Raw genomic sequence first — 288,358 nt, 5'->3', positions numbered from 1 at the left:
CTCACTATGGGGGTCTATTTTATACATGTCAGAAACAGTCTAACCGTTTCACCTAGGGGAGGACTTAGACAATCAAACTGGCTGACTTATTTTACTAGACCGGAGTTTCAACTTATACTCCTGCTGTGGAGTTTTCTCTAACAGGGAGGGTGCAGTATCATTGTTCTTTGCGGGACAGTCCTTGAGAATAGTACTTTGGCAGTCCTTTGAATCCTGGGCAATGTTCTTTGAGACTGGCTTCAATCCATAAAATTTCTTTATATGTGAAAGATGCACCCAGCCTTTGCGTCCCTCCAACTTCACGGCTGTACGGGTGGCGAGGAGGACCTGTCGGGGCTCCTTCCAGCGAGGCTCTAGCGGACTTGAGCGGTCAAAATTTCGCACCAGGACCATGGATCCTGGAACGATTTCATGCGGTGCCACCTCGGTATTGTCTGGAAATGCGGCGGCAACCTGTGAACGACAAGAGTTGAGGGCAGACATCAAGGAAGCTAGGTAATCTGTCAGCATATTACTTGAAACATCGGTAATACTTCGGGGTCTAGGTGTACCCCACATGTTAGGGGGGCGGCCGAATACGACCTCATACGGGGACAGACCTGATCTGGAATGTGCGACCATGCGCATATAGAACAAAGCGACTGGCAGAGCTACTAGCCAGTCCACACCTTTCTCTTTACATACTTTGGCGATGCGGATTTTCAGGGTCTGGTTATGTCTCTCTACGAGACCTGCTGCTTCAGGGTGGCGTACACAATGGAACTTCCACTGGTACCCTAACAAAAGGGAAACATGCTTCATTAACTCTGAGGAGAATGGCTGGCCGTTATCAGAATATACGACCCTAGGGAGTCCATAACGGGGGAAAAACTCACGAACCAACTGCTTGGCAGTGGTCGCGGCTGTGTAATCTGGGACTGGATATGCTTCTGTCCACCTGGACAAAGCGCATACAACTATGAGGACATACTTGAAACCTCGACATCGCTCCATCTGAATATAATCCATCTGGAGGACTTCAAAAGGGTGGTCAGGAGGTTGGAATCCCCCTTGTTCCACCGGGACACTTTTACCTGGATTAAACTGACAACATATCATACAGGTACGGACTTTCTGCTTGGCTGCAGCTCGTAAATGCTTGTTGAACCAAATGTTCTGGATACTGTCTAACATAGCTTTTTCTCCTAAATGTGCTGGACTATGTGCGGTATTGATAATGACTTGAACCATAGAGTCGGGGAGAAACCAAGTGGCTCTACCCTTCGTTAACCATCCTTGATCTGTCTGGACCCCTCCTTGTTCGGACCATTTCTTGATTTCTTCGGGAGTAGCATGTAACTGGATATCTATGACATCTTGAGTAGGGTCCTTAACTGTCATACATGTAGTCGGATCTGGAGTGTGTGTCATGTTAACTGGAATGTCTGGAGTCTGTGCTGTAAGCTTGGCTGTGCGATCTGCTAGATCATTACCCTGGGAAATAATGTCAGTAACTTTCGTATGTGCTTTGCATTTCATGATAGCAATGGATGTCGGTAAATGTATTGCATCTAACAGAGCTTGAATAAGGAGACCATGCTGAATCTTGGTTCCATGAGAAGTCATGAAACCTCTCTCCTGCCAGAGCACTCCAAAGTCGTGTACGACTCCAAATGCATAGCGTGAATCTGTGTAAACATTAACTTTCCGGTTCTTGGCGTGTATGCAGGCTTGTGTCAGAGCAACTAGCTCTGCTGCTTGAGCGGACAGGGTGTCAATACGGTGTGTCTCTATAACTTCGGTGTCAGTGGTCACTGCATACGCGGCGACTAGTTCTCCTGTACTTGTTCTCATACATGAACCATCCACATAAAGTGTCAGGTCGGGATCTGGTAATGGAATATCTGTCAGATCTTGTCTTGGCTTGGTCGTGATGTTAACTACTTCCACACAGTCATGTGTGTCAGAATTCGAAGTAACTGACGGTAACAGTGTAGCAGGATTTAAAACGTTGCAGCGTCTGATTTCTATATGTGGCTGAAACAGTGTCAATTCATAACCTGTTAAACGTGCAATTGTCAAGTGCTGAGTCTGTGTTCGGTTTAAAAGAACTTCCACGGAGTGTGGGACTTGTACTGTCAGGGAGTGTCCTAATACTGTGGAATCACTTTGTCTGATAGCTAGTGCTGTGGCTGCAACTGACTTGAGGCACGCAGGCAGAGCCTGGGCTACAGGATCTAATGTGCTCGAAAAATAAGCACAAGGCTTGTATTGTCCTGCTTGATCTTGTGCGAGAACAGATAATGCTGTACCTTCGCGTTCTGTGACGAAAAGTGTAAAAGGCTTACTGTAGTTTGGTGTAGCTAGAACTGGAGCTTGACATAGGGCTTTCTTTAACTCATTGAAACTGAGTGTATGTTCAGATGTCCAAGGGAGGACAGTCGATACGGCTGCCTCCTGTGTCGTTAACTGTATCAGTGGCTTGGCTAGAAATGCATACTGAGGAATCCATTGTCGGCAATAAGAAGTGAGGCCGATAAAAGCACGTACCTCCTTCTGGGTCTTGGGCTGAGGAAGACTCGCTATTAACTGGATACGGTCAGGTGTCAACTGCCTACCCCTCTTGGACAGTAAGTGTCCTAAGTAGACCACTTGCTGGACACAGAATTGAAGCTTAGAAGGGGACACCTTGTGCCCCATCTCGGCTAGGAAATACAGAACTGTGAGGGATGCTCGCTCGCAAGCACGTTCAGAACGGGCTGTGACCAATAGATCATCGACATACTGGAGCAGGGCAGTGTCAGTTGGCATGTGAATGTTGTCTAGTTGTCTCTTAAGTGCTTGACTGTAAATACTAGGACTTTCTGTGAAACCTTGAGGAGCTCGTGTGAACATATAGCTCCTTCCATTTAAACAAAATCCGAAAAGGAACTGGCTGTCTGGATGAATGGGGACACTAAAAAACGCGTTCTTGAGGTCGATTACAGTAAAGAACATGGCTTCGGAATCAATGGCTGTTAATAGGGAAGAGATATCTGGGACCACTGGGTACTGAGGAATAATACATTTATTAAGTTCTCGTAGGTCAATCACTAATCGATATACTGGGGGTGCATTTGGATCAGTACGTTTCATGACTGGAATGATCGGAGAATTGCATACATTGGAGTCAGTTTCTACAACCACTCCTTGAGCGATGAGCTCGTCAATAATTTTGGATAAGGCTGCTACAGCCTCCGGTGGCAATCTATACTGTCTGATTCGTGGTAACACTACACCTGGCTTGAGAGTCACACGATGGGGTGTGATTTGCATGTAACCTACATCAGTTGGACCTTGCGCCCATAAATGCTGCGGAACATTAGACAATCTGGGATCAAAATCTCGTAATACATAGTGACCCTTAAAGTCACGCAGGAACAATCGTATTCCCTCTGGGGAACAGCATATAACTGCACCTAACTCTTTCAGTGTTTTAATACCTAATAGATTTTCTGGACATGACTTAGTAAGTAACAGATCAGTAGTACGAGACAATGGACCTACTTCTAGAGTGACTGGCTTTGATATTTCATTTACAATGGGTTTTCCTGAAAATCCAAGGGAAACATTTCTTGAGCCTGAGAGCGGAGCCCCTGGAACTTCGGCGTGGCTAATTGTGGTCCTACTTGCCCCTGTATCAATCAAAAACTTTCTGTCTTTCCCTAATACTTGACTATGAACATAGGGACCTTCTTGATCTACAGGTATCTCGATGAGAGGCAAGCCTACCTCCCTCTCTAGGCTGTTTCATGAATATGGCTGATACTCTGGATACTCAGACTGTGCATACTGGTACATCTGCTGTGTAACGTGCTGTGTTGCAGCGATGGGCTGCGGTGCTGTAATTGTCTGTGGGACATTCTGTGACTGAGGAGTCTGTGTAACTTGTTCTTGTCTAGGCAGACGTGGTCTTTCTTTAGTCTTACCAGTAGCTATGTTGTGTTTCAGAACTGCACACTCGTTTATAAAATGACCTGGCTGTTTACAATAATTGCAGTTCCCTTTAACGGGAGCTGCAGGATGACTGGCTTGATTCGGACCCCTCTTCTGGCTGTCTTGAGGAACAGATTGTGCAACTAGTACTTTCATTTTCGTGTCTTTCATACGCTTTCTCTCGTGTTCTTGTTCTTCCCTGATTCTATTCTGGTGGTATTGGAGCATCTGTAACATCTGGGACGGGGTATTAGCTTGCCAGGTACTTTCGACTTTCAAAACTCGATTTTTAATTGGTGGACTTGAATTCTCGACTAATTTAGTAACAAAAAGGTGAGGGTATGACTCACTACTTGTCTTGAGGCCACTGTTGATGCTAAAACATTTCTCAAATCTAGAATAAAAATCACTAATGTCTTCGTCTTGTTTCTGTTTACAGGCTGAGATTGCATCCCAGTCTTCCTTTTTCGTTGTTAACAATCTGGGTAAAACTTGAATCAATAATTCAGGTAATTCTTTACATTTCGCTCCAAGACCGGTACCTGGTACTCGTGCCTTATCTTCAGCTTCTAGAACTGCCCAATCGATCTTTTTCTCTCCCACCTCCCATTCTTTTTCCTTGAGCTTTTCATACACCCCTGCGGGCAGCAGAACCTTTACCATTTTAATTATATCTGGATACGTGTATTCTCCCATACGGAGCATGTCTTTTAATTCTCGATGGAACCCTGCTGGATCTTTATCATGACAGGGAATTAATTTTTTCATCTCTAAGAGTTCCATCTTTGTGATCGGGGTGTAAACAAACACTCGTTCTAGTTCGCCACCCGTTCCTCTAACTGGGTGGACTTCTCGTAACGGATTCTGTCTCTCCATGTAAAATGGTTTACTTTCTGGGGGTGAGACATGAACAAAATGCGGGTTCAAAAACATTCTATATTTGTGACGCTGTTCTAGAATGACACTAATTAAATCGGTACCTAAACCTTTCCATCTATACTGGAGTAACTCGTTCAGGATATCATGTAACGGGCCTGGATCAGAGTGCTGACCCTCATACAATGTAATGAGGTGCTGAATCATATACATACCCGCCAGTCGTTGCTCGGCTGGGGGCATTTTCAGAAACATTTGTGCCACTATTTCGTCTGGAAAAGTGGTAGAATCAGTAATCCATCGGACTGCTGATCGGGCTAGTTCTTGTTCATGCATAGTACTTAACTCGCTGTAACCGATTCGTGATTTCAGAATGTGATCGGTAGCTTGAAACACTTGTTCCAGAGAACCTTGTTCTGGTGCTGGATGATGGAAAGTTGACTTGTGTTCTAGGCGTAAATGGCGATCTGGAAATCTAGATTTTCCTACATACGCTATTCTGGCGGGATTCTCGTCGTCTACCTCTTCAGTATCAGAGTTACTTTCTTTCTCGCTTACTTGTGCTGCTTTACGCTGTTCGTGTAACTTTATTATTTCTTTACGAATCTTCTTGTACATACTCTCTATACTACTGATGGTTCTGTGCTTACCCTCGGCTATATTATCACTCCACTTTGTCAGGGTTCTCATTTCGGCTTGATCTTTGGACGGGTAATCTTGTTCTCTTATTAAACAATTAATCAAAAACTTTAGTATCATGAGCTGGATCTCGGCTTTCCTTTGAGACATGACTTCGCCAATGCTTTCTGGATCATCCCCTGTACGGATGAAACGATATATTCTGTCTAGATCTTCTTTCATATCTGGTAGGGTGACCAGATACTCGGCCACCTTTCTTACGCGTAATGAATATAAAACCATATTATCCTCGCCTGGGACTGGATCATAGCCGCATTCATTAAGGGCTTTTCTTATTTCTGCTACAGACTGATGTCTGGGCGTGCGCTGTGACGCTTGAGCATGTAATTCGACTAACGTTAAACGCTTGTGTGGCGGCGGGGTCTGAGGAGGGCCTCCTCCTGTGGCCCCTAAACTAGAGTCGTCAACTGATACTCTTCGTACTAGTGTGGCAGGAAATTGAAATGCGGGCTGAACTGGTATGGCGGGCTGGACCGGGGGGACCGTAACAGGTACTGCAAGGGGTACCCCGGTGTCTGGAGAAACGGGGAGTGCCTGATTTACAGGGACTGGCGGAGCGCGAACAGGATTTGCATATTCTGGGACTGTGTCGTCCAAATAGGACGAGATGAAAATATCAGCTGCGGTCAGTTTGCGACGTAGCTTGGTCGGAACTAATGGTGGCGGAAAGTTACTGGATGCCTCCGGGGTCGCTTTTGGCAGGCCCTCGGCAAGAAGAGGATACATACCCTTAATAAGAGCATGCCTCTGTCTGTCTGACTGTTCGGTTTTAACTCGTTCACCAATCTCGATTAATTCCCTTTCTTGGGCTCGTTCCAAGGATTCTCTACTTAATTCTGACTTTCTGATTTCTTTTTCGGTTCTTTTATGAGATTCTTTGCGCCATAACTCGATGGCATCTTTCTGTGACTGTCTGGCTTTCTTTTTCCATAATGCTTCTTCTACTCTCATGATGCACTCGGCATCCCATGTGCCTGACACAGGCCATCTATACTTTTCCTCTAACTCTTTGGTATAATCTACCCATAAATCTAGATATAATATGGCACTTATGCCATGCTTCTGATACATAAAATGACCTGGACTGTCCCTAGGCGGGACAGGAACTGCTGCTTCCAGCAGACCCTTTCTAGTTTTTAACTGACGTAACTTAGAAAACAAGGGCATGACTGAACTGTAACTGAGACACAATACGTAATTACACAATAAACACGATAACTACTTCACACTCATACCACAACATCAAAATACATGAAGAACATTTAGAATAACAGTTCGAACAGAATACAACCTGGAATACAGGACACAGAATACCTGAATTTTCTCGAGAACAGAACTGACTAGAACAGAAACTAGATGCACTGCTGAAACAGTACGAAACTTACCGGTCTCATAAAGAGACACGTCAGGACCCGCATCCACCGAAGTGGACACTTCGTTTGTGGGTCTGTGTACCACCAACCCACGGACCAGAGTCAATTAAATTGACCCTGTCTAGATACTACCCCAGTAACGGTACTCACCGGGCAGCAAGAACGGAAGGCCTCGGACTGGACTGGACTGCTACGACGACGGACGACGAACTTCGGACTTCAGTTACGGGTGGGCCTCCGGATACCTCGGACCTTGGACTCTCGGCTTGGGCTCTGGTCGGGACTCGCCGCGTTCCTCCACCGCCTCGTCTGGATGCTGGACCGCCTCCTCCGTCTCCTCCGTGGGCCTGAGGGATACTTGAAGCAGAAATATCTGCACGTGCACGGTATGGTTCCGTCACGGCTGCAGAGGGTCAGGGGGCCGGCGTGGCTTCACCGGCGCGTGGGGAAAGGGCAAGTCCCTGTTCGGGCGCCATTATGTGGTAAATAAATAAATAATACCTCTCTTTTTGAATGCATAAATGAATAACAGATAGCTCAATAAATAAGAGTCAAGATTCGAGGTAGTAGGAGTTTGCAGGTTTAATACAGCATAAGGACAGGAACAGGACAACCTGCACAGGAATAGGATGGCAAGCCCTGGCAGCGCTGCCGGGGTCAGGATCTGGACAAGAAGGCTAGCGTGGTATTTAATAACAGATACATGAGTATATATACATAACGCAAACACATAGCATTACATTGCAATAGGCGTAGCAGTGGGTGGAGCAATAGGCATGACGCGTAGCAGTCGCGAAAGATAAGGGTGAAAAGAGGTGTAACAGGGCGTATACATAGACATGTGATGCAAACGTAACAGAATATGTCATGAATGGGGTGGAAACCATGGAGGGGGCTACCTAAGGAGCCGGGACCTCTAACCTGATGGTGCGCGCAAACTGGCAATGACGTGTTACTAGGAGAAGCTGGGGGCTACGAACTCTGTGCTAGGAGCAGAGACTGAAGTCTGGAGAGTCAGGGCGACATGTACCTAAGCAGTATCTAGTATCTGATGTTTAGAGAACATGTTGATAGAATCCAAATGTTATCGGGGTAAAGGCGAACAGACTCTAAGACTGGAGCATGCATTATTCTACATGTAGTGCGTGATGAAGAATATTAAATGATCATTAAATGCAGTATTTCTCTTACATGGAGACGTAGAGGCTAGACAATGACGGAAACTATTGATGCGATTCAGTAGCTTTAGGAATGCAGAGAAGGAGGACTGAACTGATAACTGGAATCATAACATACTCTTGGCAGACTCAGAGGCAGAGCCAGGCTGAGCCGGGCACTGCGAGGCAGGAAGTAAGTGAAGGGTCGAGGATACAGGTGGGGGCTGTATCGCTCCTCAGCGAGGGTTTCAGGGGACAGGAGCTGAATCTGGTGTCCAGGCCCTTCTGAGGCCTAGAAACGGGGGCTTTACAATGAAATAACGTGCACACTGAGAAACGTGGCAACGTAGCTTTACATAGGCCTGATATTCGTAGTATTCACGAGAACTGGAAACTGACATACTAGAGGTGGACACAACTGTAATTGCGTCATTAATCGAACATAGGGAATACATATGCATATTAATCATGCACAGATAACATATGATGGAGGACGCGTAGGGACACAGAACATGGCAAAATTTACTTTTCCACACAGATGAAGTCTTTCCCTCTTCTGATGATAATACTGATACTCCTGTACCAGAGGAAGAAGAGGGGGTAGAAGAAGATGATTCTGATCTTGAGACAAACAGCCAGATCCCAGTCAGAAGACTTAGCCAGGCTAACCTAAGCATACATGGGAGTCAGTATGGGCAGCCCCTATACAGACCCCCAAGTGGGCTTAACCAGAGGAAGAGAACAGGAAGATCCCACTCCAGGGAATCTCTCCTATCTCATGCTTCAAATAGCTCTCATGGCCTTGCTCAGAGAGGGATGACTTCCCCTCAGAGAAAGGAACATGAGGCAAAGATGAGAGAGGCGGCTCTTAGGATTGAGAGGCAAGAACTAGAAGTTGCCTTGGCCAAAGAGAAGCTTGCCCGTGCTAGAGAGCATAGCGAGAGTGGGCTAGAACCCACTGGTGGCAGCAATATCCCTAAGGATAAAGACAGGTCCTATGACAATAGACACCTGAGTAAGATTGTGCCCCCCTACAAAGAAGGGGATGACATCCACAAATGGATAACTGCTTTGGAGAGGGCCTGTAAAGTACAGCAGGTACCCCAAAGTCAGTGGGCAGCAATCTTATGGCTCTCCTTTACAGAAAAAGGTAGAGATAAGCTCCTCACAGTTAGTGATGGGGATGCTAACAAGTGCTCTGTCCTGAAGAGTGCTCTGATTGATGGGTTTGGCTTAACCACTGAACAGTACAGGTTGATGTTCAGGGATACCCAGAAGACACAGACTCAGGACTGGACTGATGTTGTAGATTGTGCTACTAAGGCTGTGGAGGGCTGGTTATTGGGCAGCAAAGTACAGGACTTTACAGGATTGTATACTTTGATTATGAGGGAGCAGATCCTTAGTAATTGTCAAAACCAGCTTCTACACCAGCACCTGGTGGACTCAGATCTGACCTCTCCACAAGAATTGGGTAAGAGGGCAGACAAATGGGTCAGAACCAGGACTAGGCCTAAAAATCAGGGTGGTGACCAGAAGAAGGATTCTACCAAGCTTCAAGAGAAAGGTGGGGATAAAGCAAAAGACAAGTCCTCCACAGGGCCCCAAAACTCCGATGGTGGGGGTGGGTCCCAAAACACTTCCTCTAACCAAAAGAAACCTTATTGCCATGTCTGTAAACAGCCTGGCCACTGGAAAACTGACAGCAGTTGCCCAGGGGCCAACAATAAGGAAAACATTCCCCCAAGTAATACTCCCCGACCTCCTGTTACTGTTAGTAGTAATCCCCCAGGTGGTGGGAGTGCCCCCAAGAATTTGGCTGGGTTTACTTTGGGAACTCAGGTAGACTCTGGCCTAACCAGGTCCCCTACCACAGCTACTCTTGTCTGCGAGAATGGCATGGGGTTTGCCAACTTCACTGCTTGTCCCAACACTTTGGGAAAGTACAGACAAGAGCCCCTCATCAATGGCCAGAAAGTTGAAGCCTACAGAGACACAGGGGCTAGCATCACTATGGTGACTAACAGTCTAGTCCCCTCAGGACAGCTTTTACCTGGGTTCACCTATCAGGTGACCAACATTGATGGAGTGCAGACAGATCATCCCATGGCAGTAGTAAATCTCAGCTGGGGAGGTGTCACTGGCCCCAAGAGAGTGGCAGTGTCTACAAACTTGCCTGTAGATTGTCTACTGGGAAATGAGCTAGAGATTTCAGCCTGGGCTGAGGTAGAACAGGAAACCCATTCCAAAATGGTAGGCCTTCCCCAAAAGGTTAATGGGGCTGTGATAGTTGCAGCCCCTGCTCAAGCAGACTTCCCTGAACAGGTTGGCAGGGCTGTGATGGTCACAGCCCACACCCAAACAGAGTTCCTTCCTGAAAAGGTTGGTAGGGCAGTGATGGTCACAGCCCAAACTCAAACAGATTTTAGTGTTGTGAAGCCTGAAACAATGGATCACTCCACTCAGACAGAGAACCCCACTCGGGCAGAGAACTCCGCTCTTCCCACATGGCACTCCTGGCCACACCTCGCTTTAAGAAAAAGAAAGCAGGCGGGGCGAAATTTGCGGTCCTTGCACCTGTCTTCTGGAACTCCCTCCCTATGACACTAAGATCCACAACCTCCTATTTGGAGTTCCGGAAGAATCTGAAAACCTTCCTTTTTTCCAGAGCTTTTGCTGCCTAGCCTGTCTATTCTGCTGTTGCTGCTAGTAGTAGCTCCCATAGCGCCATGAAACCGCTGGGTATAAGCGCGCTCAATAAATGCTTTTAAATTCAAAATTCAAGAGTATTGGGTAGGAAGAAAAGTCTCCCTCCCACCCGACATTAGGTAAGAGTCAGCCTCCTCAGGGAACTGACCCTACCCCTTGTGAAGGAACTGCCCCAGAGGTAGTCAGGCCTAGCCTAGCAGAGCCCCTGATGTCAGTGGACCCTTCCAAGGTGAGACCCAGTCTGGAGCAGGTAACCTGCCCCTCTCTACCCTGCCTCAGTCAGCCCAGGGCTGTAGAGGTCAGGGAGGCCAGTGGACCCCAAAGGGCCCCTTGTTCACAGAAACTCCCCCATCAGCAGATTAGGGGCACCAAAGCTAGAAACCCTAGCCAGGTGAAAATTCCAAGAACTCCTGAGGGATCTCCCTTACACCTAGTTAGGAACCTCCCCCAGATGGACTCTGTTGGGCACAGCCAAACCTGGGACATAAGGGCCCCAAACCTGACCTGTCCCTCCAGTAAGCCAACAGAAGGGACCCAGCCTCCAGCTGTAGGTAGCCAGAGGTTGACCCTGAGAGCACAGTGCAACTCAGTCATGGAAAGAAAGGCATACATGGTGGATAGTGATTGGAGGAAGCTGAGCCCAACATTAGTGGAGCCTCATTTCAGTACTCCATTCCCACACCAGCCTTTTACTTTGCCAAAACACACCACAGGTAGAGATTCCTTATGGTGAAGACCCTCTGATACCCTTAGGGTGAGGGATTGCTTAGTGGACCATGAGACAGGGGGTAACCATGCCAGTGCAGGTACTTCCTTATATGGCCACTTAGGCAATATAGGCTTACCTGGTCAAGGATAGCCTTATCTCCTTTCGTTTGGGGTGGGGGGGGGGGTTTATGTAGGAAGGTCGATACCTGACTATGGTTACCCCCAACTCTTTGCCTAGTGTTTAGCTGGTTTTCGACTTAGTTGGCCTGGGATCCCGCTATTCATGACCCCAGGCTATCTGCTCTCTCTGTAAAATGGACACCATGTACTCTAGGTACATCCACAATTGGGAATTGGTGCACCTTATCAGCCCCTGTACAAATGTACCATAGGTGCCCAGGGCATAGGTGCAACCAAGGCCTACCAGGGGCTGCAGCATGTATTATGCCACCCCTGGCTGGCCACTTAAACTGACACAACTGGCTGATCACTCAGCTGCGGCAAGGCCGTGTAATCACCCCTTGCTTAGGTATAGTATTCCTATATCTACCCTTATATATAGACACACAGTAACCTATAAGTCACTCCTATGGCAGGCCTTAACAATCCTGGAGGCAGAGTGCTTGGTTATGTGTGAGATGGTGCTCTAGCATGAGCTGAGCATGTCTGCAGCTTGCGGAACCATGTCCTTATAGCTGTTCTATGATATCGCCTTACCATATACTCTTAAGTGCATTATAATCCTCGCTTTTGTATGCTAACTTTGGTTTGGCTTTATCTAAACATGGCATGTAAGGTGTCATACGCTTTGGAATACTACTCCCTCGCCAATTCTGGCGACGGGGGTAGCATTCCACCCTTCTAGAGGGAGAAGACATGTTAGTGCTGACTATCCCGGTTAAAGTTAACCAGAACCCCAGCATCACAAAATGGACGCTGCTGCCACAGACTCAAGTCTGACCTCCTGCTGCTGGGAGTCCTTCCAGTCACGGAGGTTTGGACAATGGGTTTCCTGCCTGGAGAGGTGCCAGCACCACCCCAGACAGGACTTTGTGTATTTGGACAGGGAAGGCTGAATAGATTGAGACACTGCCTGAGGCACACTAGGTGCTTCATGCATACCCCAGTTCAAACCGGTTGCTGGGGCACTCCATCCCCAGCTCTGGCGCGAAACTGGACAAAGGAAAGGGGGTGTAACCACCCCCCTTTCTGGTCCCACCCATAGGAGAGACCTAGGAACGAATCCAGCCCCTTTTAGCTGTATAAAGGTAGGAGCTGTGTCCTTAGACTTTAGATTTGATCCTGAACTGAAACTTCAAACGAAACTCTGGACCTTCGACGTTCTGCTGAAGCTGAAGACTGAAGAATCTCCCTTGTGTCCAAGGAGTGACCACCCTGGGCAACCAGGCACCATCCAGCAAATCAACGGCTTGCTTTGTCGACGCTCCTGCCGGGACCCGAGCACAGAGCCTGACAAGACCCAGACTTCCAGACCTCTCTGACCCTCTCTTCACGTCTGCAGCATAGCTGAGATCTGTGGAGGCGGCAAGACACTTGGGACCGGCCATCTTGAAAAGTCCACGACTTGCCTACTGTGCAGCTCCTGATGTATCCTCGAAGCTGTGCACTGGGGATTGAGACGCCCCGAATCCGAGCTCCACCTGCACCGAAGATCAGCCCTCCACACTCCACGAGTTCTGCGTGGGGCCATTCTGCTTGTGTTCTGCGCGACGCGTTGTCCGGTTGCTGGCCCGTTGGCTAGTAGCCTCTGTGACAACAATCCTTTTGAATCACCTCACTGGTCTGGTTGCTCCAGACTGGCCCTTGCCTCCCTGCAAAGGTGAGGCACCTCAGACCTCGCTGGTCTGCTTCAGAAGCCTTCTTTGTATCCTGCTTGGGTTGCCTTTGCCAAGGCTTGTTGACTCCAATCCGGTGGTCGACCCCTCCATCTGCGAGAACCTTTGTGGGACAGCTCCTCTCCAGCATCTGGTCATCCTCGACGCCTCCTGGTCCGCGTGGCTGACAAGACAAGCTTCACGACAGCACCTGATTGCTCCTCGACGTCGTCTGGTTCCTTCCTGGTTCCACCCGGTCATTGGCGAGTGACCCAGACTCTGTCCCCTCTGCTTTTTCACGTCGTCTTCATCCTCGATCCACCCTTGGATCCACCCGGATATCTTCCTCCTGGTCGCCTGCAGCATCTTTCCGCACAGGCTCCATAGACTTCAACGGCGAAACCCGACGCATCTTCACACCTATGCACCCGCTTCTTGTGGGTGAGGTAACGCGAGTACTTCGGTGCTCCAAAGGGTATTGACTATCCAAGTGTCTTGGTTTTTAGTTGTTTCCTTCTAGCTAGACCGGAAGTGTCCTAAATCCTTTTTCTAAACTCTAAGTTCCCATTGACTTAACATTGACTCTTGCGTGTGTGTTAAGACACTGCACGTGCTGCCTGTGGGCCTCCTACTCCTAAACTAAGGGTCAGATAGTGTAGCCCCAGCGATTCTCTAGGCCCTAGGCCTTTCCTTTTCTCGTGACATGGTACATATACCACTTTCTTAGTATATGGTTTGCTTCGCCCCTAGGCCTAACTGTGTTTTGTGCAACTTAACGTATTCTGACTAAGTAACTTGTGATGTGCTTTTGCCTCTGTTCTCATAAAGAGTTCAGAGGAGTGTGTTAGTAAATAAATACATATATATTTTATATACATCCTGTGTGGTGTCCTTTCATTTGATATTCAAGGGGTTACATATGGTAAAACAGCTGGCTTTACACGCCCTCAGAGTCTTTTAGCCTAAGACGGTTCTGTCCACGCTACCACTAGGATAGCTGGTCTATAAGGTTGACTTACAACCATCACCATAAGGGTTGTTTGGACTGGTGCAAGGTGTTCACTAGAATAGTGAACATCATATACCAGGCCTACTTCTCACAATATTCTATAAATTGTTATGAGATCAATGAGCTGTTTTTAGTGTTTAATAGTGTAGGAAAGATGCCCAACTTTGTACCCTTAAAGTTATAGTTATGTCCTATGTTATTTTGATTTCAGTACAATAAGACGGTGACCTTATGAAGGTGAACTCGCCGAAACATGCGTAGTCCATACTACCGCCTTGCCTCCATCAACTGTGTCTATGTTTTAGCTTGTACTGTGTTTTCATCACTCTATTTGTAACAATGAACTAATAATAATGTTGTGATATGATTGTCTAAAAATTCTAAAAATATAAAAAAATATAAACTTTTTTACAAAAATAAATTGATATATAATTCAAATCATGAGTTTTCAAATATGTTATGCATTGGCCATAACTGCATGATATAATTTAATGGGCTTTCCTATGAAGTTGTTCTTACAGCCATTTTGACTAAGCTATAGACCTTTCTCTAGCAGATGAGAGGCCCTGCAGTTGCGCCCTCAGCGGTCTGAACTGGAGACAATAGCTGTGGAGCGAGGTGTATGAGTGAGGGCAGTCCACACTGTGTGATATACTCAGGGCCTATTTCGGCGCATGGCGGGGTAAGACTTTGCAGTCTGGTGTGGGGGGAAATGGTGGGTGAGTGACACAGTCTTGGTAGGCCTGGAGGCCAATTGTGTGAGAACTTCAGTGTGGTGTCCCGCACCCCCGTATGCCCAGACTGAGAGCAACAACGGTGGATGGAGGTGCCTAGAGTGGGGGTGGCCTGTGATGCATGATATGCCTGGGGCCTAGTGAGAGGTGTGGCTTTTGAAGCACCTTGGACTGGCCTCCCCCCGGCACCTTTGCTACATATCTGTGTAGGCGGACACCCACCACAGTAAGATAAGAGGTGGGTCCCAGGCAACAGATGGCAGTGAAGAGATAGCACATTTGGAGCAGAAATCCTGCTGATGCCAAATTAGACAGCCATTGTGTTGTCCTCTGGATGAGGCGCACCCCTTTGAGAGCCCCAATTGAACTTTGATGCAAGTTTTGTACACTGTAGGTGCCTTCTTGGGACCACTCTTCTATCCTTGAGGGCAGAACTCTCCCCTGCTTCTGGGCCCAGTGAGTGGGTTCTGGATCCAGTCCCACTTCCGATGAAGGGGTAAAATTGCTATATGAAGTGGCCCTGTGGCGGCCGTCATCTGAGACTGCTGCTCTCTGGATAGGCACTTGTGGTGACCTGGGACCCTTGAGGACAGCTAGTAGGCTGAATTGACTGCTGTTTTACTAAGAACTAGATATAAAGAGGTGACCCTAGCACTGCCTACACACACCCTGCCCCTAGCTTTCAGGGCTGCTTCTCCCCGTGATGATTTCCTGGAGAGGAAACACAACCAGCTGACCAAGCCCACACCGAGAACAAAGATGGAGAAGGTCAAAGCCAAAACAGCAGGGGTGATACCAGAACAAGAAGAGGAGCTTGCAGAACCAAGGCAGGGGAAAACCGGGCTATGGACCATGACAGACCCAGTGCAACTGCAGTTGACCAAAATATTGAAAGCTATCGCCAACACCAAAGTGACACTACACTAAGACATTAGCACTGTGTCAGTGGGCTCAGACTCCTCCAGGTTGAAAACCAGAAGTTGGCAGAGAGGGTAATAACAGCAAGTTGCAGAGCTCTCAGACAAGGTTCGCACATTGGAACATAGGGCTGAAGACACAGAGATGCTCAATCGGAGAAAGAACATTAGAGTGGTGGGTCTGCCCGAAAGGACGGAGGGTGGAAACATGGTGGCCTTCCTTGAATCCTGATGAAGATCCATTTGTTGTGAACAACTGCAATGTTTCTATATTTGCCAACCACACAATTGAAATCCAACAGCAGCAAGCTTCTTTTCTTGAAGTCGAGAAGGCTCTAAGAGAGGAAGGCCTGCAATACTCCTTGATTTTCCATGCCCATCTCCGTGTAGTGTTGGATGGGAAGACACACTTGTCTGAAGACTCAAAGTTGGCATGGGGCTGGCTGGAGGCTTATAAGTCTGGAGTGCCGCTTCCTGGGGCGGGACGTACTGTGAGGCCCCGATACCGAGATCTTAGAAATGATTCGGAAGGAGATCCAAAAGAGGCCCACTGAAGAAACCAAGTCCATCTCAAACTGAGAAGGAGAGTCCTGTGGCATTCCAGGCTGTGCCTGAGATCATGCAGACTTCTGGAGTTGCACCGGAGGCTGGCTCCAACTCTGAAAAGTGGACTGGGGCCTTGGACTCGGACTCTTCCCGTGGGGATAGTGTCACTCTTCCAATAGTGACTCCGGGGACTGCGGATGACATCATCTGAATGAACAGAATACGCAAACATAGTGTCGGCTTCGCTCTGGGATGGGTTGACCCTTATGAAACTGATGTATGGTCTGGCGGTGCCTTGGAACAGTCTGGGCCGGTATGACCTAAATGAGAGTTTGCTTCCTTAGAAGCCCGGGCCTTCCCCTCTAGTGGGATCATCCCTTTGTAGGGTCTGGATCTTCCCATGGAAACTGATGTTTTACCCACGGTTTGGGTGGCTGGGTGTTGCCAGACTGCTCTGGGATCAGGGAGTTGTTGTTTACGGATGTTTTTTTTTCATAGTATGGTTTGTTACACCTGCAGGGGTGGCTATGTATTTATTTTCTGGGAGTGGGGCAGAGGGACACAGGGAGGGGCGATCTCTGATTGAATGTCTCACCATGACACCTACACATAATGCATTCAAATTTGTGACATGGAACGTAAGGGGGATGGGCTCAGCAGTGAAGAGGCACGATGTGAAAAGATTTTTGAGGCAGGGGGGTATACAGATAGCTATGCTGCAAGAGACACACCTCCTGCGGGGAGAGGTGAAGAAACTATGCAGAAGATGGAGAGGACAGATCTTCGCGACCTTTTACTCTGCATATGCCCGGGGCATGATAATCTGGGTGCGGGCGGGGATCCGTTTTGAGCCAGGACACACTTTGATGAATAAGGAGGGCAGATATGTGTTTCTCAGTGGGAAACTGTCTGGCAGAGACATTGCACTCGGAAGTGTATATACACTTAACTAAGACCAGGTAACTTTCTTCCATGACATCTCGGCCCATATGGCTACCTTGAAGACCGAGACTATGATACTGCGGGAGACTTTAATTGCGTGGCGGATACCCCACTTGACCGCTTACACCATCCCCTGCTAGGAGGTCAGGCCCAACGCACAGCTGCGGAATTTCGGGAATGCAGGAACCATTGGGGGCTAGACGATTTGTGGAGGACACAACAAGTGGAAGATGTAGATTACTCTTTTTACTCCCCCCATACACCAACTACATACACGTTCAGATGTTTTTTTATGCTCTCCTAATCTGAGTGGTTTGATTACACACACTGAATATTTGAGACGTACACTTTCGGATCACAGCTGGTTATTATGACTCACCGACCATTGGGGAGACGCCCCGATCCCCCTGTGGAGACTTTATCCCTTGATGCTGGAAGATAGCCTTGGCACCTTTATTGATTCCTACTTTCTGACTAATACACATACAGCCTCAACGGTACCAGTAGAATGGGAGGCATTTAAGGTGGTGGCCCGAGAACACTGTTTGGGGCAGTCGATAGGAGTGCAGGGAGAATTGCATAAGAAACTGAAGGGCTTGGATAGTAGACTGCACAAACTGGACAATACGCAGGGATAAGAAACCTCTTCCCTGGTAGACTCACATGAAGTGGGCGCTCTATACAATGAGATGCTTGAACAATTACAGTGCCATGACTATAAGAAATACCTCACCAAGGCTTGTTAGCTTGGCTGATCAGACCCGAAACTCAAGGGGTGCCGATTACACATGCCAGGTCTTGAACCGGTACGTCTATTCATGACCCAGAGGAGATTAGTTCATTATTCCGAGTGTACTATGAAGCCCTGTATACCGTACCATCACCAGGTACACAAGAAGAGACTAGAACCTTTTTGTCCCCCCTTACAAATTCAAGTACTGGATAGACAGGCAACTGAGATAGTGGGAGGCCCAGTGACACTACAGGAGATTAGGTAGGCTTTCTCTAGTATGGTAAGACCCTAAGACTGGATGGACTCCCCATCGAATTCTACTCAATCTATGCCACGAAGTTGGCACCCAGATTGGTGACTCTTTATGCTGAATCTCTGAGACTTGGGCAACCTATTTTGTCCACGCGGGACGCACTTGTGATTCCGCTCTCTAAGACTACAACCCCAGGTGCCCGAGTTGTAGATTACAGACCTCTTTCCATGCTCAACATGGATTTTAGGATTCCCAGCAAGGTCTTGCTATCCCTATATGTCTGCTGTGATCCATGCGGATCAGAACGGATTCCTCCCATCGCGGAATACCTCATTTAATTTACGCAAACTGTACTCATTACTATACCAACCTGAGGCGAGATTCCACTCATGTGCCGCTTTCTTGTCCATTGACCTGACAAAGGTTGATGACTCTATAGGATGGGACTATTTCTTCGCAGTAATGGCATGCATGAGTCTTGGAGAAGGCTCGGTAAAAGTGTTATATGATGGTCCCACCACTCAGGTTAGGACAGGTAAAATGGTGTATGCCCAGTATTTGATCTTTCGGGGCATCAGGCAAGGTTGCCCACGGTCACCCCTCTTATTTGCACTGGCGATTGAACCGCTGGCTGCCCTGTTTAGACAGGGGGGTTAAGGACTAGGTTTAAATGTGGATAGGCGAAATCACACAATATCCCTATACTCAGATGATCTCCTGCATTAGGCTCTGACACAGCGCTGGCCCTCCTACAACAGTTTGAACACTTGTTGGGCTTACAGGTCAAAAAGGGCAAGACTTACCTGTTCCGTGTGGCTGGAGCCCTGCCACGCCCGAACTTCCCATTGGACCTAAATTGTGCACCTGATACTTTTAAATATTTGGGTATCCATATTTTTCATACCCTAGAAGATCTCAGGGAGGGTAAGCTGGACAAGGCTCCTTCAGCCACTGTGAGTTAACTCCCCTCATTAATCGCCCATGCTACCATAATGACTGCACACCCTGCATGTTTTCTTCATTTGTTTAGTTGATTTCAGTTTCATTCGGCATTAAACATATGGCACCCATGTGCGCACTTCCCCGAGATGGGCTGATTACATATGGAATTGCAAATGTATATATGAGACATAATTTGTAGTATATATTATCATAACTCCAGAGGTAAGAAGTGAAAACACCAGGAACTGCCATTGTACTACATTGGGACATTAAGAGGGGTACGGATGTAAGATAAAGCTGGAATATTAGATTACCTCTATGTATAAACGTCTCTTTAAGAAAGTCAATACTACAGGCTATAACATGTATGTAAAACTGTTAGGAAACTAAATGCCAATAAAAAATATGTTGAAAAAATATATAGTCTCCGCCCCCCTCACCTCCTTATGTTGTGTTCCCAGGCTGCAGACAAATATGTGCAGTCAAGGAGGGAGGGATGAAGGGAGGAAGAGAGGGAGGGAAGAGGACTGGGATGAGAAGGACCCCTAATCGGGGTAATGAAGATTACCGGTAACAGGTTTGTTACCATCCCATGAAGTCCTCCTTGTCCCAGTCCTTACACTAAATATTCTTTAGTCACCCCACGAGCCAGGTCCTTTTTAACCTTCACTATTTTCTAAACCCCACTTAACACTCACATTAAAAAAAAAACTCATCCACACCACACATAGTCTACCAAGTGCTCCCGCGTATTCGTAGGTCGCAGCACGCCATACCCCGTAGACGGGTACGATGACCCCGATGATGAAGCATGACACCAAGGGGCCTGTTGGTGTGTGAGGGGACCTAGAAACAAGAAGGGTGTTCCCCACAGTGGAGGATACACCTAAAACCCAAGGAGTGGTTTCACTTGAGGCTATACACTGACCCTCTTCTTTCCAGTGTTGTCTGCATTCCATGATCATCAGCCATTGAAGGTTTGACGACATTTAAGGCTCTTATTATTCTGGGGCTGGGAATGAGATTGGTTACATTTCTACATGCAGCCTCTATACCCCAGATGGATCCGCTTTGAACAGTGAACCGCTGTCATTTAGTTCCATCTAATTTGTTGATCTCTACTCGTGCTGGTTGGAGTAACTCCAACTAGGGTGGTCTCTTTGATTTTTATATCCAAGCAATATTTTAGGGATTATTATCACTTCTCGTGTCGGTGTTTTTTTGTTAGGCTTATCTTATTGTTAGTATTATTATTTCCACTTATAGAGTGCACTGTTATCCAATGGGTTTCCCAGCGAGAAGCATAGGTAGAAGTGTCTAAGTGACAGATTAAAATAAGCACGTTTTAAGGTGCTTGCAAATTAGCAGCAGAGAAGTACAGTGTCTTAAGAATCGATGTAGGGCATACCAAAGTTTAGGACCCAGGTATGCGAAGGAGCTACCTCCTGTGCGTGCCAAGCGAAATTTTGTGAGAGTACCAGGGTCTGAATTAGTGTTCTCTCTGCCAAGTGAGGAATGATCCAAATAATCTTCCTCACTGACTTCATCATGGCAAAATAGGTTGATGCCACTTTGGCCACTTGGGGATGCTTAGACAGAGTTTCATCCAGCCAGAATCCCAAGCTCTTTACTTTGGGGGATAAAGTTGGAAGAACCCCCAAAGACTCAGGCCAATATTGTGTTGCCCAGAGCTGTGGATTCCTTTCTAAAAACCATAACCTCAGTTTTATCACCGTTGAGTTTAAGTGAGTTACTTTCCATCCAGGAAGCAACTCATTGTAGACCGAGGTTAAGGGCATCAGTGTTGTGCCCCTGTGAGGATGACCAAAAAAATCTTTGTGTGTCGTCTGCGTAGGAAAACAATGTCAAGCCACAGCTCTCAGCCACATCCGTAAAAGGGCAAACATAAAGGTTGAACAACATGGGGTGCAGAGCCTTGGGGTGCACCCAAGGTCAGGGAGAAAATCCCTGACCTTGCATCTGAGGAAAATACGTGAAATTACTTATCTTACAAAAAAAGGTCAGCCAAGCTAGGGCTGTTCCCTCAAAGCCCAATGTCATCAATCTATCCACGAGGATAAATTACATTTTGCTTTTTATGTGCACTTGCATGGCTCCATGAGTTAGATGCTGTCCTGAGTGAACCATAGGTATTTTAATGTTCCAAAAGAGAATGGGAAGTCCATAACCAATCACCTAAGTAAGGAAGCAGAAGAACACCTTTCAATTGTAAGAAAGTAATAATAGAAGTCAATACGTTTGTGAAGACGCAAGGTGAAGTCACTTGGCGGAATGGCAGGATTGGTATTGAAAATAATGGTTGTCCACTGCAGACCTCAAGAAAGTCTGGCTTTCTGCATGCACAGGCACATAAAAGTAGACATCCTGTTTGTCCAGTGTTGCGAGATAGTCTCCCTTTATGATTAGGGGTATGATGAACTGGCGAGACATCATCCTAAAATGATCCAGTACAACAAAAGCATTCAAGTCTTTCAGATTGAGAATTGGAGGATAAGAACCATAATAAGAATAATAATAATAATAATCCACATTTGTAAAGCGCACAATCACCCGTAAGGGTCTCTAGGCGCTGGGGATCGTCGGGAAGATTGAGCAAGCTATTGCCCAGAGTCACATGGTGCTGGGCTAATCTGCCACCAGTGCCGGGGATCAAACCGAGATCCCCAGATTCCGGAGTCAGTCGCCCTAGCCGCGGCGCCACACTTCTTCCCATCTGGTTTTGGAAAAAGAAACAGGTTGGTGTTGAAGCCTAATCCTATTTGATCTCTTGGTACACTGATTATAGCCTGCTTCTGCAAGAGCATCTGTACTGCTGACATTAGGCCTTGAAGAGAGAAGGAGTAACTTTGAAGTGAGGGTTGGGTGGATGATCTTTGAATTTGATCTCATAACCATGATCCACTATCGAACAGTCTGTCACTTCTGTTTTTTTCAATGGTGGAGAAACAACTTGATCTGACCACCTACGGCCATATAGTTATTTAGACTGCTGGACGTCATAAGTGCAGGAAGATATGGGTCAGGATTAGCTATAGAAGGCCCCCCCCAACCACAGGCCTAGCCTCGAAAGGGATGCCTCTTGGTGGTTTGAAATTCATACCTAAAACCATAACCTCGGTTTTATCACCATTGAGCTTAAGTGAGTACCATACATACATACATTCATGCATATATATATTCGAAACTGGAAAGACCCTCCCAGGAAATCCGCCTGTTTTTTTCTGGGCGCGCTGAGCCGGCAGAGCTCAAGACCGGCAATTAAATGTTCCAAGGATACTCAAAGTAAAGCGCGCTCTCAGAAGTTGTTGATAAGCAGTTTTATTATCTCAATGTTATGCTTTTCGAAAGAATAACTTTCTTGATCACACACTGAGCGTTGTGCCACAGTGCAATACATACTCTGAGTACTCGACATAGAAAATGGACTTACACTGTAGGTCAATGTTCACTGCCTTACATTTTTGGTGGCATTTATATATATAGTCACTGAAACAAACATAGGTTTCATTGACGTTATAGTTAGTTGGACATTACACTCATACAAAACCATTGAAATTCCGCCGTTATAGTTAGTTGTGCTAACTATAACTCGCGCCCCCGCAATGCACTGCTGATGACGTCACATATTGCATCATTCATGACACGGTCAGTGATATCTCTGATTACATCACTGATGACATCTCAAATGACATCACTGATGACATCATCCAGTGACTGTGTGTTTCTGTAAAGTTTAAATATGTTTTATATATATGCCAAGTTGTATTAAAGAACGAGTGGGTGTATAAGTGTTTGGATGGAGGATTTAGTAGGTGCGTGAATGACTGTACAAGTGAGTGATTTTTTGTATCTTAGTGAATGTATGGGTTAGTGACTAAATTGTGTGAATGTCTGTATCAGTCTATCTATTGCTGTGTAACCTGCTGCATTGGTTGGTGAGTTGCTACATGAGTGTCTATATGGATTATTGTTTGGTTGCGTGAGTATTTGTATGGGTCCTTGAGTGTATATGTGGGTGGATGAGAGGTGTGTGACTCTGTGCAGAGATATGTGAGTGCTTCATTCACTGGTTGTTTGGGTTTAAGAGTACATGTGGAAACACCTGTATGAGTGGGTGAGTGTGTGTATGGGTGTGTTGATGAGTGAATGCATATATGAGTGCTACATGACCAAGTAACTACATATGTAAAACAGTGCATGTGAGAGTTGTAGTATATAAATGACTATACAAAACAGCCAGTGATTGTGAGAGTGGCTGTATTTGATCAGTGTTTGCTTGTATCAGTGATTGTATAAGAGAATAAGTATATATTAGTATCTGTATGAATAAGTGAGGTTGTGTGTGTATAACTGTATAGGTGAGTAAATAGAAGTGTGATTGATTCTTTGCATGTCTGACTAGGTGTCTGGGTAACTCTGGATGAGTTGTGCTGTGTGACTATTTGTATAGGTGTATGAGTGCCTATTATAGTGTTGTATTGATGAGTCACTGCATCTATGACTAACTGTATGGACGAATGAGATGATGTGTGTGTGGACCTAGGAATCCGTGAATGTGAACGTAGTAACTGGTATTGGTGTCTCTATTCTTTCAAAAATGTAGTCTGTATTTTAGAATGGGTGTATCAAAGGTTTTATTAAGGTATGAGGAGGTGCATCAGATTTTCACGTGGATGATGTCATCAGTGATGTCATTTGAGGTGTCATCGGTGATGTCATCAATGATGTCACTGACCATGCCATGAATTATGTAATATGTGACGTCATCAGCAGTGCATTGAGGGGGCGTGAGTTATAGTTAGCTCAACTAACTATAACAGCGGAATTTCAATGGTTTGATATGAGTAAAATGTCCAACTAACTATAATGTCAATGAAACCTATGGTTTTTTCACTGAATTTCAAAGGTTTTTAAAATGTTAATTTGTAACTATAACGTCCCTGAAACCTATTGTTTTTTCAGTGAATTTCAATGTTTTTTTAAATGCTAATTTCTAATTAAAATGTTCATGAAACGGATGTTTGTTCAGTGATTTAAATTATCATTCCATTCTCAACCTAGTGAAAACGGCAGATATCCCCAGTTTTCCAGCAATAGCTTCTACAAAAAATGTTTTTGCCACAAATGAGAGCAATAACTAACGGTAAACATATAAAGAGTAGATGTTCCCATGTAAAAATAACACAAAAACACCACTTCACGATATTTTCAACGAGCAGCCAAGTCTGGGGTGTGATCCAAAAACAGGCAATAATCCGCGTTAGCAGTAGGAGTCTAACATTTGCCTTTTACTGGTGTAAACTAGGACGACTACCTACAGTGTGAAAGGGAGCCCAACCCAGAATCACATCCGAAGACCAACACATGTCATAGAGTTACTGATCATGCAGCTCATACACCCATGAAGGCCACAACACCCACTGATACCAGCCTCAGGACGTCCCCCCGGACCACCCACCTCCCTACTACCACCGAGGCAGCGCAGAACAGGACAGCGGACCTTCCAAAAATGGCATGGTCCATCAGCCACACAATACTTGAATGTTACCAGATATAGCAACCAAGTATGTGTGAAGGACTCAAGTCACCCATCAATAATAATGCACACAATACCAAGTGTAGCTGTGATGTGCTGGACAGACCTCACTATGCAGAGCATAGACCTCTCCATGTGGACATATACTGCTGGTGCTTGTAGTGTTGTGGACAATAGAAACAACCATGTTACCTCAGGCAGTGAGGAAGATCTCGGACATGTAGCTGTGTTGTTCTCCCCTGGAAGCGGAAGCGCAGTGGGCTGGTCCAACGTATGCCACTCCAGCATAGGAGTATGAATAAATAAGCCGGGGCTCTGAGCGTGGTTCACTTGTGAACTGTGAAGGCCCATGAGTCTGCCAGAGCAGCGGGCCTCACCCAGCCACGTGGTTGCCGCCATGACCATGGGCCTTCTCGACACAGGCCCTCTGCGAACCCAGCGGCACAGCACAGCACACTTATATTTGTACAGACTTCTGCCTTCGATCTTCACTGCGGACAGCAGGCCTCACAAGTCAGATGGAGTAGCGATTGCAGATGAAGCAGTCCAGTACGCAAAACACATTGCTCCCAGTGCGGCCCTCTCGGACCACGCATCATCGCAGGGTGCGCAAACGCTGAGTGCTCCAGGTGCCACTAACTCACTGCAACATAAGTCTTTGCCACGTGGCCTTATTGAGGCAGAATTCAATAGACAAAAGATATTGCTCCGAGTGCAGCCCCCCGGACCACGCATCATCGCAGTGTAAGTACACGCTGAGCGCCAAAGGTGCTACTAACTCAGTGCACCTTAACCCATTGCCTTATGGCCTTATTGAGGCAGAATTCAATAGACAAAAGACATTGCTCTGAGTGCAGCCCCCCGGACTACGCATCATAGCAGGGTACGTACACGCTGAGCGCCAAAGGTACTACTAACTCAGAGCACCATAAGTCATCCCACGTGGCCTTATTGAGGCAGAATTCAATAGACAAAAGACATTTCTCCAAGTGCGGCCCCCCGGACCATGCATCATCGCAGGGTACGTACAAGCTGAGTGCCAAAGGTACTACTAACTCAGTGCACCATAAGTCATCGCAAGGAAGAGTGAACAGTTTTATGTCAGCAGTGAGGCATACTATCACTCGAAAATCACCCAAAAATACTTATAATATAAAAAGAACAGAAGAATCGAAGTACATCAATAATTATAATCCGGTGATTTTGAAGATGTGGACATACAATAAGTTGCAGATAACTCAATTGCTGTTGCTCGCTATGTCACGTCATATATTACCAAGTCTAAGAAGACAGAATTGAAAGAAATGTGGGAGGAAATTTCACCGGAGAAGACACTTAGCAAATTGAGCAATTGGATCCTACGAACGTCCCTGAAACCTACATATTTCAACAGTGTATTCCATAAATGTTTAATCTTTTGTTCCATACACCTACACTGCGGTCAGAAGAGCTCACAATTTAAATTGAGACATGTTTTATTTATTACAGAGAGAATTGTACTCAAAGTCATCAAACTTTGTCAAGAGGAAGTTACTAAAAATATTCCTTGATATCTGTGCTGACTACTGCACCCGAGAGGTGGAGAACGTTGCGATGCCAGATGTGATTGGCAGAGATCGTACTTGTACCTTTCTTTGTAGCTGGACGAAGTTACCAATAAATTATCACTGAAATTACAAATACGTCTGTGGAGTGGTCACTACAACCCTTTATGATACAATATTTTGTGTATAATTTCATATTGGTGCCCCTACCTTAGTGCAGCACGAATCATTGACCCTTTATGATTGAATCTCTTCTGATCCAATGATTACTGTAGTACTTGTTGCCAGAACCAACCATTTCCGGATGGTTTGCTTACAATCATCCCACACAGATCCACCACAGACGTCACTGGACATGTGACCCTGGTAATAAAAAGGAGTCGAGTGCACATGCCCGTACCCAGTTCCACTGTCTAACTGTGTCTGTGTGTTCATTATGTATGCAACATGCTGCCCCTGGGCCCTACCACATTACATAGTGTTATGGACAGCGTATGCAACCATCTTACCTTTGACAGTGGGGGAAAACTTTAGTTATGTAACTTTGACTCGGTCATTGTACAAGTACGTACATAAAGACTGCATCATTAGAGTACTACAAGGAGAGTGTATAGTGAATTTATAAGTGTGTGATGATCGTTGGAAGGATTGTATAAGTACATATGTTGGTGCAGCCTAACTCCGACAACAAGCTTGTCTCTAATTTGCTGCCCTCCATGTGGCAAAAACTGAAACTTCAACTTTCCATGGCCCTGTATTGCTACAGCTGCAACACTCCACTGAATGTGCAATAAACATTCATATCCACACAGATGTGTCATGTCCAACATCTTTCATGTGTGGAACTATGGATGAATGTAGGGTCAGTGATTCCGGGTACCTTTCATGTTGGCCATGTTGTGGGACTTGGACCACAGAGTAATAATAATAATCCACATTTGTAAAGCGCACAATCACCCGTAAGGGTCTCTAGGCGCTGGGGGCCGTCGGGAAGATTAAGCAAGCTATTGCCCAGAGTCACATGGTGCTGGGCTAATCTGCTGCCGGTGCCGGGGATCGAACCGTGATCCCCAGATTCCGGAGTCAGTCGCCCTAGCCGCGGCGCCACACCTCTTCCTCTATTTGTGACACTTTGGCTTTTGCAACCCGGGTGATGGCAGCACTCCAACACGGACACCTGCATCCAGTGTTGTCAGATTTTTAAAGCTTCCTATAGCCCAAAGCCTACCAAGAAGTAGACCAAAGTAGCCCAATATTGCTACTTTAAGGAAGGAGGGGCAGGGACAGCGTCAAGCAGGCGGTGAATGTATTGGAATTGATGTTGCAGCAGGCTGCCAAGTAAATATTTGTGTAATAAAGCGCTTTAACACACTACTTTGCTGGAGCGCTGAATATTTATTTATAATCTGGCAACTAGTACAAACGGAAATGTTACTGCACAACCAGGACAAATATAGCCTAATTGTGCATGATCTACCCAATCTGGCAACACTGCCCGCATCAGTTGATTCCTCATTGAACTCACGACGGAGCCACGCCCATAACACCGCAGTCATTCTCCACAGCCTCAAGCTTGACAAGCATACGCCTGGCCAGCCCACTCCGCTTACGCCTACAGAGAAGGGCAACAACACTCCATGGCCCAGATTTTCATTGTAGTGATCTGCTGCTCACAGGTCTAGTTGTTAGCATTGCCACAGCCACTCTCTCACGGCTGGTATACACCCACACCACACCCATCCAGCACAGGCGTCACAGGACACATGGCCCTGCTAATATAAAATTCCGGGCACACATGCCCCATCCCATTTTAGAGTTGCTCACAACGCATGCACTGCAGCCGGCACAGTTACACCACCACGGTGATGGCCCGTCCCGGTGGTCCGGACACCTCATATTTTGTGTGCTCTGCTGCACCGCAGTGTAGGCGTGAGCTCAACAGCGATGGCCTACAGCCACGTGCGTGGCCTCACTTGTCACTGAGTTAGTAGCATTGCAAGCACTGAGCGGTTGTACAACTTGCAATGATGATAGGAGCACTATATTAAGACTATACCAAGACTCAGTACCAAATGTCCGACCTGTTAGCTTGCAGACCAGAGCTGCATGATGTGGAGGGTGCCGTGACCATGAAAAGGTGAGTCTTAAAATTTGTATTTTTCTCAGTTTAGGAGTAGTAAAGTTAGGACTCCTAACTTTACTACTCCTAAACTGAGAAAAATACTAACTTTACGACTTTAGGTATTCACAGAAGGCATTTTGGAGTCCTAAAGTTAGGAGTCCAAACTTTACTACTACTAAACTGAGAAAAATCCTAATTTTAAGACTTTCGGTATTCACAGAAGGCATTTAGGAGTCCTTAAGTTAGGAGTCCTAACTTTACTACTACTAAACTGAGAAAAATCCCAATTCTAAGACTTTCGGTATTCACAGAAGGCATTTAGGAGTCCTAAAGTTAGGACTCCTAACTTCTGTGAATACCAAAATGAGTAAGTGCCTTCTGTGAATACCAAACTGAGTAAGTGCCTTCTGTGAATACCAAAATGGTAGTAAGTTTAGAATTTTGTCTTGAGTTAGTTCTGTGAATCGGGCCCTCAGTGTCCCGTCTCATCTCTTCCTTACTCTCCTTCACATTCCTTCTAACTTCACTTATACTGTTTGTCTCTTTCCCTCTTTCTCTCTCTCACTGTTTCTCTCTCTTCGTCTTACACACTCTTTCTCTCTGTCTTCTTCTTACTTTCCTTCTTCTCTCTCTCGTCCTCTCACTCTCACTGTTTCTCTCTTTCTCTCTGTGTTCTGCTCACTCTTTCTTTCTTTCTCGCTTTCTCTCTCCTTTGATGGACGCATGACGCACAATCTTATCTTGCTTTTTATCTAACATGCTGTGAATCACGAATCGATGTTCACCCCTCCCAACACCACCAGAGCTGAACACACGTACAATCTGCGATGATGGGTGGCTATCCTCAACGCATGACAAAGTTGCTTCGGCACATGGTGGACCCTCTTACACACACGCCGTTGGCGGAAGGTGAGCAGAGAGATTTCTTTCCACAGCAGCGGGCAGTCACCTCTGGGCGGTGGGAGAGGATAGTTTGCAGCAGTCTGGGCACACAACAACGCACAGACACCTCCGAGCAGTAGGAGTGGATGGGATGCAGCAGCCTCATTGCGCATTGGCGAAACAGAGAATTACGCGTGTGCAGTTGTATGTACTCTGCAATTACTAATTCTATACTATCTCTCAGATCACTAAACTTAAGGGTACACTATCTCCCGGCATGTGGTTAGAGACACACCGGTGGCACAAAGGTGAGCTGCAAAGATTTTTTCCAGTGTCAATACTCCCTCTCCATCTCTTCCTTTCTTTCTCTCACACTTTGTCCCTTCCTCTCTCTCTCATTCTTTCTTTCTCTCTTCCTCTCTCTCACTCTTTATCTCTCTCTCTTCCTCTCTCACACTGTTCCTCTCTTTCTCTCTTCCTTGTATCTTACTCTTTCTCTCTTTTTCTCTCACTCTTCCTCTCTTTGTCTTCCTCTCTCTCACTCTTTCTCTCTTTCTCTGTCTTCCTTTCTCTCACTCTTTCTCCCTTCCTCTTTCACTCTTTCTCTCTCTCTCTTTCACTCTTTCTCCCTCCCTCTTCTTCTCATTCACACTGTTTCTCCCGTTCTCTCTTCCTTGAAGCAGAGAATTACGCATGTACAGTTGTATGTACTCTGCAATTACTAATTCTATACTATCTTTCAGATCACTAAACTTGAGAGTGCGCTATGTCCCGGCATGTGGTTGGAGACACAGCGGTGGCACAAAGGTGAGCTGCGAAGATTTTCTCCAGTGTCAACACTCCCTCTCCATCTCTTCCTTTCTCTCTCCCACACTTTTTCTCTTTCTCTATCTCACTCTTTCCCTCTCTCTCCCTTATTCTCACTCTTTCGCTCTTCCTCTCTCTCACCCTGTTTCTCTCTTTGTCTCTTCCTAGTATCTTACTCTTTCTCTCTTTCTCTCTGGCTCTTTCTCTCCTTGTCTTCCTCTCTCTCTCACTCTTTTTCTCTTTGTCTGACTTCCTCTCTCCCACTCTTTCATTCTTCTTCTCTCACTCTTTCTCTCTCTTCCTCTCTCTCACTCTTTCTCTCTCTGTCTTCCTCTCCCTCACACTGTTTCTCCCTTTCTCTCTTCCTTGTATCTCACTCTTTCTCTCTCGTTCTCTGTCTTCCTCTCTCTCACACTGTTTCTCTTTTCCTTGTATCTCACTGTTTCTCTCTTCCTCTCTCTCACTCTTTCTCTCTCTCTCTCTCTTTTTCTCTCTCTCTCTCTCTTCCTCTCTCTATCTTTCTCTCTCTTTCATCCTCTGTCTCACAGTGTTTCTCTCTTTCTCTCTTCCTTGTATCTTACTCTTTCTCTCTCTTATTCTTTCTCTCTTTCTCTGTCTTCCTCTCTCTCTCACTATTTCTTTCTTTCTTTCTCTTTCTCTTTCTCCCTCTCTCTCACTCTTTCTCTCTTCCTCTCTCTCTTTTTCTCTCTCTCTTCCTCTCTCTCACTCGTTCTCTCTCTCTCACACTGTTTCTCTCTTTCTATCTTCCTTGTATCTCACTTTCTCTCTTTCTCTCTTTCTGTCTCTCACTCTTTCTCTCTTTCTCTGTCTTGCTCTCTCACTCACTCTTTCTTTCTTTCTCTCTCTCTCACTCTTTCTCTATCTCCTTTGCTGGACGCATGACGCACCATCTTATCTTTCTTTTTGTCTTGCAGGCTGTGATTCACAAATGGTCCAGCAATGACACGCCACGGCTGTACATAGTTTTATTTGTTGTTGTTTTGTTTTATTAAAATATTTTATTTGTAATTCTATACATGACTAAGATTCTTATTTGTCCAACCTCACAAGCATCTACTTATTAATGGTTCGCAGAGGGACACTTCCGGGCCCAAGAAGGTTGTTGGGGGTATGCTGGTGATGTGGGAAGAGGGTGCGTTACCTGCTAATGTGGGTAGACACAGTGTGAAAATGGTATCGCTCACAGAAAGAGCTCCGGTATGTGTCCAGAAATGCCTCGGACAGATGCCAGCTGACTGACTGAATCACAAAATGGCTTTTCAATGCTCATATAGTGTGACTTATGAACAGTTCAAACCCAGGCTCACAGAGGGGCAACTGCGGCCTGTGCGCTCGACTCACAGAGGCAGAACTACGGGCCATCCGCTCCCAAAGGAACAGCAACGTAGTAGCTCGCAGAGGTAGAGGCACAGCAGCGTACTAGCTCGCGAAGGTAGAGAGCTGCATACCGACGGACTGGCTGCTAAAGGCATAGCTGCAAAGTGGTGATGTTGGTCACGGAGCGTGAAAGGTTATCTTCCTACTGGTGTCCTGGAGTGGAAGTCGTGCAGCCTGGCACTCACCTGTTTCTCCTTTATTGTTAATAAATCTTAAACCTTCACTGCGTCCATATAATCATTACACAGAGCTCCGCTATATTAAATTGCCCCGGGACCTTTCTTTTATATTTTCACTCGATGTGAGGCACAAGATGGCTGCTAACACCTCCTGGTTTGAAGTGTAAGCAGCCAATCAGAGGAAAGATCGTGCTCGGGAATTAGGCACCGACCAGATAGAGATATATATATATATATATTTTTCCTTTAATATCTCAAAAACTACTGAACTGATTCACACCATTTCTACAAAAGTGCGCTTTCTGGACTAAGACCTTTCTCCCTGCCAAATTTGGCATAATTCCGTTCAGCAGTTTGACCTGTAGCCTTGTCTAAAGTTTCTTATGGAAAATGCATTGTGAAAACACGTTTTGGAACCCCCCTTTTTTCTCAGCCCCCCCTTGACCAATCACTTCTAAACGTTCAAGATAGGAGCTCATCAAAAAAGAGAAACTTTTGGGAAAATTTCGTAAACATTCGTGAAATGACGCCAAAGTTATAAGCACATGGAGGGCTCGAGGAGAGCGGCCGCGCAACACCCCTCCCAATATGAGTAAAGCCCCGGGACTGCGGGGACCCCAGCGGGCCCCCACTATTTTTTTTTTATTCCCCCGAGACCTAGCCCACCCCGGAGTCTCAATAAAATAAAATGCAGGAACCCGCGACTCCAGCGTGAATTGAGCAGATTTTTTTTATTTTTTATAAAAAAGCTTTCTTCGGCCCTGAGGGTCCTCTGAGACCCCCTGGGCAGGCATAGGTGGTCAGGGTGTTTCTACCCTGCCACCTTCTCTTGTTTTCTACCTTTGTTTCTCTGTTTTATAGCGACACGCTTCTACCGAGTCACAAGATGGCTGCCAACACTTCCTGGTTTGGAGTGTTGCCAGCCAATTACAGTGAAGGTCGTGCGCGGGACTTAGGCTCCACCCAGATATCAAAACTTTTATTTTTCTATTTTCTCAGCAAATATTGAACGGATTTACACCATTTTTTTAAAAAAAAGGTCGCTTTCTGATGCAAGTACTACCTTCGTGCCAAATCTGGGGTAATTCTGTTCCGTAGTTTCGGCTGTAGACTTGCACAAATTTTCCTATGGGAAATTTATTTTTTGACTCTTATTTTTCTAATTTCTCAAAAACTACTGAACGGATTTACACCATTTAAAAAAAAGTTTGCTTTCTGAACCAAGCTCTACCTTTTCTGCCAAATTTGGGGTAATTTCGTTCAGCAGTTCGGACTGTAGAGTTGAGTTGCGTTGCAGAGAGGTGTAAAAAGGGGCATGGCCTCAGACCATCTCAGAAAAGGAGTTCTGTGGTGCTTACTAGAGGTACCTGGTGGGCTAGTTGGCCCCCAGGAACCCTCAGGATTCAAGGGGACTTAATACCCCAACTTAAAACCTGCCATGGGCGTGTTTGCACACTTGTCACATCAGGCCCCACTCCCCCGCTTCACCACTGTGCAAACGGGCCTGCTTGGACGTTGTAAGTTGGGAGAGTAAATCCCCTTGAATCCTGAAGGTCCCTGGGGTCCAACTAGCCCACCAGGTACCTCCAGTAAGTGCCACAGAGCTGTGTTGCAGAGAGGTGTACAAAGGGGCATGGCTTTGGACCACCTCTTTGCAAAACAGCTCTGTGGCGCTTACTGGAGGGACCTGGTGGGCTAGTTGGCCCCCAGGGACCCTCAGAATTCAAGCAGACTTAATCCCCCAATTTACAACGTGCTAGGGGGCGCGTTTGCACAGTGGTGCAGAGAGAGGGTGCGCCTTGATATAACAAGTTAGCAATTCTGCGGTGTGGGACTTACTGGTGGTAATAAAAGGGGTAGTTGGCCCCCGAGGTTGCCTGCAGTAAATCCCACACAGTGGGATTGCTAAGAGGTGTTTCAAAGGCCACGCTCACCTCACTCCACCACTCTGGAAACGCGACTGGTATGTTATAGTTAGAAATTAGCATTTAAAAAACCTTTGAAATTCACTGAATAAACCTTAGGTTTCAGGGACGTTGTAGTTAAAAATGTATATTTAAAAAACATTTGAAAGGGGACGGAGCTTGCCGCAGAGCAAGCTGGCCACATAGAGAAAGAGCTCCGCGAGCCGTTGGCGCCACACTAAAATTTTCCTGCCAATCGTCACTTACACCTGCAGAATAACGACGGAAACTACCCCTCCAGGGGCAGAGCTGCCCAAAACACTGCCTGACCGAAGGAGTGGAGCACAATGGCGGCCTTGCTCCCGGCGGCCTTTCACTGACGTCTTCGGCGGCGTCACCGAGACTGGAGCGCACGCTCCCACCTCCCAAAGCTACTGGATCCCTCCTTGAGCAGACACGTGTCTGGGGGTGCTCACCTCCGCCAGATGCTGATACCCCTCTGCCACAGAGGTGGAGCCTAGCCACCCGGAGGCCTGCACTGCTGAGACTCCTGCCGATCCTGATCCTTGTTCTCCAGGGCGGCGGAGCTGCAGAGAGATGCACCCCAATGTCACGCTATCCCTGTCCCTGGAGCCACACATAGGAATATACATCTCGCTGCAGGAGTAGCAGCCCCCCCAAGTAGACGGAAGACGCAGGCGGTAGGAGGATCCCAAGAGAGCTGGCTGCTAGAGCGGGTCCACTGCATGGCACTGCTGGCCCACTGACTTCTGAAGGACATCAGGTAGCGCTCATCTTGTCTGCAGCCTCCCATGGGGAACCAGCTCTGCACTGGTGGGAAGGGTCGCTGAGTGACCTGCGACGCTGAGACCCAATTACATGAGCTTCTGGACCCACGGGGAGGAATGCAACATTTCTATGCCCGGTGAGCTTGCTTTCTGTTCCTCCTAGATAACTGCAGGTGGTAGGCACAGGTGGGGATGCCCTGTTTGCGCACATGCACTGCCTGTCTGGAACCGGGGGACACTGTGACACCTTGGGCCACCTGCACACTACGAGCTTCCTGGCGGCAAAATGCCTCCTGACTCCTGCGGGGACAATACTCACTGACCGAGGAGAGCTTTGAGGTGGAGAGCCAAGTCGGAGGATCCCGTGGATCTACCTGGAGGTGCACCGACTGCGCGTCCTCAGCTGCTGCCTATTATTCGGAGAGCCAGCGCGTTCGACAAAAACAGACCCCCCCTCCTGTTGGTCTGTGGGGGAAGCCCTTTGCCCTGGTCTTCAACACACACTTGTTGGGGCATAGCAGTGACTACGCCATATAGCCTCATTTGCAATTCACGAACTGAGCTGATGCACACAGGCTTGCCTAGCCTAAAGAAGACGCCATTGGCAGAGTAGACAAAACCTAGACCAAACTCCCTTTCGACGCTAAAACTACCAGAAATAAATAAACAGAGAAGGCACCCTCCACGGACCCCAGAGCGGACACCTCGGAGGAGGCAACCAGTGAGGTGAAACAAATGTTCGCCACAATACAGAAAAGCCTGACGACGATGGATGGGAAGATCGACTCACTGGTGTATTGCATGGACAGAATGTAGGAGCGACTCGACAAACAAGCAGAACGTGTTGATATGGCGGAGCGAAGGACCACAGAGGTTGAGGAGGTCCAGACCGAAACAGACTTGGCACAGAGACAAATGGCCAAAACTATCACGGACCTACAAGATAAAGCAGAAGACTTAGAAGCTCGCTCTCGTCACAGCAATCTTGGTATATTGGGTCTTCCGAAAACCACCCCAATGGGCAATGTGGAACAATTCACAGAAAAGCTGCTTATCACCTTACTGGGCCATGAAACATTCTCAGATATGTTTGTGATCGAGACCCATCCCAGGTGCCCAACCACGACCTGTAATAGCTAAGTTGTTAAATTACAGAGATCGTGACTGGGCCTTTAGGCATGCCAGAGAAATGGGAGAACTCCACTATGAGGGCTCTGCAATATAATTTTGCCCAGACTTTACAGCACGGGTACAAGAGCGAGGCGCCAATTCAACCCACTCAAACGGCAACTCAGAGAGCATACCATTACATATGCCATTCTGTACCCAGCCAAATTGAGGGTAAACCTGAATGTCCCTCCCGCATTTTCACAGACCCGATGGCACTGCAAAAAGCTATGAAAGACCTGCTCAGAAAGTCGAAACAGGAATTGATGCAGGAGGGAGCGACCGCAGCGGTGGCTGAAGCACAGGGAAACTCCCTTGAAGACAATGACTAGAACACTGACATTGCTGAGCCCCCAATTTTTTGCATACTTATTGAGCAGCTGCTCCTCCAGAGTAACCCCCGACAGCCAGCGAATGGATTCCAAAAGGGAGCAATCGCCCGAACTAATCGCAAGTAACAGTATCTCAGATGTTACTGGGGGGACAGTTATACCTTATTATTTGTTATTATAATTATTGTAACAAAATGGTGACAGCCCTGGGGGGAGATTTCCGACTCTCTGGTTACAGGTAGGCGTGATATGCTATGCCAAAGTATGAAAAACAGTTGAATGTTTCTAGAAAGTTGATTGCCACACTTTTTTTCTAAACATGTGGGTTAACGCTGATGGTTACTTGTAGTGCTTAGGTAACATCCGCCCCTGCGTGTTACCCACTGCATGGTTAGTTGCCATCTCTGTCTGGGGAATGGGAGGGGGAGGGAAGTCTTGACTATGCTCAGTTTGGGATAGCATGGCGTGGGAGGTGGGTGGAAGGGAATGATGTATGTACATGTTCCATTATTTTCCTTTTGTCTTTTTGGTTTATTTTGTCACACTGGTATGCGACTCAGACACCAGAGGATATACGAAGACACCATTACATAGCGATCATGTCCTTGGGTGGTTTATTAGGGGAGCACTTGCTACATCGTTCTTATCACATTACTATAGGACATGGGGACTAGACTGAGGTTCCTGACTTGGAACGTCAGAGACCTTAATGACCAACGTAAGACCAGGAAGGTCATGTCACACCTCACTAGGCACAATATTGACATAGCGCTCCTGCAGGAAGCACATCTCCCTGTGACAAGTCTCCCGCAGATCATGGTTAAGATTTGTGGCACATTCCATGCTGCAGGCTTCACTACCCATGCCCGAGGGATTTTAACCAGGATCAACCCCAGAGCCCAACTCACTCTTGAAGAAATCCACACAGATACTAATGGTAGATATGTAGTGTCCAGATGTAGGGGAAAGGCGCGGATTACATAATAATTAATATGTACGGCCCTAGCCACAATTGTTATGTTATGTTATGTTATGTGGTTTTTATTAGGCGCACAAATGCTCCAGCTAAGGAGCGTCTTGGCGCCCGACAAGGCAGCTACACAACACAACTAAATAAAACAGCACAGAACACACTAACTAAGGGAATAAAAATGTTTTCAAGGCACGACGAAAAGAGAGCAAATCGCTCATAGCGCGAATTGCCGGGGGTAAGGAGTTCCACAGAGCGGCGGCCCGCACTCGAAATGAGCGCCCACCGGCCCTGCTTCGCTTAAAGCGCGGTACCACGGCCAATTCGAGATCTGACGATCTTAAGGGTCGTGCCGGAATATAGTTGGCCATGAGGGTCGTAAGGATCATTGCCGGGGATCCCTTCAAGATCTTATGGGCGACGCAGAGTACCTTAAACTGAATCCGCTGCGCCACCGAGAGCCAGTGCAGTGCTCGAATGGTGCTAGAGGTGGGGCAGAATCTTGGAAGGCCCACCACCGCTCTTGCTGCTGCATTCTGGATCCGCTGCAGGCGCCCTATCTCAGCTACATTCAGACCGGCCAACAAAGAACTAGCATAATCCAATCTGGAGATGACGGTCGCTTGGATCATGAGTTGCCGGGTGGGGGCATCGAAGAACTTTAGCACAGGACGAAGCCCACGCAAAATGCCGAAGCAGCAAGCAGCCGTGCGTTTAGTGTGGCATGCAAACGTAAGGGAAGGGTCCAGCCAGACCCCGAGGTTTTTAAGCTCGGTGACTGGGATGGGAGCGGAACCCAGCTCCTCCGGCCACCATCTCTCTCCCCACAGTTCCGGTCGCCTACCAAATACCATCACCTCGGTCTTACTAGCGTTTAGCTGGAGACAATTAAGCGTCATCCATCTAGCGACCGCCCTCAGTCCTTGTTGAAACCTAGGAGCGTCGACCTCCGCATCCCCGCTGATCGTGACCGCTAGCTGGGTGTCATCGGCATATGACACCATGGTCATACCCCATAGTTTGACAACCTCAGCTAGCGGCCTTACGTACAGATTGAACAGCGTAGGACTCAGCGAGGAGCCTTGGGGGACGCCCAGGTTCAACGGGTGGAATTTTGACTGAAAGGGTGGGACGGTCACGCTAAAGGCCCGGTTTGATAAGAACGACCGGAACCAGTCGAGCGCAATGCCGGAGACACCAGCATCCTCTAAACGCTGCAGAAGGATAGGGTGCGAGACGGTGTCAAAGGCAGCGCTTAGATCTAATAGCACCAGCGCTGCCGTTTGTCCCGCGTCAAGCACGGAGCGGAGGTGCTCCACCATATAAAGCAGAGCCGTCTCCGTGCTGTGACCTGCCCTAAACCCATTCTGCGTAGCGTCGAGTATATCAGCTCGACGGAGATGTTCCGAGAGAGCGGCATTTACGTGTGCCTCCATCACCTTAGCCGGCCACGGCAAGAGTGAAATAGGCCGATAGCTCTCCGGCTTGCTTCCATCCAGGCTAGGTTTCTTCAGGATCGGACGTACCATGGCTCGCTTCCACTTAAGTGGAACAACGCCAGATGTCAGAGACGCATTGACCAAGGAACAAAGCGGAGAGATGTCATGTGCCGCCAGGTCCTTGAACACCTCAGGGCAAAGTGGATCCTCAGGGGACCCAGATTTCACTTTGCGAGCCAAAATGCCTAGGCTATCTAGATTTAACAAAGGTAGAGAACACAGCCCCTCAGATGGTGGAGGCTTAGATGATGTCATCACTGAGGGAACGACCACGGGGAAGGCTCGATAAATAGCATTCACCTTCTCCAGAAAAAACTCTGCCAGCTTTTCACAGTGCTCCAGAGAGCTCTGGTGTGATGTTATAACTTTTTTGGCAGTGAGGTCTTTCAATACCTTAAAGATAGCCTTTGCAGGGTTCGAACTATTCCTGAATTGTGTCGCATAAAAAGCGGCACGGGTTCTACACACCACCCGATGGTACACCTTCACTGTAGCCTGATATAAGACTTTCTTAGAGCTGGAGTAGGCTTTGCGCCATGCCCGCTCTGCGCGCCTGCAAGACACCTTCAGGGCTCGTAGAGAGTCATCGTACCAAGGGCTGGCCTTGCCAGGACCAGTTTTACGGGTCACCAAGGGGATGAGGGTGTCCAAGGCCCTGGAGACCCAATCGGTGAACCTGTCGTACAACTGATCCGGAGGGCCTGAGACGTCAAGCGGGTCAGCTGATAAGAGATGAAAGAACTCATCTAGCTTAAGTTTGTTCCAGCGTCTTCTTGGAACAGAACACACCATTGGCTTAGATGGACTAGCCACGATAGGGCAGTGGAACTGTATCAAATAATGATCAGTCCACGCCAAAGGTGTGTAGCTGGTGACACAGACTTCCGTCAGATTGGTAAAAAACGGGTCAAGGGTGTGACCCCCTGAGTGTGTGGGCTGCGTCACCAACTGAGTAAGCTGTAACGCCTCAAGGTCGGCCAGGAAACTGGCGACTGAGGGGCTGCTGGAGTTGTTAAAGTGCAGATTTAGATCTCCAATGAGGGTGAAATTGGAGCACCCCGTAGCCAGATTACTAACAGCCTCGGGTAACGCTGCTCTGAAGGTTACTTCACTCCCCGGGGGCCGATAAATTACCAGTCCCGACAGGGTGAAGTTGGATGAGATAGCAACCTTAAACAAAGCGCTTTCGCACCCCGAGATCTTTTGCCCAAGCCATGTGGTAGGGTAACAGGACTTGACGGCAAGCGCAATACCCCCGCCTCTTGAGGTCCTATTCAAGGTGAATACCGAGTATTCCGGCGGGAAGGCCAGATTGACAATGGCCGTGTCAGCATCCTGCAGCCAGGTCTCTGTTACACAAAATAGGTCAGGCAACTCCCTGCCTAATAGATCATTAATGTCAAGATGGTGCTTGACAAGCGACCTAGCATTAAGATTCCAAATGCTAATACCTGGCACCGGGCTTAGAGGCACGCGCAGTATTTCCCTGCAGCTCCTGCTTACAGGGGCAGCCAGCGTAAAGCATCCGCAGCCACACGATAAGGGGCCGCTTAAGGGATCAACCCTTGGTGTCAGGCAAGGTGGTCGAGACCTCTCAATGGCAACCAGACTATCTCTGGTATAGCACCGCATGATGTAGAGTAGACCGACCAGGAGGGGGGCCAGGGTCCAGCCACGTCCAGCGCGTCCTGTCGCGGACGGGCGCAGACGGGCAGGACTCTGGCACGACTCCGGCATGCGACGGCGTCCCAGCTGCGCGTTCCCGCTGCGCGGGAGAGAGCGACTTTAAGTAGGCGCCGGAAATGGAGGGAGGAGCGCGTGGACGCTCCAAGATGGCGCCCGCCGAAAAAAGCCTGGTCCCAAACAAAGATGGCGCTGGTCGCCGATCAGGAAACAACCCACCCACAGAACCCGGACCCACCGAAAACGGTGGTGGAGATTCCAATTAAGTGCAAGTAAGAGGGGGGGGGAGAGCCCAAGCAGCGCACAGTTAAAAATGCTACCAAAAAAACGAAACAAAAACGAAGCAAAGACGCGCTAAATGCGTCAGCAAACAACAATTAAAATTTCAAGCGCTCACAAACCGCAGCGCGGTGATGTGCCACCTTGTCAGGCCGTCAGATACCTAAAAGTGCCTTAAGTAGGCGCCGGAAATGGAGGGAGGAGCGCGTGGACGCTCCAAGATGGCGCCCGCCGAAAAAAGCCTGGTCCCAAACAAAGATGGCGCTGGTCGCCGATCAGGAAACAACCCACCCACAGAACCCGGACCCACCGAAAACGGTGGTGGAGATTCCAATTAAGTGCAAGTAAGAGGGGGGGGGAGAGCCCAAGCAGCGCACAGTTAAAAATGCTACCAAAAAAACGAAACAAAAACGAAGCAAAGACGCGCTAAATGCGTCAGCAAACAACAATTAAATTGTCTGCAATTTTATCATGATATCCTGACCTTAGCTCAACAACTGCCTTATACACCACAGCTATGGGAGGGGGGTTAGATTTTAATTGCATTCGTAACCCTGACCTTGATCGCTCTGTAGGGCCACCGCGTCGCCGCACACAGGCAGCAGAAGCAATTTTAGAAATCCTCACGGAGCTGAATATGATTGATGCCTGGCGCTCCCGCTTCCCATTAGCAGGGGGTTACACACACTACTCTGCGCCCAGAAATGATTGCTGGTTCCTGATGGGATCACTCAGAGGCACTATTCAGGATGGGTGAGATATTTCCCGTACTTATTCTGATCACTCCCCAGTGCTCCTAACATTGACCACTCCTGACAAATGGCCCCCCGTTCACCTGGCGATTTCCCCCTAAGCACTATTAGATGAGGTTTTTAGAGAAGAAATGTTAAAGGCAATGGAAACCTTCTTCACTACAAATTTGGGCTCTGCCCCTCACTACGATTTAGGAGACCTTTCAGGTGTACGTGCGGGTATTGCAATTTCCAAACACTCAGGGGTGCTGAAATCAATTAGGGGAAGGCTGACTCCATTAGAACAAACCCTGGCTGGACTGGAAAGGGAATCGCTGAACAAAAATGATACTACATTACTAACTACGCTCAAGACTACACTAGAAGAATACCACTCTGAGGCTGATAGAGAGGTCAAACTAATGGGTAAATACGCAGTAGCAAGGGTGTATGGAGAGGGAGAATGCCCTGGCACAGCCTTAGAAAATCTCATGAAGGGACGCCGAGCAACAACCCACCCCATAGAATTGACTACCGATGACGGCGATACTATCGCTGATGCGGATGAAGTGGCGAAGTGCTTTCGATCATATTATGCTTATCTCTACCAAGCTAAGACCCACACTGCACAATTAGACATGCTGGAATACATGGAGCATATTAAATCGCCCTGGTTGCTAGACACTCACAGGGAATACCTGATGCGCCCACTGGAGGCATGGGAGATACAGACAGCCCTGTCCATGATGCGCTCTGGTAGCGCGCTGGCACAGGATGGGCTTACGGTAGGGTTCTACAAAGTGTTCAAAGAGCTACTTGTTCCATTTCTATTAACACTCTTTCAGGAAATTGCTGAAGAGGGCACTATGACCCCACAATGAGAAAAGCACTCCTGGTCGTCATTTTGAAACCCGGGAAACCCTCACATAACTGTTCCTCATATTGTCCACTTTCATTATTAAATGTGGACACGAAGATATTTGCCAAAGTACTAGCAAACAGACTAACCCCCTTAATGCCAACTCTTGTGGGACCGGAACAAGCTGGCTTTATACCAGAGCGCACACTAATATACAACTTGCGCACAATATTGGAGCAATACAGCACACTGCACGGAACACTAAAGATGCAGCTATTTTCTTAGATACTGAAAAAGCATTTGATTCGGTGGAGTGGAAATTTATGTTGCTGACCTTAGAGTGCATGGGGCTGGGTAGTGTCCTTCTGAGCCTGATCAGCACGCTATATATGAACCCCACTGCTTGGGTGTGTGTGGGAGACGTGGTCACCGCCCCCCTGACAATATCCAGAGGTACAAGGCAGGGCTGCCCACTATCTCCTCTCCTGTATGCTCTAGTGGCCGAGCCACTGGCCTGCGCTCTGCTGGGATACCATAGCAATAAAAGAATACGATTCCCTGGATATACCCTTGTCGTCTCCTCTTATGCAGACGATACTCTCCTATACGTCCGTGATCCAGTCAACAATGTATCCCCTGTCCTGCGTCAGATAGTGCGATTCAGAGAGCTTTCTGGATTAAAAATTAACTGGATTAAATCAGTAATATTTCCTCTTACCCCGGCGACACTTCCCGAGGAGCTAGACTTCCCTCTGCAGTGGTCTACTGACCCGGTGCGCTATCTGGGGATTAAAATACACACAGACTCGGAATGTGTGTTCAGAGAAAATTATGGCCGCACCATCACTAAACTCGAAGAGGATATTGCGCGATGGATCCGCCTCCCCTCTCCCTATTGTGTAGAATATCACTAATGAAAATGGTAGTCCTTCCTCGATTTCTTTTCCTGTTCCTTAACATTCTGATGGTCCTGCCGGGACAGTTCTTCAAACACCTTAGATCGCTGCAAATTAAGCTGGCCTGGGCCAACAAACAGTCTCGGGCGAGCTGGAAACTCCTTGTCCTGAAATACTCTATGGGAGGGTTGGGTGCCCGCACCTTGATCTTTACTGCCGGGACGCCCAGGCCTCACATGCATACTTCTGGTTGCATCAGCAGACACCCCCCCCCCACACCTACACATAGAGTGTCTTACGGGAGCTCCAGCTCACTTGGCGACAGCCTTATTCCACGCGCCAAGCAGAAATACTACTATCCTCGACTCGACTAATGCTACCACCCACACCTGGCATAATCTCCTCAACAGGCAAGCGCTCTCTATATTATACTCCCCTATCACCCCCATAGCCTGGTGTGAGTGGTTACCGACTCTCACATCCCCAGAAATGACAGCAGCTCCACACACCTTGGGACTCAACATGATTGGTGATTTGTTTAGTGACGGAACGGGTAGGGAATGGACTGACCTGCTATAGACAGACCCGCTAACCCCTCCCCTATCCAAATCCACTATTTTAGGGCTAGAAGTGCGTTATGAAATCTACTAGGGGATGAGCTGCTGGACCCCCCGGAAGTACTTTCCTTCTCCACACTGATTAGTGCCGCATCCCCTAAGAGACTAGTTTCACTTATTAACTCTCAGACGCAGGAACTGCATCTGGATCAGTATGTCAGAGCCAGACTGGAATGGCAGACTGATCTGGGACTGGATATAGATGACAGTATGTGGAGATATTGCTGTGAGGCAATCAAACGTATCTCACTTAACGGAAGGCATCGCCTTATACAGGTTGAGATTCTGAACTGCATCTATCATACGCCTGTGCGACTCCACAAATTTGGACTATGACACACACCCAACTGCGAGCGATGTGGAGCAGGTGAAGCCGACTTTTTACATTTAGCATGGCTTTGCCCACCTATAGCGAGCTTTTGGATACAAGTATTTGCAGAACTACGATCAGTCACGCAGGTAGACCTCAGCCCTGATCGCTGCTAGCCCTCCTTTGATATTCCAAAAGATTGCAGAAACCTATCAGACGATTAGTGGATATGGTCTTATTGGTTGCTAAACGAGTATTGGCACTACAGTGGTCTCAACGCTCTCCCCCCACGCTGTCTGATCGGTCTAGGGACATGCTGTACGGTAATAAACAAACAGAAACATACAGCGAGCTGCTCCCCCCTAGGAACCGACCAAAGAACTTCTGGAACTTGTACGCTACTTACATTGAGACTCAGGCCCGAGATCACCCTATGACACCCCCGTCCTCCCAGAGATGCCTCAATAGACATAACAGACTCCCCTGTCACTAGAATACACACTGCAGATCTAGGTGCTCCCTATAAGGTACTGGTGTCATTGGATTATCAAGCACACTGTTATCTTAAAGGATGATTGTAATGTGATGTGAATTCATGTAATATTAGTTTGATTTTTGCTAATTGTTTCCTATGCTGGTGATATTTTTCGGAATGTAAATTCATTATGATTTTATTTCTTCTTTTCATTAATTTTAGTATGAAGTTTTGTCTTATTATTATATGTTTGTTTGTATTGTATCGTTAAAATGGGAAAAATAAAATAATTAACAGAAAGGCAGCAAAAAAAACCTTTGAAATTCACTGAAAAAAACATAGGTTTCAAGGACGTTATAGTTAGTCGTACAAAACCAGAGAAATTCTTCAGGTAACTATAACTCGCCCCCCGCAATACACTGCTGATGACGTCACATATTACATTATTCATGACATGTTCAGTGACCTCCCCTGTGACATCACTGATGACATCTCAAATGACGCAAACACTAACGTCTCCTAGTTCCCCCAAAACAACCACCAAAGATAACACCATCATCAACTTAACTGACATGAACCTGGATGTAGCAGAACAACAGCTACTAGCTCTGGGATTGTCCTACTGTCCCGAAACCAACGTCAACTATACAAACACATATGCGGACATTTATAAATTCATAAGGAAATTAAAACTAAAGAAGTTTTACCAGTTGCAGACTAAGCAACAGGAGCCAATACGAGACACCGACACCCATTACCCAATATCAGACAATCAAGCAATGGAAAACCTTAAAGTAGCTGATTTGGGTATACTTAAGGACCTCCACAATTTAGAACAAAATTGGGGGAAAGGGGTGATAGCGGGGGATAATCAAAATCAAAATCAAGATCAGCAACTGGAAATGAATACACTAGAATTCTTGTCCCCACTTCATGCAACAAGTGCTAAGCCAATTTAAAGTAAAATCTAAGTTTGTGCCCATTATGCCGAGAGACTCTCTAGATCTGTTTAATGAACACGTGGTGGCTGAAGTAAAAAAACTCCATATGGATATCAGTAAATCCCCCAAAAAGATTACTAATCAAGAGAGGCAATATCATCAACAGATAGAAAAATTGAGAAAAGAAAAACAAGTTGAGGTGAGGAATGCAGATAAAGGGGGTAACATAGTGTTGTGGCCCCTCAAGGACTACATGGAAGAAGCAGCCTCACAACTGAATGATACTGATTGTTACCGAAAAAGTTCCATGCAAAAGTTCAAGAGTGCTCAAGATAATTTTTTTTAAAAACTATTGGCATGGGAAAGCCTGGGCCTCCTAAACTTAGTGGAATACAAGTACTTGACATAGGGAAAATCCTATGATTCCAGTAATCTACTTTGTTCCCAAGGTCCATAAATGTCTGAATAAACCGCTGGGGAGGCCCATCATTTCAGCTTGTGATGGGCCACTGGAAAATATGTCCATCTACATTGATTCGTTTTCACAAGAACATGTAAAAAAACTTAAATCATACGTGCAGAATACCAGTGATTTTATAAGAAAAATTGATGCAATCAAGTGGCAAGCTGGTTATCACTTAATAGCACTTGATGTATCCACACTTTATACATGCATAAAGAACAATGATGGTATTAAGGCGGTTGAATATTTCTTAGCCAACAGTCCTATGAAGTTTGCTAAACACAATCAAATGCTGATCGATATGTTAATATTTTGTCTTGAAAACAATTTATTTTAACACTTTGGTTAAAAACATCCCAGAAGATCTGGAAACAGGCTCATGACTTACAGCCAGAAAGGGGTTCTATAGGTGTTTGAGTTGTAAGGCCTCTCAGTTTGGAATTAACAAGACTTCATATAAAACAGCCTTTAGTGAGCGCACCCAAATGATAAACCAATATGTGTCCTGCAAAACCGAATTTGTAGTATATGCACTAGTTTGTAGTTGCAACCTGTATTTTATAGGCAGCATAAAATTGGCAGTGCACAAAAGCATATTACAGCACACACAAGCCATTTGAAACAACGATCCAAGTTACCCTGTTGCCAGGCATTTTAACACCTTGAATGCTACAGCAATTCTCCCCTGGTGCTGCAGGCCCTTAAATCCTATTGTTCATGACGAGCTCAGCTCGTCATGAGCACGCGAGCAGTGTACTGCATGACGAGCTGAGCTCGTCATGAGCATGGAAGGGGTTAAAGAAAAGCACAACAGCAGTCTGAAGCATTTTCATTATTTTGTTTTAGACGCAGTGTCACCACATAAACGAGGAGGCAACGGGGAGACTAAGCTTAGGCGCCTAGAAACAAGATATATCCTTGAAATGGATACGAAGCACCCTGGTGGGCTCAACACGAGCGAGGACATGCACACATATTTATAGATATCCATATGGAGACATTGTATTTGAACATCCGAATCTCTACATTGTATATATTATGCATTTTTACACTTGAACTTTAAGGTGTAAAATAGGTGGAGTCTTATCACAAGGTAGAATGAATTTATTCTTGAACATTTTCTTAAGATTTGTACAACCCAGATTCTTATTTACCAGATTTTAGCTAATTGTATCTGTTTTTATTTGGTTGAAATGATTTTATATAATATTTTATATAGTGTATTATATTATATTGTATATCCTCATTTGTGGGAATCAACCGTATATAACAGACAGGTACTTAGATATAATGGCTTTTGGTGGTCATGTCTGCTAAGATTGTAAACAAGATGGTTTTCGGTATATGAAAAATTAGTGGCACTAGCAAAATAGTAAATTGCTGCTACCCTTACAAAACTCATATTGCACATAAATTGCACATTTTGCACAACAGATAGCTCTATAGACTTGCACTCAGGATTGGGGGTATTTATGCACTAGTCACTTTAACACTATAATAGCAGAGCAAAGGTTTGAACAATAGCCAAGACACCAGCCAACGAGGCAATCAATCATTTTATGTATTTATACAAAAATTAGCTCATAAATATTTGATTTTAGCCATGTTGACTAAATATTTTTTTAACCTTGATGCTATTGAGTATTAACGGTAGGCACTATTATTGCATTAAGGCAGACATTGCACAAAACAATGTAGTATGTGTTCTATGTTCATTATTGCTGCTATTCTGCACTGTCACTTTAAAAGGGAGCCTCTACCCCCAGATGCTGTCATGTGATCAAGGCTGTTGATCGGCCGAAACGCGTCATGGTGGCATGGTGTTTATTTACAACAAGGGGTGGTGATGGACAGAGTCTCTGAATTAAGCAGAGTACTCTCACCCAGTCAAGAGATCAGGGCTAGATCCAACACCGTTTTTTAGCTCATTGCACCATTCCAGTTTCAGAACCTGGCTGTATGCAAATTAGTCTGTCCCTGGCCCAGTGCATCATGGGAACAGGGCAGACCAGACTACAAAAGCCAATTCTTACACTGGGAAGGAAACAAGCTTCCGGGGACCGGTTTCTGCCATTTCAGGCGTCTTCGGCCCGGCTTGCTTGAATCCTGATGGTGCAATGAGCAAGGGACTCACATCTGAGTATACCCTTCCACGCTTAGGGTGGAAAAAATTATTTACAACAAGGGGTGGTGATGGACAGAGTCTCTGAATTAAGCAGAGTACTCTCACCCAGTCAAGAAATCAGGGCTAGATCCAACACCGTTTTTTAGCTCATTGCACCATCCCAGTTTCAGAACCTGGCTGTATGCAAATTAGTCTGTCCCTGGCCCAGTGCATCATGGGAACAGGGCAGACCAGACTACAAAAGCCAATTCTTACACTGGGAAGGAAACAAGCTTCCGGGGACCGGTTTCTGCCATTTCAGGCGTCTTCGGCCCGGCTTGCTTGAATCCTGATGGTGCAATGAGCAAGGGACTCACATCTGAGTATACCCTTCCACGCTTAGGGTGGACAAAATTATTTACAACAAGGGGTGGTGATGGACAGAGTCTCTGAATTAAGCAGAGTACTCTCACCTAGTCAAGAGATCAGGGCTAGATCCAACACCGTTTTTTAGCTCATTGCACCATCCCAGTTTCAGAACCTGGCTGTATGCAAATTAGTCTGTCCCTGGCCCAGTGCATCATGGGAACAGGGCAGACCAGACTACAAAAGCCAATTCTTACACTGGGAAGGAAACAAGCTTCCGGGGACCGGTTTCTGCCATTTCAGGCGTCTTCGGCCCGGCTTGCTTGAATCCTGATGGTGCAATGAGCAAGGGACTCACATCTGAGTATACCCTTCCACGCTTAGGGTGGACAAAATTATTTACAACAAGGGGTGGTGATGGACAGAGTCTCTGAATTAAGCAGAGTACTCTCACCCAGTCAAGAGATCAGGGCTAGATCCAACACCGTTTTTTAGCTCATTGCACCATCCCAGTTTCAGAACCTGGCTGTATGCAAATTAGTCTGTCCCTGGCCCAGTGCATCATGGGAACAGGGCAGACCAGACTACAAAAGCCAATTCTTACACTGGGAAGGAAACAAGCTTCCGGGGACCGGTTTCTGCCATTTCAGGCGTCTTCGGCCCGGCTTGCTTGAATCCTGATGGTGCAATGAGCAAGGGACTCACATCTGAGTATACCCTTCCACGCTTAGGGTACTAAATAAACACTGCATCAGCACATCAATTGGGTCTACTCTCGTTTCTTTGAAAGAAGTACTGGACGAGCTTTCTTGGATATATATATATATATACGCCAAAGTGTCTTGAACAATGTGTGGGTGTACGGTGTCTGAATGGATGATTTAGTGGTTACGTGACTGACTGTATAAGTGAGTGATTAAACATGTCCTAATGAATGCATGGGTGAATGACTAATCTGTGTGAATATCTGTATAAGTCTGTCAGTTGGTGTGTAAGTGTCTGCATGGGTTGGTGAGTAGCTACATGAGAGTCTATATGGGTTAATGATTGTTTGCCTGGGATGTATGACATTACAACGCATGCATTTACATCGCATGCCTTTACAACGTAAGTATTACAACGCAGTCCATTACAACGCATAGTGCTTTGGGGTGCTGGATAGTGAATAGTTTAATTTACTATTCCAACTCCAGTCCCCGTCGACACTAGGGAAGGTTATTGGTTAGTAAATTAACCTATTCCCTATCCTAGAGTGCCCCCCAGAGCAATGCGTTGTAATAGCTTGCGTTGTAATGGTTGCGTTGTAAAGGCTCTGCGATGTAAATGTTGCGTTGTAAGTGTTGTTCACCGTTTGCCTGATTACCTTTATGGGTCCTTGAGTGTCTGTCTGGGTGGGTGGAGGATGGGTAACTCCCTGAGTGGATGTGTGAGTACATGATTCACTGGGTGTATGGGTTCATGACTGCATCTGCGAGGGGCTGTATGGGTGAGTGAGTATGCATATGGCTGTGTTGGTGAGTGAATGGATGTCTCAGTGGTATATGTGTGAGTAACTACAAATGTGAAAGGCAGTATATGTGAGTGTTGCTGTATATAAGTGACGATATGTGAGAGTGAGTGATTGTGAGTGTGGATGTATGGATGAGTGTGCACTTGTTTCAGTGATTGTATAATAGAGTCAGTATGTATTAGTTTCTGTTTGAATAAGTGAGGTGGTATGTGTATAACTGTATAGGTGAGTAAATGGCAGTGTGATTCATTATTTGGGTGACTGACTAGGTGTGTGAGTAACTAAGGGTGAGTGGAGGTGTGTGAGTGTCTTTATGGATGAATGCTTGCATATATCAGTGACTGTATTGAGGAGTGACTGTCTGTATGAGTGACTATGGGTGAACAGTGCAGAAAGAGGCAAGATGGGTGCAGAAACAGGCAAGAGACTCCAGAAAGGGAAAGAGAGCTTTAGAAAGAGGAAGAATGGTGCTTGAGTGATTAAATCAGTACATGAGTAGTGGCTTAGTGATTGTATGAGTGCATGGGTAATGCTTGGGTGACTGCATCAGTGCATGGGTATTGTCATAAAGAATGAAAAAGTGCATAGTAAGTACCTTGGTGATAGAATGACACCATGGAAAGTGACGGAGTGAATAGCTTAGTGTAAGGATAGTACTTGATAAATTCATGGGCAGTGACAGGGGGACTGGATGACTGCAACAGTACTGTCTGCATTAAAGTGCATATATTCCTTTCTACTCATAATACGGGTACAGTCTTATATAGACAGGGATACAGTTCATTACATCTGCCAACATATTCTATACGATACCTAAGGGGATGATGGACGGAGCGTTTGAGCAAATCAAACACTCACCCCCAGTCAACCGATCTGGCTTTAATCCATCATAATTCTTTAGCTCACTCCACCAGCCCAGGTCAGACATGGCCATATGCAAATCAGTCTGACCATGTGCCGCATGGGAACAGTCCAGCCCGAACTGCCAAGTCATGTCTTCCCTGGACTGGAAACAAGCATCCTGGGACCGGTTTCGCATTCATAACCCTCATCAGCTAGGCTATCTTGAATCCAGTGGTAAAGTGGGCAAGGGACCCACGTCTGGGTATACTCTGCCAACTTAGGGCGAACAAAGCGATACCAAAGGGGATGATGGACGGAGCGTTTGAGCAAATCAAACACTCATCCCCAGTCAACTGATCTGGGTTTAATCCATCATAATTCTTTAGCTCATTCCACCACCCCAGTTCAGACATGGCCATATGCAAATCAGTCTGACCCTGTGCCTCGTGGGAACAGTCCAGCCCGAACTGCCAAGTCATGTCTTCCCTGGACTGGAAACAAGCATCCTGGGACCGGTTTCGCATTCATAACCCTCATCAGCCAGGCTATCTTGAATCCAGTGGTAAAGTGAGCAAGGGACCCACGTCTGGGCATACTCTGCCAACTTAGGGCGAACAAAGCGATACCAAAGGGGATGATGGACGGAGCGTTTGAGCAAATCAAACACTCACCCCCAGTCAACTGATCTGGGTTTAATCCATCATAATTCTTTAGCTCACTCCACCACCCCGGTTCAGACATGGCCATATGCAAATCAGTCTGACCCTGTGCCTCATGGGAACAGTCCAGCCCAAACTGCCAAGCCATGTCTTCCCTGGACTGGAAACCAGCATCCTGGGACCGGTTTTGGGTTTATAACCCTCATCATCCAGGCTATCTGGAATCCAGTGGCAAAGTGAGCAAGGGACCCCCATCTGGACATACCCTGCCAACTTAGGGCGAACAAAACGATACCAAAGGGGATGATGGACGGAGCATTTTAGCAAATTAAACACTCACCCCCAGTTAACTGAGCTGGGTTTAATCCATCATAATTCTTTAGCTCACTCCACCACCCCAGTTCAGACATGGCCATATGCAAATCAGTCTGACCCTGTGCCTCATGGGAACAGTCCAGCCCGAACTGCCAAGCCATGTCGTCCCTGGACCGGAAACAAGCATCCTGGGACCAGTTTTGGGTTCATAACCCTCATCAGCCAGGCTATCTTGAATCCAGTGGCAAAGTGAGCAAGGGACCCACGGCTGGGCATACCCTGCAAACTTAGGGCGAATAAAGCGATACCAAAGGGGATGATGGACGGAGCGTTTGAGCAAATCAAACACTCACCCCCAGTCAACTGATCTGGATTTAATCCATCATAATTCTTTAGCTCACTCCGCCACCCCAGTTCAGACATGGCCATATGAAAAATCAGTCTGACCCTGTGCCTCATGGGAACAGTCCAGCCCGAACTGCCAAGCCATGTCTTCCCTGGACCGGAAACAAGCATCCTGGGACCGGACCACTGGACTCAAGCTAACCTGGCTGATGAGGGCAGAAAGCCCGAAACTGGTCCTAGGATTCTTGTTTCCAGTCCAGGGAGGACCTGGCTTGGCAGTTGGGGCTGGACTGTTCCCATGGGGCACAGGGTCAACGCCGATTTGCATATGACTGGGTTCAAACTGAAACGGCATGGTGAGCAAAAAAACTATGGCTATAGGCCCAGATCTCTGTACTGGGGTGAATGTATGACATTGTTCTGCATTCTGTCCATCAACTGTTGTTTTGGCATTTGTCACCCCGAGTGGGACGGATATGCTCATACGTGAGTCCCGTGCTCTCCATGCCACTGGACTCAAGCTATCCTTGCTGATGAGAGCTGAAAGCCCGAAACCGGTCCTCGGATGCTTGTTTCCAGTCCAGGGAGGACCTGGCTTGGCAGTTCGGGCTGGACTGTTCCCATGGGGCACAGGGTCAAGACTGATTTGCATATGGCTGGGTTCAAACTGGAATGGCACGGTGAGCAGAAAAACTATGGATTTAGGCCCAGATCTCTGTACTGGGGTGAATGTATGACATTGTTCTGCATTCTGTCGATCAACTGTTGTTTTTGCATATTCTATACCTCATTTATCTCCAGTACTTTGATTGCAGACTCAAGAAGTACACATATTAGTATGCACAAATTATTTCAATCTTCATTTCAGTACAATAAAACAAACTACAGTACACATTTGTACATTTGATAACATATTTCAAACATCACATTTCTCTAATGCAAGCTTTATAATTAATGCATTATGAAGTTAAAAATATCATTACAAACACTGAGCCACTTCTACACAATACATAACACACCTTACACATATGTAACTAACCTCTGAAATACTAATGCAGATTGTGAAAATGTGAGAAACTCCTCACAGATTTTCTTTCCAATACAATAAATGTAGTGCACAACTCTCAACAACCTGTGAATTACACTTACCATAGATTTCTGGGAGTTGTAGTTTAGTTAAAAGTACACAATTATAATTTTTGTAGATTTTCTGTTTAAGTTTTGCAGGAAAAATTATATTGGTGTACATAAAAAGCTTTCAAGTGACAATTTGATAAAAACGGGACTATAGATAAAAGTATGTAAAATTATGTACTCAATATATAAACCAATGTTGCATTAAGCAAATGTTAAGTAAGGTATGTACTGTAAACCAATGTCTGTGAAATGTAATTCTGTCAGGAGGGTTCTAGCACTGGCTTTTAACTAAACTACAACTCCCAGAAGTCTATGGGAATTGTAATTCACAGGATATGATATGAATACAGAGATAAGAGTAGTGCCCCCTACTGTGAGAAAGGCCGAGCTGGCTGAAACACATCGGCGTGACAGACTGGCTCTGTATCCGTAATAAAAACTACATCGCAAGATTTCAGAGGGCGACATCTTTTGTGTCCAAGAAAAAATACATATATATATATATAAAAATATATATATTATATTCACTGAAAAAAACAAAGGTTTCAGAGATGTTATAGTTCGGAATTAACATTTTTAAAAAGCTTAGAAATTCACTGAAAAAGCCAAAGGTTTCAGGAACATTATAGTTAGGCTGACATTTCACTCGTACAACCAGAGAAATTCCGCCGTTATTGTTACCTGAATTAACTATAACTCGAACCCCCGAAACTCACTACTTATGAGCTCACATATTACATCATACATGACATGTTTAGTGGTAACACTGATGACATCACTGATGATATCTCAAATGACTATAATGTTACTGAAACCTTTGTTTTTTTCAGTGAATTTCTAAGTTTTTTAAATGCTAATTCCTAACTATAACCTCCATGTAACCTTTGTTTTTTTATTGAATATATATATATATATATATATATATATATATATATATATATATATATATATATATATATATATATATATATATATATATATATATATATATATATATATATATATATATTTATACACACACATTAAAAATATATGTGCTACACCAGTTAGGGGAGAGACAATGCCTCAGGTGTAAGGACTGGGATGTGGAGGACCCCATTAAGTGGCAATAGCAAAAATGAACAAGGAAGGACTGGGACGAGGAGGAACCCATGAAGTGGCAAATAAAAAAAATGAACAATGTCCACCACTGAATCTATATAATAAACACTATGGTCATTTTGGAGAAGGATGAGAAGTATGAAATAAACAAAAGGATTACCTACAAAGAGTATATAATAAATGGAAAGACCAACTTCAGGGGGCATTTTACAAAAACAAGGTACAAAAAAACAAGGGTTGTATTACAAACACAAGGTCTACCTAGAGGGATAAAAAACAAAGATAAGCACCTCACATGCTTACACAAAAACACAAGGTCCAACACAAGGGGTCAATTTAAATCTCTAGGGCCATGCTCAGAGTTATATGTCAAACGTGGTATCTACCTCCAGAAGGCAAATAATAGACTCAAAAACAAGGACCTCCCCAGTGAGCATTTTGTAAGCACAATGATCATCTGTAAAGGGGCATGTAACAAACACATGGGCCATCTCTAAGGGGCTACACATTCCAAACAGAAGGACCAACACCAATGTGGCAAATAACAAAAAAAGGACTATCTCAGAGGGTATATGACAAACACTAGGACCAACCCTAAGGGGCTATAAACCAAACCCTAAGGACCAACATTAGGGTGATATATAGCAAACTCAAGTAGCAACTCTAAGGTGCTATATAACAAACACAAGGACCATCTCTAAAGGGGTCTATAAATAAAACAAGGACCATCTCTAAAAGGGTATATTGCAAACACAAGGACCACCCCAGTGAGCATTTTACAAACACATCACTCATTTCTAAGAAGGTATATAACAAACACAAGGACCATCTCTAAGGGTCTTTGTTATGAACAACAGGACCAACCAAGTTATCAATTAAGAAACACTTGGGCCATTTTTAAGAGGTACTTAACAAACACAAGGGCTGTCCCATCCCCAGTGACCATTTTACAAACACAAGTACCATCTTTAAAGGGGTATAAAACAAAAACAAGGACCATCTCTAAGGGGATCTATAAATAACACAAGGACCATCTCTAAAAGGGTATATTGCAATCACAAGGACCACTCCAGTGAGCATTTTACAAACACATGGCCCATTTCTAAGACGGTGTATAACAAACACATGGACCAACTCTAAGGGGCTTTCTTACGAACAACAGGACCAACCAAGTTATCAATTTACAAACACAAGGCCATTTCTAAGATCTACATAAAAAACCCAAGGACCGTCCTGTCCCCAGTGACCATGTTACAAACACAAGGACCATCTCTAAAGGGGTATAAAACAAACACAGGGGCCATTTCTAAGGGGCTATATGCCAAACTCACTGACAAACTCTAGGGTTATATATAACAAACTCAAGACTTACTCTATGAGGGTTTATAACAAACACTAGGACCATCGGTAAGGGGGTATAAACCAAACACAAGGTATATAACAAACATAAAGACCACACCAGCAAGCATTTTTCAGACACAGGGGCCATTTCCTAGGGGGTATATAACAAACACATGGACCACCCAAAGGAGTGTTTTACAAACACAAGGTCCATCTCTAAGGGGGTATATAACAAGCACAGTGACCACTCCGGTTAGCATTTTACAAACATAAGGCCATATCTAAAGTGGCATTTACCAATCAATTGGCCCATCTATATGGTGGCATACAGCAAAATGCAGTAGCTTCCTTCGGTGCATATATAACACTTGCAAGGACCAGCTCCATGGTGTATGTAATACATATAAAGACTCCCTCTAGTGGGTATATAACAAGCATATGGACCTCAAATATGGGGAATTTTATAAACAGAAAACCAAGATCTTTCCTTCCTCCTGTCCGTGTAAAAAAATCATACTAGTCCTTAGGACCTTCTTATTCTGTGTCCCCTATTAGGGAACCTCCCAGGCCTCCATATGATTCTTTACCTACCTCCCTGTCTGAGCCTTTTGGTTCACTGTATCCCAATCCTTCCTCAGCTGGCCTGTCAACATAGTGATTAGGTGTGATATTCTATTCTGTACTTTGTTTATTTCTATGGAGCTATTCTACCTCTCAGAATATTCCATTTAGAATGTCTATAGTTGACTCCTTCTTGGATGTGGCTGGAGTTTCCTTCTGGTAATAAACACCATCTTCAGCCTGAATTGTGATTCTCCTATTACCATGATTAGAGAATCTGGATTTCATTAAAGACACGTGGCTGACATTATGCAATATCTTTTAATGCAGTCTCCAACTAGCCGCATACATCACAATACAAAGGTTCCATATACAACATTGAAAGAACATATATGGCATGAGCTGGCAACAATCTGCCTCTTTTAAATGACGAGGAGAAAATAAGTAAGTTCAGAGATATGATAAACTTTTGAGATTCCGGTTTGAAGACTTTTAAAGCTTCTAAAGAATCCTAGTGGGGGCGTGAAGAAGGAAGTAACCAAACGAGGAGTAAACCAAAGCTACGGGCGGTTATGATGAAGGGTTACCTGAAAAGAGAGAGAGCAGTAAATGTCTCCAGATCAAGCAAATATTATAACACCTAGATAAATAGGGAAAAAAAGTTATTTCAAAAGCATCACAGGTATCAATATAAACAAATAAGCATTGTTGAGGAAATCACCAAACACTAGGGAATGGGATGGGTGGGATAATGTCAGCATCCGTGTCTTTTAATGAAATCCAGAAGCTCTAGTCATGGTAATAGGAGAATCGCAATTTCATTACAAGAACGGAGGCTACATTATGCATGTTGGTAGCTTTGTAACACTACATTAGACATATGTTCGATAGGCTTGCAGTAGTGCTGTGCAAAGGTGCTAGAGTTTGACCAGTCGGCCACTTTAAGAATGTCATCCAACTTACCTCCAGAACATAGAGATTTATTGGCCATAGCACCTCTAATAGAATGAGCTTGAAATTTTGTTAAATCAATACCTGCTAAGTTCATGACAGTTTTAACCCAGCTAGCAATGGAAGTTGAGGTTATAGCTTTCTGAGGTTTAACAAAGGAAATTAGAAGTTGTTTCTCATCTGCGGGGCGTAGAGTAGACATTCTCTGATCGTATACTCGCATGCACTTGATGAAGCAAAGCTTCGCATATTTTGCGACTTGCTGTATTCATGAACCTCGTCTGTGTGTAACAAGGTAATAAGTGTACGTCTTACTAACGTTTATATTTAGTTTAAGCAAAGTTTATGAAGCTTGCCTATGTGTATTCCTAATGCATTTAATCCATGTCCGTAAAGCATGGCCGCCGCTTGTATTTAGTTACTGCGCATGCGTCAGTCACACTCACGTGTCCTGACGTGTCTGCAGAGTTGGAGGGAAATTTATGCGCATGCGTAATACATAGCTTTGCCAGTAACGTGGTACTGCTCGTGCCACTGCTCTTGTGCCTGTTATATGTAGCTAACATTTAGACTGCATAAGTATATTTTATAGTGATAAGTTGAAAGTACAAAACCAAATGATGTGTTTTCATAATGTTATTTTTATGTATTAATTTGTTTTCGCTTGCTTTTCATGTACCGCGGGAAATGGGGGTCTGTCTATACCGAAAGCCATCTTGGAGGTCCCTTCTGCGCATGTGCGACTTTTCGGGGACCTGACAACCTTGGCTGATGGAACTTAGCCAGCTGGCAGTGATGGGCAAGATGCTCCTGAGAACTGACCTGCGAACTCGGCTGAGCGGAGTCACATGTCCCTGTTCAGCTACATTGTACAATTGTCATTGTATTTCTTTGCAGTTTCTCATGGGAACCCCAATCTCGCTAGGCGGTACCCAGATATGTAAATGAAGCATCCAAATAGTGTGTTATGATTGGTGTATTACCCAAATCCTACCTTAGGACCAATTGAAATTGGGGATTCTGACACTTTGCAACATTTGGGGGGTGGTACCCTGTCCCAAAACAGTATATCTACCCTGGGTTCACCTAGGGAAATTGTCCGACTTGTCTGGTTTAGCTGACCTGTCACTGACCCAACGCACTCAATAGGTGACTGAAGATACAGAGTACTGCGGAGCACTCTGTCCGAAATTGACCATAGACTAAGGTTCTACTGAACCTTAAAGTGCTGGCAAAGCACTTTGCTGGGAGTTCGCTGACCCAATCGGGGTCTTGATCGATAGCTGCAGAGAGGGTGGAGCGCAGGCGTTGCTTCCAAACTGCGGGTGCGGTCCTGTCCTGAGCGGTCCTGTCTTGAGGGTTTGCTGTCCTGTCCTGAGGTCCTGTCCTGATTCCTAATCTGAGGGTATCCTGTCCTGTCCTGGGTGTCCATTCTGCACCTGCTGTCCTTTGAGGGGTATCTTTCCTTGAGGGTTTCCTGTCCTTAAACTGACCCGTGGCCAGGGTTTGGTTTCTACACCAGTCTAGGTAAATACTGCTCTAAGTTCCTTAAAACTTGCACCTTTCTAATTTTCTGTCTTTGCTTTAATAAAGACACATCTTTGCACATGTTTATTTTCCATGCTTTTGCCGCAAACTATTGAATCATAAATCAATTGCATATTTTCTTAAATTGTTCCTATGCTATCCTACCTTTTAGAAATCATATTTTGCATTGCAGTTTGTCATTTTCTGATATGGTCTAGAACAGCCTTACTTAAATTTTCTAAAGAGTTTTTGCCTTGAATGCATAGCATATTTCCCTTGCCTCTCATATTTGCATTTGAATGATTACCCTGACTTTATTTCTCTATAGTTATGTACTTTTCATTATCTTGGTCATTGATTGCCTTATTCTTGAAAGTTTGATGCTTGATGAAAACGAACTTTAGATAAATATTTTAAAACTTCCAGTTGTCCGTGGTCATTTTACAAACAGTATTGAATGTCATTTGAATTTGCATTTGTTGCCTTTCCTTTTACAGCTAGGCCCCTGATCCGTTGAAGTTATAGGTATCCGTGTCGGTGGATGGTAAGTCGGGTACACTAAGTGATAACAGTAGGGAACACACACAATTGGTAGCAGCCCGTGAAGTCGCCCTGTCAATGAATAGTGTGAATTGAAAGTATATGGGCCCTGAAGCCGGAAACGGCGGAATCATTGGCTGGGTGACCTCGCGCGCTCTATCAGTTTTCTGGTAGATCAGAGGATGGTTAGGGACTAGCTAAAGGTTAGGTAGGACTAGTTAGACTAGTTAAGTCGGTAGCTGCTAGTACATTAATGCTGCTATAAGAGCGGCTGTTCAGAGGGACCCGATCACTCTCTTGTGAATACGCTGCTGAAATCAATGAACTGTTTTTTCATTATTATTCTTGTTCTTATATTGTTATATGTATTAATCCATGCATTTGTAAATCGTCTCGTATTGTGTTGTCCAAACTCCCCGGGGAATTGAAAGGGCAAGTGGTGAATAGAATCCATTGTCCTGAGGTCACAGGCTTAAGGAAAGTTAGGTGCAGGTTAGGATAACCGGGAAGCACTAACTAGGGTCTTCTGAATACATGTGTGAATAAATGTCAGTAACTAGGTTCATTGGCAAACTTCCCATAGTGGCGTAACCTAGTAAGGGTCACATCGGAAGAGTAGCAGGTTCCTCGGAGCTAGGGTGAAAGCAGAGGGGTCCGCTGGGAAACCTTAGACTCGGATATATCCCGGAGAAGTGGATGAGTTTAGGGGAATAACAGGTTCACCGAGGCTAGAGTGAAGGGTAGGCGGAAGAGATCTACCCGCAGCGCGTGAAAAGTAAATGGAAGTAGTTTACTTGCAGTAAAACAAAGCTATCCTGTCTAGACACTTGAGCACTGTGGCGAATGTGTATTTGTTGTAAAATAACCAAGCACTGAGCACTTTAAAAGGAAAGAAAGTTTCCGTTACCTTGTGAAGGGAGGGAGTCAGTCGCGAAGCGCCTCTGACGTCACTCTGTGCCGCGCTGGGATTGGTAGAAGCAGCGGGCGGGTAGCGGGGCTGGAATTGTGAAGGAGGGGTGAAGCGCCGGAGCGTGAGAACAGTCTCACGAAGGGGCCGCGCACCCATTGGCCGAAAATACTTGAACGCGTGCACCTCATTGGTCGCACGGAATTGCAAGACGCGTTCTGATTGGAGGTGACTTTGTAAACAGAGTTAAGCGTAGAAATTGTATGTGGCACTCGTATTGTCCAGAGACTAGACCCGATCCAAGAAACCAAGGGTTTGAAAGGGATCAGTGGAAAGCTAATAGATACGATATTATGTACGGAGCTAAGAGAAAGATGTCCCTTGTAAATAGGGTAAAGAATTATTTCAAAACGGACAAACCGATTAAATCTAGAGAGGGCGTTACTATCCCGCCACCGAATACTCCTGCCTCATTCATGATGTTTGACCGAGGGTACAATACCTGTGTGTGGTTGGAGAATTGGGTAAGGTACACAAAAGATGACGGAGTATTGGCTTTTCCGTTAGACGGTACTTTCAATGGCAGAATTTTATTTAATTTGGGAACCCGAATGAATGAATTGCATCCCAGACCGAGACTAACGCAGTATGAGGCATTAGAGGAATGGGAGATTGAGGCTTTTGAAAGAGAGAAACCCCGGATGGACAAAGGTCTGACCAAGTGGTACCCAAGGCTGAAACAGGAGACTAGGGATAAAAGGATGAAACAGTGGAGACAGAGCATGATTGTTGAGGGTCTGTTTCCCATGATGCCAGCAGGTAACCCTTCTGGGGGAGAGAAAAGGACAGAAAAGAGTAAGCATTGGGGGGCCCTTGGGGAGTCAGACGATGAATTGTTAGATGACATCTTTACGAGAAGTCCGCCCCCTTATAATGAGGGAGCCCGACCTTCCAGTGCAGGAGAGAATCCCCAGCGTCCATCTATTAAGGAGGAGGACAGATCCCTATGTAGGGGGGGAGGTGGCCAGGTGTTGCCCTATTTTGAGAACCCCGGACCCGCAGAGGTACGCGATATATATCCTAGAATGCCCGTGAGCTCAGAGGAAAAATATTCCCGTGAAAGAACATTTTTTCCCAGACCTCTGTATGAAAACGAAGAAAAGCCAGTAGGTTCAGGAGTACCCTTTTTGCAGCCTCCATATGGGGAAGAGCGTAGGTCATTTGGCACAGGAATTTTGTTCCCAAAACCAAATTATGGTGGAGGGCCAAGTGAAACGCATCCTACTGCCCCGAGTCTTACCCCTCACCTGACCCCACAGATGATACCTGACCGGACATTAGGAAGAGTACTAGATGAAAGGGAGCAAGAGGCCCTAGCTAGACAGAGGACAGAAATAATTCAGAAGATCTCCCAGTTAAATACCAGTCCTGAAGCTTTGACTATTCCGGTAACGATCGGACCAGTAGTTCCGTTGTATGGGAATAGTCAAGGAAGTTCGAACCCTCCAGTTATGAACCCGATAATGGCCCCGCCGAGGCAAGAGCCCCTACTGATAGACGATCAGTCCAGTGAGTGCGAGTCCGAAGTGGTGTTTTTGGATCTACCAAACAAACAGACCGGAAAGGGAGTGCAGAAGAGGCATGATCCTTTTGATGCGAAAGAAATTAAATTAGAATCAGCAACAGGGACTAGGAGTGTTTCCTTGGTAACGCCGGAAGAGATTGAAAATTGGAGTCGTGATTTAGAAAAACAGGCTCCGCAAACGAAACCTTTAGACCTCTACAAGCTGAGGGTAGAAATAGAGGAATTGATGGCAGGAAATGTGGGGTTAGACAGATTAAACACCTATTCTGAAGAAGAATTGCTGTTCATGTGTAAAAGCCTTACCAGAAGTACCAGGGTGCTCCACGAAAAGCTGACAGACACCGCAGCTAGTATGGGGGTAGATATTTCAAGATCCAAGCCCTTACAAAAGCCTTACAGAGCTGAATTCTCAGACAAGGATTTAGAGAACCTGAATGTGTCAGGGAAGAAGGTGCAGATTAAAGAGTTGCTTGCAGTTTTGCAAAAATGGGGAGATGTGGAAAGGTGGAGAAGCAGGTGGGCAAGAAAGAAAGATGAGGCTCGATCCAGACAAGCTACCCCTGAGTTCCCTTTAAGAGAAGTAGACAAGCCTGAAACATTATGCCCCATGCGTGAAGTGCCAGGTGGGAGGTATGTGCACGTTCCATGGTCCAGACAGGATATTGTGTCCTTTACTAACGATTTTCCGAAACTGCGCGAGAAGCCGGTTGAATGGTACCGGCAAGTGGAAAGGTTCGTAAAGGTGCAAAAATGCCTGTGGAAAGACCTTGATGGGTTTTTCGATATTGTGGTCCCGGTCGATCTATGGACCGAGTGTAAAATAGGCATAGGCTGGCCTAGTGAGGAGTACCCGAGGGACTCCGCCACAGGGGAGCCGTCAATTGAAGTGATGAAAAAATATGAACAAGTGATTCAGCATTTGAAAAATAAGGTACCAGCAAAGGAAACTGATTGGACCAGGATAGATAGAACAACGCAGGAAAGAGAGGAGACCGTGCACTCCTATTATGAAAGATTGTTGCAGGTGTTTAAAACATACAGTGGTATAGATAACATCGAGATGAAGGATATGACGCATTTCATTTACAGGTTTGTAAACGGTTTAAGGCCTGAAATTTGTCAGTGGATAAAAGATAATAAAATCTGTTGGCATACCAAAAAGGTAGACGAGGTCCTGCGGTACGCAAAGTACTGCGAGGACGAAATGGCAGAAAAGAAAAAGGCTCTCAAGGAGAAAGTGATGTGGGCTCAGGTGAAGCTCGCAGAACAGCAGGAAAAGCAGTTGAGTACAATGGTCAAAAATGCTAAGAACGAAGGTCCTGGGGGTGGGGGAGGAAGTAAGCCCCGGCCCAGAATGAGCAGGGAGGAGGCTATGAAGAAATTTCCCTGCCATCAGTGCGGCGAAATTGGACACTGGCGTAACGAGTGTCCTTACTTGCCCGATGATAACCCCAAAACACCTGATTTAACTCCACAGACGCAGAAAGAAAGACCAAGAAAGACTCAACCACAGGTAAAGACAGTGCAGGTGCCCCGCGCACCAAAGCAGGTATATAAGGGAAAACAAGCAGAGGGAGATGAGATAGAAGTCTGGGAAAGCAATGAGAACAGAAATGCAGCAACTTCGCAGTATCTATTAAATGATACCTTCCTTTGTGATGACCAGTACTGACGGGGCCTGAGAGGGGAGGACGAGGAGTGCGTACTTGGCGCCTCCTTGCCGGTAGACCAGTCCGGACCATACATTGAAGGAAAGGTTGATGGAAATGATGTCACTTTTCTGTTGGACACTGGCGCTACCCGTTCTACTGTGAGAACAGTGGACGTTCCAAACCTACCCCTCTCGGGAGAAGCCATCCAAGTAGTGGGTGTATCTAATCAATTGATTAGTACTCCTGTTACCAAGCCCATGGAGATCTCAATTGGAAACTTTAAGGAAATGCATAGATTTGTCGTTTGCGACACCAGTCCAGTGAACTTGCTGGGACGTGATTTGCTGTGCAAAATGAACTGTACCATCTTTTGCACACCAAAGGGTGTTGAAATTCAGACCCCAGATGAAGACGGCATTTATAAAATAATGTTAGTCCGCCCTGACTCGGAAATTAAACGAATGACCATGCAGGATTTACCGAAAGAACTCCAAGAGGCAGTGAAGCCAGAGGTGTGGGACTTTACTGGGAAAGATGTAGGGTTAATGAAAAATGTGGACCCCATACAGATAGCCATCAAGGACAATGCAGTATACCCCAATACTAAACCCTACAGAATGAATGCAGAAGTGAAAGCTGGTGTTACTCTGGAAATACAGAAATTGCTAGAAGGAAACATCATACAGGAAGTAATGAGTAGCCCATGTAACTCCCCGATTATGGGCATTAAGAAGCCTAGTGGCAAGTACAGGGTAGTGCAGGACCTACGAAAAGTCAATAAGATAGTGGTCCCCTGTTGCCCTATTGTCCCGAACCCAGCAGTGATTCTGTATCAGATTCCCTGGGATGCTGAGTGGTTCACTGTGATAGACCTGTGTCATGCATTCTTTTCCATTCCCTTGCATCCAGATAGCAAATTTCTTTTCTCATTTGCCTTCAATGGTCACGTGTATTGCTGGAACAGGGTCCCTCAAGGGTACACAGAGAGCCCCTCTATCTTTAATCAGATCTTGAAAAAATGTTTGGAAACTTTGGTCTTACCTGGGAAATCTGTCTTAGTACAATACATAGACGACCTCTTGGTGGCGTCTAAAAGTCATAGGGATTGTGTGATTGACACCATTGCCTTACTGAATCACCTGTGTGAGAAGGGACATAAAGTGGCCCCTGACAAGTTACAGTTCTGTGCAAAATCGGTGAAATATCTGGGGCACCAGATAGAAAAAGGTGTCAGGAAAGTGACATCAGAAAGAGTGAGAATAATACAAAAGATGCAGTTACCTCGTACTCAGAAAGAGATCAGAATGTTCCTGGGTGTGATAGGATACTGCAGGCAGTGGATTCTGGGATTTGCAGTCCTAGCTAGGCCCTTGATAAAAATGACCAAGAGAGGAACACCAGATGTTGTAGAATGGGATGATGAAAGCTTAACAGCCTTCACCAAACTGCGAGATTGTCTGTGTACAGCCCCTGCATTGGGAATGCCAGACTATTCCAAAGAATTTGCCCTATTCTGTGACACTCGTGATAATTGTGCGTTGTCAGTCCTGACACAAGATCATGGCACAACGAGAAGGCCTGTGGCATATTTCTCTGCCACCCTGGATCCAGTGGCTGCTGGATTACCAGGTTGTCTGAAAGCAGTAGCTGCTACCTGCGCAAGTTTAGAGCAGAGTGAGTCCATTGTCATGGGACATCCGGTAACTGTGTATGTCCCACATGGAGTGGTAATTTTACTGACCAGAACAAAGACTCAGTATCTCACCCCTAGTCGGCTGACTAAATACGAGAGGATTCTGGTGGGTGCTGCAAACGTAAACATTGTTAGGTGCAGTATTTTGAACCCTGCCACCTTACTCCCCGACCCTATGGACATGGAAGGGGGGGTGGACGATGAACATGATTGTATTGATTTAACAGAGTTCAACACCAAGCCACGCCCAGACATAAAAGAAACGCCATTGCCTGAGCATGACAAAGAATTATTTGTAGATGGTTCATGTCTGAGACATGAACAAGGAGGCCTGAGTGCTGCCTATGCGGTAGTCTCCTTAACCAAAATTGAAGAAGCAGGTTATTTATATCACATAAAGTCTGCACAAGTAGCTGAATTGATTGCTATGATAAAAGCTTGCCAAATTGGGAAGAACCTACGCATAACAGTGTATACTGACAGTCAGTACTGTTATGGGGTTGTGCATGACTTTGGCCAGTTGTGGCTACAGAGGGAGTTCCTGACTTCATCAGGTACCCCAATTCGAAATGGAAAAGTTGTTCAAGACCTTTTAGAGGCAATCCAGTTACCCAAGGAACTGGCTGTGGTAAAGTGTGTCGCCCATAAGAAGGACCTGGACACTGTATCACTGGGAAATGATTTTGCTGATCGAGTGGCCCAATGGTGCGCCAGAGATCGGTATATCGTAAATCCAAAGCGAGGGGGGCCAGGAACCAGCTGCCAACTTCAGGTGTTTGAAGAAGTGCCTACATGGGATGAAGTGAAAGAGTGGCAGCAGGCGGCACCTTGGCAAGAGAGAGAGAAGTGGAAGGACGATGGGTGTAGACCAAGACGTGTGGATGGTGTCATCATAGGTCCAACTGGTATGCCTGTATTACCTAGACACTTACTTAGCACAATGGCGAGATTGATACATGAAGGATCACACATTGGTAGGGACGCCATGATTCTAGTGTTCCAACAGACTTGGTACAGTAAAAAGTTCAGGAAAGTAGCAGAGTCACTCTGCCAGAGGTGCCTGACATGTCAAAAGATGAACCCAGGGAAGAAGACGGTGGTTGAACTGGGAAAAATTGGGAGGTCAGGGGGTCCCTTTGTGAGAATACAGGTTGATTTCATCACCATGCCCCGTTGTGAAGGGAAGCGGTATGTCCTTGTCATGGTCTGTTTATTTTCAAAGTGGGTGGAAGCTTTCCCTACTCCCCAAAATGACGAAAACAGTAGCTAAGTGTTTATTAAAAGAACTGATACCTAGGTTCGGGGTTCCAGTCACTATTGAATCAGATCAAGGCTCACATTTTCATAATGAAGTGATCGACGAACTCTGTAAGGCCTTTGGAATTTCACAAAAGCTTCACTGTGCCTACCGTCCAGAGGCTTCTGGAGTAGTGGAACAAATAAATGGAACTATCAAAAACAGACTAGCAAAACTGTGTGATGCATCTAAATTGACCTGGGTGAAGGCCCTGCCTCTGGTCTTGATGGGACTAAGAAGTGTTCCTGATCGCAAAACAGGCCTAAGTCCCCATGAAATCATTATGGGAAGAGTGATGAGACAAGCATGGGTGCCTGGAAGCAAACTGTTGAGTATTACTGATGATTTGGTGCTTGAATACTGCAAGAGATTGGGTGACCAAGTGCGTTCTATCTCTCGCCGGAGAAGACGCTATCCTCAATCCAACGACTCCTCTCCACAAACTGGTCCCGGGGGACTGGGTGAAGATAAAGAAGCATACTCGGAAGAGCTGCCTGGAGCCAAGGTGGGGAGAAAAACGTCAGGTGATCTTGGTAACTACCACAGCAGTAAAGTGTGAAGGAGTTCCACGCTGGGTACACGCCAGCCACACCCAGAAGGTACCACCAGACGAGGTGCCTGAAGCAGAAGGACGTCCCGCAGAGGACGCTGCAGAAGCCAGACCAGAAGTAGCTGACGACGTACAGCCCAGTACCAGTCGAGCTACAGAATCAGCAGACGTTGGCCCAAGAATAGTTGATAACGAACTACCAGGAGCCCAGCCTGCTGAAGGGGTCCAAGAAGCTGAGCCAGAAGTAGCTGAAGACGAGCTGCCGAGCATATGGCCAGAGGAGTGGATTCCCTTGATTGATCTCACCGAAGACCCCATTCGAACAAGTGAACGACTTTGGGAAGGTAGAGAGTGGACTAGAGAGGAAAGGCAAGGCACAGGCGAAGAACCTCAGACTCTTGAGATTCACATCAAAACTGAGGAAGGAGAAGGTCAGACAGGGACAGAGCACGTGGTTGATACAGAACAAGTGAATGCTGCAGAGCCGGTGCCCGATACTGAACAAGTGAAGGATCCTGAACAAGTGAGGAATACAGTACAAGTGATTGGTACTCCTCCACTGACACCTGATATCGGGAAGGGACAGACTAGACATAGTGTAATAGTTCGAGCAGAAGAAAGTCCAGAGATCGAAGTGCTTGAACAGGATCAGATAGAATTAGAAGAACGTGTTCAGGAAACAGAGTCAGAGACACTTGAAGAGCAAACACTGAATTTACCTGAACAGGGCCAGATTAGTACCCAGGCAGAAGAAACAGATGCTAGCCCTGGAATTAGTCAGATAGAAGAAGAAGAAACTGAGACAGAATTGCCAACAGTTAATGAGAACAAAAGGGCAAGAGAAGGGAACGAAGTTCAAGTACCAACAAAAAGACTTAAGAAAAGAAAGCATCTTGAGCCTAGATACATAAAGAAATTGAGACTGAGAATAAAAACAGTAGAAGAAAAACGTGCAGAAGAAAGGAGAAGTGCTCGCATAGCAGAACAACCAGAAGACACTTCCAAAAGAAGGAGTGATCGGATAAAGAGACAAAACAAAAAAGTACAAGTCACCTGAATGGACACTTGTGTTAGAAGAACTTGAAGATCTCGATATCACTGACGTAAGCGACGGAGAGCCCGTCCCTGAGTACTCTGACGAAGAGGAAGAAGAGCCACCGTGAATTTGCACAAAGTAAGATACTTGTGTAGAGACACAAAGAGGGGTTGAGAAACTTCTTCTGAAGCCAAAATGTCTGATTCAAAAGTGAATGGTAGACCTAGTCGCAGCGGTTGCAAAATTTGCTGCAAGGTATGTGTCTGTAGTATAGTTGTCCTGATATTACTCTGGATAGGACTAACAATTTTCATTCCCTTTGCTGTAAGCAAAGATACTAATATTGTCCCTACTGAAATTGTAAATACTGACAGTGAAGAGCTGACAACACAGAGTGTAGCTAGACATGAGAGAGCACTGAGACAAACAAAACAAAACTTAGAAGCATCAGATGAGGGAGAACTACATTATCATAGAATTAAAAACAGGACACGCTTAAATGTTTTCGCAAACTTATTAATACACTATGTAGAGACTATGGAAATTGAAGATTGCTATGTCTGCATGAAGCTACCTACTTCTGTAGCTGAAGGCGTGACATACCATCACTTGCCACTGACATACGGAATTTCCTGTAGCATTTTAGCTAGTTTATTTTACAAACTAGGACCGTTACAGTACTATTACTCTAATAATGACGTGATCTTTTCTGAGCTTCCTATACGTGGGAACTTGAATCCTGTACATACAAAAAGCGACGTAATACGATACATGGGAGACTATTTCCTGACTATTGGTGATATTGACATAGGTGAAGCACACAGAGATAACTTGACTTGTTCTTTGCATGAGCAGGAAAAGATGTTCCTGAACATGGCAGAGAAAAGGAGAATTAAAATACAAAAGAAAGCAAATGACGAAAGTCAGAAAAGACCAAGGTGGGCAGAGAACATGGAAGGCACCTCAACTGGTGGGGCGGGTCCTGCTCTGTTGCTGGATTTTGAAAAGAAAGGCAAGCTATGTCTTCACCGCGAGAAGACTAGCTATTATAATAACATTTTCATTGGTTCCAGTGAATGCGAACATAATTACAAGGTAATTGGAGGTTGGGGTTTCAAAAATGGGTCAGAGCCTGTGTTTCCTGGAATTTATTATATCTGTGGGGACAAGGCTTATTTCAAATTGCCGGATCACTGGTATGGAAGTTGCTATTTTGGCATTGTCTTCCCGAAAATATACCATGTGAATGGAGTTGCTGGAAGCAGTGAAAATACTAATGGCTTAGTGCGTAGTAAAAGAGAAAGCATAGGTGAAATAATGGGTAGTATTTTCAGTGCACTGATACCTGGAGTGGGAGTGGTTCTGAACACTCACAGAATTTGCAAATTGTCCACTATAGTGGATGTGTTGTCGACTGAGACAGCTCATGGATTTCTGCTGGTCAATACCGAAATGGTTGCGATCAGATCAATGGTTTTGCAGAATCGACTTGCTCTTGATACCTTATTGGCGAAAGAGGGCGGAGTCTGCCGGATGTTGAAGGCGCAACATTGTTGCACTTATATTCCGGACAAAAGTGTGCAGCTCAAAAGATATGTGAGAAACATTACTAATTTGGCAAAGGAACTCAGACCACTCGAGGTTGATAGTGCCTGGAAGAGACTGGTAGATGGTCTCTCAAATGTAGGTCATTGGTTTGCTAGTATAGGTAAAGGCTTATTGTTTAAAGTACTGATGCCAATTGGAATTATAGGTCTCATCCTATTTTTCATATTTGTCTGTTGCAAATGCCGTAAGCACACCAGAAAGCATGAAGTGAATGCAAGAGGGGTGAAACGAAGTGTGGATGAGCTCGAATTGGAGGAAGTGAATAATCAGATCTATAAAAAGGTGAAGAATTCTCACCCTACCAAAACTGAAAGGGAAAAACTGGAGAAATTGCTGGAAGAGATAGAGTTGTACAAAGTGTGAAAGAAAGTTGGCATCTGGTTCCATTAAAATTTTGTGATGATAGTAAATATCATCAAAGAGGGGATTGATGAAGCAAAGCTTCGCATATTTTGCGACTTGCTGTATTCATGAACCTCGTCTGTGTGTAACAAGGTAATAAGTGTACGTCTCACTAACGTTTATATTTAGTTTAAGCAAAGTTTATGAAGCTTGCCTATGTGTATTCCTAATGCATTTAATCCATGTCCGTAAAGCATGGCCGCCGCTTGTATTTAGTTACTGCGCATGCGTCAGTCACACTCACGTGTCCTGACGTGTCTGCAGAGTTGGAGGGAAATTTATGCGCATGCGTAATACATAGCTTTGCCAGTAACGTGGTACTGCTCGTGCCACTGCTCTTGTGCCTGTTATATGTAGCTAACATTTAGACTGCATAAGTATATTTTATAGTGATAAGTTGAAAGTACAAAACCAAATGATGTGTTTTCATAATGTTATTTTTATGTATTAATTTGTTTTCGCTTGCTTTTCATGTACCGCGGGAAATGGGGGTCTGTCTATACCGAAAGCCATCTTGGAGGTCCCTTCTGCGCATGTGCGACTTTTCGGGGACCTGACAACCTTGGCTGATGGAACTTAGCCAGCTGGCAGTGATGGGCAAGATGCTCCTGAGAACTGACCTGCGAACTCGGCTGAGCGGAGTCACATGTCCCTGTTCAGCTACATTGTACAATTGTCATTGTATTTCTTTGCAGTTTCTCATGGGAACCCCAATCTCGCTAGGCGGTACCCAGATATGTAAATGAAGCATCCAAATAGTGTGTTATGATTGGTGTATTACCCAAATCCTACCTTAGGACCAATTGAAATTGGGGATTCTGACACTTTGCAACATTTGGGGGGTGGTACCCTGTCCAAAAACAGTATATCTACCCTGGGTTCACCTAGGGAAATTGTCCGACTTGTCTGGTTTAGCTGACCTGTCACTGACCCAACGCACTCAATAGGTGACTGAAGATACAGAGTACTGCGGAGCACTCTGTCCGAAATTGACCATAGACTAAGGTTCTACTGAACCTTAAAGTGCTGGCGAAGCACTTTGCTGTGAGTTCGCTGACCCAATCGGGGTCTTGATCGATAGCTGCAGAGAGGGTGGAGCGCAGGCGTTGCTTCCAAACTGCGGGTGCGGTCCTGTCCTGAGCGGTCCTGTCTTGAGGGTTTGCTGTCCTGTCCTGAGGTCCTGTCCTGATTCCTAATCTGAGGGTATCCTGTCCTGTCCTGGGTGTCCATTCTGCACCTGCTGTCCTTTGAGGGGTATCTTTCCTTGAGGGTTTCCTGTCCTTAAACTGACCGTGGCCAGGGTTTGGTTTCTACACCAGTCTAGGTAAATACTGCTCTAAGTTCCTTAAAACTTGCACCTTTCTAATTTTCTGTCTTTGCTTTAATAAAGACACATCTTTGCACATGTTTATTTTCCATGCTTTTGCCGCAAACTATTGAATCATAAATCAATTGCATATTTTCTTAAATTGTTCCTATGCTATCCTACCTTTTAGAAATCATATTTTGCATTGCAGTTTGTCATTTTCTGATATGGTCTAGAACAGCCTTACTTAAATTTTCTAAAGAGTTTTTGCCTTGAATGCATAGCATATTTCCCTTGCCTCTCATATTTGCATTTGAATGATTACCCTGACTTTATTTCTCTATAGTTATGTACTTTTCATTATCTTGGTCATTGATTGCCTTATTCTTGAAAGTTTGATGCTTGATGAAAACGAACTTTAGATAAATATTTTAAAACTTCCAGTTGTCCGTGGTCATTTTACAAACAGTATTGAATGTCATTTGAATTTGCATTTGTTGCCTTTCCTTTTAAAGCTAGGCCCCTGATCCGTTGAAGTTATAGGTATCCGTGTCGGTGGATGGTAAGTCGGGTACACTAAGTGATAACAGTAGGGAACACACACAATTGGTAGCAGCCCGTGAAGTCGCCCTGTCAATGAATAGTGTGAATTGAAAGTATATGGGCCCTGAAGCCGGAAACGGCGGAATCATTGGCTGGGTGACCTCGCGCGCTCTATCACACTCAACCACACAGAGGTTTGGGCAAGGGTCGAACCGTGGATAGAAGATTGAATCAGACATGGTTTTGGTTCTTATGTAAATTTTGAATTTGACCCCAAAGATGTTATAAGATCTGTTAGAGATCTCCAGGGCTTTGACGTTGGAGACTCTACGACAGGAGATAAGACATAGAAGAGTAGCAAGCTTGATGGAGAGGAATTTCCTATCCAGAAGGGAATTTTCTGGCCTTGAATTAAAAAGGTCCAGGATTAAGTTTACATCCCAGAGGATTTCGTATTTGGGTTTTGGAGGCCTTCTTAGCCGAATGATTTTCATTACTCTGCAACCAATGGCGTTTTTACCTACCGTTTTCCCGTTGACGAGTATATGGCCAGCGGAGATGGCTGATCTATAGCAATTGATAGACCTATAACTTAAACCCTTATCAAATTGTTCGACCAGAAAGTTCTCTACGTCAACCATAGGTGCCTGCAGGGAATCCAAATTCCTTTCCAGGCACCAACGAACCCAGAATTTCCAAATCTTGTTATATCTGTAGTGAGTGCCTGGGGCCCAAGACTCTCTGGGGAGAGTTGCAGCTGATGACGAAAGCCCTGAGATTTCATTGGATCTCCTGACACTCTCCAAGCAAGAAGGTTCAAGCTACCTGTTTGGATTAGGGCGTGCACATCTCTGTTTACGTCTGTTAGGAGATTCTCTTGTGAAGGGATTAGGAAGGGGGGTTACATGCAAGTTCCAGAGTGGTGGGGAACCAGCCCTGAGAGGGCCAGAACAGAGTTATCAGGACAAGGGAGCACTGGTCTTGTCTCACTTTCTGCAAGACCCTTTGGATCATGGCAAAGGGAGGAAATGCGTATGCATTGATTCCTGACCAGGGTTGGAGAAAAGCGTTTACTGCTAGGGCACCGGGATCGGGAATCCAGCTGAAATATTTCTCGAGTTGTGACGTTAGTCTGCTCGCAAAAAGGTCTATCTCTAGTGGGCCCCAGATCTTGTTCAGGGTTCTGAAAATGAAAACATTGAGTTTCCAATCGCTGTGATCTAACAGGAATCTGGAATTCCAGTCGGCAGAGATGTTGGACTTCCTAGGAAGGTATTCTGCTTTGAGCGCAATTTTGTGCTTCAGACAAAACATCCAAAGTCTCCTGGCTAGATTGGAGAGGTCGGTATATTTGGTACCTCCCAGTCAATTGATGTAAGCAACCGCGGACATGTTTTCCATCTTTAAGATGACTGACCTCCCTTGGAGAGAATGTTTGAAGCTCATTAAGGCATAAAGGTCAGCTGTAAGCTCCAAATAATTTATGTGGTGAGAAGATTCCTCTTGGGACCAGATTCCGCCCGTGTTCTGATTGAGAAGGCATACACCCCAAACATGGTGGGAAGCATCTGATTCTAAAACAAAATCTGGCTCCGATACAAAGATTGCTTTGCCATTCCATGCCTCTAGGTTGTCTAGCCACCAGGTTAGTTCCGATTGGGCTTCCTGGTCCAGGGTAATCCCATCTTTGTACCAGAGACCAGACCGGTTCCTTTGAAGGGCCCGATAATTCAGAGGCCCTGGAAAAATTGCTTGACTAGAAGAGGAGAGAAGGCAGAGAAGTCTGGCTAGTTCCCTCAGGGGAAGGTCTTGTTGTCTCAAGACGTGTCTTATCTCTTTCTTGATCTTTGTTATTTTTGCGGAAGGAAGAAGAAGGAGGCACTTGGAGGTATCCACAGTGAAGCAGAGGAACTCCAGAGATTTGGAGGGAGTCCGGATAGATTTTTCTTTGTTTACAATGAATCCTAGACTCTCCAGGAGATCCACTACGGTTTTCAGGTCTTGGAGAATTTGTGGCAGGTCCTGTGACATTATCAAAATGTCGTCGAGATATATGATAAGGCGGATACCTCTTTCTCTTAGGAAAGAGGTAATGGTTCTCATGACCTTGGTAAAGCACCAAGGGGCAGAAGAAAGCCCGAAGGGGACGACCTAGAATTGATAAAGATGATTTTTCCAAATAAATTGGAGGAAAGGTTGGTGGATTTGGGCCATAGGAATGATGAAATAGGCATCCTTTAAATCCAGTTTGGCCAACCAGTCTCCTTCCAAAAGGAGGCCTCCCAGGAGGTGGATACCCTCTATCTTGAAATGTCCGTAGACTAGATATTTGTTGAGTTGTTTTAAATTAATTACGGGTCTCCAACCTTTCACTTTTTTCTCTACGAGAAAGAACGTACCTATAAATGTTAAAGAATCCAAGGGGACCTCTAATATTGCGCCTTTGTGGAGCATGGAAGAGATCTCCTCTTCTACTATCTTTTATTTGTCTTGAGAGAGAGGCATGTCTCTTGGGAATGAGGTTTGTGTGGGTATTTGGACGAAATCTATCATAAAGTCCTTGACAGTGTTTAGGACCCAAGGATCCTGAGTTATTAACTTCCAATTTTGGAAAAAATGTTTGAGTCTGCCTCCCACCTTTAAGGGAAAAGAAGGGGAAGGAGGGAGGGGAAGGACACTTACTTGGTGGGTTGGAGCTGAATGAGCCACGAGATCTAAATCCTCTCGAACGTGTTCCTCTCCCACACTGGGGGTAGAAGGGAGGGGTGTTGAATTGTTGGTATCCGCGTCCGAAGCCACGGGATCTTTGATAGGCAATCTGGTTGAAGCGGCTGGAAGAAAGGCCCCTTCTTCTGGCCCGTCCAAAAAGGTAATTGTTAAAAACCTTTTTCATTTTTGTTGGGCCTTGTCTAGGGCTGTAAAAGTTGAGACATGTTTGCCAAGCGACTTGATAAGGTCTTCACTGAAAAGGAGGCCTTTTGGATTATTAGATGGTTCTTTATCGGCCATATCACTCAGCTTGGGATTAATTTTAGTAAGAATTATTCGCTCTGCGCCTGGCATTGTCTAAGATAATTAGGGCTCTTATGCTCCAGCCTCTTATCAACTCAGTGTTGAGAGGTGTACCACGGATGTGGCTCTCCTTGGCTGAGTCTAAAATTCTGGCAAGGGGACCCTGGACGTCAAGAAGACGGTCCTGGCACCCTTTTAGGGATTTCCCCATTCCTTTCCTGACCGAGCTTAAAGAGAAATATTATGAGCTCGAGGTCCAAGTTAGGGGTTTGACAGGTTTTTTCTTCGATGGAAGGTCTGGAGCATTCAGCTCTTAGGATATTCCATGTTTCCCTCTCAAGGAGGTTACAAAGCCATTTTTTAATAAACTTTGCGACGTGGTCTTGGGGCCACCATTCTGATGATCTAGGATGTTTGAGGTTAAGTGGGGAGAACACTTCTTCCCCTAGGGGATCAATGATATTATCTTTCGAGGATGTCGAGAGTTCTTCCTCGTTTTTGTGAAAAATCATCATCCTCTTCATCCAGTTCTAGGACGGACTCGTCAGGCACGTCTGATAAATCATTGTCATCTCCCATGTTATTTTGAGCACTACGAGATTTTGTGCCACTAGGGACACCCAAGAATTTTGTGCTGCTATGGGCACCCGAATTAGTTTGGTCGCTGAGGACACCCAGGGAGTTTGAGGTGCGAAGACCTCCAGTAAGTGTTGAGGTGCTAAGACCTCTCAGGTTTGAAGAGGTGCTAGGACCTCCTAATGTGCTCATATGGGTATTATTATCTGGATTTCTGCTTTTTTTGGTTCTCTTACCCCTTAGCTCAGATGCAACATCAATAATGATTTTGCTACTCTCATCCTCCTGAGTAGGGAGAGGTCTTTTAGATAGGATGGTAACAAAAGTTGGCTGTAAAGGAAAAGTCAATAAACAATAATAAACGTGAAAAAGGACATTAATAATGCAGGAAATAATTGTGCAGGTAACAAACTGGGAAGGAGGGGAGATCTCCGTAAATTGGAGATCGGTAAGGAGGAAGGGGGGTAAAGATGAGGGGGGGGGGTTAGCCCACACTAAAACAAAAAAAAATGTAAATATTCAAATCTTGTAATAGTAAGATGATAAGAAGGAGTTACTTATCTGCTTGCTTTGAGCTAAATTTAAAAGAGTCAGATTGTTGCCAGCTCATGCCATTTATGTTCTTTCAATGTTCTTTCATGGAACCTTTGTATTGTGATGTATGCCGCTGCTTGGAGCCTGCATTTAAAGATATTGCATAATGTAGCCTCCATTCTTGTAATGAAACCTCTTTGTCTGGATTTATTCCCAAGCTTCAACTTCATGCTGGTGACGACTGGGCAAAGGAAACTTCAACACCCAGGTGCCGTTTATTTTATGCCTGGCTATATTGTCTGCTTTTAACTATTGTGATCTCCTCATCATGAAATGTATTTATTGGCTCATTGACCTTTGACTTTGACTTTTATTGCACTTGACATTTCCTAAACGGAATTATACTTTCAGCGCTAATATTAACTTTCCCATCTTGAATTGAGCCAACTGATTTACTCATTACGAGTCCTTAACTGTTAAACTGTTTGAGACCCATTTACTTTGGAAGACTTGGGAAATCTTCTGATCGCATTATCAGTTATATTTGAACTGTTTTCAATGTTTTCATTGTTAAGGTGCCCCGCGCCTGTTACTGTATCGTGCTTGCTTCACTGCCTCCTGTCTTCCAGTGTTCTGTGCGAGCCCTGCTCATCACAAGCCTTCTTCACACGTTCAGCCAACAATCAAGCTCTGTTTATTACTCGTGACTCGGAGCTAATACATTTGTCGCTTGGACCGCGTCGTCTCATTTTCAAAATCCACACCTTTTCCATTCATATCGGCACTCTGCTTGTGAGTTCCATGAACTTCTCTACTCACACCAGCGCCACAACTCTTTCTCTGTGATGCGCACATATTCTTCTGCCTCACGTTTTAGCGCATCACATCAGTTCCTGCTGGGCCTTCCTGCAACACACATCAACGCAACTTCCTACAATTCATGAAAACAAACAAAGGACTAATTTATACTTCTTATTGTTCTGGAGTTACTGGCTCATTACTATCGTTTCCATAATTTATTCTGCTGTTTCTTTTTTTCTCTGTTGTATTTTTGTTTTCTCTTTTTTCTCTTCTCTTTCCTTTTTTTTCACAGGTGGCTTTTTGGGTATCTTATCGGATATCGGTGAGGATTATTATTATTTTTTTCTCTTTTATATTCAAAATGCAACATATTGCATCTCCACCTTTCTTCCTCACTTCTCCTGGCGATCCGCCTTTAATATGGTCCAAATGAAACAAGGTATTTTTAAATTATGTTAAAGTTACTGGACCTAACTTGTCATCAGAAAGGAAAATGTCTTTATTAATCTATTGTTTGGGGGCAGAGGGTCAAGACGTTTATGAGAACTTACCTGATTTGACTAATGAAGGTGAAGGTGAAGGTTTCTCAGAATTTGAAAATGCCATAAAAGTTAGACAAACAATATTTACCTAAGGTTTCAATATTATTGTAGAGATTTCATTTTGGACAAAGGAAACAACATGAAGGGGAGTCTGTTGAAGAGTTTGTTACAGCACTGAGAAAGTTGGCCTCTCTTTGCAACTTTGGAGAGAATACAGAAGAGAGAATATGTGACCAATTTATGTTACAATGTTGGAGTGACAAAATTAGAGAAGGGTTATGATGTAAGAGTGATCCCACACTCTCTGAAGTACTTATAATTGCTAAACAAGTTGAACATTCAAGAGAATGCATGAAGAAATTACAAAAAACTAAAAGTGTTGTCAAAACTGAGTCTACAGGTGAAACATCAGGGGTTAATACAATTTTGTCTTCTAGAAATAAGTCTAATGTACCTTTTAAACCCAAGGGTTTCTGTTTTAGATGTGGGAACCCTTATCATATGGCTAATTCAAAAGATTGCCCTTCTTTGCATATGGTTTGTAGAGTACGTGGAAGGAAAGGGCATTTTGCCAAATTCTGTAAGTCTACAAGTGTGAGGAAAAAGAAAGTTAATTCTATTGTGGATGTTGAACGTGATATTGTGTTGCAAATTACAGATGTTGATGCCAAAAAGGTGCATGAATTGTTGTGTTCCCATCCTTCCGACTATGTATGTGTCAATGGTTGTCAAGTTGTTATGATGATGGATTCCGGGGCAAAACTGTCTTTAATCTCTGATATAGAGTTTGAAAAGACATTCAAAGGTAAAGTTACCCTCACTACACCAGATGTTACGCCATACAGCTAAGGTGGGAAGCCCACTGACTTGGTTGGATATTTTCTTGCTGATTTCTAAATTATTTCATGGGAACAAAGCTGTGGGAAAGGTATATGTACGTGTTACGGGTGATTCGATTTTGAGTTGGCAACAGCAAAAGTTGCTTGCCATTTTCCTGGATCCTAATCTTGATCCCCCAGTGCAAGTGAGAAAAGTTGACACCATGTCAGATCAATTTAGAAGGGAATTTCCCTCAATGTTTGCTGATAAGGTTGGTTGTGAGAAAGGATATGTCCATCATATTAAAAGCAAGTGTGGTGCTACCCCTGTTGTGTGTAAAGTTAGAAATGTTCCATTGAGTCTTCAGGATGCTATGCAGAAAGAACTTAAAAGACTTGAGGTTGAGGGCATTATTGAACCTTTGGAGTCTCCAGAGTGGTTCGCTCCTATTGTCGTTGCCACCAAAAGTTCTGGAGGGATTCGTCTTTGTATTGATCTTCGCAATCTCAATAAGGCCGTTGTGGAAGATAAATTTCCTCTTCCCAATATTCAGGAGATGGTGACTTTGATTGGTGGTGCCAAATATTTCACTATCCTAGACTTGATGTCTGCGCATCATCAAGTTAGATGAAGTGATGATTCCAAGAATTTGATTGCATTTGTAACACCTTTTGGTGTTTTCAGATTTAACCGCATGCCTTTTGGGCTTTGTTCTGCGGCATCTGTATTTCAGCGATTATTGGCATCTCTGTTGAAAGATTTGGAAGGAGTTCGATTTTTTCAAGACGATGTGTTGATTTTTAGCAATGATTTGTCAGATCATGTATGCAGATCTTAGAGATGTGTTGCGCATCTTTGAACAAAAGGGTATCACATTGAAATTGAATAAATGCAAGGTTGGTTTGAGTCAGATAACATATTTAAGTTATGTGATATCCAGTGATGGAGTCAGTCCTAAGCCCGAGGTGGTCAAAGCCATCGCAAAGCTATCTCATCCCACTAAAAAAGAAGATATACAAACTTTTCTTGGCATGGTTGAATTCTATGCACGTTTCATTCCCGATCTTGTCAGTCGTTCTACAACTATGCATTGTCTTTTGAAGAAGGGAGAGCAATTTGTATGGTCGGATGAATGCAGTAAGGAATTTGAAGATCTTATGAGCTCTCTTGTTTCGGTCCAAGCCTTAAGAGGTTTTGTTCCTGGGAAACCATGTGTGTTGTATTCTGATGCCAGTGTCAAGGGACTTGGAGCGGTTTTGAAACAAAAGCATGGATCAGAAAAAGTGACTGTGTTATTTGCATCCAGGTCATTGAGAGGAGCTGAGGAGCGTTATTCGACCATTGAGAGGGAAGCCCTGGCCATATTTTGGGCTATTAGAAAACATAAGAAATTTTTGTGGGGTGTTAAATTTACTGTTTGTTCTGACCACAAACCCTTACAAGAAGTTTTTATGAAGGGTCTTGACTGTATTTCCTCCTGAATTTGCAAGTGGTTGGCTGCTTTGCAAGACTTCAATTGTTCAGTCATCTACCTACCTGGTGTTGAAAATAAAGTGGCAGATTGTCTGTCCAGGATGAGTGCAGATCTTTCCGTTGATGCGTGTGACTGGTAAAAGGAAGAAGATGTAAAGGTATGCGCTATTACTGGTGGTTGCGTGACTGAGGACGAGGGAGTCACAAGATTGAAAGAGATGAAATTCAAAAAGACATTATCAAGAATCTATCGTTGGATGAAGCACATTGGAAGAAATCTGAATGTTTTGCAGGTTTTGTTAGTGTGAAGGAAGAGCTGTCTGTTTGCAATGGTGTACTTCTCAGGGGTAGCTCATCCCTTGGGAGTCAGAGAACAATTGATTTGTTTAGCGCATGAGGGACACCAGGGGATCTGCAAGACAAAAGAGCATCTAAGGTCCAAATATTGGTGGCCAGGAAAGGACATTTGGATTGAAAGATTAGTTTGAGATTACTCTGAATGCAGTTTGAGTGATAAAAATCTCAAAGTATGGAAATCCCCCATGGTGTGCAGAGAAATTCCATCTGAGATATGTGAGGTGCTTGCCCTTGATATTCTGGGGCCTATCAATATGGGTAGTGTCCCCAAATATGTTTTGGTAGTCATGGATTTCCTTTCTCGTTCGCCTGAAGTTGGAATAACTAATGAAATTAATACTACCTCTGTTGTAAAAATTTTATCTGACATTTTTGCCAGAGAAGGCAATCTAAGATCAATACTTACCAACAACGGAGTCCAATTTGTTTCCAAGGAAATGAAAGAGTTTTTGGTCAGCAGAGGTATCTCTCACAAAAAGTGTGTGTTATATCACCCTGAGTCAAACGGTATGATTGAGAGGTTTAACAGGACAATAAAGGAAGCCATAAAGATTTCAAGGAGCAGTGGAAAGAACTGGATTCATGATGTGAAAAGGAGAGTTGAGGAGTACAGGCTCACTCCTCATTCTACTAGAGGTCTATGTCCTTTTGAATTTAAAAAATGCAAACCTAACACTCTTGTTGAGCTGCCTTGGGTCAAAAAGCATTGTGACAAAACATTAAGTAGTGAGGAAATGTTAAAGTTTTTTGTGATAGAAAGCTTTCTGCTCAGTTTGTAAGGAAAGAAAATTACGACAATCGTCATGCTGTGAAACCCTTTGTGGTTAACATTGGAGATGTTGTTAAAATCAAGTTTCCAAATAGCTCATGGTGCATATCTAAGTTCAGCAATGCATTTACTGTGACCAAAGTGTTTAAGGGTGCGGCTAAACTAAATGATGGGCGAATTTGGAATTATAACCGTTTGGTAAAGATAAAAAATGTGTAATTTCTTTCTCAAGTTTTTGTATGGGGAAAGATATGTGATATTCTATTCTGTACTTTGTTTATTTCAATTCTCTTCATCTAGATTTATTCCCATGCTTCAACTTCACATTAGGCTTACCCAACTCATCTTCCTTACCCAATACACTTGCTCCTAAACTCTTCAACCAACACCCCTTCTTACCTCAAAATAAACCACTGAACACTTCCCGTATGGTTCCTCTCATTTGTAGTAAAATTAGGACTCTTAACTTTACTACTATTAAACTGAGATAAAATAATAACTTTACGACTTTCGGTATTCAAAAAAGGCATTTAGTAGTAGTAAAGTTAGGAGTCCTAACTTTACTACTACTAAATGCCTTCTGTGAATACCAAAGGTAGTAACTTTAGGATTTTATCTCAGTTTAGTAGTAGTAAAGTTAAGAGTCCTAAATTTACTACTACAAAATGTCTTCTGTTAATACCAAAAGTAGTACGTTTAGGATTTTATCTCAGATTAGTTCTGTGAAGCAGCCCCGAAGATGTTATAGTTAGAGATTAGGGTGTAAAGGATCTACAGCAAGAATAAACAGGTAGGATAAGATTAATGAGGGGGAAAAGGAGATCCAAAAAACTGTAGGACATGATGAATAATTGCTAAATGCATCATTTTTTAGCCATTTAAAAAAAATTAGTAATGCACCCTTCAAACCTCCCATGTACATTGTAATGGTTGGGTTTTCTTGCTGCACTGTGGTCTATCTCTATCCGGCATGGTGGGTTGATAGTACGACCAATTCAGCCTTGGCTTCTTTTGGTTCTCAGCCTGGCACTGCTTCTGAGGGACCTACCGCTGGGGCACACTGAGGCCAGTTCCGAACCTCACACCTCTTCTATTGAGGGCTCACAAAGTAACCCAGGAAAGTGAAGACGGACCCGATGGGGGCCGGGTTAAACGCTGTCCGGGGGCGAGAAGCCCTCCCTGCCCCCAACCCATTAGGATTAAAGCTAGGCAGGGGTGACCAGGATTGGTACCCCAAGTTCGAGCGTGGGCCCCCACAACCAGGGGGCAAGCAAGTTAGGGCGAGGGGGGATTAAAAGGGCCAGCAGGCCACAGGTAAAGATAACCACACACCTCCCTTGCAGCAGAGAAGATAGAGGAATCCCACCCTCCCACACCAAAGGAAAGCGGGCGGCGCAGCCGCAAGGGCAGAGAAGAAGCGGAACAAAGACAAGGAGGGTAGAAAAAAGAGAGAACTTACTATAAGGTAGATGGAAGGCTCTCACAGTGTCCTTGGGATACCTAACGGCAGGGGCACTGAGGGAGCCAAGGAGTGGTGTGCCGCCTTAGAAAGAGTAGATGTGGTGCTCCCACAGGACCCTTGGAATGCCTCATGGCAGGGATATCGAGGAAGAAAGATGCAAGGACTCAGCCTCAGGAAAGATAGAGTAGATGCTCAAGTAAGGTCCTTGAGATGCCACAGGGCAGGGACCCCTGGGACCAGAGAGGGCCCACGAAAGGGTACAGGGCACGGGGGATAGCACTTGCAGCCCGGGCAGGTCCGGAAGAACACCATCTGAGTCGGTTGCAAGTTGAAGTCTAGACCCGTGGATCGGAGGCCCAGACCCTCCCTTTCCGGAAATTGAGGAGGCTGGGTCCATACTGCGAGCAAAAACAAGGGCAAAGACCAGTTAATGTAAACGTGTAGCATGGACATTAAAGGAATAGATGATATGACCATGAAAATGAATAAACATGTGATGTTGAATAAACTGCGACCTGTGATGGCACCAAAACACGCAAGTCAGTGGTGATTTAAGGAGTTACAGGAATGCATTTTGGTGGGAAGTGGGCAGCAAAGGGGGAGGGTGACTCGCCACCTGGAAGGGGTTTGTTCCGTCACTGGGGAAAACACTGCCTACTTATGCCTCCTGGAGCCCCAGATTCCCATCCAAAGGCCTACTGACCCCCGCCGGGTGTGCGCAGCATGCAGCCATTGGGAGAAATGGTAAAAAGTGTGGCCTAAAATGGCTGCTCCCTTACGTGCCTAGGGAGTAAGACACTCGACCCTGTGAACCATAAGCCAGCGGCAGGTGGTGGCGTTATGAATTGCACTGGCTGTTTTTCCACAGCACACAAAGACGAGTTTCTTTTTTTTTTATATTTCAAAAGATTTTATTAGGAGAAAAGATTTTTACAGACAGTACAGAGTCAGACAGAGGATGAAGGCAATAATGGTCTTGCTGTTGCTACATGCATGGCTGTTGATACATTCTGCTTTACAGAGGTGTTTGAGTGTTGCTTATACATAATTGACTTATAGCCTTGGTGGTACTACATCTTACTTTTGTGTTGCCTTCGTGAATGGAAAGAGATGAAGTATAGAGGTGAGTAGGAGAAGGCGACAGGTAGAGAGAGAAAGAAAAACGGATATGCGTGTGGCTGGTAGTTGGTTGCTGGACCACAGAGTTTATTGTCTGGCGCCACCCAGGGGTGGTGGTGGGGGGGGGTTGGTGTGTTCACAGCGGCTTCTGTGAGTCAAGGTATTTGTCTAGGGAGAGCCACATCTCGTTGTACTGGCCGACTTGGGAGGTTTGGTTTCTTGGTATATTGTCAGCTCCCCGTAGGTAGGTAACCTAGTTGAACCAGACTTTGAAGGTGGCTTTCCCTGTGTCCTTCTAGTTAGAAAGGATTGTCTTAGTTGCCGCAGTGAGGAGTAGGTCAATAAGGCTCCTGTCGTTAGTGGAGTGTATCTCTGGGGCCATGAAAACGTATGTTATGCTGAGGATATTAAGTTGTACTGAGTATCCCGTTACATTGTAGATTAAATCTGTCACTTTCCCCCAGAATGTCTTTAGTTTAGGGCAGTGGATGATCATGTGTTCTAGGTCTCCTTTCTGTTTCTGGCAGTTCCAACATAAATCGTCGTTTCTGAGTCCGACTGCTGCTAGGCGCGCCGGGGTCCAGTATGCTCTATGTAGGAGCCAGTATTGTGTTTGTGCAAGTACTGTGGTGACTGTGTTCCTGCTTGCTGAGGACCAAAGTTGTGCCTTTTCTCTCTCGCTAAACTGCTCGGAGTGTAGTGATTCCCAGTATTCTATGGCCTTACTGTTTAGCCTGGTTGCCTTTGCGCTTAGGAGTTTGTATAGGTGTGAAGTTTGGTGCCCAATTTTGATGAGGTTGGTCAGGTATTGATGGATTGTTGGCACCTCTTTGCTTAAGCCTGCTCTGGTGATTGCCGCCTTTACTTTAAGAAAGTTATATAGTTCAATGTCCGGGAAGTCGTGTGCCCGTTGTAGGCTAGCGAAGGTGGTGGGGGACCCGTGTTCCTCTAGTTGGAATGGAGTATAGATGCCTCGCTGGGGACAAGAGGCTAAGGTAAGTATACTGTTTTTGTATTTTATTTTGGTGTTGTACCAAATGGATTCCCATTTTGTATTTTTTATGCTTCTTTCCATTCTTTTGTCTACCAATAGGAAGGCGTTTTGGGTATTTTTGAGGATTGTGTTGTTTGCCTCTGGGTGTTTGTTGGCAGTGAGGAGGGCCGCTGGGTTGAGGCCGCCCAGCAGACCTCTCTCCAGCTCCACCCAAGCCGGCGTGTACCCCTGTTCAGGCGTCAGCCAGTATATGCCTTGTCTGGCAAGGCAGGCTGTTTGGAAAGTCTTAAAGTTCGTGATATTGAGCCCACCTTGGTCTTTTCTCAGCCTTAGTTTCTGGAGGCCTATCCTGGCTTTCTTGCCTTTCCAGAGGAACCCATTTATAATGGTGTTAGTTTTTTGTGAAAGTCTTCTGTGACAATTAGTGGGAGCATGCTTAGCATGTAGTTGACCATGGGAGTTATCATCATTTTTATGGTCTCTACTCTGCCCCACCAGCTAATGTGCTTGGGGGACCACGTGTCTAGCTTGTCTTTTATCTTGTTTATTATTGATTTTTCATTGTGGTCTAGTGTTGACTTGAGGTCCCTGTCGAAATAGATACCTAGGTATTTTAGGGCCCCACTTTGGCAGTGTAGACCTGAGGACCCTATACTGTCCTTAGTGGTGTGGACGTTGAGTGGTTTATATTCGGACTTGCTTCTGTTGAGCTTGTACCCGGCTATCTTTGCAAACTCATCGATGGTGTTCATTAGTGCTTCTATTGAGGACTCTGGGTTTTCTGTCATGATGAGTATATCATCAGCATGTACCACGATTTTTACCGTGCTGCCTTTAATCGCCACCCCTTTTATCCCTGCGTTGTGTCTGATCATGGTGAGTAGGGGTTCTAGGGTCAGTAGGAACAGCACCGGGGAGAGTGGACAGCCTTGTCTCGTTCCTCTTTCCAGGGATAGGGCCTCTGAAGTGCCCTCATTTACTACTGCTCGGGCTTTGGGGTTCTTGTATAGCGCCATCACCATTGTCCTGTAGTTCTCTCCTAGGCCGAACTTCTGCATGCATTTGTCAAGGAAGGGCCATGAAACTCTATCGAAAGTCTTTTCTGCGTCAAGCGCTATCATTACTGCTGGGTTCGTGTTTGCTGAGGTATGGTTTATTATGTGGCATAGGAGTCTCCTGTTGTCTTGGGATAGCCTATTCTTAAGGTATCCCACCTGCGTCTTGTGAATGAGGCTTGGGAGCTGCGCGTTGAGTATCCCCGCTAGTATTTTTGCGTATATCTTGCAATCTACGTTGATTAGAGAGATAGGGCGGTAGTTCTGTGGGAATTGTGTGTCTTTCCCTTCTTTGGGAATGACTATAATGTTGGCCTCCCCCATTGAGTCTGTCATCCTCCCTTTCCTGATACAATGTGCGAAAACCTCTCTCATTGTATTCTTGAGTAGGGGTAGGAAGTGTTTGTAGAACTTTGCTGTGTAACCGTCCGGGCACGGTGCCTTGTCCTTTAGAGCCGCCACCGCCATGTTTATCTCTGCCTCTGTTATGTCTAGCTCTAGGGTTGCACGTTGCACCTCTGTTAGCTTGGGTAGGTTCAGCTTGTCTAGGAGGGCAGCTCTCCCATCCGAGTTTAGATCTTTGTCTTCTTTGTACAGCTCCTCGTAGAATTCTTTAAAGACCCTGAGGATCTCCTTATTGGCTGTTTGGGATGTCTTGTTGGAGTCTGTCATGGCCGCAATGGCATGTTGCCTCTGCTTGCTTTTAAGATATGATTCCAGGCCTCTACCCGCTTTATTTGCTGAGCATAGGTTTATGGCTTTGTACTTGTTTATCCATGTGCCGGCCCTTTCGCATAGTATCTTGTTAAGATCGTACTTTTTCCTAGTTAGGGTCGTCAGTGTGTTTTTGTCCACTAGATTGGCGCGGTGGTGCAACTCCAGGTCTTTAATCTGTCTCTCTAGATCTAGTATTGTTTTGTTTCTGTCCTTGTTCATTCTGGATGTGATGCTTATTATTTTGCCCCTGATTGTGGCCTTCATAGCGTCCCAGAGCACCCCTTTGTCTGTGTCTGGTTTGTCATTGAATTCTAGGTATTCCGTAATGGCCTCCTCAATGGCTGCCACATTTGCTGGGTCCTTAATGACGCTGCCCCATGCCCACCCTCCCCTCCACCGCCCGCATTTTGAAAAATATGGGCGTGTGCGTCAGCAAAGTTCCCTCCCCCCCATCCCCCCGAGATTCTCCTAGTGAGCCATTATGAGTCTTGGCCCCGTGCCGTGATAAACAAATAATCACCAATAAAGGATATGCTTATGTCCATGTGCTTCTTCTTTGTTCCTTTCCCCATGTCTTAATGTCTCATGGTGGGTGAAGTAGACGTGCAGCCCCCGGATATATTCGGTGCAGTGAGGTAGAGTTGGATCTATCCCGGGGCTTGCATTGAGGTAGGTTGGTTGTTTGAGGTGCAGTGGTTGTTCCCATGTTTAGCGTGCTCATGTGTCCGGGTTATTGACCGTTGCAAGAACGGCCCGTTGCACCTCCACTTGCATTTCCGTTGTCCTGCGAAGCTCTTCTCTTTGCAGTGTCTGATCGCTGTGCATCCATGTCCTCCGGAGGAGGACCTCGAAGATGTCTCCTTAGCTCGCTCGGGTCGTCGAAGATCAGGGTGTGTCCTCTGTCCATGATTCTCATTTTTGCCGGGCCTGCGAAGCTAAAGGTGATGTCCTTTCTCATTCTTTCTCTCAGTGCCACGAAGCCCTCCCTCGTGTCGACGGTTTGGCCTGAGAAGTCTTGCGTTATTATTATTTTGCTGTCTTTCCATTTTAGGGTCTGATTTTTCCTAGCCACAGCAAAGATAGCTTCCGTTTGTTGCGATCTTAGTGGTTTACAAATGATAGGGCAGGGGCTGCGTGCGTTTTGGAGTTTTATCACTGGCACTCGGTATGCTTTGTCCAGTTCGAAGTTTCTGTCAAATTTGAGGCCCGTGATTTGGGAGATGAGCTCCTCTAGGAGAGCTGAGCAGAATCCTGGCTTGTCCTCCTCTCCTTCCGGGACTCCGAGCAGTCTTATATTTCCTCTTCTTGAGCGGTCGTCATACTCAGCCAGCTGCTTCTGGAGGTTATTGGTGGCCTTAGAGACTGAAAGTAGCGTGCTGTTTGAGTGTGTGTTAGCGTCCTCGATGTCGCTGATTCGCGTTTCTGCAGCGTCAATCCTGCTGTTTGTATTGTGTTGGTCTGCTCTTATGGCAGCTAGCTCTAGCTGCATGTTGTCGATTGATTGTTTGGTGGACTTTGCAACCTCATTCCCCTCGTTGACTTTCTTGGGGATCATGTCCAGAGTTGTGTCGTTTTTTAGCTTTAGGGGCGAGTCTGGAGGGTTGTTTTTATTTTTCTTTACTTCGCCTATCGTTTTCCCTTCTTGGCCTGCCATTTCGCCTAAATCTCTTCTGGCCAGATAGCTTTCGAGCCTGCCGTCTTTCCGGTGTGCTGTAGCCGCCGGGTTGGTGTGTTCTTCCAGCGGACTTGGTGGTCCTTTCCTTGTGAGCTGGTGGTCGAGTCTATATCTGCTCGGCTCCCGGGTGGATCTTGTTCTTGTTTTTGCACCCGCCAGCTCCTCCTCAGGGTGCTGGCAGGAAGCCTTGACTGCTCTTTTTGTGTCTGTACTTCTTGGGTTATTCTGTTGTGGCCGCTCCTAGTATACTCTTCCGGTTTCGCTTGTTCCGCCGCAATTGGTCTACTGCGGCGTCGCTACACTCTGCCCGTTTAGCGGTCGCGTGTCTTCAGTGTTGTTCGTTTGTTCGTGTGCTTCTGCTTTGCCTAAATGCTCGCGGCTGATTATGGCCTTGGGTGGATTTTACCACCTCCAAGATGTCCACTCCTAGTCAGCCCCTTCAGTTTCGTTTTCACAGCGGTGACTATTCTGCCTTTCTTGGCGTTTGCCAATGCCTCTCGTCGCCCCTGCCTGCACTTACTTGTCTGGTCTGGTCGGCGGTCGTTTTGGCGTTCGCTTACCACCAGTGTTGTTCGTTCGTTCGTTCGTTCGTTCGTTCGTTCGTGTCCTCCTTCTTGCCTATTTGCACGGTGGTGACTTGGCTTTTGGGTGTGTTGTATCACCGCCAAATTGTCCGCTCCCAATAGCGCCTTCAGTTTCGTTTTCACAGCTGTGGTTTTCTGCCTTTCTCGGCGTTTTGCCTTTGCCACTTGTTGCCACTGCCGGCACTTACTTGTCTGGTCTGGTCGGCGGTCGGCGGTCGGCCCCTAGTGTTGTTTGTTCGTTCGTGTCTTTCTGCTTTGCCTATTTGCTCGGTGCTGACTTGGCCTTTGGGTGTGTTGTACCACCGTCAAAATGTCCGCTCCCAGTAGCACCTTCAGTTTTGTTTTCACAGCAGTGAATTTCCTGCCTTTCTCGGCGTTTTGCCGTTGACACACGCCGCCTCTGCCGCCATTAACTCGTCTGATCTGGTCGGCGGTCAGCCCCTAGTATTGTTTGTTCGTTTGTGTCCTTTGCTCGGTGCTGGCTTAGCCTATCGGGTGTATTGTACCACCACCAAAATGTCCACTCCCAGTAGCACCTTCAGTATCGTTTTCACAGCAGTGATTTTCCTGCCTTCCTCAGTGTTTGCCTTTGCCACTTGCCACCTCTGCCAGCACTTACTCGTCTGGTCTGGTCGGTGGTCGGCCCCCTGTGTTGTTCGTTCGTTCGTGTCTTTCTCCTTTGCTTATTTGCTCGGTGTTGACTTGGCCTTTGGGTGTGTTGTACCACCGCCAAAATGTCCGCTCCCAGTAGCACCTTCAGTTTTGTTTTCAAAGCGTTGATTTTCCTGCCTTTCTCTGCGTTTTGCCGTTGCCACTCGCCGCTTCTGCCTGCGTTTACTCGTCTGGTCTGGTCGGCGGTCGGCCCCCAGCGTTATTCGTTCGTTTTGTGTTCTTCTGCTTTGCCTATTTGCACGGTACTGACTTGGCTTTTGGGTGGGTTATACCACCGCCAAAATGTCTGCTCTTAGTAGCTCCTTCAGTTTCGATTACACAGCGGTGATTTTCCCCTGCCCTCTTTGGCGTTTGCCGTTGCCCCACGCCACCTCTGCCAGCCCTTACTTGTCTGGTCTGGTCGGCGGTCTGTTCCTTGGTTGTTTGGGGTTTGAGCTCGGCGATCTGTACAGCCGCTCCCTTCCTCTCGCACAGTGACTTTAGCGAGGCGCCAACTTCTCGCTTGGTCCGGTGTTGTGGTGCTGTTTCCCAGCGTTATAGTTATTCTCCGCTTTCCGCGCTTCCACCTATGTGTGCCCGCTGTGTTCGCACGTCCTTCCGTGTTGTTTGCCAGTCTATCGGTTTCTCGTTTCGCTCATGTAATCGCGTTTTTTTCCTCGGGTTGGTGGAGGTAACGGACTCAGGCGCCCTTCCTCATTGCTGTCCAAGCCACGCCCCCCAAAGACAAGTTTCAACACTGATTGACAACACGTCATCTCTCTATATGTTTCCTTCTAAGGAAGGCAGGACTCTCTGTGTCCAGCCTGAACCTGAAACAGGACTGCAGCCCTACACAAATACTGCTGCTGCTTCCTCTTCTTCGAAGCAGGGGCATTGGGCTCGGAGTGTTCAGAATGATGGAATCATCTCCCGTTGCTTGACAAAGGTACCAAAGTATCTGTGTGGCAAGTGCCTAGTCAGGGCAGTGATAACGCGACCGATTGACACTGGTGATCGCAGTGCTCCTTGTGCAGGGCAGCGACTGGTCAATAAGCAGTGCGGATCCCTGGTAATGTGCAAGGGTTTTGTGGGGGGGGCACCCACTGTGGATATCGTTTCTGATGGCAGGGCCTCTTGTGAAAGTCACTCAAAACTGTGGCGATTAGCTGGGTTGCAAGTGCACGTGCAGTTATTTGCATAAATGCTACCCTTGCCATCCCCAAGCCCCGCACCCTCCTTCTTTCAGAGCACCCGGCACCGGCCTGCAGCAGCAGGGATTTTCCTTTCGGTGTGATCCCGTCACGTGCCCTCTGGACGAGGTGACAAGGAGGCGCAATAAATACATTTTCGTGAGCGAAAAAAGTGAAGAGATGGATAGAAGAGAGAGCATCAGGGACTAGGTGTAGGAGGAGGGGAAATATGGATGGTGTAAATAAGAAATGCATTAACGATAAACAGCTATGTGCATTGGAGACAGGCCCGCGCCCAAGGGCAGCTTCTCATTGCATTATTTAAGGGACAGGTCCTTCCAGTGTGAGTGTATGTGCGGGACACCTCGGATGCATGCGGCTGCTCCTGGGATGTGTCATTAGCCTGGGCTGACAGTGCAGAGTCCAGCCGGGTTCCTGCCTCGCGAGCCCGTGACGGGATGGCCCATTAGACCGAGCTGACTCTGCTGACTGAAGCTGGGCTCGTGCTGCGCGAGGCTCTGTCCCGGGAGGGCGGAGAAAAAGCACCGTGGAACAGAGATGCAGCCAGCTGGTGCCGCGTCCCATCCGGTGCACCCCCGGGCAGGTGAGGGCACCGACCCACCCCGCGGGCCGGAGGAGTCGTCCCGAGCTCTGCCCGCCAAGGACACCGCTGTGCCCGACCCCTGTCTGAGCCCTGAAGAGGTGACCCCCAGAGAGGAGGTGTCCTTGGAACAAAGTCCGGATGGCTGTTCGAGCGCGGAAGAAGGATGCTTCAGAGAGGAGAGTGACCAGGCTCCGGATAAGGAGTCCACACCGTCTCCTGATCCGCCAACTCCGGAGCAGGTGCTTCTCAGATGGAGGAACCGGCAGCAGCGCGGCCTGGGGCCGGCCTCAGAAGAAGGCGTCAGCCGAGGGGGTCCAGGGACAAGTAGGAGTACTTCTCCTCCAAGCATCCACCGGCCGGCTTCCGAGAAGGATGAGGAGAAGAACGAGTCTGCGGCTCCCCTCCTCGCAGGTGGCCCCATCGGACCGTGTCCGAGGTCACCTCCGGACGGGGCCTCAGGGGAGGAACCCCTGATGGGAGAGCTCTCCGCGATGGTCCAGGCCCTGGTGAAGAGCAGCAGCTGGTGGGAAAGACACGGGTTCGACTGCGCACTCATCGCCGTGGCCTTCCTCGTCCTGCCGGCAGGTAACGCCAATGGAAACCCCTGCGGGTGCAGGGCCTTCAGGGGCTGGGGAGGAGCGAGGCAGCAGGCACCAGTAACGAGTCGGGGAAAGTTTCTGATGAGTGAGAGTGGTGGAAGTACACCAGTGAGCGAGGGAGAGTGATGGGGGTTTGAAGATAAGAGTATAGGAAAAGGGGTATCACTCCCAGCCAAGGCTGGCCCTAGCACTGGTTGCACAGGGTGCACATCTTTTTTTGTGATTCCTCCCCCATTTCCTCTTTTTCCATTAATTCCCTTACTACTACTCGCCAACAATGCACCTCATCTCTTTATAGCACCTTTCTGACAAACATTTCATTTTTTTTCGCGTTGCTCATAGTTTACTCCTCGCACTCAGTTCTGTGTTCTGCATGGTATACATTCTTTGTAGCAGGCATATTAACCCTCTGCTCTTTGTGGGTGACAGGAATGCAATTGTGAGTACACGGTGAACGATGCGACAGTGTGAGTGTAGGGTAAGAAGAGTGACTACAGGGTGAGTGAGGTGACCATATTTTGGGTACAGATGTAAGTGCAGAGTGGGCAAATTAATGCATGGTTAGTGATGGGCTTGTTTGAGTTAGGTTGCAGATTGAGCAGTGAGTGGGACAGGTGAGGGAAGTGTCATATGAGTGCAGGGTGAGTAGTGTGCTCCTGTGACTGCAGGGTGAGGTAGGGCGAACAACGCAAGTGCATTGTGAGGGCAGAGTGATCCCTGTGAGTGCAGGGTGAGCGGGTGAATGGTGTGAGTGCATGGTGATCAGTGTGAGTGCATTGTGATTACTGTGGGTGCAGGGTCAGCTTGAAAGTGGGGGGTGAGAATGACAAATGAGTTGTATGAATGCAGGGTGCATTCCCAGACACTTGAAGTAACTCAGCATGTTATTGAGGGTGGCGTAGGTGTTCAGGTATAGGTTAAACTATTGCTATTATGGAATTCCTAAGGGATCGAGGGTGGAGGAAATAAATAATGTGCTGATCCTGAAACAAACTTCCAGTCTAAGTTTGCTAGGTCATTATTTTGATGTCTCAGATCATACAAAAATAAGCAGTCACCTAAAGCTGTATTTTCAGCACTTATCTGTGCATATTTCGTCCAGCAAATATAAATTGAAAGAAATGTAAAATGTGTTCTAGGGCTGCCTGAATGATCAATGACTGATAATTAAAGGGAACAAAGACAGAAAAGTCACAATACAAATGAATACATACTTTTTTTTATTTATAACTCTATTTAGTGTGAAGACAAGGTCTTTGCAGGCTCTTTAAACAACACATTGCTGGCATTTTTTTGGGAAACTCTACTTTATATTCCTTTTCACAAAATGCATTCTCACACTATGGTAGTAAATATAAAATACCAAAGTAAAGAATAGGCAGAGTGGGGGGCCCAACGGGTATTGGAACCAGAAAAAAACACTAAGCCTCTGTAACCAATTTACAAAGGTATGTAAATATGCAAATGGTCTTTTAAAGACCAGTGAAAAACTCGGGCATGTCAGAGAAAAGACTCCAGACACTGCCCAGCCGAGCCCACAGCAGCAGCCCGGGCTGAGACACACGACGGGGAAGGGGGGTGGGGTGTGCTTTAGCCTTTTCAGCCCCATGGGCGGTGCGTGCCTGTCTGAACCCTAATAATAATGGGCACCAAGGAGCTGTGTGGGCATCTTTGGGTGATACTTGTATGTTTATCTTTATAATTGTACCCCTCATTGGTGTGTTTTGCATGAGACCCCTACAGAAGTGCTGCAATGGAATGGTCCTTCTTAGGTTTCTGTTGAAGGCAAGCGGCCACATGGTCTGTAAATAGGCATTAGTGTGTGTGTGCCTGGCAAAACCATCACTAGCTGGCAGCAGCGCAGATGACGAGGCAAACATCCTGAACAGTTGAATGCACAGTTGTGTATACTTTTGGTCAGTCCACTCCAGTCTTGACTAGTCCATCCATCATGTGCCCATCTTACTCGCTCTGTTTCTGTAGCCCTGGTAATAAGATAGCACCTGTGCTGTGCTTGTACGCTTGGAGCCACAGAAAAGGTGGTAAGGTAACCATATGGGTCTCACATTAATTCTTCTCCATGAAATATTGAAGGACACCAAGAGGGCTCCGGAGCTTCTCCAAGGTGGGGTGCAGAGTAGCTCGAGTTAGAGATTCAAGGATTGGGGCCCAAACACTGAATACTTAAGTGCTCAGCCCAGGAATGGGTGAGCAATGGACCAAGGCCAGCCCAGCGCTCCCCTCACAGCCAGGGGGAGAAACACATCCCAAAGGAAACTGTAGCCTTTGGTGTCAGGAGGACATACTTAAAAACTATGGGAAGGTAGAAGGGTTTGGACACATGATCATGTGGAAATCTTGTCACTGAATGCAAATTTTGTCTGAAAATTGTGCAAATCCCCAGGTCGCCATCGTGGCTCAGCAAGGAGCCAATTCCTCCTTAGGAGATCATAGTTTTAAGGTTATATACCTCTCTATAAATCCACTGGACCAGAGAGGTACTTTAATTTGGGTAGACCACGTTCAACCCCAAAGAAAATAAATGTTTAGATTCTGCTAAGTTGGACGGAGAGGTTTCTACGAGTCATCAATTAACTCCCCTGTTGCCAGTGTCTGTCTTCTTTTAAAGCTTTCCTTAGAACTGTAGGTGTTTAATGACGTAGTTTATAAAGTGCTTTCTATCCCACTTGTGCAGTGTCTACCTCCAGTAAATAGCAGATGTTTCTGTCAGTTAATCAAAATAGTACCTCATTTACCCAACTAGAGTCAAACTGTTTCAGAGAGGCTATTGGGGCCAGTCACCAAGAAGCATCAGAGGTGAGTCTGCACATGCTCCCTACAGACATTGATGCTCGTTATTGAGCCTAGAAATACAATTTAGTCCTAGGGTAATCCCTGTGATGGTCGACCCAGCATAGGCTGGTTCGACCCTCACACCGGATTACCCTGGGACTTCTCTTGAGTTTACAGTCAGTATATGGACACTACATGCCTTGGATGTTTACACTTGAAGCAAATACGAATCCATAAATGAACTTTTTGACTCAGTGACTGCTGAATACAATAACTAGCCTTCAGAAAGCCCTGGCTTAATTTGTCACAAAGGGTGAAACACGTGTCGGCTGTTCCTTTTTCTAAAAGAGTGAAATCCTTTTACAATGAATTGACAAAGAGGCTGATGCCAATAAAACTACTACTTATATTCAAACTGTTCTTGATTATTGTTCTGTGTTACAAAAAAGGAATTATCCTATTGGCTGAATTTTATTACATGGAAGAGAGGAACAAATGCTCACACCCCCACCTTCACTTAGCAATACGATGCTTCAAAGGTCCAGAGCCTTCAGCACAGTTTCTTCATCATAATAGGAATCAATATCCAGATCCAGGACCCCTGGAACCTCCTCTACTGCTCTGAACACAACTGGTAACCCTACCGGACACACTGAGACTATCACTGCTGGTAATCTTGCATGGGATACCCACTAATGGGAGGCTGCTTGTAAAAGGTCCAACCTCTGGCAATCGCTCGGGGGAGCCCTCCTACTCATTGTTCTTTTGCTCAACATGCCACCTCAGTTTGGACCCAGCCATACGCAAATCTGTCTTGACCCTGCTCCTCATGGGAATATTCCAGCCTGAACTAAGCCAGTTCCTCCCTGAACTGGAACACAAGCAACCCAGGACCGATGTCACCCTAGGTATGGGTACTTGATGAAATTGTAAAGTGGTATTTTGAACTTCCAATAATCATATCTTTTCCTGGTCATTGGTAACAGGGTAGTTTCAGAGACCAGCGGGCACAAAGCAAAAACGAATAAGGGAACTTTCAGGAAAACAACATAATAAATGCTGGTAGAGTAACTATGGCATCCAGTTGAAAACATTTATGCTTTGAGCACAGTGCTGTATCATGATTGGGGGAATCTCAAAATACCTCTGAGCCACCTCTCAAAATTGCCTCCACAGATACCAGAATTTGGAGCTAGGCAGCAAGAAGTGTCTGATCTTTCTGATCCACCAGCAAAGAGTGGTTTTGATGTATTTGTGCTCTTTCTTTTCTGGAACTACCTTCCAGAACCCTGCTGCTTTACTTGGAGTCTTTAGAAAGTCTACAAGTGCCATCTATTTTAAAGAGAAGTGACAAAGGAGAGCAGTACACTCGCACATATCTCCTATGATGAGGAATTTGATATTCGGGCCACTGCTCAGCATCTGGAAAAATAGAGACCAGCCATATCTGTAGAAGAGGGCCTTCAATAGTGACCAGCCCTTATCCATGGCAAAGAGGCGTGGGGTTTAGTGGAAAGGTAGGAAACCCTGGGAGGGTGTCAGAAAAAGTGTTACGCAATGATCATGTGGTTGTCTTATCATCATACTTGACATCACATCGCAATATGATGCTCTTTGTTACAAAGGTCTAATCATTTGAGCTAGGAAAACAAACTAATAGATTATCATTTAGTACCCTTGGCAGTATCCTGTTCCAGGGTTACAAACCTTTTATGGAGGCAGCTGTTCCGGCAGCATTGGTTATTAATAACACCTTTCTGCTCTGCTTGCTTACACCTGCATGGACTATTACTGTAATCCCTTGCAATACAACTAGAACTTTGTGTGGAAGCTGCCCCACTACTCATGTTCGATTGGTCTGGTCTTTTCTGTGTGTTTCCGACAGTGGAATAAGAATCTGTGACTCAACTTGAGGCTTTGCATGATACTGTGACAGTCACCAGCAGAGCACAGGGCCCTTCAGGCTCAACGGGTGCATCCATATTGTATCTGTACCTGCAGTCAAGGGTGGCTACTACATCCTGACAAAAGGCTTTGGGGTCACTGAAGACTGGTGGAACCAGACCTTAGTTCGGTGATATGTCTTTTTACCCGTGCCCATGCCTGTAAAATCCATACAGTCTCCCATAAGTAGGGTTCTTCTTTTCCCCTTGTTTTGTGGTACTGTGTGACTTGTTACATTCGCACCATTGTTACATATTGCAGTATATCCAAAATAGCATGTGCATGATGAAAGGTATCCAAATACTCCCCTTTCACTTCTGTATTGTGATGACTCTGGAGAGCTTGACTAAGTGACATATTTACTATCCCCATTGCGTCGGTGTTGCACCACACTGCGTGCTGCAAGAGTGACACGATTAAAAAACGAGATCTTTGAATCCAAGCAAGGCCACCTTGTGTGACCATGGGTGGCTTCATAAATCTCGAGTAATGTAATGCATTGCAAATCGTTGCCTGCATTACTCTATGCCAGGAAGGCCTTTCCATGGACATTGCATAGGTGTTCCCACGCAATATTTAAGGATTTTGATCCATTCCCAGATTTACCAGAAGTGCTGGACCTGGGAGTGCACCAAAAACCTACGCCTCCCCACGTGGGGCGTAACAAGACGAAACATGTTTATTTCTCCTCGTTTATTCCTCCCGTTTGCACCGTCTCGCCCACCCGCACTCCAGTTTCCAATGCAATAGGTCTCGCGTCAATGCGAGTTCTATTGCATTGCAAATGCTTGTTGTCAAAGGCAGTGAGTATGGAATGACTAATTAATACCAGGTATTACCCCCAGGTCCCTCCTGTCCTCGTCCCCTTCATACTAACCAGTGAGATAACCTATCTCCCAGACAGAAAAAAGAAAAGCAGGAATGCTGGTACGCCCCTCCCTCTCCCTATTGGTAGTACATAAGGGTACAGTACCCAGCATACCTCCTGTTCTTTTTTCTGTCTTCGACAGTTTTAGTGTGGACCAGGAGCCTGTGGGCTCCTGGAGCTTACCTGTTGCTGGGTTTCGGGTGCTTGCTGGTCGTCTTGGCTTCTCCTCCTGCTGGGCTTGAGGGGTTCCTTGCGGATGCTTCCTGGCCTTTCTTCCGTCTTGGAGTTGTTCCTGGGAGTGTCCTGTCAGCGTCTCCGTTCTGCCGGGCTTGGCGGAGACGCTGGCTTTGTTTCCTGCTGCTCCGTGGTGCGGCGGCCCCTGTGCGACTGGGGCGCTTCCTTCCGGAGTATGCCTGACTTCCTCTGTTTGGGGCAGGAAGTCAGGCGGATGTGATGGGCGGCTGGCGGCTGGTTCGTGGTGGCTGTTTGCCGGCTCCTCCTGTACGTACCGCATAACGGTTATTTGCGCTTTATAAGCGTTTGTTTTTGGCGGTGCCTGCATCCTGTTTTTTGGGTGTGTGGTGCATGGTGCTGCTCATTTGGTTTTCGCTGGCTGTGGAGGTGGTTGACTCTCTGTTGCTGCCGTTTCCTGGGTGGTGCTGGATTAGCCCTTGTGCTCTGGTGGGCTTCCTGCAGTCTTGCCTGGGGTCCTGCTCTCCTTTGAGTGTCCTGCTGGGAGTGGTGGGCTTCGGTCCCTCGCTGCTTTCCAGTGCCTTGTCATGGGGAAACATCCTAAGAAGAGCAGGCATGTTGTGGAGTCCTCCTCTTCTTCTTCTTCTTCCTCATCCTCGTCTCTTTCTCCGGTGCGGTCTCGGCGTCGTTCCAGGGGTGGTGATGCACGGTTGAAGAAGCTGATTAAGGAGACTTTTTTGGAGATGGGGGGTCCCAGGTCCGGGTCCAAATCCAAGTCCAAGTCCAGGTCCAGTCGTGCTCCGCCTCCTTCTTCTTCTTCTTCCTCTGGGTCTGAGGATGGATGGCTGGAGGGTGATGTGATTAAGGGCAAATATGTGGATAAAGACATGTTGCCGGACTTGTTGAGTCATGTTAAGGCGAATATGGGGTTCCCTGCTGCTGATGTCCCGGTACTTCTGGGGTTTCCTTGCTTCGCCAGTTCCAGTGCGCTGCTCCTGTGGTTATGCCTGTCCATCCTTGTGTCAAGGAGGTTTTGGATCGGGAGTGGAAGGATCCGGATCACATTCTGCTTCCTCGCTTCATGGCTAAGCTCTATCCTCTTCTGGATATGGCCAAGGATTTGCCGGACTCTGTTCCTGTGGATTCTTTTGTGGCGAGTCTGGTGGGGCGCACTTCATTGGCTGAGGATGCTATTGTGTGTGATCCTGTGGACAAGAGAGTGGACGCTTCCCTGCGTAAGGTTTATTCTGACTCTCATCTGGCTCTACGGGCTGGCATCTACGGGACTTATGTTACTCAGTCTCTGCTTTCGGACTTGAAGACTTTGTATGGTTCCATGGATAATGCCACTGACTGTTCTGATATTCTGGCTCATGTTGAGCATCAGGTGTAGTTTCTGTCTGACGTTTCCTTCGACGTTGTGCGTGCTTCTGCCCTCTCTGGGGGTGCTTGCGTGGCTGCTCGTAGGAACTTGGTCCTGAAGGACTGGAAGACGGATTCGGCCCAGAAGTCTGCTGCACTGCGTTTGCCCTTTCAGGGTTCCATGTTGTTTGGGGCGGAGTTGGAGGGCAGGTTGCATCGGCTATTCAAGGAGAAGAAACATTCTTCATCTTTCAAGTAGTCCTTGGCTGCTCCTGCTTCTTCTAAGCCTAAGCCCTTCTTTCGGATGTATGACGTTACAACGCATACTTTTACAACGCCTACCTTTACATCGCAAGTTTTACAACGCATACCATTACAACGCATAGTGCTTTGGGGCGCTGGACAGTGAATAGTTTAATTTACTATTCCAACTCCAGTCCCCGTGTATGGTAGGGAAGGTGTTGGATAGTACATTAAACCTATTCCCTATCCTAGAGCGCCTCCGAGCGCAATGCGTTGTAATGGTTTGCGTTGTAAAAGTTGCGTCGTAAAGGCACTGCGTGGTAAAAGTTGCGTTGTAAAGGATGTTTACCCCTTCTTTCGTCCTTCCTCTCACAGGCAGTTTTCCAGGGGTCGTGGTCGTTTTCAGCCTGGTCGGGGTCGGGACAAGAAGGCGAAGTCCCCTCCTGCGAAGCCTCGTTTCTGACTATCTGGGGTCCGAGGTCGGATCCTTGGTCGGAGGTCGGCTTCGGTTCTTTCTTCCGGCCTGGATGTCCTCCTGTTCAGACTTGTGGGTCCTGGAAGTTATCCGCTTGGGGTACCTCCTGGAGTTTTCCGTCCCTCCTCCGGACTCGGGGGTCCATCCAACTCCCTGGCCGTCCTGTCGGATCAAGAGGGAGGAGCTGTCTCGGGGGTCCAGTCTCTGTTGGACAAGAGGGCTGTGCAGGTTGTTCCTCCTGGGGAGCGGGGTCGGGGATTTTATTCGATCATTTTTCTGGTCCCCAAGATAACGGGAGGTTTTCGTCTGGTGCTAGATCTGAAGGCCCTGAACAAGTTTGTGCTGCGGGTTCCTTTCTAGATGGAGACTCTTCAGCGGGTGATCCCTCTGGTTTTTCAGGGTCATTACATGTGCACTCTGGACCTTCAGGATGCCTATTATCACGTGCCTGTCCATCCACTTTCTCGTCCTTTCCTGCGGTTTTGTCTTCTGGGGGTGCATTACCAGTTCATGGTTCTTCCCTTTGGCCTGAGATCGGCTCCCAGGGTGTTTACCAAGGTGGTGGCTCCCTTGGTGGCTTTCTTGCACCTCCAGGTGATGCTGGTTTATCCGTATCTGGACGATTGGCTCCTGCATGCTCCCTCCGCGGATCTGTTGTTGAGGGATCAGAGGTTGGTGTGTTCGGCCTTGCGGGACCATGGGTTCCTGTTGAATCTCCCCAAATGCCAGCTTCTGCCGTCTCAGGACTTGCAGTTCATAGGGGTGCGTTTCCGCACGGATTTGAATCGGGTCTTCGGGCCAGTGGCTCGTGCTGTGACCCTGTGTTCCCTGGTACATCGGTTTCTGGTGGGTCGGTCCTTCCAGGTTCGTCTTTGTTTGCGCCTTCAGGGTCTGATGGCGGCAACAGTGTTCACGGTGCCTGGGGCGCGTTTCCATCTTCGTCCTCTGTGGTCCTACCTACTGGCTCGGTGGGATCCCTTGTCGGGGGACTTGTCCCTTTGGGTTCCTGTGTCCCTGTAGATCCTTCCTGCCCTGTGTTGGTGGTCTCTGTCATCCAATATGGACAAGCGCTTGCCTCTGCAGTCTCCGCCTCCGGTGGTCCTTACGACGGATGCCAGCGCTCTGGGCTGGGGGCGACTTTGGGGTCGGAGTGCCTTCAGGGTCGATGGTCCCTCCTGGAGGGTCGTCTGTCTTCAAACTGGCGGGAGTTGTCTGCTGTGTGTCAGGCTGTCCGGGGGTTTCGGCTCCTTCTGATGGGCCAGCATGTGTTGGTTCAGTCGGACAACTCGGTGACGGTGGCCTACTTGAATCACCAGGGCGGTATCCATTCTCGGTCCCTGAACGCGATGGTGTACCCCTTGTTTTGCTGGGTGGAGTGCCATCTTTTGTCCCTGGTGGCTGTACATGTCCGGGGGGTGGACAATGGGGTGGTGGATGCTCTCAGTCGTTTTTTTCCTGCCTTCCTGGAGTTGGCCTTGACCCCGGTGGCCTTTCATCAGGTGTGCGTGAGGTTTGGTCTTCCCTTTATGGACCTCTTTGCTTCCCGGCTCAATGCGCAGCTTCCCCGGTTCTTCTCCCGGATTCCTCAGGAGGGGTCTTGGGGGGTGGATGCCCTGTCCCTTCCTTGGCCTTTCCGCCTGCTTTATGCCTTTCCTCCTCTGGTTCTGATATCTCGCTTTCTGTCTCGGCTGCTGATGGAGGATCGGGAGGTGGTGGTGGTGGTGCCTTTCTGGCCCCGCAGGTCTTGGTTCCCACTCTGATGCCGTTGGCATCAATAAATGTATAAATTAATAAAATTTAGCCTCAAACTACCAACCCCTACTTCTGTGCAGCCTGTTTTTCCAGCAACGTCCAGGAAAAACTGGAAAACACTCGACATTGCACAGTTCAACAAGGTACTTTGCGAAAACCCCCCCACTACAGAACATAATATGGAAAGCATAGCAAAAGCCACACAACAGTGGCTTAGTGACGCCGCTGACTCGTGCCTACCTACCCCTCACACAAGGGGAAACAACCACCGACCTCCAGCCCCATGGTACAACGACTCATTGAAAACTGAGAAATCGAAATGTAAGGCATTAGAGCATCAGTGGTGAAAAGACTATGCACCCGACAAAAAGGAGAGATACCATTACGCCAGAAACAAATACCACACAGCCTGCACGAAAGCGCGAGCCTTGTAAGTTTCCAACACCATTATGGAAGCAACAAACAGACCCAAAAACCTGTTTAATACGGTCAAGGAATTAGCGGTGCGCAAACTACAGCTTCTGATGCTCCGCTAAATGAACGGCAATGTCAGGACCTTGCCGTATTCTTCTCAGACAAAATTGACAAACTTCTCAGTGATATCAACAGCAATATACATGATCCCACCCCTCAGGTTGATACGGACTATGTCCCCACAGTTAAAAACACCCTGGAATACTGGCCTCCTATTACGACAGACACACTGAAGGCCATCCTTAAGACCATCAAATCCGGCTCCCCCCGTGACCCTATCCCCATTAAAGTACTAAAACATCTGGATGCCCCCTCACTTGAAGTCATCGTTGATACGTTAAATTCCTCCTTGAAATTTTCTACAGTTCCCTCGCTTTGGAAACATGTCATGATATGCCTATTGCTGAAGAAGCCCACAGCAAACCCTGAAATATTGGCAAACTACAGACCTATATCCTTGCTCTCTGTCTTTTCGAAACTACTAGAAAGACATATTCACTCGGTCCTAACCCACTTTTCTGAAGAAAACTCCCTCCTCCATCCGTCTGAATCAGGTTTCCGAGCTGGTTTCTCCACAGAAACTGCCCTGCTGGGAGTTACCGAAAACATTCGGAAACTCCTTGATGACGGTCAAACGGTTGCTCTAATCCTTTTAGATTTGAGCGCGGCCTTTGACACCATATCACATGACAAACTCTTAATTACGTTAAGAAAAAATGGAATCTGTGGTATGGCACTTGACTGGATTAGGTCTTTTCTGACACAACGGACGTTCCAAATTACATCCTCCTCAGCATGCTCCGAAATGTTTAATGCCCCACACGGAGTGCCCCAGGGATCCATTCTGAGCCCACTGTTTTTTAACCTTTATCTTAGACCTCTTGCCGACTTAGCGGACAAATCAGGACTCACTCTCATGACCTACGCCGACGACTCACAGATCATCTTCTCCTTGTCTGAACCTAGCCCCTCATCCTCATCTCCCCTCAAACAAGGATTCCAAAACATCTTCAGCTGGATGACTAGAAACCAGTTGAAGCTTAATGGAGATAAAACAGAGATCCTCCTCCTAGGGAAACAACATGACTTGTGGAACCCTTCCCACTGGCCTTCCCAGATGGGAAACTTCCCAACCCCTGCCACCCAGGTACGCAATCCAGGGGTCATTGTGGATAGCTCCCTCTCCATGAAACAACAGGCCAGCAAAGTCGTTAGCCTTAGCTTCACCATCATGAAGTGGCTGAGGAAAATCCTCTGGATGTTGCCTATCTCCACCCAAAAAACCGTAGTCAATGCCCTCATTACATCCCGGCTTGACTACGGTAACATCCTGTACCTAGGCTCAAATCAAGCCTTAGTACGATGGCTACAGCTTGTCCAGAACTCAGCTGTCAGGCTGCTGTGTAGAATTCCTAAAACCACCAGGGTCTCAAACTACCGACGTGACTTGCATTGGCTCAGGGTAGAAAATCGAATCAGATTCAAAGCCCTGAACTATATGTTCAGAATAAAAGCTGGTAATGTGCCCAAATACCTACTTGCACTAGCTCATCCCTACACCCCCAAACGCAACCTACGGTCGCAATCAGCAGCCAACTTCTGCGTACCTAGGTTCAAACTCGCAAGAATTGGAGGTAGATCCTTTGCTCATCTAGGACCAACCCTTTGGAATGCACTCCCTCCCTATATTCGCAAGGAGGAAAACCACGCTAGATTCAGAAAGAACATCAAAACCTGGGTATTCGAGCAATAACGTGAATGACCTTGCAAACCCTCGCTACCTTTCTGTGCTGTCCTCGGCAGCGGGAAACCCTTTTTGGGTAGCTGTCGCGCCATACAAGTTAAAAAAAAAAAAAAAAAAATATTGGCTGTTGAGGGTCCGTGGTTCTTCCCCTTCCCTCCGTCTCCGTAACGGTCCTCTCCGATGTTGCCCCTGCGGCGGCTTCGGCTGTCGGTTTGGCGGTTGAGAGGCAAAAGTGGCGGAATGGGGGTCTCCCGGAGCATTTAGCCTTGGCTATTCAGCGGTCTCGGAAACTTTCTACCCTTCAGTCCTATGGTAGGCATTGGGGTAACTTTGAACGTTGGTGTCTTGGCCTGGCATTGTCACCCTTGGTTTGTCCTTTGCCGGATGTTCTTCAGTTCCTTTGGGATGGGTTCGAGAAGCGGTTGTCTGTCTCTACTCTCCGGGCTCAGTGGGCTGCTCTCAGGGCTTTTCGGGCCCCTTGGGGGAATCTGCCTGATGTGGATGGTTTGGTTTCTCATTTGTTGCGCAGTTTTGCGCATTCCGGCCCTGTGGTGCGTCCTTCTTTTCCTCTCTGGGATCTTCCCTTGGTTTTGAGGGTTTTGGTTGCTGCTCCCTTTGAGCCTTTGGAGGAGGTTGATATGAAATTTGTCACCTTCAAGATTGTTTTTTTGGTGGCTATCACTTCTGCTGGGGGAGCTGGGTGCTTTGATGGCTCGGGAGCCTTTTCTGTCCTTTTCTGCTGATGGTGTGGTCCTTCGTTTAGATTCCTCCTTCGTTCCTAAGGTTTCCTCCCAATTCCATCGCTCTCCAGAGCTGGTCCTGCCGGCTTTGAATTCGGCTTCGGTGGATGAGGACGACCTTCCTTGGTCCTTGCTGGATGTTTGCCGAGCTTTGCGGGTCTATGTTGATCGGACCCGTGCCTTTCGGCTTTCTAACTCCCTGTTTGTTTCTTTTGGGGCTGTCTCCAGGGGTTGCTGTGCTTCTTCTTCTTCTATTGGGCATTGGTTGAAGCAGGTTATTGTTCTGGCTTATTCTCTTTCTGGTTCTCCTCCCCCGGCTGGGGTTCGGGGGCATTCTACTCGGGGGATGGATGCTTCCTTGGCGGAGGTCCGTGGGGTGTCCCTTTCTGAGATTTGTAGGGTCGCCACTTGGGCTTCTGCTAATACCTTTGTTAGACATTACCGTATCCAGAATGTTCTGGGGGATTACACTAACTTTGGATTGGGGCTTCTTCGGGCTGTGTGTTCCTGATTCCCCTTGTTTTCCTTATGCTGTGCTGTTGTTTTCAATAAATTGCTGGGTTTTGCTGTACTGCTGTGTCCTGGTGGTTTGTTGTTTGATGATGGCCGGTTGCTGCTTGGGTATTCTCACTGGTTAGTATGAAGGGGACGAGGACAGGAGGGACCTGGGGGTAATGTCCTATTACTTACCGGTAATCTTCATTACTTCGGGTCCTGTTATCCACGTCCCCTTCATACCATCCCTCCCTCCCTCCCGGGCTTTCCGGCCCTCATCTTGGGCTTGAGGGTTCAGGAGGCATGCTGGGTACTGTACCCTTATGTACTCCCAATAGGGAGAGGGAGGGGCGTACCAGCATTCCTGCTTTTCTTTTTTCTGTCTGGGAGATAGGTTATCTCACTGGTTAGTATGAAGGGGACGAGGACAACGGGACCCGGAGTAATGAAGATTACCGGTAAGTAATAGGACATTCCCCCTGGCCTCCAGAACGTGTGGCAGGATCCACCTTGCCATGGATCGAAGAGGATTAAGATTTGAACCCAGACTGTGCCTTGGTTTGCAATGGCAGCTAGCCAGCGCCGTCTATACTTGGTAAATACTATACACTTCTGGCCAGTAGTTTTACTTTGTGTGAAAGTTTGAAGGAGACTCTATGCAGAAGCTCAGAAAGATGTTAACCAAGACAGTCACCTGGGGGTTGCAGCCTGGGTGGTTTTCTCTAGTTCTCTCTCTTTTCAGGATCCCACACAGTCCCTGCAAAATGTATATTCACACATCACAGAACGAGGCCGTGCCTGATTTTATTATGTGTTCATAACCAAGGAGGAAGGTTCCACCAAGTGTTCCCATGTGCCACAGCCGCTCGAAATATTTTGCCGGAGATTGTTTTTATTTTGAGAGTTGTATTGTTTTTATTTTGAGGACTTTCTCTTTCGGACAGAAAACACAACACATTTTTCCAAAAATATCAATGAACAATACAGTGTAATGAGGGACATTTTCAAAAGGAAAAGATAAGTCAAATAGCACATAAAAAGGTTAAGCAACACTTCAAAACATGCACAGAAACTCCGAATAGGTGTAGCAGTAGTGATAGTTGTAATGAGGACATGCCCCGAGAAGGCATGCTAAAACCCCTGACAAACAATGACTTACTCACTGAAAATGTCCTCATCCTCCATTGCATCTGATGCTGTGACTCAGGCGGTGCAGGAATTACAACCAGTCTGGAATGCAGTCTGGCATGATGAGGCGAGAGCCACGCCCAGAAAGACTGACTCTGTTACCTCCCCAACCGAATGCATAATTAATTGTGTCAAATTTTTAAACACTCCATCATGATGGTGATTTGGTGGAAAATAAATATCAGCCACTATTAGATCTTTATTATCTGCTTGGGCAATACCTTTACCAATTCCCTTAAATCGAGAGAGTGCTACTGCAACACATTACTTTTATTCAGGTAGTATTGTTTTGCTTTATATGTTGAATATTACTGATACAAATGACATAATTCCACGAACTTCCCCTTTAAGGCTTTCTTGTTATATGCCATAGATATCCGCAAATTCAGCTTCCAATGTTTCTTGCAAAGTAAGCTAATGTAAGTTGATTTTCTACCAGTGCTGACATTAAAATTTCCAATTCCTGGGGGAGGAGCCTAGCTCGCGACCGAGATGGCCGCGTTTTAGCTCGGCTCCGTCCGGCCGCCTGTTTGTCTTCATTTATCCTGTATTCCTCCCGCCCCGGGAAGTCTTCCTTGCTGTGTTTCGGTACTCCAGTCATTTGGCGGACACTTACCTGTTGCTCCGGTGATCCTGAGTGCTGTCGATCCTGTGCAGTGGTCCCGCTCGGAGCCTCCGGGGCGGTCTGGCCGGGCCTCCTTGCTACGCTGGGCCGTGACGGAACGAGTTGGTCGGCCCTTGTTGGCGCTGTGGAGCTGGACGCGGAGGCTGATGTGTGAATTGGCCGGCTCTGCCCCTTGACGGACCCGACTGGCCTGGGCCCAGAGGTATGAACGCTGCTCCTCGCGGGAGAGCCTACTCAATTGTCTGGTGGGGTCCCCCTTCTGTTCCCCGGCCCGGCCATTTTGAATTTTTCCGCCCGGGCTCGGAGAGCGGGGCCGGCGATACGGGGGGACCGACGGACATCCTTCTTCTGGTGGCTCTCCTTTCCGCCTTGGGGCGCCCTGCCGCAGACTGGCTGACCTCCTTTTGCTCTGGTGTTACCCCGGCCGGGGTTCCCGGCGACCGGAGACGTGCTGGGCTCTTAAGATGGCGGCCGGCCCTGGGAGTCTTTGCCGGGCCCGGGCGAGCACTGGGGGCCCGCCGCATGGCCCGGACGTCGGATCTTGTAAAGAGCTTCCTGCGCTTCGAGTTGTCCTGGATGCGCTGCACTCCTGGCGGACTGCCGTGGCTGCGTCTGTCTCCACTGTGGAGGCTGACCCTCGTCTTGAACAATGCGGGCCCCCGTCATCAGATTTGGCCTCCTCGTCGATGATCGCGACTGATGTGCTCCTCGACTCTGTGCCCCCGGCGGGGACCGCATCCTTGGCTCGGAGAGTCTCCGGCGCCCCCCGTTGTCCTGTCTGGTTGCCTCGGCCATTGGGCGGCGATCCGCTTGTATCCTGGCCTGGCGTTGACGATCCTTCCAGTCTCTCTTCGCGCCGACTCCCCGACCGAGAAATATGTTCCGGCCCGGCTGGGCCTGCCTCGTTCGAACTGTCCTTGGAACTCTGTCTGCAATACGATTGTTGTACTGTGACTTTCCTGGATCTTCAATTTTTTCTTTCTAGTTTCTTCTTTGGACTGCCGCGAAATTTTCTCCTGAGCCCAGTGTCCCTCATCGTTTGCTCTTTGTTGGTTCGGTTGGTTACAACCTTGGACAAAAGTGGACAGGGCTGAAACGACTTTTATATGCGGTAGTCTGGTTTCTTTGCTATGTGATTGACAAGTGCTGTTGTGATGTTTCTGTAATTTTCTGGGACTCCTGAAACTTTTTCTCATATCGTTACCTTCCCATGGGCTATACCCTTCCCTTGTAGCAGGTGGCGGGATGGACGCAGATGATACTGATTTTTCGCCCTCCCCCGTGTGTGCGTTGTTCCTTCCCTTCCCCTGCCCCTTCCCTTTTGTCTTTGTTTCTGCCCTGTTCCTTTTCTTCTATATTTCGGGTTCTATTTAGGGCGACAGGCACGCTGCCGGGGGGTAGGCCATAGCCCTCTGCAGGGGTGTAGGGTGGGCTTGTGGGGTGGGTGGGGGGGTCTGTTGTTGTTTTTGGGGGGGTTTTTCTCTCCTCCCTTTCTTCTCCCTACTTGGTTCTATGGCCCTTGTGTATCCCCTTTTTCGGGGCTCTGTCTGCCGTCTGTCCCCCGGGTGTCTTTCTGGTGTCTTTTTCCGGTACTACAAAGATGATGATTTGTGCTGTTTGTCTTCCTATTTTGTGGTTGATTTTGTACCGGAGTTTTGTTTTTCCTGCTTTGTCACCTGGGGGCGGGTGGGTGGGTTGGGGTCCCTTCCTTTTCCTTTTTCCCCTCTCCCCCCCCCTTACTGTGGGGTTTTTTCTACTTGGGGGTGCAATTCGTGTCGCTTTGGTATTTGGGTCCTTTCTTGTGCTGATCGGTGGGACGGGCGGTGGCTACGGTGGGCGGGCAGTGGATCGTGTGCACAACTGTTTTTCTTTCTTTTCGTTGTTTTGCCCGGTACTTACTGGTGTACTTCTGTTGTGTTGATTTCTCCTGTGTCTTTATGATCGCTGCGTTGCTGCCCGCCGCGACCCCGCCCCTCTGGCTTATGTTATGGCCCGCCAAGCTCCTGATCTCCCAAATCCGTTCTTTAAAAAGAAAACTACCTTTCTATTTGTTTGCTCCTGAGATTGCTCTAAGATTCTTGCTCTTTCCCCTGATTTGTTGCCTTAGTATATTGTGACGCCTGATGTATGTCTCCTGATGCTTTTCTTATGTGGTGGCCAGCCCTGGTGGGTTGTAGGCCCGTATTTGTGAGCTTTCTCTGTTCAATAAAGGTTTTCAAAAAAAAAAAAGAAAAAGAAAAAAAAAAAAAAATTTCCAATTCCTTTCCATGCCTGCAATATTCCAGGACCTCAACCATAGTATGTGGGTATCAGGAATAAAAATGTTTTGCTGCTGTATTTGCTAGATTAATTGTCCCTGCTATCCAATTCCAATCAAATTCTTCTGTTGCGTCAGTTTTCTTCATCATGACATTTGTATAAATTTGCATCTCAGAATTCGTTCTGCGGCCTGCGCGTTGGTTTACCGCCGTTCTTTCTCTGTTGAATTGAGGCATCCCCAGGCCCAGGTTATGTCATTAAGGGGCAGTCGCAATGCCCTCATATTTTGGGTTGGTTCACGTATATCATAAACCATGAACCTTATTTCATATATGGCATTTAAGAGTTGGTGAACCACTCTTCTCGAGTAGACTTGCACCATCCCATGTGGCCATTCTATATTATAATGCACATTTGAAGGGATAGCGACCAGTAAGATATCCTTGGTGATTATTTTGCTTAATGTCAACATTGCTCTTAAAAATGCCAATATCTTAGACTGGTTTGAAAATGTGCTAGAATCACAATCCGAAAATAAATCCAGTTAATGTAGTGATTATTTCCTTAGAGGCTCCATCATATTTCAATTGGTCACTTACTGTTATTAGAACCTCTTCGTGCTCATTGAACTTTAGATCCTTTTATTCCCCCATACTGAGGGTATACAGCTCTTCTTCCTTCATTAAAGTCACATTTCTTTGGTCCCAGGCTTGAGTACTTTTGTTCTTCACCTTCTTTTCTCTGTCCTAATTCTCGTCCCTCTGGTTGGATTCAGTGGTCGCTAGTACCTCAGAACCTGGTTCCTTTTATTGTTCATTTTTTGTTCTCTTTCCAAATTCTTAACTTTCAATTTTTTTTCTGGAGGGCTACGTTCAGGAAGGTGTAAATCCACTTGAAAGGCACTAACTTTTCTATATGTTGTAATTGCAGAGCTATTTGCCAGAGGATTAACACCTTCAGCGTGGCGCAGATTCCTGCGCTGTGCTGAAGGTTCTAATGAGCCTACCGGCTCATGACGGAACGGTTCCGTCATGAGCACAGCTCAACCGACGCTCATGATGGAACCGTTCCGTCAGGAGCATCGCAGGGGTTAAGTTGTTATACTACTTCTAATCCTGGACAGCAGGATTTATGCAATGTAGTATTATCGAAACAGAGCACACTCAGACCTCTTATAGTAATTTTCCTTCCCCTCTTTCACTTTTTTTTATAACTACCATTTTTTAATGCTTTTTGTTAAACATTGAGAATTATTTCCTAGTTTCTTTACTTTAGGCAGCATGGTGATGTTCTCCTTTATTGTACATCTGTCCTCTCTTTTTTCACTATTTAAAGGACAACTATAATTTGTAATCTTCTGCTCCTTGTTGCCCTAGGGTTTGTTTAGCCCTATTGTTTTCGTGTGTGCATGAGATTCTATTCTCCTTTCTCTTGGTCTTCTTTGTCACATCCTTCCACTCTTTGAGAGTCTTGTACATTGTGATCGGCATTCTTTTAACATCCTTTGTAATTTCTGGGGTTCACTTCTTCACCTCTGTATTTTTCTGACTTCTGGTCTACTAATAATCATGATATATCTTTAACTAAATCAATCTTCGGAATCTTTTACTACTCTGGTCAAGAGATTCAGAATTGATTCCAGAATATGTTAGATTACCAACATTATTGAGGAACTCATTGTTGGGTAAATTGTCGCTTTAGAGGAGTGGTTACTTCCCGTCCTCAATGTCTTACTCAATGTAGGAGTAATCTCTTCTAACAATGTATCACAGTTTGCAATTAGAGTATCCAACATATAGGGAAAGGAAAAAATTATTTGTTTTGTTTAACAGTTGTCATTGTTAACACCATTGATCCAGTGCTTAATTTAAGCTGGTGGCTTCCGGTGCTCAGCACTGGCTCATAACCCCTTCCATGCGCCCGTCGGCCAACGACCGTCACGAGCACTACCTTCGTAGTGCTGCGCACGTCCATTGGCCGACGCGGCCCTGCCCACCTAATCAAACTGCTGCACCGCTGCCGAATTGCTGCCGCGGTTAAGCGGTTAATTTTCAGCAGAGGCACTAGTGACAGTGCACTACATGGTGGCGCCGTCTAATTTTGAGGCGAGCATGAGCATAATAATAATAGTAGACTCTCACACCATTATTATAGCTTTGTGTGGCCTGAAAGAATCTGAATTGTCACACTATGGGAGTGGGATGCTAAGGTGTTATGTTGTTACTGTCATTCAAAGTGTTAGCAGGGGTGGTGTGGGCTGTAGAGGCCTTGCGAGAAGGGCCCTGACACTTTTTTTTACAAACTAAGCACTGCATTGATCTGGTTATAGAACTTATTTACTGAATACAAAGTGTTTTTGCTTAAAAAGATTCTAGTTTTTCTGATATCATACCCTGTTGATTCTGTTGTTTTGCGTCTCCTGATAATACATCCAGAATTGATTTGTCAATCAGTATATTGTACTGAAGGTCTTGCTCACCACTTACACAATTTCCATATTTTGGTCTCTCTCAACTTTGTTTTTATCAAGAATGTTTCCTCTGACTTTGTTTAGATCTTTTACATCATTTTCTGCTTTTGTGCCAAACTCATTTTCCTCTAGATGTGATAACCTTATGCCCGGAAGAAGAAGTGAGAATTTAAGTTTGGGAGTATTTCTGCTTATACTATAATTAGAAACCCTTCCAGCTCTGAAATCTAAATCAATACTCCTTACTAAAATGCCGGTCCCTGTTCCTTCTTTGCTAACTTACATCATTGTTGACCATTTTAACCAGAACAGATTCAGGAGTGATCGTCATACATGTCTCTTTAATTGGAGATTCATGCCCAGGAATCCCTTCATGCTTACATAAAAACTCAGAAAATGTATCCTTTGAATACAATTTAGGGTACATTCGTAGATGAGAATCCAGATAAAATCTCAATGTTGCAATGATGTTGCTTAACACTTTTACTCCCAAAGTGTACATTTATCAGGCCTTTCTGTGATAGTGATAATAGTTTATTTTTAATTCTGCTTTTTCCACAGGTCTCAGAATCCTTAGGTGCTTTCTACTAAGCCTTCTTTACTTTTGGGATAGCGTTAAAACGAAATTCCTGCTGTGGACTTCTTTTCCTGAGCTATTCTTTTCCGGTTACTAAAACTTGTTACCCTCTGTTTAGCCATATTGATAATTACTGATCAGTTTACAACAAAGCTATGTAATATTGTTAAGTTATTAATCCAATTAACACTCCAGTGTTGATTCTCTCGATTGATTTTCAATTGATGATTGATCCTCAGTGTTGGTTCTCTCGATCCAGCTAATTCTATTGATGCCTCGGAATGTTCCTGTTATTCAATTAGATCCTTAATTCATGGGCAATCACTCTATAGTAATTTATTCTTACACATGCACTTCAGGAAGATTACATATAGGTCCAAATGCGCCCCCACCACGTTTTTAATTACTCTTGGGTTATTTTCAAAGTGTATGTCTAGATGTCAATCAAGAAAAGAGTGGAATTCGTTTTCATGTATTTAGTATTCTTTATTAACACTTTTTAATTTCATCCATGAAGGCCAAGAACCTTTCAGGCGCACCTCTTGCTGAGTACCACGACTCTTAGGCTTTATCAAAAACTCACTCACTATCTAGTTTCTAAGCTATCAATATGCGCGGTTGGCAAGTGTTATTTTTTACAAGGGCTCAGTATCCTTTGATAAATGTTTTCAACTGGGTACTTGACTGGGCATGGATAGAAGGCCCTTAAACAGCTCCGTTGTCTTGTCACGTTCTACCCAGTGATAATAAATGAGGCCACGTTCTAGTTACATGCCAAAGATAAAAGAGTGTGAAGGATGGTGAAAAATGTTGCAGAATGATAGACTGTTTCAAGAGCGCCCGGGCCACTCACACCAACTGAACGCTAAATGCAACTGAGGGCAATTGCAATTACTGGACTGCAAGCTTCACTGGGCCTCCATGCCCCCAGACTGAGGCTGTCTGTCTGGTCCTGTCACCTCCTAATACCCGGCACCAATCCACACCGCCTTGGTCACCTTCGCACCCCCCCCCCCCTGTCTCTTACCTATACAGAGCAAGTCCGAGCCTACGGCACTCACTTTCAACTCGTTGCCCTCGAGATTGAAAGAAGGAGAGGAGCAGAGGTTCACCTACACTGGGAGCACACGGAGCTCTCCAATAATGAACTTGGCCTGGAAGAAGTTGTAGGAGGCTTTGGAGCACATGAGCCCCCAGCCGTTTCCACTGGCCCCTCCAGACCACCACCGGTGGACTTCCACGGCTTCTCCAGCTTCTCAGTTCCATTTGTTGACTTTGTTGAACTAAGCGGATGCATGTTCTTTCTCTTCTGTATCACACAGCAAGCGAGCGGTCATCCATACATGCCTCTCTTCCTTCTCTGCGTCCTACCGATTATAGAATATGTAGGCATGGCTACCCACAACTGATGCTAGGGCATATAAAAGCCATGCAAAAATAAAACATTGAGAACTACGGACTAGATAGAAGATCTGTGCTAGAGGAATCTGATTATCCATTTTGTGGTAGAGTATTTTCCAAGAATTTGTCCACCAGATTTGCAGTCCATGACAGGGCTACCCCTGACCAGACTAAGGTTACCTCAAATACTCTGTCAAGTCCCCTGTCTGGGTTTCATCATTTGCACTAATTCTGAGTCGGGGTCCACTGTGATGACCTTAGTAAAGTTACCTTTGTATGCACATCTATAAAATATTGGATCAAAGTCCATATATGCTATGAGATATAATCTGTTACGGTGCTGGCAAACTCTACTAACGAATGACACGTAAAAGACAAAAAAGTACTGGATTGCATCAAAAAGAAATAAATCAGTCCCCGTGGATGTCAATGGTGAAGCAGGTTGTATTATGGAAGTGTTGTAGCATGGAATCAATCAATCAATCAGTGACACTTATAGAGCGCGCTACATACCCGAAGGGTCTCAAGGCGCTGGGGGGGGGTGCCGCTACTGCTCGAACAGCCAGGTCTTCAGCTTCTTCCTGAAGGAGAGGTGGTCTTGGGTCAGGCGCAGGTCGGTCGGGAGGGAGTTCCAGGTCTTGGCGGCCAGGTAGGAGAAGGACCTTCCTCCTGTTGTCGCTCTTCGGATGCGGGGGACGGCGGTGAGGGCGTGGTTGGCTGATCGGAGGTGGCGTTTGGGAGCGTAGAAGTTGACTCGGCTGTTGAGGTAGCTCGGGCCTTGGTCGTGTAGGGCTTTGTGTGCGTGGGTGAGGAGACGGAACGTGATTCTTTTGTTGACGGGGAGCCAGTGAAGGTCTCTCAGATGTCCGGAGATGTGGCTGGTTCGTGGGATGTCGAGGATGAGTCTGGCTGAGGCGTTCTGGATCCGCTGGAGTCTCTTCTGGAGCTTGGCGGTGGTACCGGCGTAGAGGGCGTTGCCGTAGTCCAGCCGGCTGGTGACGAGGGCCTGGGTGACGGTCTTCCTGGTCTCGGTGGGGATCCACCAGAAGATCTTCCATAGCATGCGTAGGATGTTGAAGCACGCCGTTGTTGACTTGCCTGGTCATGGAGAGGGAGGAGTCCAGGATGACGCCCAGGTTGCGTGCATGGTCTGTCGGTTTGGGTGCGGTGCCCAGGGCGGGAGACCACCAGGAGTCGTCCCAGGCGGAGGGTGAGGAACCCAGGATGAGGACTTCCGTCTTGTCCGAGTTCAGTTTCAGGCGGCTGGTCGTCATCCACTCGGCTACCTCTTTCATCCCTTCGTGCAGGTTGGCTCTGGCGGCGGCGGGGTTGTTGGTCAGGGAGAGGATCAGCTGGGTGTCGTCGGCGTAGGAGATTATGCTGAGGTTGTGTTTGCGTACGATGGCCGCGAGGGGGCTCATGTAGACGTTGAAGAGGGTGGGGCTCAGAGAGGATCCTTGGGGGACGCCGCAGATGACTTCGGTGGCCTCTGACTTGTACGGTGGTAGGCGGACTCTCTGTGTTCTTCCGTCGAGGAAGGAGATGATCCATTCCAGTGCCTTCCCCTGGATTCCGGCGTTGTCGAGGCGCTGCACTAGGGTGCGGTGGCAGACCGTGTCGAAGGCCGCGGAGAGGTCTAGGAGGATGAGGGCCGCTGTTTCTCCATTGTCCATCAGGGTTCGGATGTCATCGGTGGCGGCGATGAGGGCGGTCTCGGTGCTGTGATTGGCTCGGAAGCCGGACTGTGAGGGGTCGAGGGATCCGTTCGTCTCGAGGAAGGCGGCCATCTGCTTGTTGACGTTCTTCTCAATGACTTTGGCTGGAAACGGGAGGAGCGAGATGGGGCGGTAATTCTTGAGGTCGGTGGGGTCCGCTGTTGGTTTCTTGAGTAGAGCGCTGAGTTCGGCGTGCTTCCAGCTCTCAGGGAAGGTGGCGGTGTCGAAGGATGTGTTGATGATGTCTCGTAGGTGGGGTGCGATGACGGCGTCGGCCTTGTTGAAGACGTGGTGAGGGCAGGGGTCGGTCGGTGATCCGGAGTGGATGGAGTTCATCGTGTGGATGGTGTCTTCGGTGCTGATCGGGGTCCAGGCGTGGAGGGTGGTGGTGGGGGGTGGTTGTTCGGTCATGGTGTGCGTTGGTTGGTTGTTGAAGCTGTTGTGTATGTCCGCGATCTTGTTGTGGAAGTATGAAGCGAGGGAGTTGCAGAGGTCTTGCGATGGGGTGATGTCGTTGTTTCCTGCGCTGGGGTTGGAAAGCTCTTTCACGATGTTGAAGAGTTCCTTGCAGTTGTGTGCGTTGTTGTCCAGCCGGTCCTTGAATGCTGTTTTCTTGGCGGCGCGGATCAGCTGGTGGTGTTTCCGGGTGGCGAGTTTGAAGGAGGTCCTGTTGTCCGGTGTCGGTTCCCTTTTCCAGACTTTCTCGAGGGCTCGGCAGTTCTTCTTGGAGCTCTTGAGTTCGTCGGTGAACCATGGGGCCTTCTTGCTGCCGGGTCTGCTAGGCGGGGTCCTCAGAGGGGCGAGCTCGTCCGCGCAGATGCTGATCCACTTCGTGAGGTTGTCGGCGGCCTGGCTGGGGTCTGCTGAGCTGGCAGGAGGGTGCTGGCTCAGGGAGGTGGCGAGCTGGTCTGTTGTGATCTTGTTCCAGCTTCTGCGGGCGGCTTGTTGCTGGTGTTGGTGGGTCGTCGTTCTCTTGAAGGTGAAGTGGACGAAGCTGTGGTCCGTCCATTGAAGCTCTGTGGCGTGGCTGAAGCTAACGTCTTTGCTGGAGGAGAAGACTGCGTCGAGTGTGTGTCCGGCGCGGTGGGTGGGGGTGGACACCAGTTGCTTGAGTCCCAGGTTGGCGAGGTTGTCGAGCAGGGTGCTGGTGTTGCGGTCGTTGTTGTTTTCCAGATGGAAGTTGAGGTCTCCCAGGAGGATGTAGTCAGCGGAGGGGAGGGCATGCGGGCTGACGAAGTCGGCGATGTCCTCGCTGAAATGTGTGCGTGGTCCAGGGGGTCGGTAGATCAGGGTGCCTCTGAGGGTGGTGTTCGGGTTGGTGTGGATCTGGAAATGCAGGTGTTCGGCGCTGGTCAGGGTGTTGTCGGTGCTGGTCGTGAGACGGATGGTGTTCCTGTGGATGATGGCGATGCCTCCTCCCATCTGGTTGGCGTTGCGGTCCCTCCGGATGATCTTGTAGCCCTCTGGGATAGCGATGGCGATGTCGGGAGCTGAAGAGGCGTTCATCCAGGTCTCCGTGAGGAAGGCAACGTCAGGGGCTGTGGCGTCTAGGAGGTTCCAGAGTTCGATGGCGTGTCTGTGGACGGAGCGGGTGTTGAGCAGGATGCACTTGAGGTGGGTTCTGTTGGTGTTCGACTTGGCGGGTGCTGGTGTGAGGCAGGTCCGGATGCAGGCGAACTTGCAGGCGTGGCAGCTGAAAGGTCCGTGGGTGCGTCGTGGAGTGGCTTGATGGCAATCTGGGAGTCGGCCGGTGTTGAGAGCGGTGAGGGTGGCGGCGGAGTACGTCAGGCGGGTCGGTCGGGGTCTTCGTGGGCCAGGGGTCCTGGCCCTGGGTGCGATCCGGTCGCGGACGGGCGCAGACGGGCTTACCTTTGGCGCGCCTTCGGCGCACAATCGGCGCGCCCGCTGCGCGTGACCGCTGCGCGTTCGCACGGTCGCCATTTAAGGCGAAGTGCGCGGGTGGGCGGAGCAGCTGGGAGGCGGGAGCGGGGAGGGTACAGAAGAGAAAGGGGCGGGGCTGATGGCGGTGGCGGGAAGCGGGGAGGGAGCGCGGCGAGGAAGGCGGGAAAGGAGGCAGGGAACGAGGGTCAGAAACGATCACAAGAGGCGGAGAGACACAAAAACCTCAACAAAAATGCAAGCACAAATGGCGGTCAAAAACAGCAAAACAGAAATCCTGACAATTCAAAACAAGCACAAGTGACGGTCAAAACAGAAGGAAACTGACAAACTAACACACGGGGAGAAGCAGAGCGGCCGCGAGGCCGTCGGCGAGGCAGCTAGGCAGAGCGAGGGGGCACACGCAGCAGCTGGTGGCCGTGCGGCGCGGGGGTGTCCCACAAGTGGGTCACACTCACCTGCGTCGCACGGTCGCCATTTAAGGCCAAGTGCGCGGGTGGGCGGAGCAGCTGGGAGGCGGGAGCGGGGAGGGTACAGAAGAGAAAGGGGCGGGGCTGATGGCGGTGGCGGGAAGCGGGGAGGGAGCGCGGCGAGGAAGGCGGGAAAGGAGGCAGGGAACGAGGGTCAGAAACGATCACAAGAGGCGGAGAGACACAAAAACCTCAACAAAAATGCAAGCACAAATGGCGGTCAAAAACAGCAAAACAGAAATCCTGACAATTCAAAACAAGCACAAGTGACGGTCAAAACAGAAGGAAACTGACAAACTAACACACGGGGAGAAGCAGAGCGGCCGCGAGGCCGTCGGCGAGGCAGCTAGGCAGAGCGAGGGGGCACACGCAACAGCTGGTGGCCGTGCGGCGCGGGGGTGTCCCACAAGTGGCATGGAAGTGTTGTAGCATGGAAGTGTTGCAGCATGGAAGTGTTGCAGCATGGAAGTGTTGAAGCACTGAAGTGTTGAAGCACTGAAGTGTTGAAGCACTGAAGTGTTGCAGGATGGAAGTGTTGCAGCATGGAAGTGTTGCAGCATGGAAGTGTTGCAGCATGGAAGTGTTGCAGCATGGAAGTGTTGTAGCATGGAAGTGCTGATAGCTGTCTTGCCTTTAGATGAAGACAAAGTCAATTTGGAATACCATTCACATGAGATAAAAGTCAAATTCGAATCTTGCATTATCAAATAATACACAGACCAGCCAGTCAGAACCAAGAGTCAAGGCCAGTTCTTGGCTGATCAGTTGAGAAGAACCTAGTTCAAGGTGGTCATTTGTAGTACTGGGGTTGTGTATTGGTGTGTCAATGGGGCGAGAATGAACAACGCCTAATTATTATAATTAGAAGGTAAGGCCCTTACCTTGAATTCCTCTACCGGTGTTATGTACAGATTTACCGCATTTTGGGGCATATGTATGAAACGGATTTTTTGTCGCAAACGCTGCGAATCGCAAAAAAGCAGCGTTTGCGACTGAAAATTCACAAAACGCGATGTATAAGGAAAATTGCATTGCAATATTAAGGAATCGCAAAAGGTGCGATTACTCAATTTTGCGTAAGCATTTAGGGAATCGCAAATTGCGATTCCTTAAATGCTATGCCACAAGCACCCAAGTTGTGCGATTTCTCCTTAAGAAATCACAAATTACCACCAATTTCAAGTTGGTGGTAATTTACGATTTCTCTCAAAATGCACTTTTTGGCATTTTTCAAGGTGCCATGTGGCGCACATACATGCCCTTAGGGCATGTATGTGCGCCATATGCGCACACATGTTCATTTCAGGGGTGCACCAGGGTGTTCTTATAACACCCTTGCACCCTTGAAATTATTCTCAATTTGCGATTCGAAAATAACGAATCGCAAATTGAGAATGACTTCCCATTCATTTCTATGGGCCTCCTGGCCCATAGGAATGAATGGGAAGGTATTCCTTAATTGCGATTTCGCAATTTGCTAATCGCAATTAAGGAATACTAAGAAATCGCAAATAAACTGCGAATTGTTAAATACATCCAGGCACATGCATCATTGTTGGCTTTTGCGATTTCTTAATTGCGATTTTTAAGGAATCGCAATTAAGAAATCGCAAAAGCCTTTGTATGAAGAAATCGCTGAAAAATGTGCGATAAATAAACATTCCTTTATTGCGAGTCGCAAATTGCGAGTCGCAATTAAGGAATACCTCCCCATTCATTCCTATGGGCTGAGAGGCCCATAGGAATGAATGGGAAGACATTCTCAATTGCGAATCGCAAATTGAGAATGCGATTTCTAGGGTGCAGGGGTGTCCAAAGGACACCCTGTTGCACCCCTGAAATTAATCTGTGCACATATGTTGTGCACACACATGCCCTAAGGGCATGTGTGTGCACAACAGGAAACTTTGAAAAATGCACAAAAGTGCATTTTTCAACGTTTTCGCAAATTAACATGAGGTTCAACCTCATGGTAATTTGCTCCCCCTAATTACGAAATCGCTATTTTTTTAAAATATTTTTTTTATTGAAATTTTTTATATAAACAGCAAGGCAGAAAAATATATTACATACAGTACCGATTCCAAGACCTATTAGTTACCGTGTTGTGTTTCACCATATCCTTTGTGCCGGGACGCCTCTTGGCTGCGGCATCTGTGCGCTTTATAAAATAAAATAACATAACATAACATAACAAGGAAAAGCAATACAAAGAAATCAGCAATCAATCTAGGAGAGGGGGATGGGGGGAGGGCAAGGCAAAGTTAAAGCATATACAGCACAGTAAGTGGAATGCGGGGTTAGGGGGAAATAGGGTCATCTGGGACATCTACAACAGGTGGTGTACATATATCTCCACGGTAGCCATTCCAGGGTCCCCACACTCTACACCATTTCCGGGGTCAGCCCCGGGCCAAGTACACAGTCTTTTCCCTGAACATGCACCAGTCTATGTTTTCCTTCCATGCCGTGACCTTAGGCGGTCTCAGGGCCCCCCACAATTGAGCAATATCCCTCTTAGCAATCATGGCCCCCAGGGTCACCCACTGTGTTTGCGCTGCGTTGTGGTCCGTCGGCTCCCAAACATTCAGTATACAGTGTCGAGCCTCCGGCAAGAGGGCTATCCCCGTCACCTCATTCATCACCTCATGTACCTCGCTCCAGAAGGTCGCGACCTCACGACATTCCCAGATAATATGAAGGAATGTCCCCACCTGCCCACATCCTCGCTTACACAGACCATCCTCGGAAAAACCCATGTGGACCAAGCGAGGGCCCGTGACATAAATCCTCTGCAGAATCTTAAGTTGAACCAACCGGAATCGAGCTGGGATTGCGACCTCCTTTGGAGAGGAGATCACAGATTGCCAGTCCTCGTCATCCAGTTCAAGACCATCACGTGTCCACAATTCTCGAAGATGCAATAGGAGGTCTGATCTATCATTGATTAGTTTTTTATAGACTAGGGAGATGGTGCTATCAGGCACATAGCCATCCAAAAGTCTATCTTCGAGTGGAGACGATTAGGAATTACCTCCCCAACCGGGAAAACCGACATCAAAGCGTGGCGAACCTGGATATAACGGAAGTATTCCGAGTTATTTAAGTCAAACTCCTCCCGCAACGACTCAAATGATTTCACCTGACCCTTGACCCAGAGGTCCACCACCTTACTAATACCAATCAGGTCCCATTTATCGAACCCCCTGGTATTCCACAGTTTACCAAGTTTATCAGAACCAAATAGCGGGGTCGCCCGAGTCAAACGATCCATCCATCCCGTCGCGCTAGTCGCATCCTGCCACAGTCGCACCGCTATCCTCGTAGGTCCCGACAAAGTCTTGATCACCGATTTAGAATATAATGCCCTATAGTAGTTGCCACCAGGCAGAAGCCACCTATCCATAGCGAAGGCGGGGTTCAAGTCGGGACCAAACATACCATGATTAATCGCTCCCAATTGGGACGCCCAATAGTATCGCGTTATATCCGGGAGAGCAATACCCTGTCGTACCACGGGAGTGTCAGTTTAGCGAGCGAAATACGAGGTCTGCCGTCCCATATCAATTTCCTTTGAAGATCCTCTATTGCCCGAAAATAACTAGCGGGAACGATATCGAAAGTATTCTGAAGAGCATAGAGAAAACGAGGAAGACACATCATTTTGAAAAGGGCAGCACGACCAAGCGGTGAAAGTGGAAGTCCACGCCAACCCGCGACATCTTGCTTCAATCTAGACAAGGGCGGAAGGAGATTACGTTCGTACTGAACTGCAGGGTCCAATGAAATATAAATACCGAGGTATTTAAACCCCATGCTTGCAATCTGGATGGGACAGTTGCGTGGGAGAAGAGGGACGTCGCCCGAAAGGACATATAAATAGGATTTCGTCCAATTAATAATGAGGCCTGAATTACGACCAAATGAATTCAACACATTGCATAACACTATCAAAGATTTTCGTGGCGAAGTCAGATACAGTAAAATATCGTCCGCATAGAGCGAGATACGATCTTCGAATTCAGAGGACCACCGAATACCTTTCATCGAAGGCTCCCACCGGATCCACGCAGCGAGGGGCTCAAGGGCCAAGGCAAACAGGAGAGGCAACAAAGGACAGCCCTGACGCGTCCCCCTCTCGAGACCAAATGGGGTTGAGATGCGGCCATTGACAACAATTTGCGCGAGGGGGTCCTCGTAGAGCAACCTAACCTAACCAATAAAACCTGGTCCGAACCCAAACTTAGCCAACGCGGCCCATAAATATGACCATTCCACGGTATCAAAGGCCATCGTGGCATCCAACGACGCCAAGATGGCTGGCTCACGCAACGTCGATGCTCTCGCGAGAACCCCATGTAGGCGCCGGAGATTCAGGACGGTGTTCCTATGCGGGATGAAACCGGATTGATCCGGGTGTATCAGCTCACCAATGATAGTGATCAATCTATTAGCCAGGACCTTTGCAAGAATCTTAGGCTCGGCGTTTAATAGGGAAATAGGACGATACGACGCACACCTGTCTCTGGGCTTACCCTCCTTGTGAGTCACCACAATGGTCGCCAGCCGCTGATTACGGGGGAGATAGCCACACTCCGAGACTCCAAAAACATATCTCGCAGATAGGGAGCAATTTTATCAGGTTTCAGTTTGTAGAATTCAATAGGTAGGCCATTAGGACCCATTACTTTCCCCGATCGCAAGGAGCGAATCGCTAAAGCTACCTCATCCGCTGTTATTGCAGCGTCCATTTGTTCCCTATCAATATCAGAGAGTCGCGACAAGGATATATCCCGCAACAAGAGATGTGAGTCCTCCTCCGGTCTATCAGTGACAGAGGAGTACACTGTCTGGAAATAATCCGCAAACTGCTGAACGATCTCTTTAGGGTCAGAAACCCGGTCACCACTAGCCGTCTCAATCACAGGTACAACCCGAATAGCTCTATCCTTCTTATCTAACCACGCAATTAATTTACCAGCCTTATCCCCCACATCATAAAGGGGTCCCTGCTGCTCTCTACTCATGGCCCTAGCTGCGTCAGTGACCAAAGCCCTGTTGTCAAGTTGCTTCAGCCATAATACATGCATCGCAGCGTGGGTCACCCCCCTCAAGGTCTAGCTCCAAATCCGCTATCTCCGCCTCTATCTTGACCACTTCCTCTTCCTTCTGTTTCTTAACATTCGCTATCAATGACAGGGCCTGACCCCTGAGGACGGTCTTGAAAGCCTCCCAGAGAGATACGGCCGAGGAAACCGAACCCTCTTTCTCCGAGAAATACCGGTCAAGGGATTTTACCAAGGCCGTCCGTGTTTTGGAGTTTCGGAGGTACCAGGGATTGATCGGGGCCACCCGACCCTCGGTCTCAGAGCCCAGCTCCATCCGGAACCACAAAGGAGAGTGGTCGGAAATACCACGGGCCAAATGTTTAACCTCGGTGACGGAGAGGGCCTGCGCCGCCGGTACCAGCACATAGTCAATTCTGGAAAGGCTACCGTGCGCACCAGAATGGAAAGTGTACTGCTGCTGTGCTGGGTGCAACATTCTCCAACAATCAACTAGACCCAGGGTATCAAGGAAATCAGATAGCCAGTTTTGTGCACTTCCCAAATCCCTGGGCGGGTGCCGATCCAAGATACCAGAGACCACCACATTAAAGTCACCACCCATGAGCAGTGATCCCTCAGGGAGAGCCAGGAGAACCTGCCCCAAGTCCGCAAAAGTAGTTGACTGCAGGCCAGGGGGAACATACACAGAAACCAGAGAGATGGTCCGGCCCTCCCACCTACCCGTAAGAGCAACATAACGCCCTCTATCGTCGAGGACCGTGGAAACGGTTTCAAGTGGGAGAGAATTCTTGATCAGGATACCCACCCCTCTGGAGCCAGAGGAGAACCCGGCATGTGCAGCCAAACGGTACCCCCTCCTGTGCATGGCACGACAAGTATTGCCAATCAAGTGCGTCTCTTGAAGGAGGACCACATCTGGGGAGAGACGCTTCAACAGTTGCAACACGACACTACGTTTTATCCAATCGCCCAGACCATTTACATTCCAACTCATCAGTTTCAGCCCTCTACCCCCCATCCCGAAAAATAAAGAGGATCCAACCCCGGGTAGAATACAGCACCTCGGTCAAACTAGAAATGGATACATTGCCTTGCAAAGAAACACACACAGTCCCCCTCAAAACCCCCCAAACCCCCCAGCAACATCCCGTTACAACACCCTGCACCCCTGCGGAATTGTAGAAAACCACCCAAACTTGCAGTGTGCCTGTCGCCCCCCCATCTAACTAGGCTACAAAAAGAAACACAGAGGAGGAAATAAACCCGCCACTGACCCCGCGACCCCCAAAAATGTAGATCAAGTCAATTGTCAGGATTATAGAACCACAGTTCGAGGCCAACAAGAGATCCCAGGATACCATCTGCCGGCACCTATTCTTGTTCTGTCGGGCCTCCCTCCGCTCCACCAGACTGTTTCTCCAATGGAGGCTGGTTCGAGAGAGTGTCAAGCCAGTCCGCCACCACCTCCGGACGATCGAAAAAATAAGTCCGCTCCGCATGTTCAATTCGTAACTTGGCCGGAAAAAGCATGGCATATTTGAGGCCCATGTCTCGCAATCTTCTCTTCACACCCATGAAGCCGAGTCTTTGCCTCTGGACCGATTGGGTGAAGTCCGGGTAGAAGCTGACAGTGGTGTTTTCAAATTTTGTAGGACCACTCGTCCGTTAGGCCTGCAGGATAGCGTCCCTGTCCCGAAAATTGAGGATGCTGGCTATTATAGGCCGCGGCGGGGCTCCCAACTTCGGCTGGCCACCCGGAACTCTGTGAGCACGTTCGATCGTAAAGAACTTGCTCAGTCCCTTAGGTACAAGATGGCGAACAATTAAGTCCTCAACAAAGAGGTCAGCTGCCGGATCCTCCGCCTTTTCCGGAACCCCAATGATACGGACGTTGTTACGGCGAGCCCTCCCTTCATAATCCTCGAGACGACGTAGAATGAGATCGCTGTTGGTCTTCAAGCGACGGACATCGGTCTGCAGATCAGTGACATCACCCGTCAGACTGGATGTCTTAATGTCCAAAGATTTAACTTTCTCATTAGTTTTGCCCAGATTTGCACGGATCAGATTGACATCAATCGCCACAGTGCCAAGTTCATGTGCGAGAGCCTCAATTTGGTGTCCTAATGAGGACTTGATTCCATCGATCGCGGCCATGACATCTTGTAGAGTCGGCTCGAGCGCCGAAGCAGGCGGTTCCCTCGTGCCAACTCCACCGGGAGAACCCTTAGGCTCGGTATAGCGATCCATACTGTTAGATTGAGTGGAGCCACCTCGCCGAGTGTTCTTAGGTTTCAGCCTGTCACCCTCCGATATCCCCACCATTAGGGGAGATAGGCCAGCGTGATTCGATGAAGCGAGGCAGGAAAATGGCGACCCCTGGCCTCCGTGGGCGAAAACGGCCCTGGCCCGAGGGCCCAAGTCGAAAGATCTCCAAATCCGGCCAAAACAGTCAAAGTCACATTCGTGGGTGACCAGGCAGCTGTCTGCAGGCACAGGAGTAGGCTCATTCCCAGTCACAGGTCACTTTGAAGGCAAAACCGAAAGTGAAACCAATTGGACCGGTCGTGCCAATCCCCTGAGGCCGATGTTGTTCAACTACAGCTCGGGTAGCATGACCACTCCACAGCCGGGCATCACGGAGGCATAGGCCGCAATCTTCAAGGCACCGTAACTCCGGCTCCCGGGGTCCGAATAAAAATCAGAATGCAGATTTTGCCTCACGCGTGGTTCGTCTTCACGAGAACATCGATGAAGAACAGGATATAGGACAGGATAGATGCGGGAGGTTGCGAGGGTCTCGGGAGCCCTAAACTCACGCGGCCATCTTGGTTGCGCGCGAAGCTCCTCCTCCGAAATCGCTATTTTTAAAACTTTCATGCATTGCATTTAAGGAATCGCAAAATGCGATTCCTTAAATGCAATCGCAATTTGAGAATTCGCAAATATTTGCGAATTCTCAAATTGCGATGGGCTTCACCCTTGATGCATCCCAAAAGCTGATTTTGCGATCGCAAACGGCCGATTTCTGCGATTCGCACCGTTTGCGATCGCAAAAAGCTTTGATGCATGTGCCTGATCCTGTTTTGCAAATCTCAAAAAGCGATTCTCAAAAAATCGCTATTTGAGAATCGCAAATACGGATTTTCATACTTATGCCCCCAAATCAATAACTTCCAAATAATGATCATTTTGAAAACCAGATGGGGGAGGCCAACTGGAGTTATGACAAATGCAGTAGCTAAGGGACTGAATGTGGATGCAGTGTTTTAAGTATACTAATATCTTTCTATTCCTGCTTTCAAAGGGAAGTTGATTTCTTAATCTATTAATGATTTATCCAATTTGCACAAAGTGATTTTGGGCAACAATTATTTAGGAATCTATGTAATTTGTTGGTGTTTCAATGCAAAGTGCACTGTTGTACGGCATGCTGAAGAAAGGTATAATCCGGTGAATACCGGATGAGGTCTCATCTGATGGATGGAGACGAACAAATAATAATAAGGACACCGTGAATGAGCTTTCCCACTTGGTTATTCCACCAGTTTTGAGTATTCTTTTATTTATTATGAGCATTTTCTTATTGTAGTAAGTTATGACTAGAGAAGAAACTGCTAAGTAATAGCCTACCCAATGTCTGTGTGCAGGGAACGGGATCCCTGGTTCAGGGGTTAGGACAGAAAACAGAGTTTATAGGTTTAAAAAGGTGAGCACCATCCAACAGATTAAATTCACGGGCACTGGCATGGGTGGGGAAACAAAAAAACCTGTGCACAATTTGCTGGTGGAGAGTCAGGGACGGCTCTTTCGCTATTGTGGAGTAGCGTTGCCTCACTGGTGAAATGCCAGCACACAGAAGAAAAATACAATGTGTCAATAAGCTATTTTATTGTCTTTTTTTTTTCACTTCTAGTCCGCGAGTCTGGGGCGGGGCCATGTCTTCGCATTAGCAGTGGGGGAGGGGGGAAGTGGTAGTAGGCACTGAAAGTAAGCCTGTCGGTTTGGCCGGCCTGCTACAGCCGGCCAAACTGACATGCGCTCTTTGATATCTCCAGGCTGTTCCTGGGAGATATCATCACTGCTCAGGGGCACTGGCTCCCAGTCCCTGCTGGAGCATTAAAGTGGCCAGCTCTGCCCAATCCCAGCGCTTCTCTCATACTGGGAGCAATTGCATGAGAGAAGCACTGGGATTGGGTAGGGAGTCTGGGAGCCTGTGCTCCTGGTGATTGCAGTGCCAGAGCAGCGAGGCACGGCGAGGTAGCAGAAGAGCGCCGGCCGGCAGTGAAAGGTAAGTGTTTAAACTATATGGTTTTGTTATTTTTTTCCCCACGCTTCCCCCTCCACCCCCCCAGTTGCCTAATCAAAACCGTTTATATATGAGTGGTGTCTGAAGCAGCAGTGAGTACCTAAACCCATTCGGTTCAATATCTAAACATTCTAGATGCATTTAACAAAGCTCACTAGTTCTTTCCTCAGTTTAGCTGAGGATCACTTTGTCAAAACGTTATTAGTAATTTGGAAAGGGATGACGCTTGCCAATTTAAGAAGCACTATCTGATTAGTTCAAAGCACAGTTCTGAGAGAATCTCTGCTCAACCCTGGGCAGCAATATCACAAGCAGCAGACAATCTCCAGAAAAGTATGTTAAGCTCAAGTAGTATCAGTCAAGAAAACAACAAATAACATTCCTAAACCAGTTAAAAAACAATAGAAAAAATGTTAATGAGCAAAATGAATCAAAGATCATTAAAATAGGTTAAGGGGAACCAAAGAAAGCATTAAAAAAAGTGTTTAGGCAAAAAGTGCCTAGAAAAAGCAATGTGCTGTGGAAAAACAATAATCAATAATTCACAGTGGGCTGGAACCTAGCCTTAATTTCAGGCTAACCATGACGGAGAGGTGGTTGGCTACACCAAGCAGACCGTCCTGGTCAAAGATTTTATTTTTACACTTGGGGGTCTATTACAATGTCGGGCGGATCGCCATCGCCCGCATGGCGGTGGCGATCCGCCCTACATTATCTCCCTTCCGCCTCCCATTTCCCCCCGCCATACTATGATGGCGGGGGGTACCGTGGCTTTTCCGCCCAGTTGATGAGTCGACTGGGCGGAAAAGGGTTGAATATGGTGGCGGTGTCTGTTAGACACCACCATTCATATTACTATGCATGTGGGAATCAGCCTTTCAGCATGCGAATTTCACAGTGGGGACCCGTTGTGGGCCCCCAGGATGTTGGGGGTGGTGGGAGGCACATGGGGAGTACCTATGGCACCCCCCTGCATTTGCATGCGCAATGTGGCAGGCACCGCGCGGTGCCTGCCACGTTGTGCATGCAAATGCACAGTGTGCAGCCACAGCTTTGTGGCAGGCAGTGCTGTGTGCACCGCCCGCCACAATGATGTGGATGGGGGATGCTTCAGCCACTGTGGCGGGGCAACCTAATTGCAGGTGCGGGACCGCCACACCACTGGCGGCCGGTCCCAGCGCTGCATTCCTAATAGGCCCCTAAGTCTCCATCTGCTGGGTAAGTTCCATCTAGTCAGTCCTGCAGTCTTTAGCTCCTCAGGGAAGGATTCTGGTCACCAAGTCTCTCTCCAGTCAGGTCTCCTTCAGGGTCCAATACTCTGTGGTCAGCTGAGCCATCTTGGGATCAGGAGTTCTACTGTATTTTGAGTCTTTGAAGCAGACAAACAAGAGGCCGAACACTTGACCTATGGAGAGCGGTTCCAGTATATGGGTGCCACAAGGAGCCAGAAGTCTCCGAGTCCTTATGTGAGCCCTATTCTTCCAGCATTCCAGGAAGGAGTCTTTTTTTCAGCACGGCTTTCTTCTTCAGATGGCTTATTCCCAGGTTGAGGAATGTTCTAAATAGGTGGTGGTTGAGGTGCATTTTTATTCAGTGCACTAGCCAGTGACTGCAGAAATTCTACCACCCAATTCTAACTATTTTTGCAAAGTCCCTCCACCTCCTTTTATGCCTCTTCGCCTTACTGTAAAATTATCAGAGAGCCTCTGTTTCAAGAGGGCAGAACTCAATTGCTATCAGGCAGGCATATATTCAGCTCCTCAGTCCCTCCCCTATTTAGGTAAGTACTCCTCCCACCTGAATAGGGCAAAATAGGCTCTGCCCTCTACCGTGACTAGAGACTGACTTTTTGCAAAGGTCTTGGGTTTGAAAAGGAGGTGCCCCCCTTTGGCATCTCCAAGTCAAAAGACTTAGTGCTAAAACTGCCTTTTGTTATGCCACCTGTTCCTCTGCACTCCCCGAAAGCTAATCCCTGCTGGTTGGTCAGCAGCAAACACACATTTGTTCTTCCTGTGTTCAGAGGCAGGATATTGTCCACTGATTTAGAGTGTTTAACTTTCCCAGTGAAAGGTGTGCATTCCAGCTCTGTCGGTGTGATAAATAGCAGAACAGGTTTTAACCCAGTTCTGGCTCAGGCAGCATAACGTAATGTTTTACAGATTTTAAGTTATCAAAAGTCTTATTTGACATTATTTTTAAAAAAAAATACTTACAAACTAAGTTTGAGGCATTTTCAAGCATTTCCCCAAACCTAAGTAGGTACTAAAGATTTTAATGCTATCTATGTCTGGTCAGGGAAAAGCCTAGCAAGTCCTACACAGTGGAATACTTTTGAGTTTTATTTCATTGTGAGAGCACAATATTCACAATGTGTGTTTTTATATGTTAATACTCTACCCTGCAAAGAGTACTTTAATGTGACATATGAATATATACACATGGGCTTTCCCTACATGGCTAAGCCACTTTCCTGCCGTAAGTCACTGCAGTGCATTTAAAGGGCAACCCAGCCAGAGCACACATGTGTTCATGGCAGACATGTCGTTGTCCTATATGTGGGTGGTATAAACCCACACTGAAGTCCACATATGACATTTAATTTCAAAATCTTAGGTGCGTTTTCTGTGCCATCTACAATGGTATTACAGGACAGTTCAATGGACCAATTGGTAGAAATAAGTTGTACAACCACTATTTAAAGACAAGAGCACATGCACTGTAGAATTGAGTCCCAATACCAGCAAAAATAAGGTCCATAGAAAGGTGAAAAATCTCGGCTGACCATGCAGAAAATGCGAATTTGCTAAACACTTCCATTACGATTGGATGCTGTCCTTTGACCGGGCGCCCCCTCTTTGGCCTATTTCAGCCCCGGGGACCCCAACCCCCAGGGCCTGGCCTTTTTTGTCTTTTTTTATATTAAGGGGGAGACCGCGTGGCTTGCTCCCCGGGCCGATTTCAGCACTGGAAACTCCATCCACTTTAATATTTTTTTCTTTTTAAAGGGGAGGCGGGCGCCCCTCCACCCAACCCCCCCTTTACAGGCTCATTTTTGCCACAGGGACCCCATCGCCTGGGCTTTTTTTACAAGTATTGTGAAAGCGGAGAGGGGCCACACGGCCCCCCTCCCCGGGCCGATTTTGGCCCCGGATCTCCATTAGGGACCACGGGGGAGCCCATCTCTGCAGGTAGAGAAACAGAGTACACCTCAGCTCTCACTATGCCGGAACACTATTCCCGCTTCCTGGCAGCAAAGGGTTTGCTCTGACTTGGCTGGAGCTGTCAAAGCTCCCACAAAATCACACCAAATTGCCATGTTCTGGGGCTGGGCACCCTGCTACATACCAGGAGCCAACCCTAGGGGGTGGCGGTTCCTCAAGCCATTATTGGCTCCAGGAAGGGGTCTTGTGGCCCCCTCCTTTCAATTTAACGGGCCACCCTGGGGAGGTGGTGGTCTCTGGGGCCAAAAATGGCCCAAGAAGAGGGGGATTGCGGCCCTCCTCTTTAATGAAAAATCTTTCCCTGTGGAGGTGGTGATCCCCGGGATGCAGGGGTCCATGCTGCCCCCCTTTCATTTGTAAGTGAGCCCTGGGGAGGTGGTGGTCCCCAGGGCTTGGGGGATCTGTGTGGCCCCCCATTCATATTTGGCAAAGCCCCAGGGAGGTGGCAGTCCTAAGGAAATGGGGGATGCCATACGGGCATCCCCACATAATTTATAACAAATACCCTGGGGAGGTGGTGGTCCCTGGGGTTTCATCAACCCTATAAGGGATGCCCCAGGTACCCCCTCTTTTTTTTTAAATATGCCCCTGTAGTTTAGCCCACCTGAGGGCTTTCTATAAAAGAAGCGCGGAAGCCCACCTGTTTTAAAAAAAAATTCTATGCCACTCCCTCATGTGCCACTCCACTGTAGGCAACTTTATTTTCTGCCACTCTACTCTATGCCACTCTACTCTATGACACTCCACTCTTTATCACTGCACTATAAGCTAGTTCACTCTTTGCAACTTCACTCTACACTATTCCCCTCCATGTCAGTCCACTGTACGGCAATCCACTCTACACCACTTCACTCTACACTTTTCCACTCTACTCCACTCAAATCTATGCCCCTCTACTGTGTTGTATGATATTCCACTCTATGCCACCCCACTCTACTCCACTCTACTGTATTGTATGACACTCTTTTCTACGTCCCTCCACTTTAATCTATTCCATTCTACGCCACTGAACTCTACGTTACTTTACCACACCCCATGTAGGCTATTCCACTCTATGCCACTACACTATACACCACTCCACGCCACTCAAATCTCTGCTATTCAACTTTATGCCACTCCTCTCTGCACTACCTTACTGTATGTCGCTCCACTCTACAACTCTACCGTACACAATTCCACTCTACTCCACTCAATGCCACTCCCCTAAATGGTATTCCACTCTATGCCACTCAGATTTACACCACTCTCTAAGCTATTCTTGTGTACGCCACTGCACTCTATGCTGTTCCACTGCAGGCCACTCCACCCCACGGAACTCCACTGCATGCTATTCAACTCTACGGCACTACACTCTACACCACTGCACTCTATGTCACTGCACTGTAAGACACTCCATTCTACACTAGTCCACTCTCAGCCACTCTACTCTATGCTATTCTACTCTGTGTCACTACACTCGACACCACTGCACAATATGCCATGCCACTCTATGCCACTCCACTCTACGCTATTCTACTGTATGCCACTGCACTCCAACACAACTCCACTCTACAGCAATCCACTCTATGGCACTCTAGTGTATACCACTCCACTGTATGCTATTCCACTCTACGCCACATGACTCTGCACCACTCAACAAAACTCCACTTCACTCCACGGCTTTTCATGCTACGCCACTACACTCCTCGCTATTCCACTCTGCACCGCTCCACTCTACACCTCACCACTGCATGCTATTCAATTCCATGCCACTCCACTCTACACCACTTCACTCTACGTCACTCCACTGAATGCACTATTCCATTCTATGCCACTCCAGTATACGTTGCTCTATGCCACTCGACTATACGGAATTCCAATCTACTCCACTCTATGCCACTTCACTCTATACTACTCCACACAATGTTATTTTAATCTATGCCACTCTCCTCTACTCTATGCTACACCACTCTACTTTACACCACTCCAATCTATGTCACATTAGTGTACGCCACTCTAGTCTGTGCCACTCCACTATACTCTATTCAACTGTATACTTCTCAACTCTACACCATTGTATGCCACTCCAATGTATGCCATTTCACTCTACAAAACTCCACTCTACACCACTCCAGTCTATGCTATTCCACTTTACGCCACTCTATGCCAGTCCAATCTACACCCCTGCCCTGTACTCCACTCCATTCTACGCCACTCCACTGTATGTTACTCTAAGCCACTCCACTTCCCTGTACGTAACTCCACTCTACTCCACTCCACTCTATGCTAAACGAGTCTACGCCACTCTAATCTACACCACTCCACTGTATGCCTCTCCACTCTATAATGCCACTCCACTCTACACTATTCCAATCTGAGGGATGGGGTCTTCTATTCGGATGGGCCCCAGGGGGATATGGTTCCTGGGGAATGGGGTCCCTGGGGCTGTAATCGGCCTGGATAGGAGGCCACGCTGCCCCATCCCATCATTGTCATTATTAATCTTCCCCCTAGGACCTGGCCCCCGCGGGGGATGTATTCGAAAGTTTGCGTGAGAGGTCTGCACTTGTTTTTTCAGCTTTGCCACAGATTTGCTGGTCCACTGAATTTGTGGCAAAATCTTCAAAACAAAAATGTTTTGCCCTCAGCTGGGGTCCCTGTGGAACCCCACCACCAGACCTAGGGTGTCAGGGTATTGCCACTAGGTAATACTACAAAAACTGTGTGTGTCTATATATATATACTAGCAGCCCGTCCCGACGTTGTCCGGGTATGAATTGCTGCCGGCCAGTAGTATATTGTTTTGTAGGATTTCGTTTTGATAGCATTTCTTATCTGTGACAGGCCTGTGAAACGCTCCGATTCACAGTGCACTGCTGATGCACATAAGAGTGCGCGTTCTGTAGTGTGTTAACTCGAGTTTCCCTACTTTATTTTTCCTTGCAATATTATATAGCGCGAACTCGACAACATGGCATGAGCACAATTTACATTACAGAAGAACACATTCAGTTGTGGTAGGCACGGGGAGACAAAGCGATTTGCCTGGAATCACAGGATGTTGAGCTGATGCCGAGATTCGAACGTAGCTCCCCAGCTCTAAAGTTCGCAATTCTAGAACTTGTGGCGGGAGGTGTGTCTAAAAGTGTATGTCGATGCTGGCCATCAATGAGAGAGAACTGTGCATTTTTCAAATGGGTGGTGAAAAAATATGAGTATGTTGCTGGAGATGTGGGCCGCCGTGCCACCAATGTATTTACCGCTGGAGGGTAAACACCCATTATTCCGCAACTTACTTTCTTTCCGCATACCATCACTTCGCATACTTTCATTACGAAAGTACCATGACGCATGGCATTACATTTTATATGCTTTTACCACGCATACATTTACAACGAAATTCGTTGTAAATGCATGAATGGTAAAAGCATATTTTTTTTTATGTTTGGATATGGTAAGTATGGGTATAGGGGTATATGTTTTGGGGTACTGAGGTATATGTTTTGGGGTGTTTGGATATTTTAAGGGTTCAGATATAGTTTTGGGTTATGGGGTACAGGGGTAGTTTTAGGGTTTAGGGATAGGTATGGGTTTTGGGGTACAGGGGTATTTTTAGGGTTCAGGGCTAGGTTTGGGTTTTGGGGTATAGGGGTATTTTTAGAGTTCAGGGGTAGGTTTGGGTTTTGGGGTACAGGGGTATTTTTAGGGTTCAGGGGTAGGTTTGGGTTTTGGGGTACAGGGGTATTTTTAGGGTTTAGAGATAGGTTTGGGTCTTGGGGTACAGGGTATATTTATAGGGTTAAGATGGGTTAGTGTTTAAGGGTGTTGGGGAATTTTAAGGAGTACGGGTGGGTTATGATTATGGGGTGCAGGGGTATTTAAAGGGAGCAGGGTGGACACCCGGAGCTGGAATGTACAGAACCCGGGAAGAAAAAACAATGAAATATAGGGCACAACGCTGTTTTTTTTTCTGTAATCCCACCCCCCGCACACGCCCACGCCCCCAGCACACGCCCACAGCACAAGATATGAGACATGGCTTGAAGGGCGGAACGTACCACACGCCCCCAGCATTTGTCACGCCCACAGCACACGCCCACAGCACAACGCAGACACGCCCACAAGGGACTACTTTGCTGGCACGTTTTTTTTACCTTTTAAATGTATATGGTGGGCGTCTGCATAGCCTATGTCCTTCTGCTGCAACTGCCCTTTCCAACACTGTATTGGGTGTTGTGATTGGTGCTGTGGTTCCTGAGATTACCCGCCTCAAAGGTTTGGGCTCTCTCTTTATTATATTAGTATGGATATATATATATATATATATATATATATATATATATATATACATATATATATATATTACCTACTGGCGGTCGCCAGTAGGTAGTTATAGTTAGGATTGGCTACCATAGGAAATCCGCAACATTCTATTGGGAAAAACTTTGACGCCGATTGAGGGATCTGCCTGTAATTCTCCTTAATATGGTCTCGCTGCGCTCCGCTCCTTCCCTGAAAGTTTCAGGGGGATTCGTGAAGTGAGGGCTGAGAAAAAAGGGGGGTCCCAAAACGTGTTTTCCCCATGCTAATTTCCATAGGACGTCTGACAAGTCTACAGCCCGAACCGCTGAATGGAATTACACCAAACTTGGCAACATTGTAGGGACTGGTACGCAGATGTGCCTTTGCTATATTAGGTAAAAATTGCTCCAGTGGTTTTTTTGAAAATTAACTTCAAAAACACATATATATCTATAGGGCGCTCCGAGCGCTCACCGGTACGCGTACCGGGGAGCGCACCCGGCGCGCTACGGGAGCGCGCGAGCGGAAAGCTGATTGGCTGTCGGGTGTCTGTCAACATTCTAAACAGTCCGGAGAGTCCGCCATCTTGTGTCTCGGTAGAATCGAGACACAAGAGGTGAAAAAGAAAGGGGGAAATAATTAAAAGGGGGCAGAGTAGACACCCCCTGACCGCCTAGATTTTCTGAGGGGGGCCTAGAAGGACCCTGAAGGGCAAAAAAACTTTTTATTTTTTTATTTTCACGGGGTAAGCGCTGGCTGCGCTCCTCCGTGCGCTCTCCGGTACGCGCACCCTGAGCGCACCACGGGGAAAAACAGTGTAAAAAAATTGAGTAAAAAAATAATGTAGAGTGTTTAGAGGTAAGTTAGCTCTGAAAAGAGCTATTGTGTTAAGTGGGTGTTTTTTGTACCTACAAGTAGGTACCAATGCAGAGTCTTATATTCAAGAGGAAAACTCTATTCCCCTCATTTGTAAAATGCACACCATCTCTCCTATAGATGTCTTGCATGTTGTAACGCAAGTCGTTGTGGTAAATGGAACCCATACCATAGTCTCTCATGTAAGCAGAAACAGATTTATTTACATGTTTCCTTGCTTTCTCAATCTGTGGACAAAATTGGTTGGACCAGTTCCATTTTTTTCTTTGGCATATATTAGAAAATACCAAGGCAGTTTTTGGAAAAAGTGACATCAATTGCCCAAAGATGTCCTTTAAAATCATTTCCAGACCTACCCCAGTAAAAGTGCCCAAGTCATTGCCACCACAGTGCATAATTATAAGGTCAGGGTGTGGTAAATGCATAACGGGTTTTACTAATGGTATCAATTGGTGACATCTCAATCCTCTTTGTCCAATCCATACAATGTCCAAATTTGGTAAATCAAGGTTGTAAATACCTCTGTTAGTTGCGTTTTTTTAGCCCAGTGGACATAGCTATGCCCCACAAACCAGACCTTTGTCATTTTGAAGGTAGGTGTGTGATGATAGGTGTGCTTCTAGTCAGATGAGTTGTGGAAATGAAATGGCAGTTTGATTATGAAAAAAAAGTGTTTGAGAATCAGTGCAGATGAATAAGTAGAAATGATTGGAGCTTTGTTAAAAATATCCACTGAAAATTAGGGTGTATGCTTTTTTTTTTAAGTCATTTCAATGGTTGAGAAAAAGTCATTTAAAGAAACATTGCATTTCATTAGCTAGTAGGTTGAGAGGTCAAGCAGGCTTGATGGGTTGTTTTGCAACATAGTAAAATGAACTTGTGAACTCTGTCTTGGTTTTTAGAGGGAGTTACCATGGTTACTTGGTGAATGAGCACTGGGGGGATGGGTGAATGTTATGTGAGTTTCAAAGTCTTGAAATCTTCAACCAATTAAAATGTGCAGTTTGCTTTTGAATTTGTGGGGGAATAATTTTTATTGGCTATGTGCAAGAATATGGCTCTGAAATCAGAAAGAATCTGTGCCTTTATTGAAAGGCTCCCAGTGAAGGAAGCATTGTTCAGAGATTCTGCTTAAGAATATCTGTTGACTGTGACTGACACTGTTTGACATCTTCCAAACCATTTTTAAAGGTGAGTAATGATTCTTTTAAAAAAGATAGAGAGTTTAAAGATTTTTTACAAGTATCATAGTGTGTGTCTCTGTGAATTAAGGAATGATATTTTTACCTTTTTCCATAATGTTAGCTGTGTGTTTATAAGGTAGTCTTCTTTATAAATAGTTTTTTATGCTTGGATTCAATGCTGGTTTAGAAATTGTGTAATGGTTTCATTGGAGTTGTAAATATGCTCATTTTTTTGAAGCACATTGTGCAACCTGTAACATGGGTAGAAGGAGTGAATGTCTGGAGAGGGATAGGAATAACAGATAGAAAACCATATGAAATGGTGGGGAGATGCATAAACACACAGCAAAGTCAAAGATTGTGCACGCAGCTTGTAAATATGCAGGCAGACAAAGCAATCTTTGACAAACGCTAAAATAGCGCTCTCGGTGCACTCTCGGGAGAGCTTACCGGTGCGCGCACCCTGAGCGCACCAGGAAAAAATGTAAAAAAAATATATATATACATTGAACAAATATTTTTTTTTTCAAAAAATATAATTAATAGTTATAAAAAACAGCTGATAACAAAAAAATAGTAGGTTACAAAGTCAATATACAAAGGAATTACTTTTAAAAAAACTATAAAATTCACTCAAAAAACCATAGGTTTCACAAACATTATAGTTAGGAATTATGTTTTAAAAAACCTTTGAAATTCACTAAAAAAAACATAGGTTTCACAAACGTTATAGTTAGGAATTAGCATTTAAAAAACCTTTGAAATTCACTGAAGAAACCATAGGTTTCACACTCGTTATAGTTAGGAATTAGCATTTAAAAAACCTTTCAAATTCACTGAAAAAACCATAGGTTTCACACCAGTTATAGTTAGCTGAACATTTTACTCATACAAAACCATTGAAATTCCCACGTTATAGTTAGTTGGACTCACTATAACTCGCGCGCCCGCAATCCACTGCTGATGATGTCACATATTACATCATTCATGACATGGTCAATGACATCACTGATGACATCACTGATGACATCATCCAGTAAATGTGTGTTCCTGAAAATTAAAAATTAAAAATGTGTTTAACATATTGTAGAATGAGTGTATGTATGAGTGTTTGGATAATGGATTTAGTAGGTGTATGACTGACTGTATGAGTGGGAGCTTAAATGTGTCTTACTGAATGCATGGGTTAGTGACTAAACTGTCTGAATGTGTGCATCATTATGTCTGTTGTTGTGTAAGCTGCTGCATGTGTTTATCAGTAGCCATATGAGTGGCTATATGGGTTATTGATTGGTTGTCCAAGTATTTGTATGTGAGGGTGAGTGTGTGTGTGGGTGGCTGGGAGGTGTGTGACTCTGTGCATATATGTGTGAGCAGTTGATTCACTTGGTATATGTGTTCAACAGTGCATGTGGAAAGTGCTGTATGGGTGGTTGACTGTCTGCATGGGTGTGTTGGTGAGTGAATAGCTAAATCAGTGCTCCATGTCCAAGTAAGTGCATATGTAAAACACATTGCATGTGAGAGTTGGCATATATAAATGACTAAACATGAGAGCCTGTGATTGCGTAAGTGACTGTATGGATCAATGTGTACTTGTATCAGTGATTGTAAAAGAGAGTAAGTATGTGTTAGTATATGTTTGAATAAGTAAGGTTTAGTGTGTATAACTGTGTAGTTGAGGAAATGGGAGTGTCATTGATTCTTTGCATAACTGACTAGGTGTGTGAGTAACTTAGTGGATGTGTGTCAGCGTGTGAGTGTCTGTATAGGTGTATGAGTGGATATGATAGTGTTCTATTGATGAATGACTGTATGTATGAGTGATTGTATGGGTGAATGAGAGGATGTGTGTGTAGACCTAGGAATCAGTGAGTGCGTATGTAGTTACGGGTATTGGTGTGTCAATAATTTCAGGAATGGTAGTTTGTATTTAACACTGAGTGTATCAAAGGTTAGATTAGAGTGTGAGGAGGTGCATCGTATTATCACATGGATGATGTCATCAGTGATGTCATCAGTGATGTAATTTGAGATGTCATCAGTGATGTCATCAGTGATGTCATTTGAGATGTCATCAGTGATGTCATCAGTGATGTCACTGACCATGTCATGAATGATGTAATATGTGACATCATCAGCAGTGGATTGCGGGCGCGCGAGTTATAGTGAGTCCAACTAACTATAACGTGGAAATTTCAATGGTTTTGTATGAGTAAAATGTTCAGCTAACTATAACTGGTGTGAAACCTATGGTTTTTTCAGTGAATTTGAAAGGTTTTTTAAATGCTAATTCCTAACTATAACGAGTGTGAAACCCATGTTTTTTTCAGTGAATATATATATATATATACATAGATACACACACATATAGAAACATTGTTTGGTGATTCCTTGTTTCCTTCAATCCTCCTGTGGCAATGGCATCTCATCTCATATCGTGATCAAGAATTTCTAGGCAGGACTTTTAAGCATTAATTTTCTGCTACTGGCATTTTTAATTGTCATTTGTACTGGACACGTTCTGACATTGGTATTGCCTCAGAGCTCATTCCACAGTCTAATGCGTTATCTGACCAAATAGCTGATGTGAACTTCCAAATGCTGTGTTGGTTTACAAATTGTAAATATATTTTGTGATTTGCAGCCAACAATCCAGATTAGAAATAATGCTAAGCCCTTCATTATGAATGGTTTCTTGATTCTGATACCCTTGCTTGGTATCAGTAACTCCGGGTTGGGGGAAATCGAGCCCATATAGTGGGACAATCGTAAAGTGGGCCTGAGTAGCAGGAGTAACACATGTAGTTGGTACAGTATTTGGTAAATATAAGTTATAATGAGAGAAATTGCTCATGTTATGTTATTTTTAATGTTGAAAAATCGAATGTCAAAGTACTGCAACAACAAAGATTGTTTTTGAGCTTTTGAAAGTAAGATTGATTGATAGTTTGGACATGTTCAAAGACGCCTGGCAATCTCCAGAGGTGGCCATCCAGAGCAGATTGGGAACAACACATTTCAAAATTCTCCACCGAGAAGGAGGGAGTGGTCTGGGAAATATCAATCAGACATTACAAGTGCATTTCATTGTCTCTGCTGTGTGTAAGGTTTGGTGTAGCAAAAAACAATAAAAATAGTTTTTTATAAAAAGACTTCTGAGAAAAGGCATCTTATCCAATGAGAACGATTTCTCTGCCTCTTAATGTAGTAGTTTGGTTGCACGCTTGATGCTGAGACACTGTTGGTGTAAATAGTTACCAGTGGGCCAGTCCAGATCGCAGGCTAGAAAGGCGTGGCTCATGGAGGGTGACTAACTGGCATGGGTGCAAATTCAGGACGGTGAGGGTAAAAATTCAGGACAAAGGGCCAAAATTCAGGACAAAAATTCAGGACAGGAGGTCATAATTCAGGACAAAACGTCGGGACAGGAGGTCGCGCAATAGAATATAATTAATCCCATCCATATCCGAACATATTCAATAATTTGCAAACCTATCCATCATGTGTCATTCCATCTATCATTTCACTCATCCATCCCTCCATCCACCCTTTCACTCATCCATCCATTATCCATGCATCCATCCACCCTTTCACCCTATCCATCAGTACACTCATCCATCCACTCTTCCACCCATCCATTCACTCATCCATCCAGCCTTTTTGCCTTTCACCCATCCAGCCAGCCTTTCACTTACTCATCCATCCACCCAGTCACTCATTCTTCCACCCATTCACCCTTTCAGTCATCCATCCATCCTCCCTTTCTCTCTCCATCTGCCCTTTTTACTTAGCCATTCTTCTTGCAGCCATCCATCTACTCATCCACTCATGAATCTATCCATTGACCCTATCACTCATCCATCCACCCTTTCACTCCTTCACTCATCTAGCCATCCATCCTTTTATCCACTGACCCTCCCTTTCACTCACTCATCCATCCTTACATCCACCCTTTCACTCATCCGCCCATCCATTCACCCTTTCACTAATCAATACATCAATCCATCCACCATTTCACTCATCCATCCACCCATTCACTTGCCCATCATCCACCCTTTCACTCATCCATTCATCCTTTCACTCATCCATCTACCCTTTTACCCATCCATCTACCTTTCCACCCACACATCCATCTTTTTACCTTTTCTCTCATCCATCCTTCCACTCACTCATCCATCCATCCTTTCTCTCATTATCCATCCATTCACCCTTTTATTCATCCATTCACCCTTTCACTAATCTCATTCCCCCTTTCACTAATCTATCCAGCCATCCACCCATCCATTCACTTACTCACTCACCCACCTTTTCATATTAATTATGAGCTGAGCCTTTGCAGAGTTGCAGACAGAAGAGGCTCATCATGTATTTCACCCTTGCTTTAGGTCCTAATGCAAGGGGTGGGGTGGGGATCGGGTTCACTATGACCTTGCACATAGGTAATCTAGTCATGAGTCATGCTTGATGCACAGTGCCAGGCCGTGAGGTGCCTGTGGAATGGCGTTGTTTAGAGGGCTTTAAGCGGGATGAAAAAAACTGGGGGGGGGGTCTCTTCAAAGGGGGTGTTAGATATAATTAAGGTTGTGGCTTAAAATACCTAAGCTAAAAATCTGTGCTTAGAACAGTGCACCGCCTGACTGGTATTTTGCCTCTTCTGTCATTGTATCCAGATATATAAAAACAAATAACGTTACACCTGCAACAAGATAGAACTATTGGCTTTGTCAATGGTTGTTAGTTGCATAAAATAAAAAAGTAGCAATCATGGCTTCCTTGAATAAAATATTGAAGGTGCATCAGTTCTAAAATGGCGAGACTGTGAAAGAACTCTAGCCCCTACTTTTTAACTTCTTTCTCAAGCTTCTTTTCTTGAACCGGATTCTCATGTAGCACCATTGGCGTTTTTTACACATTTCTTCTGTCTGACGGAATGCCCTGCTCTAGACAGAGGCTGGGGGAGGCCCAGCACATGCTTTGCAACCCAGACTGGCCCATTGTCATTCTGTATGTGGAAATCAGCCGCATACAGAATTACAATTGGTGGGTGGGGCTGCTCTTGTGCTCCCAGGAGGTGTGTAAGGCGGCCCCATCAGGGAGTTGAGGCTTCATACAGGAAACAGTGCTGTTCCCTGCAATGCCCAAAATTACGGACAAAAGGTATTCGTAAAAAGGATCCTCACGGACAACGGACGGACGGTCCGTGAAATTTACGGACGGTTGGTCGCCCTAGACTCATGTGGCAAAGCCACTGATGCCGAGATACAGGGCTCTTCTGCCTGGGATCTAGGCAGCTGTGGCTGGGAGTTCATTCTTTTCTGGGTCCACATGCAGATGAAGACGATAGTCAACAGTACTGATGGATGGTGCTTTTCTATGCACTGATATTAAATGGTGTGTCTGAGGATGGAAGAGCCTCATTATCAGAAACTAACATCCTAAATTCGACAAAGGAAAACCACATTGCTCAGGTAGAAAAAAATCCCTAACTGCACAGATTTTCATCGTTGACTCCCTCCACTTGGACATCAAACTTATCTCGAAGATCTTTTCAATATTTAAAACCGGAAAATTGTTCAAACAGTCTCTTCAAACTAACTAAAAATCCAGCTGTGTCCCTTTACCAGTTTAGTCTCTGATGACCAAGACAGATGGGCAACTCTACTAACAGCTAAACACTACCCCCCTATACTACGAACCTCTACTGTGGAGTTATGATTTAGGCAGAATAGGAGCAATGCTGTAGTGTCCTTCCAGACTCGTTATTTAGCATTTCTTTGCTAGGGGCTGCCCTTACATCCACCCCACACCCATCCATCACAGGTGTCACTGGTCAGGGGATCTTGCCAATCAGAAGGGCACTGGTGCAAGTGCTTGTGGCCAGTTACCATCCATATTCTAGCGTCCGTGTCATCATTTATCCAACATGAGGGCCGGACTGCCGTAGCGGGCATCGGGCATTGTCCCAGGATGCTGGAAGCATAGGGCCAGTTTTGCAGTAGTGGAGGCCGGTTTTATGTTACTGGCGCTGCAATATCAACCCCCAATAACAAACGCAGCAGTGCTTCACACTTGCCCCCCACCCTTCTTCCCGGGGGGAGCTGGTCCTTCAAAATTGCCAGGGCTGCTTTGGGTTCCCAGTCCGGCCCTGATGTGGGCTTAGGCCCCACAACACTATAAATACCACATACATACTCAAATTAGTAACACACTGTGCTTTGAACAAAAGATGGGTGTAGAAAGAGTCTTCCACTAGCTTGAGAGTAGAGAGGGCATTCTCAGTGTCACTTCAGCTGATCACTGAGATTGCTTCCTAGAGTCTTGTCAGAAACCTCCTTTACCTAGTCCCCCTGACAGAAAACACAGGCATCCCCCAAAAAAAACACAAGCATTGGAAAAGCAAATAGATTTGGCAAGCATGTAATGTGCTTTTGCTTATTTTTTGTTTTGCAAACATATGCAGTAGAATATAAAGACGTAACAGTAATCCCTAGTAACAAAGCAGCAGTCTAAATGTGACATGCATATGTTTTAAAAAATAAGTAAAATAAATTGCTGCTTCAAATATAATATTATATTCAAATATAATAAAAAGCAGAAAATCAGAACAGAAATTGAAAGCCAAGGTTGTCCTACCAGCTAGTTACTGCCACTGAAAGCGACTAACCTTTAGGTGGAGTTGCATATGTGAACAAGGAAAAATGCCACCTCTCCCATGAAGAAAGCCAGTGGCTAAAGTTTGCTCAACCAATGCCCCATGCTGTGGTGGGTGGATCGTGCATGCGTGTGAAAGACAAGAGAGCTCTCACCAATGGGTATCTTGCATTCTTCAAGTAGTGTCCTATTTCTTCTTCGTCTTGTGACACTGTCAAATAATCAGCATTCAAAGTGCATTAAAAAACAATTATGGGAACTGTGACGCTGCACGCAGTGGGTGCAAGATGAGTGAGCTTGGGGCGTCAAAGGCGTGGCTAAAAAAACTAAATAGTCTGTAACTTTTTAGGATGTTCACCTTATGGTAACTACATATAAAAAATAATGCACACCTTAAATTAAAAATAAATGTAAATTAAGTTAATCAGTGGAAAAAGAACAATTGTACATCATGAAACCTCTGTTAAGCAGATAGCCACAGAATTGAATCCTTGTTGGTGTACTGGAGAAAAGTGATGCATACGTTTTGCGCTACGGGGTCCCAGTCTGGGACAGAAAGCACTGTGAATGTGTAAGTCATTATTTTAAACTTGTTTAAACACAGAATAAGATAGGCGGCTACAAAATGCACAAAATTGTTTAAGATAAAAAAAGTGCTTTCAAAATATAGAATTTAGTAACACATACCCAAACTATAAGTAGTGCATTTTTTTATAAGTGGCTTTTCAAAGAACACACTTCACATCTCAGCGGGTAACTCACTTGCAATACCGCTTAAAAAGAATAATTCTGTGTCATCAGGACGCTTCAGGTGATTCCATTAATTAATACCAATTTCCAAGAACCCTTTACTTTTGCAGATTTACCATCTGTGCACATTTACAGTTCCTTCAGGCAAGTAGGCACCCTGGGAAGGCGGCTTGTTTAGCAGTCTGCCCCTTCCTCGGTTTTACAGCAGAGTAGACTCCCTGCCTTACACTTAAGATAAAGCATTTCAACTGCCGGAATTACCCATCCCAGCAGTGTTTTAAATGGGAAAAAATAAGTGCAGGTACTCTCCAACTTTAACGGAAGGGATGGCAATTGGGGCGTGGCTAAATGGGCGGTTAGGAGACAAACATTTAGGATTTTATAGGTGTGCAACTGTGCACAGTAATGGAGTAACTGTTTTGCCATCTGTAGGCATTTATTTTGTCTATGTGTGTACAAAAGGGTAATTTAACAGGAACTATCAAATTTTCTGTGTGTAATTTGACTTTGCACATGACAGCTATTTGTATTTTCACATTATGCACAAATATGGATACTGTGCGTAATTTATGAAAGAAACATACATAATGATAAACCATGATCCCTTTCTAGTTAGTAGATTGCCAGATCTTGAGAGCGTTAGATAAGTTGCCTCACTGCAAGTTAGTACAAGCAGCGATAGTTCGGAAGAGGGAAAGAAGCATTACGGTATACAGTCAAAATATCGAGGTAAAAATATAGAATTGCATTAATATTGAGTTAAAAATATAGAATGGACTAAATATCGAATGGACAGAATATAGACAACTAAAATATCGAATGTAATAGACAAAATATCAAATGGACAGAATATAGACAACAAAAATATCGATTTTGAGGTAAGTTAATATCGATTTACATAAATATAGAAAGTCAAAATATCGAAGTATATATTTTAGATGTTAAATATATCGATTTTTTTAATAATATCGAATTTTTTAAAGTTTTTTTAATGTCAGTATATGTGTGAAAAGTGTATATTTATTTTATAATTTATTATAAGTAATGAATTTTATGGTATTTAATTTTTGCGTAATTTAATTCTGTAGCGGGTTGTGGGTTTTAGGGGAATAGGGTGGGAAGTAATTTAATTATAATTGATTAAATGTTTTCATTTATTTATTGGTATTTATCTTGAATTAATTGTTAGTTAATTTTTAATTGGTAATTAATGAAATTATAATTGGTAATACATTTTTATTAATTGATTAATTGATAATTATGTTAATTTTATTTAAAGAAATTCTGTAGCGAGTTGTGAGTTTATAGGGGAATAGGGTGGGAAGTAATTTAATTATAATTGATTAAATGTTTTAATTTATTTATTGGCATTTATCTTGAATTAATTGTTAGTTAATTTTTAATTGGTAATTAATTAAATTATAATTGGTAACTAATTTTTATTAATTGATTAATTGGTAATTATGTTAATTTTGTTAATTTATTTACTGTAGCGGGTTGTGGGTTTATAGGGGAATAGGGTGGGAAGTAATTTAATTGTAATTAAATAAATGTTTACATTTATTTATTGGTATTTTTTTTTAATTAATTGTTAATTATTTTTCAATTGCTAATTAATTAATTGTAAGTTGGTAATTTATTTGTATTATCAGGTAATGATTTTTAATAAATATTTTGTATTTGTATTTTTAATTGATTAATTATTATATTAAATTGGTAATTATTTTTAATTAATTTGTAATTGGTATTAATATATATATTTTTGTATTAATATATGAAGTATTTACTTTCCCTACTGTTGCACTCACTGGAGTGGGAATAGTAATTTTTACCCCTATGCTATCCAACGTTCTCCCTACTGTTGCACTCTCTGGAGTGGGAATAGTAATGTTTACCCCTATGCTATCCAACGCTTTCCCTACTGTTGCACTCACTGGAGTGGGAATAGTAATTTTTACCCCTACGCTATCCAACGCTTTCCCTACTGTTGCACTCCCTGGAGTGGGAATAGTATTTTTTTCCCCTACGCTATCCAACTCTTTCCCTACTGTTGCACTCACTGGAGTGGGAATTGTAATTTTTACCCTCCCACTATCCAACACCTTCCCTACTGTTGCACTCTCTGGAGTGGGAATAGTAATTTTTACCCCTACGCTATCCAACGCTTTCCCTACTGTTGCACTCACTGGAGTGGGAATAGTAATTTTTACCCCTACGCTATCCAACGCTTTCTCTACTGTTGCACTCTCTGGAGTGGCAATAGTAATTTTTACCCCTACGCTATCCAACGCTTTTCCTACTGTTGCACTCTCTGGAGTTGGAATAGTAATTTTTACCCCTACGCTATCCAATGCTTTCCCTACTGTTGCACTCACTGGAGTGGGAATTGTAATTTTTACCCTCCCACTATCCAACACCTTCCCTACTGTTGCACTCTCCGGAGTGGGAATAGTAATTTTTTCCCCTACGCTATCCAACGCTTTCCCTACTGTTGCACTCTCTGGAGTGGGAATAGTAGGTTTTACCCCTACGCTATCCAACGCTTCTGTTGCACTCTCTGAGTGGGAATAGTAATTTTTACCCCTACGATATCCAACGCTTTCCCTACTGTTGCACTCACTGGAGTGGGAATAGTAATTTTTACCCTCCCGCTATCCAACGCTTTCCCTACTGTTGCACTCACTGGAGTGGGAATAGTAATTTTTACCCTCCCGCTATCCAACGCTTTCCCTACTGTTGCACTCTCTGGAGTGGGAATAGTAATTTTTACCCCTACGCTATCCAACGCTTTCCCTACTGTTGCACTCTCTGGAGTGGGAATAGTAATTTTTACCCTTCAGCTATCCAACGCTTTCCCTACTGTTGCACTCTCTGGAGTGGGAATAGTAATTTTTACCCCTACGCTATCCAACGCTTTCCCTACTGTTGCACTCCCTGGAGTGGGAATAGTAATTTTTATCCCTACGCTATCCAACGCTTTCCCTACTGTTGCACTCTCTGGAGTGGGAATAGTAATTTTTACCCTCCCGCTATCCAACGCTTTCCCTATGGTTGCACTCACTGGAGTGGGAATAGTAATTTTTACCCCTACGCTATCCAACGCTTTCTCTACTGTTGCACTCACTGGAGTGGTAATAGTAAATTTTACCCTTTCGGCTATCCTACGGTAAAAATATTGTATAATTTTTATTAATATTACGTTCATATATATATGTATTAACAAATCAATTTTTATGTTTTTTTTAACTTACATTCATTATTTATTAATTTAAGGTTATTTAAGTATTTTAAGTATGTTTAAGTTATTTATATTTATTATTTAATTCATTTTTAATTACTTTAAAGCATTAAAAAAAAATCGATATTTTGACTAACTATATTTTTTACAACGATATTTTTGATTCGATATTTTTGTACTTACCTGTTTGGAGATAGGAATTCGATATTTTGGCATTCTATATTTTTTACTCGATATTATGGTAGTTCTATATTTTTGTCATCGATATTGTTTCAGTGATCCGAAGCATTACATATGGGGTGGTAAACTGGAGAACGTTGTTGTGATCACTCTTCAATTCCATTCTGTTTGCGATCAAGCGATTTGCCCCCTTGGGACATGCAAAGCAGGCTCTGCGAGACTTGGAGGGGAGATGGGTGTTCCCATCTGTCGAAAGATGTCCAATAGATTTAAGTTTCCTTGCTTACAGATTTGGCTCTGGCCTCAAGCCAAAGCGCTACTCCCTTGCCCAGACATGCGCACAGTCCAGAGCATGGGGCTAGAGGTGCATTGCAACAGGTAGGCATGTGTATACTGAAGGGACAGGGCAATGCGACATTCAAGGGAGCATAGTACAGGGTCAGCTGTTTTTGAAGGTTGAAGCTGTGGCAGTTATTGATGAGAATAAAGCGCTCTGAAAAAAGTACGTTTTCCATTTGAAACTGATTTTATAATAGCATCTATATCCTTTATATTTGTTTATAGATGAGCATGTAAAAGGGAGCTGCAAAGCGTATGAGGTGCCTACATTAAGATAGATTGCCTGCACCCCGACAAAATTCTTGCAGGAATCATGTTCAAACTCTGAACCACTGAAAGGTTATGTTAGAGTAGCCAGATGATCAAGCAAAAAGCCTTTCCTAGAGACTCCCTTGGTGATATGTTTCCCCTTTCTTTCATCCTGCTCTCTCTGCTCCTCCTATCCATGAAACACCTATTGTTTATGCCCATCCATTTATTCTCACTCCTTGCCTTTTGTCTGTCTCACATGCCTAAACCTTCCCCACGACAACTTTCTCCTTTCTGTCCCTCAAATCTTGCTCCAGTTTTTTCCTTCCATATTATATTTGTCTATCCACAATCCCCCTTTCTCTCCTCTGCCTTGTCTGTCTTACTCTCCCTTGCCCTGTCTCTTCCTCTCCTATGTTTCTCTCATTCTTCACTCAGTTGTCTTTCTTCTTTCTCTTATTTCTAGAGTTTCTTTCATCTCTTTACCCTGTCTTTACCAATCACTCTGTCCTCTTTCTACATCACTCTATCTCCCTACCTCTTTTCCCTTTTCTCTCTCTTTAATCCAAGCAGTTGTGGAAAAAAGCAGGTCCATTCCTTTCCCCTCTGTCCAACATGACAGACAAGATAAGGCTCAATGCAGATTAGTGCTGGTCAGAGCCCCAGCCAGGCACACAATCGGCCTGCTCCAAAGTGGACCAGAACAGACCAGGTCGGGCAGACAGATTGTGCATACACCAACCTGCACATCAAGCCTCATCTTAACATAATCAGGCAATGGGAATGGGTGGTTGTGTGCGGGATGGCGATGCAGGACAAGATTAATGGGCACACAATATTCAATCATACAAGCAAGTGAAGACACCACTCTCTGCTGACTGCAGCGCAGGCTCTGCTGCCTGATCACATTCCGCAGCCAGCCAATCAGGTGTCCTCTGATTGACTCAAAGTCCGGGAGGAACTGATAGCTGCATGCTGCTAAGCCCCGGTGAGTACCGGGACTCTCCTTCTCCACGTAAAACACATAAATCAAAGGCATGTAGATACGAGCAGGATACAGGAGAAACAAGCATTTGCAATGCAATTGGTCTGCATGATTAAAGTTTGAGCTATTGGCAGTGCTAAATAATGCAACACCAATAGCTCAAACTTTAATAATGCTATTGGAATTGTGTGGCAGGAATGAACCAAATTAAGCAGCATGGTTGACTAAATTATGTGGCAAAGGCAAGAAAAGGAAAATTATGCAGCATAATAGGCAACATTATGGCTATTAGACTCTGGAAAAAGAGAAAGGAAAGGACAGTTATATAACCAAAAGTATTTGCAATGCAATAAGTCTCGCATTTGCGGCGAGTGTTTAAGCTATTGGCATTGTAAATGACAATGCCTTTTATTTATGTGTTTTGAAAACCAACACATAAATAAAAGGCATTCAAACGTACGACCTGTAAAAACATTAAATATAAAAATAAACTGGTAGTGTTTGTTACGTTCCTACACTGCCACATCAGGGTTCTGCTGACATTTTACAACCTCTGGTGGCACAATAAACTGACAGTACAAGATCACTTGCTATGAATATGCCGCTGGCAGCGCGACACGAAGGGGAGCATGGGCGGGACAGCGCCCTAGTCCCACACGTCGGGCGAGCGGAGCCTGCAGCGCGCCCCCCGCTGAGCCGCCCCCCGGCCAACAGCCAATGGGAAGGGCTCTCCTGGGGACGGGGGAGGCGCTTCCGGGGGATATGTCCAGGCCCAGCAACTAGGCTCGGCCTTTCTTCCCGCGCCTAGTCCTAGGCTGCTCTGCGCTGTAGCTCTGCGCTGTAAGCGGGCCGCGCTTTCCGCCCGCTGTGCTGCCATGCCTTCATTGCGGGTCGACGCTGCGTATCTTCGACACACAGGTATGTGTGCCTCGCTCTTGCCTCCCCCACTCCCCCCGGCCCTGTCCCTGGTATTGTTCCAGGTCGTACGGGGCCCCTGTGGTGGGTACCACGGGGGGGGTGGAGATAGCCACCCACGAGAACGTCGTTAGTGTAATGTCAATGGCGGCAGTGCGGTTAAAGGGACTTGGGCGAGGGGTGGTGCGGCCTGCGTTGGGCCGCTGTAGTGTGTAACGTGGCCGGGCAGGCGGAGGCCGTTAGTTAAGATTGCCACTTAGGACCAGGGTGCCACGTGGCCGGGCGGGCGGAGGCCATGTAGTTCAAAGATGGCCACTCAGGATGTCCGGACGGTCGGACCCGCCGGCTGCTTCCTCTGCACTTGGTTTTGAAAGCGTCTTGTGCCAGAGGATAGTGGGCCATGCACCGAAGCACATTCAGCTATGTCGGTGGAGTTAGAGTAAGAAGCAAGGGGTCCGAGGTTTGAGTCTCGGTTGTCCAGTAATTACGGGCTTATAGGGAGCACGTATCTTTCCAGGCCGCGGGAAATGAGGCCCCAAGCAACTATTGTCCTACGTGTTCGGTGACCTTAGGTGTCCTCCTTAGATGTGGCTAGCACAGCGCTGTATCCCCAGTCTCGGGCCTGTAGGACAGAAATACAAGAGCTAGTGACGGTCTCGATGGGTAATTAAGGTACAATTTCTGTGGTTCAGAACACCACAAGCTTAGGCGGCGACCAGGGAAAGATAAGGGTAAGCGGGGCTTGCATATCCTTTTCAATTCGTAATGTTTACACAGGCATACTGAAACGCACGTTTCCTCGGCTGGCCGCATTTTACCTTTCGCTGTTATGTTTTGAATAACGTAATGTAACCCGGGTAGCATTTCAGCACGTTTGTTATCTTTGCTTTGTTGCGCAATCGGTGGGCGGCTGCCGTGCTCCTGTAACTTGCAAAGTGCCCTGATGCCAGTCTCACAGTGGTACGTGCTTCGGCTGGCCGCCTTTACCTAGCTCCGTTACGATAAATTATTGTATATGTGCCCTCGTAGCATTGCAGCGCGTTATTGCTTTGGTTTATAATCGGTAGGCGGCTGCCGTGCTTACATGACTTCCCAAGCGCACGGATGCGTTATCCCTGAGGTCCTAGGACCATCCGCGAGCAGATTTTCTCACTCCTGGCACGTCTTTAGTTGAATAGGTATGGGTACACAGTATATAGACACGTGAGCCTTAGTCGTGTTGGTAGTAGTCTGCCCAGTAGGGCACGCGGGTCCTACAGTATGAATAGCTCTGAGTCCTACTCCTATGTTGGCTGCGAGGTACCCTCCCTTCCCATCAGGTCTTCGCTAGGGGACTCGATGTATGTATGTGCTGCGAGGTACCCTCCCTTCCCATCAGGTCTTCGCTAGGGGACTCGATGTATGTGCTGGGACTCGACCTTAAGACCCACGTGTCACCCTGCGACGGCTGCGGGTAAGGTCTGCGTAACGTAATGAGGGACGCCTTATTCTGCCCCGCTCGTTATGGGTTATGTGGGCTGTGTGTGGGTCATTTACCGACGCATGTGGGTATTGGCGGCCGCGTTGGCCATCTGCTTGGGGCAGCTTGTTTCACGTGGTCGATGGCGCCAGGGTGCGGCAATCTCCTTGGCCAACAGTTCCCATCGGTCCATTGGGTCGCCCTACCTGATACGAGGCAGCCTTGCGTTTCTTGTTGTTAATCGGAAGATGACACGGCTCGTTGGTAATGGGGGGCTTCCCTCATGGACTGTACACCCAGACCTGGCGTGCCGCGCATCACAGACTCACCGGGAGCGGGGTCAGACGCGTGCGCTCTCGAATTTCTTGTCAGCCATGCTTTGTGTTGCTGGTTTTCGTGTCACTATCTGCGACTCTGCCCCTGGGCCAATTTTCCAGCTTCCTTTCCCGCGGTGCACGGAGCGGCTTTCGTCCCTCGCATCTCTGGGTCAACTAACTCACCCCCCCTCCTGCCATTTCTTTATCCAGCACTGTATGTTATATTTGAACTTTCTCTCCGTGCAGTGTCTTTTACCCGGGCACGTTTAACTGTATGGGAATCGGGCCGGCTCGTAGCGTACACGTCTCCTGGATTCTGTGCGACGGGCTTCTTTTGCTACGGGCCTGTTCGTCCCTCTGCATTTTACGTGTAGGGGACACCTTGTCGGGTCCCCATATTCTTTCTTGGGTGTCGCAATGTGGTAAACTTAATTAACCGAACACCACCACGGATGCATGATGTGAAACGTTAATACCGTAAAACAACAATGTAGTGACAGTCTGGACTTGTATAACCCACATATCTGTGTTCCTTAACAGATGAACAAAACATCTGGGGTGCTGGAAAAACAATCATGTGATATTGATCTAACAGGGCAAATCACTAGGATAGTATTACAACATACAATTGCGGGTTCACACGTGTCCTGCTGCCTGCATCGGTCCGCCTCTGTCCCTTTGGAAGATGCATGTATGCAATGCATGCCTGCAATGAGGTCTTTGCTACATTTGAGTCTATCGTGAAGGGAGGGGATGCGTTTATCAGGGTCGCCGTTGGTGCTGCGACAAGATGCTCCAGAAGCGGGAGGAGGAGGCGGTGATCGCAGCTAGTGCACGTTTGAAATATAATGAGTGCATTTTTTATCGATCTTTCTGCACAGCCCAGTAGACGCGCTTAAAATAAAACCGTGTAAAGTGACCCAGATCGAAAACCAAAAATTATTATTTATTTATTTATTTATTTTTTCGTTGAAGGCATATTAATCTCCAGGTTGTCGGCCATATTAATCTCCAGGTTGTCGACCGCGCGGTCACCCTCCCGTGCCGGGTCCAGTGGGCTTAGCCAAAACTGTATGCATCGTTATTTCTAGTATCCAGTGTTTTAGGTGTGTCTTTATGTTAAAACAGCATACCAACAGCACGTGCATGATATTCTAAAACTGATTAGCTTTGCAATTTTCTCCGGAAAAGCTTTCAGGCAGGGCTCCAGATCCCGATATGCATAATACTTTTAAATTCGTTGAATGATTTTCCATTTTCCCCTTACACTGCTGCTTGGCTATTGATTCGGCTAAATTAATTTCAGCTCAAAGTACCGCACAAGCGGCGGCGCAGTCTCTCTTGCAGTACGTTAGCCGCCGCCTCCGCTGCACAGTTCCGGTACAGAGGTCTGTACCGGTCTCTCGCACGAGTTCTTTCTGTTCCAGGTCTCTCGGCGCAGACATTCAGGTACCCTCACTGCTGGAGCGCCTTGTTTGTGGACGGGGTTCGTAGACCGATGCGCTAATTATATACAAGTTTTCCTTTCAGGGTCGGCATAAGTCAAAACTAAACTTTTCAGAGTTATTACATGCTAGAGGAAAGTGAAGGGGAATAAACGCACTGCACTGTTTGAGCGAAAGTGAAGGGGAATAAACGCACTGCACTGTTTGAGCGGATAGATACATAGGTTTCGCAGCACTTAAGAAAGCAATACAATGTAACTGTTCATTCACACATTATAGAAAGGCACGACGGCACAGTATCTCTGCAGCAGTCTCGGAGCTCGTGAAACCTCTACCCTTGGGCGTGGCACAAGTCCCTGCAGCGTAAGTAGAGTAAGTCGGCAAGCCCCATTTGGAGGCATCAGGATGAAGCCAAGGGGAATTGCGGGGAGCGAAGGCAGAATTGACGGCGTCGTGTCGCTGGGGTCACCAGCCTATGCATATGTATTGCTGCCAGCTATGCAGCAAATTCCTCCTGCCGGCCCCAGCAAACCCACGAACATCAAGGAATGTTCCTAGAAGGATTCCTTGCAAGCTGCGGCTTGCCCCTTGTAATATCGAAAGAGTTCCCAAAAGCCAGGGGTAGATGTCTGCGTGGAAACATTCGAGTAGCTCGGTTGTGTACCGAGCATGTTTACTTTCAAAGCTCCTACATCAGTGCAAAGAGACTCGCAGCATTATTTTAACATGCGTGTAAGGTAGGTGATGAAGTAGGTGGGCAATGCCTGTAAACACTGTTGGGGGAGTCACACAGTTAATCTTACACTTTGTAAGTTTTGTCTTTTGGGAACGTTGTGGCAAACATTTATCCGAGAAATATTCCATGTTTTCGTTCGCATGACATACTTAGGGGGCACACGTCTCCTTCCTAGGAGAGGTTGACCAACAACATCTAAAACTAGGATGCTTTCGGTGCTTTTAGCGCTCGGTCGGACATTGCTAAAAATGTGATTTTCAATTGAGGAGACGGAAGAAGACGTTTTTAGCAGATTAAAGGCAAACGTTACTTTAGGTGAGGCACAAATGATGTGGGGTTTGTACTGCCAACTGCACTCCGAGGTGTCTCGTGTCCCCTAGTGGTCACACAGCGAAACTCCTGACCACCATGTAAACCTATCCGGGGGAACTCTCTCTTCCCGAGGGGGTCACACAGCTGGAAACCCTGACCACCATGTAAGCGTGATACCCAAGGGTCCCTTCCCGTTTTCGCGGCAAAAAACGTGCACTCTTAGGCGCATTAGGAGCGGTTTCTAGACGAAAAAGCGGGGAGCAGGTGGGGCCCACAATTCTGCAGAACGCTCGACAAGTGAAGGTAATTTGCAGACTTTAATTCGGGCAATGCGTCAAAGCAGATTCACTGTAGAGGGGTCAGTGCAGGAAGTAGGCATATTTATTTAATCATTTATGCAATTTATGTAGTACGGACTCTACCCGAGAGGGTGAGAGCGATTCACAATAGGAACGGAACGGATACATGAGAGCATTACAAGTGAGCAAAATACAAATGCAAACGTTACTTTAAATGAGGCACGAATGATGTGGGGTTTGTACAGTCAACTGCACTCCGAGGTGTCTTGTGTCCCCTCGCACCCTCGAAAGCGGGGAGCAGGTGGGGGCCACACTTCGTCAGAGCGCTCGACAGTGAAGTTCGCAAGGCTGCTCTGGGCTGGGGCCTGATCCCGTGCCATTGCCGGCTACGCGTTTGCCATAACCGGCCGCCATTGCCGGCCACGCGGCATTGGCGGGTCTTTGTACGCGTGTGGGCCTTAATATATACGTTCGCAAAGCACTCTTCCACTCAAATGAGGAGACAGATGAGGATGTTCTAGTAGATCATAATACGATACGGGTTCTATATTAACTATTTAACGCGATTTGCAAATAATAAAACAGATGAAGATATGCTAGCAAATTATGATACGACACTGGTCTTATATATTAATTTATTTTATGCGAAGTTATATAGCGCGAGCTAGCAGATTATGATACGATATGGGTCTTATACATTAATTTATTTTAAGCGATTTTTATATTGCGCGAACATTACCCGAAGATGTCTGAGCGCTGTACAAAAGAACCAGTTGCAATACATAAGGCTTTAGGATTACATAAATGCCCACACCGCCAGCGCTCATCCACCTTGATGCCGCGCCCCTGCCCCTTGAAGTCGCGCTCCTGCCCTTTGAAGTCGGGCCATAATCTGACGTCTAATTGCGTCATCCGCCGATTCTGTTCGGTTCGGATCTCACTAGGATACTAAGGCTACAGGTTTTATGAGAATCCGACGTGTTCAGTGGGCAAGGGGTTCTGGCTTCAGTATCGCGTTTCATACTTTGGTTTGGTAATCCACCCGACGCCCGGCTGTCGATAACGGAGTAAGGTGGCGGTTAGAGTCGGCTTTATGCGTCTCCCATCGGGCTAGAGAGGGTAGTTGCTGACGAACGTTGTATAAGTAAACATTGGCCATGCAATAGGTCCGATCCCGCTTGGAAGGGGATCGTTAATGTACCTTGCGCTCGTAGTTGCTGACACCAGGCGCGCACACACAGTTTCAGTATGAACAATTTAGAAACAAGCATTGGCCATGCAGCAGGTCCGAGCCCGCTATGCGAAAGGGACCAACAATGCAACTTGCGTTGGTGGAATTCCAGGATGTGGGTGCCATCTGATGGGAGCAGGCGTCGAGAGCAATGCGGTTAGCTACTCCAGATTTCAGTCTGGTACTTAGCAGTCCCCGGCAGCCCCTCCTCTTACATCCTGTAGAGGTCCCCATGTTTTACCCCGTAACAAGTAGGACGGACATTCCCCCTTGTCGCGTTCGCCATGAAGCACATTGCCCAAAGAACGGGAAAATGTGCAGCAGCCGAAAGTATGGCGCTGCGCGTGACATCTGCGAGATGTAGACATTCGGCTATTTCCACCAGGGTGACGTGCCCGTGTTCGGAGTCCAGTTTCCGGAGCATAAATCACTCGTGGGAAAGGAAAGGGTTTTTAACTGCCATCCTTTCTGTCCTCCAGGGAGGTCGAGCGGAGGATGGTGATTCACTCCTTTGAAGCAATCTTCAGGCAAGGATGGCTGATCAGGAGGGATTTACCCAACAGTTACAATTTTGATGTCTTCCAAGTATGAGAAGAGATAACACGCATTACAATGCAACGGTCTTGCCTTTGCAAAAATTTAGAGCAATTGGCATTGTAAATGACACAAATTTATGTATGTGTTGGTCTTTGAAAACAGACGAATGGAAAACAGCATGGGCAGTTGGAGGAACGTGTGAGGCAGTTGGAACACAAACCAAAGTGTGCACAACGAGTAAATTTTCGTTCTTTCAGATCACGCCAAATACAAAAGAGTACCACACACAGGTGCAAGGATAATACTGCAATAAATGGCAAATACTTCACAGGGACTGCACCACTCTTTCCAAGGCAGGATGGGGAGCGCTTGGAGGTAACATGCACACGATACATGGACATACATTGCGTAAGTGGGTAATTACAGCAGTATACATGAGGGGTTACATGAGACGGTGAGGGTTACAGGGGATAGGAGTACCACCACCTGTTAGGTGTATCTGCCAGGCCATGCTATAACCATTCAGGTAATGACCTTGCAGTGTTTAGCCAGGACATGCACTGTCATAATTGTTTCGGCTACTGGGTTCACACAGCAAGTAATTAATCCTGATCACTGGGTGACTTCCATAATGCTTTCGCTTGCTTGGTCACATATCACGGGTTTTCCAGCACCAGATACAGTAAGGCAAATAGGCACTGGCCGAAAACAGCTTCGCTTGTTCATTAAGCAGATAGTAAGAAAGGTGTACTAATATGACATCTTGAAATAACACCCTTAAGTTCCCTGAGGGGAAGGATAGAGCATGAAGTCGAGGTCATGGCACTTGAAAGGCCTCTAGCAACTATACCGTATTTACAACATTACACGGGAAGGAGGATTGACGGAAATCCATTGTCATAATGACTACTATGCCGTGCCCGCATTACGGTTACATGTTACAAAAGAGTACTAAACACAGGTACAAGGATAATACTGCAGCAAAATGGCAGTGACTTAGGATAGTCATGCCTTGACTTTGTTCATCCTACATATAAGTACAGTCACTGTAAGATTGCCAGATGTCTTTCTCTGTCCTTGTACTTACCCAAATAATGTTTGATGAAGCACTATTCATTCCTTATAGCACTACTCTTCTCATTACAGGATGGTAGAGCGCTTTTAGTAACATGCACATTATACATGTACAATACATTGCGTAAGTGGGTAATCACAGCAGTATACATAGTGTTCATGTGACGGCGAGGGTCACAAGGTACAGGAGTCCCATATCCTTCATAGTCCACGGTGGTACGTTAGAAGGATTCTAGTTATGAGCTGCAAGTAAAGCTATAACAAATACTAATTTAATCAGTCATCTGTTGATACATGATGGCTTTTCACTGCAGGCATTAACGTTATGCCTGCCATACCCATCTCTTTTGGGTCCTGGGATCAATATCAGCGGTCTTCCATTAGCATCCAATAAAATCTTGCAAATAACATGCAGAATGCAACAGAGAAGCAGGGACCAAGCGAGGATGTGCGGACCCTCTTGTAGATATTGACAGCTAATGCCAAACAGCTTAATTCAAACTGCAGGATTCACAAGAGGTGGAGGGCCCTGGGCCAGGTACATATTAAGAGGGCGCCCTGAGTCAGTGAATTATGGGTTATTCAGGTCCCAAGGTGGCGAGAGCAATGTTGTGGTAACTAGTCCTGTGTGAGTGGGACCTACCTTTGTAGCATAATCAAGTGCGTGCAGGTTCAGATGGGGCGTTACCATGTGACAACTGGGTATCCAGTATGTAATAAGGCACTTTGAGGCTCAAACAAGTACAGCACCCTGTGTACAAAGGTGTCTTTTCTACCTGTACCTACGCATCTTAGGTGCGGCTTCTGTAACTAAGGGCGTGTCTACGCAATCCTCAATAGAGGTGCGGCTTATGGAACTAAGGGCGTGTCCTAAGAACGGTTTTTAAGATATCTCCATAGTGGTGTGGCAAAGGGGACTATGATAGAGGTGCATGAAACAAAAGGGGACTATGATAGAGGTGCACAAAACAGTGTCAGAAAGTAGATAGGTGGGTGGGGGGCTCTGTCATCGACGGAAGCCTCCTCCAGAGCTGTGGCGGAGTACAGGGCGATCTGGAAGCAGATGGACAGTAGGGGTACCTCTGCGGCAGAAGGATACACTCTAAATACCTCTGACTGGCACAGTAGGGTGCCCGAGCCAAGAACCTGGAGCCGAGGGGGTTCCAGGAAACAGCGCGGCGCCCCGTTAGTCCTTCGGGCGGTCGGGGGGCCTGACCCGACCGGGGGTGTGCCTCATCTCCCGCCCTGACAGGGGGGGCGGGAGTCTAACGAAATAAAGTGATAATGTACTGCACCGTCAGAGCATCGCCTCGCCGTGCAAGATGGCTCCTTGGGCATGCGGGTGAGCGAGAGGCTGCTGCATTGGATCGCCTGTAAGATGACCCACCTATCAGTACCTGTGTTGTACGCAAATAAACCTGCATCACTGGTTTTCCACAAATATGTCTCATGAGTTTCCTTGGTATGTAAGTGTAATGTGCGCAGGGCGAAGCAAGCACTGATGGTGTGGGCACTAATACATACGCACACACATTTAGCTATTTACACACCTTTGTACGCCCTGAACAGGAGCAGGCGTTTGGCCTAAACAATTGCAGAGGACATAAAATGCATATGTGTGCCTACAGTCCCGGACCACCAATCTAGGCACCTGTTTATTATGCTCTGATGTAACTACAGAGTATATGGTGAAAGCCCCTATGGGCTCTATGCCAGGGCCTGTGTTATTTTGCTGTTCCGGGCGCGAGGAGCGAGGGCTGAGCGGGGAGGGGAAGAGGGCGTTCAGTTTAAGATTGCCATTCTAGCGGGGGGGGATCATTCAAGCTCAAATGTGACTTTACGAGTTCGCGGTATCCCTCTGTTGGCCAACATTATAGTGCCTTGTAGATATAAAGTGAGTAATAATGCTCAGATGGATAATGCACCCTCCTGCCATAAAGGAATACCAAGGAGCCAGGAAATATTAACAGCACCAATCCATAGCCCCAAGAACAGCACCCTCTCCATACATTGCTGTTTTATGGATATTATGCTACTGTTGTTAGTTACATTTATAGAGCGCTTACTTCCCCATACGAGGTGCTGAACTTGTATACAAACACAAAGATTATCTGTATAGACAGAGGGTGGTGTTTTAACTCTGTGCTCAGCGTGCCATGTCACAGATGGACTTCCGGCCGGAACACTGAGCCTTTGACAGCCATGTCTTTAAAACACAGCAGCGGGCTCACACTGGCGAAGTGAGCCACCAGCACCTTGAGGATCCACGGAAAGCCAGAATGGAGACCAATGAGTGGCAGAAAGTCCAGGGAGAAGAAATAATGGCCTGGAGATGCCCCTGAACACAGGGGCATCAGATGACTCTCTGTGCCAGGCTGACCGTATTCGGCACACCTCACTCCAAGCATGGATTCCCAGGGAGTTTTCCGTCACGTACCACAGTGACGAAAGTGGCCTCTGGGCCAAGCAAAGCAGCTCTTACTGTAAATTAAACTTCAGGGGCTAGCACTCGGATGAAACCTAATCCCTCACTAAGCCTTCTGTACCAGCAAAGAAAGTGAAAAGGAAGAAAAAAAAGAGAAAGAATGAGAAAAAGGAAAAGAGATTGAGACTTAAAGAAAGAAAGAAAAAGACTGGTGAGAAAAAACAGACCGTCTCACACGGAAAAATGTAAAAGCGGGTGCTGTTCTGTAACCGTAGCCCAGCACCCAGTAAGATAAACACCCCACATCCCAAAACAAGTGAGAAGGGGCGGGGCAGACTGCTCTCTGAGGCCAACGGCTGCACACAGCCCACCTTCGCACACAGCGCCTGAAAAAAAAAAAGTTCGGAAGAAAATAAAGTTGCGCAGACGCTATACTAAAAGCGTGCCATGCTGCCAAATAAAAATTCTATTCATAGATTTATAAATAATTAAAAGAAAACATTTCCCAGTGCCATTTACCTTGCTTGCTATCCCCGACCGATGTTCTTCGTGTATCGCTGCTCCTGGGGTGTGCTGCTGAGCAGTGGGGTCGGGGAGGGGTGAGTCCAGGGCGGAACAATGCTCGAAGGCATACAGGGCTGCTGTATGAAAGTGCGGATTGGAGAGTTGAGGTTTAAGTCTATAGATGAGGTGATTTATCACATACGTGTGTTCGGTGGCAGGGATGCGCGCAGGTGTGTTATATCCTATGATTTTGTTTATTTTCTTTATAGAATTTTCTCCTCTTATTAAATTCACTTCACTAGAACTCTCAGTTTAAACATACATTGTTTTGGATTTGAACTTACAAACTGAGGTAAAATGTCCAATTTTCTTGCAATTGGTACACTGCTTCTTTAAAGCTGGACATGTAGGAGAATTAGCGAGATGAGATTTTGAACCACATCTAAAACATTGAAAGGACTTGTCAGACTTTTTCCAATTACTTTTGTTAAAAGGTTTTTCCTTTTCTCGATGTACTGCAGATTGTGATGTTTGTTGTGACACCTTATTTACCATTTCTGAAGTGGAAGGTTTATTATTGCCAAGTTCTTTAGAAGCTGAAACTGACCTTTCAATACCTCTTGCTATTTCCAAAGTCTCAATAAGTGAAGGATTCCTACAACACAAGATTCTTTCTTGAACTTCATTAGAGTGGCAATTAACGACTAACTGATCTCTCAAGTATTGTTCAATAGGACCTTCAAATTCGCAAGAAGCAGCTAGCACTCTCAATTCTGCCAAGAAGGTGTCAATATTCTCACGTTCTCTTTGTTTTCGAGTATAAAACTGTGTCTTTCAACAATAATGCTTGGTTCATCTTTGAAGTGTTTTTCTAAAGAAAAGGAGCAGGAAGAATCGCTGTTTGAATTGCCATGACAATTAAATGTAAAATAGATCATACAAGGCACTGGTCCAAGAGAAAGCACAGGCGCGGCTGCTCCATACGCGTCACCCGGTATATGAAATCGGGGACAATGCAGGCAAGATGCTCGCATGGTTGGAGCGCCGAGACCAAGGATCTCGATTGGTCTCGTCCATCACTAGGCCAGATGGGTCTGTGGCGATGGATCCACAGGACATAGCGGAGGCATTTGCCGACCACCTTGAACAGGTTTACACTGCCAGTAATGTATATTCGTCCACTGAATCTAGACATCTGTTAGAGGAGATGTGTCTCCCGACCATCTCGGACCCTGATCGGATTGCCCTTGACGCCGACCTCTCCGCGGATGAACTCACTACTGCGCTCTTTGAGGTGAACTCCGGTAAGGCCATGGGCCCCGATGGAGTCCCTGTTGAGTTCCTGAAGGGAATGGTCCCTGATATTATTCCTCATCTACTGAATATGTTTACAAAGAGCCTAGAGCTCGGAGTGCTCCCCCTTGATCAAAGGCTGGCCTGCATCGCGATCATTCTGAAACCAACCAAGCCTCCCACGGCATGCAGCTCCTATCGTCCAATTTCCTTGATCGGTGCCGGGGCCAAGGTCCTAGCTAAGTTATTGGCGACTCGTCTTCTCTTGGTGCTCCCTTCCCTGAAACACGCCGACCAGTCCGGTTTCCTACCGGGCCGGAACACGGCACTAAACCTCCGTAGGGTGCAGAGCGTGTTGAGTCGTCGACCCACCATGTCTCAGGATGCTGCTATCTTATCTCTCGACGCAGCGATGGCATTCGACTCGATCGAATGGTCCTACCTGTTTGAGGTCCTCCATCGATTTGGCTTTGGACCCGTCTTCACCGGATGGGTGCGTCTTTTATACACCGGCCTCTTTGGTCAAGTCCGGGTCAATAACCACACGTCCCGGAGATTCCCGCTTCATCGGGGCACCAGGCAGGGCTGCCCCCTCTCCCCCTTGTTGTTTGCCCTCACCTTGGAGCCCTTGGCTCACTGGGTCCGCACCGACGCCTCAATCAGAGGCCTGCGGTGGAGCGACGAGACTGTAGACAAAATCTCCCTATATGCCGACGACCTCCTGATATATGTGTCGTCCCCACAGTCCTCCATTAACAGCCTGTTCCACGTCCTTACAAACTTTGGAAAATACTCGGGTTATGCCATAAATTGGACCAAACCGGTGCTGTACGTGTTGCATGGTCCGCCACCTCGCATGCCCAGGGGGTTTACAATTACAGTTGCCACGGAAGGCTTTACATACCTTGGTATTTTCATCACTCCCGATCACAAGTTGTTTTACGATCGTAATCTACTAGGCCCACTCCGTAGGCTCCGTAGCGACGTGGCACACTGGCGATCACTCCCGCTCTCCCTCCCGGGCGGCATTGTTTAAGATGTTAGCGCTCCCACGCTTCTTATACATCCTACAAAACTGCCCCTTCCCCATTCCAGACTCCTACTTCAGGGCGGTACACAGCGAGCTCAGAACGCTACTCTGGGACGGCGGCGCTGCGCGAATTGCTCTCTGTAAGCTGTTCCAGGGCTGGTACGATGGGGAAATAGCCCTCCCCAACCTCCGTCTTTACTATTGGGCCTCCCAGCTTGTAGTGATCAACCAATGGATTCACGGTTCACCTCTCAATCCCGCCTTCCTATTAGATAGAGAACAAACGGGACGCGAAGGCTACCTGGGAGCTCTATACTCCAAACTCACTAGATCTAGGTATGTGGGCCCCATGCTACACACGGTGGACATTAGGCACAGAGCCAATAGACGGCTGGGCTGGGCTGACAAACTCACCAAGGCATCACCATTGTGGTCCGCGCAGCGCTTGGGTTCCCTCTGCTTCTCCCAGGGCTTCGATAGATGGGAAATGATCGGGATTTCTGAGGTTGGGGACCTTATCCATAAGGGTAAATTGCTGTCCTTCACTGACCTACAAACTAAATATGCCCTTGCACCCACCGAGCTCTTTAGATACCTGCAAATTACACACGCTCTCCGGACCGCTTTTCCAGACATCGCCTCCATACCTGATACCTCCCCGTTGGAGGACCGGCTACTGTCAGAACCCCTCGATGCAAAGGCCATCTCCCTTACCTACCGTAAGCTCTGCAATAACCTCCCTGATCCCTTCCTATCGCTACGGGCCAAATGGGAGTCTGACTTGGGTCCCTTAGATGAAGAGGACTGGCGGTCGGCGCTAATGTCTCCGAGGGAATCGGCCATATGTCATAGGTTTAGATTAATCCAACTAAAAGTGCTCCACAGAGCATATATGTCCGCCCTTACCCTGGCCAGGATTGGTCGACGGCCTGATGCTCTGTGCTTACGTGGCTGTGGCCTCCCCGGGACCTTCTCCCACATACTATGGGATTGCCCAGTGATACAACAGTTTTGGACGGCGGCGATACGTAAAATGAGCAGCTCCTTGGGGAAACCTCTTCCCGCATCACCTAGGGAATGTGTCCTCAACATGTGGGGGCCGAACGACCTCACCGCCCCAGAGTTACAATGGGCGGCGCTGGGGTTTCTGTTGATCAAACGATCCGTGGTGCTGGGTTGGGGCTCCCCAGACGGACCTTTAGTAATAAGATGGGTGGCAGCGATGGACCAATGCATGATAGCGGAGAAGACAGTGTACAAAATAAGGGGTTGCCCTAAGGTTTGGGACAGGAAATGGGGCCACTGGAATTCATACCGTGGGGAACTGTGTGATTCCCCGACGGCGGAACTGGCACTGTTCCATAGAAATCCGGGGGGGGATCTATGAGCTTAGGGGGATTGGACCTGCCTCTGCGGTGACCTCCATAGGTTTTTTGCGAAGTATGTGTTGTTCCTATGAATATGTTTTACACCAACAGGGGCCTTGGACAATGCGACACTGCTAGTCGGAACTGGACACTTGGGTTGGACTGGATGCTATTTTGATTTTCTCTGCTGGATTTATTTATTTGGTTAATTGTTACTGTTCATAACCAAATATGTGGTGCAACTACCTTATCTGTATCTTATGCGGGTATTAATTTGCTTTTAATATGGTTTTGTCATACAAAGATGCCGTCCGACCTCAGGGTTGTGGACTAATTGGCTGTGTATTACAACTCGACCCTTTTACTACTTTATCTTTTGTCTGCATGTCTACAGATGTGCTGTGATACTTGTCTCTTGAACATACCACAATAAAAAAGTATAAAAAAATGTAAAATTGATCCTCAGAAATATTAATTTCTTTTGCAAAATATTAATAAGTTGCAGAAGAAAATAATAATAATCAAGTTTAAAGCACTGTGGCTAAGCAAATAAGTGCAAAAACAGCAGTAGTATAAATGGTAATAAATACAACTTAATGTAGAATATCAAATGCATCAACTTATTAAATTAGATACTGTAGAATAAATATATCATTCACTTTAAGATTAAAATCAACTCTGTGGATGCCAGTAACACTGGACTGGGTGCAATACTTAGTCAAATGGCTAATGGCAATGAAAATATTGTTGCTTTTACGTCCAGGCAACTTTCTTCCTCGGAAAAAAAACTACAGTACTATAGAGAAAGAAGCTCTGGCTTGTGTCTGGGGTGTTAAACATGTTTCTACTTATGTATGGGGTAGAGAGTTTATACTTATTTCTGTTCACAAGCCACTTATATTTATTTGGAATGATAAAGGACTAAGAAACGCCAGTCCTAGATTGGTTCGCCTATTCTCAAAACTATATGATTTCAATTTTGTAATGAGGCATATTCCTGGAGGGAAAAACTTTAAAGCAGATTTTTTATCAAGGTGTCCTTTAAATGTTTCAGAAGGTGATACTATTCTTGATGATAAAGAAGTCGTTGTAAGCTTGTTTGAAGGTTTAAGATTAACGGAAGGGGTTCTCTCTAAATCAGATTGGTTACAAGCTCCGGCAAATGATAATTCTCAAATACTTTTGAAGAAACTTGTATCTGATGGGTGGCCAAGAGAAGGTCAAATTGACAAGGAAATGATTCCTTTTTCTAAAATTAAGGATGAATTGAGTCTTGAAGAAAATCTCATAATGAGGGGATCTTTACTTATCCCTCCTATCTCCATCAGAAATAAGGTAATTGCTTTGGCTCACAAGGGGCATGGGGGAATTACTAGTACAAAGAAAAGACTAAGGTTGCATTACTGGTGGCCTGGCATGGATATTTGTGTTGAAACATTATTGAACAATTGCGTTGAGTGTTCTCATGCCGAAAAATCATTACGCACAGCTAATTTCCGTTATCTCCAGTTAAATTTCCAAAAAATCCCTGGGAAAAACTTGGTATAGACTTTTTGGGGCCGGTTGGAGGTTTGAACCAAGTTTGTAGGTTTATCTTAACAGTTGTGGATTACCACTCTAAATGGGTGTCTTTTAAATTCATGAGGGATCCCAACACTGAAAACTTAATCAATTTCGTGACAAAACTCTTTAGGTCTGAGGGTGTCCCTGGTTACCTTATTTCAGACAATGGTGTGCAGTTTGTCTCACACAACATGATGGATTTTTTAAGTAATCTTGCAATCAAACATCTAACCACTGCTTTGTTTAGCCCACAGGGTAATGGTTTAGTGGAAAGGGTGAATCGCATTTTAAAAGATTCTGTGCAGTTAGCCATTTCTTCAGGTCAACTGGTACAAGATGTGGTGAGTGATAGAGTGTGGTCATATAATACACTCCTCACTCCACAACGGGAGTCACTCCCTTTGCCATGTTGCGAGGGAGAGAATCTTTCAATGAATTGTCTCCTGAATGGGTGGTGAGTAAAACCAGGTGTGAAGGAAATGTACTCAATTTGGATCAAGTCAGAAGCCGAGTAGAAAAATCTCAAATTGAGTCAAAAATCAGATATGATGAGAGTAAACATGTTAAAAAAGAATGGTTTAATGTTGGAGATAAAGTTAGAATAAGGAGACCATGTAAAGCAAAAGGTTCAAGATTTTATCCTGAGACCACTATTGTTAAAGTAGGTAAACATTCTGTCCTGGTATCAGGTGGGAAATGGTGGAGCAACAGGCGTGTTGCTAAACTGGCAAATGGGAATATGGGAACTACAATTGAATCTGATCTATTGTTGCACTCTGGTGAGGGTTTTTATGGTACAAATGATTTAATCAGTTCTACAGGGAGTGCGTCATTGGAAAATGATGATTTAATAATTTCCAATGATGTTTCAGATTGTTCTGAGTGTATCTCGACTGACTCATCCATTAGAGTTAGTTCCAGGTTGAAATCTATTCCTAAGTATCTAAATGACTATGTAACTTAATCTTTGTTTTGTTTTACAGGAGAGGAGGTGTGTTATATCCTATGATTTTGTTTATTTTCTTTATTTATTTTACTGTTCTATCTTAGTTATTGGAAATGTTTGTGTATCTTTCAAGAAGTGTTGCTTTATGCATCTTTCAACTATGTTCTAGTTGCTTAGCAATGTTAGAATGTTGGGGCTCCTGCTGGTCAATTGAAGTCTGGAGCTTGACAGATTGACACTCTGGCTGTGATACACAAACATTTCCGATAACTAAGATAGAACAGTAAAATAAATAAAGAAAATAAATAAAATCATAGGATATAACAACATATTAATACGCACTATTTTTTAAACCAACAATTACGCTGTGTAAGCATAAGGATACTGAAGTTAGGCAGGGCTGCTTCCGGAATGAACGGAAGTTAGGTGTGGGAAGAAGAGTCAATAATAAAGCTGATAACAAAAAAAAAGGCACAAGTTAACTAATGAAAAGCGACAAGAAAATACCCAGCAATAGGCGGAGTTTCACCACCCATATTGATTACTAGATGACTCGGAGAGCCAGTCCATGCGCACTGCCTAGGCGAGACCTAAAAAAGACATATGCACATAGCAACTGAAATTGTAGCTTTAGTAGCTGAATATTTGTAAGCACAAATAGAACTCACTTTGCTACTGGTGTTCGTGCTGCAACAGTAAAAATCAAAGCGCTGCTCTGAGGATTTTTACCCTTTCATTGGTTAAAATCTAAGCACTTTCTCTCAATTTTTTTCTCCTCTGCCTTGTCTCTTTTCTTTATAAGGGTGCACTTCTCTAGCAAGACAGTTACTAAGACCATGCTGAGTGAGAGAAGTAGGAGATAGGGTAGGATAGTAGGAGACAGGAGATAGGCAGAGGCACAAAGAAAACAGTATGACAAGCAAATGGAAGAAGAAGGAGGTAGAGATAGATGCGTGCTTTACGGAGTGAAGAAAAATAAATACATAAAGTTAAGGATGCCAGAAGGACAGGGCAGATGGTAGAGAGAGAAAGACATGGGCAGAGAATGAGAGGAAGAGAAATAGGTAAAGGTTTAGAGTGCAGTGGAGAGGTAGAGAAAGATGAGCTATGGAGAAAGAAATGTAGAGAGAGGCAGAGGATTATAGTATTCCAAGAGGTCAGATAGAGAGAGCCGCAATGTAGAAAAAGAGAGGAATAAAAGGTGAAGATAAAGGTAGCGAGAGGTAGAGAAGAATGAGTACGGTAAAGAAATAAGTGAGATGAGATAAAGGTAGCTAGGGGAAAAAGGTAAAAATAGAATTATAGTGTGGAGTGAAGAGAGGAAGTTGAGATCATCGATTGTAATCAGTGCTTGTGCCGGTGCTTGCAGGTGCTCAGCACCAGTACTTATTTTGTAACATCGGTACATATTCATGACAATCCACCATATGGTGACACAGTAAGTCTCTTTTTAAAAACCCATGAACAAAGTGTTTAGCAACTCAATGTACTATTAAAAAAAATTGTGAAAGCAGGTTGGAGCAGAACACAGGTAGGAGAGAAAGGGGAGGTGAAGTATTGGACTAATGGCAAGGCAGATTGAGAATGTAGGTAGTGAGACAGGGAGCAGTGGGGTAGAGAGAGGTAGGATAGTGAGGGAGGTGTGAGGTAGAGAATTCATTCAGATAGAGTTATGAAATGGGTTTGGTGGAGTAGAGGAGGGCTGAAAGAGGGATGAGATTCTAGAGACATTGGGAGGTACAGATTGAGATTATGTGTGAGAAGTGAAGTAGATGGAGGACAGCTGCAGGGACAGATGTCAGACAGATAAGAGCAGTGAGGTACAGAGAGAGGGAAGAGATAAAGAGAGAAGATTGAGAGTGACAGATATAGACATATGTCTCCTGAGTGAAAGGGATAGGTGAGAGGAAGGGGCAAGGTCACAAAAGAGAGGTCGAGGAAGATCAAATCGAGTGAGGTATAATAGGTATATTAAGAGAGAAGTGAGAAACCCAATGCTTAGGTAGACAGTGCCCAGACACAAAGATAAAGAGGATGCATATACAGAGAGAAGGAGAGTGAAAGAGAGAGGGTTAAGAGAGAAGAGGTGAGGGGAAGATTTATTTTTTAGATCAGCAAGCAAAATTGCTGTGCTGCATTGCACAAGGAGGAGAAAGCATTGCAAACTCCTAATCATTAATAACAAGCATTGGCAAGCCAATAGGTCTCAGCTATGCGAGGGTTATTGTCTTAGTCAATGATTTTTAGCCATTTTGGACAGCTGCGTGCCTGCTGTGCATCATGGTTAAAAGTTAGGAAAAGAAGTGCTATGATACACCCCAAGCTGGCATGTTCATAGTGCTTTTATTTCTGGCAGGACACATTAGAACAGTTTTCGTGTTTCATTTCTGCAGCAACCGTCCATGCAACGTTTACATTGAAGCAAATATCATGCATTCTGCAACCAAAACCAGGACGAAAATGAAACATTCCTCGTTTGAAAAGGTGTTTATCAATGTCTCCCGGATTTTGATACTGTAGCTTAGCGTTTCTGATGAAGAGTAATTATTTATTTATTGATTGTGATTTCATATAGTGCGAACTTTACCCTAAGGTGTGAGAGAGCTTTACAAAAGGACCAGTTACATTACATAGGACTTCAGAGTACACAAGTCACATAAAAGATACAAACAGCTTCGCGGTTGTGGAGAGGAGGGTACACTGTTTCACACTATCTGGGAATGCCCTCACATTCGGGAGTTCTGGAGGCAAACCATGCGTACAATATCACAAACGCTGGGGGTGTCCCTGGTTCCTGAACCACGGAAATGCTTGCTAAATATATGGGAACACAATGACCTCTCCAGACACGGCCAACAGTGGTCCATGATAGGTATGCTAATAGCAAAACGTGACATAGCACAAAAATGGGGAGCGGTAGATACCCCAACACTAACACAATGGTGTTCAAATATGGATAGGGTCATGATAATTGAGAGGACAGTGTACACCAATAGAGCGTGCCCACGCAAATGGAACAAGATATGGACCCCGTGGAACGTCTTCAGGGGGGAAATATGTGAACCTTTGGAAGAAGAAGATACATTGACATCAGATGAGGAGGGTGACGACTAGGGGAGGAGAGGGTAGGGACCCAAGGACATAACCAGATACATGGTCGGGAAGGGGATGGGAGGGTGGGTGGATTAATTTGTAACAATCGAGCGACATATAGAACCACCCTACCGTGAGGGACAAAGGTAACAGCAAACGGAGTGGTCGTAGATCGGCTCACACAAAACAGACATTTGGCGAATACAAGCCAGATTAGGGGATGTACACCCGTTACTTGTAGAATTAATGACCGAATGTGGTAACTTCATGTTAATACTGTTTAATGTTATAAAAAAAAAAAAATTAGACCTACACAAATCCGTTTTCTGAACGCGAACCAGCTACACACATAAATGTATAACGCCGCCGCGCCTTAGGGATGGCGGCACATGGGCTGTGTAATCCAGAAAATACTACGTACATGAGAAATGGTGGCGGCCGGCCCCAGAGGTTGTAGGCCAGAAGCTGTGTACTTTCTGCAAGTGGTAAATAAAGGTCTTTTAAAAAAAAAAAACAAAGATACAAACAGAAAAACTCTAAATTCACTTAAGAATGGTAAGTACAAACGTCTACTACAGATACTAGTGGTTAGAGTTGCATATATACAAGTTACAAATTCATTGAAGGAAAAGATACAAACAGATAAACTCGAAGCTCACATAAGAATGGTAGTAAGTACAAATGTCTACTACAGATACTAGTGGTTAGAGTTACATATATACAAGATGCAAAATCACTCAAGATTACAATTTAAGAAGCGATTAGGTTTGGACAATTATGTATTACATATTTACAGAGCATGAACTTCTTGCTGTTTTTCCGCCAGGTTTCCAGCTGCTGTTGCATTCACGGTGGTGGTCTTCGGCCTGGAGGGATCCCCGAGGTGGTGATGGCAGTAGGGGTGGTGTTGATGGGCGGTTATTGTTACTGCTATCAGCTTTCGGTTTGATCAGGAGTCTAGGGTGGGAGGCCACTTCTTAGACCTCTTCTGCGAGTATGCTCAAAAGTGATTACAACAGACATCTTCTGTCCATTGCAAAGAAGCAATATTACAGGGTGTAATGTTTTAGCGTAACACGTTCCCCAGTCTAAATTATTTTGCATTCCTCTGTAGTTTGTGATTAAACCAGCAGTAGAAAGGCTGCCTAAGACAGCAACCACTTTTGGTCAATTTGAGGAATCAGTTCATAGTGTTTCTTTTATGTGTACTGATGTGAAGGGGAAATCGATGCTCTGCTTTGCGGTTTGTTGCGTACACTGTGTTGTTGTGATATTACCAGTGCTTTAAATGGGCTGGTACTCTCCGGTACTGAGTACCAGCACTTTTTAGGTCGAGCCTAGCGCAGTGCGCATACGCTGCTCTAGGAGATGACCTTTAGAAATTGTTCAGCTCTTTTCCACACACTCGTGCCTGTGGCGGCATCCATCTTGCGGGAGCGAGCAGCAGCATGCGCAGGGGCCATCTGTTTGTAATTACTGACATGTGCATGCTTGGTTACATTAGCCTACTTGTGGTCACCTTGCGGCTCGACATCCTTGTGCTTTCACTTTCGTTCGCAGCTGTGCGGCCGCTCTTGTGTTACTAGACGGCAACTATTGTTCGCGCATGAGGCTCAATTCTGCTGATATGCTGTCCCAGTTAAATATTAAAATGTAATCTTAGCTCCCATTTTTTAATGTATTTCATGCTCACCTACCTGGAATATTTAATAAGTAGGCCTATCTCTCTCTTTCTATGCTTCTGGCATTATGTTCTCATACCGTGCCTAACTGTGTCCCGCCTGAAGGCTTCGACGGGATGAGCTGCATTACTGCTTCAAAATGTTTACCAAAATGTGGTCATTCTGGCTTGGTGATGTATGTCTTTTTGCAGACGTGGAAACGGCACACACTCTCAGGTATTTCTGTGCGACGGTAAGCGTTAGGAATAATATAATTCCAGCCTAAATAAATATAGAAACTCTATTGACCTTGTGGGCATCTGACAAAAACTTGTTTTACGCAAAGCTGCCCTGCAGCTTGCTTTGCGACATTCCACACACATTGAAATAAATCAAAAAGCAACTAACTCTCTGAAGCGGTCTTGGAAGAACAGGCATCTGGCGCCCTCCAAACGTGTCATGCATTCTAATTCCACTGCTGATATTTGTTTTTGTTTATGCAGATGTTAGTCACATGATGATCGGGTTTACAAGTCAATCCGGTAGTTTGCCTCTTGTCTTGTTTGGGAACCTCCCCTCTTGTTTACATCAGTTGAGTCGGAGGCCACACAGGGCGACTACATTTGAGGCATCTATGCAGGCATTGACATTGGTCTTTTTTAGCGGCTCTCAAGTGTAATAAAGTGTTAAATGTAAGCTCATTATTCGGGACACCCTCCGTGCTGCAGTCACTCCCATTATACCATGTAAACAAGTGCAGGCACCTCACATGTAAGCTGTTCACACACTCCCTGCACATCTGCGAGAGGGTCTTCTTGGCAGGCTGATCAACGCTTACAACAAACGTATTCATTAGAGCGGAGGTATGCATGACTTCCAAGGGGGCAGGTAAATCCAGCTATAATCATCGAGTGCAAATACACCCCGGCATGAATAACATTTTTGCCACGTACATACTGACGGTTTGCATCCGATTTATATCTGTGTGAATCTTGGCACACAGTATCTGTGCCTGTTTGCTTGTTATTACCCTGTAGTGCCCTTTTTACACAGACAATTTTCAACTGGTAGAACCTGGTGGTACTTGCCCATGAAAACACAGGAGTGGGTGAAAGTTGCCTTAATCTCTTGTATAGCACAAGGGAGAACATGCCAAACCCCGACCACTGCTCCCACATCCAAAGGTCTGCCGCCCCAGACGTCACGCCACCTCCCCTTCCCAGAGCATCATGCCCCCCCTAACTCAGCTCCTTTCAATACACCAAAAAACAGAAAAAAACAGGCTACTTCGCCAGCTCAACGATCCCTGCACAAACCATACCGTCCTCTCAATCCGAACATTAGCATGTCTCCACATTCCAGGCATCTTCACATGTGAAGAGCACTCCGCAAATTCAACTAGGTTCCCCAAGTCCAAGGCTGACTGTAAGCCTGTTGGTCTTCGAGAGTAGAGATATCTATATGTGCTTTTTTCCTTTTTGTTTCTTTTTTTTTGCATATTTGCATGTTTTTTTTCAGTGTCCTTCCTCCTGTGTATTCATTTGCTGCATGGCTAAACACCAAAGGCGAGACCTATTGGCTATGCCAATGCTTTTGAGAGGGAGAGTACCTGCACTTCTCAGGAGAGACATAATGCTTTTAACTGAGGAGTACCAGCACTTCTTAGACGGACAGATATTCTGGTATGGGGTACTGGCAACTCTATTTTTCCATTTCAAGCACTGGGTATTACTACCTCAGGAAGTCGAAAAGGTGTGTAACAGAAGGGGGCATAAGGGGTAAGCGGGATGGTAAAAAAAAAAAGCTCGATGAAGTGGACCTTAATACCGTTTTTTTTCTCTAAAATAGGCACTTCCACCAAAGCAAACTATGTCAATTTAAAAAGCTCTTTAAAACGGTCGTTTTGTGAGATCTAAGCATAACAACGAGCCTCACTAACCAAATTCGCTCAGAACAGCACTGTGAGTGAGGTTGTTAAAATGGCGCCAGGTTTTACGCAAGGTGGGTGCACTAAGGCCCCTCAAAAACACACACATGCATGTTATTTTGAGAGGGAGAAGTGCTGGGAAACAGTTTATTCTGTCTTTTAGACTCTGGAGGGTTGGGAAACCAAGCAGAGGAAGGGACAGGACCATCCAGCTACTGAAAATACTTACTCAATAGGCCCCCATGCTCCTCGGCTGCAGGGGGGACGAGGCGCTGCTGCTTCTGGGGACTTGAACACATCCAGGATGGTATAGAGGCAGGGGTGAAAGGAGAGCAGCTACACACATGAGTTGACTCACTTAACCTCATGCACAAGAGGGGGGCACTCATAATGGCTGCACACACAGTGCCACCACTAACAGCTGCACGCAGGGCTGGGCAAGTTTTACCCCTGTGATGAATATTTATAATTGCAGAAGTGAAAGAAGGTCACCAGAAGAAGCTCACCGTCAACAGTTGCATACAGAAAAGGGCGCCAGAATAACACCAGCTACACAAACACACAGGGAGCAGAATCAAAACAGCAGCACAGTGTCCCTAATTGTCACAGTTGCACCTACGGCCACTGGTTAATAGACAGATAAACAAACATGGAGGTCCAATAAATAGAAAATGAACAACTGTTAAATATATTTGCGTACAGACCAGAATTTTCAAATAGCCACGAGAGGTAAAGGTTCGCACACATCCACTGAATTTCCAGTCTTTCCAGCGATAAACATCATTGCCGAAAGACCACATTTGATGTAAACATGCACCCACTCATAGTACCCACACTTGAGGAAAATAAACAGCGACTACACGTGTGCCAAGTAATAGCAGTCATGCACACATGCTCCAATCAGCATTTCAGCTATACACCAGCAGGGCATTATAAGGAAGAACACCACCACTCACTAGAAGGAAACAGAATATAATGGGGGTTTAAAGCAATGACGGGGTTGGGGTGAATTGTAGATGAGGCAAGTACCAGGAGGTTCGAGGGAGCAAGCAGAGATGGGAAGGTGGAGGTGGGGAAAGGGAAAGCAGCAACCAAGGAAAAAGCAGTGACGGCAGTGGAGTAGGGGGTGATCTGTGGATGGGGCAAGCATCAGGATGTGCGAGGGAGCAGGCGGCGACCGGGGGCAGGAGGCAGCGACCGGGGGCAGGAGGTGGAGGCAACCGGGAAACTGAAAAGAAGAGAAAAGCAGTGACAGGGTTGGGAGTGGTCTGTGGATTGGCAAGCACTAAGAGGTGCGAGGGAGCAAGACATGATTGGAGGGAGGAGGTGGGGGAAACAGGGAAAGCACAAGGAAGTGAAATGCAGTGACGAGGGTGGGTGATCTGTGGATGGGAAAAGCAACGTACCCATAAGAGGTAAAGGTTCACAGACATCCACTGAATTACCTGTCTTTCCAGCTATAAACACCGTTGCTGAATGACAACATATGGTGCAAATATGCACCCACACCTATTACCCACATGTGCAGAAAATAAATGACTGCATGTGTGCCAAGTAATAACAGCCATGCACACATGCTCCAATCAGAACGTCAGCTATACACTAACAGGACATTAAAAGGCAGAATACCACCAGTCTCTTGAAGAAAACAGACTACTGTGGGGGTTTCAAGCAGTGATGGGGTGGGGTGATTTGTGGACAGGGCAAGCAACAGGAGGTGCAAGGGAACAAGCAGAGATGGTGGAGAGGAGGTGGGGGAAACAGAAAGCAGCAACAAAGAGAAAAGCAGTGACACAACCCTCTTGGTAGCCCATGCCCTCCTTCCTGGTGTGTACACACGCTCGTTGTAAGACGGGAATACATCAGTTGCCTTCTCAGCTAGAAATATAGACAGTGGAGATCGGATGCATTGTTCTCCTCCATGGTGTCTAATGAATCACGTGGTCTCACGGTCACTGCTGCAAACATGACCACTCGTTGTTCAACCTAAATTGCAGTAGTTAGAGTTTAAGCAAAAATAAATATTTAATCATTATTATTTTTACGTATTAATCAATATTACAGTTGCATGGCTTGCTTTACGTATTGCATGAGCTCTGCAATTAATGATAAAATGCATCTGTATCTATGTTAAAAAAAATAATGCATGCTCGGCAACATTGATAGTTCTATTTTATAAAAAATAGTTGACTGTGTTTAGTGATGCTTGCAGATTATATACTTACATTTGAACAGTACAAGATTGGCGCAACCGTGAATCAGGCTGTACGTAGTCATTTCTGTCTGCTAGCTAAATTAATCTCCCACCCCCTTCGGGCTGGGGCTTGCGCATGCGCTTTTTGTGGCCACACTGGAGCAGACCCAGGGGAGCGGCCGGTGTAGAGTCTGCTGAGCAGTGGCACAGTCACACTGGGTGGATGTGTTGCTCTTGCCCTGCACTGAAGGCCTACTCCCCTCCGCTGTCACGAGCTGGGACATATGTCTATCACGGGGCTATGCGCTGCTCTGCCAGGTGCTGCTCTGTATCATCGCCCATCCGGGGGAAGCGACCATGGGCCATGCGGAGAAGCAGGGTCTCGGGTAAACAGGGGTTTGGCTGCAACACCCATAAACCTCATGGTGCGCTTCGATAACATTTGACAATTGGACCTTGAATCCTTTGACATCATACTTGCATTTTGAGAACCACTGACTGCACCTAACGAACTGTTGCCATCTTGTTCGAGCCTCTAAAGTCTCTACTGTCTCATTTTCACCAGTGGAATTACTGCTTTCAGCTTTGGTAAAATGACTGATCACATCGCCTGTTCCTGTGCAACTACCGACAGCACCTTCATTCAGTTCACATTAACATGAATGCCCTACACTTAGCGTTCATTGGAGTTATGCTTCGAGAACTGCAGACCTCTCCTGTGACAGGGCCAGAAAAATGCCTTTTTGAATATAGTTCTTTTATACCTCCTTTATTCTTGTTACATGCTGTAAATAATGCATAGACCTAGCATTTCACTCCATAGTTTTTCCTGTATTGAATACTCGTGGAACAGAAAGCCGTGCTTGACAAACGTATAAATACAATCTTCCTCAACAAGAGTAACAAATCAGTAGTAACACTATGACAGTGCATAAAGCGCCGTAATCCTGTGCCATTTGCAACAATACCTGTAACATGGTACGTGCAAGCAGTGCAGTGAATTAAGATTTACTCTTTGGTTTACACCTTGAGAATGTGCACCAACTGTGGAAAAATGAATTCCCTTTCCAGCGCTAATCTACACACTCATGTAATACACACATACGAATGTAGAGGTATTTGCGGCACGTGTGTGATTATTTTTCCATGGTACCTGAAGGTGATAATGCGCTCTATAAATGACAATTACAATTCCACTCCAGTCTTGTTGTTACTCAGCATTGTAAATATGTTTTATCATGTTTGGAAGTTTTAAAAAGGCTGTTGGCCACAATGAGCTTTTAACGTTTGACCAGTAAGCTTACAGATTTTTGCAGTAGGAAATGAACCTTGAGAATGAATGACCATATTTGCTAGCCAAGTGTATCAGTTGATAAGAAAGCTCAGTGCAAAGTACCTACAACGGAGATGGGCTTCATATAGTACGAAAATACCGCTGGTGTTTAGTATGTTTCCTACTGTGGGTAAGAAATAGGTCATAGGTCTGAATCGTGTACCGTGCACGACTACTGTTTATTTTGAAGTTGGCTGCATTTTTTAAGTGTTCATAAAACCACTTAAAAAAATACGTCTTTACTATTTACAGGAAACCAATTCAGCGCTAACGTCCTTGCATGTGTGCGTTTACAAGCCATGGCATGGATTTTATGCCTGTGTTTGCCCTTGCTGTTGTACTTCTGTAATGCTTCCTAGCTTTTTATGGCTGGATAGGCTTTTTATATTCACTAATGTATGTGTGGTGCGTTTACAGAGGCGGCGGCAGCCTGACTAGTGCCAGCCTATGTGCCGCAGAAGTCGTACAACGCTCCCACAGACGACCTATTTAAACACAGCTGTCCTTCTTGGGACCTTTTCTACCCAATTCTACATTCCTTATTGTTGGCCTACAGAAGTGTGTGTCGCTCTTTGCTTGGTCACTCCATGTACGTATGTATAAACTGTATGGCTAAACACTTACAAGGTCCCAAAAGCGAAACCTATTGGATATGCCAATGTTTGTCTGAAAAGGTGACCGTAGTTGAAAGTAAACGTGAAAGGACGAGTGGCGGAGGGGCTTGCCTAATGTGTGAAACTCCTGCTAGGCGATTCCGCCTTTGCTCTCAGCAGCCCTGCTTACAGAGGAGTTGAGGGAGAAGCTAGTGGCTTTATCCCAATGCTGGCATCGCCTGTGATTATCATTCCCGAGCTTGTACACTCACGTGACCCGCAGCACAGCGTGCCCAGGTGATCCAGGGAGGCAGAGCTGCCCCTCAGGCATAGAAACTGACTGAGGGCGCAAGAGGATGTTTCACGCTGCTCTGTGCCAGGTCTGCCAGCACAACTGATTAGTAAAGATCCCTGACAGGTAGCTCTTAGGCGTCCTGAATATTTTTTATTATCTATTTATTTATAAACCACAGGCTGCATCCCAGAGATTTCCTAGCACTACAGAAATAAAACAGGAATTGCGAAAACACCACCAAAATGTTTTTATAAGGTAGGTTTTCACGGTAGTGCACGGCGTAAAGAACGCCCCAGGCACTTCACACATATTGGCCATGGTGTGTTGATGGGAGTGGGGTGAACAACACCCAGCCACACCTGGCAGCTTCGCATTTTGAAAGTGGCAGTCATATTCCTGCATGAGTAATTGCGCTACACCTCCTGCACTCTCACACCACCAGGCGAGGCAACCAAACTAGCACCAGAAGAACCAGTCGCTTTCAGGTAAGTGCTAGCATTGGGACCATACCATTGAGATGAGCAATTACTGTCAGCAACTAGAAACAGGACACATGGTACAACTGCCCTATACAGGAGCAGCAATTCTTATTATCATCTTCACCACCGCCATCATCATCATTATTATTATCCCATGATGGCAATTTGTAAGTAGGCTGTAGTTCTGAGCACAGGTGCATGGAATGCTGCGCCCCCATTCCTCATATCCAGTGGACCTGCCTTATAGACAACAAGGTGTCTCCACCTGCAGTTTTGCCAGTTCAGGAACTGTATACACCATTCCCCCCTCCGCCCCCTCCTCCCCCAAGCAGCAGAGATATGTGGAATGATGTGCCAAACACATCCACACTGTGGAGGTGCAAGCCACAGCCTACGGGGCACATATGTAAGAACCTGTATCGGGGATGAGACCTTTCAGACTATGACTATGGATCACACAACCCTGAGGGACACAGACTCACCTATCCATCCCTTCTGCCTCCACAACATAACACAAGCATTGGGTGGTCGTACAAAGGGCAATAAAGGGGGTTGGTGGTCCTAATGGTTGGCTTCATGCCTGGCCAGCTTGTTCTGTTCTCGCGGCTTCAGATCCGTGGACTCTTCCAGGGCTGGTTCGTCTCATCCTCTGAATGGTCACCCAAGGAAACCCCCCCTCCCACCCCCCACCAGCAGCTCAGGCTCGCGTAGAGAGCACCCGCCCTGCTTTTGTGGCCTCCACACGTAATGTCTCACCTCATGAGTGTCCTTTCCATGCAGGGCCTTTGCCGTGGATTCACCGTGCAGGGTTCATCGCACCTCCCTTGCTAGACCCACTCTGCAGCACTGTTACTGTCCCATTCTCCCAGAATATCCTGGTTCAGGCAGGCTTCAGAGCTGACCAATCAGATAGACTATGTACTGTGAGACCCCCTGCACTCAAGTTAATACTACTTAATCGAGAGGCCCCGGCGTCCATGTTGCTTGATTACCTTAGGACCCATGGCACTGCTGAAGCAGCGCTACAGACAGTCACCAGACAGGGTGACAGCAAGCGCTGTCGCAACAGAACCCCACCTTACCCTCTGTTGCCCTGGGGCTGTCAGCTATCCCTCATTACACCCCACAGGGCGGTGTGCAGCAGCGCCACCTAAAGGGATCACCAGAAAGATGCAAGGAGTTCACTCTCCTGATATACCTCAGTGACCAAGTCGGTGCTTTCCCCTACTCGCTCGTTGTGACGGAGAGAACCCCCAGGCATGAACAGGTACAGTGTTTCGGGCTTCTCACAAACAGCTCCAGCAGGCATTGAATTGTATTGTAACAATGTTATACTGTTTCACATCCCTGGCAAAGCTGAGAAGTGCTTCCATTTGCATCAGGTTCTATGGTATTCCATATTGTGGTATGGCTGGTGCCATTGTTAGTGTTATTGTTTTGCCAATAGCAAACCCCTTAGTTTGCAAACTGCGCACATTGTGTGCATCCATTTATTAATCAATATTTACGTTTTAACAGTCTTCTTGAGTTTATTAAGTACTACTGCCTGCAGTGACATCAATACCATGATGCTCTTGCAGCCATGGAAATCCAGCTTCCCATGGAGCACTGCCTCCCTGGGATACTAGGAGAGCGCCTGGGGATGACTATATCCCGGACAGGCGCTTTGCAGCTCCCAAAGCTGAAATCTCCGATTCATTGAACACTGATCTCTCCACTGGTCCCTCCCAAGATTCTGGTCTTTCTGGGGACGGGATCTGACATCCCTCCTGTTAAATCTGTCTTTCAGACCTGTGCCCCTCAAGACAGCAGCGCACTATGAAGGATTAATGGCAGGCTACATGGGGCAGTTTATTGACGAGCAGATCCAAGATTGGGATACCACTTTTTTGCCGCTAAACTCCCCTCCAGTTGGCACAGATTCTAGTTTGTAGCTGTGCACTACTCATGCATTGGTTCTAGACCCTTCACGCGAACTCCTAAAATGCTTGGCCATATCCTTCTAAGACAGTCAGCCCAGACTTCTCATGCCACTGTCCTGGACGCCATAAATGCTCAGAAGAAGAATCTCAGACTACTGCCCCATACTCCCCAGCACAAGCAGCCCGTGCATGTAAGGTGGGGAAGTGGGGCCGGGTTGGGGGGATTCAACAGATGACCACAAGGGAAAATTAAATTAATAAATAATTTGCCCCCATCATCGTCTATTGAAATCCCCTCTTCACCCCGCCCCACCGATCTTACTTGCACGGGCCGCTGCTGCTCCCCAGTCCACAGCTCTAGACTTCGCACGCCACACTGCTAGATGTGCAAAAGCCTTTCCATGAAATCTCTCTAGGAGATGGTGTCCTAGTTTGCAGTCTGCTTTCTGTTTTAAATGGTGGGGCCAGAGGCAACAGAGGAGTTTGATGGCTTGGCTCCAACATGTCCCACCTCTTTATCGAACTTGAGGGTCATGAGCTTTGATGTGCAGAGGCCAACCAGGCAGTGGATGGAAAGGTCAGTGGGTGCCCATAATTGGTTGACTAGCCGGTAGCTGTGTTCACGTGCACTGTGTGTGCCAATACCGTGAATGATACTTCTGAAAGCTCATCTGCTCGGATCTTGCAGCAAACGGGGCAGATGCTGGCAATGCCATTGGCTTGCACTGTCCAATGACTTCCAAAATCAGTGAGGGTGAGTGGCAAGGATGTCTCAACCAACAGAAAGTACGAGATCTAAATAGAGCTAAATTTAATTGTTTAAAAATATCTACTGGTGGGCTGTGATAGAATTGCAATGACTGCCAGAAAGTGCACAAACAAATCGTGAAGTGGGCGAAGAGAGTTGAGTTGGATCATAACCCAGCCTTAACCAGACATCCTGCTCAAGCTTCACCTATTGTATGAAATGGTTCTCGAGGCTTGCCACACTCCAGGGCAAAGCTGCAGGCAATGCTTGATACAGCAGTTACGGCTACTAATTCAGGATACGGAGGGAATAGGACCATTTTCTATTGGCACAGTTAAGGATGGAGAAGACATATTTTGTAGTCATGGCTCCTGACACCAAGGGTTGCTACATTTCCAAGGAGTAGATGGACGCACAAGTTCACTGCGCATTTAAAGGGAAATCTGGATTTGTCATCTGCAGACAATAAGCCCTCTACTCTCCAAAGGCTTAGGTACATTGAAAAACATAATTGTTTTAAATTGTCACTATCTGTAGACAAACATTTCTCTCACAGTTTAGGAATTTAATTTGCCATAGTCTGTCCATGTTGGCTTAAAGATACCTGATTAGGCCAGATGGCTTCCATGCCTTGGTAGAGTGTCCCTGAAACATGTTGCAGACAGAAAGTTGAATGCAACCTTGAAAAAAGTATGTTTTGATTCCAACTTATCCCTGTACTCAAGTGTCTTTGGCTTACATTGACACATCACTCCTCAATGAAAGCATTATTTCATTTGATGCAGGATGAGGTAAACTGATCTCACACTGGTCTCTTTTAAGTTTATTAGAGCAGCAGTCCTAAATTTTGGAACTTCAGGCTGACGGATTAAGTGATTCAGATAAGCCTCTTTTTACACATGCAATTCTCATGTGAGAAGCTCCTCAGACCGAAGTGGATGATAGGCTTAAAAAGGCATTTGATAATAGGAACTATGCCTTTTTTAAATTCCATGTCTAATACCTAGAAGTTCCTGATCTCCATTTTCTCCAGATGCTGGCAGCCCATGCATTCATCATATAAGTCTGAAGGCCAATTGGATTTGGCATCAACTCTGAAACGACATTGCCTCCTCCATCAGCAAAGACCTTCTTCGAACTTCCCAATAGATGGTTAATTCTAGTTCCGATTGGATATCACCCAGTTTGATGAACTATAGATACATCCCCGTGTGCTATAGATAACGGGTGGAATTTGCACCTCCTCTTCCTTCAGATTCTAGAGTAGTAATGACGCCCTGACCAAGGCATATGATTGGATATCTGGCATTTGACACATGAATTCAGGAGATGGCACAGAAATACACACTTCTCTGTACACACCCACAAAGAGGAAATATGCTTTTATTTGTTAATATTTATTTCGGGAAAGATATAAAATGTTTTTTACTTGAACTTTATCTGGCAATGACAATTTAGTGCCTAATATGAATTAATCACAAGAGTTACCCCAAGGTACATTCTTCCCTGATTTGGCCATTCAAATACCTCTCTTTCTTAATTTTATTTTACCTTTACATTTCAATCTGGAAATGTTACCTCAGATATCTGTGTTTTGCAGTGTACAAATAGCTCTTCTACTTCATCATACATTTAAAAGCCTTAGAATTTTCCATTTAGAATTGGTGGTTGATTATAGAATGCAATGTGTATTTTTTATCAGTGCCAGCACCAAGAAACGTTATGCCCATCACTCCCCCTATCAACATGAGAGAGGAAGATAATGCATGCCTAACCATCACCATTGACCAGTCAGCACAGCAACAAACTAGCCAGGCTCCCTGCACAAACAAGACCATAGAGAGGTCTAAGGATGCCAGACCAAAGAAGAGGGCCAGAAACCACAAAGGAAGACACTAGTGGAACTGATATGAAAGTCCAGTGGGAGGAAGACAGGTACCACCAGCTGTTTCCTGAGAGCCGGGTGGCCCGACAATAAAGTTCTTTGACCAAAAAAGGTGAACCTAGCAAAGTTATAGACACTGACTCAAACCCCACTGTCCCAGCATCTGTGGCAGTGCCTAATTTAGCTCCCAAACATACATCTCACCAGCACCACAACAAGGAAAGAAGTCAAAATCTTGGAAACTGAATAAATTGATGTTGTGTACGTCTATCCACGGCATTTACACAAGACTCTCTATTTTTTTTAAATAGGAGTGCTATCCACTTACCCCCATTTTGTCAGGGTGGCACAACATCCATCCCTGGAAGATGTAGTTTTATTTTAGTTTTTTTAAGTGTTGCCTGTGTGTCAAAATATGTTCGCCTCATTGTATTTTTGTTTTTGTGCTTTTTATAAACCTGATGCGTATTCATTTTGGGAGTACCAAATTTCTATAAAAAGTGTACATTTTGGAGGAATTTACCAGAGAAACATGATTTATTAGAAAATCCAAGGGTTGGGTACCACTTTTTTTGTTTCATGCCGCCAACCTCCCCACCCAGTTGGCATAGATTCCAGGCTTTTATGTACTACTTATGCATTGTTTCTAGACTCTTCACACCAACTCCCTAGAATTCTTGGCCATATCCTTCTAAGACAGTCACTCCAGACTTCTCATGCCATAGCCCTGGATGCCATAGATACTCAGAAGAAGAATTCTCAGACTACAGTCCCATACTCCCCAGTCCGCAGCTCTAGACTTCTTGCACCACACTGCTAAACCTCACCCCCCTGACCACAACTCTAGACTTTCTGCAGAGGTCTAGAGTCCTGAAACCACAGCCCTAATCTCCTCTCACACCAGCTCTAGATTAGTCAAACCACAGCACTAGATCCCGCAGGCAACAGCAGTGGAATCCTCACACCACATCCTAAACTCCTCAGGCGATTGCACAATCCAAAGATCACAGCCATAGACCCCTCAGAGGACAATCCTAAAATGATGAGATGCTAGCCGTAGATGCTCTAGATGTCCTGGACCATGTCATACTAAGTCTATATGACTAGAAACCAAACCGCTCAGTCCTTACCCCCACAGAATAGGACCAAAGTTTCTTCAGAACATAGCCTGAGACTCCTCAGATCATAGCCTGAGACTCCTCAGTTCATAGCCTGACACTCCGCAGATCATAGCCTGAGACTCCTCAGATCATAGCCTGAGACTCCTTAGATCATAACCTGAGACTCCTCAGAACATAGACTGAGACATCTCACTTCTGACCAGAAAGCTCCTCAGACCATGGCACTGGACCCTCAAAGTACAGACCTTGATCTTAGACAACAAAGAGTAGTCCAAGACTCCTTCTTCAATTGAACTAGAGTTCCCAGATCTAGCCACAGACTCCTTAGACCATAGCACTAAACTCCTAATATCAAGGACTGCTCCTCAGACCTAACCTTAGTCGTCTCAGACCATAGTACTGCACTCCCAAGGTCCCAGGCTGCTTAGACCGTAGCCCTAGAGTTATATAGCAATGGGGCACCCTAATTGCCACTGGGTCAGGGTGAATAGTGGTACAACAAGAAAATGTCCCAGAGGAGAACAATTAAAACAGAAAAATCAATGCAAGAATTAATCAGTTGTATCTAAACAAAATTAAGCTTGTTTAGCCACAACTGATTAATTCTTGCATTGATTTATCGGTTTTAATTGTTCTCCACTGGGACATTTAGACCGTAGCCCTAGGCATAGTAAACTATAACACCTTACATTTAGGTCTACACCATGCACCAGAGTGAATGGTGCAGACCTGGAGTGGGCTGCTTTCTAGTTACACTGTTGACATGCCTCATACATACTGTCTTGTAATTCTTATGTATACCCCTGATTGACTCTTCTCCATTACCAGGGTTTGTGTGCCTGCGCTCTGATAACATCCTCCTCTTCCTGTGTGGGATTACCATCCTGGGAGCCGCCCACAGCACAATCACAGTCAAAGGAAGTCACCTGGCTAGTCACGGGGCCCTGGCCGAGTCCAAGCGCTGGAGGACCTTTTGGGCAGCTTTCTTTATCGAGGTAATTGCTGCAGAAGCAATGTATGCTTCATGGGTAGATCACATATCCGAAGTGCACATTTAGTACACAGTCTCTACGCTGAATATGTTCACTGGTTTTACATTATTTAGTTATTATTCGAACCGTATTCCGTATGCTTGTATTCTGTGAGCTGGCAATAAATACGCGTCATTCGTCTGCTACCACTGCTGAACATATCGATCTTCATCAGGCACAGCCCTGTTCACCTCCTTTATAATTAATAAAAGTGTGCAACATTTTTATTGCTATACCTACACACTTCACTTGCTGTTCTTGTGTCATGCGCTGATGTGTACACAAACACGTGTAACCATCTCTTGCTTTTCTTGGATCAATATTTTCTCACTTTGCATCAAGTGAACACACAAGAAAAAACACACACACACACACGAGGCCTTTTCTTGGGTTCCTTGGACAATCAGTGGTGAGTGGTGTGAGTGGTGGGTCACTTTGAGGGGCTTACTTTGGAGTGTTAGACCAACACCAACCGAGTAGTCCCTCTGCATTGAATGTGACTCTAGAGCCAGTTTACTCCTTCATTGGCCTCCCCTTGCTCTGAGCCCCAGTCCAAGATACTGACTATTAGCTCGCTGCTGGCCCAGTAAAATGGACACCAAAGCTCTTGGACATTGAGAACCAGCCATTTAGCACGCCGAATCTTCAATTTTGGCGACTTCGATTTTTTTACTATTTTTGCAGCTTCTCAGCCACCTCAAAGCCACTGATCTGTGGTGGGCCCAATGTCTGCACCTTTGTCCTATCAGACAGACAGTGATTTGTACATAATGCCCACAGAAAGAGGCTTGAGATCAGAGACTCTTAAGTACTAACTTGTTACAACCAAACCCTTTTCCAAAAGACACCACTGGCCATACGCTCATGTGTTATTTGAAGTACATTAATGCTAAATAACAAAGTTCCACAGCAGTTCCCTGCTCCCGACTCTACAGAGAAATCAAGAAAAGTCCCAACTGCTGGGGGTCGCGCCACCAGACCCAATGAGCAGTCCAAAGTGAGTGCCCCATTTCCCCATATCTTCTCGAATTTAAAGGGGCATCCCCATGCGATATAAATCAGCTCTTCCTGCTTGGCAAACCAGTCCATGCCAGCCCTCCATTCGGTTAACATTGGGGTTTGTTGGTAGTTCCATTTTCGTGCTGAGTCTCTTTTGGCCACAATAGTAGCTACTACCAGAAGTGTACGATCCCCACTCCCCCCCCCCCACCTCATTCAGGAGGTCCAATAGAGCAATTTTGGGGGTTAGTTCAACCGATCGGTCCAGTGCTGGAGAACACCTGAGTTTTAAAGCCTCCATTACCTTCTGGAATAACCCTAGACTGCTCTCCCCCATTCTCTTTGGAGAGCCAAGCACACATACTTGGTAATCCCATTGGAGAGCATCAAAAACCCAAGACCCTAGAACACAAGTGCTAAGCAACAATAACCACCATGGACAGTGGCCACTAACAACTGACTGCCCCACGACCCAGGGAAAATGCCCAACAAGTTTCTTTGTGGGGGAAGGATGAAAAAGGATTTCAAATTACCCGGTGTGCTGCTGATTGTCTCTCCTGTTGCGGTTCTGCTAGTGTTCTTAATGTGCTTTCCTTTAACTTCAGGTCTGCAGTGCCTTTCCCGCGCAGGTTGGAGCTTACAACCATGTGAAACTGCACCATGCGCACACCAACATCATCGGACTGGGGGACTCTAGCGTCTGGAAGATCCCAGCCCTTAACAGATGGGTCTACATGTTCCTAGCTCCGCTGGCGCTGCCAATCATCACACCTCTGGCTGCACTGGGTAGGTTCCTTTCCTTTGGGTTCCTCTGTCATTGTCCCTGCTGCAATAAGTGAGCTGCTCTCAGGAAGTATCATCACCATGGAGAACATGGAATCCACCTTAGCCTGGTCACCCTAGCTGTCGTGGCGTGTGGAGTGAAGGGTAGCCAGAAGGATAATGTGCATGTGTTGTCATTGCACGGCTCACGACTGAAGCCTTCCCCAGGATATTGTGGCAGATGCTCTGTAGTAATTTGTCCTGGTCTGTTGTCCTTATCTAGATACCTGCTTCCACTTCTGAGACCCTCACCTGTGGCACTGTCTCCAATTGTGGAGGTTACAGCAGTAGTGTTGTGCCACATGTGGATAATACATCATGAGAGTGACACGCCACATTAGGGGGCCGAATAGGATGGCGGACGGACTTGCGTCCGTCCGCCACCCTTGAGGAGGAGGGAACGTCCGCAAGGGCTGCGGCGTTCCCTCCGTGCTGATTAGGATGTGACCGCCAGGGTGGCGGTCACATCCTCTATATTTAACATTGCGGCGGGTGCAGCTACAAGCTGCACCCGCCGCAATGTTAAAAAAGCATGTGTTACATTTACATGCACAAAGCGGCAGGCAGCGCACGGTGCCTGCTGCTTTGTGCACGCAAATGCAGGGGGGTACCATAGGTACCCCCCATGTGCACCCCCCACCCCCCATTCACCCAGGGGGCCCGCAACGGGCCCCCAAAGTGAATGTCCGTATGCTTTTCCATGGCGGAAAAGCCGCCGTGGAAAAGCAGTTTTACACAACCATCATAATATGGCGGACGGTGTCTCATAGACACCGCCTGCCATGTTATAGCTTTTCCGCCGCGGTCGGAAGCCGACCGCGGCGGAAAAGCGGCGGACGGAATTCCAGACCCACCAGCCATCCTAATTTGGCGGTGGGTCTTTGGAGCCTCCGCAGAGGATTTTCCGCCTCCTCCGGGCCGTAGGTGGCTTCCGCCGGCCCGGAGGAGGCGGAAAATCCTCCATCCTAATCGGCCCCTAGAGGTGGAAATATTTCAGATATTGACAATAAGCTCATAAGTTGTATGGAGATAGGAAACCAATTAAAATATGTGTACACTAGAGGATGAGAGAGAACGCAAGGGATACGTTGTCAGTTCGAAAAGAGAGACGTACAGTACACGAAAATGTCTTTTTCATTGCAAGAATAGTACTAGAAACATAGGTTATTTTACTCCTGGGTGAGAAGTCACGGTACAAGGAGGCTCAAGTTGAACAAGAGTACAGATAAAAGTCACGTGTGTGTGTGTGTGTGTGTGTGTGTGTGTGTGTGTGTGTGTGTGAAGAGCATGCTAAAAGCTTTGGATAAAATAGGTTAGGGCCACAGCATTACCTCATACCTTCTGGCGAATTTTCATAACCTATCCATTAGGCTTGAAATCAAAAACATTAGGACTCCTCCTAGTGCTTTATCCAGAGGTACACAACAGGGATCTCCTCTGTCAGAGCCCCTATCCACCCTTGTTATGGAACCTCCGGTTAAAAAAAAAATATAATAATTCACTTATCCATGGAATGAATGTAGGCCCCAACAACTACAAATGTCACAATTTGCTGATTATATTTTATGCTTCATAACATAACCTGAGCTATCATCCAACACTTGATATCGGAACTTAATGATTTGTGATAAGGCTTCAGGATAATTAAGCTAAGTACATAAGTCTGTCTGTTCTAACAGCCCCCTCTGCAACAATAGCCACAGCACATATCCATGTCCTAATGCATTATTCCGAGTGTCTATTCTATTCATTTACAAGGGTATTACAGCTTGCACTCCTGCCTGGAGTGATCCAAGCTGTATGTTTTCTGGTATCCTGATATTCTTTTGGCCCAGCACATATGACAAACATGTGTGGCCTGAGGCTTTTCATCATGGCCTTGAGACCCAGAGTCTAGCTCTGTGGTCTGGAGAGGTGCCAAGCGGGCGCTCTATTCGACATTAGTGACTGGTATCAGGACTCCATGATGCTGGGAGCGTGTGGCTGCAGGGACCAGCGGGCTGTATTTTCTTTTTATTTCTGGTAAAACAATGCACAAGTAGGAGACTGGGGTACAGCCTCTCCAGAAAGTGGAATTGGATTGCTTGCATTCCTGAGTTACATACAGGGTTTAGCCTCAGAGAATTATGTGTGGGAGGATGGAGACAGGACTGTCTTTGTTATCTGATTGTGACATGTGAGCAATCTTCTAATAATGATCTCTTTCTAGGCACTGACATTTGTGTAGATCGTAGGGAAGGGGAGTCATCAGATTCTATTGTTATGGCGAGGGAATCTTCTAGGCAGGGCCTGTCCCCTTTCTCTCTCTCTTTGAGTGCTACTCCACAAGGTTGATGACAGCCAGATGCAGAGACTTCACACTTCACAGTCCTCATGCTTTAGGTGCTTCAGCTGGAGCCAGCATTGCCAGTCTCTGCGGTCTACAAAGTTCCAAGTTCATCCCTGACCAAGGGAGGATGTGATCTTCAGAGTACTCAAAGGGCTGCTGAGGTCCAGGGCTAGATATTTTAAAGCCAGTTTCCCAGAGGTGAGGGGACATCACCTAATATCTGTGCATATTGCTGGAGAGCTGTGGGCCTGGCTGAAGCCTGGCCTGCTAAGAAAGGGGACGCAGCACCTGACCCTGCAGGAAGAGACTGCCCGAGAGTAACCCAGTGGGACTGAATCACCCTAAAGACCATTAGTAGCACAAGATAGACAGACTGGCCTATGGGTCTAAGAAACAAAGTTGTGGCTTGCACCACATTGAGTGAGTTCACACCTATTCCAGCTTTATCCATGTATATCTCCGTGTGTTTAGAATACCATAGCACTTGACTTAGCACTGTTTAGCTGATTAACATTTCCAATGTGTAGTGCTACATTTTGGTGTGTGTTTTTGTGAAGATAAGCACCAGGCCGGACACTTACTGTAGGTGATGTTTGACTGTTTGAGTTCTGAGTCCCTACCCCCACCTTACCTCCTTGAGAAGCCTTTGACTGCTCACATTGTAGAGGTTGGATACATCCTCATTTGGTAAGGACTATGACAAAGCAGACGGATTAGGAGGTAACCGAGAGGTAATCTTCATCACTCTGAGTGCTAGTCTTGTTTGTCACTGTCCTAAATTCCTACTCTACCGATGACAGGTGATAGGTGAGGCTTCCACACGGTTTACGGTTCATTTAATTATTTTCTTGGGCTTAACAGGATTACTTGTGGGTGCCTCCAACTTTATACTTCCGGGAAGAAGAGGGGGCATTTCGTAAGTGAAACAGAGGAAATAGTGCTTTCATAGTAGTGTAGTAGTGTTTCATAGTTGACTAGATAGTTAAGTCTGTCACACGGTGGGAAACCACATCTGGTAAAGACTGGTCCAAGAAGATTAGGACTAGGAGTAATAGACCCCCAGGATATAGCGTCATGAAATAGTAAATTTAGCGGCACAAATATGGAAATTTAGCGGCATTTTATTTTGCTAATTGTGCCACAACAAACACATATATCTCATTGTTTGTTACTTGACAACATCATGGAGCTATGTATATTTTGTTAAGTTACATTTTAGGGGATTTGTTTTGGTTAACAGGCTATATATAGGACATAAACTTGGTAATGAATAAATGGCCACGGAACCTGTATGCTTGTCTTGTTAATCTTGGCCATGTACGTCCAGTTCTTCTGAGCACTCCAAATGTAGCCCAGTACTGTGCTGCTGGTTATAATGCAAAAACAATAATGCCCGGATGGATTGCTCTGAAAGGGACCGTCGCCAGGATGACAGAATAATTTTGTAGATGCTGTTGCTCCTTTCAGCATCTGCAGAGCTGGTCACACAGTCCTTGTACACAGCTGCAAGTTGGGAAAGAGCTGGAATGCGGTCAGCCATCCCACGCCAAAGGAGGTCAGTGTCAATCACCCCAGAAACAGATGCCTGTACTGCTTCTGGGCCTACATTTTCAAAGTACAGCCAAAGCTCCTGATCGGGCACTTCGCTGAAACCAGGGATGGCTGAATATGCACTCTTCTCATTAGGCAGGATGTACAGTCGCGAAGGATTGAAAAGGCACACTTGTTTCAAGAATTGTATGCCTGGCTGGGCCTCCCCCATGTATTTGCCCACCTTTTCCAGTGAATGTTCAAAAGCTTCATTAAGCTGGGCTGTTATCTTTTTTTTCTGTGCCAGACTTAATTTTGCCCCTGCAGTGGTCTGTAGAAATGGTTGTAGTGACTCCACAGTGAGGACTGAATTGTTTGTTAGGTTCATGTGGAGGTCCTCCAAATAATCATATACCTTCATGGTCAATGGTGTCTGACTCTGGAATAACTCCATCAGGTGTACAATGCTTTGGCATTTTTCTGCCACAATGTCCAATTGGACTTTAATACAGTATCTCTGGTCGCTGTTCAAAATCTTCTGTAGATTTTCGAGGGATCTGGGGGAGACTTGCTAAGTAGCATCTCAGACTCAACAAACCCAGCATAGGCCTCAAAGTGCTTGCAGTGGTACTGGACAGAAGCAAACCAAGAATTCCAGCGGGTACTGCAAGGGTCAGGTGCCACCCGTGCTTTCATCCCATGATTCTCAGCAAGATGGTGCAGGTACCTTCTCTTTATGCTACCGGCCATGTAAAATATGCGCGAGAAGTACAAAAGGAAAGCATTTAGCTCGACAAAAGGCTTCCTAAATGACTCTCCAACAAGATTCATTATGTGTGCCAAGCAGGTGATGTGTATGGAGTTTGTATATAGATTTCTCAACACAGTGTTGTATGCCTTGAGCATGTATGCCGCGTTGTCATTGTTAAAGGAAATAACGTCCTGGAAGGCTATGCTGTACTCTGTGAGCACTTTTACAACAGCTTGCGCTACAGTCCCATGGTTGCACTGTAATAGGAAGACTGTGTTTGCCAGGTGGGTATGGATCTGACGGGAACCCTGCGGAGAGACTACTGCAACTAACACATTAAATACACACCGCCCTTCGACATCTGGTGTTTCATCAAAGATAACACTGATCTTCTGATCTTTCAATAGCTCTTTCAGCTCGTTCTTGGCACTTATATATCTCTCTGGGAGATAACGTTCTTGCAGCTGATGACTTCCAGGTATCGCTCCACCATTCCGTACTCGCTCGTGTAGAAACTTGCACAACACAGGGTGGTCGGTTTTGCTCAGCGGAATGTTCAACGCGGTGCAGACATTAACCCACTCACTTATAATTACATGGTTTGAGGCACCGGCAGCTGTACTCTTTGTGAATAGCGAATTCACAATCTGACGTGCACGTTTTGGCGAAGATTGAAGGTCAGGATCATCTGAACAGCGCTTCAAGTGTTTTTGGGACCACACATGCATATACACAGTGTGTTTCCGGATGTGGTCCACCGCCACCTTGCACACACTGCAAAACAGCACGCCACCATCAGCGTGCATCACGGTGCTGTAGTCTCTGGCCCGATCTGCTGCGGTTATCTGGGTGGGTAGATGTGATCTGTGCTTCACAGCCTTCGCAGGCTGCAGAAACTTCTCCATCCTGCTTTTGTTGTGGTGGCTTGTTGCTCCCTTAGAATACAGAAGATCTTGGTGTTGTGGCGCAGTCTGTTAACTCACCTACAAATATATTTGGTGTTACTAAATGCGTTTGAAAGGGGGGAAAGGAATTTGTTGAATGGGAAGTTAAGAAAGCACCGCGGCTCAATGATTAAAAATGCATGCAACTCTGAAGAACTAGGTAAAGTGACAAAATAGTTAGGCCATAACTGCAATGGTAAATGCCAGTCCCCGAACGGCGTTGAATTATGAAACTCCCCATAAGTGTCCAGAACCCCAAACTTACCAGCGCTCTGCAGCAGCCAATTTATGGCTCTTGAAACTGCAGATTCTTCCTTGTGATACTCTGCAAAAGAAGCAAAATAAAGAGTTAGGAAACTACCCAGAAGTGTCCAGAACCCCAAACTTACCAGTGCGCTGCGGCAGGTGGCCCAATTATGGTTCTTGAAACTGCAGTTCCTTTCCCCACAGACAACACGACAATTGACCCAAACCAAACTAAAGAATTATGAAACTCCCCAGAAGTGTCCAGAACCCCAAACTTACCAGCGCTCTGCGGTAGCTGGCCCAATTTATGGTTCTTGAAACTGCAGATTCTTCCCTGTGATACTCTGCAAAAGAAGCAAAATAAAGAGTTAGGAAACTCCCCAGAAGTGTCCAGAACCCCAAACTTACCAGTGCGCTGCGGCAGGTGGCCCAATTATGGCTCTTGAAACTGCAGTTCCTTTCCCCACAGACAACACGACAATTGCCCCAAACCAAAATAAAGAATTATGAAACTCCCCAGAAGTGTCCAGAACCCCAAACTTACCAGCGCTCTGCGGCAGCTGGCCCAATTTATGGCTCTTGAAACTGCAGATTCTTTCCTTTGATACTCTGCAAAAGAAGCAAAATAAAGAGTTAGGAAACTCCCCAGAAGTGTCCAGAAGCCCAAACTTACCAGTGCGCTGCGGCAGGTGGCCCAATTATGGCTCTTGAAACTGCAGTTCCTTTCCCCACAGACAACACGACAATTGCCCCAAACCAAAATAAAGAATTATGAAACTCCCCAGAAGTGTCCAGAACCCCAAACTTACCAGCACTCTGCGGCAGCTGGCCCAATTTATGGCTCTTGAAACTGCAGAATCTTCCCTGTGATACTCTTCAAAAGAAGCAAAATAAAGAGTTAGGAAACTCCCCAGAAGTGTCCAGAACCCCAAATTGTGTGCGGTGGGCCCCCACAGTACATTGACTTTATTTAGGCCCCCCGGTACATTCACTTCCAATAAATTAGGCCCCCGGGGGCCCGCCGCGTGCCCAGTGTGCAGCAGGCCCCCACAATACAGCAAATGTTTATAAATTAGTGACCCCGGGGCCCGCCGCGTGCGGGGGGGCCCCCACAGGAAATGTTTACAAATGAATTAGGGCCCACGGAGCCCGCCGCGAGCCCCGTGTGCAGCAGGCCCCCACAGTACATTCACTTGCAATAAATTAGGCCCCCCGGGGCCCGCCGCATGCCCTGTGTGCAGCAGGCCCCCACAGTACATTCACTTGCAATAAATGAGGCCCCCCCCGGGGCCCGCCGCGTGCCCTGTGTGCAGCAGGCCCCCACAGTACATTCACTTGCAATAAATTAGGCCCCCCGGGGCCCGCCGCGTGCCCTGTGTGCAGCAGGCCCCCACAGTACATTCACTTGCAATAAATTAGGCCCCCCGGGGCCCGCCGCGTGCCCCGTGTGCGGCGGGCCCCCACCGGAATGGTAAAAAAATGAATTAGGGCCCCCGGGGCCCGCCGCGGGCCCCCTGTGCGGCGGGCCCCCGCAGCAAGGTTTTAAAAAGGAATTAGGGCCCCCGGGGCCCGCCGCGTGCCCCGTGTGTGGCGGGCCCCCACAGGAATGTTAAAAAAATTAATTAGGCCCCCCGGGGCCCGCCGCGTTCCCCGTGTGCAGCAGGCCCCCACAGTACATTCACTTGCAATAAATTAGGCCCCCGGGGCCCGCCGCGTGCCCTGTGTGCAGCAGGCCCCCACAGTACATTCACTTGCAATAAATTAGGCCCCCCCGGGGCCCGTCGCGTGCCCCGTGTGCAGCAGGCCCCCACAGTACATTCACTTGCAATAAATTAGGCCCCCCGGGGCCCGCCGCGTGCCCCGTGTGCGGCGGGCCCCCACAGGAATGTTAAAAAAATGAATTAGGGCCCCCGGGGCCCGCCGGGTGCCCCGTGTGCGGGGGCCCCCGCAGCAAGGTTTTAAAAATTAATTAGGGGCCCGCCGTGTGCCCCGTGTGCGGCGGGCCCCCACAGGAATGTAAAAAAAATTAATTAGGGCCCTGGGGCCCGTTGCGTGCCCCATGTACGGCGGGCCCCCACAGCAAGGTTTTAAAAATGAATTAGGGCCCCCGGGGCCCGCCGCGTGCCCCGTGTGCGGCGGTCCCCACCAGGAATGTTAGAAAAATTAAGTAGGGCCCTGGGGCCCGCCGCGTGCCCCGTGTGTGGCGGGCCCCCACAGCAAGGTTTTAAAAATGAATTAGGGCCCCCGGGGCCCGCCGCGTGGCCCTTGTGCGGCGGGCCCCCAAAGGAATGTTAAGAAATTAAGTAGGGCCCCCGGGACCCCCGCGTGCCCCGTATGCGGCGGGCCCCCACAGGAATGTTAAAAAAATTAATTAGGGCCCCCGGGGCCTGCCGCGTGCCCCGTGTGCGGTGGGCCCCCACAGGAATGTTAAAAAAATTAAGTAGGGCCCCCGGGGCCCGCCGCGTGCCCCGTGTGCGGCGGGCCCCCACAGTAGCAGCGTGAAGAGAAGAGTACCTGATCGATCCAGCCTGCTGGTGCTGATCCTGCTCCTGCTTCTTTTCCTGCTTCCTGGAGAGAGGGGGTCTCGTCGTCCCGGTCCCGTCCCTGCCGCTGCCGCTTCCTTCTGGTTCTCCTGGGTGGTTCCTGGGCTGGAGAGAGTGGAGAGAGGGGGTCTCGTCGTCCCGGTCCCGTCCCTGCCGTGCCGCTGCCGCTTCCTCCTGGTTCTTCTCCTGGGTGGTTCCTGCTGGGCTGGAGGGAGAGAGTGAGAGAGTCGTCGTTCCACCACCACCGCCGTGAAATCCTGGAGCCTGGAGTGAGTGATTGGAGCATAGGAGGTAAAGGTAGTAGTGAAGAAGCAGACGAGAGATCCTTTGTATTGGGACTCCGTGGGAAGCCAATACAAACGGTCGGATTTCGCAGGCGGTTTTGCAAAAATCGCGGGATTTTGACAAAGCTGCTGATTTTGCGTTTTTTTTGCAAATCGCGAAATCGTGATATCCTGGAGGGTCTGAATAAAGGGTACCAGTAAAGGTTACCAGTAAGTAACCTAGGGCCAGATGTACGACCCTTTCATTTAGCGCCTCGCAATTTGTGGCACATTGCGAGTCGCAAATTGCGAGGTGTTAAATGAAAGGGTCGTACATCTGGCCCTATGGGCCAGATGTACGACCCTTTCACTTAGCGCCTCGCAATTTGCCACACATTGCGAGTCACAAATTGCGAGGCGCTAAATGAAATGTACAACAGTGTGTTTACACCGTTTTGTGATTCCCAATGGGGTCGCCGTAGGACCACTGCCTGCACTTAAAAATTATTTTGCATGCATTTGGACCCCTTCCCCTTTGTAAATGCATTACCACCTACTTGAAGTAGGCGCTAATCTGAAGTGTTTTGCAACCGTAATTGCGGTGGCAAAACATTAATATATTGTTTTGAGACTCACTATTTGGAAGGAAACACCCCTTCCAAATTGCGAGTCGTAAAACGCAAAACCTATTTAGCAAGTTGCAAAAAAATTGCGACTCTCTAAATAGGCTATGTACATGGCCCGATTTGTTTTTGCAAACCTGTTTGCACATGCAAAAACGGGTCGTACATCTGGCCCCTGGTCACTATCTTGCTTTTCCATACATATCAGTTAATACTGCAACATTGGCTTTGCTGCCTGGCCATCATTCTTTTTAATGCCAGCAGAGGTCATTATTTAAAATCTCTTGATATTTAACCAATTAAATACTGACTGATACATTATTTGATCTAAAATGAAACGAATACAGTCGTAGTTTCTAATCCAGATTTATCATGTCATTGTTTTTCGTTCTGCATCATGGTCCATATTTTAAGACAACCCCTCCGTAGAAATGATTTCTAATCCTCTCTCGTGTGGTTGTTATATCTAACCCTGCTGCATTTAATCATTTCTAATCCCGCCTGGCTGTGAGAGAGATTGTCTGACAGCAGTAATGTAATCTTGCCATGTCCAAAAAGCGTAACGTGAATGAATGGCTGGCCCGGGGCATCCAGTGAGAGGGTGTGGGATCTTTAGGGGAGGAATGGGAAACATAGAGTTGCAGAAAAGCTGCTTCGACCTCAGGCAGAAATAATCTTTGCACCTGCATGCACCTGTGGAAAAGATATTGGTTGCTATGCAGAATCCTATAGCATGAGGAGGGTAACTGAGAACAGGGAGATCTTTTTCTTAGTTTAAATATACGTATGTTTGAATTTTTGGAGAAAACTTCTTAAGTTATCTGTCAGTTTTCACAATGGCCTTTGTCTAAGCTGTTTTGGCCTAGTTCAGTAGCGTGTTCACTCTTGCGCATAATCGTATTTTTCCAATGAAAAACAGCGTCTTGGGAAACATTTCAAGGTTTGCTCCAGTATGTTTCCACCTAGTGGTAGCTAACTTTACCCTTCATAACGAATTTATCACAGAGGTAGCCGAGGCCCGCTTTTGCTATATAAGTATATTTTGCAGTGTCCGCGCGGGGCAGTGAAAAGAACGCGGGGCCTGGGTCAAGGAGAACCTTCTTCACCTTCTTGTGGCAGCCCACTAATCTCTAACTTCAGTGAACAGTGCTCCGGTGATAGTGCTGGCTTAGGGGGTATGTATATTATGATTTGAGATTGAATTGTATCCTCAGCAAAAGATGGCTTTGGATTGTAAATTAAATATGAAGTAATATGAAAGACAGGGAATGGTACTTATGAGTTGTTTCAATTCTGATCAAATAAATCATAAAGGAAAGGTGAGGGGGTCTTCTTGATAGGACACCTTCAATAATATGCAGAAGAAATTAAATAATAAAATGAATGAATGTGGTGAAGGTAAGCTTGGATTTCCTAACCAGGGGTAACTGTGAAATAAAGTGGCATGGGCAGGAGTCTGTTCCTGGACATGGGCGCAGCTGATTCAGAGCTTCCGTCACCGCAGCGGATCTCGCTCGCTGTTGCAGTTCTAGTCATCGGTGATTTGTCACTGCACTCGCCACTGTGCCCAGATTAGACTAACTGTCACCCCTGAGGCATGATGGGAAGCTGGGGGTCAGGAGTGCCTTAAAGGCACGGTGTCAGTTTATTGCATGCAGCTACAGGTTAGCTTTTCAGTCTTTTTAGACTGTGTGTTTGCAATGCAGCCTGGGAGCTTTCTATGATTTTCAGTCCTTCCTCCCCGGTCCACTGTGCCTTCAACCCCAGGATCCTCCTCTCACGATGCTATTTGCTCTTGTTGCAGGGTTCCTCAAGGAGATGACGTTGCAGAGGGCGTTGAGGACCCTCGGCCTCATCTGCCTGGGTCTGTGCGGCCATTGCGCACTTCTCCTGGTGGTCTCTGGCTTCCAAACGCTGGGGTCAGCTCTTCTCTGCATGTTCCTCACCAGAGCGGTCCTGGCCGTGCCCTTCATCCACGTCAACATTTTCCAGGTACAGGTGTTCTGCATGACTGAGCAAGCACGTCACTGCAAAAATAACTGAATTCAATTATGAGTAACCTGAACTGCTTCTTCCATAATGCATTGTGTAGGACTGTGAAACATGCGAGGCTTTAAAAGGATTTCTTCTGAGCAGGGAGTAAGTCCTATATTGCTTGACTGAGCATGTGGCACGAACTAGGCTTTATTTTGTATTTTGGCACAGTAATATATAAGTAGCAAATAAGCATCACTGAAGCAAAGGAATATTGCCCTCTGCAGAATGGCAAAAAACATGAAACATATGCCAGGAGAGTTTCTGCATTGACTGAGTATGTACTTAGCTGCAAAATAACTGAAATGTGAGGAAACTGAACTGTGTCAACCCAAGTCCACAGAAAGAGGGCTAGAGTGACATGTGATGGTGGAAACCACAACCAGTGACAGGTAGTATGCAACCATTTCCATAATATCATAGCTATGATCTAATTGTGGGTAGGCACCAATAGGGTATTTGGAAGTGTCTTCAAGACACCAATCACACAAAAGATTTAGACACTCAAAGTTCATACTCTAAACAAAGGAAGGAGGGGGACTTGGAGCAGATGAAGATTCAGTACCTAAGTGCTGAAAGTACTCATATATGAATGTATAGAGGTACAGCTCCTATAGAGGAAGAAAAAGAGAAGCGAGAAAAAAGGTTGACTAAGTCTGGGGAACGCTAAGGATTATTTCTTGGTCCCCTCACACATCTAAGAGGATGTCATGCTTCATCATCAGGCATGCTCCTCGTAGGGCAGGTGCAAAGGGTCACTTTGGAGGAGATTTGTTTGTTTTTAGCTGTTTTGATAATAAATGTCTATGTGAGAGTGTTTAAACGTGTGGAGTCAAGTGAATGTGTACAGTGGAGTGCCGGTAGAATAAAACTGAAGGACACCAAACTGAGCTTTAATGTGGTGGTTCCTTTGGCAGGTGTTTAAAAACAATAAATGAACTGGGGCTATTTCAAGGGCCAAATGTACCCAAATAGCCTCAATCCGTGGGTGTGGTCAGGTCAACATGTTTCACACCAAATGGCCCGGCCAAATCCATGGCGCTTCCTCAATACTTAAAAATGTGAAGAAATTGTAAACATGAAAGCACACACAAAAGGCCAGGCAGGTGGCACATGTGAGACTAACAACATAGATCAAGTCTGTAATGAAAACATTCAGCATATCATAGGTGGTGAGTTGTCCTCAGGTGTAAGCAAAGGATCTTACCCTTTGGATCAATCAATCAAGCCCCATAGTTCAAGAACAAAGGGTACAAACACAGGAATTCAAAGGACACAACTGGACTGGGTGAAGTTACTCTCATTGGATATTGGACAGTTTGGGATTTCTGCTCAGGGAGTATAGATTTTATTTTTTGACGAAAGAGGCTTTTCCCATATAGTAAGCACAGGCTTGAAGAGTGCCACAGGTAACACACATAAGAACTGGACTGCTACTCATGATGTGTGTTCGATCAACAATGACATTTGATTGGTCTAGCCATAACATTTGTCAGCCATTTCCCAGAACCCCCATATTTCAGATGAAAAATGTAATTAAATGTGAATTCTACCCATGTATTGGTGGAACGTGGGGTGTGACTTGTAAATATGACTGGGTAAATGTAAAAACCCAATCACTCCTGCAGCCCCAGTGGAAATCCTGCTTAGTCTTGCCTTGTAATTGTTCCTGCCTGGATCAGATCACAGTCTGTCGGTACCCTAAAATGGAGAGACATCATTTCTGCTCCTTGTGCTGCACCTGCTGCTATAGAGACAAAGATTGGGAGCTAACGAAGATCGAGGGCAGGCCAAGCAACCATCTTGAGGAGAGGTGTGATCATGTCAAACCGTAGTTGCGCACAAGAAGCTGGCTCTGACCCGAGACAAGCATGCCCCCTCTAATAACAGTCCAGATCACTGTGAGGCTGTGGAATACTTCCAGTGAAGTCGGTGGTGCAGTGTTGTCAGGCCATACCCGAGACCAATGAAATTTCAGCAGCACAGTGATCGCCGCTGACACAGAGCCTGCAGGGGTGAGATGGTGGAGATAAGATACAGCCCCCTCGGGACCTGGGAATGCCTTGCAATGTGGGCCTGGTGATTGCTGGCAGGGGCTGTGGAGCTACAACAGACTGTGTGAGTGGGTCTCTGAACAGCGGTACTGGATGCTGTAGTAGCACTCTCAGCTGACATTCCAGGTATCTCTGATGGGCGATGGCTCCCCCACAGAAGAATTGCTCTCTCCCTTGAATGCGGACTCACAGCTCTGAAGAGGCGGATCACCGGGAACTGGTTCGGGGAGTGGCCCCAATAGACTGGGCACTAGAAGGGTCTCAGCTCCGCCTGATGGATTGGACTAACCTAGACAGAGGAGGGCTGGAAGCCCATGGGGTCAAATCGTGTGCATAAATTGGACAACTTGGCAGCCCTTTTTCGGCCCCCTTTGGGGTGTGATTCCTGGGACTGACCTGAAATGCTGAAAAGTGGTAGCTGGAACCCTAGCCTGGGCTTACACAGAGTAGAGGTGATTGGGGACTAATTATGTGCCTGTTCCTAATATGTGATGCATAACTATGTTCAATGTCAAAGCTAAGCAAAGTAAACCAATCATGCAGTACACTTCTTCGCAAATGGGGCTGCAAATATCTACAGGCCTTGCTGAATCATAGAGAGCACAGAACCAGGAAGAGCACTCTAGGGAGCCTTCACTGTTGGACCTGCTAGCAGCAATACAGAGCTCCCGGGAAGCGCTGGACGAGAGAAGAGCAGAGGTTGCCATAGACATCAGCTTGGTGTGAACGGACATAAATATGGTTTGGATAGAGCCCACACAATGAGGGTTCAGTTTCAGAACTGCAAGGTGAAGTAAAAGTTGGAATGAGCAGATGGCTACACTAACAACAGCAACGAAGAATCTAGATGAGAGAGAGGAGGATTCTAAGAACCGTTCCTGCCAGAACAACCTACACTTTCTGGGTTTCTCAGAGCACGCGGAGGGTATGGATGCCGTGACCTTCCTTTAAGGGTAGTTGTGGCGTGAGCTACACCTGGAGGGTCTGTCGGATGTGTTCGTCCTGGTCAGAGTGCGCAGGACCCTGATGTTACGACCACCACTGGGTGCTAGCCGTAGGGCTCTGATAGCTTGTATACTGAAAAACAAAGATCAGGACTGCATCCTAAGAGCGGCCAAGGGGGCTGCACAATTGATTTTTGAGAACCAGACCATAGCCGTCTACTCAGATTACATGTGGAAAGTGCAATTAAAGAGAAAATCACATTTGAAGGTGAAGACAAAGTTTTGGGCTCTAAATCTCCAATATATGTTGCTCTTTCTTGCTCTTCTCATACTGATACCCTGTGGCAAAAATCACTATTTTGAGAGCCCTGAGGATGTTTGGACCTGACTTGAGTTAGAGGACAAGGCGGGCCTACAGCCAGGGGAACCTCAGAGTAGGCAGGAAAGGAACTCATAGTGAGAGAAGGTCCATAGCAAAAACAGGGGGAGATTCAGCCGGCAAGAAGCTGGGCCCCACAAAACGTCTCAAATAAGGATCTGTGATGATGGCAAGATGAACAGACGCATCCTCCTCAGAGGATTAGGGGACCTCATTGACTGCCCTGAAACCATACCTGTTGAGGATCAGAGAGAAATCACCAGGGAGACTGCATCACAGTTGATTATTGATAACCCTCTGACATGAAACTGGGGTTCTTATGGATAGCCGGATCTGAGGGCTATTTCAAGTAAACTGATGGTATGTGTTTATATCTGGGAGTGGATGAGTTACATTTTGCTGTTGGTTATAATCTCCCTGTTAGGGAAGGGGAAGACATGCTCTACTAAGGGGCTTATTGTAAGGTCCTGGCCAGTAGGCTTCTATGAGTGGCCTTGACACTGGTGCACCCAGACCCGACGGGCTTTATCCCGAGGAGAATCACAACGTGCAACATTAGGCACTTGAATCATATTGTACTTATGCTGGCCTATTCGGAGGAGGACTTTGCTGTGGCAGCCCTTAAATTAGAGCCGGTTTACAATACGGGTGACAATTTATGTGGGATGTCCTATGGCATATGGGTTTCAGCCCAGGCTTTCTTCGGTGGGTGCAGTATTGTGCATTGAACCTGTGGTCAGGGTGCGCATAAGTGGTATTATCTCTGACCTTTGGAAGCCACTGATGCTTATCTCCCACATCTTAGGACTACAGTGGGATCAAGATAAGTTTTGCTATCTAGGGATGTGGCTAACACGGTGTCCTAAGGCACAAAATGAACCTAATGTGGGTAAGATGCTGGAAGGACTATCTTAGTCTGCTGAAATCTGAAGACATTTCTGCTCTCTATAATGGGACGGATCTCCGTAGCTAAAATGATGTTTTTTTACCACACTGCTTGTATGTCCTACAAAATGTAATGTGTCCAGTCCCGTTCTCCACATTCACTCGATGAGACAAATTGCTGTGTGCACTGGTGTGGGCGAGAAGATGGAGCCAAGTGAAACTTGACATGTTGAAACTGCCATGGCAGGAGGTCGGACAGTGGCTATGTAATTTCTTTTTGTTTATGCTGCTACACAGTGATACACTGGTTTGACCCAGACCTCAACTGGAAGGAATCGCTGTTAGTGGGATCATATGAACCATATACGCTACCAGAGTATTTATGATGTGGAGCAAAGCTCCCATATTTGCTCCAGCAGACAGCCGAGGTGTGGCACTGAGTTTGCTGCAAGGTCTTGCGGATGCCACAGCGGTTACACGTGACATGCTTCTGTTGGTCGCTGGTGGAATTCTGAGCATAAGTGATCAGCACATTATCAAACATGGTGAGGATGACTCTGACAGGGACCATACAACTATGTTTGCTGGGTGTGCCGCCACGGCGCAGGGAAACATAAATGGCAACACGGATGGTGGCACTCGGGGTAGTCCTGGCTAGATGCCAGATCGCCATCCACGGGTCTGCAGCTCCGGAGGTAAAAGACTGGAGGAAAGATTTACTTGAGTGGGAGAACAACACAATAAATTCACCCTTAGGGATGACAAAGTAGCAGAGGATTTGGTGAACTAGGGGTAGATGATTGCCAAAATAATGCACCCCTTAATAATAGACCTCCCTGAACGATGCAACAGTGACATTTGTGGGAAATGGTAGGAATAAAGTTATGGCTGAACATTATGTAGAACATTTCAGAGTAATGGTCGCTCATTACTGCTGTGATTAGATGCGATTGTATGGTCAACTATTGCAGATTCGTTGCACATGTGATAAGGTTTATGTGTTTGATATGTTTTTCTGAAAATGCCAATAAACATATCTACAAATAAGTATTGGTGGAAGGATACATATTGGTCTTCGGGCTGTGGCTGCGGATACAATATGTCTAATGGAGGGGAGTCGCCAGGATAGATGTGAGTAAGCTGACAATACTCGTTACCTATGGTCTATTGCTCGTTATTACGAGCGAGCACTCTCTAATCTGCTGAATTTTCATTCGGTTTTATATACGATTGGTACTCGTTTCTTTTTCATAGAGAGTCCGGGCGTGAAGATGTTCCCCCCGCCACGAGCCTAAGGAGTATCGTTTTCGATACTTTAGAGTGAGTGACATCACAGTATGTCTTCCGCTATGAATGTGTAATTTTAATCTTAACCTTTATTTATTTATATATCCTTCCTATAACGGGCATTCTTCTTCTTTATCTTCTTTTTTGTAATTGGACAATCCCTCGCTGCTCACCGCTAAACAATTGAGTGGGCCCCTGCTGAGGTTGATAATCCTTTGGGTCAAGACACCCCTAATGCGCTCAGTAATTTGGTAGCAGCATTAATCTTTATAAGCATATCCCACTTTTTTTCAGAGGGATTTAAAAAAAAAATTCACGCACATGCAATTTAGTGTGACAATTAACGATGTTGTCCCCCATTTTTTTGCATTTACTTCTCAAATGGGCTCACCTATATGCACTTTCTCTTATTAATGATGATCCTCACATTGAATGACATATTTGGAACATGTTTAAATAGTTTACTCTGTTTTTTCTGTTTTTGTGTTCTTTTGACTGTTACAGATACTTCAGCCCTCACGTCTTGGAGGGAACGCATGAGGAAGTTCCTGTGCATGGTTTACGTTCAAGTTTGTAACCTTTCCTTTGCTCTTAGTCCCTTAGGTGGCAGTGGTACCTTAGAGTGTATCACCCACAAAGGGGTCTTTTTATACATTGGTCCTGATGAATGCTAAGCCGACTTTTGGCTACTTGTAGCAGAAACATGTTGACCTTTCCTTTATAGGACTTTCCTGGCCCAAATTTACACGACCAGGGTAATGTCCGTCTTGCACTAATACTTTTAATGGAGTTAGAGCTACCTCTGTATTAAATATTTTTTTCCACTGGGGAGTAGCCAACACTCCTTTTAACTCACTTTTTCACTACTGTTGGATATTATCCTACTTATTCCCTTCTTTTCCAATAAGAGCCCAATGATGACAACTGGCAACCGACCTTGAGTTGGTGCCTGAGGGCTCTTTTTTCCTAACACAGTGCATGTACTTGTTGAGTATTCTTACTTTGGTGGTGGAAACTTTTTCCTCCTTATGGTTTTGCCCATTTGTTTCATTTAGTTTTCTGATGTCACTCTTTTGTTGCTTTGTACTGTTTGGCGATATTAGCCTATAGTGACCAACATTCCTATTCAGTGAATGAATGTACACATTCCGGAGGTCTCAGTACCACCACTCATTGTTAGTAGCTTGTAAAACAATACTAGTGACTTTACTATCACAACCAATCTAATATTCCAGTAAAAATGTGTATATTCCTTGACAGGAATCCATAAATACAACTACTGAATAAATTATAACACCCCAAACATAGAGACATTCTGAGTTTTAAAGAACAGCTTGTAGGGAAAATCCTGGAGAAGTAGATTAGAGTAGCACCTACGTTTATCTCACCTAGAAACACACCATCATAACCCACCTCTTGGTTCTTTGTACATATACAAATTGTATTTTTTATGTCGAACCAAGGTGCAAAGATGCTGCACCATAGCTTCTCTTTCTACCTAGTTATACTACTGAATTTCGACACCAACAATATTGTGGTATAAGAATATCGAGGACAGAATAACAAAGAACAAAATATCGAAAGATACGTGCATATTGGGAAATATAGATTTCCAATTCCTAACTCCACACCTATGTACCTTGAAGGCAAATTTACCGAACAGGTACATTTATGTGGAGTTAGGTACAGAAAATCTATACTTACCTGTTGTTATTTTATTTTTGTTATTCTGTCCTCCATAGTGTGTCCCATCAATATTGTGGCTTCGATATTAAGGGGGGGGGGGCACACTTTTCTCCTCTCATTCATTTCTACCACAGGAATAAGCAAATGAAAACACCACGGCCATTCCAATAATGGTTTATCATAAAAAGCTGCGACGCTGCATGTATTTCTCCATTAACAGGCTATAGAGTAATGATTGAAAAGCAGCACAGCTCAACAAATCAGACCATACAAACACGTGTATTCATACCAGGTCTATAAAGAGAGTAGGCTGTGCAAGTCCAGCCATTCCAGTTTTGTCTTGAGCATTATCTCTCCACACATGGCTCTTGCAACAAACACCAGCAGCTCTAGTGTGTGGTGAACGACCACAAATGAACCTCTCTCCTGGTGTGTGTCCTTTTCTCCGACCCCTGATCCCTACCAAGGAACAAAGAACAAGTCTGTTTCCCATTATGAATAACTCCCATGTAAATCACGGCGAGGGGGTGTCAGGTGGGTAGCGCTCCTGTTCTGGATGGCCCAGATTGACCTAATTTCTCATTGTGTCTGTCTTTTCCATTAAACTTGGTCAGTTTTTTGTGTTTGGACCTCAATGACTCAACTGTATCCAGAGGTCTTCAAACGCGCGGCTCTCGGGGGTCCATGGTGGACACCACCCTCTGCCCTACGGTGGGGTCGGGGGGCTTCGAGGGAGTGAGGAGCAAATGCCCCAGTAAGCACTTGTAAATGGAGATGGCCTGGCAGCATACATTTCGTTATTCTTTATGTTTCCAGGTCCTCTTGTTTACATATAGCGATTAAAGTTAGGGTTGCCCACTTCCACAGAGAAAAATGCTGCTCGCCAGCGGTCTGTTTACATTTTATGATTCCACAAAGGCTCAGACATGGTTCAGTAGAATTTTATATGAACTGGTCTGCATTCACACTTAACGTGGCTTTTCTGCCTTTGTTTACTCTAATTACCAGTCATGAGTCATTTGGGCTGCTGTTGAACGCATTTTAAAGTGTTTTCTTTTGACATTTTCTGTTTCAAGTTTGTAGTGTTAATATGAAAAAATACATGCTTATACATGGCTAAAACAACAAAATATTCAATAAGAACTTTGCTTTTTCACCTTCACGGCAATTGCATATTAAATTATACACACACTTTGCTTGAAAAGTAAATGCAAATCAAACTATTTAGTGGGAAATGCACTATTTAATATTATGAAACAATAATGGATTAACGTGATCACTGTCACAGTGCAGAATAGTCACGTGTGTATTGATAGTGCTATGAGGCCTCAACAAATAACAGAAAGAACTGAGAATATTTGTTATTATTTTAAAATAGTATTAGACACAGTATAAGATAAGCTGCCACACAATGATTTAGTTTATATGATAAAACAAGTGTTTTAGAAGAATACATATTAGTAATAGCTAACTAGACTGTACCTAGTGGAGACATGTTTATAAGTCCATTAAAAGGACACTTTCTAAAACTCAGCATCTTTCCATTATATCTCAAAATAATAAATCTTTTTTTAGGAGGAGCCAAGCCGGAGACCGAGATGGCCGCCTAGGCAATCGGCTCCGCCGACCTTGTTGCTTTGTGTACCGATCCTGCATACTATCCTGTCCCCGAGCCGCATTCCTATGGAGGGGAAGTGTGGCGGTGCTCGGTGATGTGCTCCCGACCTCTCCATCGGCCGTAGATCCGGAGATATGCTCACGTCTCCTATCCGGCCCTCCGCAGCGGCTGATCCGGGGTTTTGTGTACGGGGAACGGCCAGCCCCCGCTATCCTGCTGGTGATTCCCTGTGACGGGTAGGAGTTGGTTGCCCGGAGTGACCCGCCCGACACGTGTGCCTCTTGCTGCGATCTCCGGTCCATCTCGTGGGTTGCGAGCCGGTGGTGCGCTGAAGAACCGGGGGATTATATTTCCTTCGGGACTTTTTTGTCTGTGTATGGCTCGGCCGTTCCCTGCATTTCTCCCGAGGTACGTCTGAGCGCCATCTTGTTCACCGAGGGGTCGGTGTTTTGAGACTTGAGGGCACTGGTGTGTGATTGATACCCTGACACCGCTGAGGCTGCCTTTGTGTCCTTTTCTGTGCACATTATGAAGTTTGCCACCTTCGCATCTGTGATTCCCCTTTGCTCTGGTGGGGGGCGAGAGGGTGCCCGATCAGATGTGTGGGTCAGTGACGCCCCGACTAAAATGGCGGAACCTGCTGTAGAGCCTATGGAGGAGATGAGCGCCGTGGACTGTGCTCCTGGGATGTCGCCAGGGGTCCGGGATGTTCTGATTGCCCTCGGTGCCCTTCGTGGCGCCATGATCTGCAATGCTCGCGATCTGAGACGCAAATTGGAGGCCATTACTCCTGTACCCGGACACGCCTTGCTCGACTATCCGCGCGCTCAGGACGTTATGCCACACCCTGAATCGGAGCGGTCTGCCGAGCTCTCACCGGTGGATGTGGCGGCTTTAGAGGGCCAGTCTCCCGCGATGACAACGGAACTATCGGCTCTCGCTTGGTTTTGGGGACTGGTACTGTTCGAGGAGCTTTCATTTGACGCCCTTCACAGAACACTGTTGCTGACGGCGGATGTCAGAAAACAACCCACTGGCATCTCCTTGTCGCCCACATTCCTCATCTTGGTGGCTGGTTGGATGTACTCAACTGGTGTGACCGAGCGCACGGGACAGGGCTGAGTCTGCTTCATTGATTGATGGTGTTGGTTTACCTGGTGATAACGAGGGACACGATTTGTTTTGCTTGCCACTGCTCTCGCTTCGGTGTTGACTTTGTGGTTCTGGGCTCCGGGGATGGATGATTGGATGCTTCCATACTGATTTTTCTCCTCCTCCGCTTTCTTTTTCCCTTTTTTATTAACTTTTCTTCTATATTTCGGGTTTAGGTACTGGGCGACAGGCACGCTGCTAAAGGGGGGTAGGCCGTAGCCATCTACAGTTGTGCAGGGTGGGGGGTAGAGGGAGGGGTTTTTCTTTTTATTCCTAATTTGTTTCTATGGCCTTTTTCTTTGCTTTTCTGGTATTTCTTTTCCTTTCTTCTTTTTCTGGGTTTGGGGTCAGCCGGCTGGGTTATTCCCGAGTTTTCACTGAATTTTCGTAAGCTGTGTCCTAGCGGTTGCTGCATTATTGGTGTAACTGGGTTGGCGCTTGATTGATGTGTGTAGCAATTGTATGCATATATATCCTATGTCTCTGCTGCGTTACCCAGGTCTTCCTGGTGGTCGCCTTCATTCTGCAGGACTTCTTGTTTGGCTTGCCTATGATGTGACCGTTACTTACGGCTCGGCACCTGATTCCCACCTCCTTTTCGCTATATTGGAGCTTTTTCCGTTCCTGATGTTATCCTGAGTTAAACGTAAAATTAAACCTCACTTATCCGACAATATGATCGATGTATGCCGTGATGCTGTGTCTTTAAGTTGCTGCCGTGCCCCTGGGATGTTCGGCTAAATAGCGGTGTACAATTTTGCGTAAATAAAGGTTTTATAAAAAATAAAAAAAAATAAAAATAAATCTTTGTCATCATGATAGTTCAAGTGACTCCTTAAGTTTATAGCCTCTATCAGTCAGCTCCCTCCAAGTACTCCAGGTAGCCATTACCAATACAGGGATGGTTGTTTATAACAAAATGTTGGGAAACTGTTTTTGTAAAATTACAAACAGCTTGGTCCCCATACACCCGGCTAACTTTAACCTATGTTTTCATGCAGATGTCCTCTCTGGTGAGCCCAGGTGGTGTCAGGGAGGAGGAGTAAATGGTTATATTCGGACTCCTGATCATCTTGACCCCTGGTGCCTCAGTGTAATCGACCAGGAGAAAGTAGAATGGAGCAAATCCATAAATAGCCTCAAAGAGCTGGCCTAGAGAAGAAGGTCCTATTTTGCTAGGTGGTGTGTAATCTTTTTGTTTACAAATGGATGTTGGACCTGGGCCTCTTAGCAGGGTCATCCCTAAACTTTTTGCCTTCCTCCAATACTCTCTCTGACCTGTTTTTGTTGGCTTAATGACTCTGGGCACTTTACCACTGCTGACCAGTGCTAAAGTGCATATGCTCTCCCTGTTGAAAAGTGTACATGTGATTGATGTCCATGATTGGTTCATTGGATTTACTGGTAGTCCCCAGTAAAGTGCACCAGGAGTGCCAGGGCTTGTAAATGCCAATACTGCTAGTGGGCCTGCAGCGCTGGTTGCGCCACCCACAGAAGCAGCCTTAAAATGTGTCTAGGGTCTGCCACCGCAGAACCTGCGTGCAGTCTGGTACTGTCACCCTGGCTGGGCAAGTGCACACACTTGCCAGCCCCTAAACCTTCCCTTAAACTTCATATTAGTCACCCCTATGGTAGGCCTGAGGGCAGGGTGCATTGTAAGTGTAAGGTAGAACATGCCCTGATGTGTGTGGCATGTTCTAATAGTGAATTACTGCCAAATTCGTTTTTCACTATTGTAAGGCTACCTGTTCCCTTCTAGGCCAGATGGGCTGCTGGAAATATTACACTCTATAATCCCAGCAGGCTCAGGGAACATGGTAGAAATTCATGTTTAGTATGCCTGAACTCAGAATAATAAAATACTTCTTTTAGTAAAGTTTATTTTAATATCCTGTGTTTGCAAATGCTACTTTTAGAAAGTTAGCATTTGCTTGCCTAACCATTTCAGCCCGCCTCTGCTTGGATGTGGATCTGACTGTCTGGTGTGTGTGAGTGACAGGGCTGGGAGTTGACAGGTAGTGAATAGCCAGATGACACCTTAGTGGGTGGTGGGAGTTTCCCCTGAATGATGCATCAGGCTGTGCTCTGCCACCACAATGCAGGCTCCGCCCTCCTGGGGAGCGACTGATGACTCAGCCTGCACCTGGTCCAGGAAGGACCGAAGCTTGTCAACAAAGTGCTCAGGCTACTCCTGTCCTCACAATGCCGGCTCCGCCCCCCTGGGGAGCGGCTGATGTGCCTGCCCTCACACTGAATGCAGAAGCAGAAGTACCCACCACAAGTGCTCAGGAGCTGAGAGCAGTTATGCAGAGGCCCCCCTGGCCAGTGAGAACAAAAGAAACTGTGTATAAAAGTAGGAGCCCTGCTCCTTGTAAATCAGAATCCTGTTTTACCACAAAGAACCTCTGCCCGAATAGAAGGAGAAGAAGACGCTGGAAGGACTGGCCTGCTGCTTGCCTTGCTGAGGAAGGAGAGGAGAAGACTTTGCTAAAAGACTTTGCTGATTTGTGCTTGAAACTTTTCTCCAAGGGCTTGATTGAGCTTGCCCCCTGAACTGAACCCCAGGACCAGTGGGTTCTCCTGTGCTTTGGCTCGTCCCCTGCCTGAGGCCGAGTATTTCCTCCCGCCGGAGGTGAAGTCTGCCCCCTCTCGCCCCCTCCTAGGGCCGTGGTACTCGGGAGCCAGCCTGCCCTCTTGCCCTTGAGAGCCTCGCTCCACCCGGAGTCGCTCTCTGCCCCAGGGCTAAGGCCGGCCGCTCCTCTACCCCTGCCTGCTTCACGGAGCCCTTGAGGAGACTTCAGCCCCTCCCGCCGGAATCCCGGGGACTCGAGCAGCCTGGACCCCGTGCATCTGATTGCACCCGGCTGCCCTGCCTTGCTCTGCCCCCCCCAGGAGAGGCCGCACCCCGCACTGTGAAGGGTGCCTTGCCTCCCGGAGATCTCCGCTGTCAGAAGGGACCCCTCTGCACTGACAATTCCTGAAAGAAAGCATTCCTGAAGGTGCCTTGGCCCCAGAGGCTCCTCTCACCCCTCCCTGCTCCTCACTGCAGCTGAGAGCCCCCTCCTCTGGAAAAGGTCCGGGGCTCCTCTGATCGCCTGCTTGCTGCTCTGCTCCGAGCTCAGCCCCCACCTCTGGAAAAGGCCCAGGGTTTCTTCGAGCCCCTCTCTGGTGTCCATTCCAAGCATACCGCGAGATGCGTGAGAGTTGGTAGGGGCCGAGTCAGTTTCACCCTTGAAGGCAGGAGAGGCGCTGCAAGGCGCTCCGAAGGCTGGGGAGGGTCCCAAAGCCCCAGAACAGAGAGAGGCTTTCTCTTTGAAAGGAAAGAACACTGAAAGAACTGTTTGGGAATAACACTAAACAAAGATTGCTTATTACTGAGAAAGAACTGTGGCAACTTAACCTAAAGAGTAACTGGAACCTGCATTGGAAATAACCAAGACTGTATTTACAAGCCTGCTTGAAATTTATATAAAGAGAATATATTTTTACAAATACAGTTTGGTGTCATTGTGTGGTGGGTTGGTTGTGACGGTGTAATATTGCAAATGTTTAACCTTACATGCCCCAGAGATTAGCCTAGACTGCTTGCGCCACACTACCTAGAGGGTAAGCAGAGGTTGTTCTTAGAGGTAACCCTCAGCCCTGACGAGGAAGAGAGAGGCCCTGTTTGTCGCCAGTGCTGCACTGCGCCAACCAGAGACTCCCCCTTCCTACATTGGTGGCAGCGGTGGGATAGCGAATTTACATTTGCGGTGTTTTACCTTAGCTACTGACCATTGCACAGTGATGACAGTCCAGTAACTAAGCCACAGACTTTTTTTTATGTTTTGCGAGAAGAGATCTCCATGTGTTTTTGAAGTCATGCCTGTGTCAGTGAAAATGGAAGAGGCAGCATCCATTTCTTCTATTGACTGTGATTGGGAGAAACTAGAAAACTACACTGGGAAACAGCTCAAGAGCTTCTGCAAAAATTTGAACATTTCCATGACTGGACTCTCCAGAAGGGAGCAGTTCCAAAAGGCGCTGAGGGCCTGGGTCAAGGCAAGGAATGCCCCTGGAAAGGATTTTGAATTTGAGGATGCAGAACAGCAGCTGGAGGGACACCTGACTCCAGAGTGGAGGGGTGCAACCTCCCCATTGGGTAGCAGTGTTTCTGGCCGAGGTCTGTCGCCAGAGGAGCTGGCGGACAGACAGGCAACCCGAGATCATGAATTGAAGTTGGCAGAGCTGGAAATAAATGGGCAACTGGAGCTAGAATCTAGGAAGTTAGCCCTGGAAGTAATGAAAATGGAGCTTGCGCATGACTTAAGAATGAGGAAACTTGACTTGGAGCTCGAGGGGCTTGAGGCCAGAAGGGCTTCAGCCCAGCAACAAGAAATATGTGTAGCTCAGAGATTGAGCTTTGCTGAGTTGGAGGTGGAGTCCAGCTCAGATGGTGGCAGCAACATTAAGGTATCTAGTGCAGACAGCATAACGCGCACACCTAGAGGTATGGCACCTGACTTGGAGGGGGTTAACTTACACCAGGAGGTTCAAGGGCATGAGGTAGCTCCAGTAGTGCGCAGCGTCCCTGAAGGGAATAGGGTAGCTGGCGTAGGAGTTCATGGTCCTAGTGGAGGGAGGGTTTCCCCCATGGTTGAGGTCCTGGTGGGTGAGTGTAAGGACCGCCCAGAAGAGTGTGGGTTGTGTGACAGAGACAGTTCGCTACTGTCTGGCCAGTCTCAGAAGAATGGTGCGGAGTATGTGTGTGAGGCGCTGGATGGTGAGGTGAAGGATAATTTGGTTAACCCTGCTAGGGGGCTGTGTAATCCAATTGTGGGAGAGCATATTGTAAGTCCCAGTTTTCCAGAGCTATGCCAACACCTGTTTGAGAGTGAGTTCTCTGACCCCAGGGAGCTCACATTGGAGGCAGACCTTGTGGTGGATTCCAGAGGGTCTGGAGAGGCATTGGGGTGTGATCCTGTGGGGAGTGGCTCAGGTATCTTCCAGCCCAGAGTGGTGGAAGTGGCGCAGAGTAGCCCAGCTAGGTCCTGTAGTAGTGAGATGGGTGTAGGGCCTCACGTCCTGTCCTTAAGAGGAAGGAGTGAGAATGGGTTTTGTCCCGGTAGTGCCCAACCTCAGTCTCAGAGCCTGGATGGTTCTTTAAGGGAACACCAGGTGGGGAGCCTAGGCTGTCCGGATGAGTCACCCTCTGAGGGGGATCCCCCAGTGGCTAGAGAACGTGGAGGCTCTGTAAACAGAGCTCCAGTAGTTCTGGTGACTGGCAGTACCACTCCAGTTGGGAGGGTGCAGAAGTCCAGAAGGAGGGGCGAGAGGGGGAAAGAGTCCCCAGTGGAAGAACCAGTGGGTCAGGGGCCAGCCAGCAGGGCTGCGTCCCCAGTGAATGACCAGGGGGACACCACTTCTGTCCTGGGGGATCTTCCCACACTGTCAGAGGGACAGGGTTTGGGAGATCTGCGCCAGGCAGACTGTCGCACAGCACATGAGCTATGTGCCACCCTCAGGGGGGGCAGGCGTGCTCCCCGGAAAGTCCTGGTGCGCCAGGCAAGTGTTCAACTGCAGGGTTGGGTCCCTGAGTTGGAGGGCCAGGTTCAGGTGTTGTCTGACCTGGAGGGTGGGACCACTGTAATCAGTGTCCTGACCCATGTCACTTCTAGGGGTACCACTCCAGTTGGGAGTGGGCAGTACTCTGGAAGGGGGTGCAGAGGGAGGGAGTCCTCGCCTCTGACCCCGGTGAGGCTTGAGGGTTTAGACCCTAGGTTTAAGGGCCAGGTGCAGGGTGTCCCCCCTGACCTGGTGCCCCAGTTGCAGGATAGCACCCCTGAACTGGTGGGCGAATTGTGCAGGTCACCTGCCACAGGTGCCCTGACAATTCTGGAAGGGGGTACCACTCCAGGTGGGAGGGTACAGAGCCCCAAGGAGGAGGACCGGGTGTGGGAAAGGCCACCCCAGTCTTTGGTACAGCCGCCTGGTACAGACCTGGGGCTGGTGGGTCAGTGCCAGGATGACATACCTGACCTGACAGGAGGGAGAGTGGACAAAGGGTGCCAAGCACCTGGGGCTACTGCCCCCCACTCTCTCATGCCACAGAGGTTTGAGAGCCCTGAGAGGCATGAGGCCTGGGTCTCAGCCCTGACTACTGTCAGTGGCCACTGTGATTTGATGACTGCCTGTTGGGACACACCTGGGAGCGAGTTAAGGTTAGAGGCTGCACAGGTGGTGTCCACAGAGGAAGAGAAGGGTGCCCCATGGATTGGCATGGTGGACCCTGAGAGTATGGACAGAGGATTTGAAATAGGTTCAGTTTGGCGTAGAACTGGAATGTGCCCCTGCTGTTGCGGGCCAGGTCCATGTTCTATCGCCCTAAGCAGGGAAGCCCATCACAGTGGTGATTGGTCTACCCTGCGTTTTGGCTGGAAGGGGGTTGTGTTGGACCTGGGCCTCTTAGCAGGGTCATCCCTAAACTTTTTGCCTTCCTCCAATACTCTCTCTGACCTGTTTTTGTTGGCTTAATGACTCTGGGCACTTTACCACTGCTGACCAGTGCTAAAGTGCATATGCTCTCCCTGTTGAAAAGTGTACATGTGATTGATGTCCATGATTGGTTCATTGGATTTACTGTTAGTCCCCAGTAAAGTGCACCAGGAGTGCCAGGGCTTGTAAATGCCAATACTGCTAGTGGGCCTGCAGCGCTGGTTGCGCCACCCACAGAAGCAGCCTTAAAATGTGTCTAGGGTCTGCCACCGCAGAACCTGCGTGCAGTCTGGTACTGTCACCCTGGCTGGGCAAGTGCACACACTTGCCAGCCCCTAAACCTTCCCTTAAACTTCATATTAGTCACCCCTATGGTAGGCCTGAGGGCAGGGTGCATTGTAAGTGTAAGGTAGAACATGCCCTGATGTGTGTGGCATGTTCTAATAGTGAATTACTGCCAAATTCGTTTTTCACTATTGTAAGGCTACCTGTTCCCTTCTAGGCCAGATGGGCTGCTGGAATTATTACACTCTATAATCCCATCAGGCTCAGGGAACATGGTAGAAATTCATGTTTAGTATGCCTGAACTCAGAATAATAAAATACTTCTTTTAGTAAAGTTTATTTTAATATCCTGTGTTTGCAAATGCTACTTTTAGAAAGTTAGCATTTGCTTGCCTAACCATTTCAGCCCGCCTCTGCTTGGATGTGGATCTGACTGTCTGGTGTGTGTGAGTGACAGGGCTGGGAGTTGACAGGTAGTGAATAGCCAGATGACACCTTAGTGGGTGGTGGGAGTTTCCCCTGAATGATGCATCAGGCTGTGCTCTGCCACCACAATGCTGGCTCCGCCCTCCTGGGGAGCGACTGATGACTCAGCCTGCACCTGGTCCAGGAAGGACCGAAGCTTGTCAACAAAGTGCTCAGGCTACTCCTGTCCTCACAATGCCGGCTCCGCCCCCCTGGGGAGCGGCTGATGTGCCTGCCCTCACACTGAATGCAGAAGCAGAAGTACCCACCACAAGTGCTCAGGAGCTGAGAGCAGTTATGCAGAGGCCCCCCTGGCCAGTGAGAACAAAAGAAACTGTGTATAAAAGTAGGAGCCCTGCTCCTTGTAAATCAGAATCCTGTTTTACCACAAAGAACCTCTGCCCGAATAGAAGGAGAAGAAGACGCTGGAAGGACTGGCCTGCTGCTTGCCTTGCTGAGGAAGGAGAGGAGAAGACTTTGCTAAAAGACTTTGCTGATTTGTGCTTGAAACTTTTCTCCAAGGGCTTGATTGAGCTTGCCCCCTGAACTGAACCCCAGGACCAGTGGGTTCTCCTGTGCTTTGGCTCGTCCCCTGCCTGAGGCCGAGTATTTCCTCCCGCCGGAGGTGAAGTCTGCCCCCTCTCGCCCCCTCCTAGGGCCGTGGTACTCGGGAGCCAGCCTGCCCTCTTGCCCTTGAGAGCCTCGCTCCACCCGGAGTCGCTCTCTGCCCCAGGGCTAAGGCCGGCCGCTCCTCTACACCTGCCTGCTTCACGGAGCCCTTGAGGAGACTTCAGCCCCTCCCGCCGGAATCCCGGGGACTCGAGCAGCCTGGACCCCGTGCATCTGATTGCACCCGGCTGCCCTGCCTTGCTCTGCCCCCCCAGGAGAGGCCGCACCCCGCACTGTGAAGGGTGCCTTGCCTCCCGGAGATCTCCGCTGTCAGAAGGGACCCCTCTGCACTGACAATTCCTGAAAGAAAGCATTCCTGAAGGTGCCTTGGCCCCAGAGGCTCCTCTCACCCCTCCCTGCTCCTCACTGCAGCTGAGAGCCCCCTCCTCTGGAAAAGGTCCGGGGCTCCTCTGATCGCCTGCTTGCTGCTCTGCTCCGAGCTCAGCCCCCACCTCTGGAAAAGGCCCAGGGTTTCTTCGAGCCCCTCTCGGGGCCGAGTCAGTTTCACCCTTGAAGGCAGGAGAGGCGCTGCAAGGCGCTCCGAAGGCTGGGGAGGGTCCCAAAGCCCCAGAACAGAGAGAGGCTTTCTCTTTGAAAGGAAAGAACACTGAAAGAACTGTTTGGGAATAACACTAAACAAAGATTGCTTATTACTGAGAAAGAACTGTGGCAACTTAACCTAAAGAGTAACTGGAACCTGCATTGGAAATAACCAAGACTGTATTTACAAGCCTGCTTGAAATTTATATAAAGAGAATATATTTTTACAAATACAGTTTGGTGTCATTGTGTGGTGGGTTGGTTGTGACGGTGTAATATTGCAAATGTTTAACCTTACATGCCCCAGAGATTAGCCTAGACTGCTTGCGCCACACTACCTAGAGGGTAAGCAGAGGTTGTTCTTAGAGGTAACCCTCAGCCCTGACGAGGAAGAGAGAGGCCCTGTTTGTCGCCAGTGCTGCACTGCGCCAACCAGAGACTCCCCCTTCCTACAATGGACATAGACAGCTTCCCCACATCCTGAAAGAAATGCCTGAAGATGTTGAGAAATGCAGATTATTTTTTTTAAAGGTGCATCACTAACACTAGTGCAGCCGGTGCAGTGGCACTGGGGCAATGGTGTGTGAGACCACTGAACCCCAATTGGGTAAATGTTACGAGCAAAAAGGGGAGTAGTGAGCCCCTTGTTAGCATTTGGGTCCAAGCCCTCTTGCTGCTCAGGGAACAGGTCCCAAGCTACAGGGGGATGAGATGTGGGACTTTTCCTCGTTTTGTTATGCAAAGGGACAGGCTACCTGCTTTGGGCCTCAGGTCTAGGAGTGACAGTCCAGTAGAGAGGGCAGAGGAGTAGATAATATTGGTGCTGCAGGGGACAGGGGCACCAGGGCACAGGGGTATGAGTGTCCAACTCAACCCCTGTTACCGCTGTTTTACCATCATTACTTGCTTTTGTTAGGGCGCCATAAACCCTTGCTGTGCCAATGATGCTTTTGGCATTGATCCAATGGCCCAACAGAGGAGAAAAATGAATTAGAGGAGACACCTTACCTTGAGCCTGAGAGAAGGCAGAAAGGAAGATGAAGAGGAGACTGCCTGCTTTAGAAGGCATTAGCTCTCGTCAGTCAGGCAGGTGCAGTGGCACTGGGGCCCAAGAGGGTGAAGGTCCCAATGCATCACAATTATGACTGTCTTACTTTACAATCGAGGAATGGTGGAAACAAGTAGGCCTGAGAGCATCCTTGGTGCAAGGAGACGGGTATCACATGAGGGATCTATTTTTCGGAAAAGTGAGGGATCTATTTTTCGGAAAAGTACATAGTCTGTTTTAAGATTGGAGTGATGGCCAGACTTGGTGGGGTAGGGGTGAAAGAGGCAGAGTGGATACCCTGCTGCTCAAGGCTGCAGGTGTCATTAGTGCAGAAGGTGCAGTTGCATTGGGGCCCAGGAGTCTGAGGGGTTCACAAGACACTAAATAATGGGAGTAGTGTTTATTGTCCATTTCATTTTTTTAAAATATGTTCTTATTTATGAGTCAGTGTGGCTTATTAGATACTGAAAAAGATCCCCAAAAATTATCTTATGTGACTCGCCCCCTGTATTCAGCCCTGCCCCCTTAAGTCTTTCCATAAAGTTTTGGAGGGGGCCCGTCTTCAAAAGATTTTGGGTAGGAGGGGCTCAGAGTAAAATGTTTGAAGAATTCTAGTATGGATAATCCTTCTAACTCAGCTACAGACAATGTTTCCACTAGGCATCTTCCTAGGTAAAAGTAGATCCATTTTCAGCCTCAATCAGAAATGTTCTTTCCTGCCTTAGGAACATGAGCAAATGTGTGAAGGGTTGATTGGAATGCAGTAAGAAAGAAAAATGTAACATGGAAAATGTTGCTTTGGCTGAGGCCTGTAGAGTTATGCATGCAGTCTGCTGCCATTTTCTTTATATATTGAGTGCTTCACTTGTGAACACACAGGAAGCAATATCTATGAAGACTAAGAGGCTGTGTTCTTGATTTTACACAGAGGTTTTCTCCCTCCCAGCTCTTGGGTGGTGGTGATAGTGATGATTGCTTGTCTGAAAGCTTATCTCTTAGAGCACTTCCAATGGTCTTAACCGCATCCGTGCGGCGCCGATTCCGCCCCTGTGCTGGACATTCCAGAACAGGGTGCGGTCGTGACGGAACCGTTCCGTCATCAGCACAGCTCAGCCGTGACTGATGACGGAACGGTTCCGTCACAAGCACTGAAGGGGTTAAACAAGGTGGCATTTGATGGGGGCATGGCCTGACACAATGGCAACTTGGACGTAGATTTTGCAGCTCTCGTCTTGGCCCATGCACAACCTTTATAATCAAGGCTCGCTACGACTATACCTGAGCAGCTTGCTCGTGTTGTGGGGTCCCCAGTGGATGCCTTAGGGGGAAGTAGTGTTGGGCAGAGACCCCCGTACCACCTAGTGAGTCGGTGGCCAGCCGGGCCTCTGCGAGGCCTTGAGCACTGTGGCTTTCTGTGACACCATTGCCTGTAAGGGAGGAGAAGAAGTGGGTTTTGAACAGACGAGGTGAGACCCAGCTGTGCATGCTGTTGACCTGATTTGCTCTGGCTGTTGTGGCGAGGCAGCTGGGTGGCCATCGTGCTCTGGGGTGAGGCCCCTGAGCAACCGTGTTGGTGCCCTGCTGGATCCGAGGTGTGGCGCCACGAGCAGGAGCTGAGGAGCAGCCTCTCGAGAGGGGCAGAGAGGCTTGCGCTCCCAACGGGCAGTGACGAGGTGAGAGAGGAGTATTTGTGTCCAGCCACGGCCGGTAGTGGGAGTACCGGCCGGGCGGTGACGTGGGGAGGGGGAGGGACAGGGTGGGGGTAGTAATGTATGGATTACAGAGTTTAACAGGTAAGTAAACATATAAATAAATAAAACGAATTTCGTTGCGCGCACCGCATCACCAAATGCGATGCAGTGCGCGCAACGAAATTCGTTTTATTAAATGTTTACTTACCTATTAAACTCCTAATCCATACATTACTACCCCCCACCATGCCCCTCCCCCTCCCCACGTCACCGCCCGGCTGGTACTCCCACTACCGGCCGCGGCTGTTTGTATCTGCAGAGGGGGGCGCCAGAGACAGTCAAAAGAGTGCACCCCCACCCGGGAGACTCAAATTTGGATTTCTGGAGGGGAGCTCGATTCCTATTGCCTTCCTAGCTGATATTTTTACTGCATTGGCACCCATTGCTTGGCCTCATGTTGGCTGCTGCAAACTGCCTGTTGGGCTCTTTTGCCACTGACCCCTCCCCCTCCATGGTTCTTGATGAATGGTTTAATGCCAGTGCAGCTCCCCGAGATGGAGAAGGGCAGCAGTAATAATGGCACAGACGGCGGCACCTAGAGTTGGTGGTTGAGGCTGGGGGTGCTTGTGCTGTGTTTCCGGTGCGGTGCGCTGCATCCCACCCTATGGATCCTGGAGTTCGGCCCAGTGCAGGGGGGTGGCTAATTCACCACTGGACGGCCCTGGGGGAGAGTTGCAGCACCGGCGTGGCATCGCCCCAAGCTTCTAGCCTGTTGTGGACTAGGAGGCGTCCCCCAATAACTCCTCCTGAAGATATCTGGTAAGCTGCTGGGGATCATGGGGGGCACTGAGGAGGTCTCTTGGGGCTGGGAATTGTGAGGTCCAGCAGATTGGGGGCTGTGACTAGACCGGGGGCGTGTCTTCCCCCTTTCAGCCCCAGGAACGAGTGGTTCTACTGCAGTTGCGAAGGACTGTACCAGTCCTCCTTCTTCTGCTTTATTGCTGGGCACTGACTGTCGCTGGTGTGTCTGGGGCTGGATGGGGATTGCGCTCCCCTATCCCCCTTGCTGAGTAGGGGTGCTGGTGAAGATACTCACTAGTGGACGGCCAAGAGGGATTGAGGTTGTCGGTTAGGAGCTGCTGAGCATTGCGGTCTGACTTGCCCCCTCTTTGGAAACTGCAGTGTAATGGGGAAGGACAGGCCGCAGTGATGGGCGTAGTTGACCAAGATGGACTGTTTCATGGCCACTGGGACGAGTGTGAGGGGAGATCCTCCCCAGGAGGGCTGTGCAGAGGAGTGAAGGGAGCTTCAGGGCCCACAGGTGCTCGAATCCTGGCTGCAATTGAGGCATCCAGTGCAGTGGTGCAAGCTAAGATAGATCCAGTCGCTCAGGATGTTGGCCTGTTACCTGTGGACATGCGTAATGTGGCAGAACAGTCACTGGCCACAGAACAGATGTGACCAAACTCCAGGAAGAGGTCACTGCCTTGAAAACTACACTGACTGATCTTTCGACCAAGACAGCCACACTTGAGTGCAGAGCCGAAGACGCTGAGGGTCGCTCTAGATGTTGCAATCGCCGATTTGTGGGATTTACGGAGGCAGTGGAAGAGCAGACCCCAGAGCTCTTCCTCAAGCACTGGACTGCGGAGTCCATTTCCACTGCAAAATGGTCCTCCCTGTTTGTGGTCGAATGGGCACACCAGGCCCTGGCTCAGAGGCTGCCGGTAGGGGCGCCCCGCGCATGATAATTGCTAAACTGCTCAACATTAGAGACAGAGATGCCGTGCTGCAGGTGTTCAGACAGGATGGAGACCCCACCTTCGAGAACCAGGTGATCCATATTTATCCGGACTGCACAAGAATGGTGCAGCAGATGCAGATGACCTTTGGGAGAGTGGGGGTGAAACAAAAACTAAAGGCCATGGACTTGCACTACATGCTTCTCTTTCCAGCAAAGATAAAGGTGATACATGCAGACCATGCGCATTTCTTCAACATGCCTGAAGCAGCGTGGAACTGGCTGGAGGTGCGGGGAGAGGGTTACATTCCATTCCCTGTCCCTGAGGCTCTGGTGACTGGACCCAGGACACATACAACTGGCCTGCAACATGGCAAAGGGCCTCCTCTTCCTCCGCCCGGGATGTGGTCCGCCGCAATAGTACATTGGACCTTGAGTGTCAGAGGTCAGAGTGAGGAGCTGAGTACGCTCGTGGAGGACATGATGGCCTCCAATTCAGATGAAAGCAAGGCAGATGTGGTGGAGGAGACCCAGGCCACGGAAAAGTCCTGACCCTGTAGTACCCTGGACAAGATGAGGAGGGATCTTTGCTTGGGAGTGCGGTTGGATTGCTCTTTTTGAGCCACCATGGAACCGGTGAATCTGGGATGGGCACCTGCCAACTTTTCCAAACTTACATTGTGCTGGTACTTTGCTGGCAATTGAGCATGAACTATGGATGCTGAATACACAGTTAAGGCCATTCCCCCATTGTGGTCTTTTTTGGTTGTGGTTAGCATAGTGTGTCTTTCAAGTGTTTAGTTGTGTTTAGGTTTGCATGGTTGTGGTATAGATGTTTTTGGGTGTGCTGCATGAGTGGGTGGGCATGGATGTGGGGGTGTGGTGCTTGGGAGCTGCTGCTGTTGTAGCCGGCCCCAGGTGTACACCCCCTTTAATAGATATTGAGTCTGAGAGTTGTGGTTGTGATTGTGTGAGGTAGGGTTGTGAATGTATCTAGGACCCTAATTAAATATTCCCAATTCATGCCCTTATGTGGTTATAACAAAACATATCCTTATAAAGGCATAAGAATCATGTCCATATTTAGTCATAGCCCATGCAGTCCAAATACGGCAAGGCTACTCCCATAGACTCCTAGAAAGTACAACGCGTTCTTTAAACAAACCAAGCCTCCAGCAGCCCGGGAATTCCCCCTGCTTTTGTTTTGATTTGCACAAGAACTCCTGGAGTCCAGAAAGAACTGTTAGATCTTTGTGACGTCTTATGTCCTCCTTCTTCTGCTTTATTGCTGGGCACTGACTGTCGCTGGTGTGTCTGGGGCTGGATGGGGATTGCGCTCCCCTATCCCCCTTGCTGAGTAGGGGTGCTGGTGAAGATACTCACTAGTGGACGGCCAAGAGGGATTGAGGTTGTCGGTTAGGAGCTGCTGAGCATTGCGGTCTGACTTGCCCCCTCTTTGGAAACTGCAGTGTAATGGGGAAGGACAGGCCGCAGTGATGGGCGTAGTTGACCAAGATGGACTGTTTCATGGCCACTGGGACGAGTGTGAGGGGAGATCCTCCCCAGGAGGGCTGTGCAGAGGAGTGAAGGGAGCTTCAGGGCCCACAGGTGCTCGAATCCTGGCTGCAATTGAGGCATCCAGTGCAGTGGTGCAAGCTAAGATAGATCCAGTCGCTCAGGATGTTGGCCTGTTACCTGTGGACATGCGTAATGTGGCAGAACAGTCACTGGCCACAGAACAGATGTGACCAAACTCCAGGAAGAGGTCACTGCCTTGAAAACTACACTGACTGATCTTTCGACCAAGACAGCCACACTTGAGTGCAGAGCCGAAGACGCTGAGGGTCGCTCTAGATGTTGCAATCGCCGATTTGTGGGATTTACGGAGGCAGTGGAAGAGCAGACCCCAGAGCTCTTCCTCAAGCGCTGGACTGCGGAGTCCATTTCCACTGCAAAATTGTCCTCCCTGTTTGTGGTCGAATGGGCACACCAGGCCCTGGCTCAGAGGCTGCCGGTAGGGGCGCCCCGCGCATGATAATTGCTAAACTGCTCAACATTAGAGACAGAGATGCCGTGCTGCAGGTGTTCAGACAGGATGGAGACCCCACCTTCGAGAACCAGGTGATCCATATTTATCCGGACTGCACAAGAATGGTGCAGCAGATGCAGATGACCTTTGGGAGAGTGGGGGTGAAACAAAAACTAAAGGCCATGGACTTGCACTACATGCTTCTCTTTCCAGCAAAGATAAAGGTGATACATGCAGACCATGCGCATTTCTTCAACATGCCTGAAGCAGCGTGGAACTGGCTGGAGGTGCGGGGAGAGGGTTACATTCCATTCCCTGTCCCTGAGGCTCTGGTGACTGGACCCAGGACACATACAACTGGCCTGCAACATGGCAAAGGGCCTCCTCTTCCTCCGCCCGGGATGTGGTCCGCCGCAATAGTACATTGGACCTTGAGTGTCAGAGGTCAGAGTGAGGAGCTGAGTACGCTCGTGGAGGACATGATGGCCTCCAATTCAGATGAAAGCAAGGCAGATGTGGTGGAGGAGACCCAGGCCACGGAAAAGTCCTGACCCTGTAGTACCCTGGACAAGATGAGGAGGGATCTTTGCTTGGGAGTGCGGTTGGATTGCTCTTTTTGAGCCACCATGGAACCGGTGAATCTGGGATGGGCACCTGCCAACTTTTCCAAACTTACATTGTGCTGGTACTTTGCTGGCAATTGAGCATGAACTATGGATGCTGAATACACAGTTAAGGCCATTCCCCCATTGTGGTCTTTTTTGGTTGTGGTTAGCATAGTGTGTCTTTCAAGTGTTTAGTTGTGTTTAGGTTTGCATGGTTGTGGTATAGATATTTTTGGGTGTGCTGCATGAGTGGGTGGGCATGGATGTGGGGGTGTGGTGCTTGGGAGCTGCTGCTGTTGTAGCCGGCCCCAGGTGTACACCCCCTTTAATAGATATTGAGTCTGAGAGTTGTGGTTGTGATTGTGTGAGGTAGGGTTGTGAATGTATCTAGGACCCTAATTAAATATTCCCAATTCATGCCCTTATGTGGTTATAACAAAACATATCCTTATAAAGGCATAAGAATCATGTCCATATTTAGTCATAGCCCATGCAGTCCAAATACGGCAAGGCTACTCCCATAGACTCCTAGAAAGTACAACGCGTTCTTTAAACAAACCAAGCCTCCAGCAGCCCGGGAATTCCCCCTGCTTTTGTTTTGATTTGCACAAGAACTCCTGGAGTCCAGAAAGAACTGTTAGTTCTTTGTGACGTCTTATGTCCAACCTTACGTCAAACTCGGCACCTTTCAGGTATAAATATACCAACATTGCCTTAAGCAAACACACGGTGGTTTGCAGCAGAGCGGCTATCTACTTGCCCGACGCCCAGCTGATACGAGTGCCGAAGGAAGCCGACCCTCCCATTTGACGCACTGAGAGAGACGCTGTCTTTTCTCCTGCCGAGAAATTCCAGCTCCGGTGTTTCCAGTCACTCTTGCGGGTTGCTGGGAGATCGAGTCCTGAGAGAGAGATACAAGACCTCCTTCATTCTATAACCCAAGGTACGGAGCTGATTAGAACCTTAAGAGAATTCTTGATTCAGATTCTTGGCAAAAACCAACATAACTTAAACTGCAACTTACTTACTCCTTCCCACGTATTAGGCTTAGGTCAGGTACACCGGGGTAGGCGTATCTTAGAAGGACTAGTTGAGTACGTTAGTCAATGTTTTTATGTATGTATATATTTTATCCGTTTTAAAGTATCATATGGCTCAGAAACCATATCAATGCTTTTACAGTATTATTTCATAATACTACTTTTACTGTACGCACTTTACTTCATGATAAGTATTGCAATTGTGGCAACTCATTTCTCTTGCATGAGAAAGAAGACTGCACAATATATAAAACCTTTTATTGAAAACGCCCGTCTCTCTATTTCTCTGCACTCTGGTGAAACTAAGCATGCTTGATTGACTGAGTGAAATAACTGTCTATTGTTTTCACACGACTCTGGAGATACACTCCTTATTCTGGGGGGAGCGGTTGTCAGAAACTAATCCCTTCTTGTCTAATCAGGAAAGTTAACTCCTTCCTGAACATTCGAGAAAGTTTCTAGTGATCTCTGAGCTAGCTGGCAAACCTAATTAAGTCTAACATATTCAGTAGAGACCTACATGACCTCAGTCCTACGTCTAAACTGCTGTTTGTGTTATTCCAATGCGCAGAGCCTATTGGGAATATAGGAACTACAGTACAGTAGATTTGGTCATTATTGGGGTTTTTGTTTCATTCTTTGTTGACGTGATCTGGACATGTGAGGATTTGTTAACTGGGTGGGTCAAGGGGGGGCTGTGATGACAGCTCTTCGTGTGTGGACAGGCACAGCCCTATTCAGGTGTAAGCGTCAACTCCTCCTGCCACTCTAGCTCAGGAAGACCCATCAGCCTGGTAATGGGCCATCAGGATATGCAGGGCACTCCTCAGGTCCCTGTTTGTGTGACTGTCTAAAGTGTATTTCCAAAGCCCAACTGTCATCCAACACAGACATGTATTCTAGGGACAGGCAGAGACACTACATGGTTTAGTAAGAAAATGCCAACTTTCTAAAAGCGGCATTTTCAGAACTGCATTTTAAAATTCACCTTCACTAAAAGATGTGTTTTAAAATTGTGAGTCCAGAGATACCAAACTCCAATTTTGTATCTGCTCCCAATTGGAATACGCTTGTAAAGTGTTACAAGGCAGCTCCAATGCTAACCTATGTTAGTGATAGGCCTTCCTGTAGTGAAAAACGAATGAAGCAGTCTTTCACTACCAGGACATGTAAAGCCTTAAAGCACATGTCCTACCTTTCAAATACACTGCACCCTGTCCATGAGGCTACTATGGGCCTACCTTTGGGATGCCTTATTTGTAGGAAAAAGGAAGGATTTACCAGTGTTTGTTTCATTGTGTCTCTTTGGAGTGGTCAATTCATGTTTTCAAGTCCGTTTATTAACTGAAGATTGTATTCACACATGACAATGAGTGGGAATAGAGGTATGCCCTAACTTGACTTGATTCAAAGGGTGGGTCATTAACACTGGGTTATGAGCCTCTACATGTAGAAGCCTCAATTGTTTCACATCCTTTAGCTGCTAAATATCCTGTGACTGACTCCAGGAAAACAAAACTAGCATAAGTAACAAAGTACTCCTGTTTTTTTTCTTTATAAACTGTTGAAACTTTATTCAGCTCTAGGGCTACGGCAAACTCCAATTGTAATGGACCATTGGTCACCTGGGCCCAGTGTGCTAAGTTTCTGTTATATAGACATTATATCACCTTTAACATGTAGAAGCTGGGAAGAGGAAAAAATATATTTCCGCCCAATCCCACCTGGCTTCCAACATGCCAGACAAGGTCCAGGTTGATATATAGTGGGACAACAGCTGCCCCTGACAGCACTCTTTACTTCTGTCACAGAAAGATTGTCTCAGACTTCCAGAATGCTCTCTGACTAGCAGTGCCATACTGGAAACAAAAATAAGCCCCGGCAAAACTGCTCAGACCAGCCCAGCACTTACGGATGGACAAGCCTTGGCTGGAAGGTGCTGCATTTTTATAAGCATTGTGAAGGAGTTGGGCCTTCGCAAGGCAGAACTGTGTTTTGTTTAACAAATGTGTTGCAGGTGACTGCCAGCCAATACTGGACAAGAACAGCTTTTTAAAATAGAAACCAAACCCTTGGTCTTGAGGCATAGATGAAAGATTAGGCTAATGGCACAAGGTGTCTTCCCCTTCTATACATATGAGGTTTCTACTGCAAGTAGGAGCGCAGGTGCAGCACTTTACATAAAACATTTGTGCTCGAATGTGAATTTACTTTGAAAAAATAAAAGACAAGAGGCGTTTGGCAAAACAGAAACAGCTGGTTTAATTATACGCTGCAGCCGGGAGAGCAGTGACAGTCTGAAAGTACACTGGTTTTGGCCATCATTATATACATTTCACATAGTGTCATAAAATAATTTTTTCATTCTTTTAGAGAAAGAAATCTGGGCCTAGTCACAGAGTCATATATCTGATCACCTGGTATGGAGTGCAGGTGGGTTCCAACCTTGCATGGGCACAATGTGGGCCAGTGGGTACATGTCCAGATCTCCCGCATGGGGAGTGCGTGATCACTGTGCGTAGTGCGCATGCTGTGTTCTGATTGGCTGGGTGTTCCTACCTTCATGTGGCATCTAACTTTATGGCAGCAGTGGTACTGCCCCTAGGGGGGGCCAGGGTGTCAACCATCTGCCACTACTGCTCCACAAATTACAGATTTTATACGAAAACAAACAAACTCACATATTGTTTGTTTTCATGTAAATGCTATAATGCTAGGTTGGCAGCAGAAGAGGGCTCCAATACCTGTTTTGCGCATGTGTCAGGCGGGAGCTTTAACAGCCCAGCCTGACACATACACAAAACATATCTGACATGCTGTTCTACCATCACGCAGTACCACGTCAGATAATGGAGCTTGTCAATCGCACACCCTCTTGCCCACTCAGAATATGGAATAGAGAAAAAGGTCTACTTTGGTACCTTTAACCCTATTGCAGCTTCTGATTGGGTGGAAGCTCGTGGGTCAGCCTCCGGCTGCTGCAGAGAGATGGGAGTGTTGGAAAGCGTGGGCCTGCCTCAGGTAAGGTTTTCTGAATTTAAGTCTAAGTGTGTTTGCTTGTCTGTGTGCTGGGGATTGCATATGTATGTATGAATGTAAAAGTCTGAGGCAGAGTGCTGGATCGTACTGTTGGGCTCACCACATCCATAATGCACTTACCTCCACTGCTTTATGATATCTAAGGAATGTGCACCCCTCCGACCAAATGTAATTTATTGGGGCGAATCTCCTTGGACCATTGTGATGTTGCTGCATATCTGTGGGATCACTTTGGGTGATCCTGTTTGCGCATTTGTTTACAGGCTACGTGTCATCCCACCTGTGGTCTATCAATCAGTTGCTTCAGGGCTAGGTCACAGGGCCTGCCTGACCATGTATTTCTGACTTGATGTTGATGGGGAGGTCATGTTGGGTGGATTTAACAACAATGATGTGACTTTATTGCTATGCGTACATAAATCATGGCATACATGGACATCATATCTTCCAATATTGACAACATTGACTACTTACTATGGTTTTAAAGCAAGGAGTAACACATATGCAAAAGCCATAGTAGACAGACAGTGCTTTTAGCGTAATCTTTCAATAATGTTTAGAGCATGCGAGCTGGGATGAAATTGACTGTGCACAGTAATGGGAAGTCATACTGATGCTCTTGAACCTATCAGTTGCTTTTGACACCTTCCACCACAGGCTCTTCTGCTGAGACTAGAAAAGACAGCTTGGCACACAAGGAAGCTTCTTGAGCTGGATCGCTTCCTATCTCAAAGTCAGGAAAAGCATGGTATCAGCTCCATCCTTCACTTCATCTGCCCTCTAACACAGTGGCATATATCAAGACTCAACCACCTCTCCACTCTTGAGCAACTGCTATCTCACTCCATTGCCAGACCTGATCAGCTCATTCAACTGAACATGCTACAGCTAAGCAGCCATCACACAGATTACCCTGAAACCGATAAACTCTATGGACCTAAACATGCATCGACTCCACAAACAACTCCTTGCTGTAGGTGAATGTCCTTTTAACTCAGTTCTTGCGCAGCTAAGATGAAGTACTTTGAACAAAGGTATCTACCACCCTACAGTGTTTAGCCAAAATAACATATTATACCCCCAGCTAAATCAAGGGAGCGGGAAACCTCAGGGTAACCATGGACACCGACCTGTCCCTGAGCGCACACGGCAATCACGTAAAAAGAAATGCATTCTACAGGATGCGAAAAGTCTAACACATTATTCCACACCTAGATACCCATAGACATTACAGGCTATTATCGCCCTCATGATGTCACTAGTAGACTATGAAACTGGCCTCTGCTGAAGGACTTCCGAGTTCTTAGCTAAGATAATTCAGAACATTTAAACCCAACACTGCAACAAGACTGCTCCTGCACCTTCATGCAGTGGAAGACGGTGCTGATGCATCAAGCATGCGACTTGCTAACTATAGCGAGATGCAGATCCATGCAGGGATACATTGAACTCTCCCACTACAACCAACAGCATGCATTCGATCCGTGCAGGGATACAGTGAACACTACCACTACAATCAACAGCATGCATTCGATCCGTACAGGGATACAGTGAACCCTCCCATTACAATCAGCAGGATGCATCTGATCTGTGCAGAGATACAGTGAACCCTCCCACTACAAACAACAGCATGCATCAAGGATGGCTTAACTCAGAGCACCCTGGTGGATCTCCTCTCTCGTAAATACAAGGGGATGATGGACGGAGCACTGAAACTTTTCAGACACTCACCCCAGTCACAGATCTGGGTTGAATCCATCTCGTCACCCCAGTTCAGGCACAGCCATATGCAAATCAGTCTTAACCCTATTCCTCATGGGAACAGTCCAGCCGGATATTTATTTATTTATTATTATTATTAATTTTATTGAGCGCACAGCTACCCAGAGGGTTTCCCGGCGCTGACCAGAGAACAGGGGTATGACCATTAACAACTAGTTTACTGGTTAAATAACCACGACTTCAGTTCCCTGCGGAACCTAAGATGGTTGGGCTCAGTTCGAAGAGCAAGAGGAAGGGAGTTCCAGAGGGAAGGACCCAGAAAAGAAAAAGAACGCCCACCCATTCTTGCTCGCTTAATCCTAGGGATCAGGAGCTTGAACTGGGTGGATGATCTGAGAGTCCGGGAGGGGACATAAGAACTAATGAAGGATTTAAGATATTGTGGGGCTTTGCCAGCGATAATTCTGTGTATAAAACACAGGGCCTTAAATTTAACCCGACTCTCAATACGAAGCCAATGAAGGCTGCGTAAGAAAGGGGAAATGGATGACCTATAAGGGAGTTTACCAAGCAGGCGAGCAGCCATGTTTTGAACTGTATATGGATATGCCAAGCCACGTCCTCCCTGGACCAGAAACAAGCATCCATTTTAGGGTAACATCCCTTATCAGCCAGGCTAGCTTGAATCCAGTGGCGCAGTGAGCAAGGGACCCACGTCTGGGCATATCCTGCCAACTTAGTGCAAACAAAGCAAACACAAGGAGATGATTGATAGAGCACTGAATCTTTTCAGACACTCACCCCCAGTCACAGACCTGGGTTGAATCCATCATCGTTCTTTAGCTCACTTCGCCAACCCAGTTCAGACACAGCTTTATATGCAAATCAGTCTGTGCCTCAAGGAAACAGTCCAGCACGATCTGCCAAGCAGGGGCGGCCTTAGGCATGTGCAAGCTGTGCACCTGCACAGGGCCGCCAATCCCCAGGGGCCGCCACGCCAATATATATCCTTAATATATTAATCCTCTGAGGATGGATACATATTTGCGTGGCGGCCCCTGGCAGGGATTTGGCGGCCTCCGGCTCTGTTCCACTTCCAAACACCCTGACCCCCCCTCTTCACTGGCCTCTGTGCCTGCGTTCCTCCGAGGGCCCCCTACCTATACTCCCTGCCCGGGGCCGCCATGAGCCTAGAGCCGCCCCTGTGCCAATCCAAGTCTTCCCTGGACCGGAAGCAAGCATTCTGGGATTGGTTTTGGGGTAACACCCCTCAGCAGCCAGGTTAGCTTGAATCCAGTGGCAAAGTAAGCAAGGGACCCACGTCTGGGCATACCCTGACAACTTAGTGCAAACAAAGCAAACACAAGTATTTGTATTTGTATTTTACATTTGTAGAGCGCAATTATCACCGAAAGGTCTCTAAGCGCTATCAAGGGAGAGAAGCACGGCCTGGCCTGCAAAAGCAAAGGAGTTAGAATTGGAGAGTGCCCCAGGCTTCTTGGAAAAGGACAGTTTTTAGCTTCTTCCTAAAGGGAAGAAGGGCACGTTCTTTGCGCATTGTCTCTGGTAGTTCATTCCACAATGGAGGGATAGTGATGGAGAAGGCTCTACCCCCTTTAGAGGCAAGCCTGAAGCGATGATAAGTCAGTAGGCAGGCCTCTGAGGACCGAAGCGCCTGATTCAGAGTGTAAGGTTTTAGACGATCTTTGACAAACATAGGGGCTTGTCCATAGATGGCCTTATGCGCGATGCAGAGACCCTTGAACTTGATTCTCTGCTTTACTGGGAGGCAGTGCAGTTGTTGGAGGAGGGGGGTGGCGTGGGCTCCTCTGGGCAGTGTGAATATTAGCCAGGCTGCATCATTCATGGTGACCTGAAGTCTGGCGAGTAGTCTCTCCGGGAGGCCTATATACAATGCGGTTCCGTAGTCAAGACAAGAGACTATCATTGCCGACACAATCAGTCTGAGGGTGGAAAAGCTCATGAGGGGGACGAGCTCACGGAGCTGTCTCATCAGGCCGGCACAAGTTCCCACTACTGCAGACACCTGCTGGGTCATGGATAGGTTAGCATCCACTTTAATTCCTAGGCTCTTAACCACCATGGCCGGGACTGGGTCGGCGCCCAGTTCCTGGGGTCAGAAGAGGTAATGGCCAGAACCTCGGTCTTGTCTGGGTTGATTTTTAAGGAGTTGGCCGTCATCCAGTTGGTGATAAATTTAAGGGTATTTTGTGTATTAGCGTGAGAGGCTGGGGTGCTGTCAATCTGGATGATGAGTTGAGTATCATCCTCGTAATTATAGATCTCGCACTCCATGGTGTTTAGGGCGGCTATCAAAGGCTGCAGGTAGGCATTAAGGAGGAGGGGGGGACAATGCCGATCCCTGCGGGACTCCACAGGAAAGACTGCCCGAATCTGAGGTGTGGGCCAACAGCTGTACTCTCTGTGACCGGCCGCTGAGGAAAGATGTAAGCCATTTAAGCACTGTGCCCTGGTCTCCAAGATCGCGGCAGAAGTAGGTTGTGGTTGACCGTATCAAATGCCGCGGACAGATCCAGTAAGACCAGGGCACACAGCCTTTTCTTGTCACTCCGGAGCCTAAGATCGTCCAGCACTGCTGGCATGACCATTTCTTTGCTGTGGTAGGCCCTGAACCCTGCCTGGTTGTGCTACAGGAGGTTGTTTATTTTGAAGTGGTGAGACAGGGATTTCAGCACGTGCTGATCCAACACTTTTGCCAGGAAGGGGGGTTGGGAGATTGGTTGAACATTTTTTAAGATCTTCACATCTGCTCCTGGCTTCGTCGGGAGTGGGATGACACGTGCTTCTTTGAGATTAGCGGGGACGGTTCCATGTATCAGGGATTGATTGAGAAGTGAAAGTACCTCGTCCTCAATCCCTGGTAGTGCCATCTTGAAAATGGTTGGTGAGCACGGGTCTGCTGGGGAGTCTGACTTTACCCATCCCATTAGGGGGGCAGAGAGTCGGTGGTCAGAGTCGGAAAGACAGTGAATGGTTCCGCAAACAGAGGGGCCAGGGGGGACCGGTGACAGTGGACAGGACACGATGGGAGTGGCAGTGATCACGTTCAGTAGGTCCTTGACTTTGCCAAGGAAGAATGATTGAAACTTGTTACAATCCTCTGAGCTATGTGCGGGCTTCCCAGTCTCTGTTTGTCTTAACTCAAAGAGTACACAAAAGGTTTGTTTTTGAGTGTCCTTGGCTGTGGTGATCCTAAGTACGTAGAATTCAGCTTTCCTTGCAAGGATGGCTTTTTTATAGGCTCCAAGCGCTGAGAGTTACTCTGTGCGGGAATCTGCGTTGCAGGATTTCCGCCATGCTCTCTCCTGTTGACAGAGGGTTTGCTTCAGGGCTCTTAGGGAGTCATTAAACCATGGGGCCCCTTTGCCTTTGTCCCTGGATATGACTCTCCGGAGGGGAGCAACTATGTCTATAGCCTGCTTCAACCTGGTGGACAGGGCAATGCTAGGACTTCCCCGGGTTGGATTCAGGGGGACTGTGTTTTTTAGGCTGTTAATCAGGTTGTCTGCTCGGATTTGTTTCCAGCTTCGCACTGCTTTCCACTCGGGAGCAGGGTTAGCTGCACGCTTGTTGGATGGTAGATGCCCACTAATCAAGTAGTGGTCTGACCAGACGCAGGGACTGATGTCTTTTTGGACAGGTAAACGGGTGGGATGACCAGACTAGGTCTAAAGTATGGCCCTTCTCGTGTGTGGGAGCATGTACCACTTGTTTAAGTTCCAGGGAGGTCAGTGCTTCATTGAGTTGGAAGGTCTGGCTTTCCATGGGAGTCTGATCCCAATGGAAGTAAAAATCTCCCATTATTAGTAAGCATTGGTAGCGTGTGCGGATGTCATAGACTAGTGCAATGAAAAGCTCCACGAATTTGGGGGATGTATGCGGGGGCCGGTAAACTATTAGGATGGCTAGGCAGGTAGTTGGGGAGCAGGTATTTGCCCCCAACAAATCCGCTCCCTCAATGCTTTCTGCACAGATGATTTCAGCCTTCAACTCTTGTTTATGTACAATTGCTACCCCACCCCCTCTGGTGCTGCCTGCTCTGTTGTGGTGAATGGCTGCATAGTTTGAGGCAGGGAGGCTACTATATCCGGAGTAGAGGAATCCTCCAGCCAAGTTTCTGTGATGCCAAGGAGGTCTAAGGTGTTATCTTGCAGGAGGGAAAAAACGTCGAGGTTGTGTTTTTGTAGGGAGCAGGTGTTAAGGATGGCCACCTTAGGTCCGCGGGGTGCGGTGCTTGGGGTGGCTTTAAGGGGAGTGCAGTGAGCCTGTGTGAGACAGTTCCCCTATGGGCCCTAAGTAATTTTTGTGATTTAAGTGTCTTGTGGTAGAAGCACTGAGAGGCACAGTATTATGGGCCATGCTCAGGAGCTCTTCCGTGCAATACCGGGGGCAGGTGCCAGGGGTCTTGGCCCCTGGTCCCGGTTGGGCGATGTAGAGAGCCACCCGGCCTCACCCATACAATGTATCCACTGATACACGTATCCATACACCCTCGGGGCGGGCTCGCTCCGAGGTATAAAATAAACAGGCGGAAGACCGCTCGGGGTCTTTCCGGCATACCAGCAAGCCACCAGTGTCTGTGTCCCTCTGTCGGTCCTGAGTCACCACGTGCGAGGCCTTAACCTCGCACACCACATTGGCGACGAGGCCAGTACTGACCTTGCGCGTGCCTCGCTGCAGCTGAGTGTCTCGGCTATCCTCTGCTGGTGCCCACGTCGCTGCTGGTCTCCCGCCTCGCCCGGCCCTAGACGCGGAGCCCACGGGCGTCAACCATTCCTCCGCCAGCGGCCCTGCTGCGGTGTACTGCTACCCGTGCGCTGGCTCGAGACCCGCCCACGCGCCTCCTACACAGGAGCGTGTTCGGCTGGCGGGACTCGCCGCGTGCCTGGACCGGGTGAGTGCGCGCCATACAATCAAGCCTGCGCGGCGCATCCACGGCCTCGCTAGGCCCCCCTTGGCTACGTGAGCTCCAGGCCCGCGTCGTCACACGCGGTCCCAGGACACGGTAGTCTAGCGCGCTGCTCGACGCGCGCTGCCCCGGTGGGGGAGGGGTGAAGAGGAGCGACGGTGCACGTCCGCTCCGGGCCTCCTTCAGCTGCCCAGCCTGCTTCAGCCAGCGTGGGACCTCACGGCACAGCTCCTTCCCTGCCTCTACCTCGACGCATCAGAACTGGCCAACTCCTCCTGCTGCCAACAAGCATTGGCACCATCAAGGGACTATTTTGCTCTGTCACGCACGCTCTGTGGCTCAGAAGTGTCTGCCTGCCTACTACTGCGCCCGCGGCTGCCCCTTGCCGGACATCAGTCCAGTCCACCATTCCACGCCTGTGTCGTGGGGAGAAGAGGAGAATAGCTGCCCTGCGTCATAGAAGTGTGCCCAGACTCCTTCCCGCCCAGACAGCCCGAGCATACACGTGCTCGTCAGGAACGCGATGACTGACGCGTCGCAAGGCGCCGCGACGACGGCGCCAGCAACAGGCCCAGCACTACCTGGCCCCGCGGGTCCACCCCAGCGCCTCGTCCCTGGCCCACAAGTCACCAGCCATGCTCACACAGGGGTCGGTCCCCTTCCGCCCTTCAGCGAATCGGCTGACCCGGCGACCACGGCACCACGATGGAAGGCGTGGCTGGGTCGCCTCAACCTATACTTCAAAGGAACCCGGGAGACGGATGACACGGTCAAGAGGTCCCTCCTCATCCTCTATGCAGGCCCCGAAATATACGACCTGTTTGAGACTCTCCCGGAAACGGGCGAAGAAGATGATTATGATGCGGCGGTCAACGCCCTCAACGTACACTTTGACCCCCAACTGAATAACGATTTCGAAAAATTTAAATTCAAGAGAGCCTGGCAAACGGAGGCTGAATCGGTGGACATGTACTACGCTAGACTGCGCCATCTGGCCGCTAGCTGCCCATTCACCAACCCGAGGGAGGAGATAAGGGATCAAATCATCGTGGGATGTCGGTCAAAGGTGCTCAGAAAGCTTATTCTCCGACAACCAGGAATCACTTTAGACGAGATACTTGTCCTTGCCCGATCCCACGAACTATCGGACGCGAGGGCGGAAGAAATGGAAACGGCACTGCGCTCCCCGATGGTGCGTCCAGAATCCTCCAAGATGGCGCCAATCAGAGAAGAAAGAGTGGACGCACTGCAGAGAAGACCGCAAAACAATCGCCCACGACAGTGGCAATCGCGAGACACCCAATGCGCATACTGCGGGGAAGACCATCCGACGAATGCGACATGCAGTGCAAAAGGCAAAACCTGCCTGAAATGTGGGCGTCTGAATCATTTTGCAGTAGTATGTCAAGGATGAAGATATAGACCCAACGCCCCGAGGTCCCGAGGAGGATATGGTCGAAGGTTCGTAACCCAAAGAGTAAGACAAATGTTGCTGGAACCCGAACGTCGGCCCCCAGACAGTCAAGCTCAGGAAAGGAGGCCGTACTATGAAGATGAAGAGGATGACGAAGTGTACGTAATATCCTATGTCAGCAGGGTATCTACAAGGAGAAGGCCCCCACCCATGTGCACCGTGTCGGTAGAGGGGACTGAAATGCGAGCGCTCATAGATACAGGAGCATCAGTGAACGTGATGGACTCTGAACAATATGAGAAAATGTCACCCAAACCAACACTCGCACCGTCGAGCGCACGCATATACACCTATGGGGGCACCGACCCGCTACCACTGAGAGGAGTCATCAGCACCATCATCGTCAACGGCGAATACTCGACAGAAGCTCGATTCCACATTACCGAAGGAAAGAAAGGCACGCTCCTCAGCTGTCACACTGCTGAAGACCTGGGGCTAGTGTTCTTCGCCAACCAGGTACACCAATCACATGCGGACTGTATACTACAAGAGTACCCATCGCTCTTCAGCGGCCTGGGGAAGTTGAAAGGGAAAAAGGTACGACTACACATCGACACCTCGGTGCGCCCAGTCGCTCTAAGGCACCGGAGGGTGCCGTTCAACCTCCGACCACAGGAAGAAGCCGAACTTCAAAGACTAGAAGACCTAGGAGTCATTGAAAAGGTCTCTGGACCGACCCCCTGGGTGTCGCCACTCGTCGTAGCGCCTAAACCCAAGCAGCCTGGCGCTATCAGACTATGTGTTGACATGAGACTCCCCAACGCTGCTGTGAAGCGTGAGCGTCATATCACCCCGACGATGGACGACATCATCGCTGACCTGAACGGAGCAAAGTGGTTCACCAAGCTGGACCTCAACGCGGGATATCACCAACTGGAGCTCGAACCTGAAAGTCGATACATAACAACCTTTTCGACTCACGTCGGGCTCCGAAGATACAAAAGGCTGAGCTTTGGTGTTTCCTCCGCCGCAGAGGTGTTCCAGAACGCAATCAGAGAAGTACTGTCGGGGTTGAGTGGGGTGATCAATCTGAGCGACGACATACTCATCTACTCGAACACACTAGAAGAACACCACGCCCACCTGAGAGCCACGCTGCAGAGGCTGGCGGATCACGGACTGACCTTGCATAAGGCAAAGTGCGCATTCTACCAGGAAGCGGTCGACTTCTTCGGATACACATTCACCCGGGAGGGTCTAAAGGTTGACCCAAAGAAGGCGGAGGTAATACAGAATGCGAGCACCCCACGAAATCCATCCGAGGTGCGGAGTTTTCTCGGCATGGCCACCTACTGTGGCCGATTCATCCCCAACTTAGCAGCCCTGGCAGAACCCTTGAGGGCGCTCACGCGCCAAGATCAGGAGTGGGAATGGACCTGCCTGGCAAATCAAGCCTTCCAGGACATTAAGGCAAACCTTCTAGACAAGGCCGTGATGGCGTACTTTCAACCACGACGGAAGACAGAGCTCATCATAGACGCCAGCCCAGTCGGTCTGGGAGCCGTACTGCTCCAAGAATATGGTAAAGATGAGTGGAAACCTGTGGCCTACGCCAGCAAGGCGTTAACAGACACTGAGACCAGATATGCTCAGATCGAGCGAGAGACCCTTGCCATAAAGTGGGCTTGCCAACACTTTCATTTATACTTAAATGCAGGTCCGGCTGATGCCCTCGGATCCCTGCTTACCAGATATGTCCCGAAGAGATGCTTGCGCTCTAGTGAGCTCAATCAACTGGTGATTCCTCGAGCCAAGAAGGCTAGATGGGGGAGCAAAGCTTTTTCCATTCTGGCACCCCAGATGTGGAATTCACTCCCCCTTGAGATCAAGTCACTGCCTTCGCTTGATCTTTTTAGGAAGTCATTGAAAACCTGGCTTTTTATTGGAGCATACCAATAACAGCTGGGCAAGATTCCTAGACGGGGTCCAGGGCCTAAGACCAGAAGTGAGCCATGCCCGACAACAGATGTGGCAGATCCGCAACGAGTTCAGCGTAGGAGATGAAGGAGTCGTGCTTCGAACACGCCTCATTGTCGTGCCCGAGAGCCTCCAGCGACATATGCTGACCATAGCGCACGTAGGTCACCAGGGGATGGCCAAGACAAAAACAAGGCTAAGGAACAAAGTCTGGTTCCCGGCCATGGACAACATGGTAGATGAAATGGTGCGCTCATGCCACGCCTGCGCCATCACAGGGGGAGATCCGGCACCTGCCCCTGTCATAACAGAGGACGCACCCCAAACCCCCTGGACTCACCTGAGCAACGATTTTGGAAGCTTCCCCGATGGTCGACACACATGGTAGTGGTGGATTCATTCTCGAAGTTCCCCATGGTGGAGATCATCCCGTCGGTAGCGGTTCCCCAAGTCAGGAAAGCATTGGATAGGATCTTTGCGACGATGGGACTCCCTGAAGAGATAAAATCAGACAACGGACCACCGTTTCAAGGACGGGAGTTCCAAGCTTACCTAGACAACCTCCGAATACGACACCGAAAGATAACACCATTATGGCCTCAAGCGAACGGGGAAGTGGAAAGACTCATGAGGACCCTTAACAGAGCACTCCGAATCGCCATAGACAGTGGAACCGACCCAGAGGCTGCCCTGGACCAATTTCTAAGTGCTTACCGACAGACCCCACATAGCACCACCAAATGCGCCCGGCCCACGTGCTATTGAAGAGGGCGCCCCGAGGCAATATACCGGCAGCATCCACCTGGACACCCGAAATGATAGACGGTGCAGCCGTTCAGTCACGAAGAATCGCTACCAACCAGAAAGCGAGCGCGACACGTCATGCTTTGCAACCAAGCATAAGAGAAGGAGACTGCGTGGTAGTCCAAGACCGTCATCCAGGGTGGAAATTCCGGACTCCTTATGAACCAGAGAGGTGGAGAGTGGAGAAAGTTCAAGGGACCATGGTGACGGCGCGCCGAGGCCACCAGACAGTCACCAGGAACATATCCTGCTTCAAGAAGGTGAGAGAGCCGGCTGGCATTCCCGAAAACATCATTGAAGCATCACACACTGAAATGGACAATCAAGACGAGGAAGGGCCCCTCAGCCGAGTCCGAGAGGGCTGGACGAAAGGGCCAATCAACCGGACACACCTCAAGGCGCCGCGGCCAGCCCTCCATCTCCAGCGAGGAGTACCAACACAACCCCGGTCGGGGTTGCTGGCTCCCCCGTGGGCCGCAGCAGCCGATACCATCTGAGGCCCAATCCGGGTCCGAGCCAGAGACTAAGAGACTTCGCCTGGACCTCACCCTAGCTAGCGAGTGATCGGTACAACGGACTAAATCGAAGGAGGGATGTAAAGAGCCACCCGGCCTCACCCATACAATGTATCCACTGATACACGCATCCATACACCCTCGGGGCGGGCTCGCTCCGAGGTATAAAATAAACAGGCGGAAGACCGCCCGGGGTCTTTCCGGCATACCAGCAAGCCACCAGTGTCTGTGTCCCTCTGTCGGTCCTGAGTCACCACGTGCGAGGCCTTAACCTCGCACACCACAGGCGTTTACGTGCGCAGACGGGCTTGCCTTTGGCGCGCCCGCTGCGCATCCGTATTTGTATCTTCTTTTATCCTTCCGTCGGGGCAAAGACTAGAGCGCTAACTGCGCCGTCCCCCCAAGCTGGCTGCCCGCTCGTGCCGGTGGCGCGTGTGTGTCCCTCCAGTCCACCCCAGTACCTAACTCGGCTGGGAAGTCGGCAGGGATCGTCCAAAACAGTGCGTGCTGGTAGGAATGTAAATCAAAGTTCTAAAATACGAGAAAAGTTTATTTTTAAAATGACAGGCTTACAATCTCCCGGCTCCTGCCTCAGGAGATAACAAACTACCTAGTACTCAGCGCCCACCTTTGTGACCTCTTTTATCCTTCCTTCGGGGCAAATACTATGTCAAGAAGATAACAATAGTATCACATGCAGATTGCTGTGGGTTGGTGCCTGGGCATCACCCGAAATCCCATTAGGGACCTGCAGTGTGATCACTGCAACAGACTAAAGTGAACTGTCCACTCTCAGTCTTCTTCCCCCAACACGCTGCTGTGCACTGGATAAGAACACTCTGACACCCACGCCTGGCACCAAAACGGTCCCCTTACAGACCCGAGAACACGTCCTACTCTTCCAGCCAAGCACCCCCTCGCGTTGTTGCACGCCACCGGCCCGATTATGTGCTTCATCAATTTATAAACGTTATGAAGCGCTATATACATGCAGGCATGGACACAATTTCTCGTTAGCGTGCGTGCGCTTATGGGTGCAGATTTACTATTTTTTGTGAAACCGAGCCAGCTCTCTAATCGAAATGTTAGTACGATTGCCATATATAAATCCCGATCCTTTCTTCCCTCTTTATCAATCCAATATTGCCATCTAACGGTCATCTAGAGAATAGCAATGTGAATGTATTATTTAAAAGAATCCTTTAAAAGTGTGATGCATTTAGAAATCGATCTGCAGGCCATGATATTTCACCCAAGAGAAAACAGTTTCTGTGCCCTCTGCAAATTCCTATTTTTAACTGCCTAGTGAATCTATGGGATTGGAGAAATAACTATTGAAAGCTGCACTCCTGACCCGATAACAAAAAGTATTTGTCATTAAAGCTAATTTGTTTACATTTTTATTCTTATATTGAAGCGCTCAATTTCTACTGTTATCACACTTGTCATTATCACTAAGAGGTGCATCACCAGTCTAATAATTCACACTCTATTTCAATGCAATACCGCAACGCCCCTCTTTCTCGCCACACTCCTCAGTACTGAGAGTCCAAACTCCTTTCAGTCACGAGCCTAACTCATACTCACCCCTTAAAAAAAAAGCTAATTACCTTATGCTCCTGCCCACCCACAATAGGGACCCTTCCACGTTCAAGCATCTCCTATTTTCACTCCATGCAGAAGCTGGAAACGTTTGTTTTCTGCAACAGATAAGGGTTCCCACGGTTGTTTTTAATGCTGGCTTAAGTACTTATTTTATTGATATATTTATGGTTCTTTTAATCGTGTGGTTACCTCAAACAGTTTTCATTAACGAGGGAGGGAGGACAGGGCTGCCAGGCAGGCCCCTCGGCCCTAGAGAGAGTTACATTAATGCCCCAGTTACTTACCGGTAATCTTCATTACTCCGAGTATAGTCTTCCTCGCCACAAGTTCTCATTCCTCCCTCCCTGTCGGGCTATCGGCTTCATGTTTGCGATTGGTAGTTTCAGGCTGAAGGATTAGGCCGGCCTGCTGTGTTGTGGGTCGGCCTGGTGTGGAGCTGAATCTCACTTTGTTAATCATATGGCGAGGAAGACTTACGAGGAGGTAATGCACACCACACAGGGCTGATGCTATATTAATGTCACTCCAAACAGGTGCTTTAAGAAACCACCACACTACAGGAAGGAGCCAATTTGTAGCACGTTGCCATGCTATTAGGGGAATGGCAAACGGCAAAATGTCAAATGGAAACATTTTATTTTGCCTGGCCTGCCAGCAATCCATGCATACGAATCAGCCACTTTTTCTGCAATTTTTGCTGAGACAGGCAGACACTAAATGGCAGGAAAAAGGGAGATGGCATTACGCTGGCGATGGTCCAGAGGCGTCCTCAATGAGCTCTATTAGTACATGGTGTTTGAGACGTGCTTGTCAAAGACACCCTGCTTGGGCTTGCAAAGGCCGCACGCAGCAACCGGTCCGGTCATAGATCGCCTCATCCTTTTCGGGATAATGGCACTGTGCTGTGACAACCCTCTGCACTTCTACCACTCTCTTCCAGCTCATCCTAGTACTGCAGACCTACCGACTTATCAACGTATTTCACCATGTCATGAGGGGCCGTGGCCTTGAGCCTAAAGCTACCTAAGGGGCACACTCTGCCTCTCACTGACACCCCCACCCTTGCCAAATGAAAAAAACGAAAAAAACACAGTGTCTCTTAGGTTGTCACCAAAGTCCTGGGGTGTTTTCATACCCCTTAATGGACATCGGCTGCTCAGCGATTCCAAATACGAGCTGGAATTTCACTTTGTGCAGTGGTTTCCAGCTCTGTTTTCTCTGGAACCATATGATTTTGGCTCCTCACCCGGTGCTCGTGTGAAGGGAGCCAAGATCATGTGACACACGGTGGCAACATGTTAGTTGGCAGGTTTGGTACTGCACTGTCAAGTTATGGGCATGACGTGTCAGGGACTGGGGTGTGACTGGGTTTTGGGGAAAGACAGCATATTAAATAATTAGGACTCTGCGTGGCACTGACAAGATGGTTTCGCCAGAAGGAGCCCAGTGATCTCACTGGACCTAAGCATGGCGGATTCCTTAGCAATGGACAGGCAGGGAGAATTGTTCCTAGATGCGGTAAGCAGTGTTAAGTACAGGGAGCTTAACTCTGTAGTCCTTCTTGCAATGTTTGTTGGCAGTTACAATGGTAAATGAAGACAAAGTGGGGCCTGGCGGTGAGCAAATGCACCAGTCTAATGATAAGCATGATCAAAGAGAAGAATCCAGCAGCAGGTCCGCTTGCAGACCTTCTAAGCGTAACAAGAGGAGACTGCGTGCTCCAACTTCTTCATCACAGGGAGGCAACGTCCTCTTCAGGCTTTGGTGCTCCAGGTGCAAAAAGCCCCTGCAAAAGGTGTTAAGCAGCAGGTTTCTCCACACCCTTCGCTGCCTTCTCCACCCTGTCAACCCCTCAGGTGCCGGGGCAGCATCTGCAAGTGTCCAAGGCAGACCCTACCAACCCCTCAGACTCCATGGGGCAACCACAAGTGGACGAGGAGGACCCGACCAACTCCTCAGCCTCCAATGTAGCAACAGCAAGTGGATGAGGTGGGCATCACCAACCGTCCGGCCTCCATTGGGGCAACCACAATTGGACAAGGAGGACGCTACCAATCCCATAGCCTCTGTTTGGACAACCACAAATAGATGATTAAGCGGACCCTGCCAACCCCTCAGCCTCCACTGGAGCAACCTCAAGTGGATGAGGCGGACTCTACCAACTCCCCAGCCTCTGCTGAAGCAACCGCAAGTAGATGATTAAGCGGACCCTGCCAACCCCTCAGCCTCCACTGGAGCAACCTCAAGTGGATGAGGCGGTCTCTATCAACTCCTCAGCCTCTGCTGAAGCAACCTTAAGTGGATGATGCGGACTCTACCAACTCCCCAGCCTTTGCTGAAGCAACCACAAGTAGACAAGATGTTTGCAGCACAAGAGTACACGTCCGTTCTGTCAGACTCTGAGGCAGAAAGAGATAAGAAGAGAAATTACTCACAGGACCGGGATCTGGCAGATGTTATGGGACGTTTGAGGAAAAAATTTGACTTTGTCCTGGCCACACTAGAAGAGGAATCAGAGCTGTTTCCAATGAATTTCCTGCGGTCTCCCGAAACCCGGGCCACGTGTTGAACTTTGAGATCAGCGTTTCCAGGGGAATGGAAGTAAGTAGAGGACAAGGTGCACACTGCCCTCAGCTCCTTTCAATGGTGCTGGAAGGGACACACTGCCTTCCTGCAAGTTCGCTCCTGCGCAGGAGACAACACTTGAAATGTTCCCTAACATTTGTGATGTGAAGGATGAATATCTTTGTCTCCCAACTCTAATACGTACAAGCACCAACCTCATGAAAGCCTTGCTGGTCACGTCGGACCTCTCCAAAACACTGAATCTTGCAAACATGACCACACTTGGAAAATGAAGCATGGACCCTGAAAACAACCATATATTGCCAAGGCTATGAGAACAGTGGTGCCTTCTCCTCTGGAGTCCACTGCCCTGTGGAGTGACTACAAGTCTCATTACAAACCACACTGTTGAGTAGAACCCACAGTACTAAATAACAGGGAAATGTTCTCCGCAAAGGTGACCAATGCAAATAATGTCTGAAGATATTCCTGGCAGTGGCGGCTGGTGAATTTTAAAAGTGGTAGGGCAGAAATGTTATACCAGAGAATAATGAGCAAGTGAAATGAGCAAGCCAGAACTGCATAAGGTATGGGTGGGGGGAATCCACTCCCCACAAGATTATCATGAAAAAATAAATGAATTCAAATGGTGGACTTTGCAGTATATATTTATTGAAATTTCAAACAAAAAAAAGGAGACTGTAAGAAGAGTGTGTCGACTTCTGATTTAGAAGTGATAAATATGGATCTTATGTTACTACTCACTCAGAATTCCAAAACTTCCCTGCAACACGACAGCAACAGCAGCCTTCATCATGTCTGTGTCAACAGACAGACACAGGCCGACCCTCGCATGAATGGCGTGGAGGCAGATGGGATCATGCATGCACTGTCAATGGTACCTTGTCCTGCTAAGCTTGAATAGCTTCTGGGGTGGAGGGTGCTTTAATACGAGTGATCAGGGTCACAATGCAGTGCCGCGTTCATGGTAGTCTGTGTTGCGCAATGTGAACCCCCTGTCAATGATATTCTATTTCTAAGACATGCTCCACTCAAACTTACTCTGTCAGCCCCAGACTTAACCCTCCCTTTCAAAAACTCACCCAGCACATAGTAACCCCCACACCAACAACTCACACCAATCCTCTAACTCATCCCTCCCCTTCCCCAGCAAAATGGGACTTACACTCTTGCCTGGCGACATTTTAACTAAGTCTCGCACATGGCAGAGCCCCTCCAAGATAAAACACCATCTACCCCGCACAAGAGCAGCACAGCCCCATGCGTTTCAAAATGCTATCATGACCAAATGAACATGTGAACTACATATACTCGACTTGGGGTTCTTTGATATCAGATTTAAATGTTGTTTCTTTCAAACCTCCCGCCAGCAGACAAAGAACATTAAAAACCTAATCCACATTCTACCCAAATTCCCTAGAAGCAGCGCCTAACTTCAACAAGCAAAGACCACAGGGAGAGGCTATCCAAAGCGAAATGTTTACCAACCTTAACAGTGGCGATTCCTCTGCTATGGCGGAGGAGAGTCCATCGCCCCTTGCAGCAGCCCAATAAATAAAAATAAAACAATAATAAACCAGTGTTTATTATTGTTTTATTCTTCTCTGTAGTGTCCTGTCTGGGTGCCGGGCCATGGGGATGACAGGTAGAATGCGGAGTGGTGGGTACACTGTCATCAGTGCTCATGAATGTTTGGCTGGCCGTCTCAGGCCAGCCAAACTGTCATGCGCACTGAAGCTGTCTCAAATCCGATCTGCGTTGCCGGGTTGGAGACAGCAGGCGCTGGCTCCCAGTCCACCTTGGAGAGCAAATTCAGAGTGCTCCGGCCAATCCTGATGCTGTTCTCATCATGAGAGCAGTGTCAGGATTATCCTTAGCCACAGCGAATTCTGGTATCCTGTGCCTGCAGTGCACGGAGCCAGTGAGGAGCATTGGAGGGGCAGGTAAGTTTGTATTTTTAGTTTGGTTGTCCATTTTCCCCGTGCAAGGACACCGGCCGCTACTGAACCATAGTCCGATGCAAGATTATGGAAAAAGCTTCAAGGTTCTGAACCGATGCCTTGCAGTTTGCGTGCAGTGGTTCGATGTTATTGGGATTGTAACAAATCTTGATTAAGGTCTAATTGGATAAAGTTACTAATAATTATGTAGACTTTCAGAGGAATTTGCACAAACATGTGGTCAGTTGGTGGAATTGTTGGTGCAAACGTATGCCAGTATAATCAATGTAATTCTGAAGTGTTGTTCCAAAAATGCACCAGCACAAGCTATGTAGACCTGCTGATGAGTTGTATTTTCGAAGTAGTGGACGTATGCCAGTATAATCAATGTAATTCTGAAGTTTTGTTCCAAACATTGCACCAGTACAAGCTATGCAGACCTGCTGATCAGTTATATTTTGAAGTAGTGGACGTACGCCAGTATAATCTATGTAATTCTGAAGTGTTGTTCCAAATATTGCACCAGCACAAGCTATGCAGACCTGCTGATGAGTTATATTTTGAAGTAGTGGACGTACGCCAGTATAATCTATGTAATTCTGAAGTGTTGTTCCAAATATTGCACCAGCACAAGCTATGTAGACCTGCTGATGAGTTGTATTTTCGAAGTAGTGGACGTACGCCAGTATAATCAATGTAATTCTGAAGTGTTGTTCCAAAAATTGCACCAGCACAAGCTGGTGCAATTTTGCTGCTGATGAGTTATATTTTTGAAGTAGGTGATGATGTCCTACTGATAGTTTCACTCGTATACTGTGTTTAAATCCCCTCTTTGCTGGGTAGATTATACTCTCCACTTGAGAGCCACTCTTTTCTGGGTGGAGACACCTTGGCACTGCTTTATGTATACTTCATTATTTATATGAAGTGCTTATTTAGATTAACCCACTTCTCAATCGCTCCAGTGAACAACCAAATATAACTTTGGTGTTTGCCATATGAGGTCTTGGTGGCAGAATGAGATTAGTTTATGTGTGTAAGCATTGCTTGAAATTGAAAAATAGAAGTGCAGGTACTCTGTACTAGAGTACCTGCTTGTTTCTGAGAAGTGCCGGCACTCTCCAATTAGAAGTATTACATTTCTCTTGAGAAGTGCCGGTACTTTCACTCTCAAAATAAAAAAGTGCCCGTAAACAAGCGTCAGACCCCTTGGAAAGAGGCATGGAAGTCCACCCCAATGCTTGCTGCATTTAGATCACATGTTTTCTGGTGTGTTTCCATTTTGGAATACTTCATTCATGGTTGCATATTGAGATTACCACCCTCTTATTTGGCATAATCAATGTAAAAGGGAAAAGACTGACTTAGTTCAGTTTACAAAGCAGTGCTCGGATAATAGAAACCCAAAGTGACAGACTGTACCAGAGTTAGGGAGTAAGAGGAATAGATTGAACCAACAGTCTGGCTTCACCTAGAGGGTTCACCTACAAAAGAAATGGCAGCTACAATGAATTCACCAATCTTGCCCCAACCTCAGCTCCTGATCCTGTGCACTGTGTAAGTGGTACTAACAGCCTGACACTCTCAGGTGCCCAGAGCTGCCTCTCCCAACAGGGGCGCGCTCCCGAACTCTCCAGTCATCACTTTGGAGACCAGGAGCCCTCTGGCTGTTGGTAGGATCATGCACCCACTCATGAGGTCTTCTTTGTATTCCAGCACATCGGTCTGGCAATGTTTGCCCCGGAGGAGAGACCCAAGCGCATACTCCAGATGAGCCATGGCGTGCTGAACCTTTCTCGTAACCACCTGCTGGACTGGACTTTCGGCCACTCGCTCATCAGCTGCCACGTGGAGCATCACCTGTTCCCCCATCTCTCGGACAACATGTGCCTGAAGGTGAGTGTGCGCTCAACAGAAAGCCATTGAAGGTCAATGTGTGCTCAGTGAAGCTGAGTGTGTGTGCCCCATGAGGTAGAACCATGGTGGCATTGTGAGCGTGTCCTCGTGAACCTGTAGCTGAAGGTATCTGCTGAACTGCATGATAATGAAGGGGAGGGGGATGCTCCAAGAGGAGGGGCACTGAGAGCGTGCTTAGCTACCTTGCCTCTCAATCCAGCAAGCGCCCGAGGTGAGTGTGCACTGAGGAGTATCATGCATTGACCAAACGTCCGAAGGCTTGTGTTTGCTCAGCAAAATGTGCTTTGGAGGGAGCACCCTGCCAGGAGGATTGCACCTGAAGGAGAGTGAGTGTTCTATGAGGAGCAGTGGTCGAAGTGCATTATAAAAAGTATGGGAACTGTGACGCAGTGTGCAATGGGGTGGAGTCAGTGAGCATGTGGGGTCAAATGCGTGATTAAAAAACGAAATATTCTGTAACTTTTTTCAGTCTCTCACCTTCAAGTGACTACATATAAAATAACACAGCTTGAATGAAAAATAAATGCAAATGTAAATGTAAATGCCAGCATTTGTATAGCGCATAGCTACCTCCGACGGAGGTGTCCCGGCGCTGGGGGGGGGTCGGGAAGATTATGCATGCTATTGCCCAGAGTCCCATGGTGCTGGGCTAACCTGCCGCCGGAGCCAGGGATCGAACCATGAACCCTGTGGTCCGAAGTCAGGCACCCTGCCCGCTGCGCCACACCTCTTCCAAGTTAAGTTGTTGAAGGGGAAATGCACTAGCACACATTATGAAACCTCTATTAGTTAATGCCCTGCACACGTCGGTGTCAGAACCCAGAGGTTCCCAGAATTGAAACCTGGTTGGTGCAGTGGATAATAATTACTTGTGCATTTCTAGTGCCACGAGGTCCCAATCTGTGACAGGAAGCACTATGAATTTGGGGGTCATTATTTTAAACTTGCATTACGCACAGTATAATATATGCTTCTACAAAATGTGCAAAAGGTTTAATATAAAAAAGTGCTTCCAAAATATAGATTTTAGTAAAACCCAGGCTCTAGCAATATTTTATACCTGTCCTTTAAAAGCACGCATTTCACAGCTCATCTTGTGACACCCTTATACTATACTCAAAGAGAATAAATGGGTGTCATCAAGAAGCTTCAAGTGATTTCCTCACTTAAAGCCACTACTGGTTTCCAAGCACCCATTTACATTTGCAGATTAACCAGTTGCGCACATTTACATTTCTTTCAGGCAAGCAGGCATCCTGGCAAGAGGTACAAGTGTACATGAAGTGGGTTTGCTCAATTTGAAATGCACATCTCTTGACCTTCTAAGTCCAAAAAAAAAGGGAGAAGTTCTTCTTTTACACGTTTCCAAGTAAAGGGTGCTCTGAAAAGAGTGTTTTTGCACCCACCCACTAGGGTGTCAATCAGTCTATGGATTTCAAGAATCCTGACTCAATATTATATCTACTACACCGAGCACACCTAATCAATATTTCTATAATCCAGTTTGAATATATAATGTCACAGAAGAATTTATTCATAACATAGTATTGAATGACTTAAGATCAATTTCCCAAGACTCAGCTCCAGTAAAGGTACGCTCTCCAATCAGATCTTGTGTGTTTTAATTTCATATCAAACATATGTTGGCACAGCAGCAACCGACGGGCGTTTCGCCCGCAGGGCTTTTTTAAGGCTTGCTCACGGGTAGAAAATCAAAAAAGTCTTTTTGATATTGAGATTCCAGAGCGTAGTGTGTTGAATTGTTGAAGCGTTCGTACATTTGTATAATGCTCCCCAAATATGAATACAAGGTCAATAGTGCCGATTCCAGTGTAAATTCGATGGAAATATAGTCCCCGCAATTTAAGATGGCTGTAATACAGTTAATTGTCAATACCCTCTCGTCGGACCTTGATACGTCCAGTAGCCTCAGAGAATGTAAACGTTCACTTCAGCGTGTCTCTCCTGATTGTGACCTCGCGGAGAAGGCAAGAGGGTTTGCTCAGCTGTCTGCCACAGGAGACTCTCTGCTTTGCACTTCAGCTGAAGCCTTTAATCTGTCTGTATTGAGCGTCCTGGGACAGTTGTCCTTTGACAATAAGTAGGAGAATGGTTTTACTTAGATGTAAAAATTATGGGCACCTCCTGCCCCTCAGATCCCGCACAATCCAACCACTGATGAAGCGGGAACAGCACATGAGAAGGTGAGTGTGTGTGACATTAATAGTTAGTACCAGGTGTTTCAGAATAAGGCTGTGAGGCGGGAATAGCACGATGAGGGGCGTAAGGGCTCATGAGGGGAAAGAGGTCTGGGGTGAATATGATTTATTTGAGGAGGGGAAACAGTGTGCCTAAGGATTCCTTGTCTCATTCGACAAGCCAGATCTTGAGTTTCTTCCTGAAGTCCACCAGGGAGGGTGCTTTTAGGAGGTGGAGGGGCAGGTTGTTCTAGGTCTTGGCGGCCATGTAGGAGAAGTAGCGGCCACTGCTGTGGCTTTGTAGGATGCGGGGGGTACGAGGGAGACCAAGGCGGAGCACTGGTGCCTTGAGCGCTGATGGTAGTTCAGTTGGTGGTTGACGTAGGATGGTCATTAGTCATGAAGAGCTAATGTGTTAAAGATGAGTTTGTGCCTCTTGATGAGTGACCAGTGCGTCCCACCAGGGCGAGTGTGTGCTGAATAAACATTGAACTCCTTGTGCCTTAAGTGGAGTGTGTGCTCTGAGAGCTCGTTCCTAACATGAAGGTATGATAGAAGTGCTGGCAGCGCTGTGTCCATCTGGGATGGGTGCACAGAAGCACTGGATGTGTTTCATTCAGGAGTGTGCACTGCCCCCAGGAGCACTGGTGCGTGTGTCCATAAGGAATGTACTTACAGAAACACAGTGTCGATCAGGAATGCACTCAAAGAAACAGAGGGACGTGTGCCCTTTAGAAATGTCCTCACAGAAAACATGGGACCTGTAGCACATCTGTGTCCATCGGGAATATGCTCACAGACTCGCTGCAGTATATGCCCTTCAGCAATGTGTTCCCAGTAGCATGGTGTTGTGTTTCCTTTGTGAATGTGCTCATATAAGCATGGAGAGGCGTGTGTCAATTTGATGAATGTGTTCGCTGAAGTGGTGGGGTGTGTTTTGTTCAAGAATGTGTTCACAGGTGGGCGTGGCCAGCATCATGGCAGACTAGACATGTCCGACTGGAGCTCCACGAGCCCGCCAAGATCCTGCACTAATCCTTGGCTCGCTATAATCATCCTTACCCATAACAATGAGGTCTGAGTGCACGGAAGTGGTGCCAGTACGGTGACGTACCTGTACCACCGGGATTCGGCCGAAAGTGGACCGAAAACCTGAAAAAAGTAATGACGGCGCTGGAGGCAAGATGGCGATGGCAGGCGCATTGCAGGCCTCGGAGCCGCAGTACACCCCATCTGCGAGGCCCTGCACAGAGGCACCTCACCATGAGCAGTAGCTGGAACTGTGTGGCGCTGGGGAGACCCTCCAACCCCACCACCCACCCAGTGCCAAGTGTGACGAGCAGCAATCGCCAGACACTGGAGGCTCCCGCAACTGCTGCATCAGGGCCCAGAAACTGGAGGGGAGCATCAAGTCCGTATCCTGAGTCACCCGGAGACAGAGCTAGAGGAGGAAAGTTCTGCCGGGAGTGTGCACGACCCTCGGACGTCCTGATGAAGTAGTCTGGACACCACGTGTGGCGGTGAGAAGACCCCGGGAGAGGATCGCTGGCTGTGGCTGCGCGGGCCACACTACATACTATCTCTCTTTTCACACATCCTCCCCCCTCCTCCGCTCCGCACTGCAGGGTGGACCCGCAACCAAAGACCGGTGTAATACCTACACACCCACCCATTGCTATTAATGGAAGCCTGTTGCCTGAGGCAGCGGGGTGGTGAGCGGCGGGAGCCAGCCTTAACACACACGGCTGACGCCGACCTTGACTGTGGGAGCTGGGACGACTGTGGCATGGAGGAAACCTCCTCTGCCAGTGCCCTGGGGGGGTCGTTGCAGAGACCCTGTTGTGCAGCCCTGGTGAGGCTCCCTACCTGCCATTAATATAAGGGCTCTGGACATATAAGACCACCACAGGAGACTGTGGGGGAGGAATTCAGAGGCTGCTGAGGGATGTGTCACGCTGGCCAGACCATCTCCTATATAAATCCTCAGATCTAAAGGAGGGCATCATGACCGCTTAAGACCTGGTGAGTGGGGACAGAGAATGTGCAATACTAACGCTGGGAGTACAGGGTGAAGTGCGGGAGAGGGACTGCATCACAATTCATTTACACAACCTTGGCCATTGAGAGGAACAGATCACACAGGCACTCGCCCCATCGGAGGTCAGTGGGGAGGCGTTGATTTTCTGCAAGCTTCGCGCCTCTCCCCCTCATTGCAGTAGCTGGACGGTGCATAGGGGCAGGGTCTCTCCGGACCCACAGAACCAGCAAAGAGACTAATAGGCCGCACCCAACGCGCCGGATGACCAGCACAGCGCAGCCCCCGGTACCAGCACACAATAACCTCACAATCGGGGGGACGCACGGGACCCCCAGATCCAGATGATACATACACCCGGGGGAGTCTATGGCAGTGGGGGAGACATTCCAGCTGTACGGAGGGCAGAGGCGCCCACGAAGAGACCCACTGGGGACACAGCCTTGCAACGGGACATACACATAGAGTGCAAGCGCAGAGAAACCTGAAGGCCCCCTGTCCTCCTCCCCTCTGCACCATAGCAGGAACACCCAGCAATAATCTAAATAGGCTAAGGACAAAGACCTGAAACCACAGAGGCAAGGGAAGATGGATATGTTTGCCAAGATCATAAACACAACGGAGACCCACACCGCTGCATATGCAGAGGCACCAGCAATAATGTTATCCTTCAGGCTATCCAATCCTCTAGAGAGGCGTTAGAGGGTTAAATAGATGAAATTAAAATAGACGTCAACCTACTCTGCCAAGATCTACGAAACGTCTCGGAAAAAGTCATGCAGGCGGAACAGCGCATATCGGAAGTTAAAGATACTTCACATACACTCCGGAGAGAAGTAACGGCCTTGACGACAGCCATGAAAGATGTATTACGGAGGGTCAGTGACGCTGAAAATAGAGCCCGGAGAAACAACCTCCGCTTTCTAGGTTTTCCGAAGGCTGTGGAAAGATCGGACGCTGGTGCCTTCCTGCGCAAATGACTGACAGACTCTCTCCCTGAGGCCCAATTTTCACCATGTTTTGTGGTTGAAAGAGCGCACAGAATTCCAGGAGCACATCCTCCGCCGGTAGCCCCACCGTGCCCGTTGATCGCACGTTTTCTTAATTATCAGGATAGAGACCTCATCCTTCGAGAAATAAGACACAAGGGAGAAATACGAATGGACAATACCAAAGTAATGGTGTTTCCGGATTACTCAAAGGATGTGCACAAACAACGCAAGACATTTGACTCTGTAAAAGAAAAATCGCGGAATCTACAACTCACATATATGCTACTCCTCCCCGCTAAACTAAATATGATTTATCAGTCCAAAACAATGTTCTTTAACACCCCAGAGGAGGCGTGGCGCCGGCTGGAGGAGCGTCCCCCGAAGAGACCATCAGGCAGCATAGTAACACTTCCCACAAACCCCCCTGGCACGTGGAAGCAGAACAAGATCGCAATGGCTAAAATGGAGAACCAACGAGGCCATACCGGGTGAACAACTCAGGGAGACGCCATACCGAAGCAGGAAACTGGCTAAGTCACCTGTCCAGGCCACAGACTCAGAAGGCACACATCTCCCAGATAGGCCCAATACTGAGTTGGGGGCTGGAAGGACTAGAAGGCAACAATCTGCAGAATGCACAGACCAAGACATTACATCTAACTCGGAGGAAGACCACCCCTTGATACAGAACATTATTCTCCTTGAGAACCCTACAGGTGATGATTCTGAGAACACCGTGTACACTCAGACCCTACAAGCGGATACAGATGAATGACAAACACCACCTGGCTCGGAGAGCCACACGGACAGTAAGCTGACGAAAAAGCTTCCTACCCCCCTCCTTGCCCCGTGACTTTCCTTTTCCCTGAAGCTGATTTTTCCCCTTTTTTCTTCTTCTTTTTCTCTCCTCCCTCTGTTTATCCCCCCCTTATTTGTTTCAGTTTTATATTTTAGGTTGGACTTATTGAACTGTTTCCTTTCGTGGAGGGTTTCCCTCACCTCTTAGACTGTTGTCGACGACGGTAGCCAGAGATTCTGGCCCCCAGAGCGATTAATATAGGCCCATAGCATAAGGCCGGAGGGCTGGAGAAGTAGGGACACACTTGAGAAGGTAAATTGGGGAGGGTGGGCGTCAGACCTCTCCAAACCGAACATGACGCAGTTGGTCATGTTGACCCAAAGGGTAGTTGGTTGGGCAATGGGGGAGTGTGGCGGCCCGGGAGGGAGGGAAGTGGTTCTAACGCAGTTAACAGGCGAATTAGAACAGACATACTCTTTTTGAAACAACAGATACGGAAGCAGGGAGACCCGGGAAGTAGTTCCAGCAGTAGGGAAGGCAAAATTCGACTCCACTATGACAACACTTTGAAATAACGCCTACTCGGTCTTTCATGGAATGTTAATGGAATGGGGAATAAGGTGAAGTGAGTACTGGTGTCAGCATATTTCAAGAGACTAAAGCATGACGTCATATTTTTGCAGGAGACACATCTGAAGGGTACACAGTGTGGGTTTCTAGGCAGAGGGGCATACAAGACACTGGCCCAAGCGGGGTTTTCCACTGGGGTGAGAGGAATGGCCATTTTAATTAGGAAATGTCCACCATTCAGAACCCAACACACATGGATAGACCCCAATGAAACATATGTTGCAGTCAAGGGTATTTGGGATAGAAGGGACATTACTTTTATTAGCGTATATGTACCCCCTAGACTACAAGGACAGACGCTGGAGAAACTTGCCCTTATTCTCTTGGAAGCGGGCTCCAGCATTGACCTTATTGGAGGAGACTTCAATGATGTAATGGAACCAGTACTGGACCGTACAACGGTTCTTACCGGAGGTCCCAAAGAGACACTGCTTAAACGTTTTGCAGACACACTCACATTAACTGACATATGGCGCAGACAGCATTCCCAGACCAAAGCTAATTCCTTCTACTCAGGTTCTCACAAAGTCTTCTCGAGGATAGATTATATTCTAGCTCCAGCAGGAGAAATAGCAGAGGTTAAAAAAATAGAATACCTGGCGAGAGGTGTTTCGGACCACTCACCCTGATGGCTCACAGTAGGCGTTCACCAAAAGCGCTCTTTCGGGGATTGGAAGCTCAATGCATGGGAACTAAAAGAACCTAAGGTGGCCGAAGAAATTCGGGTAGACTTAGAACTTTACTTTCAAGAAAATGTGGGGTCTGTGGACTTCGCCATTACACTAGGGAAGCAAAAAAACTTGTCCAAGGGACTGAGCCCAGAAAATTATGGCATACAAGAAGCGGAAAGAATGTGAGGAGATTGAGGAGCTTGAGACCCAACTCATACAGACTGAAATGCAAGCCATCTCGAGCAAAGACCCCTCCCTGCTGAGGAGAATGCACGTTCTCCAACGGGAATACGCAGCTTTGGCTAAGAAAGACGCGCAACACGCGATACAAGCCATGCACCAGCGCCTATATGACGCTGGAGATAAAACGGCAGGTTGCTCGTTTGGATCAGTAAAAAAGAGTTAGATAGCAGATGGGTAGCCCAGCTACAGATGGACGATGGCCAGACCCACACAACGCCCGCGGAATTAGCCAATGCCTTTGCTGGGTACTATGAGGCCATTTATGCACCACGTCCTCTGGCAGAACCGACACAAATAAAGGCCTACCTCCAGAATATAAAGTTCCCTAACCTAGCACTGAGTGAATCGTAGACTCTGGAAAAGGAAATTTACACAATTGTAGCAATAGGGGAAGCCATTGGTCATTTGAAAAACGGGAAAATTCTGGGCCCGAATGGATTACCACCAGAACTTTTTAAGCAAAATGCTGCACTATATAGCCCTCATCTGCTCAATATATATTTAGAAGCACAGAAGGTGGGTAGTCTCCCCAGGTATCTGCGGACAGCCACAATAGTGGTAATACCCAAGAAGGATAGACTGCCACAGAAGTGTAGCTCATATTGACCCATCTCCCTTATTAACATAGAAACCAAAATATTAGCCAGAATATTGGCCAAAAGGCTCACCGGGGTATTATCCAACCTCATTCACCAGGACCACTCCGGCTTTTTACCTAAGAGATCTACAAGGTTCAATCTTCGGAGGCTACATAACTGGCTGGAGATAGCGAATACCAGAACAGTCCCTCACCTCATCCTATCGATGTTGAGAAAGCATTTGACACCATCCACTGGCCTTTTCTTATGTCCGTCTTGGAAGAGCTTGGATTTAGCCCCACATTTAGGCAATGGATAACCATTCTCTACGAGAGACCCCTGGCCTGAACACGGGTCAATGGTGTGGTGTCAAGGGAATTTCCAATAGGACGTGGGACAGGTCATGGGTGTCGGCTGTCCCTCCTTCTCTTTGCTCTGGTGCTGGAGCCTCTGGCATGTGTCATCTGAACACATCAGCATATAACGGGTTTCCGGGGGAGAGGGAATGAGTCCTTAAATGAGCGCATATCATTATATGCGGATTACTTCGATATGGTCCCCAGAGATCAACTCTGTGCAGGCTTGAGGGATATGGGTACCCCACTGTGCTACTGAAAATTCATGTCCGACTTCATACCAGAAATTATGCCCAAGTTAGATGGGGCCCTACAGGGGGAAAAACAGACTGCATTCCAGTTGGCAAGGGTGTAAGGCAAGGATGTGTTCTTGCCCCAACACTTTTTTTTAAAAACTTTTCATTAACAGGTGCTTTGAATTTCTTATGGTATGCAGAAATGATTCCCCAGTCCTGGATGATGTAAAGATCCTGGCACTGTTATTTGCTGATGATACCCTCCTGTTGTCAAAAACCCTCAAAGGCCTGGAACTACTATTAGAAATATTTAACCTCTTTTCTCCTTTCTGGGCTCATTTACTACTTGGCCTATTTTCCCTTCCATCCCTGTATCCCTTTCTTGGCTTTTCTATATTTGTCAAGTTTATTCTCTCCAAAGACAGTTTCCTTTTATATAGTGCTCTTTGTTTTATCATTCAAAGTCATTTCTTGCAATGTTAAAGGATTTATCAATCCAGTTAAAAGGCAAAGAATTTTATCACACTTAACTAAATATAATCCTGACCTTGTCCTCCTCCAGGAGACCCACCTAATGGAGTCTGAGGCTGCAAAACGTAAGCATGGTTGGATGGGTTCTGTGTTTGTTTTTCTGGCCTCTGCAAAAAAGAATGGTGTCATACTCCTGTGTCAGAAGAAATTAAAGTTAGTAACTACTTCACAAGAGTCTGATACTGACAGAAGGTGGTTACTTGTTCAACTCATTGTTAATGATATCCCATTAACTATTTTTAACATTTATGGTCCTACTCAGAGTGATTATGCTTTTTGGCCTAATATTACTTAAAAATGTTTACATTATGTTGATCATTTCTTTATTTTGGGGGTTCACTGCAATCAAATACTGGATCCCTTTATTGATCGTCAGTCCCCTGGCAAATGTATTCCTCAAAAGATGCATAAACAATTCCATTTTTTTTTGTTACTCAACGCCTCCTTGTCGATACATGGAGGTTATATAACCCTTCCACCAGGGAATTTTCTTTTTTCTCTTCTCCTTAAGTTTGCCTTTCTCAAGTTAATCTTATCTTTGTTTCTAAACTTCTCCCCCCAAACCTTCTCAGTTCTATTATAGAACCAATAGTGATTTCCGATCATGCTCCAATCATCACGGATTAAGATTTGGTCCTGGTGCATTCCAAATCTAATAGGTGGACGTATAACAATTCACTTTTACTTGATCCTGATTTTTCTTCCTCTGTCATTAAATTTACTGAAACATTTTTTATCAAACATGCAGCTTCCGACACCTCTCCTCAACTATTTTGGGATACTTTTAAAGCAGCTGCCTGTGGACATATTGTTAATTTTGTCTCCAAAAAGAAGTCTTGTATTAAACTACACCAAACCCTATTGTCAAACACCTGGAGCAACAAGACTATTATTTCTCTTCTGCTCCACATTTACAAGAACTTATTCATGCAAAATTGCAATTTAATAAAATCTCTACATATAGGGGTCGATTCCGATCCGGTAAAAAGCGCTCCGAATCGTCGTACGGAGCGTTTTTTCCCCGTACGAATCGTACCTGTAAATGTCCCGTACGTACGCCGAAGTACGATTCGTACCAGGAGCCGTACTCCGTACGAGTCGTACAAGACACCGTACGACTCTAATCTCCGTACGATTCTCCCTCGGAACCCGCTGTACGCGACATCTGTACGGTTCGCGGCTGGTTTTTACGACCCAGCAAGTACGATACGTGTCTGGTATGCACCGTACGACCCTTTTTCTACGGGAGCTGAAAACAGCCGTAAAAGCAGAGTTCGCTCCAAAACAGGTACGGAACGGCCCCCCCATGATCGCAGGGGTACGCACCGTACTCCTGCGATCATGGGGTGTACGAGCCGTACCCCCATTGTACGATCGGTGTACGAGCCGTACCCCCATTGTACAATCGGTGTACGAGCCGTACCCCCATTGTACGATCGGTGTACGAGCCATACCCCATGTACGATTGGTGTAGGAGCCGTACCCCCATTGTACGATCGGTGTACGAGCCGTTCCCCATGTACGATCGGTGTACGGCTCGTACACCGATCGTACAATGGGGGTACGGCTCGTACACCCCATGATCGCAGGTGTACGGTGCGTACCCCTGCGATTATGGGGGGTACGGACCGTACGGTGTGTATGTGTTTGTGTGCTTTTCCGTACGACTCGCCCTTACCTGACGTGGACCGTACGAATCACATCCTCATACCCCGGTCCGGATCGTACTCGTTGGGTCGTACGGCATGTGTACGCGTCGTACGGTATGTGTATGAGTCGTACGGTTCACGGTTTCAGCCTTGCAATACGTACGGATCGCGACGATTCGGACGGATTCACGGAATACGGATCGTACTTCGCGACTCGGACGGACGGGTACGATTCGTACGGAGAGGGCTCCGGATACAAATCGTACGGACGGTTTTTTTCCCGAATCGGAATCGACCCCATAATGTCTCTTATAGTCAACTTCATAGTAGTGCACTCTACTATGGTGGTCGAAATAAAAGGGGAACACTTCTAGATTATTATTTAAAAATATGGAAACAGCGTCATACACTTGATTCCATAACTGCACGTTCAGGTAGCACAGTTTTCAAGATAATAACATTTTGGCTGAGTTTGTTAAGTACTATAAATCTTTATATTCTCCTGAATCTTTGTCCCATTCATCTCAGATTGATGCATATCTTCAACAGATAAAAACCCTTACAGTGGTAAAGCAGATTTTTCTTCCCTACAAACGAATATATCTCTTTCAGAAATTCTTCAGTCTCTTAAAAAAGGTAAAATTCCAAAGCCAGATGGTTTCACAGTCAAATCTTTTCTACATTTTTCCAATGTTTTGCTACCCGGATTATTACATCTTTTTCAGTTTTTCTCTTGGTTCCACCGCTGGCACTTTCCAGGAGGCCCCTATATGTCTCATACACAAGGTTGATAAGGATCTTTCTCTGTGTAAAAATTACAGACCAATATCTTTAGTTAATATGGACTATAACATTTTCGCCAAATTGTTAGCTGTACGTCTTGACCGCTTTCTGCCCTTGATGATTGGTAAGGAGTAGACCGGATTTGTTAAAGGCAGATTTGCATCTGATAATTCTAGATTCATTTTTAAGGTATTTAATAAGGTTCCCTCTATTTCATATTCCTTGGCAGCGATCTCTATAGATGCAGACAAAGAGTTGATCAAATACATTGGTCCTTTTTACTAAAATCTTTATCTTGGGATGGGCTGGTTTCCAATTTAATTTCACTTATTTCTCTTCTTTATAAATCACCCATGGCATCTGTTTTCGTTAATGGAAAGATTTATAATTACTTTCCCCTGAAAAGGGGTGTTTGACAAGGTTGGCCCCTCTTGTTTGTATCGGCTCTAGAACACTTCCTGTCTTACATTAGAAACAGTACTGCAATTGATGGTGTCATTATGGAAATATGCACTTGAAAATATCTGCATATGCTGACGATATACTCCTTTTTTCTTTCTAACCCCGACCCTTCCATACCGGTCTTACTTCAAGAAATACATCAATTTTCTTTGGTCTCAGGTTACACAATAAACTCGGATAAAACTGAAATCCTTTCACCGACTAAATTTTGCTTTCAACAACCATTTTTAGCTACAGGTTTCCATTGGCTAGTGATGAACCCCTCTCCCTGACTAAAATTAAATATTTTGGTATTTGGTTTACTTGCTCTATCAAGGATTCAATTAATGTGAATACCAAGTAGTGTCTTGATAAGGTTGATAAACAACTTTCGTTATGGAATCCTCTGTTTCTTTCTTAATGGGGCAGTTTAGACTCCATTAAAATTATGATTTCACTTATCATCTTATAAAATCTGTCCATGACTCATGTATATATCCCGGTTTCTTTTTTTAAGCTATTGGACTCAAAACTATCCAAGTTCCTCAGGAAAAATACAAAATCAAAAATGTCAGCTACTTGTCTTGGAAACCTAAACTAGCAGGTAGGTTTAACTTTCCAAATTTCCAGTTGTATCACAATGCTTTTTGCTTAAAGTAAGCCTCTAGATGGGTCTCTTCGCTGCGTTTCCTGTTTTCTGCCTTGTGGCTTGACATTAATGGCTACTTTTTTTCTCCTTTTTCTCCCTCTGAAGTCACCTCTTTTTCCTCTAATACTTCTGTCACTGCCTCTCCGCTTTAAAAAAAATAAATCTTTTTATTAAACAGTCTCGACAAAGAGGTACAGTACCACAGAGGTCAATAAAGAGGGTACAGCGAAATCAATTGTACATACAAATACAATAGGATAATGCATTGGAAATAACGGGGAGAGGGGTTCATCACTGTCCAGGGCACGGGGAGGAATACAAATGTTGCCACGGTATGCATTCCATGGGGCCCATATCCTAAACCATTTTCGGGGGCAGCCTCAGGCCGCATATACAGTCTTTTCTCTTAGCATACACCAATCAAGGTCTTTCCCCCAGTCGGCAATAGGTGCATGTGAGGCCCCCCAAAGTTGCGCAATGTTCTTCTTGGCAATCATACAAACGAGTGTGACCCATTGTATAGTGTGTGTATTAAGGTCAGTCGGTTCCCAGATATTAATGAGGCATCTGGGCGCTTCTGGCTTGATCTCAACGTCGAGTGTTTCGCTAATGACTGCATGCAGTTTACGCCAATATTCCTGGATTGGTTCACAATGCCATATGATGTGCAGAAATGTGCCTATTTGAGTGCATCCCCGTCTACATGACCCATCCATCAGACCACCCATGTGTATCAGTTGGGGACCTATTACATAGCTTCTATGCAGGATCTTTAGCTGCACTAGTTGAAGCCGCGCCTGGATAGTAACCACTTTGGGGGAGGAGACCGCCGTTTGCCAACCTTCATCGTCTAGTTCGATGCCATCTCTAGTCCACTTTTCACGTAGTGATAGTAGGGGATCATCCATATTGTTAATAAGCTTTCGATAGGTTAGGCAGATAGCCTTTTCAGGTAAGTGGCCATCTAGTAGTCGGTCCTCCAGTGGGGAGCTATCTGGTGGGGAGGAGTCTGCGGGCAACAGTGACTGTAGTGCATGTCGGACTTGTAGGTATCGGAATCGCTCCATATCCGCTAGAGAATATTGATTTTGGAGAGTGCTGAAAGGCTGTGTGCCCCCTGAACCCCATAGGTCCCTAATGTGGAAGATGCCGATTAAGTCCCATTTGTTGAAACCCTTGGAGTTTCCCAAGTCACCTAGTTTTTGTGAGTCCCAGAAGGGTGTGGAGAGGGTCAACCTGTTGTGCCATCAGAGCGATTTGGTTGCAGCATGCCAGATTCTAACTGTGTGGTTGGTAGGTCCAGTTAGTGGGTATCTGCCCGGTTTGGAATATAATGCACGGGTGTAGGCCCTGTTTGGAAGGAGCCACCGATCCATGCGGAACCCCGGGTCATCAGGGCGGCCATACGTGCCGTGGTTTATTGCTGGGAGATGCGCAGCCCAGTAGTATTTTTTGATGTCTGGTAGCCCGATCCCTCCATCATACCAGCTGAGCGTGAGTTTTGATAAAGCGATACGCGGTCTCCCTCCCCATAGAAGGTCCCGTTGAAGCCCTTCAATTTCTTTGAAGTAGGAGTCCGGGACAGGATCGGCCGAGTTTTGCAGTGCGTAGAGGAAACGGGGCAGGGACATCATTTTAAAAAGGGCAGCCTTGCCCAAGAGAGAGAGTGGGAGTGACCTCCAATTCACAATGTCACTTTTGAGTCTCTGCAGGGGGAGGGACAAGGTTGCGGGCCTATCTGACCGAGGGGTCGAGAGCGATGAATATGCCTAGGTATTTGAAGCCTTCTGAAACTATCGGTATGGGGCAGTCCCGGGGTAGCAGGGGAGGGACCCACAAAGGACGCACAGGAGGGACTTTTGCCAGGCGACACGGAATCCGGAATATCTGCCCAAAAAAGTCTAGGATGTCCAAACCGCTCCAAAATTTACCTCCACAGTGGACACCACCAACTAACCCTAATGAGATGCAGAGTAGGCATTTCTGTGCAAAAACACACGAAAAAAACACAACACCACTTTCACAACGAAATGCCAGATCCGCGAAGCGCCACAAAAACAGGCGATAAGCTGCGGTAGTAGTAGGGATTTAACACCTGCCTTTTGCTGGTGCTAAGCAGGGCGACTACCGACAGCATGAATGGGAGCCCAGCCGAGAGACACACCTGAAGACCCACACATGCCACGGAGACAATGATCATGCAATAGCAGGATGTGAGGAGAGGCATGGAGCATGCATGTGCGAGAACGGTAAGTGACCAAGGAATGTGAACCTACCCAATGCCAGGTCTGGCCTGGAGGTGCAGAGTGCAAACCACGGAAATGCCCCTGTTGTGAGCAACTGCCAGTGCATGGAGTGCAGTGGCCAGTGGACGCTACCATGTACCCACTGGCTGTGGTGCAGAAATCGGAAATGACACACGTTACGTCTCCCCCTGCATGCGCGTCCGTAGTGGGTTGGACCTGCGTATGCCAGGCCTGTGTAGGGGTGTGAACAAAAAGCCCTCACACTGCTCGATGGTACTAATTTTGAATGGACAATGCATCTGCCAGGGTGCCGCCTCCCAGCCCGCCACGAGTCCTACGCCGAGCGCGGGGGCCTGCGTCCCTGTATGCCTGCTGCACCCTGGGCCGCTGGTCCCCAGACCCCTCATGCCTGCCCCAGCGCACCAACTAGTCTCCGCTCACCGGCCTACACTGGCGTGTGTCAAAGAGGGCCCACCATCTGCCAGTGCAAGCTCCAAGCACAAGGCCCACGACCTCTGCAGCCTCCACAGACCCTCACTGGCCCCCCATGCTGGCCCACACTACTCCTTTCCCATTTACATACTCCACCGGCATCCTCATCGGCCCAGTAGGCCCCACATGTGGAAATGTGTCCTGAGACCTGAATGGCAGTGTCCCCAAGTCTGTGGCAGTGGCCACAGCACTAGACCCCCTTCGATCAGTGAGGTTTAATTCCATATGGCAGGCCTGAGACATGTGGTGCCACCAACCCTGTTCAACGCAAGCCGCCGACACGTGATGCCACCAAACCTGTTCAACGCAAGCCGGCGACACGTGGTGCCACTAACCCTGTTCAATGCAAGCCGGCAACACGAGGTGCCACTAACCCTGTTCAACGCAAGCCGGCGACACGTGGTGCCACAAATCCTGTTCAACACATGCCAGCGACATGTGGTGCCACTAATCCTGTTCAACGCAAGCCGGCAACACGTGGTGCCACCAACTCTGTTCAACTCAAGCGGGCGACACATGGTGTCACTAACCCTGTTCAACGCAAGCCTGCGACACGTAGTTGAGGGCCCAGGCCTACTGTGCGGTCCAGTAGGTCACACATCCAGCACTCTTTCGCGAATCATGAATGGCAGAGTCCACACCAGTGAACGCACGGAGAGGTGTAAGAGGAAGATGCGGTTCAGTCCGGATGAAAGCCGGATCAGAGTCACAGAAGTGATCGAACACTATCAACAACTGACCCGGTGCCATCAACCCTGTCCACCGCATGTCCGCGTCCCGTGGTGCCACTGAACCTGAACTATAAAGGCCGGTGGCCCATCCAACCTAAGCCGGCGACACTCGGTGAATGGCCCGTGCTGACCGCTGCCTCAGGACAACACTGCGGTCGAGTAAGTCACACACAATTTTTCATTCAGCCTTGATTCATTTATGGCACACTTGATGTCATTGTACAAGGCCTCATTGCAGACTGCATCCCATTTAAGCCCCTGTGCCACTGAGTCTGTTTCTCGAGACCTACAACGCATTCTGGTTGGACTCTGGCGGCGACTGAGTCAATGGACTTGGTTTGTTGTCACCATCATGTCAGTGAAACTGACTCCATGGCGAAAACTATGCTGTGGCAATCCATTTCTCAATTTGCTGCTTCCGGATAGCCTGCACAGACGGGAACATGTAGGAGCGCAGTGCACACAAGTGAGGAGGCTCATGGGAGGGAGGAGCAGCTGTGTGGCAAGGTGCTGGGCATGCCATCCCAAGGTTGCAGACATCCCACCACACCCACGACAGGCCTCTGTACATCTCCTGCATGCATGCAGATGGTGAAGTTACTGTAGGGATGAAAGGTCCTTTGTCTGCACTATAAGGAAGTAGCACATCTGCAGCTCCGAGCAGGTACTTGCATGTGGCCAGCACCCCCTGACAGATATGAGAGCATTTGCTTGTGACTCCCACACTACTCACTGCCCGACGTGGGATCAATGTGTACACATCCCACACGCAGGAGTCCTTGGTCATAGTTAGCGTGCAAGAAATGGCCTTCACACTTACTCCGACCCCACCCCAGACCTGCAGCCGTTGCACGCAGATACTGCTCATTGCACCAAGCTGTAGCATTTCATCCACACTGGCGCAGGGCAAGCCAGTGCCGCTTCAAGCAGAGCCACTGACGCAATGGCAGACCATCCCGGACACATGCTCCACTCCAGTCACTTGGAGCTGTACCATGCACGTCTCCTGCATGTCCTGGGGGCACTGCCCTTGGCAGTGTTGCGGATAAGTTACCGGCTGAGCTTCCGCCTTGCGGACGTCACCTGCGTTTAGCCTGTCTTGCATTGTTACTCGTGCATATTCGAGTGGTCCATGGATGTTTGCCTCTCCAACATCACGGTGGCTGACCTGGACTTCGACGTGTGTGCGCCACCTGTTGGCACACGACCAGGAGTTTCACCGTGATGCCCCTTTATGGCATACATGTTATTTGGCATGCAGGCTGGGAACTGGGCCTGGGAGATTGCACGAGTCGTCTTGTGCGGTGGACACATTGAGCCACTGCCCGATTGGGCTTTGTTACACATTGGGTCGAGTGGTTAGAGCCAGCACATCTGTCTGGGTCAGCTGATGGTTTACGTCAACGACATGTCGGATGTGTTGGACGACGATGGCTAATTGGAGCTGTTGGCCTACGCTGCTGCACTCACGTTCATGGACGAGTGACAAGGTACCTGCACCCACGACTGGATGTAACCCATTGCACATGTCACAACGCCTGCTTGCAGGTGGTGAATCTGGTTACATGTCCCAAGTCGACAGTGGACATGGCTGCATTGTCCTGGGCACATGATCCCGGCGTTGACAACCAATGCGGCTTGGCACAGACTTGTGTTGCTGATGGACTCCCCCTAGATGGACATGGGCGCTTTCCTACGTTGCTCATTCAGGCATGCTGCTGCATTGGTCTGCATATTGTGGCACTTTTCCTGGCCATACTGGCATGCTCTTGCTGATAAAGTTTTCGCACTTTCACTTGTCTCCAACTGTGTTGTGGCTTGATTTGTATGCCAATGTGTCACGCACTTTCTGGCTCCCTGCCATATGTGCATTGCTACCCCATCAGGACTGTGGGTTTGTACTTGTGCATTCTCTATTCCCTGTTTCATGCTTTGCCAGGTGCGTGTGTCCATTTACCGGCCACAGGCAGGTGCACTTGTGTCCTGTGTTCATTTGTACAAATGTTGGTGTTTGTACTACATTGTGTTCGATGTTAGGGTGCTATGCTTCCTAGGTGTGTTTGCTGCATTGTGTGTTGGATGTCCCTTTGGCTCTAATTTGACTCACCCTTCTCCCTTTTGGGCAGTGGGCTTTTCACTTCTGTGTGTGTCCCCGGCCTGGTGGTGCCTATCCCTGCTTTCCTCATCGTGAATGGGCTCATCGCACGTTTTTTCGTGCTGGGGCTTGTGTTTTTATCTCCGTCGTGTGGTTGTATCGCGGACATTGGCCGCGTTTTCGGCAAACTATTGCATGGTACCGCGGTGTTGTGAATGCCACGTTAACACAGGGTTATTTTCCCAAGATCGTCTTAGATGTGTAAAGGTGCGTTAGCATTTTTTGGTGATATTTAGCACACGTTCTTGTGAATATACCCCTCAATCTTTTAAAAATGTATTGCCAATCTCCATCTGTATCTCATGATATTTTCCTTCACTCCTCTCTTTAGCATAATGATATTATTGCTATTAATAATCAATCATAATTCTGGAAATCCTGGCAATAAAAAGGCATTATATGGGTTAAAGATGTATTTATGGATGATGCTCCTCTTTTTCTCTATTTGAACAAAGATTCAGTTGACCTTGCTCCTTTTTATATAAGCCTAATACGACCTACCAAATAGAGCGGTTGACCTCGAAGCTGAGGAACCGGGCTAGAGTCTCGGCAGGGACACTCTACATCCTGTGATTCTGGGCAAATCACTTAATCTTCCTGTGCCTAACAAAAATGAATGTGTCCGTATGTAACTTAACTAATGCTAATGTAAATTGCTCTGATACCTTCGGGTCGAGTTCCCGCTATATAAAACAAACAAACAAAAACAATCTTCTCCTTATCAATATTCTTTTGGATGCTCTTCATTCATTCGCAACATCTTTGATATCATTGTCCTCGCAGCCTTCTAACCCCAATCTTTTTACATCTATTCCAAACGCAGTTCTTATTTATAAACGTTTATCTTCTTCTCTGACTTCCAGACTTAAAACTATGACAGAAATTAATTTGGAAGCCGATTTGGGATGTACCTGGATCATTCCCTTTTGGAAAAAGATATAGAATAGACTACATAAAATTTCCAGAATGGCGTCTACTTCACAATTTTTGTTCTTTTTGTACCATAGACAATACCTTACTCCCTCTATGATAGCTAAATACTCCACAAACTAATCTCCCAACTTTTGGTTGTGTGACTATCCGAATGGTGACATCATACACCTATTATTTCACTGTCCTGCTACTGCTTCTCTCTGGGAAAAGGTTTGGTGTCAACTTTCTTTATTTTTCATTTCAAATCCCCCCTATCCCTCTTGACGCTTGTCTATCTGAGGACATTTCCTTCGGATTTTGCCTCTGAGACTATTGCACAAAATGGGTCCCATGGAGCTATGTGTGTAGGCATTGGGTTTCCTGAGCATTAGTGGGTTTGAGGCTTGCACAAACATGGGACGTGATGTGTCCTTAGGGAATGTTAGTGGGTACCCGGTTTTACCTGTTTGGATGTGCTGTCTGTTACAGCAGATCCCCTACATTGGGTCTTCAACCCCAAACAGTTTTAGTTTAACTCCTTGCCATACCATGACCACATACCCATCCCGACATAAAGGGCTGAAACACTTGCAGGCGTATCCACACCTCACAACGGGTACAATCAACCCTACCCAAGGGATATTTAGTGGGACCCTCGGGACCCCCCCTCTCTCAATTTGCAACCTATAAGCCACCATGAACTGGTTGACAGACATAAAATATCTCCCTCTAAACGCATGGGGCATACATACAGCTCGGAAGCACTACGCTATTTACGCTTCTATCAAACGCCAGCAAGCGCAGGTCATATTGTTACAAGAAACTCACCTAACAAAGGTGGAACTTGGCAAACTCCAAAAGAGATGGCGGGGCACCTTCTGCGCCACAACATATTCAGATTATGCGCTGGGAGCTCTCATCTCGCTCAGACCCGGAGTCCCCTTCTTAGAGACCAGCAGAGAGATAGATCCCGAGGAAAGATATGCTCTACTAGTAGGGTTGCTGGACGGTCAGCCAATACTAATAGGCAGCATTTATGCCCCAAATACAGAGCAAACAACATTCTGGGAGACCCTATCACGCGGCTTGGCTCCATTCACATCCTCACCGTGGGTTTTGGTTGGGATTGTAACTGCACATTAGATCTTAAACTAGAAAGATCCTACCCACCGTCCCAGCTTCTCAAGCCCATGCGCAAACAGCCCATTTCCGGGCTTGGTCAAGCCACTGGTCATTAACGGACGCATGGCGACACGCACATCCGACAACTAAACTCTATTTCTTTCATGCTATCCCCCACGACTTACGAGTATGGCTGGACCGGTTCATGTGTACATGCATGATCCTCTCCATGACTCAACACTCTGACTATCTAGGCAGGGTGATATCGGATCACAACGCATATGTTATGACTCTCAAATGGTGCCCACCTTCACCACAGATCCCCACCTGGCAACTTCCATGAGATTGTCTGGAGGATCCGATGTTCCAACATTAACAGAGGGAGAACATACAGAACTACTTCTCCAAAAACGCACACACCACAGGCTCTAGGGCACTTGAATGGGACGCCTTTAAGGTGGTCATGAGGGGAGCATGCATCGTACAAATAGCGGGGGTACGGAAAACACTAGAGCAGATGGTACAAACAAATGAGCAACGCTTAGCGCAGCTATCTAAAGAGGCAGATAAGCACAAGTGCGGAAGCTAAGACTAACAATGCAGAATCCTGCGCAGATCTGCGGATATACAATTTCCGCGCCTATGCTGCCAGAACTCACAGAGATGGGGAACCGGGCTGGAACCCTGCTTGTATGGCTTATCTGACAAGACCTAGGTAAACAACCCATCACCAGCATTAGAAACACAACAGGTGAGCTCACTTGCACGCACGCGAACATTATGCTTGCGTTCCATGAGTACTATAGGGACCTATAGGATCCGATTGCGGACAGAGAGGAACACATTCAATCCATACACATACAATCCATCACTATAACGCAGATGATGGAAGAGGACCAGTCCTCCTTAAACGAACAACTCACAACAGCAGAGATCAAACACGCTATCCATCATCATCTAGCCAAAAAAAAAAGTCCCCGGCCACGACGGCTTCCCCATAGAATATTATGATACATTCTCCCAGCTACTAGCTCCACAGTTAGACATAGTCTACAAGGCAGCGTTAGAGACGAGAACACTCCCTAGGACTCCCTAAGACCATGAAGGAAACAATACTTGTGACTTTCCCTAAACCAGATCGGGATCCTTTACTTAGGTCATCGTATCAACCTATTACCCTGCTAACTGCATATTGCAAAATATTAGGGAAGATCCTAGCAGATAGAATCACGGGGTGCTCTCCCACCTGGTAAACCCTGAAGAGTGTGGGTATGTTCCTGGGAGGAACACTTCCCAGAATATACGCCGGCTATTTCATGTCAAGAACGGTGTGCGGGGCTGGCTCCCGCACCCTGCGTGCCTTGTACTGGACCTAGGAAAGGCTTTTGACACCTAGGCGTGCCAGTATTTATTTGCAGTTCTGCATTGGGTGGGGATGGGCCCTCAACTCACGGAATATATCAAATTGTTATACACCGGCCTCACCACCCAGGTCCGAATAGGCCAGCACATCTCACCTCCTATCCAGGTGACCCGTGTAACGTGTCAAGTGTGTCCTCTATCCCTGTTGCGGTACGCCCTTGCAATGGAGCCATTGGCGATAAGACTCAGAGAGGGGGGCAGAATTTGGGGTATACCACTTAAGGGACAAACTCATAGTGTGTCCCTGTATGCAGACATTACAGCGGACCTCACACCTCTCTGGGCCACACTCAATGATTTTAGGAAGGCAGCCAAGTCCACTTTCTACCCCCTTCACCCAGACGCACCCCATTGGGAGATAAGTGCGGGAGAGGTCAAGTTGGCATGGAATGCGGATGCCCCAAGATGTTTGGGAATTAGACTATCTCACACTCCGAGAGATCTACTTGAGGGCAACAATTATAGGGCCCTACGAGGGATTAAAACACAGCTCAACTTCTGGCGAACGTTCCCCATGGCCCCCATACGGCGGGTGGCTTTATCAAAGATGGTAATGGTACCCCATCTCCTTTATTATTTTGCAAATGTCCCAGTGATCCCCCTGCAAGCCTTCTTTTAAGAGCTAAACTCCTTACTGGTATTGCTGATATGGGGAAAGGGTTGCTGCAGAGTGGCTTTGACGACGCTGCAGTTGTCGCAAGACCGTGGTGGGCTGGGCGCCCCTTCATTTGAGGCCTACTTCCTCGCAGCGCAGCTGCAGTGGCTCTTGCGATGGGCCGTTGGGCATCACCTTGAGGAAACGATACCAGAAGCGGGGACTCTGTCAGCTCCAGCGATAACTCGAATGATCTTCCCGGGGAGCAAACCTAATCCAACCCATCCCATTTTAGTGAAGGTGGCTAGATCCTGCATGACAAGAATTCATCACCCCACGCGAGCGGCGCCAATATATTCCCCACTGTTACCACTGGCGGGTTTCCTCAAAGGCCACAGACACTACACATCTAGAAACTGACTAACCTGGACAGAATATGCACTCCCTGAGGTGGAGGCCCTATTCACAGAAGGTGAGCTGTCCTCTTTCGAGGGCCTGACTGAGGAGAGCGAGCTCCCCGCTGGACAGTTCCTCCTTCACAAACAGCTAATAGCAGACTGTAGGAGGATGTGGGATTTGACGGAGGGAGAACCCAAAACAAACCCCACACTACATACGCTATTACATATAGGAGCTGGGAGACACCTTATCACCTGGATATATAAATCAATCATGGATCTCACATGTGTGCCACTAACGCTGCTCCAACTGAAGTGGGAGGAGGAATTTGGTCAGGATCTGCATGATAATGAATCGCTCACCGCACTAGAGCACCACAAAAAAGTATTGCGTAACCAGCGCTTCAAAAATATCCAGTTCAATATACTACACTGTGTGTATCTCACACTGGAGCGGCTGAAGCGATTCTTCCCTGCAACGCAGTTTGAATGCTCGTGCTGCCTCATACCCGACGCCACATTTGTCCATATGTTGTGGGCATGCCCCACACTACAGTCTTACTGGGCAGAAGTTCATGCCATGATACAGATAGTCACTGGTCTAACAAGCCTTGCCACATGGGAGGCCAGCGCCCTGGGGATATTTAAGCGACATAAGCAGTTAGTTTGAACAAAGGGATTTCTTCTAGCCTAACATAAGGACAGTAAGGGTGCGGTAAACATCCTTTACAACGCAACTTTTACCACGCAGTGCCTTTACGACGCAACTTTTACAACGCAAACTATTACAACGCATTGCACTGGGGGGCGCTCTAGGATAGGGAATAGGTTTAATGTACTATCCAACACCTTCCCTACTATCCACGGGGACTGGAGTTGGAATAGTAAATTAAACTATTCACTATCCAGCGCCCAAAAGCACTATGCGTTGTAATGGTATGCGTTGTAAAACTTGCGATGTAAAGGCAGGCGTTGTAAATGTATGCGTTGTAACGTCATACATACAAGACGTGCACCAATCAGACCCAAGAATCAAGAAGTCCATTGTGAGACCAACTTTTAATAAGCATACATACATTTTTACAAATATAACGCACACCTGAGCAATGCATCACCGTGTCAATATTTTGTAATGGTAATGCAACACACTAAGGGCCAGATGTAGGTAAATACTATTTACAAATTCTTAAATACCGAATTTTACCAATTCGGTATTTAAGAATAGGTAAATAGTATGTAGGTAATTATTCTGTCAATTTTACCGAATCGGTAAGATTCGGTATTTAAGAATCGGTATTTACCGATTCGGTAATTCCCATTCATTCCTATGGGCCTGAAGGTCCATAGGAATGAATGGGAATTACTGAATCGGTAAATACCGATTCCGTAATTTGGGGAACACATTCAAGGGTTGCAGGGTGTCACATTGACACCCTGCTGCACCCCTGAATTGTGCATGTGTGCACATGTGGCACACATACATGACCTAAGGGCATGTATGTCTGCCACATGGCACAGTTAAAAAAGCACAAATTTGCTTTTTTAAAGGTTTTCAATATTTACCACAAACTTGTAGTTGGTGGTAAATAACGAATCCTGAATGCAAGAAGGCACTCACTTGAGTGCCTCCTACATAGCTTTTTGGATTAGGTAATTACCGATTCCTTAAAATAAGGAATCAGTATTTTACCTATTCCTTAAGGAATCGGTAATTACCGATTCCTTAAAATAAGGAATCAGTATTTTACCTATTCCTTAAGGAATCGGCAATTACCGAATCCAAAAAGATGCCTCCTACATCCCAAACCCTAAATACTGGTCGGTAACGGCCGAAATTCGGTAATTTCGAACGTCACCAACCGGTATTGGGCTTCCTACATCTGGCCCTAAATGCTAAATAATCGTTACTGTTGCTATAAGGTGTATACCCTGTTTGAATATGAAAAATCCAATGAAAAGGTTTACAAAAAAAATAACTGGGAGCATCCTGATCTACTGTACTGATTCAGCAGACAGACAGGCAAAAGTACTGCTGTGTGTGGTTTAAATCCATTGACCTTGGACTTCTGAATAATAAACCAAAGCGCACAGCAGCTGACCAAGGTTTCGCACATCAACTTTGCCTGTTTCAAAGGTATTTAGTGGTGCTGCTACTCTCACCATCCGCTGCCAAGGATGTATGTCAAAGCAATAGAAAAAAGAGTAGAGAGGCGCACTCAATGAAGTCAGTAGCACAAAGAGTCCATTAAATATGTAGATCTTCTGTTGTTTTCTTAGATATATTCTTTATTTTCTTTCACATCCAACGGCACAGCCAACGCGTTTCATTCCCATTTGTGCCTAGGGAATTTCATCAGGGCATATACTGAGCAGTCAGGTTGATACGGTAGTCCTAGAGGAAGTCGCTCTTAGGAAGCTGTTGTGAAAAATGATCGCAGTAGATCACAGCGTATTCCTGGGAAACGCTTGCCGCTCAGGTCCGAGTAGAATGGTAGTTCATGTCCCCCGAGCTAGCCGAAGATGCAGCTTTTGAAGGACAGGGTGTCTGTTGATCCTAGACCCCTTAAGGGAACTGCAAGGCGAAGGACGTTCAGCGTGCTCCGGGAAATAACCGGCGTGTGTGGTTCCTTGTCTTCGCGTTATTGCGGAAGGTACCTCTGATATGGTGCCCGTTCTCCGCCGCTCCTCCTCATGGATTAATGGAAGCCATTAATTGCAGTTCCCTTAAGGGGTCTAGGATCAACAGACACCCTGTCCTTCAAAAGCTGTATCTTCGGCTAGCTCGGGGGACATGAACTACCATTCTACTCGGACCTGAGCGGCAAGCGTTTCCCAGGAATACGCTGTGATCTACTGCGATCATTTTTCACAACAGCTTCCTAAGAGCGACTTCCTCTAGGACTACCGTATCAACCTGACTGCTCAGTATATGCCCTGATGAAATTTCCTAGGCACAAATGGGAATGAAACGCGTTGGCTGTGCCGTTGTATGTGAAAGAAAATAAAGAATATATCTAAGAAAACAACAGAAGATCTACATATTTAATGGACTCTTTGTGCTACTGACTTCATTGAGTGCGCCTCTCTACTCTTTTTTCTATTGACCTTGGACTTCTGCTCCAGTTCATTTTTCGGCCTCCTGCGGGCATATGCAGAATTCACAATAAAGAAATGTTGCAAATAAAAAGAAATATTTAACTGTAGGCTCAACTTTCATGTGTAATAGTCAGTAAAAGAGTCAACACATTGCTAAATAGAAATATTTCACTCCATGCTCTACCTTCATGTGTAATGATGAGTAAATGAGCCAAGGCATTGCTAAATAGAAATATTTCACCACACGCCCCACCTTCATGCGTAAAGGTCAGAAAAATAATTTGCGCATTGCTAAATAGAAATATTTCACTACATGTTCCAGCAGCATATGTGATAGGTAGTAAAAGAGGCAACGCAATGCTTAAATAGCATTATTTCACCACCTGCCCCACCATCATGTGTAATGGTGAGAAAAAGAATCATCACATTGTTCAACAGAAATATTTCACTCCATGCTCCACCTTCATGTGTAATGGTGAGAAAAAGAAACAGCACATTGTTCAACAGAAATATTTCACTCCATGCTCCACATTCATGTGTAATGGTGAGAAAAAGAATCATCATATTGTTCAGCAGAAATATTTCACTCCATGCTCCACCTTCATGAGTAATGGTGAGAAAAAGAATCATCATATTGTTCAGCAGAAATATTTCACTCCATGCTCCACCTTCATGAGTAATGGTGAGAAAAAGAAACAGCACATTACTAAACAGAAATATCTCACGCATTGCTCCACCTTCATGTGTAATGGTGAGGAAAAGAAACAACACATTACTAAACAGAAAAATGTCACTCCATGTTCCACCTTCATGTGTAATGATGAGAAAAAGAAACAACACATTACTAAACAGAAATCTTTCACTCCATGCTTCACCTTCATGTGTAATGGTGAGAAAAATAATCTGCGCATTGCTTAATAGAAATATTTCACGACATGTTACAGCAGCATATGTGAGAGGGAGTAAAAGAGGCAACGCCATGCTTAAATAACAATTTGTCACCAACTGCCCAACCATCATGTGTAATGGTGAGAAAAAGAATCATCACATTGTTCAACATAAATATTTCAATCCATGCTCCACCTTCATGTGTAATGGTGGGAAAAAGAATCATCACATTGTTCAACAGAAATATTTCAATCCATGCTCCACCTTCATGTGTAATGGTGAGAAAAAGAAACAGCACATTACTAAACAGGAAAATGTCACTCCGTGTTCCACCTTCATGTGTAATGGTGAGGAAAAAAGTCAATGCATTGCTAACCAGAAATATTTCACTACATGCCCCACCATCATATGTAATGGTGAGTAAAATAGTCAATGCTAAATATTTCTAAATGTGTGTCAATTGCTACATATTTCACTACATGGTCCACCTAAGGTAAGATCAAAAGATGATCAATGGCCTTGCAAACAATTTGCTAAAATGAGGAAATGAAGTGGCCTTATATCTCTAAATATTAGACAATCCCACATACATATGTATGAACCAGTAATAAGTGGATTCTACCTTTAGGTCGTCAGAGGGTCGAGTTACCACTGTGCACATCTGACACTCTTATCAGATAGTCTTAAGTGAACACTCGAAAGGAAAACAGAACTCTAATCTCTGACCGGTCACCACCCTGTTTCTCCTAACCACAACTAGGCACATTCAGCCAGATTCATCATCGGCATGTTTTGCGAGTCTGTAATAGCGAATAATAAGGAATCGCTATTACAGACTCGCAAAACGGGATTCATGTAGGAATCGCAATATTTATTGCGATTCCTACAGCTTCCTTATTTGCGATTAGCTAATTGCTAATCGCAAATAAGGAATAACTCCCCATTCATTCCTATGGGCCTAAAGGCCCATAGGAATGAATGGGAAGACATATCAATGTGCGAATCGCTATTAGCGATTCGCATTTTGATTTTACGATTTCAAGGGTGCAGGGGTGTCCAATGGACACCCTGTTGCACCCTTGAAATGACATTGGATGCTGGTGTTACGCACACACATGTCCTTGGGACATGTGTGTGTGTAACATACAACTTAGAAAAATGCACTTAAGTGCATTTTTCTAAGTTTTCGCTATTTACCACGAGGTTTGACTTCGCGATAAATAGCGGCCCAAATTTGCGAATTCGCAATTTTTAAATGTTTCATGAATTGCATTTAAGAAATCTCAAATAGAGATTCCTTAAATGCAATTCCTCGCAAATTTGCGAATTCTATAATTGCGATTTTTGCATTTGGGATGATGAATCTAGCTGATTGTGTCACACATTCACTGAATGGTAGCACAATTAGAATCCTTCTCCTGATCCATCCTACTGCCTCTCCTTTGTATTTCCAATGGACTATCGTTTTCAGACCGTATTCTTCTCTTCAGTGTGGAACCTCGGAGTCCAATGTGATGACCAGACTACTTTCCATCAATACATGCAAGTATTATCTACGGGTGGGTCTCTACACATCCCCTTTTTACAAACCGACTGCAGTGCCTCTCTTTTAATTCTCTGCATGCCTCACTGTGCAAATAACACGAATCGACACGCTTCCTCGTACAAATTACAAGCCATTCAGAACAAGGCATGCAGGATGATCCTTAACAGAGAACCTCTCATCTCACAGTCTCTGAAACATCCCTACTGGCTATGTGGCTATGTACGGCTTGGGATACTGAGGTTTGGGCGGTCTGCGTGCTGAAGTGTCACGTGTGAACAGAAACACGTACACGAAGAATGGTATTATTTATACACTTATACTTTGGACGGATCACTGACAGAATATCGACAGTCAAAATATCGACAGTCAAAATATCGAGGTAAAAATATAGAATGCCAGAATATCGACTTCCTATCTACAAACAGGTAAGTACAAAAATATCGACTCCAAAATATCGATAGGAAAAAATATAGACAGTCAAAATATCGATTTTTTTAAATATCTTAAAAGTAATTTTAAAGTACTATAATAATAAATATAACTAATTTAAACATACTTAAAATACTTAAATAAACTTAAAATTAATAAATAATTATTGTAACTTAATTTTTTTTTAAAAACATATATATATATATATATATACATATATATATCAAAGCTCCAGCTTGTGTCCCACAGTTGAGAGGCACACAAATAGACAACAAGGAGCTCCAAGCTTAAACTCCTTTATTGAAAGGTATGAAGGACACCAGCCAGCCGATCTCTTTCACAGCCGGTCCACCGCTGCCTGACGCGTTTCGAATGTCTATTTCTTCCTCAGAGGCTGACAGTGAAAACGGAAAAGACACAGTCCGGTCCCCGCCTCTTAAGTACATCTGACTGCGCGCCCTCCAATGGGCAGATCATGATGATGCTGCGCAAGTGCTTATGGGAGTTGGAGTCCCGGTAGGAAATGCGTTGATTTTTGGTGGCGGTCCAGCCACCGAGAGAGCACCACCCCGGGAACAAAGGGGGCCATGGGGGATTGTATCTACTACCCCTCACGTGTGGAGTGGCGACAAAGGATTTAGAGGGAGACCCGCCCGCTGAGACCCATCCGCGGGTTTTAAATATTAGGCAGCGGTGGACCGGCTGTGAAAGAGATCGGCTGGCTGGTGTCCTTCATACCTTTCAATAAAGGAGTTTGAGCTTGGAGCTCTTTGTTGTCTATTTGTGTGCCTCTCAACTGTGGGACACAAGATGGAGCTTTGATATATATATATAAATATATATACATATTATTAACAAAACATATACAATATTTTTTCCGTAGGATAGCGACAGGTTTAAATTTACTATTCCCACTCCAGCGAGTGCAACAGTAGGGAAAGCGTTGGATAGCGTAGGGGTAAAAATTACTATTCCCACTCCAAAGAGTGCAACAGTAGGGAAAGCGTTGGATAGCGTAGGGGTAAAAATTACTATTCCAACTCCAGAGAGTGCAACAGTAGGGAAAACATTGGATAGCGTAGGGGTAAAAATTAATATTCCCACTCCAGAGAGTGCAACAGTAGGGAAAGCGTTGGATGGCGTAGGGGTAAAAATTACTATTCCAACTCCAACGAGTGCAACAGTAGGGAAAGTGTTGGATAGCGTAGGGGTAAAATTTACTATTCCCACTCCAAAGAGTGCAACAGTAGGGAAAGCGTTGGATAGCGTAGGGGTAAAAATTACTATTTCAACTCCTGCGAGTGCAACAGTAGGGAAAGCATTGGATAGCGTAGGGGTAAAAATTACTATTCCCACTCCAGAGAGTGCAACAGTAGGGAAAGCGTTGGATAGCGTAGGGGTACAAATTACTATTCCCACTCCAGCGAGTGCAACAGTAGGGAAAGCGTTGGATAACGTAGGGATACAAATTACTATTCCCACTCCAGAGAGTGCAACAGTAGGGAAAACATTGGATGGCATAGGGGTAAAAATAACTATTCCAACTCCAGCGAATGCAACAGTAGGGAAAGCGTTGGATAGCGAAGGGGGAAAAATTACTATTCCCACTCCAGAGACTGCAACAGTAGGGAAAGCGTTGGATAGCGTAGGGGTAAAAATTACTATTCCCACTCCAGAGAGTGAAACAGTAGGGAAAGCACTGGATAGCGTAGGGGTAAAAATTACTATTCCCACTCCAGAGAGTGCAACAGTAGGGAAAGCGTTGGATGGAGTAGGGGTAAAAATTACAATTCCAACTCCAGTGAGTGCAACAGTAGGGAAAGCGTTGGATAGCGTAGGGGTAAAAAATTACTAGTCCCACTCCAGAGAGTGCAACAGTAGGGAAAGCATTGGATAGCGTAGGGGTAAAAATTACTATTCCCACTCCAGAGAGTGCAACAGTAGGGAAAGCGTTGGATGGCGTAGGAGTTAAAATTACTATTCCAACTCCAGCGAGTGCAACAGTAGGGAAAGGGTTGGATAGCGTAGGGGTAAAAATTACTATTCCCAATCCAAAGAGTGCAACAGTAGGGAAAGCGTTGGATAGCGTAGGGGTAAAAATAACTATTCCCACTCCAACGAGTGCAACAGTAGGGAAAGCGTTGGATAGCGTAGGGGTAAAAATTACTATTCCCACTCCAAAGAGTGCAACAGTAGGGAAAGCGTTGGATAGCGTAGGGGTAAAAATTACTATTCCAACTCCAGAGAGTGCAACAGTAGGGAAAGGGTTGGATAGCGTAGGGGTAAAAATTACTATTCCCACTCCAAAGAGTGCAACAGTAGGGAAAGCGTTGGATGGAGTAGGGGTAAAAATTACAATTCCAACTCCAGTGAGTGCAACAGTAGGGAAAGCGTTGGATAGCGTAGGGGTAAAAATTACTACTCCCACTCCAGAGAGTGCAACAGTAGAGAAAGCGTTGGATGGCGTAGGGGTAAAAATTACTATTCCAACTCCAGCGAGTGCAACAGTAGGGAAAGGGTTGGATAGCGTAGGGGTAAAAATAACTATTCCAACTCCAGCGAATGCAACAGTAGAGAAAGCGTTGGATAGCGTAGGGGTAAAAATTACTATTCCCACTCCAGAGACTGCAACAGTAGGGAAAGCGTTGGATAGCGTAGGGGTAAAAATTACTATTCCCACTCCAGAGAGTGCAACAGTAAGGAAAGCGTTGGATAGCATAAGGGTACATTTTAATATCCCCACTCTAGTGAAAATAAATTAATCTAAGTCACATAATTATAAATTAATCAATTAATACATTTTAATTACCAATTAAGAATTAATTAATTACCAATTAAAATTAATTAACAATTATATTTTAATTAATTACCAATTAATAATTAATTAACAATTACTTCAAAATAAATACCAAATAATTAATTAACATATTTAATTATTTATAATTAAATTACTTCCCACCCTATTCCCCTATAAACCCACAACCCGCTACAGAAAATAAATTACTAAAATTAAAATATATATAAATTAATCAATTACAATTAATTACCAATTATATTTTAATTAATTACTATTTAATAATTAATCAACAATTAATTCTAAATAAATAACTAAAAATAAAATAACATATTTAATTAATTATAATTAAATTACTTCCCACCCTATTCCCCTATAAACCCACAACCCGCTACAGAATTATATTACTCAAAAAAAAATTAATATTAACTTACCTAAAATTCGATATTTTTGTTGTCTATGTTATGTCTAGTCGATATTATGTCCATTCTACATTTTTGATTCGATATTATGTCCATTTTATTCGATATTAAAATGTTCTAGTCGATATTTTGGTAGTCTATATTATGTCTAGTCGATATTATGTCCATTCTATATTTTTTACTCGATATTATGTCTACTCGATATTAAAAACTCGATATTTTGACTCTATACCACTTTGGACAGTGGACCTGTAAAGAAACAAGAAAAGGGGCACCAACCCTACGTTTTCACAAACCAAAGTGTTTTTGACGCTTTGCGTGCTAATACCAAAATGCCCTCTGTCCTAAGAGCACCACCCCGAACATAGGGTAAATGTCAATTTTGCTTTTGATTTGGGTTAGCACCGCTTAATGAATAAGTCCAATCAATGAAAGGATAAATAACTCGATTAATGTCCTTTTAGATACGCTGAGTCTTGGTGTATATTTTAATGCTTATTTAATGTTCCTTTAGGAAAATTCAATGATAGCCAGCCAACGCGTTTTGTTCTGAAACAGAACTTCTTCAGGGTAAAAGTTGTATCAAGCGCGGTCTAATCCAAAAAGGTCCTTTATATCAAACAATCTGAGGCACACTCCATGCTAAGAGTGGCATACACATTCCATGGAATTATCCATCATGTGGTGATTGTATTCTCAGAAAAAAGTCTTCTGAATATTATATCCTTACATTATGGCACAAATCTGACTTAGATCTCAGTTGTGTATATTTCAAGATATGGGTAAATATTCAAAATCCAGGACGAAGATTATTTCCAAGGTAGTAACCTGGTCTGTTGGCCGAATAAGCCGACACCGCGACGTTCCACAAATTCGAAAGCCCGCCGCTACTGAAGAATAGTATTATACTTAATTTATTACCATAGTAAAAGGCCCGCATAAAGCTGACAGCAAAGATGAGGCTCTGGCGAACAGCCGGTGAAATGCCGTACCGCCCACAGTGACGTTGCATAAATAAGGGTTGGGTATTCTAAATGATGTATGTGGGAGAAGCCAATGGGGAAGGAGGGTGAGACACAACACGGGAGGCTGAGAAAGGAGGGGGAAAGGAATACAACACGTGCCTTACAGGGCCATTTAAGACAAGGCCAAAAATCTCCCGTCGTGCACATAGGGATATGGAGCAGAAGTAATTCTCAGATCTTCCAAAGTCGTGCCCCTCTTCGTTTCCAGGCTCTCTGAAGGATATAATGACTCCGTTTTAGGGTTATTCAAACTTCATAATTTTAACCGTGGCATGCAGCGCTACAAACCTCTTTACCTCATTTGGTCAAATGACTGACATAATATGTCGTCTCTTTAGCTGCATACTGTGGGCTTACATTCAAAGCAATCTTGGGGGTGGTGGTTAGGTGTGTGATTTTTTACCACAAACATCAAGTAACTGAACTTACGTCCCACCTCAAATAATAATTGCTCATTTGTATTAATCAAATCCTCAGTTGGAACCTGCTAAACTAAATGTTAATGTCAAGTCCTTTTTAATAAAGCCTCATATGTCCCGTGTCCTCCTTCACACCCCTATAAATATAAAATGCTAGACTCATAAAATACATGGTAGGGTAAGCTTTCAGTCTAAGATTGTAATGTAAATGAGGCAGTTACATTTCTTCTGAGGTTATCTATTAAATAAAAAAACTATTCTGTCAGTATCTTCAGATATATATTCTGGGACATCCATGAATCGAATCCCAGCCTCTGTTCTATGTGGACGTTGTGTGGGATTTATCTAATGCCTCAAGCTCTGCCAACCTCAAAAGACATTAGGGGTAGCTTGAATGCTGGTGACACTAGTAGCAGAAAGACTACACTACGGGTATGGACCAGATATCCTTTTCTACATAGAAGTAGTGAATCATGGAGGAAGTTTTAAAGCAGCCTTGGGTGGACAAGATGAACTTGAATAATATACTCTGAAAGACCAGGAAATGGTTATGGATTCTGCGCCATGCTTCTATGCAAGTATAAATTCGTAAATTACAGGAGTCGTTTTAAGAAAGCATGGGTGCTGATTAGGAGATGCCCTATGTATATTCAAGTGAGATACCCTAACAATAAAACCACTGCTCTTTGTGCTGGCTTCTGCAGATGTCATATAGTGATCAAAGTTTGCACCTCTGCTTTCTCTTCCAGATAAAACCCATTGTGTCAAAGTACCTGTTGGACAAGAAGCTCCCATACCACGAGGACACCTACCTCTCCCGCCTGCAACTGTTCCTGGACAGATACGAAGAACTGATGGTCCACTTGCCACCCATAACTCAACTTGTAGGAATTCAATGACAGACCAGACTGTAGAGCGATCCCGGGACTTCTGTGCTCACTTTGTAGACAACAATAACATTCATTGTGATGGGATCTAGAGAATGGATTTGTCTGCCAACCTCCAGCAGAGAAAGCAAGTCCCCCGTGCCTATACCTGCACTATCAGAAGTGAGACCCTGCACACAGAACTTGAGATGCTCCCGGGTAGCAAATACAAAGACAATTTGGGTTAGAAAAGACCCTTGTGCCCGTAAGAGGACCACATAAATTAGAGCCAATTATTTATTCTGTTACCACCCATTCTTTCACCACAAGTCCTAAAAGTCACACACTACAGGCATCTCAGGGGCCTAAAGGTCTTGCTGACTCTAGCGTAATAATTACCATCTCAGATAACCAATTTGCCTCTCTCGTCCCCTCTGCTCAACACACCCCATCCCTTCCAGCTAGCACAAACATAATGTACATATATATATTACGGTGTGTGAAGTAGAAGTTGGTTAGCAAAGATCCCCAGTTAGGATTGTTTAGTTTACAGATAGAATAAACATATTAAAAATATAAATGCACTGATACACATGATATGAGCTATCCTTGTTCTAAGATCTGATGTCATTAGTAATGTGTTGCTGATAAGGGTATGAATAGGTGGAATATACTACAACTCAGGAATTTAAATTAAATCTTAATAGTATGTCCGCCAATGCTTTTAAATGATTGTCTTTGTTTTCATTATCTTCTGAAAGTTCTGCAGTACTTTAAACCTCAGCATTACTATTTAAAGACTATCAATTGATTTGTGGTGTGTATCATGACATACTGCAACCATAACGCAGCTGTTTTATGTTTACCATCAAATTAAGGGCTTTCATCTAGTGTTCAGTAAAACAAAATAAACTGCATATGATACATAGGGCCTGATTACGATCTTGGAAGACAGGATACTCCCTCACAAAAGAATATCCTATGGAACTGGTAATTCGCCGGGCGGGATATCCCTCACGCTTGTGACAGAGTATCCCATCCGCTAAGATTGTAATCAGGCCCAACATTATCAATGATAACATTTAGCTGTTGTTGTGCAGTGTTAAATCCACAACAACAAATTATCCACCAGGAGGCCAAGCTTTTCTTTAAAAAAAACAATTTGCGTGTTGAAACATTCACTCTTCTTCAAAACTCCAACTCACCAAAACAGTTATTTAAACAGAGAATGCACATCATTATGGAGGTATCTATAGTGGGGATGTTTTTTACTGAGGGCTTACGCAGCAGTAAAGCTAAAATTGTCTGTGGGTGTGTTCAGAATTCTAAAATGATCTCCCCCTTCCTACCTGCAGTTTGATGATGTGTCAGCCCTTCATCTGATCACATGGGGCTGCTGTGCAGGGGTAGATTGTTCTATGGCTCTCTGTCAAAAGATGGACTTCCCTAAAAAAAAGATATGTCCTCCTAATAGCTCTGTCCTAAGCCTTCACTCAACCCCAACTACATATATAAAACAAATGACACCTACCATCCACCCGACTACACTATTCTCACCTCTCTCAGGCCTTCCCTCCCTTTTTCACTTGAAATCCATTAAAAAAATGTAGGGTGTCCCTCAACACACACTTTCTATATTTGTTCTACCGTCCACTTCGTCTCATATATTTAAAACATCTCTGCCATCCTGACACCTATCTCTGTCTTTCCCCTACTTTTCATTCTGAGTGTGACAATGGCTTGCAGACAGAGCTATTACTAAGTGCAACAGATAGCCGTAGCTTTCACGATTCTGTACAGACCTGAGGAATATGGCCGAGTTGGTAGTAACACTGCCTCAGCGTGATCTCGCCGTTCCACCGTTTTCCTCAATTTGTAGACTTCCAGGGCGTGCTGTGGGGAGAGACAGGACAGCAGCCATTGTACTTCCACTGCTGTGATGACGCTGCAGTCAACATCGGTCAACTGTTGGGAAGATACTGGGAGCAGAGAAACAGGTTCTAATGAACGCCATACACAGCAGAAAACTTACAAATAATAAAGAGACCAACATACTCTAACAAAAGAATTCTTCGTTGTACAGCAAAATATATTTTTGTAGCTCCGAATATTTTTAATGTTGTATTTAATTAGTCTAACTGGAACTTTCTATTTCTGTACAAAAACAACTCCGGCAACGCAACTAAGGCCTTTGACAGGGTTAATTGGGCCTATTTGTCATCAGTCATGAGAAAATTCAATTTGCCTGAGAGCTTCTGCCGAATGGTAGCTCTATTATATAAAGCTCCAACTGCTAGGTTATCCGTAAACAACTCTCTGACAGAGCCTTTTAAGATTACAAGGGGAACAAGGCAGGGCTGCCCGAACAAGGCAGGGCTGCCCGCTCTCCCCACTTCTCTTCAATCTCTATATTGAGCCATTTGCTCAGACTCTTAGAGATGAGGCTGATATCATACCTTTCAGTTTTGGAGGGTGGGAAAAGCGAGTAGCCTTATATGCTGACGACATTCTTGTAATGACATCTGACTTGGACCTTGCTTTCCCAAGGGTGATTAAGAGGGCGGAGGAGTTCGGAAAAATTTCCGGTTACGAGATAAACGCCGATAAAACGGAAATTATGGCCTGGAACATCAATACCACTCATCTGGACGTTGCTCCTTCCATGCGATATCTGGGGATTAGAATTTTCCAAGACATCAACAGAATCGCTGCTCAGAATCTTGATCGAGTACATAAAGAATGCCAAAAAAAATTAAAGGCATGGGCTCACCTCCCTCTTTCCATCTTGGGGAGGACAAACCTAATCAAAATGTCTATCCTGCCTAAATACACTTTTTTGTTTAATTCCATCCCCCTGGCTTTTGACTCCACTCAAATAAACAAATGCCAACGTGAGCTAAATTCTTTTGTTTGGAAATATGGAGCGACCAGACTGGCTTGGAAGAAGCTGAGGAGGAGGAGGAGGGAAAAAGGAGGGTTAACACTACCAGACCTGCAGTACTACGCATGGGCGTTCCAGCTATCTTTTTCTAGAATGCTCTTAAAATCACCATCAACTTCTTCCAGAGGAGAGGTGTTTAGAGCCATGCTACAAGGTGCCGATCTTCCACCAGACGGCTTCCTCTTTAAGTTTGGGGATCAAAAATTCTTTAAAAAAGTAAAATTAAAAATACTTCAATCACTGGCTAGAAGCTGGGCTAAACTGAGAAAGTGCACAGGGCTCAGCTATTTCTCAAACCTAGCACCCATGTGGGACTCGCCAGGTACTCCACCTTGTCTTAAAGACAGTCTGGCAAGCCCAATAAAGGAGGCTGAAATTTTGCATTGGGGGGATTTGCTGGCTAGCGGCTCTATGTTTTCATGGGAAGAATTGCGGGAGAGAGTCGGGCCGGCCCTTTCAAGATTTAAACACATGCAACTGACTAGTTTATTTAGCTGCTTCTTCATAGAAATTTGTTAACACTCAGATCTCCAGTTTCATAGAAGCGACAGGGGGCCTGGACCAATCTCAATCTGGGTTCAGGCCCAACTACAGCACCGAATCTGCTCTCCTCTCCGTGACCGACAACATCAAGATGTCACAGTATAGAGGAGGCTCGATGATTTTGGTGCTGTTAGACCTGTCAGCTGCTTTTGATACTGTATCACACAAAATCCTGCTGAACCGACTACAAGGAGTGGGCATTAGAGGCCAGGCGCTTGCTTGGCTGGAGAGTTTCCTATCTGGGCGCGCACAATCTGTCAGCTTGGGCCCCTATCACTCCATCTCCAGGGTGCTCACTAAAGGGGTGCCACAGGGCTCATGCCTAAGCCCCACACTATTCAATGTGTATGTGGCCCCCCTTGCTGAGATTGTGAGGAAGTACGGATTCACACCAGTGTCGTATGCTGACGACACCCAACTCCTCTACCCTTTCCATGCCCTTAACTCCAATGTTAGGGAAAATTTTGCGGAAGGTATGAGGGCCATCTCTAACTGGATGGCTTCCAACTACCTCCAGTGTAATGTCGGGAAGACAGAAGTGATGTTTTTTGGTAAAGCTAGCATGCTCTGGTCTCCCGACTGGTAGCCCCAAGACCTGGGACCAGTACCTTCCCCAAAATCCACTATAAAAAACTTAGGAGTGAAACTGGATCAAAATGTAACCCTAAAAGATCACGCGAACGTGATTGCTGGAGCCTGTTTTCACACCATTGGCTTACTCAGACGAATGTTCCCTTTTTTACCTGACATCTATAGGAAGACACTGGTACAGACCCTTGTAATAAGTCGCCTTGACTACTGCAATGGGCTCCTGATACAAGCCAATGAAGATGCCATCAATCGACTACAGGTGGTCCAGAACACGGCGGCCAGATTGATTCTGAATGCCCCCCCTAGAACACCTTCTGGACCCCTGCTGAGAGAACTTCACTGGCTCCCAGTACGCCAACGGGTTAAATTCAAGATCTGCTGTACTGTCCACAAATGTCTATTTGGAAACGGCCCCAGCTACTTAGCCCAACTATTTCAGCCTTACAGACCGGAACGTGATCTACGGTCAAGCAACCAACTCCTGCTTAAATCTCCTTTTATTAAAAAGACCAGACAAGGTGGCCGTGCCCTCTCTTCAGTAGGGCCAACTCTGTGGAATAACTTGCCCCTTAGCCTCAGACAGACCTCCAACCACCTTACATTTAGGAAAATGCTAAAAACCAATCTGTTTACAGAAACATAAGCTATAGCATTTCCTCATTTGCATCCCCAGATCTTCTGTAAAGTGGTTACTCGTCACCTGTGTCTGCGGCCAAAGCGCGGAGATAACCTATTTGGGTTCGATTCTGGCGCTATAGAAGCAGCTAAATAAATAAATAAATAAAGATATGCAGGTTCTGGGCGGACACCACACCCCCTACGTACTCTGCGTGGTTGACGTCCCTATACGAAGTTTCAAAGACTGACCTGGCTAGATCCGGCAGCAACAAAAAGCGTGCCTTTTGGGACTTATTGGTAAAATGGAGCTAGGATTTCCGGGTTTTTTCTTTCTTTTTTTTCCCGGGTCCTATGATTATGCCTACTTTCCGCTCCTAGGACCTAAAGTAATGGTTCCTCCTGGCGAAATTGATGTCCTACTGGTTGCAATATACCTTGATGGAGTATAGCAGGTCGCCACCTAGTGCTGGTTTTTCCCTCTTCCGCCAGAAAGACATCTGTGTCTCGGTCTGAGCGCCAACCTGTCGATCCTTTGGCCACGGACACATAGACACACACTATGGTGGTCGGTGGTTTTTCCTCACACGGGGGTAATGGCAAATGAGGACTAAAAAAAAAAAAACAACCCCGGCTACAAACCATAGTTCATGTATACAAAAAAACTGTTGTTTCTAAACCTAAAAATAAAACATGCACTAAATTAGTTCACCTAGGTGCTTGGTAAGAATGATGTATTTGAGGTGTAAGTAATTTCTTTAAATAATGGCACGCAACATATATAAATCCTAGAACCTTAGTAATTGCTGCAAAGATGAAATGTACTAATGCCACTTTCTTGAGCCACGGGGCACATAATGCTAGATGAATCAGTGCTTAGATTGTAAAAAAAAAGGTATGGGCCAGGGCCCTTCTCAGGGGCCACTTTAACCTGCTCCACCCATTGCCCCTGCCAGAGATGCCAATGGCAGCACAAATACAACTACTAAACACCACACTCCTACAAGTGTGACAATTCAGACTATTCCTAGCCCCCAAAGCTATAAAAGTGATTTAAGGGGCAGGTAGTGTTCTTTTGTATTGTATATTGACTGTTGTTGAGCTTAACTCAAAATTAGATAGACAGCACCACCATCTGGTGGACTGTCACTAGAGCCGTGCTGATGATTAAGTGTCCAACACCGGAAACCACAGGCTCAAATTAAGCACTGTAGATGATGTTAAAAAATCCTGTACCACTGTGGGGCATGGTCAAAAGAAGTTATTACCAGCCTCACAAGTATGCCTTTAAATTAGTTTTATTTTATTACAACCTATTATAAAAACAAGGTATGGTGATAATTTAAACTTGCTTTAAACCACAAAATCATGCAAAGAGTGAGTACAACAGATAAATATATGTTAACAAATAATAGTTTTGTTATCATACAGATCTACATATAAAATATTCAGAGGTTCACCTAAGTTATACAGAACATTTCAACTAGAAATTGAGACTTATCTGATTTCTTAGTCATAGAAAATACTGCCTACATTCCAGTGAAGAAATAGTGATAATTTCTGGCAAAAATGGTTTCGGTCTCAGTTTCGCTAATTTAGAGAGTTAGTAAAGGTAGAAGTCAACATTACCATAACTGTTCCTATGAATATGACACGTTAGTTAGCATGCATTTACAACGCATGCCATTACAACATAGTCGTTACAACGACCGCGTTGATTTTATCGCATACTTTTACACCGCAAGTCGGAACAATGACTTCCTGTGTAGGAGGGGGCTGGATGTTGGAATAGTATAATTTACTAGTCCAAGTCCAGTCTGTGAAACAGTAGGGAAGGTGTTGGATTTTAAATCCAACACCTTCTGCCCCCCCACAGCAAGTCATTATTCCGACTTGCGTTGTAATGGTATGCGATGTAACAACGCGGTCGTTGTAACGACTGCGCTGTAATGGCATGCGTTGTCTCGCTTGCGTGGTAAATGATGTTTACCGTTCCTATTCCAAGTATTAATATGTTAATTTGTCAAGATCATTATAGTCTTCTGAATACAAAGATTCATAAGAGGACTCTGAATAGGAATATAGACAATGAAATAAATACCTATTTGTTCACGTAAAAGCAACTTAATTCTTACCAAGACAGTTACCAAAAGAGAGATCTTTTGAGGCATGTGAAAACTATGCTTGCATAGTCTCTTATCCTTCTTCTACGTTACCAACATACAACAACAGAGTCAACTAATTTCAATGTTATCGCCTTTAGTTTTGTGCAATGTAGTTTAAAGCAAAGTTTATCTTGAATAGCCTACATGACATGTCAACAGGGACTTTAGTTATTGAAGACAAGAATATATTCCTCTCCTGTTGTGATGTCTTCACATCCAGCTCGACAGACCAATCTCATTACATAAAAAAGAAACTGTACATACACAGGTCGGTCTGTCATAAATTCTCCCTAAACTGAAACAATGCTTGCTAGCTTGCTAATCTGCCCAGCATTTACCCTAGAGTTGTTAGATGATTGATTTTTATTTGTTATACAGGTGTCTCTCAGATAAATCAAAATTATTTTAACATAAGTATTTGTAAAGCGCACGTTCACCTGTAGGCATCTAGGAGCTGAATTACAGATATTTATTGTTAACCAACTCCATGCTACTCATGTTATTAACCGCAGATGGTTAAAAGGCTGAGGGGCCCTGCTGGGATCTGAACCTGTGGCGATGAGGTCGAACAAAGGTCCCTGTACTGGATGCATTAGTCCACTGAGCCACCGGACCATGACTCATTGCAGATTTCAAATAAAGGTTGAACTTGGCTCTCTTTAAGTATATGATGTAGTTGATTCATACCCCTTTCAACTCAAGACTTTCAGTATACCAGGTTGTGATTATATTGGAATTATTCAAATTTCCAAAGCACTCTTACTTCTTACATTTACATCAAAGATAATCTGTTTTGTCATTTGATTTTGGATGTGTTTGCTATTCAGTATCAGTAAAAGGATAATACTGGAAATGTTCTATCGCATTCCTCTCTACTATCACTCAAGGGCCGGTTTCTGCACTTTCTTGCCAAGTTAAATGATTTAGCTATCTTGATGTACCGCAACCTATTATTCATATAATTTTATATGGATTAAACCAAATACCTCTAAATTTGGAATCTATAAAGCGAGATTGAAATCTGAGCCGCCAGAGCAAGTCTGAGATAAT

The 288,358-nt window shown here is 46.6% G+C and overlaps 1 protein-coding gene across 1 annotated transcript; it reads left to right on the top strand.

The window, feature by feature from the left end:
• Positions 1 to 90,364: 90,364 nt before the first annotated feature.
• FADS6 (fatty acid desaturase 6) lies at positions 90,365 to 281,379 on the top strand. Its single transcript, XM_078650814.1, has 6 exons — positions 90,365 to 91,188; positions 183,756 to 183,922; positions 185,563 to 185,743; positions 196,813 to 197,000; positions 245,904 to 246,083; positions 280,337 to 281,379. Exons 1-6 carry the CDS (start codon positions 90,558 to 90,560, stop codon positions 280,484 to 280,486), a joined length of 1,497 nt encoding a protein of 498 aa, XP_078506940.1. The 5' UTR covers positions 90,365 to 90,557; the 3' UTR covers positions 280,487 to 281,379.
• The last annotated feature ends 6,979 nt before the right edge of the window (positions 281,380 to 288,358 follow it).

This window comes from Lissotriton helveticus, chromosome 7 (genome assembly GCF_964261635.1).
Source record: "Lissotriton helveticus chromosome 7, aLisHel1.1, whole genome shotgun sequence".
Classification (NCBI taxonomy): Eukaryota; Metazoa; Chordata; class Amphibia; order Caudata; family Salamandridae; genus Lissotriton; species Lissotriton helveticus.
Note: the sequence above shows the minus strand (reverse complement) of the source record. Positions and strands in the feature narration are given on the sequence as shown.

What these genes read in the sequence shown, in the direction of transcription:
- FADS6 (XM_078650814.1), top strand. Translation starts at nt 90,558, where the DNA reads ATGCAGCCAGCTGGTGCCGCGTCCCATCCGGTGCACCCCCGGGCAGGT. An exon ending in GGGCAGCTTTCTTTATCGAG is followed by an intron (nt 183,923 to 185,562) that starts GTAATTGCTGCA and finishes CTTTAACTTCAG; the next exon opens with GTCTGCAGTGCCTTTCCCGC. An exon ending in CACACCTCTGGCTGCACTGG is followed by an intron (nt 185,744 to 196,812) that starts GTAGGTTCCTTT and finishes CTCTTGTTGCAG; the next exon opens with GGTTCCTCAAGGAGATGACG.